This window comes from Lynx rufus, unplaced genomic scaffold (genome assembly GCF_022079265.1).
Source record: "Lynx rufus isolate CCGP_SWC_20201006 ecotype Redwood Valley unplaced genomic scaffold, mLynRuf1.p SCAF_1, whole genome shotgun sequence".
NCBI classification, from domain to species: domain Eukaryota; kingdom Metazoa; phylum Chordata; class Mammalia; order Carnivora; family Felidae; genus Lynx; species Lynx rufus.
In genome coordinates, this window is record NW_025814823.1 from 176,611,433 (window position 1) to 176,898,240 (window position 286,808).

The 286,808-nt window shown below is 48.5% G+C and overlaps 4 protein-coding genes, 1 long non-coding RNA gene and 1 other non-coding gene across 11 annotated transcripts; 2 read left to right on the top strand and 4 right to left on the bottom strand.

Moving 5' to 3' along the window:
* Positions 1-4,118: 4,118 nt before the first annotated feature.
* On the bottom strand, positions 4,119-8,586 carry LOC124520282 (uncharacterized). Its single transcript, XR_006964292.1, has 2 exons — positions 8,025-8,586; positions 4,119-4,672 (listed from the first exon to the last, which is right to left on the bottom strand). It is a non-coding gene; the product is annotated as an uncharacterized LOC124520282 (long non-coding RNA).
* A 2,140-nt stretch (positions 8,587-10,726) lies between these two features.
* Positions 10,727-44,610, bottom strand: ATP6V0E1 (ATPase H+ transporting V0 subunit e1). Its single transcript, XM_047091075.1, has 4 exons — positions 44,432-44,610; positions 37,925-37,972; positions 19,544-19,673; positions 10,727-11,218 (listed from the first exon to the last, which is right to left on the bottom strand). The coding sequence occupies exons 1-3, from the start codon at positions 44,533-44,535 to the stop codon at positions 19,580-19,582; spliced, it is 246 nt and encodes an 81-aa protein (XP_046947031.1). The 5' UTR covers positions 44,536-44,610; the 3' UTR covers positions 10,727-11,218; positions 19,544-19,579.
* A 5,266-nt stretch (positions 44,611-49,876) lies between these two features.
* Positions 49,877-63,030, bottom strand: RPL26L1 (ribosomal protein L26 like 1). Of its 4 annotated transcripts, none has more exons than XM_047091094.1 (4): positions 62,414-62,930; positions 54,924-55,064; positions 54,004-54,179; positions 49,877-50,328 (listed from the first exon to the last, which is right to left on the bottom strand). In XM_047091094.1, exons 1-3 carry the CDS (start codon positions 62,768-62,770, stop codon positions 54,051-54,053), a joined length of 627 nt encoding a protein of 208 aa, XP_046947050.1. In that variant the 5' UTR covers positions 62,771-62,930; the 3' UTR covers positions 49,877-50,328; positions 54,004-54,050. The 4 variants fall into 4 exon arrangements, 3 of the variants coding, with proteins under 3 accessions (XP_046947050.1, XP_046947063.1, XP_046947041.1); XM_047091107.1 differs by lacking the exon at positions 49,877-50,328 and adding an exon at positions 62,995-63,030 and having other exon boundaries at positions 53,815-54,179; positions 62,414-62,590; XM_047091085.1 differs by lacking the exon at positions 49,877-50,328 and having other exon boundaries at positions 53,815-54,179.
* A 6,142-nt stretch (positions 63,031-69,172) lies between these two features.
* Positions 69,173-172,845, bottom strand: ERGIC1 (endoplasmic reticulum-golgi intermediate compartment 1). Of its 3 annotated transcripts, XM_047091119.1 has the most exons (10): positions 172,734-172,845; positions 124,424-124,485; positions 117,629-117,701; positions 106,909-107,003; positions 103,225-103,349; positions 94,155-94,259; positions 89,315-89,375; positions 84,983-85,083; positions 82,052-82,174; positions 69,173-71,090 (listed from the first exon to the last, which is right to left on the bottom strand). In XM_047091119.1, exons 1-10 carry the CDS (start codon positions 172,751-172,753, stop codon positions 70,983-70,985), a joined length of 873 nt encoding a protein of 290 aa, XP_046947075.1. In that variant the 5' UTR covers positions 172,754-172,845; the 3' UTR covers positions 69,173-70,982. The 3 variants fall into 3 exon arrangements, with proteins under 3 accessions (XP_046947075.1, XP_046947086.1, XP_046947096.1); XM_047091130.1 differs by lacking the exons at positions 124,424-124,485; positions 172,734-172,845 and adding an exon at positions 124,230-124,389; XM_047091140.1 differs by lacking the exons at positions 124,424-124,485; positions 172,734-172,845 and adding an exon at positions 123,269-123,550.
* On the top strand, positions 127,495-127,597 carry LOC124523475 (U6 spliceosomal RNA). Its single transcript, XR_006965000.1, has one exon. It is a non-coding gene; the product is annotated as a U6 spliceosomal RNA (small nuclear RNA).
* Positions 172,846-224,854: 52,009 nt separating the features above from the next.
* On the top strand, positions 224,855-227,923 carry DUSP1 (dual specificity phosphatase 1). Its single transcript, XM_047091149.1, has 4 exons — positions 224,855-225,470; positions 225,753-225,898; positions 226,250-226,469; positions 226,890-227,923. Exons 1-4 carry the CDS (start codon positions 225,104-225,106, stop codon positions 227,258-227,260), a joined length of 1,104 nt encoding a protein of 367 aa, XP_046947105.1. The 5' UTR covers positions 224,855-225,103; the 3' UTR covers positions 227,261-227,923.
* Positions 227,924-286,808: the final 58,885 nt, after the last annotated feature.

The window sequence follows — 286,808 nt, forward strand, 5'->3', positions numbered from 1 at the left end:
GGTACTTACCACAGTGCTTCACATATAGTGAGCAGTTAATGAATGGTAGTATTATCAGATTGTTTCAAAGACATCATTTAGAAGATGTACTGTAAACTAAATAGCAAGTAAGGGTAACTCTAGACTTTAGCAGTTTAACAGCCACTAAAATACCTTTGTAAACAATATTAATAGGTGGGTATATGTAGATACCTAAGGGGAAAGTAAATCTCACCTCTGTATCCTTCAAAATACTTTAGGGTCTCAATGCCCAGTGAAGAAATAAGTCTTTTCCCTACTGCACAGGAAGTAGCAGGATTGTAATTATTTTTTTTTAAGTCTAACATACCACATTCTAATTTTCCATATCAACTGGAGTTTAAAATTGAAGCATCAATAGAAAAACTGGCTTGGGAAATTTGGGCCAGTTTCCTCTCACTTGTTCACATTTTGATTCATGTATTAAATCTCCATGGAACACATCACAGACTATCCTTTCACGTAATACTATGTTTGGAAAAACTCCAGCTGATGGTTAGCTCTTCCATTGTTCCACTGCCCTTTTGACACATCATTTTCACACTTCTGCTGGGCAACAGTTCGCTGGGATCAAGGAGCAGCCTGATTCTTCTAGCACGGGGCTCTGCCATTGAAGGGGTTCACTAGTGAGTTACGTTGGATTCCCGACTTTGCATCTTCCCTTGTCTTGGAAAGGACAGTTTTGACTAACAGAGACATCACGGTTTGTTAATGACCATATCTTGCTCTGAAGTGAATGAAATCACTGACTGCTAATTGATTTGTGTTTCTCTGGGTTTTATCCTGCCAGATTGTGCCACAATCAAAATTGGCAGGAAGTTGGGACTCTGGAATAGCATTGGCTTAAGGCTCAGGAGCCTCTTGTTCTAGCCACAAAGTAGAAACCAACTGCCATCACCACTTCTAAAGTGCTTAACCTTGCTTCTGCAGAATCATTTACATAACCTTCGTCAAACACAAACATGACACAATGGGGGACACAATGCAATAGGACTCCGCTGAACTCTTAAAAATAAATTATTTATTTTTTGATTAGGTAACATATACACAGCACAAAATTCAAAAGGTACAAAAAGGTATTCAGTGAATAGTAAATCTTTCCCCTACCCCTGTTCCCTGGCCATTCGTTTTCCCCTCTTAGAAGCAAGCACAAATGCCCATGCTCTGTGTATCCTACCAGCGATATTTTTTTTTTGGATATGCTGACATTTCACCCACTTTAAACCTTAATGTATTTGAAACATTGTTCTTGGACCCAAGACTTCAATTTGAGCCCACTTACTATAGGATCCAAGGTGAGGGGCTGGACCTCTCTGGGTTCCGATTTTCTCCTGAAAATAATTAGAATAATTTAAATGGTTGCCACGGGTCCTAGCTTGACTTATGACCTAAAGTTTGCAATTCTTCAGACTGAGCCCTGCCTGCTGATTATGTACATATTTAAATGAGTGTTATCCTTTTGAGTCTAAGTATTTTCTTTCCAGGCCCCTGTGGACCTGTATGATACCTGAAGATTTCACAGCTTCAGAAGTGCGATTGATTAACTCAAAGCTGGAAGATCTCCAGGAAAAGCTGTGTCCTTCTCGCACTTTTAAAAACTGATTTTATTCCTGAGGACACTGGAGCATTGCTGAGGGTGAATCTAAAAAATACTAATTGATGGTTGGCAATCAGCACCCGTCCCTCATTTACTTCTCCTAAAAAACATTCTTTGGGGGAAGAAGAGTTCAGTTCTTCCCCTGGCCTAAACCTCTCCGTAGGATGCAGTATTCTTTATGTGACAGCTCTGAGCTTTGGTTTCTTCTCCCAGAAAGCCCCCAATTCTGTGCCAAGGCTCTTCTCCACTCTATCTGTTACTTCTTTACCCTGATTCCTCACTCCCCATATGGAGAACCAGGCCTACCATGGGATAGGAGCTTAATAACCCCTTATGGTCCAAATCCTATTTATCCTCCGTGGCTCAAGATCCCACATCTTTTATGAAGTATGTTTCTACCATATCTACTACTGCCCTCATTAATACCCTTTCCTCTACCACCCAAATGAGCACTTAATGTACTTATTGCTTTGTACTATTCATATCATGTGTTATTATGTCCTCAATTAAATCGAGGCGCATACATTTGCAGCAATTTGTGGATGGAACTGGAGGGTATTATGCTCAGTGAAATAAGTCAGTCAGAGAAAGGTAGATATCATATGTTTTCACTCCTATGTGGATCATGAGAAACTTAACAGAAGACCATGGGGGAAGGGAAGGGGAAAAAAATAGTTACAACAGAGAGGGAGGGAGGCAAACCATAGGAGACTCTTAAATACAGAGAACAAACTGAGGGTGGATGAGGGTGGGGGAGAGGGGAAAGTGGGTGATGGGCATTGAGGAGGGCACTTGTTGGGATGAGCACTGGGTGTTGTACGTAAGCCAATTTGACAATAAATTATATTTAAAAACATAAGTAAAAAAAATAAACCAAGTGGCATAAACATTAATATGTCCTTGAATTAGGGAGAATGCAAAGCACGTCACTAGACAGCATAGTCAATCAAGCCTGTGCTTAGTGGTGAGTAGGGGAAGAGAAGAGAGAAAAATAAAATGACAAGTTGAACGTCTCATGTGTGCATGAAGACACAGTCCTTGCCCTGGAGGAACCCAGAACCTGAAGGAGACTGACATGAAAAGCTTCCAATAACAACAACAGAGTTTATAACAGGGGAGGCCGCGGTGCAGGGGTTAACAACAAGATACCTATGTGTTTCAGGGCCACTTTCTTGCTAACGTATTGGGGCAAGGCACAAACTAAGCTGACTGTTCCTTGATTTCTGGCGTAACTTCCCTCAGGTTGATTTTGAAAATCAAATGCAGAACCTGATGCATAATGGTGCTCAACAGTCTTGGCTCTCCCCTCCTCCACCTTCTAGGGAGGAATGTGACCAGAAGCTTCTTAGAAGAGAAGCAGCAGCAAAGGGAAAGTAGCCTGGCAAGAGAAGGCAGCCAGCAACTCAGACTGTTTGGTGATTCCGTTATCTTCCAAGGCGGCATTCCTGTCAAAATTGTTTTGTCTGTTCCACTAAGACTGAAAACTTCTAGGACAGCTAGCAGTTCCTGTGGGATTTTGTTTTTTGCTTTGGTTTGGTTTTTTTGTCAGCACTGAGCTGAACATACATTGTTAGTATCAGCAACTCTAACTGATAGCAAACCAGGAAGCCAGAGAGTGAGAACAATCTAGCATTTGTTGTAGGAAAGATTCCCAAAGGACAGGTACAACAAGACATTCTTCTTGGTGAGGCCCGAAGCCGATAAAAACAGCAAGTGGAGGAACAGATTGATAAGCAGCAGGAACCAAGACCTGTAACTCTGATAATAGATTGCTGAGCTATGGATGGAAGTGTGCTCCGAAAGCCTCAATCCAGTGTAAAACTATGAAGCTGGATTTCCACATCCAGGAAGTGAACAGTCCAGAGAGGTTGCTAGAAGACAGAAATAAATAAGAATAAAAAGTTCAGAGAACTATGGGTGAAGTGGGTGGGGGGGGTCCTGTGTATCCCAGGTTTTTTTGTTTTCCCTGCAAATTCGCAATGTCATAAATTTCCCTGGTGTGACAGCAACACCAGGGAAGGTACCACCAGTGTTTTCACCCTGGCCTCACAGGGTCCAGCCCAGGAGTGAAATGTGTAAAAGAAATGGGTGCCATCCTCTACACCTGTTCTTACACACCAGTCACAGTAAGACATAAAGCACGTTAACAAACCTGAATGCCAAGTGCAGGTACTATCCTGTTAGGGGGGGAAGATGCATGCCTTGGCCCCCATACCTCAGTGCCCACCTAGGCCCCTGCAGGGTGCCTGCCTTTCCATATAGACCCTGAGGACATCTTAGCAACCTGGTCAGCCCACCCATTGTCACTCAGGCTAAAGCCAGGATCATGGCTGCAGGAGTCCTGATGACCTGGCCACAGCTCTTCCCTGGTGCCCCTATAACCAGTCAGCTCGACATGAGGAGGCTTCTTGCCCACTATCCAAGCATCTCTTCCCAGCATGGCAAAACAAGGGAGTCACCTTTGGGAAAACTGGGAGTCGAGGTGGAAACTGAAGTGAGATTAGGACAAAGTAGGGGGCAGTTCTCCTCTCCTTCTAAAAGAGGAAGTAATAACAGTAAGCGGCCCCTGTAAACACCACGGGAGAAAAGAGGACCAGATTGGCGGTCTTTTCTCCCGCCTGGGGGTTGGGGGGACACAGAGGGGTTGAGACTATTAGAAAGGGGAGAGATGTGCGATACTGCTCTTTGCCCTGTCCTGCCCCAGTTACAGTCTGGTGACGGGTAAACTCCTTAGGGCCTGGCACACAGTAGGCACCAGGGAAGGATCAGCTATTGTTGGTATTATTATTTTCTTAAGTAAACTCTTTGCCCAACATGGGGCTCAAACCCATAACCCTGAGATCAAGAGTCGTATGCTCCACCAACTGAGCCAGCCAGGTGCCCCTACTGTTGATAGTACTAGTAACAGTGGTTCTGAACCTTTCCAGAGGTCTCATGAAAGCCATATACTTGCTCCCGGGAAAAACACAGACAAGTGTACATGCACCTACTTTTGTGGATTTCAGGTGGTAGCCTCTGGGTGAAACTGGCTAAGTCACGTAACTGCAGTATCTCCAACTGTAAAATAGGAATATGTCCCACTTACTCATAGGATAAGGTATGTGAGGAAGCTGGAGGGGAGGGCGGTGCTGACTGCTGTCCAAGCCAAGGCGGCATTTTCCATGGGTCCCTTTAGATTCCTCTTCTTTCTCTGCCCACCGCTTAAGAGAGGATGCTCCTAGCCTCCAGCCCAGACTGCGTCTCTGCTCACTCTACATGCTCTTCCTGGCCCTCGTAGCCACACTCACAGGTTCAGTTATCTCCATGCTGGTGCCCCACACCCCCACCTACAGCCCGGGTTTCCTGCTCAACTTCCAGAGCCACATAACAATTGCCCACTGGGTATCTGCACGTGCATACCTCTGGTGCCGGCAAATTCCATCTGTCTACAACTAAACTCCTCACTGCCCTCATCTCAGTGAAAGGTTCCAATGTCCACCCAGCGGGGAACCTGGACTCCTTCCTGTCCCTTAATTACCTCCACCCCTAACATCCAATCAGTCACCTGCATATGCTAGTAAATATGCGCTAGCCCCCAAAACACTACTTCTCTGACTCCATTTCATTCCTATTACCATAACCCAGGATACTTCTCTCTCGCAGACTCTTGAAACAGCGGCATCAGTCGTTGGCCTAGCTCTTAATCATCCTTTGGGTTTACCCTTAAAGGTCACTTCCTTCAAGGAGCCTCCCGCTACCAGCGTTTCTAGTGCTCTTACCCAGCAACCAGTCCGTCCTAAGGCACAGGACCTGGCTACCTCGGGCTCCACCCACCAGGGACACCCAGTGCCAGTTGTCACCCTGCTGAATTCCAAGCTCCAGGAGCCCAGGGGGAGTCTCCTGCTTCCCACTGTTCCAAGCAGCTAACATCGGGACAAAGAACAGGAGCTGGAAATACCTGTTGAGTGTTGCTGAAAAGCTTTTGTGGCTTGCACAGTCACACTTAGCTTCTCCACTCCAGCTTCCTCAAATACATCGCCTACTTTTACAAAACATCTGCTCTGCTTGTTCTGTTTTGGAGTGGCAACCCACAGTGTAGTACCACACTTTGGACAGTGTAAAGAAACTATGGAAACCATGTCAGAATCCTGACTGGATTCACGTGGGTAGCAGTATTAGTCGTTGAACATCCTTAGCCACTAGAATACTCCTGTTTTACGGCTGGCCAGGGGGGGTGGGGTGGTGGTGGTGGTGGTGGTGAGTATTGGGGGGGAAAAAGGGCCAACACATTTCAAAAGGAGGAGGTTTTGACTGAAGCGGTGACACAGCCTGAATAAAAGACTTGCTTGGAGCACTTGGGAGGGAAAGAACAGTGGGGCTTATTCTAACGCATGTGGGACCCCAGAACATTAATACCCCAGGCTTCTACTTTTCTATGTGGGCAGAATCGAAATCAATGCTCCCCTTTCATTTCACCATGCTGTCACTGTGAACACCTATACAAAAGGAGGCCAGAATTTTATAAGCTGAATGCTCTGTACTTTGTCCTGCACAATGGAAACAGTTAATCAGAATTGCTGTGTGAACTTGCTGATTTTTATTGATTCAGAATAGCTTCAGTGTTTTAATAAAGCTAGTTGACTTCATTTCCCCTGACCCTGAATTGCTCTCAAAGAAAAAAAAAAAGGTGCATGTGTTATATAATGTTTGAAGGAAGTACTAACACTATTTTGACAATGGTCCCCTCCAAAATGCCTTCCCTCTTACCCCCGATTATGAAGTAATACCATGCTCTTTTTAGAAAATATACAAAGCCATAAAAGAAATAATCATTATCAACATTTTGGTCTGTTTCTCATCAGGCTTTTTGCTATGTACAGAAGTTAACAATCCTTTTTCTCTTAATATTCTATTATCTTTTGTTATTAAAATAATTGTTATTGTTTTTTACTCAAGTATTACCTTTTCATAGGAGAACATGCTAACAAGGAAAAAGAAAATTTTAATCACTTGTGATTCCCATCCAGAAGCAATGTTAGTAGTTTTCTCTTTTCAATCTCATTTCTAGGCATATGTTCCAGAAAAAAAGAAATTATTAAATGCACCATATTCCTTCAGTTGGGTGCAGTATAACTTATTTAAGCCTCTCCTTAAGGGCATTAAGGTGTTTTTTCATTCTGTACCCTGATAAATATCCTTTACAATGGTATTTATACTGTGATTTTTTTTTTCTTTGAAAATTATGGATTTTTCTACAATTAATTCCATCCATTCAACTCTTGAGAAGTTGAAATAAAGGGGCAAGAAAAAAAAATACATAACTTTTGCCTAAGAGCCCATCTTCATTTTAAACACATTTGTTCTCTAGGGGCACCTGGGCGGCTCAGTCAGTTAAGCGACTGACTTCGGCTCAGGTCATGATCTCATGGTTCATGGGTTCGAGCCCCACATCAGGCTCTGTGCTGACCGCTCAGAGCCTGGAACCTGCTTCGGATTCTGTGTCTCCCTTTCTCTGCCCCTCCCCTGCTGGCGTGCTGTCTCTCTCTCTCTCTCAAAAATGAATAAAACGTTAAAAAAAAAAATACATTTGTTCTCTGAACAGGAGGGAGCAAGGATAGGGTGGTGAACCCATTCTAAAATGCCTAAATATGTATTTTAAGATATAATTTAAATATAGTTTAATAAAAGAGCAATTGACTCTTCAAATTTTTGGAAAAGGAAATCCAGGGCCAAATCTCCCATGAGTCCAAGCACTGTTGTTAAAAAACTGCCCAGAAGAAATGCACAAAATGGTGCTATATCTGAAGCAATGTCAAAGTAACATATGATAAAATTTTGTTGGGTCAGTAATAAGTATATAGACATCATTCTATGTTGAAAGAAAACAAGGAAAACATTGTTAAAAGCAACCAGTGCCCCTCAGATTGCATCTTCAAATCATGCTGGAAATACTCCTGTCCTGGCAGAAGGGCTCATAGAACTCGTGTAGAATATGGAAGGGCAGGAAGGATGTGGTCCAGACATTTATGCTATGATGGTTTCTAAGAGATCTATCTCCCTGCTGAGAGCTCACGCCTGGAGCCTGCCTTTTCTTTTTCTATGACCCAAGCACAAATGACTAATCAAAAGGTAAACCAAATGTAGAAGAAAATATCAGTTGGCTGCCCCTCTGGGGCTTATCTTAATAGGAAAGTCATCAGGGGGTCCCAGCAGTTTTGTCGTTTCTTTGCAAAATACACTTTGTGTATTATTAAAATTTACAAATCATCTTCACCACCACCATCTCATTTGGTAATAACTTGGATAGCAGAAAGGGCAGGTATTGCCCCATTCTGTAGAAGAAAAAATTTAGGCTCATAAATTAAATGATTTGTGCAAAGTTAATCCAGCTTGCAAGTGATGCAGTAAGATTGCAAACCTGGGGCCTCACCTAGTCTAATGATCATACCAGGAGTCCACACTGTGTTCACCTGGACAGGCTTTGTAGAAGGACATTTTCAATATCCTCTCAAAGGGCTGGATGGAGCTCCTTCTAAGCTGGGGTCGCGACAATCACCGGAGCAAGTGAACTGCCAAGCAGAATGTGATTCGCGGCCATCCATCCATCTCAGACAATGGGCCATGCTGTAACAAAATGGGTCAGTTACTAGGAATGAGGGGAGGAGAAAACATGTATCTGAGTTTATATACTGGTTAATATTAATATTCTCAACACTTTCATAAACAAGGAAACAGGCTCAAGAGTTAAGTGACTTCCTGGGCAAAGGGAACTCGACAAGTTTCCCTCACGGAATCTGAGCTGATTCCCTCATTTCAGCAATACCAATAAAGCTATGAGGTGACAGAGTGACCCTACCTGGCCTTTAGGGGCTTGCGATTATCTAGGAAGTCTTTGATCTCTAATTTGGGTAGGAAAGGAGGTCCTTTCCTCTTCTTCGTTTCAAAAAAATTTTTTTTTAATGTTTATATTTGAGAGAGCAAGCGCACGCAAGTGGGAGAGAGGCAGAGAGAGAGACACAGAATCTGAAGCAGGCTCCAGGCTCTGTCAGTACAGAGCCCAATGTGGCGCTCAAACCCACGAACCGTGAGATCATGACCTGAGCGGAAGTCAGACGCTCAACCAACTGAGCTGCCCAGGCGCCCCTACTCCTGTCTTCTTCCATAGGCTTTATGCTGAGGCCATTAGGGCCTCACTAGCAGTAAGTCCCAGTAGGGTTTGGAGAACCCTTCCAGGTTCAGGCCTGAACTATTACCTCATTAGGGCCTTTTCCTTCCCTAGAAGGCTTACTGAGCAGAATGCTCCCTTCTGGGGGACAATCAAAACCTCCCTGGCACAGAACCAGGCCCTTCAGGGCTCTCATCCTTGTGTTTCACACTGTTACTAGTGCAGCCAACATACTAATCTTCCTGACTCGTGTCTGTAGGAATTGGATCCCAGCAAGTGGCAAGCAAGCCCTAGTGCAAATAGCAATGTAATCCAGTTGGTTTCCCAATGTCTAATTGAGAGCAAATGGCAAGTAAAAAAAAATGCATCAGTACAAAGTAACAGAACAAGGCAGAAATCAGGGACTTGGATCAGCCAGGGTCATGACCTCTGCCTTAAACTAGGCCATTACATTGGAAATGCATCAAAATATGATCATGAATGCTGCTCTCCATCACTGCTGCAAGCACGCCATAGCTAAGGTCTGCTGTCCTAAAACTATGTAGGCTCCCTATTGGCTAATGCAGCATGCTGAACTCAAGCCACGTGAAAGCAGCACTCAAAGAAGTGCCACTACACAAGAGACATCACAAGGCTCAGCTTTGAAACCGTGGTGGTTTGCAAGAAAGCAGTGCAGGGTGGCAGTGGGAAGGTTTTAGACAGACTCCCCCGCCCCCAGGGATAATGGGGTGCAGAGCCTGGCGAGAAGAATCTGGGTGGAGAGCTGCAATGGAGTCACGCTTCCCCCACGGCTAGAGCTCAAACTGTGGCATCCTTTTATGTGGCCACCGTAACCACCTGCATTGCTTTCTTAAATGACAGATATTAAGGGTCAAGTGAACTGCTCTAATGGGAGACAGCCTGGCAGAAGTCTTCCCTTCTACTCGAAGCTCAAAGTTGGCTCCAACTGTGGGAGAGTCAGGGTAGCAAGTGAAAAGGGCTTTCGAATGGAAATTACAAAACCAGGGATCCTACTCCCTGGTCTGCCTCTGAGCAGCTACATTTAACTAGGCAAGCGATTCTCCCTGTCTGGGTGCAGACTGCTTATCTATAAAACGATGGGGTTAGCTAGCATTTGTTACCATGGTCCCCTCCAATGTCAGATCTTCAGGGTTTTATGGATTCCATGAAATTGGCTACCCTTTTGCTGGAAATGTAAAGTATGAAGTTGCCTCTCAGGAAAATCTGAAGTTCAAAAAGTAAAGAATGGAAACAAAGAAATGAAAGCAGGACGGTCATTTCAACTCGAAACTCTTTTGTCCTAAGAACGGCAAAGCAATGAGTTCAGATAGTCGGGGAGGAATAGAAAAGCACAAACTGCAAAACAGGAAATCCATTCTTGGCTTGGCTGGTTGTCAAAAAGCCATGCACTGGTGAAAATTTAGATCCATTTAAAATTTTAATTTCTTAAAACTAATAAAGTCCCCAAATTAGTGAATTATTCAGATGCCTGCTACCAAAACACAGAAATACCGTCCTATACCAGGCTTTTTAATCTGCCTCGATTTCTCCGGTGCTATTTCTGGGGGTGTGATGATACAAGGAGCTGCTGTGATACAAGGAACCTTCAACTTGCTCACCATCATGACCACTTTTTTATGGACCATGGTCAGACATGGCCTTGCATTACAGTTCTATGTATACTGATCTTATCTCTCCAAATTGTGTATCAGCTCTTGACCTTGCAGGGACCTCAATTTCCACACCTTTGATTCCTCCAGTGCCTTGCTTGGCTACAGTAAGCGCTGAAATGATTACTAATGATTCAGGGAAGTACTCACCAGTATCTTCAGGTATGTCAAACCACATGACCAGGTTTACACTTCCAACCTAGTTTGAACTACAACATCAGTTTTTTTTTTTTTAAGGCATCATATCTAAAGATAGAAAAGCTTCCAAAAATGAACTTAACAAACACTGAAACCAGATTTCCACAGAAAGCAGAAAAATAATTTATTCCAATAGATGGCAGAAATAAGAAAGTGTCCTGAAAATATACTTTGGTGTAATTCTGTTAGCACAGATATTCCCTCTGAACGTGCTCTCCTACGGACTGCCCCACTTGACTCTACCGGTCTTGCGACAGTTTTTAAACACTTCGCAGATTCCCATGTTGTGACCAGGCAGGAGTGGTCTCCAAATGCACAGGCTCCAAGGAGAGAGCAGCACGTTTCTCAGAAGTACAGCGCCTCCTATCTCAGAAGAGTGCATAGACATTTTACAGAGCCAGCACAGTTTAGGTTAAGTAGGCACATAATTCATCAAAATGTAAAAAAGGTGACAGGAGAAAATACTGCATTGTAGAAGGAGATATTCAAACGTGGTGTGAATGTTTAAGGCAGCTGATGGCCAACACAGGCGAGTCAGAGGTGTTCTGGGTTTGGAGTTGATTTTGCATCTAGAGGAATTCTCTTCGTGACCTGCAAAACAAAGCCGTTCTAGTAACTAATCCTTACCCCATCCTCAAGTGGGCAAATGGCTAATAACATCAATAAAAGTCAATCAGGCCAATAATTTAAAATATATAGGTGCTCAGTAAATACTTGAATGAAAAGTTGGCTCAAATAATGTCCCAGTTTGGACAGGTTTCGTAGAGCTGTGACAAGAGATCCGATTACCAAGGACATTGCTGAACTGAGGGTCGTTAAGTAACAGTTGGACTGTGTCATAGAAAGCAGGAAGTTGACTCAGACCAATCCTACTGGCATCTAATGGGTTCACTTCGAGAATCTGTATCTGCCCTTCCCCTCCTACAGCAAGGAAGCACAGTTCCCACAGCCATGGCAAGCTTTTCTCTTATGTCAGACTCCTAAAGAGCTAGCTCCTTGGTACTTGAGGTTGCTCCTAGTTTGCTCCCCATTCTTCTGGTATAGGTGACAAATGAGATTTCTTTTTCTGGAAGCTTAAGCTGTAACATCACCTTTGCAGAGCTAGCAGACATTTAAAATATGTATCTTCACACATCAAACTGGTAACAGTGGTCACGTCCACTCCCTTAATATAGCTTATTTTATTTATTTTTGAGAGAGAAAGAGTGCGTGTGGCGAAGGGCAGAGGGGGAGAGAGAATCCCAAGCAGGCTCCATGCCAAGCGAGGAGCCCAACTTGGGGCTCAATCCCACAACGGTGAGATCATGACCTGAACCGAAATCTAAGAGTTCGATACTTAACCGATTGAGCCACCCAGGCGCCCCCATAAAGCTTATTTTAAAAGACTATAAAAATAAGGGTGCCTGGTGGCTCAGTCGGTTGAGCGTCTGACTTCGGCTCAGGTCATGATCTCGTGGTTTGTGAGTTCGAGCCCCATGAGCTCGAGCCCTGCATCGGGGTCTGTGCTGACAGCTCAGAGCCTGGAACCTGCTTCGGATTCTGTGTCTCCTCCTCTCTCTGCCCCTCCCCTGCTCATGCTCTGTCTCTCTATCAAAAATAAACATTAAAAAAAGACTATAAAGGGGCGCCTGGGTGGCTTAGTCGGTTAAGCGGCCGTCTTCAGCTCAGGTCATGATCTCGCGGTCCGTGAGTTCGAGCCCCGCGTCGGGCTCTGTGCTGACAGCTCAGAGCCTGGAGCCCGTTTCAGATTCTGTGTCTCCCTCTCTCTGACCCTCCCCCATTCATGCTCTGTCTCTCTCTGTCTCAAAAATAAATAAACATTAAAAAAAATTTAAAAAAAAAAGACTATAAAAATAAAGCCACATATGTGGCTTTCAAAATTAAAAAATAAAGAGAATATAAAAATTAAGTAAATAGTGGCTTTCAAAGGCAATTTCCACACAAGGCCTGAGTTGCCAGATAAGAAAACAAGCTGGTTATGACACAGAATTTCCCAGAATGTTGAGGGTTAAGTGCAGGGGGGCAAAGGGCTAGTTAAACTGGGAAGAGACACGGTTTGTGGCAGGCACGTCTGACAAGACTGAAGGTCAAGTAGTACGTAGGAGATCTGATGGGTCCTTAAGTTTTTCCAGATCAGTGGGCACAAGCAGGAGAATCCACAGAGGAGTGCAGTAAAATGATAGGTTTCCCAGGGTCCACAATGCCCAGTAGCAGATACAAGACGGCCGCTAAGTCTTACTGGTGCAAGCTGGGGCAGTCCAACCACCCTCCGCATGGGAAGTACCAGACTGCTCGACCCACTAAGGCAGGCCACTGCAAACAAAATACATTCAACTCGAGATATAATCAGAGGACTGTTTTTATAATGTACTAGGAAAATAACCACATCAGGCCAGGGAGGGGCAACTATGAGAGCTACTGGTTTCTTGTGCCTCACTGCCTCATAAAACCTTTAATCTAATGATCATTTCCTCTTCTCCTCCTTAGGCCACCGGAACAACCTGTCTGCACAGACCTGTGTTCCACGCAGATGAGAAATTTTACTTGAGAATACCGAAGCAGTGAATGCAGATGTTTCGTGTGTTAGTTTTTTATGAAGCATACAGGTTAGACCTCCTCATCGTTTAGGCCTTTTTGGACAAATGAACAATAACAAAAGTAAAAAGTAAGTCTTCATCTTTGGAAAACCACACTGAAACAGGGGCTAATTTTCACTTAGGCTCAATGATACTAGTTTGAGATAAATGTGAGTGAGCAATATATTAAATGGCATGGACTTGTGGTTTGATTTGGGGGTGAATTAAAGAAGCACATATTCTAATTGTCTCTCTGACATGAAACCGCCGTTGGGGGTGGGTGGGGAGGACCTCAACCAAAGGGTCCACATTCTCATTCTGTAAAATAAGGGAATGACTAAGGCTACTTTCAGATAAAACTGACAGTGAAGACAACATAAAAATATTAAGGCCTGAACCAGGAAATCTTTTCAGAGGAGGATGAGTGTGTGAGTGTGTGTGTGTGTGTGTGTGTGTGTCAAAGAATAGGTTTTATTTTTATCTGTTTTTTTTCATTTTATTTTTATTTTTTTAATTTTTTTAATCTTTATTTACTTTTGAGATAGAGAGAGACAGAGTGCGAGTGGGGGACGAACAGAGAGGGAGACACAGAATCTGAAGCAAGCTCCAGGCTCCGAGCTGTCAGCACAGGGCCCGACGCGGGGCTCACACTCATGAACCATGAGATCATGACCTGAGCCGAAGTCGGATGCTTAACTGACTGAACCACCCAGGCGCCCCTCTGTTTTTTCATTTTCGATAAATTCACACAACAATTCCTTTTTTACGATTATGTGCAAGATATGTGTTTATTGCAGAGTAACTACGAGAGATATTTAAGCAAATGAAAAGTATGTGTATTTAACGAGTCAAGGCAATGTACCAAATGAATAGCTAAATAAATACATTTAGGGAGAAATGAAATCACTTTGAGACCAAGTGGCCAGAAAAGCTGGACATTCAAAGAGAAAACATCACAAAGAATTGAGAGAATGGGTGAACGGAGGGCAGAAAGAATGTCTGCAGAGTATGTGCTTACTAATCTGCGTCCTAAATTAATGAATGTCATGGGGTAGTAAGAGACAGGAAAAGCTAAGTGAAGTTAATTAGACCAAGAACACGGAAATGGCAGGGCTGGAACCAATAGGTCACGGAGGAAAGTAGCGAATAAGTAGGCTGCAAAAGTGGTCTGAGGGCAACTGGCAAGGCCTTGACGGCCAAGTGAGGAAGCTGGACATGATTTGCAGGTTAGTCATTCTTATCTTTTGTGGCTCATAGGACCTTTGGTGACCCTGACAAAAGCTGTGCTTACAACATGTTACATAGGCAGGTACTCACTAACCTCAGAGATTTAAAGTTTAAAAAAAAACCCTACAGTAGCCTACGGAGAACTACTGAAAGCTTCTGAGGCAAGCAGTGATCTCTTTCAGGGAGAGCTGCATCAGGAAGACAAACAGGGTGGAGTTTTGTAGATACTGTGACTACAGAGCAGGGAGTCCTGAGGAAGAGCCACTGTAATAACTTGGAGTCACGTTGATCTGGGTCAGAAATTAGGGTGCCCAAAGGAGAAACTGGAAACAAGAACAGACACAAGAGCCATTAACAGGATCAAATGGATTCGAGGAAAAAGAGAAAGAAGTGATTAGAGAAAGAAGTGACTGAACAGGTTCTGACTCTAAGTGACAGGGAGATCTATGACATCAGGAATTGAAACAGACACATGACAGTTTGAGTGGCAGCAGCAAATCCGGTCAGAGAGAGCCGAGTAAAAGATAACATTTTCAAAAAAAAAAATTTTAATGTTTATTTATTTTTGAGACAGATAGACAAACAGCATGAGCAGGGGAGGGGCAAAGTGAGAGGGAGACACAGAATCCGAAGCAGGCTCCAGGCTCTGAACTGTCAGCACAGAGCCTGACATGAGGTTCAAACTCACGAGCGGTGAGACCATGACCTGAGCCAAAGTTGGACACTTAACCAACTTAGCCGCCCAGACGCCCCTAAAAGATACACTTTTTAACCACAAAACACCTTGCACTGTTTAACTTTTCACAAACATGGCTTACTTTCAACCTCTCAACAAGTCACAAACTTCTTTAGAGCCCACAGCCTTCCCTGAAATCCCCACTCAGTACCCAGGCACCTCATGAGCACTCAAATATTTTTGGAATGCATAGAAAAACAGCTCCCCCTGGGGCATAGGCCTAATTACCAATATACTTTATTCCTCTCCTGTCCAGACTCTGTAAAAAAAAAAAAAAAATACAAGGTTTGCCCTTTAGGACTGCAGTAAGCCATATAAGTTCATCTAAAATGTTACAATGCTGTGGTAAACTAACTTGTAGGACACTGGGCCCGGGCCAAATCCACTCCAACAAGATTCCACACTAGCATCGCACCCCCAGGGCAATAGGAAAATGGGCCATGACAAAAACAGCAATCTTGATGTGACAGTTCCAGAAGCATCTTAGGAATCTAGGAAAGGCAGACAAGGTTGGCAGGGGAAAGAGAGGGAGTGAGCACTGTTCTTAGAAGTACTGGGCAAGATTTCCAGCCAATAAACATAATGTGCTATAACTCAGCCTATCATCACCACATGAGAGAAAATCGTGGCAATTAAAATGACTAAAGTAGCAAAAGATCAGCTAGGTGTTTAACTGTGCTGTTGAAATCAAATCAATTCCATCTATATAAAATTATCCTAAAGCTTTCATGACTGTTCCTCATTTTTCTCTGCTGCATACCATGTCTGGTTTACACCTCCTACTTTCCAAATCTGGCCTCTAATCATGTACAAAATCAAACATTTTTCCTTACCAGATGAAGACAGGCCTAAATCTGGTTCTGCACTCCTTTATCATCCCACTGTTGTGTAAAAGTACAAAGTTCAAAAGGGAATTTAGCTCAATCTTTTGATTTACCACAAAGAAAAATGAAGTCTTGTCACAAGAGTTCTATTTGCTCTGTTAGGCAAAGATTAGATCTCTTCATGTGATAATTCCAAAGGCCTACAGTTATTGTACTACCATAGTCATGACCTCAAATGCAGAATAAATGTGAAGACATTCCCAATTAGAGTTTGTCTGGCTCTGCCCTCCTGCTTCCTGGTGTTTGCTTGTAAAGGAACCACCTTTAATACAAGTTTTAAGCAGCCCTGGTTTGTGCTCTGGACCAGAGTGCAGACAGAAGGTATCTGTCAGTCAGGTTAACTTGAGATTGAAAATGAACAAATGAGGGACGCCTGAGTGGCTCACTCAGTTGAGCATCTGACTCTTGGTTTTGGCTCAGGTCATGATCTCACAGTTCGTGGGTCTGAGCCCCACATGGGGCTCTGCATCTGGCAGCATTGAGCCTGCTTGGGATTCTCTCTCTTTCTCTCCCTCTCTCTCTCTCTCTGCCCCTCTCCTGCTCAAGCTGTCTCTGTCTCTCAAAATAAATAAATGTAAAAAAAAAAAATTTTTTTTTTTAAAGAAAACGGACAAATGAAACCTCAGATCTACACCCAGTGTTCTTCAGGTCCAAAGGGCCCTTTTTCATTACACAGGAAGGAAATGAGGCTCAGAGAAGTTAAGTGAAAGGCAATGCTGGAAGGATTGGAATGCTGGATAAAAAAATATATATATATAAAATATATATTATATATGTGAGATATATAAAATATATATTATATATGATATATATAAAATATATATTATATATATGATATATACATATATCATATATATATGATAAATCAAAACCCCTTTGGGCAAAGACAGAACTCTAAGGAAAAAGAAAAAAAAGAAAAAGCTGACTACTTAACCTATCTCGATCGGCAAAAATCCAAGCTGTGAGGAAACAAGCACTCTCCTACATTGTTAGTGGAAATGTAAAAATGGTATAATCCCTATAGAAGGGAGTGTAGTAATAGCTAGAAAAAGCATACACCTTTAACCCAGAGATCCACTTTTCATGGAATCTAACCCAAAGATTTCCAGCAAAAATAGAAAATAAAATGTCATATGTATAGGATGATACTGTGCCTCTATCGATAATAGCAAAAGACTAGAAACAATCTAAAAGTACACCAATGGCTATAAAAAGAATTGAAGAAGATCTCTATACACTGATAGGAGCAGTCTCTAAAATACATTGTTCAGTGAAAAAAAGCAAGGTACAGAATAGTATATGCAATATGGTATCTTTTCTGTAATAGCTGTATGGGGGGATATACACACATATACATATATATTTATGTGTATGTATTTGCTTATATACATGTTACGTATATACATATATATACCTGTATGTATGTATTTGCTTATCTTGGCAAAATGAAACACTGGAAAGACAGACATCTCTGAATGTATCTTGTTTATAATTCTGACTGTGAAAATATGTTTACATATTCAAAAATAGTAGCAAATAAAAATATTACTATGAATTGAACACAAAATAAAACAACTTAATCTGATTATATATCACTTTGATAATGATGAGAGAAAATAATTATTTCAAGGGACCTCAGAAAACAACATCTTTTCTTTATTTGTTCTAAGGACAAACAAAGCAGCAAAGAAATCCTAAATTGCATTCGATAAACTTACAGTTAGTAGTTATCTGGTGTTATCTGGAAACCATATGTATTGCAGGATAATGAAAGTAAGTTACTGCCTGTAGGAGGCAAGATTTTCGGCATATATGAATGATACTCAAGTATAAAACCAAAGAAGTCAAAACCATGTAATGTTAAATTTTAATTAGAAATATTAACATAAACTCATGATTTTTTTTCTCCTCAGAAGAATGTAATTCCTGGCTCTGTCCACTTCGTAAAGGCTTAGAAGCAACATCCCAGCAGAAATGGATGTACCTAGCAATCAGATCTTTTCTTTTTTTAAAATTTACTTTGAGAGAGACAGAGAGAGGGTGAGCGGGGGAGGGGCCGAGAGAGAGCCCCCAAGAGAGGGGGAGAAACCAAGCAAGTTTCAAGTGGTCAGTGGGCAGAGCCCAACATGGGGCCAAACCCACAAAACCGCGAGATCATGACCTGAGCCGAAACCAAGAGTCAGACATTTAACCGACCGAGCCACCCAGGCGCCCTTTAGATCTTGGTTTTTAAATACCATTCCCACTGAAAGGAATGAAGGCCAGCTGGGCTTGAGGACTGACTAGTGAACCAGGTATCCTTTCAGGAGGAAACAGCTGATTCCAAGTCTGGGACAGGAAACACACAAGAGGGGTCTGGGACATCTTGATGTTGCCAGTAAGTGAGGAAACTACCAAAGACTAATAATAAAAGGACACAGAAGCCAGTTTACACAGGCTCTAGTAGGCCAAAGAAAGAGCAACTGACTATGAAAATGGTAATAAATGTAACTGATTAAAACTCAAAAGGGAAGAAAAGAAAACCTCACTGGATGCCCTGGAAGTAACTTGGACACCCAATATCTCACTCTGAAAATTAAAATAATTAAATACGGACACCGCTCTTCCTGTATGTTCTATATTTCAAGGTTACTAAATAACCTTAGAATGAGGGTTAAGTTCATCTTGGTAGAGACGTTTTATCTAATCAAATGTAGAAGTAATAATGGAACTAGAAAATCACCATTTTGCATTTTCTACCGAAACGTTTACTTCAGGCTAAGATTATGACAATCAACGGGTAAAACCCCCAGATAAAAGGCTGGCAGAGAATTTTACAACTGGAGGGACCAGGCTGTCATTACTTGAATCCACCGATCATCATAGCATCACTAAAGACAGGAGAGTCAGACACTCTGTGTCTCTCGATAGGACTTCACAGTACCACATTAGCAGTACCCTCGCCAAAAAAGCTGAGCCAGATCTAGGCAAGCACTGAGTGCTAACTTCCATTTATCGAAATAATCAAGAAAGAGGAACAAACTTAATGACAGGTTTCCTGACTCTCGGCCAGTGAATAAATCTTTCCACTATACTACTCCTTATGTCTCTGAGCCTGTGAACCAAATAAAAGCTACAATTTTCATTCCAGTTTTCAAAAAGCACCTGTCTCTCTCTATCCAAAGCATTCAGAAATGCTCTTAATTTAAAATCTGCCAGCAACTCTTAAGAATCCTGCAATATCAAGTATAAATAATAGTGCTCCTGTGTCTGAAAGACTGCATGCAAACTTTATTTAAATGGCTGGGTAACAGCAGAATTGAAAAGAATCTCATGAATAAATCCTCTGGTAAGGTGAATGGCCTAAGTTCCAAATTCTGTCCCTCAGATGTTTGCTTTCGGCAGCCTGCCCTTGCCAAGTGTTAAAATGGCTGTCGTTTTCTGAGGAAAAGTCAAGGCAACCTCTAGCTGCCTGATGGACAACACTGATGTGAAAGGTTCAGGGCATAGTCACCTCAATGACTGAGCGCTGGAGAATACGTCTTCCTCCTCAAGGCCAATGATACTTGAGGTACCAGATGGTTTCATTTTTCAACTGTGGTCCGAAGAGAGGGTTGAGCTGGGCCAGAATTGCAATCAGCCAACTAAAAGAATAATGGGGGAGGAAAAAAACAACAGAAAGTGGTGAACTCATGTGGGACCAGGACCATCTTCAATTAGGATGGAACGAGTGCTTTAGTAAAATTTAGCAGTGAGGTTTCACCATAGTCTGCTCTGTCTTTTCTTCTCTCATTACCTTAATTCCAAGTGTCCAAGATTTCCTGCATTCATAGGAAACCTTTAACCCAGAGTATTTTTACCTAATCTCAATTTAGCATCATCACAACTTCCACGCTCAGGAAGAATGGGTGTTACTTTATCCATTCTCCAAATGCTAAGACCCACAACTGATATGACACACCCATTTTTACTGGCACAGCCAAGGTTAAATTTCAGCCCCCCATCTTCCAATTAGATTGTAACACTTGAGCTCCCCTTCTCTAATCACCATCACCACTAAAATATGTAACACGTCTTTTGGGCCCCAGTGGAGCTGAACCAAATGGGAATTTAATTCCCCTGGCTTACTTGAGAATCTAAGCAACAAGGCATTCCTCTGTACTATATGGACTAATTATGGAGGAAGTACAGTGATGCTACATTACCTCAGGGTTAGAAGCGAAAAAATAGCACCTAAATTGTCCTTAAACTTTTGTTCTACTGCTCCCAAAATTCTGAATAAATGGTTTTGTGTCTGATAGAGGAATACACATAATCCAGCAAAGTTTCAGAATCACTGAGCTAAGACTAAAGCAAAAACAACAAGAAAGATAATACACAAATGTCTGGCCGTTCAAACCATTCCACGTTTTACTTATTAAACAAATATTTAATGAGCACCTACTAGGTTCCAGGCCCCACGGATACAGAGGAGAAAATGAAATGTCACCACCCTCACGAAGCTTACCTAATATAATATCAGGAAGGAAAGAAAGTGGGACGAAGGAATAGGGAATGATGGAGGTAGTGAGGGAAGACCTCTCCAAGGAGGTAACATTTGAGCAGAATACACATTGCCTTTCATTCCTAATATATATGAAGTGATTGGAGACTCTCATTTTACGGGGCAAGGGTATGGTGAACAAGCCCAGCCTCCATGGACTGATCTGGGAGAGTGGATTTTAGTAACATGATCTGACGCAGCGATCCTCTCTGCATGGAAGAGAAGGAACCGCTTTGCAAGGAAAAGGAGAGTTATTGCTACAGGAGTCTCCCTCTAAAATTTTAGCACTTTAAATTCCCCTATTATAAGAGGGGAACCAGCCAAACCCAACCGGACTGTCAGCTGGTTGCACCTTTTTTCTTCCGCTTGCTGTCATTTTTAGAACTCTGCCAGCCAACGGCTCAAAAAGCCGATTCTGATCACCAGCGACTAGACTGCCACAGAATCTGCCAGCACCGCACCAGAAGCTTGCACCTACGGAAACAAACATACCTGCCCGCCCTCCTACCCTGCCCCACCCCATGTAAGGTGGTTTTGTGACAGGAAACATGATACTTGAGGAAATGGGGCCAAAATAGATACCCTAAGCTGACTCACTTTATAAACAAAAAGTTAATTCAGGTGAGAGTCTCTGATCTGTCCTTAAAACGAGAGTGTTAAACACAAAAAAATGCCAAGACTTGGGGCTGAGATCACATCTATCTGACACTGAAAAAAAAGGAAGAAGACAGCACAAGCAGACACACTGAAGAGCTCTGTGCCTGCAGTGAACACTAATTGGTGCAGAGCTAAGAGTCATGGAAAATTCCACAGACCCAGGACTTCCCCAATCCCAGCAGGCAAGAGAGGCTGACCGTAAAAACAGTCGTTCATCCTTTCGTAAGAGACTGAAATAACTGGCCAGTGCTTACAAGTACTAGACAAAAAAATATGCTAGAACCCTATGCTAGTCTGTCTCCTTTCTTCATCAAAAATGTATAGAATGAAATGAAAGCACCATCTCCCAGCACTTTGTATGATGTCGTATAGCAGTGCCTCTCGATCCTGGCCGCACATTATAATCACCCAGGGAGCTTTAAAAGATACTGACGCTACACTTCACATACAATCTTTCTTTTAATTCTCCCACGATACAGTTAAGGAAACTGAGGCAGAGAGAGGCTAACTGGTTTGCCTAGGGTCACAAATCTAATTAGGTGGTAGCAGCTCCTGAACCCAGAAATCAGGTTAGACTAATGTTCCTAACTACGTTTTGTAGATAACTACAAGAGTTATCTCTGGAAATCTATTTTAACAGATAACATTTCAGAAGGCATCTACTTAACTAAATTTAATCTATCTAGAGTTAAGGAAACAAAGAATCCATCTGCCGATTATTGATGAAGTCTATCACAAAAGCTTTTGTTACCTGAGGTAAAGCAGAAATATCTCAAGTCAAAAACAAAGTCCACTTTGCCTGCTCAGATCAGGATTCAGAAACTTTTTAAAATCTAATCTTACATACTATTCTTAATGTTTCAAATCCAGCAAAACATCTCATTACAAAAACAAAACAAAACAAAAAACACCAAACACACAAAAAAAGAAAGAAAACAAACCAAAAAAAAACCCCCAACAAACCACAGTTCAAGAAAATTCCTTGGGAAAAAGCCCAGGTCAGTTCACTTGAAATTTCATGGAGGAATTTTCCCCCCTCCAACCAGCTGAGCTCTGTGCCTGCCCTTCTGACTACCGCCTGACTTAAAATTTCCCTTTAAAGCTGATAAACACGTTGGAAAACTGGAAAGAGAAAAAAATCCACTCTGAATTGATGGAAGTGGGTGGAGGAAGAGATCATATTCCAATGAATCTATTACTTCATGTGTCCAAGAAAAGAGAACTAAGTGTACCCTTCACATTTGCCCAAATTGTTCCACATGTCTCCATAACCTGAAGGCCAGCCTAATAACTTAACTAACCATCTGAAATTATTCAAACTACTGAGGCAGCTATGGTGTGGTGACATATTTCAGAGAACCGCAGGGCTGGAATGGCCCAGAGGTCAAGTCCATGTTCCTCATTTTAATGATGAAGAAACTAAGTGCCAGGGAGCTGGATACCACACTGAATCAGTTACAGAGTTGGAAGAGGAACTCACACCTCCTGAGTCCCACTCTACCAGGCTGCTTCCATAGCTTATTAAGGACAAAACAAACCAAGCAGTCCAGGAGCTCCCAACTAATTCCACAACCAGTTACCAAGACCATGCTCCATGTCAGGCTGTGAGGACACAAAGAGGAACTGGTTAAGGGGCCAACCCCCAAGGGGCTCATGAGCTTGTGAGACAAAACAAGGTTAGCAGTAGAGTAGGCTTTAAATAACATGCAGAGAATTTCATTCTACAAACACTCCCTGCTCACTTATCATGAGCTCAGGTCTTGGTTATTAGAATTCTCCAAGCACAAAATACACCCTCCGCACAGAAAAGACTATAGCCAGCTCTCTCAAATCTTGTTTTGTTTTTTTCGTTCCACGCTCAGATACGAGAACAGGGAACAAAAGGATGATAACTTCCCAGTGGCGCACAGATTAAGCGAATAACTGCTTGGCTTCCCTGTTGGAATGGGTAAGTCCAGCTAGGACTACTCTTCTGATCCACTGTCCCTCCAGTGAGAGCCATAATAGGAGTGACCTCTATTAGTGGGTTCATGAAGAAACAGCAGAGATGCAGGAGAGCGACCTGCCTTATCCCCACAGAGATGACCCCTGTCATATCCCCTCATCACAATCAAATGACACAAATTCTTTCAAGGGCAGCAATGTTATTAGGCACTACTAGAAAATATGGCCTTCATCAATGAATGAACGGATGAATAAAGAGACTGTAGCATACACACACACACACACACACACACAATGGGTTATTATTCAGACATAAAAAAAGAATGATGGGAATGCAAGCTGGTGCAGCCACTCTGGAAAAACAGTGTGGAGGTTCCTCAAAAAACTAAAAATAGACCTACCCTATGACCCAGCAATTGCACTACTAGGCATTTATCCACGGGATACAGGTGTGCTGTTTCGAAGGGACACATGCACCCCCATGGTTATAGCAGCACTCAACAATAGCCAAAGTATGGAAAGAGCCCAAATGTCCATCAAGAAATGAATGGATAAAGAAGATGTGGTATATATATATACAATGGAGTATTACTTGGCAGTCAAAAAAGAATGAAATCTTGCCATTTGCAACTACGTGGATGGAACTGGAAGGTATTATGCTAAGTGAAATTAGTCAGAGAAAGACAAAATCATAGGACTTCACTCATATGAGGACTTTAAGAGACAAAACCGATGAACATAAGGGAAGGGAAACAAAAATAATATAAAAACAGGGAGGGGGACAAAACAGAAGAGACTCATAAATATGGAGAACAAACTGAGAGTTACTGGAGGGGTTGTGGGAGGGGGGATGGGCTAAATGGGTAAGGGGCACTAAGGAATCTATTCCTGAAATCATTGTTGCACTATATGCCAATTAATTTGGATGTAAATTTTAAAAACTAAAAACTAAAAATAAATAAATAAATAAATAAATAAATAAATAAATAAATAAATAAATAAAATCTTTAAAAAAGAGAGAGAAAAAAAAGAATGAGATCTTGTCAGTTGTGACAACATGAATGGAACTCAAGGGCATTATGCTAGGTAAAATAAGACAGAGAAAGTTAAATACTGTATGACCTCTCTTATATGTGGAAAAATATATATAACATATATATATATATATATATATATTTATTTATGATATGTAAATAAAACAAATTTTTATATAGGTATATATATAAAACCAGATGGGTGGTTGCCAGAGGTGGGATGTAGGGGATGGGAGAGATGGGTGAACTGTGTTTTGCTTTATTTAAATAATTTGAATTTAAATATTATTACTATAGAGAGAAAAACAAAGAAAATAGGAGATTCAGCATTAGGCAAGACTGGCTTTCAATTCCAGCTACACCAAATATTAGCGGAGTGACTCCAGGCAATGACCTTACACTGAGCCTGTTTTCGCTTTTGTAAAATGAAGATAATAATCTCTGCATCAAGATGTTAATGTATGAAAGTGCTCTGTGTAGTAGCTGACACCTAGACGTTCAATAAATACTCGTTATTCCTTCGTTTTCTCTGTGAGACAGCTACAGAATGAATAAAAGCCAGTTGCTTTATGAAGGAGTTTCTCATGTAACAGTGAGTCATTGTCGCCTCCACCTCCTCTCTGCCCCCAGCCCTCTGTGGTAGGCAGAATTCTAAGATATTCCCCCAAGATTCCCGTCCCCTAGTGTACACGCTTGTCTAAACCCAGGATGGTAGGTATGATGGGACAGCCGCTCCTAAGATTAGACTGTGTTAAATGGTACTGCTGGCTTTAAGAGAAATTATCCTGAGTGGACCTGACCTAATCAGGCGAGTTTTAAAACGGATGGGACTCTCCCTGATGAAAGACATTTGAAGGGTGTGCATCACTTATGAATTTATTGCCGATCATCTCTGAACACACCCTTTAATATGTGCTCTATAATAAGCAACTGAATTCCTCTCTCTCCTTTACAGTGAACAAGACGTTAAGCTTTCTCAGGAGAGGGGGCTAGAGGGACATTGCAGGTGTGGGCTGGAAGTTGGAGTGGGTATGAGAATATTCCGTGGAACCTGTACTGATTCAGGCCTGGAACACAGTCGCTCTTTGATCTGATAGCATCAGCCTGGAAATAACCTGTCTGCTGTTCCCCTGACAAGGAAACCAGAGCCCTTGCATGGCCTACATGCTTTGAAGGTCTCCTGCTCACACGGATGCAGGGAATCCCACCCAGGCCATGAACTGCCCACTCTCCAGCCTATACTCCAGAGGGTGGGTGGCCTACTGCTTGCTCACCAACTCCAGCCTGGCCAAACCAATGAACTTCTCTGCTGTCAGGTGGGCTGAGCCATACTTTCTCCAATGAGGTCTGATTCCCTTCCAAGTCTGTCCTTCCTTGGGTACTCTCCCTCAGCCCTAAGGTACCATACAGAGTTTCCTTATTTATATCTTATACTTACTCTGTTGTTGTAATTAACAGTAATTATGTTAAACTTCCCCTGTTTAACCTACTGTGTGGCTTCTATCTCCTCACTGGACCCAGATCATTACAGGGTGAGAAGGATTTGACACAAAGGAGATCCTCTCGTGCTGGCTTTGAAGACGCAAAGGGCTACTTGACAAAGAATGTGGCCTCTAGGGGCCAAGAGCAGTCACCAACTAATAGTCAGCAAGGAAAAGGGACCTCAATCTGACAACCAATTCAAAGGAACTGAATTCTGCCACAGCCATAGGAGCTTGCAAAAGGGCCCCAAGCTCCAGATGAGAAGGCACAAACTTATTTCCATTAACCTTATCCCAATGGTATCTCTACTAGGGTCCTTTCACTACCATGGGAATATGCCCTATTTTTGCCAACTCTACACTTGAAGTATCATTTCTTTTCTCCATACTTTCTATACCCGGACTTCCAGTTCAAAGTCTGTAATAATCTCTTTATCTCCCAAATTATAAAGGAAAAGATTATATAGTCAGAGTTAAGAAAAATATGCTTTTTTCATATAGCAGATGATAATAAGGTGGGCCGGGTGCCTAGATTTTCCTCCCACTATAAACAGTCAAGATATCCAACTATTTGTGTGTGTGTGTGTGTGTGTGTGTGTTTTAACATTTATTTATTTTTGAGAGACAGAAAGAGACAAGAGCACAAGCGGAGGAGGAGCAGAGAGACCATGAGACACAGAATCCAAAGAAGGCTCCAGGCTCTGCACTGGCAGCACCAAGCCCAACGCAGGGCTTGAACCCACGAACCGTGAGATCATTACCCAAACTGAAGTCAGACGCTTAACATACTGGGCCACCCAGGTGCCCCTATATCCAACTATTTCTAACATATCCATGATAGACATGTAAGCAGTTCTCAGGCCAAAAAAACTAAGCGAAGGCAAGTACCAGAGGGGAAAATGAAGTGATTACAGGTTGCTTTCCACACCTTGAGGGCAACAGACTAAACCAGATGAACTTGAGCTTTTATTTTCACACCTCCCAGGGCATGGGAAACAGTAGACAAAGCCCAAGCCCACTTAAGGTAGAGAATCTAATACATGCTCAAGGGCTCTATCTCAAGGTAAGGATATATCAGACAGAACCCCTGAAGAAGAATGCTAGGAAAATCAACTGTCTCAAATATAACCATCAAGAAGGAAGGAGAAAAACTGCCACTGCAAATGAGCCTTAATGAAGGTGTGTAACTCAAATTCGTATTATATTGTTTAAAAAAAAAAACCCCACATAACAAGAATTTTACTTAATTTGATCCCACAGTGGTGATGGCCTTTGGCACTTGGCAGAAGTGATATAAATCCTTTCTGCAGAAGCCCACTCTCATAGCAAGTGCCTCAAAGACATCATACGGGAAATGAATAGATGGCAGTCAAATATAATTAAATGCATATGGCACATGAGTGAGAGGGACCAAAGTTACAGCAGAGAGTTGACACAGATCCGCAAGGACATCATATATGGGAATGATCAGATGTGGACTATAAATAAACTGTCTACTATGTTTCAAGAAAGAAGTCTGAATATGTGCAGGGAGAAATGAGGAAGGGAGGAAGGAAAAGCAAAACTTGTAAAAGCAGCAAAACAAACACCTACAGAAATGAAAAATAGAATACCTGAAAATAAAAAAGTCAGTTGGTGCAATTCTGGTCTGGTACAGCAGAGTAACTTGTATCACACTCATCCTACAGAAAGTGATTATAAACCCTGAATAAAATATGAAAAATAACCATTTGATGATACTAGAGAATGTCCAAACACAGGCAGAACCTGGAGGAGATTCAATCCTTGAAAGGAGGCCACACTAGTACCTTTATACAGCATTTCTCCTGAGAACATTGTCTAGTCCATGTGTGGAGCAAGATAAATAACTGAAGCTCAAGAAAAAGGCTGCAGTCTTACTGGCTTGGGGTATCGAAAGATGAAGTTCAGAGCTGCCAGGGCAGCTGGAAATTAAAGAAGGAAATCTCAAAAAGGAGGTGCCAAAAAGGGGAGCCCCGAAGTCTGTGTATAAATTTCCCTTAACCCCTTAGCAGATCCCTGAACCGTGTATGTTCTGGGAAAAGGGCTGTGGAAAACACCTGGAAGTCTGAAAGGATGTTGGGGAAATTTCAGCTGCTGCCTACCACAGGAGAGAGAGGGTTCGGAATCTGAAGTTAGAACACTCAGATTTTCCACTGAAATTCCAGAACCAAAAGGGCCACACTTTAATGGAGAATTCATTCTAATCTAAAGGCAAAACTGACATAGATCTGCCCCAACAAAGTATAAAACCAACCATTCACAAGTTTAAAGTGATCAATTAATAATTTCACTGTTTTTTACAACAAAATTTAACCTCTCTCAGAGAAACAAAGTAGAATCCAGAGTCTCTGTCATCTACAATATCCCATATTTAGTAAAAAACAGTCATGCAAAAACATAAGAAATCTAATCAGCAGTCAAGAACAAAGGGATCAACAGAAGCTGATTCCAAAATGATACAGATGTTGTAGTTAAAAGACAATGACTTTACAGCAGTTATCATAAATGTGTTTAAGGACTTAAAAGCAAATTTGGCTATAAAGAATGAACAGATTGGGAATGTCAGAAAATAAAAAAAAAAATCAAACAAACATAGGTACAACTGGAGTGTCAGAAGAAAAAGAACACAGTAGAAAAAAATAGAAGAAATACAGGCAGAAAATTTCTCAATTTGATGGAAAACATTAACTTAACTTACAGATTCATATAGCTTAGCAAACTTCAATCAGAATAAATTCAAAGAAAACTACACCTACACACATCATATTCAACCTGCTGAAAACCAAAGATAAAGAGAAAATCTTGATAACATCCAAAGGAAAAAGAACGTATAAAGAGGAATAATTATTCAAATTATAGCTGACTTCTCAGCAGAAATAATGGAGGTCAGAAGACAATAGAAAAGCATCTTTATTTTTTTCAACGTTTATTTATTTTTGGGACAGAGAGAAACAGAGCATGAACGGGGGAGGGGCAGAGAGAGAGGGAGACACAGAATGGGAAACAGGCTCCAGGCTCTGAGCCATCAGCCCAGAGCCTGACGCGGGGCTCGAACTCACGGACCACGAGATCGTGACCTGGCTGAAGTCGGACGCTTAACTGACTGCGCCACCCAGGCGCCCCAAGAAAAGCATCTTTAAAGTCAGCTAAAAGAAAAGAAAAATCCTGTCAATTCAGAATTCTATATCTAGAAAAACTATCCTTCAAAAAATGAACATGAAATAAAGATATTTCCAGGTAAATGAAAGATTAGTAAACATGTATCAGCATACCTGTCCTACAACAAATACTACAGGAAATTCTTCAGACTAAAGGGATATCAGATAGAAACTCAAATCTACAGGGGCGCCTGGGTGGCTCAGTCAGTCAACTGAGTGTCTGACTTTGCCTTGGGTCATGCTCTTGCAGTTCATGAGTTTGAGCCCCGCATCAGGTTCTGCACTGACAGTGAAGAGCCTGCTTGGGATTCTCTCTCTCTGCCCCTCCCCCACTCATGCTTCCTCTCTCAAAATAAACTTTTTTAAAAAAGAAACTCAAATGTACAAAAATAAGGAACTCTAAAAGGCAAAGGCAGTCAGAATGGATAAAAAATAAGACTGAGCTATATCTGCCTGCAAAAAGGCACTTTCTGAATATAAAGACAGATATAATGCACAAGAAAGGTGGTACGATTATCAGTATCAGATAAAGTAAAAATCAAGTCAAGGAGTATCACCAAGGATAAAAAGGGATACCTTATAATGATAAAATGTCAATTTACTGAGAAGACATCATCATAAATGTGTATGCTCCTAATAACTGAGCTTCAAAACATGTAAGACAAAAGTATAAAGAATTAAAAAGAGAAATAGAAAAATCTACCATAGCTGATGACTTTAACACCCTCTTTCAGGAATTAATAATAGTGACAAAAAAACCCAATAAAGCTATAGAAGATTTGAACTACCTTGACCTGATGTTTATAAAACACACCACACTTAACTTCAAAATATACACTTTTGAAGTGCACATGATATGATTATAATGATAAACTCTTCTGCTGGGTCATAAAACAAACCCAATTGCAAAAGATTTGGAATCTTACAAAGCATATCTTCTTTTTTTTAATGTTTATTTATTTTTGAGAGAGAGAGAGAGAGAGAGAAAATGAATGAGTGGGGGAGGGGCAAAGAGAGAGGCAGACAGAGTCTGAAGCAGGCTCCAGGCTCTGAGCTGTCAGCACAGAGCCAGATGTGGGGCTCAAACCCATGAACAGAGAGATCATGACCTGAGCTGAAGTCAGGCACTCAACCCATTGAGACACCCAGGCACCCCCCAGAGTATATCTTCTGATAAGATATCTAGAAAAGTGCCAAATAGTTGGGATGAGCACTGGGTGTTGTATGGAAACCAATTTGACAATAAATTTCATATTAAAAAAAAAAAGAAAGAAAGTGCCAAATATTTAAAAATTAATGAAAAATACAGTGTCACCAAAATTTGTAGGCTGTGGCTAAAGTAATGCTTAGAGGGAATTCTACTGAATTAACTGCACACATTTTAAAAAGAACAAAGGTTTAAAATCATTTAAGTGTCCACTTAGCACTATCAACAACAGCCAAAGTATGGGAAGGGCCCAAATGTCCATCCCCAGATGGATGGATAAAGAAGATGTGGTAGATACATACAATGCAGTATTACTGGGCAACCAAAAAAAAAATGAAACCTTGCCATTTACAACAACATGGATGGAACTAGGCAGCATTATGCTGAGCGAAATCAGTCAGTCAGAGAAAGACAAATATCATATGACTTCACTCATATGTGGAATTTAAGATACCAAACAGATGAACATAAAGGAAGAGAAGCAAAAATAATATAAAAACAGGGAGGGGGACAAAACATAAGAGACTCTTAAATACAGAGAACTGAGGGTTGCAGGTGGAGGGATGGACTAAATGAGGAAGGGGCATTAAGGAAGACACTTGTTGGGATGAACCACTGGAAATACCCCTGAAATCACTGTTGCACTATATGCTAACTAACTTGATGTAAATTAAAAAAAAAAAAAAAAAAAAGAAGTTAAAAAAAGAGCAAATTAAACCCAAATTCAGGAGAAGTAAGGAAATAAATAAAAGAAAACCTAAGTACATGGAAAAATACACCATGTTAAAGATTAGAAGACTTGGTACTATTAAAATGTCAGTTCTCTCCAAATTGATCTATAGATTAAACACAACACCAACTAAAATCAACAGGCTTTTTTTGGTAGAAACTGACTAGACTATTCTAAAATCTATATGGCTATTTTAGAATAGCCAAATAATCTTAAAGAAAAAACATTAAGGACTTCAACTTTTTGATTTTAATGTAAAAATAAATATTCAAGAGAATGTGGTATTGTGATAAGGCTAGACAAAGAGATCAACCAACAGATCATCTGGAAGTAGGCTCACACATATATGGTCAAATCATTTTGAACAAAGATGCCAAAGCAGTTTAAAGGAGAAAGGAAAATCTTTCCAACCAATGATGCAGCAACAACGGAGTACCTGTACTATGAAAACAAACTGGCAATAAAAATAAATAAATACAAAATAAAAAGCCCAGGGCACCTGGGTGGCTCAATCAGTTAAGCGTCCAACTTTGGCTCAGGTCACGATCTCACAGTTTGTGGATTCGAGCCCCATGTCAGGCTCTGTTCTAACAGCTCAGAGCCTGAAGCCTGCTTCAGATTCGGTGTCTCCTTCGCTCTCTGCCCCTCCCCCACTCATGCTCTGTCTCTCTGTGTCTGTCAAAAATAAATAAAACATTAAAAAAAATTTTTTAAAAATTAAAAAATCTGCGCCTGGATGGCTCAGTCAGTTAAGCATTCCACTTCAGCTCAGGTCATGATCTCGGGATTTGGGAGTTCGCGCCCTAAGTCAGGCTCTGTGCTGACAGCTCGGAGCCTGGAGCCTGCTTCAGATTCTGTGTCTCCCTCTCTGTCTGCCCCTCTCCTGCTCATATTTTCTCTCTCTTTCTTTCAAAAATAAAAAAAAACTTGCAATTTTTAAAAAACTCTATGTATCTATAAAGTCAAATACAACCTTCCCAAATCACACACCCTCCTAGGACCTGTTTCATCTGATCTCATCTTTGGAGATGACAGAGACAGACAGTCCACCTATAAAAAAAGCTCCTGAAGGAGCTTCAAAAGCTAGAGGTGAAGACAGAGACTAACAGCCAGCTAACAGAAGGCCAAATAAAACACGTGCTTCCTCTGGCCAAAAATGGGACAATTTGAACATCAACAAAGATTAATTATACTGGGTTGAAATACATCAAATATGTTTAAATGTATCAGATCATAATGATACCAACACAAAACAAAACTTATTGTTCATCCTCAGAAGATGCTAGGGAACACAATTCATTATTTTGCAAATGGGTAAGTAAAGAGAAAACCAGACATATAACCTAGCTTTCCTTTATGAGCAGTTTTTAGCTATCTGGATAATGAAACAGTTGAGTAAGTAAATATTTATGGATGTATTCTAGCTAATGAATAAATAGATTACAGAAACAGAATATTGCCAATGATTCCAACAACACAAAGAAAACTGAGACGTTATGTACCCCCTGATGAAAGCATCAACACCATTTACGAAATAGACTTATCAAAAATTGAACCTGAATGTGATCTAGCCCCTAGATACGACCACCAACTTATAGGAAATACAGAAGAAAGAAGAATATGTTAAACAATACTACAGGTATGCAATTAACAAGGACCATTCTCTGGAGAACTATGGGACAAACAACCCAGTTTTTTCCTATTAAAACGTGCAAGAAAAAAGAAAGAGAAATGGAGAAGAAACTGACACAGACTTGACAGGCACATCTACCAGTTACAATGTGTGGTCTTTACAAGCATCTTCATTCAAACAAAATGTAAAATAACTAATGAGACAACTAGGGAAATTTAAATATATGTGATGATATAAAGGAATTAACTTTTTCTGTGTGATAATAATAGTATTGTAGTTATTACATGAAAAAAGAATGATTATCCTTTAGACATATATACTGAAATATATATATGTCTGGAATTTGCTTCAAAATAATCTGGGGTGGAGAGGGGAAGTGTGTGGGGATGAAACAAGATTGGCTGTGAGTGGATAATTTTTGAAGGTGAGTGACAGGTGGGTAGACAAATGAAGATGCATTGTTCTATGCCCTTAATTTTTGTAAAGAGCATACAGTACATTTTAAAAGTTCAAGACCATGTATATATACGTTATATATATATATATATATATTATATATAAGGTATATACATATAAAGTATATACATAATATATAAAAAGTACATATACAGTATATATAAAGCATATATAAAGTATATATACAGTATATATACATACAGTACATATACAGTATATATACATACAGTGTATATACAGTATATATAAAGTATATATACATACAGTATATATATAAAGTATATACATGTATATAAAGTATATACGTACATAAAGTTCAAGACTATATATATATATATGTACATATATATATATATACACACACACATATATATACATATATACACACACACATATATAGCACATCCCAGAAACTGACCAGCTTGTGGCTACTTGGTTGGAAACCAAAGTGGAACACTTTGGGAGGTGATCACATCTTGTACTCAAACTGGCTCTAGAGCCAGGACCAAAGCAAGGCTATGCTCAGCTGTGGATGTGCACATCCCTGGACAGGCTGGGCAAAGCTCCTGTAGGCTGTGTAGGTCCTTGTGCAATGGGCAGTATTAGGCGGCTGGGGGAGTGAGTGAGGGGGACTCGTCTGAAGTCACAGAATAGGGGCTTGTGGGAATAAGCAGATGAAGGAACTACTTTGGTAAGCGACTGGGGTCTCTCTGGCTCTTTATTTGTTTACTGTCTCCCCTCATTAAAGAGGGCAGGGGGATATGTCTGTCTTGTTTCTTCACTGCTATACATCCAGTGCTTGGCACACAGTAGGCTCTAAATAAACATGCTGAGGGGGCGCCTGGGTGGCTCAGTCAGTTAAGCATCCTACTTCAGCTCAGGTCATGATCTCACGGCTTGTGAGTTCGAGCCCCGCATCAGGCAGTGTGTGCCAACAGCTCAGAGCCTGCAGCCTGCTTCGGATTCTGTCTCCCTCTCTCTCTGCCCCTCCCCTCCTCACGCTCTGTTTCTCTCTCTCTCAAAAACAAACAAATATTGAAAATAATAAAAATAAAATAAAACTCACATAACCATACTACCACATAAACAGGCCACATACTATTCATCCTAAAAAAAAACAAGGACTCCTGCCTTTTGGTCACTATTTCTTTTTGTGTATCACTCTGCGGGTGAGATGTACAATTAGTCAAGTGCTAAAGATATAGCATTTTTCCAAGAAGCAATTGTATCTTCATAATACAGTACTGAATTTCTAATTTACCCTGAAGATGTTAAGTTTTGTGATTCCAGGGAAGCTACATGCATAATTCAACATTAAAAACTAACCTAAGACCAAGAGAAAGTATGGAACAGTAACTAACAGGATTGTATGCTTAAGGAACAAAAGTGACCTTGTGCCTCAAAGAGGGAACCAGATGTATAACATTCAGACATTCCTCTGGTCAACTGTTAACACAAACTGGTTGTACTGGCAGAGATCCTGATTTTTCAGAGCTCAAACAAGTCACGCCCCACGAATCTAACCTTAAACCATAAACAAACTGGAAAGAGAAAAAAAGTGCCATAAACCGAAGGCAATGTAGAAGTCCATGAACGTATTTCAAAAATGTGACTTTGCTTAGGAAATCCAGTTTGGGTGTCTCTTATTTCAAGAGGTAGTTTCAAAAACATATACAGTGAAGTTGTCTTTAAATTTCAAATTTATTACAGAATCCTGTCCCTTTGTGGAATAAAGTATTTGGGATTTGAATTCAAGTTATTCACCCATGTTCCAGGCAGCTATTTTGCTAAGTAGGATATATGATGATCGGGTTTCAAAGAAACAAAAGAAAAAAACCAATTTCATAAAGTCTACGCTAGACAGCTCATTTCCCCATACAATGGCCTCCTTTCTGGACATTTCTAACATTTAATGTTAGAACACTGTGTGCTATGTTTAATACACTGATGACAGAACTAATCCACTGTCAACAGAGAAGTCACCCATATGTTTGGGACAAAGGAAAAAATCTGGACAGCAAGAGGTAAAGGCTCACAGATACTTCTCATCTGAGTCACTAAGACTCCAAAGATGTATAATTTCCAACCAAGTCCAGTTATTCATTTTACACTTGAAAATGAAAAGAAGAGGCATGGAAATGATTGGAAAGGCTTCTTGTTTGTTTTAAACAAAATATTATGAGAGGTACCTGGGTGGCCCAGTCAGTTAAGCGCTCACCTTGGGCTCAGAGTTCAAGCCTGGCACTGGGCTCTCTATCAGCATAGAGCCCACTTCAGATCCCCTGCCCCTCACCTCTCTCTGCCCCTCCCCCACTCATGCTCGCTCTCTTAAAAATAAGCATTAAAAAAAAGAAAACATTATATGAAAATTAAGCAAGTTTCACACACGACGGAGGACCAGAAAGTTATAAAACATTTCTGCCCCATCTTCTTAATCCCCAGTCTTTCTTCTGTGCAGTAATTTTCTCATTTTTAAAACCCTACTACCAAACTTGTGGCTCAAGTAGCAGAGATCTTCAAAGGAAGAAAAAACAAAGGCCTTTTGACCACTCCTTGGCTCCTGGACTGAAAAACAGCTCCCTTGTTGAGATTGCGTTAGGAGATTCAGTGGTATAGACTGAAACTCAATCACCCTTACAAAAATGAGAAATTCTGATGACGTATGTACTTCTTCACTCTTTAAAGCTAAAAACAGCTGGTATAAGAATTCTCCATTCTTTCATTCTGGAAACTGAGCTATAGCACCTAAAAAAGCCTTTTACCTTTTTATTTTTTTTTTGATTTTTTTTTTTTTAATTTTATTTTAGAGAGAGAGAGCACGAGCAGGGGAGAGAGGCAGAGGGAGAGAGGATCTTAAGCAGGTCCCACACTCAGTACAGAGCCTGATGTGGGGCTCAAGCTCATGATGGTGAGATCATGACCTGAGCCAAAATCAAGAGTCGAATGTTCAACCAACTGAGATCATGACCTGAACCAAAATCAAGAGTCTAATGTTCAACCAACTGAGCTACCCAGGCACCCCGAAGCCATTTACCATTTTAACTAGAAAAATACAGACTAAACATGCCAACTGTTGAAAGCCTCATCGACTACGCCCTAAGGTTGAGGCAGTCAAACAATACCATCATCATTTAGCAAATGAGCTTTAAACGCTTCAAGTTGCACTCCAACAAGTGACTGAATGGCCCCATAGCTAAAATTCATGGTAATGACTTGTTGTCAGGAGCAAATTTTGATCTATGCCAACAACTAGAACTGGGTCATCCCCACAAACCTCTTTGAAAAACCTTAGTGCAAAAGCCCTAGGAAATAAATGCACAGATTCAGAGTCACAAAGAACCATGGCTTTTCATCACATGATCAGAACTGCTGTTTCCTCCCTCTTGTGGGCACTAAACAGTTCCACCAACACTGACACTTCCCATATAAAGAAGTCTCGGGAAGCTACAGAGATCTCTTTAAGAAAAGATAACCTTTGGTTCTAAACTCTAAAAAGAAGTCAGTAAGAGGATGAATTTTATGGTATGTAAGATAGCTCTCAATGAAAAAAAAAAAGAAACCATACGGCCTTTGAATACATTTGAAATGGTCATTCTTTCCACAAACTGATTAATACTCAGTTTTTTTCTGGGGCTTGACTCATTCCGTACTTCAGGGAAGGGGAGAATGTAGACAAGCATTGGAAACCTCTTTACAATAGTTCAATTACAGGTCTGCCATTGCCAACACTCATGAGGATTAAGAATCCTCGTTAGCGGGGCGCCTGGGTGGCTCAGTCGGTTAAGCGTCCAATGTTGGCTCAGGTCACGATCTCATGGTTTGGGAGTTCGAGCCCCACATCGGGCTCTGTGCTGACAGCTCGGAGCCTGCAGCCTGCTTCGGATTCTGTGTCTCCTCTCTCTGCCCCTCCCCAACTTGTGCTCTATGTCTCTCAAAAAATAAACATTAAAAAAAAAAAAAAAAAAAGAATCCTCGTTGGTATTCCAAAAATATATGTTGAGGAATTAACTTACATATCTTAAAATAGCTTTCAAACAACAATTTATATAAACTATGTTACCTCTTCGACTAGGTGTTATTACCATACTTTGATACAGTATGTTAAAAAAATTATCTTAGGGGCGCCTGGGTGGCGCAGTCGGTTAAGCGTCCGACTTCAGCCAGGTCACGATCTCGCGGTCCGTGAGTTCGAGCCCTGCGTCGGGCTCTGGGCTGATGGCTCAGAGCCTGGAGCCTGTTTCCGATTCTGTGTCTCCCTCTCTCTCTGCCCCTCCCCCGTTCATGCTCTGTCTCTCTCTGTCCCAAAAATAAATAAACGTTGAAAAAAAAATTTTTTTTTAATTATCTTGATTGCAATTCTAGCTCAACTCCTGTTCATCAAATAAGTCATAATAAAGAATGGCTACTGGCTTCAGAGTGAGATATTTAAACAAAACGAGTACGCCTAAACTCCTCACAACAGTAAAGCATAAAGTAGTACAAAGGCAATTTCTGGCTAATTATAAGATTTCAGTTTGTGCCAAATAAGTTACACTTGTATTGCCAGAAGAACAAAGCATCTGTACAGTTTTTATGTAAATGTACTGAGCAGCAGCAAAGTGTGTTCTTTTCCATCTTAGGATACTATTTCTAGATGTTACATAAGGGAACAGCTCCAATGACACAAAACTGTAAAAGTTTCACAACAATCATTTTCCACAAATTTCTTTGTCTCTTTTTTTTTTTTAGTGTTTATTTATTTTTGAAGGAGAGAGAGAGAGACAGAGTGTGAGCAGGGGAGGGGCAGAGAAGGAGGAAGATACAGAATCCGAAGCAGGCTCCAGACTCTGAGCCTGCTGTCAGGACAGAGACAACGAGGGGCTGGAACCCGCGAACTGTGAGATCATGACCTGAGCCTAAGTCGGACGCTTAACTGACTGAGCCACCCAGGTGCCCCCACGAATTTATTTTTCAATCACACACATTATACATACCAAGAATAACTTCCTGTTATCTTGGGAAAAAAGCTACTCACAAGAGAAACGTACTTACAAGAGATAGCAGCAAACTGAACAGGTTACCAGCATGGTGATGATAACTCTAAAAACAAAACAAAACAAAACATCATTAGATAACCAGCAAACTAAGCAGACACTGCAGGATGGTTTAAGCCTCCATCCCAAGTTATCAAACTGGCAAGGACTGTGCACCAAGAAAAGTGATCTAAATCTGTTCAAACATCAATAGACTGTACTAGGTAGAGGTTTAAGTAATTAACATTTTTATTTAAAGGGATATGTATCCAGGCCAGAGTTTAGATGGCTAATCCCAAACCCATCTAAACTGAACACAAAAGGCTGCAGTGACAATTAGTTTTGACATCCAAGAAACTTCATTTTTGGTAGTTTTCAATGAAATGACCCTATACTTGTATTTTACTTTACAGGTTTTTTTTAAAAACATATTCATTTACTATTTATTGTGACAGAGAGAGAGAACTTGGTGAGTAGGGAAGAGAGAGTCAGAGGAAGACAGAGACAGAGAATCCCAAGCAGGCTCTGTGCTGTCAGCGCAGAGCCCAATGTGGGCCTTGATCTCACCAACCATGAGATCATGCCCTGGGCAGAAATCAAGAGTCAGACATTTAACCATATGAGCCATCCAGCCACCCCGACACTATACTTTTAAAAATATGACTTTCTAGGGGTGCCTGGGTGGCTCAGTCAGTTAAACGTCCAGCTTCAGCTCAGGTCATGATCTCCCACTTCGTGAGTTTGAGCCCCACATCAAGGTGTGTGCTGACAGCTTGGAGTCTGGAGCCTGATTCAGATTCTGGGTCTCCCTCTCTCTCTGCCCCTCCCCCACTCACACTCTTGTCTTTCTCTCCCTTCCTCAAAATAAACAAACATTAAAAAGGGGGCGCCTGGGTGGCTCAGTCGGTTAAGCCTCCGACTTCGGCTCAGGTCATGATCTCGCGGTCCGTGGGTTCGAGCCCCGCGTCAGGCTCTGTGCTGACCGCTCAGAGCCTGGAGCCTGTTTCGGATTCTTTGTCTCCCTCTCTCTCTGACCCTCCCCTGCTCACACTCTGTCTCTCTCTGTCTCAAAAATAAATAAACGTTAAAAAACAAACAAACAAACATTAAAAAAAATTATATGACTTTCTAGGGGGCACCTGGCTGGCTCAGTCGAAAGAACATGGGACTCTTAATCTCAGGGTTGTGAGTTCAAGCCCCACGTTGGGGGCAGAGATTACTAAAAATAAGTAAACTTTAAAAAATATCAGAACTGCATGGGTTCACAAAGAAAAAGAGAGGATTCTTCAAAAAAAATTTTTTTAAATAAATAAGTAAATAAGTAAACAAACTTTCTAATGTTGACCTCTCCCCATCTCCAGTCCCGTCTGAAAATAGTTAAATCTGGATCTCTGATCAGCTGAATCTCAACATTTAAACAACTGAACTCATGATATCCTCTTCCCAATTCCCTACTCCCCAGAAGAAGCTCTGTCATTTCCACCCATCCCACCCACTCCACAAATCTGTCATCTTTCTGCTCACACCTCCCCTTCACCCTCCGTCACCAAATGCTATAAGATTCAAAACTTTCTTCCTTCCCTTTCATCCTATCACAATCACTTCAGAGTCATCTTTCTAAAATACTTTTTTTTTTAATTCTTTTGACGTTTATTCATTTTTGAGAGACAGAGAGAGACAGAGCATGAGCGGGGGAGGGGCAGAGAGAGAGGGAGACACAGAATCTGAAACAGGCTCCAGGCTCTGAGCTGTCAGCTCAGAGCCCGACGTGGGGCTCGAACTCATGGACTGTGAGATCCTGACCCGAGCCGAAGTCAGAAGCTCAAATGACTGAGCTACCCAGGTGCCCCTAAAATATTCTTTTCATCACATCACTCTACAGCTGACCATCTTTCAATACTCTCCATCATCCACAGGAGTAATTTCCAAAAAGGGGGTCTCCACACCCCACAGAATAAGCAAGACTATCTTCTAGGATGCAAGAAGCAAATATCAGAACTCCCATTTATCGTATTTTTAACTCATCCTTTAGAAGTTGTGTGTGTGCATGTGTACTTTCTGTGGTTAATATTGGCACATCCATTCATTCATTCAGCAGATTTTCAATGAGAATCCAGTATGTACCAGGCTCTGGGGAAAGAGGAGTAAACAAAATGGATGACAACCCCCATTCTGGTAAAGTTTACATAATAGTGGGGGAGAAAGACAACAAACAAGGTAAACAATAAACAAGAACTATTTTTTTTCATGTTTATTTTTGAGAGAGATAGCATGAGCAGGGGAGGGGAAGAGAGAGAGAGAGAGACAGAATCTGAAGCAGGCTCCAGGCTCCAAGTTGTCAGCACAGAGCGGGGCTCGAACCCACGAACTGCGAGATCATGACCTGAGCCGAAGTCAGACACATCAAGAACTATTTATTTATGTACCATTAGTATGCCAGATGGTCAGTAAGTGCTAATGGAGAAAACTAAAGCAAGAAAGGAGAATAAGGGTATACAGGGGTTGGAGGTTGTGGTTGCAATTTTCTAATTTTTTTAAATGTTTGTTTATTTATTTCTGAAGAAGGGAGAGAGCGAGAGTGAGTGGGGGAGGGGCAGAGAGCAAGGGAGACACAGAATCCAAAGCAGGTTCCAAGCTCTGAGCTGTCAGCACAGAGGGGCTCGGACTCATGAGCCATGAGATCATGACCTGAGCCGAAATAGGATGCTTGATGACTGAGCCACCCAGGCACCCACTATGGCTGCAATTTTCAAGAGGGTAGGACCCGGCAAGTCAGTCCTGAAGGAGGTGAGGGAATGTTCCAGACAGGGGCAATAGCGAATGCAGAGGCTCTAGGGTACCAGGAGTTAAAACAGGACAGAGGCCCGAGGGGCTGAGCAGAGCCACAAGAGGCTAGTAGGAAGTGAAGTCAGGGGAGGGGAGAATATAGACAAGAATTGGAAACACCTTCAAAATAGATCAACTGTAGTTCTGCAATTTCTGACACTCAGGAGGATAAAGAGCAGTGTTTTGGTAGCTTCTAAAGGAAAAGGAAAGCTATTTGGAGGGATCTGAGAACAGGACTGACAAAATCTGATTCCGATTCTGACAGAATCTCTCCAGAGTGGAAACAACCTGGGGGGGAAGAGGCAGAGGGAAAAAGCTGAGAAACCAGTCGGGGAGGGAACTGCAATAATCCCATGGACCAGGCTGGTAGCACAGGTAGGGAGGACTGGTCAGACTCTGGATATATTTTGAAGGCACATTCTTCAAAGTAACTGATACATTATGCTTCTAATACATAAATAAGTATGCATGAGAGTTTGTGCTACAAAACTTTGCCAACTGCAGAATAAAAATGCTTGAAGGGGTGCCTGGGTGGGGCGGGGGGCTCAGTCAGTTAAACATCCGACTCTTGGTTTCAGCTCAGGTCATGATCTCGCCGTTCGTGAGATCAAGCCCCCACATCAGTCTCCTTGCTGACAGCGAGGAACCAGCCTGGGATTCTCTCTCCCTCTCTGTGTGTCCCTCCCCTGCTCGCACTCAAGTACGCTCTCTCTCAAAATAAACACAAAAACTTAAAAATGTGTGAAGATCTACACCATCAAGTCTGGCTCCTCACCTGTCATCAGTTCCCTCCACTCATCCTCACCACTCTCCACTTTCAAACAGCAACCTTTCATTCCCAAACGCAGGGGGCCTCACTGTCCCCCAAAACACGTCAGGTTTACTATTCTCCATGCCAAGCTTTTGCTCATTTTCTTCCATCCCTCTGCCTCAACCTGGAATCCCTGTATCTTCTGTCTTCCCCAAAGACCATTTCAGAGAGCTGAAAACAGCTGAGTCTCTTCTGTGTTACCTGCTTAATAGTTTCATAGCAAAAGCCCCCCCCCCCCCCCCCCCCCCCCGCTCCCCCGCCTTCAGGGGTGCCTGGCTGGCTCAGTCAGAAGAACGTGGAACTCTTGATCTCGAGGTCATGAATTCGAGCCCCATGCTGGGGGTAGAGATTACATACATACATGCATACATAAAATATCGTCTCCAAATATGCCACTTAGTTGTTGCATGCTGAAGTGTTTAGGGGTAAAGCATCATGATGACTGCAATTTACTTTCAAACAGTTCAGCAAAATTATATATGTGTGTATATACACACACATACACATATTCACAGATATAAAGCAAATTTGAATGTTACCAATTATATCTAAGTGGTGGTATCCAGCAGTCTCTCTATTCTTTTATGTTTGAAAATGTTCTGTATGTTTGAAAAAATTGGAGCTGACTGAAGTCCCTATGATCTAGCTCCAACCCCCCCACCCCACACACACACCTACTGCTAAAGGAGCCACTGTGAAAAACCGAAGCTTTTAGAGCATCTGTGGATTCCCGAAGAGAGTGAAATCATAAAAAACATGAATGGTCAGGAAAGCTGATTCCAAACACAAACTTGGTTTCACCTGGCCCTTTTTCAGTGTAGAAAAGAATGAGAACAAGGGGTTTGATTTAGGTTTTACAGAGATTTTTCTGCATTCTGATGTGCTTGGGACTTACAGGGGGAAAGGATTTATCAAAGTCTCTCTTCTTCCCTTGTCACACAGCCACCTTTACTTGTCTCCTTAACAAAGATATTTTTAAATCCTTGAAATCTGAAATGCTCTCCTGATTAAAAATTCACCTAGTCCTTGAAGCAATCAAACTTCACAGTACTAAAAAAAAAAAACAAAAACAAAAAACAAAAAACAAAAACCCCATTTGCAACCTTTCAGGAGACAAAGGGGAACTACTACTAATTCAGTACTAATATTTTCACCTTAGAATAAGGAAATGGGAACATTGAAAAGTTAACTAAATTGTCCAAGGTCACAGGGATCATCCAGCTAGGAGCAGTGTTTCTCAAAGTGTAATACAGTAACTCCTAAGAGATACTTTGTGTTCTAAGAACTGCTCAATCCTGCCAAGAGCAGCAAACACAAGGATTGGGGTAGAGGCTGTGAATCAGGCCCAGATAACATATCACTAGCAGGTCAAACCTGAATCATGACACTAGGGCTGGAAACTGAGTAGTCCAATGTACTACAAGAAGCATTCCATTACCCTGGATAAGAGCAGCGGCATGAAGTCCCAAGGCTGGGCATGGGGAGTCCCAAATGGGGGTCTTTGAGAAAGGAGTGGTCATTGTTACCAGCACATTAGTAAACGCTTTTTTGAGTATTTAGGCTGGAGAGGCAGACAGTAGGGTAATGAAATAATTGAAGAAAGAAACACAACAAAGAAGTACTTTGTTGTTCCTTAACTCTAGTAGAAGAAAAAAAGTCTAAGAAATTAAATTTGGTTAATACAAATTGTTTTAATAACCCAAGAACTGACACGCTGCATCATTTATTATAGGCTAGAGAGATGACCCTCTATAAATGATGTTATGGGGGGCGAAGGGGGAAGGGGAAACCCAATACCACCAAATGATAGAAATTCATCTACCATTTTAACTCTTTAAACAAACTGACTGACTTTCAAGGTAGATATAAGTACCAAATCTAAGTACCCAGACAGCAAATGGGGTGTGGGTCACAAAATATTAAGGAAGTAATGGCATTTTCTTTCCTTTAATAAAGTCAATAGACTTATCCATTCAATGGATAGTTACTGAATGCCTCCTATGCATGCAAAGCACTGTAAAGCCACCGATTTGTTTCAAAGAATAAAGCAAGAGATGGTCGTTTCTGACAAGCTCTGTCTTCAGCCTAAGTTTCATTCCACGTGATTTTGTGCTGAGAAAAAATGACTAAGAGGCAAAAGAGGAACCAGAAAGAGGGTGTTCCAAAACTCCTACGAAGATAAGGCTCTATCTCATGCTTACAAAATAGATTACAAAGCTCTAATTAACAAAGAAGTCTAGGAGAAAAGTCTTAGTCCATCATTCTAAGAACTTGGTACATTCAAAATACAAGCGCAGGAGCGTTCTCCAAAAGGTATGACGCAGGGGTTTCTAAACAATACCTCCTGCTCTTCGGTAATTAATCTCGCTTTAGATCAGGCCCCAACTACCTGGCGCCCACTAGATGCAAGGCCTGGGCTCAACGTTGCTGCACAAGCTTGTCCTGTGCAACTGCGACAACATGTGAGGCACAAAGGGCATTTCTGTCTTATTTGATCCTTTCCTTTAAAGTTTAGGCAAACGAGGCCTCATTTGAGTGGAGGGCAGGGCTAAAGGGGCGAAGAGTCGTCTAGAGACAAACCCCAACTTCTCCTTGAGTCGATATAAACCTATTTCCGATGCGCCCTCCCCGGACAGGCCCGTGATGGGAACAAATTTCCCTAAAACCCCTTGCCAAGGAGGGTCCGTCGGAAGTCACCCTCCTCACCCTCGGCCCGGCGAACACGGAAGCTGCTGCGAAAAGACGTCGGGGGGCTGCAGGAGATAGGGGCCTGATTCTGGAGTCCAGGGCCGCCCCAAGGTCTCTGACCGGTGCAGGTCGCCCCCTCCCCCGCCCTGCCTGGCCGGTCCTCGCCGCGCGTCCCTCCCAAGGCGGGCCTGGCGCACTTACCCCCGGTTGGGACCTTTAGGGATGAACCAGGGTACCAAGAAGCCGACGAAGCCCCAGAACACGCTCATCACGATGAGAGGCACCGTGAGGCCGTTATACGCCATGGTTGTCGCGGAACCTGCCAGCCCCTGCCCAGCCGCCTCACTTTGGTCCCACCCGGAAGTGTCAACACCCGGCCGCGTGACCAGCGCGCACACAGACCCGCCTCCCGCGCCCCCACGTGACCCGCGCGCCGGACTCCGCCCCTCCCTAAATCCAGTGCATTTTTTATCATGGACCACCGTTTCCCTGCACTAGCCACGTTTTCTTACCTCGAATTACGTCCTGATTTCTTTCTTCACTTAGCAGAACAGATTCTTGGATTAAATAGGAAGTTGGACCAATAATCTTTAACATCTGTACCAACTCTTCAAACACGATTCCAAGCTTTTGCTCTGACCAGTAATACGGGAAACTAGGTCATCGTTGTGTATATACTGCTCCCGGAAAACATGCTAGTTAGAAACTCTGTTGTCCTTAAGTTCCAGTCCAAGCACTGCCTTCTCTGAGATCTGTTTCATTCTATTAGTGTTTCTTTTGTGGCCGTATATCTTAACCAACACTCTAGTAGAGGGCAAACTCCTTCTTGAGGACAGGCACTGTTTAACTAACTGATGGTTGCTCCTCAGGAGTACTTATATGTAGAATGTGCTTAATAAACACTTTGTATAACTGAACTGAGTAGTTAAGGGTGACGTCAGCCATAACTAAATTAGAGAAAAAAGTTTACTCCTTTCTTCCGATTTTTTTCTTAATTTATTTTTAATCGTGGTAAAATATACATAAAATTCACCCTCCTAACCATGGAGGGTAAAGCCCAGTAGCATTAAGTATATTCACATTGCTGTGTACCCAACCTCCAGAACTTTTTCATACCCATTTAACAACTCCCCATTCTCCCTTCCCCCAGTCATTGGCAACCACCATTCTACCTTGTTTCTGTAAATTTGACTACTCTAGATACCTGATATAAGTGGAGTCATACAGTATTTTTCTTTTTGTGACGGTCTTGATTCACTTAGCAGTGTCCTCAAGCTTAAGCCATGCTGTAGCATGTGTTGGAATTTCCTTCTTTTTTAAGGGTAACATTCTACTGTGTGTATTTGCCACATTTTGTTTCTCCATTCATTTGAAGATGGACATGTGAGTTGCTTCCACTTTTTAGCTATTGTGGATTTTTTCCTGTTTCTTAAATAAAGGCAAATATTTTCTTTTAAGTTGATCCCACTAAGTCTAATCTTTTATTATTATTATTATTTTTTAAATGTTTATTTCTTTTTGAGAGAGACACAGACAGAACTTGAGTGGGTCAGGGGCAGAGAGAGAGGGAGACACAGAATCCAGAGCAGGCTCCAGGTTCCGCGAGCTGTCAGCACAGAGCCTGACACCGGGCTCCAACTCAGGAGCCGTGAGATCATGACCTGAGCCGAAGTTGGACGCTCAACTGACTGAGCCACCCAGGCGCCCCAACATTAAGTCTAGTCTTTGCCTCACCCTCTTGGCAACTTCTTTAAAAAGCAGATGTTGGGAAGCACAGGAATGTGGCTCTTCAGACACCAGTTTTGTCTAAATCTGTTTCATGCTCTGTGAAATGAGAAAATTCCTTAATCTTGGTATTACAGTTGTGGGCTAGCATTGGCCAATAGCTCCCTCTATCAGTCAATCTGTCAAACACATTTTATCACCCACTTTAGATAAAAAGTGGTATCGAGGGGCGCCTGGGTGGCGCAGTCGGTTAAGCGTCCGACTTCAGCCAGGTCACGATCTCGCGGTCCGGGAGTTCGAGCCCCGCGTCAGGCTCTGGGCTGATGGCTCAGAGCCTGGAGCCTGTTTCCAATTCTGTGTCTCCCTCTCTCTCTGCCCCTCCCCCGTTCATGCTCTGTCTCTCTCTGTCCCAAAAACAAAATAAACGTTGAAAAAAAAAAAAAAAAGTGGTATCGAAGGCCAGGAACTAAGATTCAGTGACCCACCAAATGAAGAAATACTCTCTGCCTTCAAGGCACTTAAAAGTCTACTTCTGGAAATAAGTCAGTATGGTTGAAGGACCCCTGGAAGTCCCTGAGACTCTCCCAGGAGATGTGCAAGGGCCTCTCTATTCTCCAATCTGTGTGAAGCTCAATTTTCTTCCTGTGCTTTACCCAAAACATGTTGCAACACATTGAATGCAGAAGCATTGTTAAGAATCCATTTGTCTTGCATCAAGCCAGACATTAAGGAATTTTGCAAAAATGCAACACAATGTCACTCTTCCCACATTTTCAGATTTTGCTTTGGAAAAGATTTTCCATAAAAATGTTATTTAACATTTTATAAGTTTATTATTATTTTAAAATGAATCTAAAATATGTTAAATTTCTGTTCTGATTTATAATGTAGTAAATAATATGACATGACTTATATATAAGTAAGATTTGGGGTCCACAATAATTTTTTTTTTCAGATGGGGGTGGATGGGAGAGAGAGGGAGACAGAGGATCCGAAGCAGGCTCTGCACTGACAGCAAAGAGTCCAATGCCGGGCGTGAACTCACAAATCTTGAGATTGTGATCTGAGCCAAAGTCAGATGCTTAACTGACTGAGCCACCCAGATGCCCCCCACAATAATTTTTAGATGTGTAACAGGTATTTAAATGCATAAACAGGTTAAGTGTCCAACTCTTGAATTCAGCTCAGGTCGTGATCTCATGGTTCACGAGATCAAGCCCCACATCAGACATCAAGGAGCCTGCTTGGGATTCTCTCTCCCTCTCTTTTTTCTGCCCCTCACCCCCCTCGTGCTCCCTCCCCATCCCTCAAAATAAATAATTTTTGTTTTTTAATGTGTAAGCAGGTATGTTGAGACCAAAAAGTCTGAGATCAACTGCTAAAGGATAAACCTCCAAGACAATCCCAAAAGGATAAAGTAAACAAGAGCTGACTAAAACGCTCTAGTGCAACCTCGAGGATCCCTTCTCCTAAGCTCGACCCTGTGAATAAAAACAGGCATGCAGAGTCACAAAGTCATGCAGTCATAAAGTTCCTGTCCTGATCTGGAAGCTTGGAGGTTACTGGAGGAGCCGAAAGCCCTAACATGCTTCACAGTTCATTTGCTCAGCACATATGCGTGGGCAGCCACTATTGATGACAGGTTTCTTGAGTGGCAGCCATATGCCACTGAACTAGGTGCTTTGAATTACCTCTGTCATTCAATAGTCATAGCACCTTATGGACCTTATTAAACCCATTTTACATATTAGCAAAGAGAGGCTGAGATCTGTAACATGCCCAAAGTCTGTTTTAAGTAACAGAACTGGGATCTGAATAGAAGTCTTTATAGCTTCTGTTCATCCCACTAAGCCATACTGCTTCTCCAATTTCAGACAGTAAGTCAACCCAAAAACCCTGAATTCTACACAGCTTAACAAGACAGAGACATCTAATTCCTAAGATGAGAACTGTGAAAACCCTATTTTAGAATTAGTGGCTCTCCAGCTAGGGGTAGGCGAGGATGTGGTTGACTTAGTTATTTCTTTTTAGAGTTTTATTTTAAATGTTTTTTATTTATTTTTGAGAGAGAGAACATGAGGGGAAGGGCCAGAGAAGGAGAGGGGGACAGAGGATCCGAAGCAGGCTTTGCACGGACAGCAGCAAGCCGGATGTGGGGCTTGAACTCAAGAATCATGAGATCATGACCTGAGCCGAAGTTGGACACTCAACTGACTGAGCCATCCAGGTGCCCCCCAAAATTTTAAGGAATCTCTACACCCATCGTGGGACAAACTCAAACCCTGAGATCAAGTCAACAGCTCCACTGACCAAGCCAACCAGGTGCACTTAGTTATTTCTGAAGACCAAAGACTATATGTTTATGAATGTTCATTTATTTTTGAGAGAGAGAAAAAGAAAGCGTGTGAGCAGGGAAGGGGCAGAGAGAGAGGGAGACAGAGGATCTGAAGCGGGTTCTGAGCTGATAGCAGAGAGCCAGATGCAGGGCTGTAAGTCACAAACCATGAAATCATGACCTGAGCCAAAGTCGGATGCTTAACGGAGCCACCCAGGTGCCTCAGCCAAATATTTTACTTAATATTTGTGCATGTTTATATTGTAATTATGTGTTCAAACAGTAAATCAACCTTATAGTATAGAGCTATTTACATTTGGATGATCTTTCTCAAGAAGACTTCTTCATAGATCAGACTTCTTTTTTTTTAATGTTAATTTTTGAGAGAGAGAGAGAGGCAGAGCTTGAGCGGGGGAAGGGCAGAAAGAGAGGAGACACAGAATCCAAAGCAGGCTCCAGGCTCGGAGGTGTCAGCATAGAGCCCAACGCAGGGCTCAAACTCACGAGTCGTGGGATCATGACCTGAGCTGAAGTCGGATGCCTAAACGACTGAACCATCCAGGTGCCCCACAGACTTTTAATAAGCACCCAATCATATATGCACAAAATATTTCTGGAAAAATACAAAAGAAACTGGAAACAGTGACTGCTTCTGGAGAGAACTGAGTAACCGAGAACCAAGGTGACAAGGAAACTTAACTTTTTCACTGCATGCCTTGTGTTATCATCTAATGTTACACCATATGTAAGAATTACTTCTTAAAAAAAAAAAAACTAATATAGCAGAACAATGAAAAAAGACACACGCTGTCAGATGGGAACTGCTCAGTCTGTAGTATCGACAGAGGATGGTAGAGTCTCGGTGAGTAGAATTGTCTGGTTCCCAGAATTTTCAATTCCTTGCCTGCCCAACTCACACTAAGAGCTCTGTAGCTGAACATGCCAGAATGCAGTATGAAAACAGACATTCGGAAGCAGTTATCTGAAGTTTGAAAGTTTGGAGGCTTCCATTGGGGCACCTGGGGGGACCAATCAGTTAAGCATCCACTTCAGCTCAGGTCATCTCACGGTTCGGGAGTTCAAACCCCACATCAGGCTCTGTGTAGACAGTTCAGAGCCTAGAGCCTGCTCATATCCTGTGTCTCCCTTTCTCTCTGCCCCTTCCCAGCTTGTACTTTTGCCTCTCTTTCTCTCAAAAATAAATACAACATTTAACAAAAAAAGTTTGGAGGCTTCCCAAAATAGCACAGGGGACTCACTCAAGTGAATGGACATCTGCATAATGAGGTCGGTAGGAAACTGCTTAATTCAAAGTCATTCCAGGAAACACGCTAAAATCCTTGGGCCTGAACCTTGATAGGCAGGCCCACCCATGTGGCATTCTCCAGTCCCCATTTCCTGCAGCAGCCAAAACACATTACTGCCCGTACATCTCCCCTCCATTCAAGAACCAGCATTTGGAGCACCTGGCTGGCTCAGTTGGTAGAGCATGTGACTGTCAACCTCAGGATTGTTAAGTTTGAGCCCCACGTTGGTTATAGAAATTACTTAAAAATAAGATCTTAAAAACAAAAAACAAAAAAACCCAAACCAACCGGCATTTATCTGAGCTCCCCTGAGAAAACGTTTTCCCTCAGCTCCTGCAAACAAACCTACTGCCCATCTCCTTTAAAAGAAAAGCTAAAGTTTGCTGAGCTCTCTGCTCTACACGTGGTATCTTGGGTGTTAAGTCTGACAACTCAGTGAAGTGGTAACTCCTTTTATTTCCATCTTGTAAATGACAACACTGAGGCCCCAGAGGTTGAGCAATTTGCCCAAGGGCACACAACTGGGAACTGACAGCGCCGGGATTAGAACTCACATGTGATGCTGAGCTCCTGCTCTTCACCATGCACTATTACTCACATGGCTCAATACAAGCATTCTGGCATGATCTGGTTGCCCGTGGGGGGCTGGTGGCGGTGGGAATGACAGCTCTCAAAGCTCTGGTCCGTCATTTGTAGTGAACGGGTTGCTGACAACAAGCCAAGACCGACTCCTAGGAAACATCATCATTTAAGTTTATTGATGAGAATTAAGGCTGGAGCCTAGGGCCCAGACCAGGTATCAGAATATGTCGTCCGTGCTATAATCTAGTATGGAATCTTACTTTTATGCAACTTCTGGGTACTAAATCATGTGTTGTTTGAGAATAAAGACAAAACTCAAATTCGGAAAAAACTACAGATCTCACTAGACTACTAATGGTAACATAGCTGCCATGTATGAGGCACCTACTCTATTTTATGTGCTGTGTGTATATATATACTTTACACGTATCCTAATCCACAATCCCCAGAGTTAACTGGTTGTAAATATCACACAAGAGCCACCTCAGAAATACACATGCACATAAGACCTGAAGAGGTCTCTCTCCATTCTTACTGCATCACGGAACCTCCCAGCAAAGGGGTAGAAACTATTAGTAAGCATCCAAGTGACTCCTAAGGGCAGAAGAATCTGGTGGACCACTACTTTAGTTTTCATGTCTGATAAAGCATTTTCACAAAGAGAAACATTTTTAGCTTCTCACCTATACGGGGAAACAAGTTCATACAAATGGCTGCCTGCCCAAAAACCAGAGCAGGATTTGAATACAAATCTCTCTGGCTTCAGAGCCAAGACAAGTATCATTCTGCCTACTCTTAAATCAATGCCTGAGTCAGAGAATGCATACTGAATTTTGTGGTTTGTGCTTCCGCTTCCAGGGACTTGTTTGGTAAAAAAATCATTACCTCTTTCGGTGCAAAGCAAATCTTAGATTGGAAATACAGTAAAACAACAATAACAACAAACAATATTAGCATTCGTACACTCACAGCTTTCAGGGTCCTCGGAAAGAGACTATTTGATCCTGCCATTTTCCATGAGGCGGGAAGGCAGTGCAAGTATTAACTATGATGCTTTACTACTGGGAAAACGGAAGCACAGAGCTAAGTAACTTGCTCAAAAGCTTACGGACTGTCCCGTGGAGAAATGGTGACAATGCTTTTCCCACCAGGCAGCACTACTGCTATAAATGTATAGGTTCTTCTCCCTCGTACACTGATGTCTAGTCTCTTGTCAGACTCCGGGAAAGGGAGTGAAAAATGACAGGGTGAAAAAATGACCACCAGGGATGGATGGCTTGAAGTGGGATGTGAGTGGTCTCTGACGCAGTGAGGTCTGGGTTCAAATACTAACTCCATCTCTTATGTTCTCTGGGATCTGGACAATTAATCTGAGCTCATTTTTCATCATTCAAAATGGGAAATAATGGACTCAATCAACATTTACTAAGAAACTCAATGTGTCCAGCCATGTGTCACTAGAGGCATTTTATCATTTTATGCATTTTTACCATGCATTTTAATCAATAATTTTTCACAGAAGCAAGGGAGGATTTTAGAGATGGATCTGGTGCTAAATCTTGAAGGGTAACTAGAAGTTATGTAAGCAGAAAGAGTTAGGGGTGCCCAGAAAGAGAAAGAGAAGTCATTTTAGGGGTGCCTGGGTGGCTGTTGGTTAAGCACCCAGCTCTTGAATTCAGCTCAGGTCATGATCTCACTGTTTGTGAGTTTGAGTCTGTGTTGGGCTCTGTGCTGAAACCACAGCGCCTGCCTGGGATTCTCTCTCTCCTTTCTCTGCCCCTCCCTTGCTCTCACTCTCTCTCAAAATAAATAAACGAAATGAAACGAAACGAAACGAAACGAAAAGAAAAGAAAAGAAAAGAAAAGAAGTCATTTTAGGTCCCAGCTATTTTCTATGATAGATGCCTAACCAGCTCTTCTTCTTCTTCTTTTTTTAATATTTACTTATTTTTGAGAGAGAAAGCCTGAGCAGGGGAGGGGCAGAGAAAGAGGGGGACAGAGGATCCAAGCAAGCTCTGCGCTGACAGCAGAGAGCCTAATTCGAGACTTGAACTCACAAACCATGAGATCCTGACCTGAGCCAAAGTTGGACACTTAACCCACTGAGCCACCCAGGTGCCCCCAAGCATCTCTTCTTGCTCTAGCACACTTCTTGTAAAACTTACAAGGTGTCAGAATTACAAAGAAATGCAAAAAACTCAATAGCTAAGGACTTTAAGGGAAGAATGAGAATGCAAAAACTAACAACAGATTCAACTAGGCCAGGAAGTAGCCTAACCATATCAGAGATAATGAATCAGTGGCAAAACTCCCAGAGCTGTTTCAAAAGTAAGCAAGGCCTTTCACTGCTTCCCCAAGATAAGGAGCCCAAGACCCAATCCAGTTTATGGCTCTTCAGCAGGCCCATAACCCCTTTCCCAGGTCCAACAGTTACCTCTGCTTCATTAGAATGTTAAAATCTTCACCCACGGTAGAAACAAACTTCATTAACACAACAGACAATGCTAAACCAGCGGGTTTCCTTAAGACAAGTGTATGACCTTATATCCACCTCTACCTATAATAATGACTGAAACTCCCCTTTCTGAATATCCATCCTAACCCTAAATGAAAGAAACCCATTCACCCCTACTCAGGGGGTCACAGATTTCAAAGTGATTTCCTTATTTGCTGCAAATAAGTTTCTGTTGTACAACAATTCCACCTTGGGACGCCTGGGTGGCTCAATCGATTGAGCGTCCGGACTCTTGATTTTGGCTCAGGTCATGATCCCAGGGCTGTGGGATTGAGCCCCGCATTGGGCTCTGCACTGAGCATGGAGCCTGCTTAAAATTTTCAATTTCTCTCTAAAAAAAAAAAAACAAACAAACAAAAACAAAAACCAAAAAACAACAAAAAACAAAACCACAACTCCACCTGGTATAGTCTCTATCTGCAACTCACCAAGGAGTGAACTCATATTAGTTTGGTTGCAGTTAGACCTGGAGTGTAAAACGCAAGATGCCAGTGGGGGCCAGGCAAATTGGGTACATGGGCAGAGCAGACTGGATAGAGCAGCCAGCCCCGGGCTCCACACAAACGACGCTATGCAGGATCAGGGCCCCATGCAACCAGATGAAGCAAGATCCAGATTTCTCTGTGGAATCTCTCAAGTTTTAAGTGTTAGAACTTGACTTCTAAGAAATCATGAGAACAATAGAAGGACAAACATAATCTGTGAGCCACATCTTGCCTACAGGCTGTCGTCAGTTTCCTGAGTTAGCCCCAGGAGAGAGGAAGGACACTTCAGTCACTTGGAAATACACTTACAAAGTCAAGACCTTGGGAAGGGCAGCTTGGTCAGGGAGCTGCATGCCATTTGGCTTGGTTGGAGCACGAGGGACAGGAAGCTGGCCAAAGGGCAATCCATCGAGACCTGAGACATAAGCGTGCAAAGCAGCACCAGCCACTGAGTGAGCTCAGTCCTGTATGTGCCAGTTCACATAATGACCATCACTGAGTGGGACACACCCCTGAATTAGGGACGAGAGCCCTGAATTAGGGACGAGAGCTCCAGGCAGGAGCACAGCCATCCTACCACTGCTATTTTGCTGCTCTGTACGTGATAAACACATGAAAGAATGGCATCGAGGAACTCATAGTAAGATGGATTTTATCTACAAAACAATGCAAATTCCCTCTGCAATTAGGAGACATTTTCAACTATTATTCATAAAATTATTAATCAAAACAGCAAAAGAAGATTTACAAAGCTACATTATCAACAACAAAACAGGAAGGAAACGTTTGACAGACATCTTGAAAAGTTTCAAAGGAATACACACCAGGCTAAAAATCTACAGTTAAACCGTGGTTGCACAACAGGTTATATTCACTCCTGCATTTTCTCAATAAGTTCTTCCTTATATTTGCCTTTCTCTTTTCCAACTTGTCGAGATTTGGCTTTGCGTTCAAGAATTTTTTTCCGGTCTTTGTCCAGTTTTAGCCTGGTGATAACTACCTGTTAGGAGTGAGAAAATAAATCTTTATTTATTTTTTTTTAAGTGGAAAGGATTTATAACCATGTAACTATTCTGTACAGCAGAACTTTTCCCAACAATAGCAGTTTGGTTCCTTCCGCTGCCCAACTCCTGAGGATCTATGAGACCAGTTAGTTTAGTGATATCAACTATCATTTGGGCTGGGACAAACAAATTATACTACCAACATGTTTCTGGTTTATTTATCATCCCTTGCCCAGCAAAACGCATTGCTTAAAAAACATCGCTTGAAAAGCGCATTGCTTAAAAAAGCATTCCCACCAGCTAGTAGGCAATAGAGATCGTAAGGATAAGTAAGACCCCAACCATCCTGCTCTCATCTGAAACTCTGGAGGAGAAAGACCCTACAATACAGTGCATGGAATGGAGTGCAAATGAGGAACAGCATATTCCGCCAGGTGGGTGTGAGGGCCACAGGAAGAGATGTTCTCTCTCCTCCCTCTGGATGTTATCTAGTAGGAGAGGGATGCCTGGAACCCTCCTGCAACCTGCTGGAAGGCAGAGCCTTCACCGAGGATGATAAAACAAGTAAGAAAACAATAAGGATCCTTGATGACTAAGCCAGTGAATCAATCAAGCCTGCCCCACCTCCCTCTAGAAGTCCTTGCCTGGGCCACCTGAGTAGACACTACCAACACACTGAGAACTGACAACAGCACTAAGCTACACTACCCAGCCGCTACCGCCACTCAGTCCCGCCATACCTTGCTGGGGTGAATGCCCACATGAACAGTTGTACCATTAGCCTTCTCACGCTGCACTCGCTCGATGTAGATGACATACTTTTTTCTGTACACCTGGACTACCTTGCCTATTTGCTGACCTTTGTAGTGTCCTCGAACCACCTAAGAGAAAATACAGAGGAGAATTTTCCCCCATTCTCATGCATGAACATCACCGTGAGGAAATTAATTATCAGGAACACACAGACTAACATACAATTTTTTGTACAAAGCAGATTAACCCTGGCAGTCGAGAGTTAGCTTTTTTGGGGGTATAAATCTGCTCTGTGTTGTTCCAAGTCAGGTGAAAATTCACTTCAATTTTTTTCTTATCTGAAAACAAAAAATTCCTTGAACTAGAATGGCTATCACAGAACTAGTCCGGAGAGTAAAAAGGTAAATCACTATACACCCACAACTAACACAATCTTATATATCAATTATATCTCAGTTAAATAAAAATAAGCAGAGTTTAAGAAAAAAGATAATCACTCTCAAGATTTAAATGGAGAAGAATGGTTAAAGAAAGCATCCTGAGATTCTTATGTGACCATTTAAAATCCCATGTTCTTTTTTTTTTTTTTTTAATGTTTTATTTACTTTTGAGAGAGAGAGGGAGAGAATGTGTGCGCGTGAGCAAGGTCAGGGGAGTGGGGAGGCAGAGAGAGAGGGAGACAGAGGATCCAAAGCAGGCTCTATGCTGACAGCACAAAGCTGTATGTGGGCTTGAACTCACCAACTGTGAAAGATCATGACCTGAGCCAAAATCGGACACTTAACTGACTAAGCCACCCAGGTGCCCCTAAAATCCATGTTTTCAAAGAATAATTTATCACCGAGCAAAATGCTCAAGATAGGACTTTTAGGAAAAAAAAAGAAAACAAAGCTTTATATGAAATATAGTCTGAATCTTGTATGTTTCATATATATGGCATATAACACAATGGGATAGAAACATATCCAAATGTTAATAATTGTTGCCATTAGGCCAACATAGGATTACAGATGATCTTTTCTTTTTTCTTTTCTATTCTATTTGAGAGAGAGAGAGAGAGAAAGAGAGAAAGAGAGAAAAAGAATGAATCCTAAGCAGACTCCATGCTCAGAAGGGCTTGATCTCACGACCCTGGGATCGTGACCTGAGATGAAATCAAAAGTTTGACACTCAACTGACTGAGCCAGGAGTGAATATAACCTGTTGTGCAACACGGTTTAACTGACCCAGACACCCTAATTACACATGGCTTTTTAAAATATGTATATTCTTCCAGGGGCGCCTGGGTGGCTCAGTAAATTAAGTGTCTGACTCTTAATTTCGGTTAGGGTCATGATCTCACTGTTCATGGGATTGGGCTCCACATCAGGCTCTGCTCTGATGGTATGGAGCCTGACATCTATACCTGGCTCTATACCTGCCCTCTATACCTGATGGTATGGATTCTCTCTCCCTCTCTCTCTGCCCCTCCCCTGCTTGTCTGCCCTTGAGTTGTCTCTCTCAAGATAAACACTTAAAAAAAGAAAAAATGTATTTTCTTTCAAATTTCAAGATTTCTATAATTAACACAAATATTTTATAGTCACAAAAAACAAAAATGTTAAAATCTCTTGGGCTGTTTTCATGTACTAAAAATCTACTATTCACACTCCAATGCTATTCAAAACTAACTAGATTATGGTTTCCTTGAAGGCACAAGCCTATTCAATAGGAGCCATGATATAGCTGATGTTGATAATAAACAGAGAGGAAATACCACGTATTAAAAAACTAGAGAATCTCAACACTCCTGAAATGTCATTTAGATTGTTCAACTTACTTACCAAGGTGATTTTCAGGTTGACGATCATGCCTCACTGGAACTCCACCATACTCTCTATGACCAGAGACTTTTACATGGAAGTCTATGAAATAGCCTCTCTTAACCATCATCAAGATTCAAGAAAAGATGTTAATAAAACAAGTCCAAAGGAACACCCGGTTAAACAGAACTGGACAAACACTAGATGAGGAGAGGGACAAGGTAAGACTAAACTAACTGGCCTGCAAAGGGAAAAGAGAAGAGGCAAGGATGGTTGTGCCTCTGGGTACAACTGGATGGATGTACAGAGTCTGGCTGGGCAACTGGATGGATGGATATGCCTTTCCCAGAGCGGGAAGAAATACGTGGTAGGAGAAAAAAGTTTAGTTGGGAACATGTTGAATTTGAGGCATCTCGTGACATTCTAGTAGAGAATTCTATACATAGCTGGAAGACCAACTGGGTCAGCAACAAAGACCTGGGAGTCATCCAGAGATGGCAATTCAGAAACCTGATTTGGTTCAGGGAGCTGGTCTTATGAGGGCAGAATGCAGAAATCCAAGGAAAAGCCAACATTTTGGAAGAGCTCATAAGGGAGACTGAAGTGGCCAGAGAATGGGCAACCAGGGGACTGTGGGGTTATAGTAGCCAAGAAGACACTGTCAAATGCCATGGAATGGTCAACTGCAGGAACGATAAAGGAAAAGATGTGACAATAAGCTGGTCACTGGTGATCATGGCTAGAGTGCTTTCAGTGGAGCAGAGAGACTGAAGGCATTTACAGTAAGACAATGAGTTCCCCATAGAGAAGGTGAAGGTGAAAAACAGTCCCAAGGAACCTGGCTGTGAAGAGGACGACAGAGAATATCTACTAGAGGGAGATGTGAAGGTAAGTGATAATTTTTTTTATTTTTAAAGAGAGGAAAACACGAATGTGTTTAAATGCTTATGAAAAGGAACAAGTATGGAGGAAAAGTTAAAGGAAACTGTACAGAAAGGGGATAATGGAGAGAAGAATCTAAGAGAATGGAAGGCCACTGAATATAGTGGATCAGCTCTAGATAGAAAGAGGAACATTTCTGTCAATACAATAGGAAAGCACAAAGACGCAGGGGTGGAACTGGAGGTAAATTAGAGGGTTTGGAACAGGAGTTCTGAAAGGTCCTGGGTGATAGTTGTAATTTTCTCTGTGAAGCAGGACAGGTAGTCCTGAGCAAAGAAAGTATGTGAAATTTGGAAGATCCCAAAAGAGAAGAGGCAGTTTTAACAAACCCACTTGCGACTATTTTTTTTTTTTTTCAACGTTTATTTATTTTTTTTGGAACAGAGAGAGACAGAGCATGAACGGGGGAGGGGCAGAGAGAGAGGGAGACACAGAATCGGAAACAGGCTCCAGGCTCTGAGCCATCAGCCCAGAGCCTGACGCGGGGCTCGAACTCCCGGACCGCGAGATCGTGACCTGGCTGAGGTCGGACGCTTAACCGACTGCGCCACCCAGGCGCCCCTCACTTGCGACTATTTTACTCTTCTGGTGGAGTCAGACCTGGATTCCTGGCCTAGACGTGACTTTCTTCATTTATTGAACCAGAGTTTCAGGTTCTATCTACAAGGGAAACAATTCACACCTCACAGACACTGAAAAAATGGCCACATCTTCTCCTCTGCCCTCCTTTTCTTTCTTTCACGTCTTAATTCCATCCGCTCAATAATTTTTTTCATTCATCCAACAAATAGCGGCTGTGCCCCTGTGGGTGCCAGGCTCTGCACTGAGGTCAGGCAACAAAAAAGAGAAGCTCTCTGGCCTCATCTTCATGTAATAGGTAGCAAGCAGTTAACTAATAAACATGCAAATACATGATCACTAACTGCAACAGGGCACATGGGAAGTGACTGGGATCATAATTGTGGTGACAGCTATATGGCTTTGTGTGTGCCCAAACTCACCTGTGCATTTTACTGTCTGTAAATTATGCCTCAGTTTTATTTATTTTTCTTTCATTTGTTGAACCACTGAGTAATTCACCAACATGGCACAGAAGTACAACAATAAGTGCTAAGGGGGATGCTGGAATGACTGAAGTAACAGGCACAAAAATTAGGACTACAGAAAGTTTCAGGCTTCAGAAGGGGGTCGGGGGTCGGGGGGAGAGATCTCACGTGTTTTGAGAGAAGTAATCATTTGGCGCCCAAATGGGATGGGGGAGCTCTGAGACATACATTGTGAAGGGGTGACCATAAGAAGATCTGAAAAACTGCCCTGTTGGCCAGACATGTCAGTTAGTTGTCTGGGAAAGTAACCAAAAGGTTTTCATCATTTGGTAGCAACTGGAGGCTACTACAGATTTCTAAAGAGAGTGATGTGGAAAAAGTTGAGAAGCTAGAGGCAGGGGACTCTTGAAATAATCTGGACACAGAATCCTGGGAGCTACAAAGGAGTGTAGAGACGACACCCTGCTTTAAAAAAGTGGTAAATACTGGGCACAGCGTGAGGTTGAAGGAGATGGGTTAGAGTACGTTTAAACGTGCAAGCCTTGGAGGAAGCGTGAGAAGGCGGCAGCTGTCAGGCACAAGTGGAAATTGGGTCAAGCTGAAGTGCTCTTGTGGAGATAATGAGTTCCGAAAAACCAGCCCAAAAGACGAGAGGACCGTCAAGAAGGAGCAGGAATATAAACCAAACTGAATGTGCAGATTTGGACACGCATGTGTCAAAATGAATGCCACAACTTCAGGGGGGTTCGGGGGAGCGCACCGCAGAGAAAGAAGAACTGGGCAAGGGTGAATGTTCACAGGCGAAAGGTGAGGCAGCTTCACAGGTGAGAGAGAACTGGCAAAACCCTCATAAGGAGAACACAGCTGTGACCTTAACACGGAAGCCAGAAAGGACAGTATTCTGATGAGCGTCTCCTTGGCTACTAGTCATGGCTCCTCTGAGCTTAACCTGAACTTGCCTAGAATCCTCAAGAGTTATCAAAGGCAGAAAAGATGTGTTCCTCCCATGAGTCCGGCTTTGAATCAGTGCCTTCAGAGAGAGAGAATAGGTTTCAAAATTCTGACCTTGAGAGTCAGGGTCAGAGATTGCCCTCTCCAACCGTGCTGGGATGTGGCAGGCAGTTCACATCTATCTCAAGAGGCAGCTAGGGCTTCCATCATTTCGTTTCAGTTCCATGAGCAGAGTGGTGGAGCAAAAGGTCCAGCCTGGCCGAGGTCGAAAGGATTTCCCACTGTGATGTCATGACTCGGCACGCCTGTTCTGGAACCACACCTGGATCCTGGGCTCAGGGATGAGCGCAGACAGGCACTGGCACAGGTGGCTGTCGAGGAACAGAGTCCGGAGGAAGATGAACTCCAGCTACTCCAGGCTGAAGGACGCGTGCTCGTGGCTCTGTGACGCCAACGGGGCAGCCACGCCTTTGGGGGGGTGCAGATGGGCCCGGTATGCCTCAGTTTAAAAAGAAATAAAATCAAATTGAGTTCACTGTTATGAAAGAAATGTAAATAGAGGATGCTACGATAGAATACTGATTAAAGTATCTGGGAAGGCTTTTCCGAGGAACTGACGTTTAAGGTAACAGTGAAAAATGAGGGGTTAGTCAGGTAAAGGGGAGAAGGAAGAGCACTTCAGGCAGAGGGACCATTCTGGGCAAAGACCCCGAGGGAGGAAAGATCAAGGTGCATTTAAGGACCTGAAAAGGTCCGTATGTCTGAACCACAGAACAGGTGGGCATTAGAGAATAAGGTGACGTTGGAGAAGTAGACCACGACTGGGTAACACAAGGCCTTGTCAATGATTTTAGGTTTATAGTAAGCAATCAAGCAACACTGATAGGGTTTAAGTAGAATCTGATTTGCAAAAAATACCCTCTGTGAAGAACGCCTGATCAGGATTAAGAGTAGAAGCTGGAGAAGTCTTGAACTGAAATGGAAATGGAAAGAAGTGATCAGATTCAAGACACATTTTAGAGACAGAATCAATAAGATTAAGTGACAGAGTAGAAATGGGTCAGGGAGAGAGAGATATTAGAATTTAGAGGTTTATGGGGTAGGCAAGTGAAAAAGCACTGCTTACTGATGTGTGAAAGATGGGAGGAGAATCCGATTATAGAGGCAGTAGCAGTTTTTTGATCCAGAGCACTCCCAGATTAGAAGCTTGAGACGACATGAGGTTTTTAAAGCGTTTATTTTTGAGAGGGAGAGCGCAAGCGTGCGAGGGGGAGGGGGAGAAACAGATGGGGAGAGGATCCGAAGTGGGCCCTGCACTGACAGCAGAGAGCCCGATGTAGGGCTCGAACTCATGAACTGTGAGGTCATGACCTGAGCTGAAGTTGGACACTTAACCGATTGAGCCACCCAGGTGCCCCTGGGACGACTATGAGATTAAAAAAATAAATAAAAAGATGTGAGGCGTCTGGGTGGCTCAGTCGGTTAAGCGGCTGACTTCGGCTCAGGTCATGATCTCGCGGTCCGTGAGTTCGAGCCCCGCGTCGGGCTCTGTGCTGACAGCTCGGAGCCTGGAGCCTGTTTCGGATTCTGTGTCTCCCTCTCTCTGACCCTCCCCTGTTCATGCTCTGTCTCTCCCTGTCTCAAAAATAAATAAAACGTTTAAAAAATTCTTTTAAAAATTAAAAAAAATTTAAAAGAAAGATGTTCAGTGGATAGTCATATCTACAGGTCTATGCTCAGAAAAGTGGTTTGGGCTGGGATATAAAAGAGGGAATTGTTAGCATAGGACAGACATTTAAAGCTCTCAGAGCAGGTATTATCACCCAGGCAGACAATGTAGGTAAGATGAGATGTTAGACCAGGTGCAGGCCCTGACTAACTCCAGCATTTAGAGATCAGAGGAGAAACAGCCAGCAAAAGAGTCTGAGAAGGCAGAAGTAAACTGAGCCCAAATGGTCACAGGAGCCAAAAAGACAGACTATTTCTAGAAGTGAGGCAGTGCTACCTATGCCAAATGCTGCTGAAAAAGTCAAGGATGATGAGACCAAGATGTGTCCACTGGATTTTGTCATAAACATGTTACTGATCTCAGCCAAAACCAGTTTCTATAAAGTAGTAAGAAAGAGATCAGATTGGAGAGGGTCTAGAATGGCGCCTGCTCCGTACATATTCAATCCACTCCCTGTCTATTTCAGTCATCCCCCACGCTCCCTTTCTTACCACACATCCTAAGCTCTAGGAAGAACAGAAGACTTATACTCTCTCACATGGGTCATTCTCTTTCATAATTTCATGCTTCTGACTTGCTGCTTCTCTATTCTCTCTGCCAAATCCAGTGCCACCAAATGCCCAGCCTCCACTAAATCCAATGTTACTGAAACATGAATTACTCTCATCGTAGCACTTTCCCCTGGAGATGCTGGTTCAAAGAGCCACCACAAGCAGTGCCTGGCAAACTTGGAGCCAACGGACTAAACCGAAAAGCAAAGTTTTGGTTGGCTGGTATACTATTTTCCTGAACAATCATGATTACTGAAGAATTGTATCTGAATGCTCTCAGTTAATCTGGGTAGGCACACCCTGGGGGCTGTGGACACATCTGCAAGGTTACTTGCCAGGGGCCTGGAGGCATGGGAGTCTACGACTCCCCCACGTCCAAGCACACATGGTATTCTCAGGCAAAGCCGGCACCAGAGTGACACGCTTCTGGATAACCAGAGCTCGAGGGAGACGAACCTGGACCTCGTCGTCCTTGCGGATGGGCATGGAGCGGACGTTGTACTTCTGCCGCAGCTCCTTGGAGAGCGGGGAAGACATGATCTTCCTGCGCACGTGCGAGGGAGCATTGAAGTGGCGTTTGCGGTTTTTGCTGCGGTCCGAGGTCACGAAGGGGTTGAACTTCATGCTGGCCGTCTGCAAAAAGAGGCGCGGGAAGGAGTGATGGGTGCTCAGTCGGGTACCATGGCCCGCTCTCCATCCAGGACACTCCTCCCATCCCTGCGCAAGTGCTCTACGGGAGGAGATGGCCTCAGAAGGTGATGGAGGGAGGAGAATGGGGCAAATGAGGGGTCTGGCTGTGACACAGTAAGGCATGCGTGGGGAGCGCGTGCCTGAGCAGAGGAGTCGTGGGAACAGAGCGGCAGTGGGGCCTCGAGGCTCACTGTCAGAGGAAGGTTTGGACGGCTGGAGAAGAATGCATGCTTGGAGGTCACGCAGAGATCTCTGGGGAGACGGGCGGCCCCGCGGCACGTTGGGGAAGAATCCAATGGGGCGGAGCGCTTCTCACTCGGACAAAACACCTGCCTCTCTCTACTCACCTTGCACCAGTCAGGCTCAGACGGCGCGCGCGCAAGGCCGGAAGTGAGGGCTTCCTTGCCGCGCAAGCGTAGAGAGGAAGCGGAGTCCCTTTCCGGTCAGAAAGAGACCGAATGGCGCCCCCTGCGACTTGGGGTGGGATCGCAGTGCCTCATTCTAAGGGAGCCACCCCAGGGCCATGCCGCTTTCGGGGGTCAAGCCAGAAGCCACGAAGAGTTGGCACCGCGGGGGAGAAGGGGCATATTTCTGTAGGGCCTGCAACAGAGGCCTATTGGTGTGTTAAAAATAGGTACACCAATAGTCTGTTTCTCATCCCAAACTTTCTTTGCCTGTGTTACCCTCCGCCGAGAGGCATATTGAGCATTCCTGATGATCCAGATGCAATCGGCTGACTTGCTTCTTTAGAAACACTGAGAAGCTTGTTCAAAATGAAAAAAAAAAAAAAAATTAATTAAAAAACAATTTTTTTTTAACGTCTATTCATCTTTGAGAGACAGAGGGAGACAGAGCATGAGCGGGGAAGGGGTAGATAGAGGGAGACACAGAATCTGAAGCAGGCTCCAGGCTCCGAGCTGTCAGCACAGGGCCCGACGAGGGGCCCGAACCCACGAACTGCGAGATCATGACCTGAGCTGAAGTTGGACGCTCAACCGACTTAGCCACCCAGGCGCCCCCAAAATGAAAATTTTTGTGCTCCATCACAGTCGTAAGAAACCACGCAGTGGTAAGTGGGGGTTTTAAAGCAAGCACTCCCCTCCTCCTGCCCATCCAAAGAATTTGAGGTGCAACAATAGGGCGTTGAGAACCAACCACCTGGTCTTGCAAAACTTTCCCCCAGTGTTTTAGCCCTGTTAGGGAGGGCTGGGGTTGTAGAGTCAGACTTGAACCCAAGTGCCTCTTCCTGTGGCTGGATCTTGGGGAGATGCCTGCATGTTTCTGAGCCTCAGTTTTCTCATCTGTGAAATGGGGATGATCTCAGTAGGTGCCTCATAGAGTTGTTATGAGAACTAAGTGATCTAATCCGTTGGGAATGTTTAGAACAGGGTCTGGCGCATAGCTCTTAATTACAGTAAGCCGTTATTCCTAATGAAAGCAGAGGCCTATGTGTGGGGCTTCCTCCAGGCCAGCCCTAAAGCCGGGCCTCACATCCATGAGTCCTCACATTCAGACTTTCACCATTAACTACCGATGACGCAAACAGTAAGCTTTTTGTGTTTGAAGTAAACACATTCAATGCACCTTGGGGAAAAACCAGCTGGGGCCTCGGCAGTCAGAGCTCGCCTGCAAGTTTGCGGCCGCTGCCCCGCCCTGCTCATCCCGGCCACGCCCCCCCCCCCCCCCCCCCCGGATTCCAGCCCCAACCTCGGCCCCCCGTGTTCCCGCCTCGCCCCGCCCAGTAGTGTCCGAGCCCCGCCTCCCCTCCCGGGCAGACAGCCCGGAGACGCCGGCGCCACCCTACGGGCAGTCAGCCTGAGACACCCCGCGCGCGAGGCAGCTGGGAATGAAAGATTTCGTTCTGCTCATAGAGTTTACATAGTTCATATGTATTAAGCACCTACTTTACGCCACATGTCAGAAGACGTTGTGGTGCTCAATCAACAGGCACCCCGAAATTCAGAGAGAGGGTTGTCTTGCTAGACTCAAGCAGGTCCTCTGCTTTCTCCGTTTATTAGTGTCCCCAGGCATATGGTGACGCAATTGTTAAACACTAGCATTTTACTCTGCCTCATGATCAGCCAGGGCATCTGAGCCGTGAACCCGATGGGTCCTATTTTAGGTTTCACTCTAGAACGCTTGCAGTCAGTGTTGGAGACTTCTGGCCTTCAGACTTAGGGAGGATGGCCAACATCCGGGCTGTTTGTAGACGCCAGGGCATTAGGGTGAGCGGTGCCAAACTTGTTGAGGCAGTGGCAACTGGAAAGCCACCCGTTGTGTGTGCCCCAGACTCCAAGAGTAAGGAGGTTGGAGGGAGAGCATAAGACAGGAAGACTTTCTTAAATGTCTCTGCCACAAAGGAGAAATGGCAATTATGTGAGGTGATGAAGTGTTAACTAGGCTACTGTGGCAATCATTTTGCAGTAGCAACTCAACCTTAAACTCATAAGGTTATAGGCCCGTTATAGCTCAAAGTTGGGACCAAGAAAATGTCACCACGGGAAGGCAGGAATAGAAGCTGTTATGACCTACTGCACATAGAAAGTCAGAGGGTTCTTCTCAAGCAGCCCTTACAGTGTTCATCAGACCCAAGGTCCCTTACCTCCCCTCCCCCATAAGTTCATTTAGTCACTCACTGGCATAACTCATTTGCCTACTCATTTATTCCAATATTCATCCATTTGTGCATTAATTTATTGATAGGTACTAGTAATTTAGCCATAGTATGGGCCTAGATCAAGGAGCTCTGGGGAGGAGGAAGATCTATCTAGTCTCTGATTACAGTGAGGAGTGCAGAACCTCACTGGTGCAGGGCAACCTTGAGGACAGATCATTACAACCCAGGATAATCAAGGTATATTCATGATCAACCAGGGTGGGGAGGTGATGCTTGACGCTCCTTCTCCCACGGCTCAGTAAAATTAAGACAGGTGCAATGACATCACCAGATAAGACCCTGAGAGCCTGAGGCTTTGTCACTCTAATGAGGACTTAGTGGGGCTTGGCTACTATCTTGCCCCATGTCCACTCTTGGTAACACGCATGGGAACTGGTATAGAAGCCCCAGGACCTAATACAGTGGTAGCACAGAGGAAACGCCGGGGAAATATTTTTATGCCTCTGAGGTAGAGGGTGATGTGGTGGGGAAACATGTGCGCCCTGATTCTGACTGCCTGGGTTTGGATCTCCATCACTTCCTGGCTGTGTAGGTTTGGGTAAGATATTGAGCCTCTTAGAGGTCACTCACCTTCCTCACCTGAGGAATGAGAATAATGATAGTACTTACATTATTGATTTGGTGTCAGGATTAAATGAACCCTTAGCACAAGCCTTGGCACAAAGTAAGCACTTAATTAATGGTAGAAATTGTTGTTTATTAAATGAATGAATAGCAATGGCTAATCTTATTTGGCTGCGCATTTAATGCCAGGCATTGTGCTAAGTTTTACAAACACTACCTTACTTAATCTGGTAAACAATCCCCTGAATTGGTCCCTTTTGCAGGTGAGAAAACAGGTTCCGAATGAGATGGGAACAGGCTGAACATGATCCACCATTACATACTCAACATGCTTATTGTTATCTTGTGGCCACCAGAGATCATGATGAGATCTATCAGTAACATAGGAGGATGTCTACTGGATAAGAGTAAACCGCAAAATAATATTAACAGCATGATCCCATTTTGTTTGTGGGAGGATATGACTAAAATGTTAACAATGATTATCTCTGGCTAGTGGAATCAGGGGTCCCTTTAATTTTTCCTTTTTTTACTTTTTGCCTGTCTGATTTTCCTCCAGTGGGGCCATGAGCATGTCTTATTTGTGTAATTAAAACCATGTTTTAAGGGCCTTAAATTTTTAACAAGATCTCCAATATTCAAGTTAGCTTCCCTTGCAGGCTGTTTAGAAAGAAGGAAACAAAACACAAAGTACCCTCACCACTTTCAATTTCCCCCATTTTGGGGGGGGGGGGCGGGGGTCAGTTTTCTCTTTTGATATGGACAAGATGACCTTGGGGACCGAGGCAGAACCATAACCCAGAGTCAGGCGGACAGGAGTTTGAATTCCAACTTTGCCACCTACCAGCTGTGTGACAGAGAAAAGTTACTAAATTTGTCTTGTCCTTTGTAAAAAGGAGGTAACTTCCACCGGGCAGGACTGCTGTGAGGATAGAGAAAGACAAGGCCTGAACGATCACTCCTTGCGGGCACATGGAGAATGCCCAACCGTGGGTAGCTTTTTCTACATGAGTTAAGATAAAAACAACTTATTTTGGGCAGAATAAAGTGCATGGCCTCGTCACTACACGACTGACCAAAGACAACCGTTGGGGAGGGAAAAAGGTCTTTAATGAGCCCATTTCTTAGGAAGGCGTTAGGGCTACCGGTGGCCTGCCACATTGAGAAAATGTGTATCTTTGTCTCTGGCAAGAATCGAGAACTAATTTGCGACATAGAGTAGTAAGAAATGCAGCTGCCAAGCTGCCACTTCCAAGCCCCATTGCTACAAGACACTTCTCCCCAAACTTCACACCCACTCCGACATCCGCCCACCTCAGGCAGCATGGGCTGCAGGACTTGAGCTTCTCTCTTCCCTGATGCACCTCTGTAACCTCGCCCCTTGTTCAACTGCAAGCCCCCCCACCCCAACCCCGCCCCACAAGAAGCCATTTCTGCCCGAGCCACCACGTCCCCCAAACTATCAACTCCCCCTCTACGAATCTGCGCTATAATCCCCGATTGAGAAATCCTCTTATGCGAAAACGCTGTAATCTGCTCTTGGTTAGGTAGTTGAAAGAATTGGTTTAAGAGAGAAATCATACAAATGACACATACCTTAAATGTTTTACGTCCACTTAAAAAACATTTGCCAGGGGCGCCTGGGTGTCTCAGTCGGTTGACGTCTGACTTTGGCTCAGGTCATGATCTTGCAGTTCGTGAGTTCAAGCCCCGCGTCGGGCTCTGTGCTGACAGCTTGGAGCCTGGAGTCTGCTTTGGATTCTGTGTCTCCCTCTCTCTATCCCTTCCCCGCTCATGCTCTGTCTCTCTCTGTCTCTCAAAGATGAATAAACGTTAAAAAAAATTAAAAAAAAAATTTGCCAATCTTTTGACCCATGGAGAAACCTCCCATTGGAGTTCTCCTTCACTTTCCTTGCATAAACCATGTCCTTACATAAGCCAACTTGAGAGAGTTCCAGTTTTGGGTTCCTTAAATGTGGAGGGAGAATTCAGACCCTTTCCATGTGAATACAGAATCTTCAAGGACGCCCCCCTCCCCCGCACCCCTTCTTCCCAGGTCTTTTTAGTAAGAGGTCTTGCTCGTATCTAATTTGGGAGCATTTTGAGGAGGGGGGTGGCAACTCGCCTTTATCAGGTCTCTGCGAAGTGTACAACTTAGTTGTACTAGATTCTTTCATTTTTCTTTTCTTGTTTATTTATTTTTGAGAGAGAGAGAGCACAAGCAGGGGAGGGGCAGAGTGAGAGGGAGACCCAGAATCTGAAGCAGGCTCCAGGCTCTGAGCTGTCAGCACAGAGCCCGATGCGGGGCCTGAACTCATGAACCGTGAGATCATAACCTGTGCCGAAGTCGGACGCTTAACCGACTGAGCCACCCAGGCGCCCCGATTCTTTCGTTTTTCAATCCTGTTTCACTGGTTGATCACATCATGACAGCATAAAGCACGGCTGGCATAAAAAGGTTTGGGAAGACACGTAATTGACCACCGGCAGCGTATTCCTCCTGACCTTCAGCTTTGGAGTGTCACAAGAACTCTAGTATCAGGATGTTACAGAGAGAATCCGTGAAGTTTCTTGCAGAGCGGTTCACTGCCACATTCATCCTGATGAATGATCCACGTTCATGCTGTTCCAGGTGAGGGCCTTGAAGAGCCGAGAGCAGGGTGGTAAATAGCCATGTCAATCTCCTTTTCAGAGCTGGGATAGTCTCCCCTTTGCTGGGATTAAGTCTGAACAAGGATTGCCAGATCCTTGGAAATCAGGGAGAATTTATGAAACACCTTTAATTTACTGCAGCCCTTGGTTCAAAGCTGTGGTTAAACATGTTAGTTAGCCCTGTTTCCTGTTCTCAAAGAGACTATATTCTATTTTGGAATACCTGTATGAAACAACTCCCATTTTTGAAAATTTACCACATACCCCTTTGCCACATCCACAAGCTCCTTCTAATCCAGTGTGACTTACTTGTGCATATTATAGATTTAATTTCTGTAACAGCCCTGATTGTTTGATTACTCTCCCTATTTTCACCTGAGGAAACTGAGGCACTGAGTGGTTAAGAACCTGACCTGAGGCTACACAGCTAGAAGATGGCAGATCCAGGAATATTCTGTAGGGATTCAATAAAGAAGGGCTGGTTGCAAGAGATCTTGACTTTCCAATCATCCTCACGGATCTTTTCCACATTTCCCCATTTTTCTCCTCTAGAATTAAATTCCATTCTGACTGTGTGCCCAGCCTCTAGGCTACGCAGCCACAGTCAAGTAGAAAGAAACACACAACAACAGTTCTGAAAATCAGCCTTTTAATCTATTTGAACCCAACGAGTGGGGAAAGAACTAAACCATTTTTTCCCTTGAGATTGTTTATAAGAATAACAGGTCAGAGGTGTCTCTTCCATAGGAAACTGACATCCCCCATGTCCTCAAGAGTTATTATTTTTTTTTTCTGAAAAAAAGCATAAAAGTGGAATTTCAACTCATGTGCATGTGCATGCCACACATTTCCCCACCCCACCCTGCCCACCCTCTACAGGTGCAGGTATTCACACACCAAAGAGACTCCTTTCTCCAACTGGGGAACAGAAGGTGAAAAAAAAAAAATCCATCCAAGTGGCCACAGATACCAGAGATAACCAAATGCAGTTTGCACTCACAACATCAGTCAACTCGTATGCAGAAGGGGACACTTTTCTAACTGGAATCCAGAGCCAAAACTTACAAATGGCAGAGACTTGAGCTATCCATAGAGATAATTTAAAAACTTCCACCAGACACTCCCCTTAATTACAAAAGTATGCAAACAATCTTGATATAAATGGAAAACAGGCAGGCGGCTCTCTCCCTGGGACACAAGGGCATACCTAAAATTCCCCCGGGGCGGCATTCGTGCCTGGACCATTGCAGCTCCCTTTCCGGACTGAAGGGGAAGGATGAGGGTGAGCAGCGGGGTAGGGACCCACCTCAGGAGCAAGTGGGGAGACAATGGAGCAGTCCCCAGGGACCAAGAACCTATATGGCCCCTGATGGGGAGGGGGACCTCAGTGGCAAGTGGGCCACAACTGAGCTGCAGAGAAGTCCGAGTGCTGTGCACCCGCTGGAAGCCCGGAAGGTAGATGTCCAAAGACAGGGCTGATCTGCTCTGCTTGCCCCACCTAAGGCCTTGGGACTGATGGCAACTGTCCAGGAGAGGGTGAGACATGATTACTTCAGGGCTGCAGAGAAGGATGCCTTCCATCTAGACATGAGTGCACAGACCATGTCTGGTTTTCAAAGGATGATTCCCCAGTGACAACCAGCCCCTCCACCAAGAGATGCTGCTGCCACACAGCACAGGGGCTGAGGCACATTGGTGGGGGTGGGGATGGGGTTTCAGAGAAACAAGGTGAAGAGAGGAAGGAGAACTTGCCACCCACCCAGTTTCCAACGGGCAGACCTGAGTTTCCACCGCTGCTACCCAACAACTGGGCGTCTGCTTCTCAGGAGAAAAAGAAATGGGTGGGGGTGAGGGACTTGAGCCTGAGCTCTGAGATGGACAAGAAGGGATGGAGCAAAGGCGAGGGTTCCACCTATAGCGCCACATCCCAGGGACTTGCCTGGGAAGTACCATCCTTATTGTAGGCGCAGAGTGGAGGTACCCGAGGGCAGTGTGGTCCAAAGCTGAGAGCCCCGGTCTGCAGGCCGGCTCCCCAGGGGAGAGGCCAAGCGATTAGTGCGTCCAAATGGTGGGAGCTTCGAGATTGTCAAAGCCTGGCTGTGAGCTGGTCGACGTGGATTCTGGGCTGTTCCCCTAAGAGGGAAGGAACTGCAGCCCTCCCAGGAGTGGTCCCCAATATCCCCGCACCTCCCTTGCCTGACTGTGGTGGTCTTGGGGCTCCCCAGGAAAAGGGGCACCACGACTTCAGGCAGTGTAATTCGTGTCAAATTAAAGATGAGGAAAAGAGGTAGCTGCGAAACCGTGAGCCGCCCCCTGCCTCCCCCCACCCCCACTTTGGGATGCAGCCAGATCCTGGGCCAGATGAGAGGGCAGGAGGAGATGGGGGGCCGGAAGCAGGGCTGGCAGTCTCCCGGGGTCCTCGGCCATTGGGCCGGCGGGTCGTCAATGCATCTTGCCCAGCTGGATCTTCTTCCAGGCCTCCGAGGCTGTGAAGATACAGGAGTCCAGAATGCCGGCAACAGTGAAGGTCCCACCGATAATGGCACAGATCTGAAAGGGCGAGGGGGGGAGGGTCAGAGGTCAGCGCCAGATGGAGCGCCAGGCCAGACCCCTCCCAAATCACGAGCTCTGCCCCGTAACTAATGGGGTCTGGAACATATGCAGGGTTCAACAAAATCCACTGATTGGATGATGAATTTAATAACAATAAAAGTAACCATCAGCAGCTCCTTTAAATCCCATACCAACCGTCTGAATGAGGAAGGGGATTAGTAGACCCGTTTCATCGGTGAGAAAACCAAGTTTAGTTAGGTAACTGAACTCACACTGGAAGTAACACAGCTGTGACCTGAACTCAACTATGTGTTGACCCTGGAGCCTGTGGTCCTAACTTCCACTCTAAATTTATCAGATTTTTACAGTCCCATTTGCAGATGAAGGAATGGAGGTTCAGAAAGGCAGTGCCACTGGCCCAAGGTCACACAGCCAGGAAGTGGCAGTCCCGGGACTTGAACCTGGCTCTGACAGGTCCAGGCCCAGCGCTGCCTGTGACTGAGATCCGGGGTGGGCCGAATAGGCAGCATTGGCCTGGATGGACGGGAAGGAGAAATAAATCTCTCACTCTCCAAAGCTTGTAGGAGATCAGTGGGATGGGTAGTAACCAAATAATCATACCAACAAATGCAAAAGTACGACCAGGGCAAGAGCTACAGAAGAGAGGGAGCCTCTGGCACTACCGGAAAGCTTACATTACGGCCAAGTTTCTTACGGCACTATTTACTTTGGGGACCAGAAAATTCTTTGTTGTGGGAGGGCTGTCCTCTGCAATGAAGGATGTTTATTTGCAGCCTCTTAGGCCTCCACCCATGAGACTCCAGTAGTACCCTTTCCTTCCTGTCGTGACAACCAAACACTGTCAAGTGTCTCCGGGGGGTAAAAACTGCCCCCAGTTAAGAACCGCTGCAGTAGGGGGGATGACAATGAATGCCACCTGTATGCTGTACTTCCTAACTCCCGGCCACACGATCCAATGCAATAACCAGGACAAAACAGCTTACATAGCACTTTCTCTGTGCCAGGTGGGGCTTGAGTACTTTGTGCCTCCCTCCTCCCTGCATCCCCAGGCCAACCCTAGGAAGTACTACTCTGACGCAAATATTACCGCTAAGGAAACTGAGGCACAGAGACATTGGATCACCGGTCCAATACCACAGTGATTAGTGGGTCGAACTTGGGAGTCTGCACTCTTAACAGGACGCTCCGCTGCTTCTCAGGCACGAAACTCTCCACCTAACTGAATTCCTATCTTTGCTTGTGCCAGAACTCCACCTGTGACACATCAAAATAATGCTCTGTTTTACTCAAAATTTCCTGGCCTGCCTATTGGTTGCTTTCTGGTTGCATAATAGAATCAAAGTATGGATGATGGAAGATAAAAGAACTTCAGAGGAGATTTGCAAGGCAACTTTAAATGAATTTTTCCTCTTGGGGCGCCTGGGTGGCTCAGTTGGTTGAGTGTCCTGACTTCGGCTCAGCTCATGATCTCACAGCTCGTGAGTTCGAGCCCCGCGTCAGGCTCTGTGCTGACAGCTCGGAGCCTGGAGCCTGCTTCGCATTCTGTGTCTCCCTCTCTCTCTGCTCCCTAACCCACTCGCATTCTGTCTCTGTCTCTCTCAAAAATAAATAAACATTAAAAAAATTTCTTTTGATGTATTTTTCCTCTTAAGCACATACTTTATGCCACTCCTAAGAGCCAATACCACCCATCACCCAGTGTGCCACTCTTGAGTCACGTACCCATGGCACCCAGACAAGGAAATAACTTTTCCAAGGTCACACAGCGAGCGGGTGGCACAGCGAGGTCTGTCTGCCTCCGGAGCTCGCACTCTTTCCCCCATGCCACATGCAAGAAGCACTTAAATGACCACAGGACTCCGAAGAAGCCCAGAGGAACAGTCCTAGAGGGCCCCCGACACTGCCCCGGAGGCACCACTGGGTGGCTGGCCCGCCACTGACGCTCAACCGCTGGAGGACTCTGAGAGACGGCAGTGACTTAATGGATCCTCTGGTGCCAAGTGCGGGAGGCCAGGAGACACGGCGGAGGTGAGAGGGAAGTGCAGATCGAACCAGTGTTTATTTTTAAAATGATATTTCCACAAGATGAGCTAAGCAGAGGCCTGTGAGGCCCAAGACAGACCAGGTCTGTACGGATGGGCTCTAAGTAGAGCAGCTGGCATTCCAGTAATAACAGCCCAAGAAACCAGAGCAGCCCCCCAGGGAGTGAAGAGGATGGGGGGCGCTAGGGGGATTATTATGAAGTGTTTTCAGCAGGCGGGGCCTCTCCCTGCCAGCCTCAGAGCATGACGCAGGGCCACTTTTCAAGGAAGATGACGGCAGGGGAGCTGGTTTATTTCGGTAGACTGGATCAGATGATAGGAGATTTTACACCACAAAATGCTTTTAGAGCTTGGGCCAGAGAAGAGGAAAATGTGACTTAAGTGCAATGGAGCAAATAATAAAAACACAAAAACCACACACACACACACACACACACACACACACACCCTATATCCGCACACACGCTTTGGAACCCAAGCGTGCCTATGATTCACATACACCTGGCACCCAGTCTGAAGTCTCCAGGAGCAGGAGGAGACAGCACATGCATTGAAGTACAAGAAAACACACAGCTGCGGGGAAGCTGAGGCCCCGGGGCACGTAAGCTACTCGGCAACTAGCCCCATCAGTGAGCTGCCGTGAGCCTAGGGCTAAGGGGGCGCTGCAGTGAGGCCCCCTGGGTATCCCCCAATACCCCCCCCCCCACAGCACATCCCCCTTTATCCTACATCTGTCAAAGGTGCTCGTCACCGGTCCAATGAGGAGGGGGATTTCTGGCACATTCTGGGGCAGGGGGAGGCACCTCAAAAGCTGAAAGAAAAATCTAGCAGCCTGTCTGACGCTGGTATGGCCCCTGCCTTCAGGATTTTGCCATTAGCCTGCTCCGGCCTTCTTGACACGCTCACATTCATAGGTGGTGACTGGTATGAGGTGAAGCAGGGGTCACGAGGGGAGGGGTGCTGGGGTGCTCTCAGGCTGTGGTGCTCCCTGGATTCTGACACGTGGGTGGCCACAGCAACCCTCAACACCAGGAGGTGACCACATCTGGACTCTCCGAGGAGGTGGCCAGTCTCAGCCATCTTGTGTCCCGGGAAGGCCACAGTCCCTAGTTCTGAAACAGGGAAACAAGTGAAGCCACGAGGCTGCAGTGGACAGAATGTCTGTCTTGGGACTCAGGCCATACATTGGTGGTGGCAAGGTGACAGGCTTCACCATACTGGTGAGGCAGATCTCAAGAACAGGCCAGGAAAAGGGTTGAAAGGGCAGATGGTGGCCTGGCATCTCTCCGACCCAAGATGGGGGATGTGCCAAGATGCACACACACGAAGAAAAGTTTACATAAAGCCAATCATATGCATCCTCACTGTACATGGTGCAGGGGCCCTGAGCAGAGTGGGGTGGGGATGAAGCGTGTCCTGGGGAGTCTACCAGGGCCTTCCCTGCCATGGCAGCAGAAAGGGTTCAGCCTTGGGAAGCCGAGCCGTGGCTGTCGCTTACTCTAGCCATGGGAGAGCCGTTCTGGGCCTCGGTTTTTTTCATCTACGACACAGGAAAACCACCCCTACCCTGCCAATTGTCGTACTGCAGGAGATGCCCCTGGAGCTCCCAGCGCTTAGTAGGTGCTCAGTAAACAATACCTAATCTTTCAACTGACTGGAAGGCTCTGACCTTGTTGCTGAGATCTGAGATTTTCTAAATCTCTCTGAGACCCACTCTAAGAACCGCAATGGGTAAAATACCACTTACTCCTCAGAGCAACCCTTTGGGTCTCAATTTCCTTTTTTTCTAACTGGCTCTTTTACCGAAAGAACAAGCCCATTCATGGAAAGACAGGACAGCAAAGGTGTCCCTGGCACCACATGCAGATTCTTTGCAGTTGCCCAGGTCCTAAGCACTTGAAGGGCCCATTCTACAGATGGGGTAGCTGAGATCTTGACAGGATATTTCCTCAAGCACATGCCAAGAAGTGTTTGTGATGAAGCATATCCCTCAGAGGGCAGAGTACCTAAGCTGGAGGTTATTTCCCTTTTCTGGCCAGTCAGGGAGCTCTTCACATCTGCCCAGGACTCTATGTCAACCACAAACACCAAGAAGATATCAGAAGTACCTGATACAAAGGTATTTCTGGTTGGGGCCCCTCCTGTCGTGTGCCCTTGCATCATCCTTACTTCCCATACCTCAGTTTCCTTCCTTTAAAAAAACGGGAAGGCTAATCCTCACCCCTCAGGACAGCTATCAGACCGAACGAGTGTTTGTGTTACGCACACAGCCGTGAATGTTCCCTTGGTCCCTCACCGCTGCCATGTTCTTGTACCTCCGGACCAGGCCCTGAGGCAGTGGGGGTGGTGAAGGAGCAGGGCCACTGAGCCAGAAAGGGCCACTAGACCCAGCACATGCAACCCCACTCTGGTCAGCAGCCCTGGCTCCAGAAATGGAAACAAGGACAATTCGACATCCAGGCCCCAGTGAGTCTGAGAGGAGCGCATTACTTTGTTTTCATCAGAAGTCCTCAATAACATGCCCCTTTGTTCTTTAGCAGAGATTTCCTGTGGTTTCACCAGCTTCCCAGCCTCCTGCTATGGCTAGAATGAAGTCAGTTTCTCTACCTTGAAAAGAAGATGTGTGTGTGTGTGTGTGTGTGTGTGTGCGTTTCCCTTACATTTTAATTATGGCTCTTAATTCCTTACAATATGGAAAGGACGCGTTCTAACCGCACTGGCTGGAGAGCTGAATCCCTCTGTTGTTCCACCAGCACTAATGCTTTCCCGATCCATCGTCCCTCCCCCGCATTTTCTTTTCCACAGTGGGCAACGGAGGAGCACAACACATACCAACACGGGGGTGGGGGTGGAGACTGCGGGCTCTGGAGGAAACATTCCTGCGGTCAGACGCCAGCTCTGCCACTCTGGCCAGGAAAGCCAGGTTACCCACCCCCCGCCCGCGAGCCTCGGTTTCTCCCATCTGTAAAATGGGGCCCCCTGTGAGGACCAGGATGGCCTCTGTCTGGCTGTCTGCTGTACCTCGAGTGCCTGCGAACTGTTCATTCACTTTCCCCGTGCAGTCAGCATTGCTTGAAAAGCTTGTGGAAAAGGCCCAGAATGAGGAAATAAATAATGAATCGGAGTCCCATCAGATGCTGGTGGCGGCAGACAGACTGGAGCCGTGGATGAGAACACCAAAGCTGTGGCTACGCAGGGGTGGGGGCTGTCGCAGAAGGGAAGCTGATGACTGGGCCCTGGAAAAGTGGGGGGAGGAGAGGGTGTGGTGGTCTCCATCCCCTGGTGTCACGCCTGCCGGACCCTCCACTCCCACCCTCTAGCACAGGAGCCTGGTGGGGGAACAGAGACCTCTCCCCCCTGCCCCGTTCTTACAATGGCTGAAGCTGCAAAATACTCCCCCTCCCCCCCCAAAAAAAACCCCACCTTGGTTGAGCACCTACTGTGGGCCAGGCCTGAGACGGCATTTTCTTCTGCCTTCTCAATCTTTGCAACTACTCGGGGAAATGGCGTGATCCCCATTTCACAGATGGGGAAGAAGAGGCTCAGAGAGGGACTGGCCTGTTCAAGGTCACACAACTACCAAATAGGCGAGGGTGATGAGAATCAGGTCAGGAAGGCTGCAAAGGGCCTGGTTTTTTCTGTTAGACCACCGTACTTTACCCGCAACCTGAAGGCTCCTCTCAGTCCCCGCCTTCACGCGTGAATGGCTTTTTCTCAGTTAAGTTTTATCAAATGTCCTGAAGTAAGGGGACCCCATCAATGAAGTTTAGGAAGTAAGCTGTGTGGCTGTAAAAATAAGTACAGTTTCTAAAAGGGAGCTCGCTCCATTCTGCTATTCCTTTTACATCTCAGAACCTGCCTTCAAAAAGCAAGCACCAGGAACTTCTGTTGCAACCGAGATATCTGTGTTCAGACCCAGTTGGAGCAATCTGTCCCTGGTACACAACCTTCTGGAAGAGCTAGCTCTGCTCAAACGTCTGGAAGGATCTGAACCAAAGTTTTTGTCCCCCACCCACACACATTTCCAGCCCTCAATAACTGAGCTGCTAATGTGGGAATCCGTTCCTCAGATAATGGGAACTTGTGCTATGGGGATGGACCAAGGTGTGCACCCCTCCATCGGTTTGCTCATTGTTTGACACCTATTTATCACCTGCCTGCACTGCCCCAGGTCTGGAGACCAGAGATGACGAAGGCCCCGCCCTGCCTTCCTGGAGCTCATGGTCCGGGTAAGAGAGATACTTCAAGGGAAGTCTGAGTAGGCGAGATTCAGACCGAGCTACAAAGCTGGTCTCTTCCCAACTCATATTGCCTTAGTGGGTAAAACCTCCTCAGTTTTAAGTTTGTCTCTTCTCAGTTGTTTTTACTGTCTCCCTCCCCCCCACACCCGAGTATCTAATGCCTTTTGTCTATGGCAAATCCTCATAGGCATCCCAACAGATGAGTGACAGGTAATCAGATTTGGGCAGGAAAATTTGCAAGTCACCAGCCAACCAGTCTCATATGGACAGTTTACATGTGGGTGGTGGTGTTGTTTTAATGATTTGTGTGCATGACTGTGATTTTATCACTCATGCTCACGACGTCGCCTTGTTTCCTGCTATCACATTTCTTCCTGATTCCCAGTATGGAGTCACTGTATCAAAAGATCCTGGTGTCCTATCAAGGGCTTCATGGTTTCTGGGGACTCTGTTCCTGGGACATCCTGAAGAGCCTTTGTTTTGGAAGGCAGAGGCTCCCAAGCTAGTGGCAGTGGTGGGGGTGGGGTGGGCGATGTGGCAGAAACAGGCTCTGGAGTCAGGTCCCAGCTTTGCCATTTACTGGCTGTGCCCTGGCACAGTTTCTTTAACTCTCTGGGCCTCAGTTAATTCGTACATAAAACAAGAATGATCTCTACCTTGGAGGGCTGCCGGGAAAGTTGAAGGAGATAATTATAGAATTACCCAGTAACGGTAGATGCTTAATAAGTGTAGCTATAGGATCCCTTCTTCACGCAGCCGTCCCTCGTATATTTCTGAGTATCGACATCCAGGTATCCAGGCTAGGCCCTGTGCTGGATGCGGGGGACACTGAGGGGAAACAGACTTGGGGCTCATCATAATCAGGCCTGGCAAGTACAAAGTACAATCTAAAGTTTGGGGGAATTATTTCGCTGGCAAGGAGCACCTTGAGGCCAGGGATTACGTCGAATGCAGCTACTAAACTGCCATTACCAACTGGTCATTTTTGGTGGGCAAAAACTGTCATGGCCAAACTGATCCAAGTTGATACTTTTTGACTTCTGGCTGTTCCTCCCTGACAGAATAAAACACACAGGGAAAGCGACGTGACACTTCTGAAGTCATCCAATCTGTCACCACAGCCCACTTGAAGGCAATCCCAAAAAAGGGGCTTCGGCAAGTGGCAGGGGCAGGGGACAAATGTGCGTGTGTGGGAGGGGGCGCTTTGAAGGGGATCACTTGCATGTTGTTAAAAAACATCTGTTTATTCCGTTAGTGGTGACATTTTCTGGAATGGCACAAAGTGGAAGTCTGAGCAAGGTGCCCTGGGTGCCCAGAGAGAGAAGCCCCAGGCAGCCTGATGGGGACTTCCAGGAGGAAGGACCCTCCTCTGTTCGGGCTCAGGATGTCCAGCTCCTTTCCAGACCGTGAGACCCTGGAGGAGCGACCTCGGATAAGCCGGGGACTTGATAGGTACAAATGCATCGGGGAGGCCCCACCCGCCCCTCCCCGCCCCACCCACACCCCCTTGAACTACACCCCACCTCATTCCAGCCCACCCACAGCTGCCCCTGCAGCCCTGCAGCCGCCACATGACGACATCCTGGCCTCTGGCCTAAGCCCTCTCTTAAGCAGCCCCTGTGAGGAGCTATTTGCAGAGGCCCCCATTTGGGGCTTGGGGGCTTGGCACACAAGTGTCTGATTTTAAAAAGAGAGAAAGAGAAGTCACAGCAGGTGCCTCCACTTCCATCCTGGCCCCACCCCACCCTGCTAGGGCTCCCGGGGGTCTTTGTGCTGTGTGTGTCTGCCTGTGAGCGTCATCCCCACATCTGCCACCTCGTGACAAGGGGCTTTGAAGCTCCACAATGACGCCATCTGCCAGGGACAGCCGGTTGGCTCACTTGGGGCTGACCCCATGGTTGCCGGGACGACCATGATGGTGGTGCGGGGCCACCAGGCTAACGATGTCAGGAAGTCCCCTGCAGCATGGTCCATGCTCCGGCGGAGGCGGATGGGACGGAGGTGGAAGAGACGCTGACGGCCAAAGGCAGGAGGAGAAGGCAATGGGGTCATGGAGGTGTCTGGCCTCTGAGTCAGATGGACGGGCTTTTCCCCTGTGACTTCTTGGGACCTCCAGCTCTTAGAAGTCCACCCGCGTCAAAAGAGGCCACATGGCCTTCACAAAACACGCTAAGCGGGGTGCCTCTGCACATACTACTCCCTGTGCGAAGAGCCTCTCTCCTTCACCCACCAGTCTAGAAAATGTCTCTGCATCCTTCATCCCTGGGTTTCCTTCCCCAAATTTTCCGAACAGAAGGGAGTCTTTGCTACCACAGTGCCCGGTGCATAGCTTCGGTGGAGCCCCTGCTGGGTGGGCTTCCATTCTCTGCGTGCCCGCCCCTCTTCCCCACCAGCCGGGAGCAGCTTGAGGGCAGGGATGAAGTCAAATTCGGCTCTCGCCATTGCCGGGCACAGGGACTGGAGTGTGGTCAATGCTGGCGAAAGTTTAGCAAATAAATGAAGTCGCTTCGTTTCTCAGCCACCTGCCAAGGGGTTTTCACACTTGGAGCCTCAGCCATCTGGCACATAGGAGCAGATAAGAAGGGGACATGAAGATCCTTCTAGACCCTACAGTAAGACATGGGCACAGGGGTTTCTCTGCCACTGTCAATGCCGTAGCCCCAGGGCCTCAGAGAAGCAGACCACATCTGCACAAACGTACCTACTTGTGTTGTAGTTTCTTACTCTGGGTATGCAGTAAAAGCACTGGGGTAAAAGGAACAACTTGGGGTCCTACCCTGCGGGGCTTTGGGTAAAACCGCTTGCTCACAAGTTCCCCGGCTTTGGGGTCAAAGGGTTTGCGCCTGACCCCGCCAGCAGCTGGCCCAATCTACCTTCGTACCGGATAGTGCATGCAGGACCCCTTGCTGTGCATCCCCCCAGTCTCTATTGTGCTAGTCTGATAGGACCAAGTTGGGTCTGGTATTTTGAATCAAATTCCTCCAGTTTCTAGGGAACTTGGGCACCTTTTCATGGCCAGTATGGTCTCTTCTATGAATGCTCAAGTCCTCACCCATTTTTCTTCATGGTCGCTTAACTTTTTCTTACTGGTTTGTAGGAATTCTTTATATATAAATTCTGAAGATTACTCCTGTCTCGTATGTGTGACGAATACCTTTTTCCAATCTGTGTTGAGTGTCTTAGATTTCTGTTAGGTGCCCTCTGCTGATTGAAAGTTTTGCGTTTTGTGGAGTCCGAGAACGTTGTGAGGCTCCTAAAAGCACTAGGGTTCTGACACCCTTTGTACCCACATGGCATTCTAGAAGGCAAAAAGCTTCCATTTGATGATCTCCTTTGAGCCCCATGAGGCCTGGGAGGCAGGGAGAGCAGGAACTGTTATTCCTTTTTAATGGATTATAAGACAGAGACGTTGTTGTGGACATCGGACCTTTTTGCCTCTTAGTATCCACCCCTCTGTTTTCTAGTAAGTGACCCCTGATTTTTCTCTTGGGGAGTCCCACCCCCTCATAATGTTTGTCTTCTTCATCTGGCTGGGGTCAGCGGGCTGGAAGTCCTTTCATTCTTTAGGCCACAAGGCTGGCATGGGAATGAAGCAGGGCCAGTGACAGCACTACCTTATCCAGGACTCAGGTCGAATTACTGAGAAAGAGGCACTTTCTATGAGTGAATTCTATTTGAAAATGAAGCCGGTACGGAGGAAAGCAGGATTTAAAAACAAGCCTATTCTAGACAATATTTGTGCCTGGATACAGCCATGCCTGAGGCTTACTTACCCCTCAAGCCAGCTGGACGTGGGGCTGTCTTTTCTGTAACAGAGTCCTGACTAATACAAACCTAGTGGGAGCCACAAATGAAAGATCCGGGACTAAGACCCCTGATCTTCAATCATTATTAAAAGTATAAAGAGGTACAAGGGGAGAAGGGCCTCTTAGTCTCAGTCTCCAGATCTGTGAGGTAGGGATAATCACCCCATCTCTCCCACCTCCGCTGCCTCTGGCTTACCAAACATCTCCGGGCCACCTGGCTGAAGCAGGATGCTGCAAGCCTGCTTTTCTGCCCCCAAGGACACTTTGAATGGAAGGCCAGGAAACAGTATACTTAATAGAAATACTCAGTATCAAAGAAAAATGACATCGGCCTGAAGCTGCTTCACAGAAAACTGGACTTGATGGAGACAACGGCAAGAAAGAAAGGAAAAGAGAGAGGGTGAGAGAGAAAGAAAGGGAGGAAGGAAGAGAGAAAATAAAGAGAAGAGAATGCGAGAAGGAAAGAAAGAAAAAACCTGACAATATCAGCAGTTATAGTTGGAGAATAGACATGGGAAAAAAATGAGTTAAACCTTTGCTGTAAATTTTCCACAGAAAAGGATAAACCCTGCTAAACCCATAAAAAAAAATAAAAAACTGGAGAAAATCACAAACATCTCATTGACCCATATAAAAACCTGCTTAACAAACTAAATAGACTTAGTGATAAACCTCTTTGGAAAATATTTTCTGGATGACATGATTCTGATAACATTCCTAAACATCCTGGGGATCACAACCTCCTGTGTACAGCCTAGGATCCTAGCCCTGCAGGCTGCATCCCGTTCTTTGAGAACCAGGAGTGCTGCCGAGAGAAGGAGCCCACGGCAGGCGCCCCACCTACTCACCGTGGTGATGAACCTGTACAGAGGTTGCCGTCTCTCTGTGTATTTGACCGTGATGGGGCTAAGGTCATAGCGGAACCAGATGGCGGGAATGATGCGGCCTGTGTGGCTGTAGGCTACGTACTCCTGGGGTGAAGGAAGAGAGAACGGGGATGTGAGAATCAGATGTATGAGCCATGTCTCATGGTGGGTGGGGGTTGGAATGCAGAGGGTCCCCCGCCAACCCCCAAGAATGGGCTTTCTTCTCTCCCTCTTGCCTGGAGCCAGACTCTACCAGTTCGTCTCACCCCTTTTCCTAGAAGCTCTGCTCTCAGTGTCTGGATGGGCAACATTCCTGGGGACATTTTCAACCCTTTTGGCTGCTTGGAAATTGACCGTATGACCTATGGAAGCTGCACCAGAATCAGAGAGCAAAGATGTAAAAGGACAGGTGTGATTTGGGCTCCATCTGAGTAAAGGTCTACTTCCCCCTTTAACTCCTGGGTATGCAAAACCCATTCATTTACTCATTGATTATTTTTTTTAGGTTTATTTATTTTGAGATAGAGAGAGAACAAATGTGAGTGGGGAGGGGCAGGGAGAGAGGGAGACAGAAAATCCTAAACAGGCTCCGTGCTGTCAGTGCAGAGCCCCACACGGGGCTCGATCCCATGAACTGTGAGATTATGACCTGAGCCCAAATCGAGACTCAGATGCCCAGCTGACTGAGTCACCCAGGCACCCCTACTCATTGATTGTTTACTGAGCACCTCTCCTGTGTGCTGGCACCCCTGCTGGCTGCTGGGGACTCTAAGGGTGGTAAGCCCTGCCCCATCCCCAGAGCAGGTTGTCAGGGGAGGTAGGTGTCACAATCTGGAAAGGATGCTGATGTAAAAGAGTATCTCCAATACTGTCACATTACGCACGCAGTGATACAGAGACATGGAGTGCTACAGGGCCAGGAACAAATGACCAATTCTCCCCAGGGTTTGTGGAAGGCTTAGTGAAGAGGGGGCATTCTAGGTCACACAGGACATCCTTGGGTGTGTGTGTGTGTGTGTGTGTGTGTGTGTGTGTGTGTGTGTGTAAGAGATATGAGCATAAAGGCCATGTAGGGAGTGGGCTTCTTCAAAGAAGGAACACAAACTGCAAAGAGAGAGGGACCCTAAAACAAGGCTTCCTGAGACAGCACCTGGCTGGGTAGGATTAGAAGGCGGCTAGGAGCTGAACTGATGTGTGTCCCCTCTGATCTGGGCATTTGCTGGACACTTCTGGGCTACTCTCATTCGTCTACAATAACTGTAGACTGGACTCAACCACAGGGGAGCCCCCAATCCCAAATGCTAGGCCCCAAGCTCTGAAGCTTCTCCAGGGATGATCCAAGACCACCCCCCCTCCTCCCCCCCACCCCCGCCCACTGATGGATTGCCATCGGCTCTGACAGGCACGGCCCTGTTTGTTCCCAGAGCAGGCTGGGGCCAAGGCCACAGAGAGAGCTGAGCAAGCTGTCCTGGCTGCTGGGTCTTTGCCAAAGCCTCGGGGGAAGGAGCCTTGGACAAAACAAGATGAGCTTTCTCCAGGGAGAGCTGATGGGGCAGGGTGACTGTCTGGGTCAAAGCCCAGAGATGAGGGATAGAGGAAAATAATGAAAAGTAGCAGCAGTAGGTACCATTTACCCAAAGCCTCCTTTGTGGACAAAGCAGTTTTCAAGACATTGCCTCATTTGATGGCAATCTTATCAGGTGCACCATCCTCATTTCACAAATGAGTAAACAGAGGCATAGAGCAGTTGGGTGACTTGTCCCAGGCCATACAACTAGCAAGTGACTGAGCCGGGTCTGAACCAGCAGTCTGCTCCAGCCCCACCTCTTCTGCTCAGACTGTGTCCACATTCTCCCAGCCACTGGATGTTGTCAGCACTTGACAGTTACAATGAGATGCCCTTCAAGAAACAGTGAGTGAAAGAAAGAGAACTCGCTTTGGAAAGTTACACCAGAACATCAGCACAGGGGCCCCAGGTTGCCCGGGAGAGAGCAGCTCTCAGACCAACAGACTCAAGGGCCCCTGTTCAGACTGAGTGGGTGATGGGATCAAGATGCCAGGCTCTGGAGCCAAAGGAGAACCTTGTTCTAGTCCCCACTTGGCCGCTTTGTAGCTCTATTAACTACATCTCAGTGCCTCAGTGGCCAAATCTGTAAAATGGGGACAAAACGGAGCTGTCACGGTGACTGAAAATGATGGTGGAGGTAGAGAGCTTAGCGTCATAGCTGACCCATAGCTAGTGCTCAGTAAATGGTAGCTACTACTCTATTATTATTAACTGAGCTAAACAATGCATCACCTATAAGGGGTTTAGCAGCCCTGGAACAGAAGAAAAAGGAGAGTCCTGGTGATAAAGGGATCCACTGGGGGTGCCTCAACTAACATGTTTCAAGCATTCATGTTCATTGGCAGGGTCAACTCTGGGGAGGCCAGAGGCTGTCTCAGCTTGAAACAACTGTCAGTCACCCTATTCTGCTGGCTCTGACCATGCTCTACTGCCCACCAAGGCCTACCTGCTTCTCCATGACTTTGAGTGCTGGGGTCCTAGGACGTTCCTGTTAACCGATGGCCAACAGGTATGATTCAAGGTCCTTGTGATCCTGGATAAAGTGCTTGTACCCTGAGAACCAGAGCATCTGTCGTGTGTTGACCTATCAGGATCCTGAGTCTAAAGGACTGGGGCCAGATGCAAGGCTCTTTCTCAACAGATCACATCCTATGTCCTGGTTAGATTTCCTCCCTTTGACTCTGAGACTGGCCTCTCATCTTTACCCAGGGACAGAACCTGGCCAGAGCAGCCACAGGAAAGGCCCCCAGATAGGACCCAGCGGGAATTCGCTCAGACACTTGTCGCCTCTGCTTTTGGCCAGCAGAGGGTGCAGTTGCACGCAGCTGGGCCCACCAACTGAGTACCTTGTTGGCCACCGTGTACTGGTAAGAGTACCGTTGCTTGCCGCTCTTGTCCTCGTAAACCGTGGGCACGATCTTCAAGATGTAGTCGTGGGAGGCGAGAGCTGCAGGAAGGACACAGCAGGATGAGGCAGGGGGACAGGCACTGACCAGCCGGCAGCTCTTTCTATGCCACTTCAATTCTAAACCTGCTTGGCATTGCTGGGAGGCTGTTTCCAAATTTTCATTGCCAAACAGCCCTTCTTCGTTTCCCCCGCTCTGGACACCAGGAATTGAGAGACTCCATCTATCAGGATCTTTACTCCTGCATTGTGTATGATATTAAAATTCTGGAAACAACCCAAGTGTCCATCAACAGGGCAACCGTTGAAAGGTGGGTGCTGCGAGAAGCCACGCCCCAAGAGGTATTGTTACACAAAAAGAACTAAGTTGCAGAATGGAGTGGATAACCTGTTTCCATGTACCGGGGGGCAGGGAAAACTCACTCTCTATGCAGGAAGGTATAGAATTTTCTAGAAAGACACCCAAGAAACCATTAGCAATTTTAGTCCCTGGGGAAGAAGGCAGGATTTGATAAAGATCACATTTCATTGTGCACCCCCTGGTCCTGTTTGAATATTGTTGCTTTTGAAGCAATAAAAGTTTCAAAAAGAAAGAGCCCACAAACCAGAAAAACAGTATTTATGAAGAATCCATTTCTTTCCCCATTTTCAGTGAACGGAAGATCAGTTCTCCCTCCGCCTGGCCCTGTCATATTCCACCCCGACCCACCACTGCTGGATGCGGGGAGGCTGCAGAGGGCAGGGACTGTGCCTTACTCATCTCTTGTCCCGGAACCCTGCACAGGGCCTGGCTCAGAGCGCACAGCGTCAAGTGCTTACTAAATGAATGAACGGATGGAGGGATGGCTGGCCGGCCAGAGGAATGAATGGAGAACAGATGAATCAGCTTCTGATAAGCATGAGGTAACCGGAATCAAACACGAGGCGGATAGAATGCTGGCCCAAAGCTGCCAAATGTCACCCAGGAAAGGTGTGAATTCCCTTGCACCTTCTGGGAGGTTCCGAGAAGCCCAAAGACCCTTCTGTGGTTGCCTTCTACAGTCTCAGGTCAGGGATCATGGATATAAAAGCGCACGGGAATTTAGCCTTGAGTTTTCGAATCCTGGTCTACTGGCTGAATCAGTTCTGGGTCCTTGGACTCCCTTGCTGTAAGAGGGTAGGGGGTGTAGATGACAGCCATGGCCTCTTCCTGCTAATACTGCATCTTGGTGAGAAAAGGGTAGTGCTTCCTGAATTGTCTTGAGACCTGAGCCCTCTGAAAACCTCAGAAAAGCCCTGCAGCTTCAGGTCTGAGCCCATGAAGATCCCAATACCCCCCTTTCTCAAACCTGCTGTGGTCCTCGGGTATCAGGAGCAGTAGAGTTACCCAGGATTTAAAAGGCAGACCCCTGGGCCTCACCCCTGGAGATCCCTGCTCAGTGGTTCTGGAGTGGGGCTCAGAATCTGCATTTGAGATACAGCGTTCCAGATGCCCATCACCCCAGGTTAAAAACTTGAGGGAAGGAAAGAGTGAACGCCTTATGAAAAATCACACTCGTGGAAGTTCTGTTACAATTTGTACAAAATACAGAGGATCCTAAAAAGAAAAACTAAAACCGCCCACAAATCCGCCATCCACAGAAAACCATGGGTTCACGTTCTTGCGTATAAACTGCTAGACTTATACATATATATATTCATGTCTTCCTAAAATTCGATCATACCGTACCTTTTTTCTAAGTACTAAACACCACAGATACCATTTTAGGCCCAAGACACAGAAGGTAAGCTCTGTAAGTGTTTCTTTTATTTGCTGCAAAATCCTCTAGCACAGGGCCTGGCACATAGTACGTCCTCAATAAACGTCTGCTGCCTGAATGCCAGCAGAGGTCTGACACATCATGGTCAGTGGCTGCACGCAACTCCCAGCGCAGCCCCGTAAATGTACTCAACCGACCCCCCCGACCCCATGGCTAGACACTGACGCTGTTCCTCATTTGCACTCTTGTAAACAATGACCTAATGAACATTATTTTCCTAAATCTGTGCACACTCTCTTAATTATTTCCTTAGCTTACTCTCCTATGAGTAGAAATGATGACTCAAACGCAATGACCATATTTAGGGCCTTTGATAGCCTTTGCCAAATGCCCACTAGAGACACCGCACCTAATTCCACCCACATGGATTCCTCGTCAGTGGACCCCCTCCAAGGGGCTGCTGGCTCCCACCTGATCCTGTCAGGCCCACGTACCCTTTCGCTCCCTCCCAACAGCTTATTATGGAAAAATTCAAACACAGAAAAAATGGGGAATCATATTATGAGCCCCACATACCTTATTCCCCAGGTTCGGCAATTAACAACACATGGCCGATTTTGCTTCATCCCTACCCTACTGTTCCCCCCCACCCCATTTTATTTTGAAGCAAATCCCAGACATCACATCAATTCATCCACAGATATTTTAGTTATGTCTCCATAAAAGATAAAGACTCTTAAAAAACAAAACACAACAACCACAATGTCATCGTCATGGCTAAAACATCGACAATCACTCCTCAGGAGGAAAACAGGTCACTCCAAGTGGGGGTTACTTTAGACAAGATGCTCAGGGAGGGCCTCTCGGAGGTGGTGGCTTTTGAGCGGAGACCTATATGACAGCCCTCAGTGGGAAGGTCTGGGAGCAGAGAGGGCAGGCAGCAAAGGCAAAGCCCTGGCAGGGACACCAAGCTGGAGGGCCGAGGGAAGGAAAAGCCAGCCCTACCCCTGGCTGCCTGTTGTCTGATCTAATGCATTTTCCTTCCCACGGAAGCCAGCCCGGGATGGCTTTCGTCACTAGCCCTGGGGCAGGCAGGGTTTTCTGCGCATACGCTCTGGTTCCTTTCCTCGCTCGGTTCTATTTCAATATCAGGCCGGCGAGGGGTCCATGCTAACTGCAAGTGCACGTGGATGGCCGCCTTGGGACGGCGCGCTGCCCTTACCCAGAACTGCAATGACTACACCATCACCCAAAGGATCATCACCCTCACTTACAATCAGACATTTGCATGAAAAGAAGGCACTGCTCACACTCATATGCTGCAGGAGGTGGCACGGAACGGGCGCGCACCCAGGGGGAAAGCAACGGGATAATGTAAATAAAGCAAAGACCGCAAATATCACAGGCATTACCGGAATGGTAAAAAACTAGAAAAAACTAGACAGACATTTTCCACGAGAAGACAATGCCTTAATAGAGCACAGCAGAGCTGCTAGATGGGCGACCATGCCTCTGTCACCACTGGAAAAACTGTACAAAAGTTGTGGTTAACGTAACAACGTCAAGTACAAAAATCAGAAGGTAAACTGCTGTCTACTTGCTTTGAAAAAATGACCTCCGCTGATGGACAAGGGTTCACGGGGACACGGAGAAATGAAAAGTGTGATTTGTTGTGGCGGGGGGGGGGGGGGGGGAAGGGTAGGTCATGGACAGCTGTTTTCTTTTGCATGAATTTCTGACTATCAGAGAGAACAGTGTATTTTAAGAAACAATGAGAAAAGCCTTATGGGTAAAAAAAAAAAGTGAGCTCAGGTGAGGAAATAAGTCAAGGTAACCTGTCTTGCAGGATCCAGCGGATGAATGCATTTAAGCAGATGCACCACCTGGACCCATTCTGTGCGTGCATCCGTGGCCCTACGTGTGTGCACGTGTGCATGTGTAGGCGTGTAAACATTCATTAGATGAGGCCACAGACAGGTGTGTACATACGTGTGTCAGCGTGTAAAGACATGGAGCCCTCTTTACTTAGGGCCAAGATGCCAGAATGCTGAGGGGGTAGACAGCTCAGGGAGGGGGCACTGGTGGGTGGGAAGGGCTCAACCAGGAGGAGAGTATGGGGTTGGGGGGCGGCCCAGGTGGTCAGACCTGACTGGGCCATCCACAGCCCTGTTCTCACAGTGCCACTGGAACCAAAATAAATCGTGGCTCTGCCAAGACTCCCTGTGGGATCTTAGGTGATTATATTGCCTAAGAACAATCATGTGGCATGAGAACAATAATGATGATAATAGCTGGTATTCACTGAGCACTTATGATGTTGCCTAGGGCTGTCACATACTTTCCCCCGGGGGGCACAGGTCCCCTCTTCTGTAAGACGGGGCTGGTTCCACCTTCCCCACAGGCCAGCTGTGGGAACGAACGAAGCATTAACGAGCAGAAGCATTAACAGCTCTGCTCACGGTGAGTGCTTGATAAATAAACGTTCCCTTCTTCTCCCCCTTTTCCCGCCCCCAGTCGGGATATGGGATACATACGGTTGGAGGTGAGTCTGTCTGCTCCCCCGAGAGCGTTGAAAGCTCCATGGACATTCTGGACCTGTGGAGAAGCACAGTGAGGGGGCTGACCTCAGAATGCCACCACCTCCAGGTATAGCCCTGGCCATGAGGGGATGGCCAGGTGCGACCTGGTTTAGGGACCTTACCCAGCATGGTCTGTCTCGTAGAGAAGCTGTGGGGAGCGAGAGAGAGACACGGGACGGGTCTGGCACCTGGCAGGCACCAGCTTGCTTCCCATCTTGGGTACCTCTAATGTGCCACTCTGTCCTGTGTACTTCTAGCCATCTCATTTAATGCCCCTAATGATGTACTGTTGACCCCATTTTACAGAAGAACAGACCAAGGCTTGGAGAAGCACTGAAACATGTCCAGCATCACACGGCTGATAACTGGCTGAGCCAAACCCCAAATTCAGGTAGGTATCTGACCTCAAGCCTGAGCTCTTTCCATCAAGGCACTCAGGAAATACAAGTACAGGTGAGTCTAGGTCCCAGCACACGCCTCCTGAGATCCTCTACAGCTCACAGTTCTCTGAGGACCCAGGGCTGCTGGCCTCACTGTATCTGCTACAGAGAACATGTAGCAGTTGGGCTGAAGGCCACACCCTACCTATTCCCTGATGATGAGGGGAAACCACGTCAGCCATAGGAAAGTCTAAAGCAGGGCAAGGCATGGGGCACATGGGGCATGCCACCATGGGCATGGTTAACAGGAGTTGCCAACGTAGACACGCTGGAGGGCTTCTTGGAGGCAGTGACACTGACACCCAGGAAAGTGGGAAGTTAATCAGGCAAGCAGCATGTGTGAAGGCATGAGCCTGGAGACTGAGGAATAAACAGAGGCCTGTGTGGCCCCAGAGGAAGGAGGTAAGAAGCAGGAAGTAGGGAGGTCAGAGAGGAGGTGAGAACAGGCTCCTGCAGAGAGGGCCACTTCAGGAACAGTGGGAAGTAGCTGGGTGGCCTGATCTTTGATCCTGGTCTCAGGTGGCTGACGTCTATCGAGCACTTAACAGAGCTGCATACCCTTAACAAGTCCAAAGAAAAGGAAAATCTGTCCAGTGCTGCCTTAGGGAATGACAATCTGACGACTTGGTTTCTAACCCAAGAAGATGGTGGTTATGGACACGAGAGCGAGAATGTTCCCTCCCACAGTCACGTGTCATGGTTTTATCTCACATTCATTTGTATGATCATTTGATTAACTTCTGTTTTCCCCTCTAGACTGTAGGTTCCACAAGAGCAGGGACCGTGCTTGTCCTCAGCAACGTGCACAAGGCACATCATGTGCCTAATAGGTGCTCAAGAAATATTTGTCGCATGGATGATGGGTAATGGATGGGTAGATGGAGCCTCAGTTGTTTTGGGTTTTTTCCACTTAAAGAAAATCCTATTTCCACCATAACCATGACCAAGAAGAAGGCTGCCCTGCTCTGTCCACAGCACACAACAACACAAGACTGCCCCCTCTCCTACCCATCTGTCCCCTTCCTTTCTCCCTGCTACCCAGCCTCAGTCCGCGCCCTGGCTCCCCTGGCCCTGGCTGCAGCCCTTCCGTCACCTCCACTCTGGCCTCACGGCCATCCTCCACACAGCAGGAGGGTGCTCTAACACACCAACCTGCCCGAATCTAGTAAAACTCAGCTCTCTGCTCCCATCCCAGGACACTTCCGCACCCTCTCTGCCAACTCCGAGGAGCGCTCACTTCCCAGGCTTCATTACAGAACACCATTCTGACGATGTGGACACCTGCTGATTCATTTTTTCTAAAATAACCTTGCGGCTCTTTTATATGAAAATGACCGACTGGGCGTGTCATAGAGTGGGAGATGTGGGAGATGCCCCTTTGCCCATGAGACTTCCCTGTGAGCCTGGCCAAATCCTCACTCTCAGGGCTTGACTTACATGTCACCTGAGAGGTCACCTCCCTGACCTCCCAGGCTGGGAGGTACCCTGTCCCTGCTCCCATATCACTGCCCAGAATCCTCTGCCTCTCTTGTCCTTAGCCCTCCTTGTCCTATATCATCATGTTTATTTGTTTGATCTTTTCTTCTTTTGAGAGCAAGAACCCTGTATTGTTTACCCATCATGTAGCCCCGGGGCCTGGCACAGAGCAGAAATTTCAAGAGGGTCTGATGGATCCATGGCTATATGGGGCACAGTGACAGAAGACCTGGGGCCAGACATATCTGGTTTCTTAGAAGCTGTGTGACCTTGGGCAAGCTACTGAATCCCTCTGACCCAGTTTTCTCATCAGGAAAAATAAATGCATCCAGTATCCTTGAGGGGAGTTTTTGTGAGGATTCAACAAGATGTCATCTGTAATGTTGCTCTCTAGGTAAGAAAGTTCAGGCTTCCGGGGTCAAAACCTCCCACAGGGAAGGAGTGTGGTGTGGTACAAAGACTGGGTTTGAACTCTGCCTGTGCAGAGCTGAGTGACCCTGGACTCACGACTCCACGTGTCAGTTTCCTCCTGTGTCCACTAGAGTTCACAGAGACCACCCTCCCAGGGCTGTGGTGCAGATTTGGTGAGCTGGTGGGTGCAAAGGCAGCTAAGAGACTGCCCAACACCTAGTATATGGAGGGCCCACTGCCTACTACATGCTTGTGGTTTGTTAGCTACTGTCCCACTGGGGGTGGTGACCACCCCACATCCTGTCTCCTTCATGGCCGTGTGAGCCCCTCAAGGGCTGGCAGCATGCCTTTTTTTTTTTGTTTAATTTTTTAATGTTTGTTTATTTCTGAGAGACAGAGTGTGAGCAGGGGAGGGGCAGAGAGAGAGGGAGACACAGAATCTGAAGCAGGCTCCAGGCTCTGAGCTGTCAGCACAGAGCCTGATGCGGGGCCTGAGCCCACAAACCGCGAGATCATGACCTGAGCCGAAGTCGGACGCTTAACCGACTGAGCCACCCCGACGCCCCAGGGCTGGCAGCATGCTTTATCTTGCAGGGCCTGGTGCAGAGTGAGGGTACAAATAGCAACAACAGTGGTAATAGCTCATTTCACTGACCACTTACTCTGTGCCTGGCACTGTTCTAAGGGCTTTGTGTGCATGAATTTGTTTTATCTCCACTACAATCCTATCAGGCGGGTACTATTACTGACCCCATTTTACAGATGGGATAACTGAGGCCCACCAGGACTAAATACTTTATCCAAGGTCACACAACTAGTAAGTGGTGGAGCCACGATTTGAATCCAGAAAGACAGGCTGGGAACCTCCGCACGACAACCCCCTGAATGGAGAGATGGGATGATATGCGTGGTGAACCCTGTGTGAAGTGAGTCCATAGTCCTGGGGCAGGCCGAGTGTGTAGTTAGGGAGTCTGGCTCATGGCATTCAGGGAGGCCAGGATTTCTCTGTTCCTAAGCCCTATCTCCAAGAGGAAAAATCTCTGTGATTTCCAAAGGGACTGGAAAGGTGATGATTGGGCCACTCAGGCCAGGCACAAGGGGCCACGTGCAGTGGAGAGAGAAGGTGTGAGCATGCACACGTGCTTAAGGGGCAGTGTGCACTCAAGAGGGTGCATGGGGACGCAGAACCAGCAGTGTAGCCTGAAACCAGACTGTTGATTCAAACTCAGGCTCTGTGACAGACTGCACCCTCCCTGTGCCTCAATTTCCTCACCTGTAAAATGGAGAAAATAAAGTACCCACCTCTTGGGCTGCTAAGCATGAAGAAGGTCATGCTTATAAAGAACAGTGCTTGGCAGGTTCACGTGAGTGGGGCAGTGCAGGCACGAGCGTGTATGTGAGACCTTCCAACGTGGGTGAGTCTGCGCACTTCCGGGTGGTCTGGGTGAGCTGTGTTTGTGCAAGGGTCTGAGTGTGTGTCCATCTGGTATGTGTGCTTAGGGATGGATCTTAGGGTGTACGTAGGAGCACAGGTATGTCTGGGCATACCTTTCAGTGTGTGTGATGCGTGTGTGCATATAAGTGGCATAATGTTGTGTGTGCTGGGCTTGCGGGCCTGTGTGAGCCCCATGTGCACACCACCATTCCTGGAGGGACCCCACCCCCCAGCACCCTCAACCAGGATCCGGGATTCTCATCAAACAAGGCTTGGGGGCAGGACCTGGGGTCCCGATCCCAGCACTGTGGCTGGAGCAATGACTTCCCCGCTCTGAGCCTCAATTCCAGAATCCACCTTTAGGACCACGGTGAGCGGTAGAATAAAGAAAGAACATCCAAGCTCCCCTGCCTGAGGCTGGTAGAGAGTGGGGGGGGGGGGGGGGCACGCCTGTGTTCCGTCCCCTCACACTGCTGCCATGGGTAGGGAGCTGCTGGGCCAGGCCCGCTGAAGGCGGCCCTCTCCATCATAACAAGGACTGTCAGAAGGCTTTGTCCACTGTGTTACCCCTATTTAGTGGGCGTGGGTACTGGGCTGGAAGGCAGAAAGGGCCACAGAGGGGAGCGGGCCGGACTCTGGCATCAAACAGATCTGCTGGCAGACCCTGGACAAAAGGCTTCTCTGGGCCCAGTTCCATGACTGTAACATGCGGTGCCTCCTTGTGCCTCATAAGGCTGTGCCAGCACGGAGAAAGCACCAGCACTTAGTACTTGCTCATGAAAAGCAAGACCCTTTCCCCAGCCTCCAGGTCTCAACCCAAGGTTCCAAGTCCAGTGCACTGTCAATAAAACTGCAGTCGCACGCCCAGAAGGAATGATACAGAGGAGCTGTTTGACGGAGCAGAGACTCAGAGGAGGTGACCCCTCTACACGTCATCTCTCTGTGCCCAGAGAGGACCAGAAGGCTCCGGGTGACACAGCCGCCTCGCTGTACGCCCACCCCAGTCATGTCACCTTGAGTGTGCCCTGCTCACCTGCAGTGTGTCCCCAAAGGAGAGCTTGTGGATGACATGGGTCATGTCCGGGTTCTGTGGCTGGGCTGTAGCACTGTGTGTAGACACGTGGAAGTTGCCTGGGACCTGGGGGGAGAGATACAGGTTTCAGGAGTGTCGTTGGCTGCCGCAGAGGGTGGGCTGCAGGTCTTCACTCTGGTATCGGACAGATCTGGATTTGGATCCCAGCCTGGTCCAAGCCATGGGACTCTGAAGGAGCCGCCACCCTTCCCTGAGCCTCAGGTTCCTCATCCGTAGAATGGGCGCGGTAGCAGAAGCTACCCGAGGGGGCTGCTGGGATTATGGGAGGAGGAAATACATGTGAGGCATCCAGCTGGGCCCCTGGCACAGGCCAGAGCTCGAAATGGCAGCTGCCCACCAACTTCCTGGCTGTCGGCCCCAGAGCAGGTTGAGGCCCACGGACCAACCGAACCTGCTCAAAATCCAAATCAACACCACCGTTCACCCCAATTTTCCCCATCACCTTAGGCTGGGGGATCCTTGAAGGCACGGCTGTGGTGGCCTCCTCTCCTCCCTGGGCCTTGAGGCCCTGGCAGAGCACAGCCCAGGAGAGGCACTGATACCCTGTGACCGGGACCTCCCTGGGTTCTGCTGGGGCATCTCTGTTGCACTAAAAGGCCCCTCCTCCACCAAGCTACTCAGGCCAAGCCCTTGGGATCATCCTGGCCCCCTACCTTTCCCTCACACCTGGCCTCCTGCTCACCAGGAAAGGCTGTCCGCTCCACCCTCACGGCATGTAGCACCTGACCTTCTCAAGCCTCCAGTGCTCCCCTGGGGCAGCTTCCTCACTGGGCCCCCAGCTTGCACCCTTGGCACCCACAGGCCCTCCCCCAACAACAGCCAGAGGGGTCCTTTTGAACCCTACCTCTGATCGTGTCACTCCTCTGCTCACAACCTCCTTTGTGTACTCCCTCTGGCCGGGAACGGCCTACCGTGGAGGTCCTACCTCGGTCCTTCGTACTTGTGACCCTTTCCTGGAACCCTCTTTGACATGGCTCTCCCCTCCCTGTTTTCCCTCAGGCCTCTGCTCCGGGAGCCCCCTGACCCCGACTCCCCAAACCTTTGGCCTGCTAAAGCACTCAGCAGCACCTGCCACCGTATCTTTATCTCGTTCTATTCTGCTTCCTCACCGGGGAACGTAAGCTCCACGCTGGTAGGGAGTTGTGTCTGATTTGCTCTGCACTCCCCAGACCCTGGTAGATGCGTACTACATTAGGTACTGGATGAATGAACAAACCAAAGAAAGACATTAGTTCTTAAAATAGCATTTGTGGGGCACCTGGGTGACACTGTCAGTTAAGTGTCTGACTCTTGATCTCGGCTCAGGTCATGATCTCACGGTTCATGAGATGGAGCCCCGCACCGGGCTCTGTGCTGATGGTGCAGAGCCTGCTTCGGATCCTGTCTCTCCTTCTCTCTGCCCCTCCCCCACTTGTGCTCGCCCGCTTGTGCTCTCTCGTGCGCGTTCTCTCTCTCAAAATAAATAAACATTGAAAAACTGTTCTAAATAAAAAGTAAATAAATTCTGGAAATAGCATTTTTGATTGTGACATCTGGTAATTTCTATTTTACAGAAAAGAAAACTAAGGCTCGGAACAGTGAAGACACTTGCTAAGAAACATGCCAAGAGCTGTGGTTTGAACTCAGGGATGCTGGCCTCCAGACTCGGCACACTGAAGCTGGACATGATACTCCCTCCCGCCATTTACCTCAGCAGCCCTGGGTTGATGGCCACACGTAGCCATCCTTTGGGACGTGCTGGTTTTGGGAAGACAGCCCAGACAAGAACCTGACCCTGGACGAGCCTCTGGCCTGTGGTGACACAGGTTTGGAACAGAAAATGAGACTGCGTGACCCACACCGGACCAGAGAGATGTAGACCGTGGGGGCCGTGGGGAGGGCCCCCAACTCAGTTGGGAGTGTTCCGAGAGGGCTTCTCAGCAGAAAGGACCCTGTTGTGCTAAGGTTGTAAAAATGAGTCTGCAGTACTCAGGAAGAGGGGGAAAGGCATCAGAGCTGATGGGTCAGCATGACGAGTACGGAGGTCAGAAACTGCCCGGTTGGTGGGCACGTGTAAGGAACTAGAACGGTCTGCAGGGGTGGTAGTGGCAGAAAATAAAGAGGCATAAGAGGGAGATGGGGCGGTTCAGTAAAGGCCCCAAATGCCATGCTGAAAAACGCAGTGTATTTTATTCCAGTTCAACGAACTGCATCAGAGGAAGGAATATGGCTTAGAGCTTCCGGCTAAGCAGCAGTCCATCAAAGTCTGCTTGTTTGGTAAGCATGCCTGTTCCGAACACAAAGCTGTGGGCTTCTCATAGAAGTATTCCTGTCCTCACTAGGGCCTGGGCTTTGGACTCACCTGGAAGGTACCAGGCTGACAGGGTACGGCCTGGCCTCGGCTCACAGGTGAGGTTAGAACGGAGCCTGAGACGTGGGCCTCAGGGGCCCAATTACCCGTGGTAGAATAGCAGCTGAGCTCCACACTCCAGTCCAGCCCCACTTCTCAGCTGGGGCGCCTTGGGCAAGGTCAGTAACCTGTGTGCCTCAGTTTCCCCATCAGCAAGATGGAGACGCTAGCTGCAAAAGGTTACTGAGAGGATTAAACAAAGTGGGGAGTGCAAAGCCAATGGCAGCTGTTACTGGGCTGGGTTCCTAGCACGAACGTGTTTGTCATCAGAGCCAGGACAGAAGAACCCTCCTGGAAGACAGAACCACATGTACACAGGCAGGGCATGGGGAAAAGCCCACTGTATCTTTTTTTTTTTTTTTTTTAAATTTTTTTTTTTTAACGTTTATTTATTTTTGAGACAGAGACAGAGCATGAACGGGGGGAGGGGCAGAGAGAGAGGGAGACACAGAATCAGAAACAGGCTCCAGGCTCTGAGCCATCAGCCCAGAGCCCGACGCGGGGCTCGAACTCACGGACCGCAAGATCGTGACCTGGCTGAAGTCGGCCGCTTAACCAACTGCGCCACCCAGGCGCCCCAAGCCCACTGTATCTTAAAAAAATGTTTAAACTTTATTTTTACTTATATAAATAAATTATACATTTATATTATAAAAAAAAGCACATGATCGGGGGGCCTGGGTGGCTCAGTCAGTGAAGCATCCGACTTGGGCTCATGATCTCACAGTTCATGAGTTCGAGCCTCGTGTCGGGCTCTGTGCTGAAAGCTCAGAGCCTGGAGCCTTCTTCAGATTCTATGGCCCTCTCTCTCTCTCTCTCTCTGCCTCTCCCCCACTCTGTGTTTCTCTCTCTCAAAAATAAAAAAAAAAAACATTAAAACAAAAATTAGAAGAAAAAAAAGGCACATGATCAAGTGAGGACTAAAGGTCCCGTTGTCTATCACCTCTGGAAGAAACCAATAGCGTCCAGCACGTGTCCTTTGGCGTTCTTCCCTGAAGTGAGTGACACGGGGCCTCCGGTGGGCAGAGTTCAGAATGGGGTTTGGAGGCTGGGCCTCACGCTCCCAGAGTGAAGTGAGTCAAGGAGGCTGGCTCCGGCGCCATCTGCCACCCGCTGCCTCCCCCCGAGGCTGTGACTCAGTGACCCACTCCCCCTCCACAAGGAATCCATCACAGGTGGCTGACTCATGCCAGCACACGCTGGGCTGAAGAAAGAAACAACGACGCTTTTAGAGCCTGTGACTTAGGAACCTACGTCAGTGTCTCTGATAGATTTTAGAAGCATATAGATGGAGCCAGGCCCCAAACCCGGGCCCATCCTGCCCTCCTCCTGGGGGCTGGCTGATTAAGCGAGGAGTCTGGGCTGCTGGGGGCTGCCGGGGCAGCCTGGAACACTCGAACTTGGACATCTGACTGCTGGCCAACTTCCTGATGGACAGATAAGGAAGCCATGGGGCAAGTGTAAGCCTGATGCTGGGAGATAAAGGGGTGGGGGCCAGCTACTAACCTCACCCATCATCAGGGCACACCGTCACGCTGGCTTTCTTGTCTGAGCACTGCCTGACTGAGAGCTCCTAGGAGGCAGGAACCCTGAACACAGGCAGAGTGGGAGTCTCCACTCCCTGCAAGGGTACGAGGACAGAGGGTGGCCTGAGCTGTGACCTGGAGTGAATGGACACCAGCGGTCACAGCTCGTGTGACCAAGATGCTGCCAAGAAGAAGCAACAGGGGGGCGTAGGGGGAGAGCAGGGGCCCGGTGCCAGGCTGCCTGGGTTCAAAACCTACTTAATCTCTTTGGCCTCCGTTTCCTCAGAGCTGCTGCAAGGAGTAAGTAGGTTAATACAGGAAAGGGCCAGGTAAGAACCCAATCGGTGGTAGCCATAAGGCAAGGGCCAGCTTCACGCTTTCCTAGAATCCCTGGCCCTCGCCAGCCAGAGAAGAGCAATTTCTTGAACGCCGTCCACGCACATTTTAGGAGCACACCTGCACCCAGGTGACAGAGGGTGCCAGCTGATGAGATCACGGATGCTCCCACTGATGGGAGATAAAGCAGGCCAGGGAAAGGGCACCGAGGCTTGTTCCCATCCCCACAGAGTTAAGTGCTTTGTATTTTATTAAAAAAAATTTTTTTTAAATGTTTATTCATTTTTGAGAGAGAGAGAGAGAGAGAAAGCGGGCAAGGGGCAGAAAGCGAGGGAGACACAGAATCTGAAGCAGGCTCTAGGCTCTGAGCTGTCAGCACAGAGCCTGACATGGGGCTCGAACCCATGAACCGTGAGATCACGACCTGAGCTGAAGTCGGACGCTTAACTGACTGAGCCACCCAGGCGCCCCAAATGCTTTGTATTTTAATTTGCTCATGTCTTACAATCTGTGAGGGCAGTATTATTATCCCCATTTTACAGATGCGTAAACTGAAGCTTAGAGAGGCTAAACTGCCCAGAGTCATTCATTCAATCAGTGAGCACGGTAGCCAGGATTCTCGACCACAGATAGGTCTGACCCCAAAGAGCAAGTCCCACTCCCCACTCTGGGGGCCCCACCAAAGCCCATCTGAGGGGAGCTGACCACAGCCTGGGCGTGTTTGCTAAGGGGGGAGGAGGGTGCGGTGCTGGGCTATCTCCTGGGTGGTGTTTCTCCTGTGTCCATCCCGGGCTGGGTGCCAAAATGGCCCCTTCTCGTTCACTGTCTGGGGCATAAATATTTGTTTAAGCCAGGTGATCATAATACCCCTGAGGGGAGGCTCCCACAACCGGGACTGTGTGTGTGTGTGTTCATCCTCAACCGTCACCCCTCAGACAGGCCTCCCCTTACACCCCAGTCTCAGTGGTTTCTCTCCCTTATTCTCCACCCTAACACCCTCTTCATTCTCTTCACGGCTGCTTTACCAAAACCGCAATTTGCTTGTTTGAGTGTTTACCTGTGGGGTGGCTACCACCCCATAATAGACCACAGTGCCATCAAGGTCAGGGACCATGATCGTTCCTTCTAGCACTGCATCCCAGTGCCAAGTGTGGAGCCAGGCACAAAGCACTCAATAGCATGATGTATGAATGAATCAGCAAGGGGCGGGACGCAATGGTCCAAAGAAGTCAAGAAGTGAAATGGGGGTCAGAGGAGAGGGAAGGAGGGACTCCCCGGAGGGACCCACGTCAACGAGGTCTGTGGAAGAGCAGCAGTTCTCCAGGCACGGCAAGAGCCTAGGCCTACCACCAACTCGCCTATCTCCCTGCGTGCCCACACGCCCGCCCGCCCTCCCTCCTCTCCAAGGCCGCCTCTCCAGCCCGCTGCTCTCTCCCACGTCATTGGTGTCCCCTGCAGCTCCCAGGTCAGTCACCCCACCCACGCAGCACTGGCCCTTCCCCTTTGATCCATGTTCTCTTCTAGATTCTAGGGCCCGCCTAGGCCTGGTTCCCTCCTACCTGCCTGGCGGCTCCTTCTCCTACCTTTCATCACCCCCCTCTCATCTCCCCACTCCTCAACGCTGGAGCGTATCAGAAATCAGTCCTGAGGGGCGCCTGGGTGGCGCAGCCGGTTAAGCGTCCGACTTCAGCCAGGTCACGATCTCGCGGTCCGTGAGTTCGAGCCCCGCGTTGGGCTCTGGGCTGATGGCTCGGAGCCTGGAGCCTGTTTCCGGTTCTGTGTCTCCCTCTCTCTCTGCCCCTCCCCCGTTCATGCTCTGTCTCTCTCTGTCCCAAAAATAAATAAATGTTGCAGCTACTCCCAAAAGGAGTACTTTAAAAAAAAAAAAAAAAAAAGAAATCAGTCCTGAAACCACATTTGCATCAAGACTTTGGGTTCTTGCACTTTGGTGCCACAGGCCCTTTGCCAGTCCGGTGACACGTGTTTTAAATGTTTAAGATGTGTTGAATGTATCCAATACATAGGATTATGGAGGAAAGAAATGATATGTAAGCAGTAATTAAAATACGAAAAAACATACTTAAATAGGCTTCTTTATTACCACAGCAAATAATAAGACCTGGTCACAGGTCAACTGATCACTCTGATTTCAAAGTAGTGATGAATGTAAATAGTATCTCAAAATTATCTGCAACTATTTTAATGTGATATAAATATCGGCAATTTATTGGTGACAAGTCACGGGTGCTGCTAAGGCTACTATGGTTTGTAGCCAACGTTCATCATAGGAGAAAATGCTGAATTTGAGTCAGAGCTTCATAAAAATCAACGTGTCATTTTTTTCCCCCATGCAAGTTCATAGACCCCTTGGATTCAGTCTACACTCCCTGGGGTGTCAGTGAACTCCAGGTTTGGAAAAATTTCTATACCTTCTCTCTGGATAGTTTAGCTTAGGCCAATAATCCGCAAACATTCGTGGCATTGGAATCCCCTGGAAGGCTCGTTATAACACAGATTAGGGGGGGTCTGAAGCGGGGCCTGAAAATCTGCATTCCTAGTAAGTTCTGAGGTGGTACTGATGCTGTTGGTCTGGGAGCCTACTCTGAGTAGCGATGATGGAGACCTAGGACCCCAACATCATCTATTCACTGATGACCCCCCCCCCCACGTTTACATTCCGGCTCAGAACACTCTCCCGAACCCCAGAAACACACCTCCGATGTAGTACCTCTGGGAGGAATCCCAAATGAAACACATCCAGAATTGAACTACAGCTTCCCAGCCCTACTGCCCACAGAATCCATATCCAGAAAATGGGACCCTCTGCTTGTCCAGACAAAAACCTAAGAGGTTTCTTTGATTCCACTCTTGCCCTCACTACCCATATCCAACCGATCGGCAAGTCTCGTTGACTGCACATCCCTAATCTGGCCACTTCTCTCCAACTCCACTGCACACCCAGTGACCATGACCTCTGCTCTTGGCCCCTCCAGTGTGCTCCCTGCACAGCTATCACCATGAGCTTTCTAAAGTTTTGCAGTCCAACAGAACTTTCTCTGGTGATGAAAATGTTATGTAGCATTAATATGGTAGTCACTAGTCTCACGTGGCTATTAAGTACTTGAAATGTGACTAGTGAGACTGAAGGACTGAATATTTCACTTTACTTAATTTTAATGAATTCAAATTTAAATAGCATCACGTGGCTAATGGCTACCATACTGGTATAGTATAGGTCTTTATTTTTTTTTAACTTTTTGAGAGCACGTACACACGTGCATGTGAGCAGAGGAGGGGCAAAGGGAGAGGGAGGGAGAGAGAGAAAGGGAGAGAGAGGGAATCTCAAGCAGTGGAGAGGAGAGGCCCCGAGACTACGTGGGAAGAGACAGGTCCAGTCACACCAATGTCCCAGCCCAGTCTTGCAGCCACTCAGCAGGAATTGTGGGAAGGGAGGGCACATGCCCTGTCGAAAGGGGCAGCTCCAGATGTCTGTTGACAATGGGATGTGTCCCCAGTGTGGCTAGAGCCTCTGACTTTGAAAATCTGGAACTCTGGGCTCCCAGTCTTTAGCTATTGGCTCTGACGTGTTTGAATGCTATACAGGACAAACGTAACTTGTCTTTGGGTTGGGTGTGGCCAGTGAGCTTGCAATGTCTGATTCAGATGTCGGGGACCAGAGGAAGGGTGTTCTGAGCAAAGGCTACAAGAGGGCAAGCAGAAGCCAGGAGTGGCCAATGGCTCAGTCTGGCTGGGACCGGGAATGTGAGTTATGGAACACGGGAGACAGCTGTGTGATCTTGGGCAAGACACTCAACCGCTCTGGGCGTCCGTTTCCTCATCTGTAAAATGGTGCCACCTCACAGAGCTATTTTTGCAAGGCTCCGCTGTGATTAATACATAAGAAGAGCTGAAAAGGGTGCAGCGTGTGTGGAGCCAAGGTTGCTGGCTCCCGCCAGGGTTCCCTCGTACTCCCAAATGCACTGTGCTCACATCCTCGACTCAGGATCTGAAGTTCCTGGTTCTAGCAACAAAACCACAGTAACACCTGAACGGTCCTTTGGGGGCCTACCAGCTACTTTCAAATGCACCCCAATCTCGCTCCTCCCCTGCTTTATTCCTCGTCACATCACCACCCACCAAAATGCTTTTCAGTTAGCATGCTGTCTATATCCCCCTACTAGCACAGGAGCTCCGACAGCGCGGGAACTCTGCCCACCTACCCCGTTCCGTTCCGTGCCACCTCCTCAGAGTGGCCCCAGAGCTGACACAGAAGGTGTCCAATAAACGTTTTTCGAATGAATGTGTGATAGCTCATTTAATCCTCATGCAAACTTTGGGAGCTGGGTGGTATCATTCTATTATTACCATCATCATATCCTCACCCTAAAGACGTAAAAACAGGCTATGATGGGTGGAGTGACTCAGAGGGCGCTGCTTGGCCAAGAGGGGGTAGAGCCGGGATGCACACTCAGGGCTCAGGACTGCAAATCCCATGGTCTTCTTAACGGCCGCTCCCTTCCCCGGCGGGAGGAAGAGCAGCCCCTTCCTGAACCAGCCAGTGGGGGCTCCGTGCCTCTGGGAGCCTGGAACCCTCACCCAGAATCTCAGCAGGAAATGCTGCCGGCCACCCTGATGCTTGTCAGGCCCTGGCTGGGGGGGAGGCTGAATGAGCGCATAGCTCTGAACACCCGGATTCTGGGACGAAGGGGACCGAAGGGATGGGGAGTGGGGAAAAGGGGCCCGTGCAGGGTCTCCGTACCTTGTTGATGCTGAACTGCCCCTCAAAGCGGCAGCCGGCCCCGTTGTTCAGTGGGATCTTCATCGAGTTGTCAATGTGCCCCACCTCATGCCTGCCCATCTCATCCTGTATGTCCAGTCCGACCACTGCAGGGGCCAAGGAGAGGAGAGAGTCACAAACACCCAGAGAAATGGGGATGGGGCCCAGTGCTTCATCCCTGGACCCCCTCCTCTCATCTACTCCATGGACAGGTGGGCCCTGGGCCTTCCAGGCACCCACAGCCTAGGGCCCAGAGCCACAGAGAGGAAGGCAGCCAGCAAGGCTGGACTGAAAGGGAGCAAGCCCACAAGGTCCCTGCCACTGCCTGAGGCTGCAAAGGAAGAGGGGAAGGAGGCGGGGTGGGGGGGGGTGGGGGGGAAGGCGGCAGCTAATGCGGTGAAAATGGGTGATAACAATTAGACCTTCCTTGGAGAATTATGAGGATCAAATAATATGTGTAGAAAATGCTTAGAACAGGGGCTGACTGTATAGTAAACGGCAAGTGCTTAATGAACGTCAGCCCCTAATGGTTCTCAGTCTCTGGGTTTGTTGGGTAAGGTTTTAGGCAGGCATTCGTTCACTCATCATTCATTCATTCATTCACACCTTTTTTTACCCAATGCCTATTCCTGCAGGCCCTGCCCTCCTGGAGCTTAGGTACTTTTCTGGGTCCCTCAGTACACTGAATGGGAAACTTGGGGCTTGGGAGTCCCGGTCTTTGACTCCAATGTGACTCTTTACCCGTGACTCAGCTTTCCCATCTGTAAAATGGGCAGGCCCATGCCAATTGCATCCTTTGAGATGGTTTAAGTGGCACGGCTTTGCAAACTATGAAAACGCAGACATTTCCCTGAAAGAAGCACTGGAAAGGAGGTTATGACACAGAGAAAGAACTGGAAGCAGTTTTATGCGAGCCAACCCTACAAGGGAAAAATGGGAACAAATGTATCCCTCAGTGGTGGTAGGGAAGTGAGGGAGGGCCCATCCACAGAAGGAAAGATGATGTAGTCGTTAAAAATGACGCTCACAGGTCTGTAGTATGTGGGAAACGCTGATGCCGTAACGTTTGGTTTAAGAGAAATGCAAACAGGACTCGGCGGCTCCACCCCTGGGAGCCTGTTGTCTAGATGCACACATGTCCAGACGTGTGTGCGAGGCTGCTCTGGGCAACTTTATTTGAAACTGTGACGAGTGGAGGCAACCCAGCTGCTTGTCAACAAGGGACTAGTCAATGGAACAGTCCCCTCTGGAATGTGGTGCAGCAGGTACGAGAACTGAGCTAAATCCATGTGTGGGGAGAGGCAGCTCAGAGCAGGGCAGTGACTAAGAGCTTGGGCTCTGGGGCTGCCACTGTCTGTGGTTCCTGGCCTTGCCCCTTACCAGCAGTGGGGCCTCGAGCAAATCCCCTAGCCTTCCTGTGCCTTGGTTTCCTCCTCTATCCTAGGCTTGTGAGGATTTCGAAAATTAAAATAGTACTAGGTGCTAGACACCCTTCTAAGTGCTTTCTACATAGGAATGCACCATCCGAGCATCCCTGTGGGGAAGATAATATTAGCAGACCCATTCTATCCTGGGGGACACTAAGGCACAGAGAGGTTAAGTAACTTGCCTGGGATCGTACAGCTAAGAAACACTGGAGCGTGGATTAGAACCCACAGAGTTTCGATCCAGAGGCCACACCCTTTGGCCATTCCACTGGAGTACGTCTCATCTTAATGCACTAACACAGCCAAAGGATTCAGGACGGAGCCTGGTTTGGAGCAGGAGCAGAATCAATGGCAGCTGTGGTGATCATCTTACTAATATTATGAGTAACATTAAGAATAGCTCCAAGATATTAGCATAAAAAACAAGAAACCCCAGAAAGGTCCCACGCAGTTGGGTCCCAATTACATGAAAAGTAAAAAGAAAAAACAACACCCGCCACCTAAACATGATATGCGTTTGTAGACGGGGGGACAGACACACAAGGCGAGCACCCAAACACAGGGGTGGAGAAGGGGTCCCGGCTGCTAGCAGGGGCTTCCTCTGGGGTGGATGGCACACTAGGGAACACGGACTTCAACTTTTCTCTTTGTATGTTTCTGTATTTTGAAAGTGATTTTTTTTTAAGCCAAAAAAAAAAAATATTCCTGTTATTAGTTAGCAATAAAATATCACTTTTTAGAGCAGGATAGGAGATTGCACACACAGCGTGATCTCAGCCGTGTTTAGAAAGGCGCAGAAAGGAAGGCCAACGGGATGGGATGGCGTCAAATGTCAACTGACGCTGTCACTGGGGGTGGAATTATGGGCGATTTCTTCTCCCTGCTGCTCTGGATTTTCCAAAGGTACAATGATGAACGTGCATTTTTTTTTTTTTTTTTATAATAAAAATCTGTTCTCTTAAAGAACAGCCAGGGTGCGGAGCTCGAGTGTAAGATGCCTGGGTTCGGGTTATGGCCCCACAGAGAGGCAGCGCCCCGCGGGCTAGTGCAGCCCCAAGCTTAAGGTTGCCTGGCCCCTCCTGGGCCACTGCCCGTAGCTGGGACGCAGCCTGGAACCACATCCCTTCCCTCCCCTACCTCACTGGTCCCAGTCCTCTGGCCTGACTAAGAATTTCCTTGTTCCAGAGACACGACCTACTCCTGACTGAGAAGCTGCCAGATGAATTATTTTTCTAAGGGAAAAAGAAAAAATAAAAATAAAACCGACCTATTTCAACAGGTTCCCTGGCTTGGGGCCCACTGTGGATTCAAAATTGTGATGTAATTCTCACCAAAAGCAATAACAGAACTGAATCTCTCCCTATCTCTGCCTGCGGACACACCCAGTGTTCTGTCCTTCAGGAGGAAGGGCGTGGGTGGGAGAAGGGCCTGCATCGGGTTATGTGCCAACCTGGGGCAAAGGGACACTAGACATCCCAGTCCAGGAAGGGACACCCAGTCCACTCAATAAGAAGTCTAGGGACCGGCTCATCAGACCCTCCCGGAAACCTCAGGCAACAGATAGCATTATAAACCCATTTTTATAGATGAGAAAACAAGCTCAGAGAAGTCACACCTCAGCCTGGGTCAGAGTTTTAGTGAGCAAAAGAGGTCCGAGGTCTCCTTGCTTTAAGATGCTTGAGAGGTTATATGACCCTGCCCCCACCGCCCACGGCACCCTACCATGCCGTGGGGGGCTCAAGGGAGGCATGCAGGCAGACCGCCATGTGTCTTTCTGGAAACATTTGTTGGGCTGGGAGCTCCTGGAAGAAGAGCAGTGAGGAGGGAAAGGCACTGAGTTGCAAGCGGCTGTGCTGAGCTCGAAGTGTCGTAGAGGCTCTTGCCAAGATATGGGTAATAACAGCCCGGCCCCCTTGCTATGGAGCAGGATAAACTGTGGTTGTCAGTCACATGCCACAGCTCCCCGTGAAATCCGGCTGAAAACATGGCTACCCTCCAGAGGTAACCCCCGTTAGCCATTTCGAGTACTTTGTATTCTACAAAACCTCCAAATGCAGGCACATTTGATTACATTCCGCACCCCCCCACCCCCAAAAGGAACAAGGAGAACCTTATGCGACCTGCTATTTGCAGCCTGCCCTGTTTGCTGACTTGTCCTGGTTATCTTGTCATCTCTGCACACTCAGCTCTGCCTAACAGAGGGGCCTTGCTGGAGCAGAGGGCTGTTGGGAATACTCACATTCGCAGTGCAAATTGGGTAAACTGATGTTCAGGCTGACGTCAATTTTGCCCCCGCTGTCCTTGTCCGGGTCATCGACATAGAGCTCATTCACGCTAAGGGAGACAAGTACAGAAGCCTTCACTGAGAGGGGGCACCCATCACAGATGCTAGGGACAGCCAGGAGCCATTTCCCTTGGTGACCACCGTTCAACCACCCATCTAGGGGAAGCCTATCTGCTCAGGCACAGGGGAGCAGGGCTCCCATCTTGAGGGCCCCTCCAAACACTGGCCTTACCACTCAGAGCGAGGGGGCTGGGGTGGTGATAACGGGCACGGCTTTTGGCGTTAGACAGATTCAAATTCCAATCCCAGCCCTGCCATTTTCTATGTGAACTCAGCAGAGCCCGTCTTCGAGTGGGATATCACCACCTACCGTTAATGGGGTGGTCTGAACACCTGAGTGAAAAATGGGAGTCTTATTAGGCCGCAGGGCCTGGTACCTCCAGGCATATGGTACCCTAGTCCCTACTCTCTGGAGCCATCTCCCACTCAGCTGGGAAGTGGGGATTCCCTGGGCGCTCACCCTCGATGCTCAGCCCTCACAAAGCCCTGGGGCGAACACCAGGTCCAAGATGCAACTAGACGTGACTAGTTTGTTAGTGTCCTGTGGCTGCAGCATAAATTATCACAAAGCTGATGGCTTAAAACGAGTCACGTTTATTATCACCTTGCACTTCTGGAGGTCCACAGTATAAAACAGGTCTGCGGGGCCGTACTCCTTCTGGAGGCTCTACGGGAGAATCCTTCTAGAGGCTGCCTAAGTTCATAGCCCCTCCTCCACCTTGACACTCAGTAGAACCGCACAGCATCTTCACTCCTCTCTGGCCTCCTAACTCCCTCCTACAGCAGCTCTGGTCATTTCATCTCGCCCACCAGATAACTCAGGGCCATCTCCCCGGCACGAGAGACTCGACACAATCACATGTGTAAAGTTCCTCTGGCCACGTAAGGTCACACGTTCACAGGTTTCAGGTCTTTGTGAAGAGAGACACAGTTTGGGGGCAGGGGGCCCCATGGACAGTCGTGCCACCTTGCTATCTGGGACAAAGGCGCCACAACAGGACCTGTCAGCAACGTGAATTTACTCAACAAATACTTTTCGAGCGCCTGCTACCTGTCAGGCACTAGAGACAGCGGGTAACGCAGTCAGACACGGTCTCTGTCTTCATCAACCTTAGAGACACCACTCGCCTCCTTAAAAAATACCTTCCACCAACTATGATTATTGCTTGGTTGGAAAGCTGTGGGGTGACAAGGGAGGGATAACAGGACAAGTGACCTCTGGGGAGAATGGGCCAGAAGGACTTCTCTGAGGAGATGGGAGCGGAGGCCTGAAGGAGGAGGAGGCTGCTCCAGCAAAGAGGTGGGGGTGGGGGAGGGGAGGATCTTTGGGACAGAGTGTGCAGAGGCCTGGAAGTAGCTATTTTGGGGAACTGAGGAAAGGTCACTGTGGCTGCAGCGTAGAGCGAAGGGAAGTGGGCTGTGTGATGCAGCTGGAGAATGGGCAGGGGCTGTGTCAGGGAGGCCCGGAGGCCCTGGTAAGGCCTTCACACTCCGTCCAGACAGAGTGCAGCCGCATGGTCAGTCTTGCCCTTTAAAAGGCTTTCTCTGCAAGGAAGACTGACCGGAGGGGCCACTGTGCACTGGGGAAACCACACGGAAGGCAAGAGATGGCCTGGATTGGGTGTGTTGTGGGAGGGGGGCGCGGGAGGGAGGGATGCCAGATATGTCAGCTATGGGCCGTGGGGGGCTCAAGGGAGGCATGCAGGCAGACCGCCATGTGTCTTGCTGGAAACATTTGTTGGGCTGGGAGCTCCTGGAAGAAGAGCAGTGAGGAGGGAAAGGCACTGAGTTGCAAACGGCTGTGCTGAGCTCGAAGTGTCGTAGAGGCATCTTTGAAGAGCCGCTGAGTGGACGCCGGGTGGCCGTGTCTGAAGGCCACTTCTGATTCCCAGAGCACTCTCCAAGGGGAGAGGGGACTGAATCTAAAGGCTCGGCCCAGTGGGCAGGTAGGGGGGCAGTGCTTGAAGTGGCTGGGCTGTGGCTACTGAAAGCATTAACTAGGGTCCAGTCCATAGGCTGTAAATAAAGGCTTGCAGCTCTAAGCAATTAGACTCTAAGAAAGCCTTGTACATGGCCACATCTCTGGGAAAGAATGAGTCAGGTCAGGGCAAGGGCATTTTGTTTTCACTCAGAGCCTGTCTTTATGCCCCTAGCACTCAATATGATGTAGCTGGTGCTCAATTAAGAAACAGTGGGGTCCAGGGGCACCTGGGTGGTTCAGTCGGTTAAGCCTCTGACTCTTGGTTTCAGCTTAGGTCATGATCTCACAGTGTGTGGGGTCAAGCCCCACATGGGATGCAGAGATTTCTTGGGATTCTCTCTCCCTCCCTGCCTCTGCCCCTCTCCCCTGCTTGCTTGCTCGCTCTCTCTCTCTCTCTCTCTCTCTCTCAAAATAAATAAATAAACTTAAAAATAGTGGGCTCCAGTCGTGAGATTGAGCCTCACATCAGGCTCGGTGCTGCTTGGGATTCTTTCCCTCCTCTCTCTCTCTGCTCCTCCCCCACTGTGCACATGCACACATTTATGCATTCACACACGCATGCTCTCTCTCTCAAAATTAACAAACTTAAAAAAATATGTAGGAAAAAAAAGAAACAGTGGGCTCAAAAAGTCACCTGGGGCTTGTTTCCTTGCAGGGGTCACAAGGATGCTCCTGAAGAGAGTGACAGATGTGGTTTGGCCTTCAGACTGTTGGGCCTCCAGCCCATGAAGTCAGGAAAATCCCAACTGGGCCTATATGCATTCATGTTATTCCCATCTGATCCTGTGAAAATGTCCTGATCCCCATTTTACAATCAGGAAACTGAGGCTCAGAGAGGTTGAGTGCCCTCTCCAAAGTCACACAGCAGGAAATAGCAGAGCTAAAATCCCACCTAGGTCTGCATTCGGCCTGAGCCCCAGACTTTCTAGGGCTCATGCTGTCTCCCCTCCCTCTCGCCCTCAACATCTAGGATCAAGGGAGGAAATGGGGGAGGAGGGCAGGCCCTCTGAGGCCACACACAGGGTGTGGGGAAGAGAGACAGGGGCTTGTACTTGGCAGGCTCATAGTGTCGGCCCCCACTGGAGAACAAAGAGAACAAATTAGCCAGGGGGAAAGGAGCAAGCAGGACCACAGGAGGGTATGCTGGAGGATGGACATCTCCACAGCCAAAAGGGCTCCTCCTCGGCCTTTAGCGCCCAACTTCTACCCCAGTCTTGATGTGCAACTCCAGAAGGTTGTTGAGTAATGACACTACTGGGTGATTAACAGAATGGTCACCGAGGGAGAGGGAGAGCCCCCGGCTTCCTTTCCCAAACTAGCAAGACTCTTCCTTGTAGCTACTCACCTTTCCCACCTCGGAGGTGGGGCCTCAGCACATCACCGGCGGATTGTGGGATGATGTCATCCCCTGGCAATCCTCTGGAGGTGACCTCAGTGCACAGAGAGGTGAATGCCAGGTGTGGCACCAAGGTGAGCTCACCCTCGAGGCCCCAGGGGGCCTCTCCTAGCCCATGGAGCCCAGGCTCTCCAGTGCCACCTAGCATAAAGGGGCTGAGGTGCTGGGGAGGGGTGGAAAGCCCACTGGCCTGCAGAGCGTAGGCCAGTCTGGTTATGTAAGGCCAGAACTGGCTGTTCCCAGTGCATTCCTGAAGGGCCCCAGGCTGCAAGATAAACGAAGTTCAATCACCTGTGCCGCCTGCCCAAGGAGGCCAAGAGATCCACCTTCGGAATCCAAAGCGGAATGTTCCAGGGCTGCTGGCGTCCTCCTATCCCCAGCCAGCACTGCAAGCCCTCCTTTAGCCTGCCACCCGCAGACACCTGCCAAGGCTAGCTAAACTGGCTGGGGCTGAACTGATTTTAAAAGGTAAATGGACAGCCAGAAATCAGCCCACCTGAAGGGACAATACAAGCTTTTTAGTGGATTTACTGCTATCTGGAGACTCTCGGGCCTGATTCCTCCTGTCACTAGCAAGGGCGATGAGAAGACTCATGGGGCAGTGGCAGATACATGTAGGCTCACCTCCTGCCACTAAGAAGCTGGGGGGGGGGGGTACCTGGAACAAGTTACTTCACCTCTCTGAGCCCCGGTTTCCTTAACTGTAAAACTGGGGAAGTTTTCTATGAAGTTTGAAGACAGTCAAAATTAACCTACGGTAATAAGTCACAATAGTGGTGGTGGCAGGAGGTACTGACTGGGAGGGGGCACGAAGGAACCTTCCAGGCGGCGGAGATGTGTGGTCTTGATGAGGTGATGGTGACACAGGTATGAGCAGAGGCAAGCATTCATCAAGTCTCACCTTTAAGATTTATGCGCTTGGCTATTTGTAAGTTATAGATACGTCTTGAAAAGAAGGAAAGAAAACCAGGAGGGAGGGGAGGGGGAAGAGGAAGAAGGAAGGGAGACAGAACAAAAGAGGGGTCAGGATTCGGGCTGCTTCCCAGGGGTGTGAGCGATAAAGCTGCAGGCTCCCCAGGGCAGGGCGGTGTATGTTCCTCACCAATCTGAGGGCCTGGCTCGGGCCCTTCTTGGTAAAGAGCATAAGGCATCGTGATGCCAGTCCAGACTCTCAGTGTTCAAATCCTAGCCCTACCACCTACGAGCTGACTGACCTTATAATGCAGGGGGTGTTGCCTCTACCAGCCTCGGTTTCCCCACACGTAAAACAGGGGCGGTCACAGGTACGGCACAGTAAGTGTCTGCTGCTTTTACTGTTCTTATAATTATCAGTGTTTACAGAGTTGGTAGCAACAGGCAATCACCTCACAGCACTGTGGCAAGGATTACTGAGGGGCCCACAGCTGGTGCATTACATCGAGAATATGCCGATTATGACCTGCTGAACGAGGGGGCACAAGCCACCCACACAGGGCGGCCAGGTAGCTCCCTCAGCATCCGAGCTCCCACTTTGGGGAAGTGAAACCCACAGGGTCGTTTTGATGGAAGGCACAGTTTCGATACACCCACACAAAGGAAGAAAGAGTCCCGAGATTTATTACTTACAGATCCCAGGAGTGTGTGTGTGTGTGTGTGTGTGTGTGTGTGTGTGTGTGTGTGTGCAGGGAGCCAGGGGAGGGCAGAAGCCAGAGGGAGAGAGAGAACAGGGTAGCAAGCACTTATTCCTTATGATGGGGCAGAGGTCACTAACTCTCCTCCGGCTTCACTCTTCAGTAGCTATTTTGAAAGATGCCCCAGGCAAAATAAAGGCGGGAACTCATGGCGGGCATCCTGAACTCAAGTCCTTATCTTAGTGTCCAGACTCTGTGTGTGAGGAGGGTTATCACACTGTAAAATGCCTAGGCAGCAACTCAGAAAAACAAAGTTCGTTCTCCTCAGAAGCTGCTTTTCTTGTCATAGGGATTAAATGTGTTCATGGACGTAAGGTGCTAGCACAGCCCCTGGTATATTCTAAGGCCCGCATAAAAGGTGGCCCTGCTTATAACGAATCGAAGATGTCCCAGCTCTAAGCAGCTGGCTGGTGCCAGGCACAACGCCGGAGACTTTCACATGTAGTATCTCATGTAATACCCACAGCAGGAAGATGTTTAGTAGGGTCACTGTTCTCTTCTCACAAGGATGAAACCGGGCTCAGAGCAAGACAGATAAAAGACTGGCCAAGATCACATGGCCAGGAAGAGGCAGAGGCAGGATCTGAACCTGGAGCCATGGAAGCCCAGAGCCATGCTCTTTCCACCGAGTTAAGATGGATGGGGCAAGGAATCAATGAAAACCTGAGGGACAAGTGTCCCCCAAGGAGACCTGTGATGCAGGTGTCATCATCTTTCCGATAATCTGCAGGTGCCCATCCCAACTGCACCCATGGCCCAAGTGCCCACAGGGCAAGCAGGTGTAAAGGGTCCATCCCCTTTGTGCCCTACAAGCCTCCCTCTAACACCTCCCCCTGCCATGCCCTGGTGGGTTGCTGCATCTGATCTCCCGACTGACCGGGACGAGGGCTCCCTGAGCCAGGAGCACAGAGCACGAGATCACCACCCCTGCAGAATGAACGGGGGGAGGTACCAATGTGTGCTGATGGAGGAGAGGGGGGCACATTCCAGTCGGGGGACACCAGACAGCGTCAGGGAGTTGGCTGGATTGCGTGGGGGTCAGTAAGCAGTGGCCATGTAGGGAGAGGAAGAGAGGGACTGGGGAGGTACGGGTGGGGGGGAGCGTAGGTGGAATGTAACGAAGGGCCCTGAAATTCTAGGCTGAGGCGTGAGTCTGATGACATCTATGGAAAACAATTTTATTTGCTTTTAGAAGAGCACTTGAATAGTTCAGATTCCTGCCCAAAGTCGCTGACCTCTGTGCTTAATAATTTGATTTAATGGAAACTTACACAGCAGTGAGGCCCACAGCAAGGGCTTGCGGTGGAAGGGGAGGGATGGAAGTTATGCAAGCCATGTCCCCAGGACCTTGTTTTAAATCCCTACCCTCCAGGTATAAGTAAGTGCATCTATTCCCTACCAGGTGGAGGGCCAAAACCACCCCTTCTCGGCCACCAAGTCCTGCCCACACCCTCCTCTCTACAGCTATTGTCCAGTCTGGCCTCCAGGGTCGTCCTGCTCCAAGTTCATCTTCACAAGAGCGGACCTCGCTGCAGCGTGAAGCCGGTCCAGTCGTTCCATGCTCGGACGCCTTCCGGCCTGTCCTTCATGAGACGACCCTGGGTCTCTCACTGGGCCCTAGCTCACAACCCAGGCCTCAGAGTGGGTGACCGGGCTCTGAGGGAGACATCCAGGCATCCTTCCTGGTTGAGCTACCGGCCTCCCCACTGGGGGCCTGCTATGGAGCATCTGAGGACACAGTTCAAGGTAACCACCCAGTTCCCGCTAGGTGGGCAATGGCTTCCTGGAGTTCCAACTGCCTGCTTGGCCACTTCACCCTGGAACGGTGTATCCAAATGTTCAGGTCAACTCTTCTGACCAAAGAGCAGCAGCTCCCATGCCCCTGGGGGCCCAGAATGCTCTGGGCAGAAAAGCGTGGTATGACAGGGCAGGAGTGCAGAGGCTTTGACTGGAGTGGCCCCACCACTTACTAACCTCATTGTGGCTTTCGCCTCCTGGTGCCTCAGTTTTCCCAGCCGTAAAGTGGGGCTAAGACTACCCACAGAACCCACCTCAAGGGGTTCTGTGTTGACGACATGAGACGATCACCGTAAAGTGCGAGCCTAGGTGGCTGCTGGCTGGGCATGTGGTTGCCTAGTATAAATCGCAACTGGAAAGTAGAATACATTGTATCATACTGTAAATTATCAGTGGAGAGTTCCAGCTACTACATTTTCTTCTTACAGATCCTCATCAGGTTAATAAGTAAAAGCAGCCAAGCCTGGGAAGTCATAGACTGGAATGTGTTGCAGCCACGTTCTCTGAGCAAGGCGGGGGAGGGGGCCTGCTCCCCTGAAAATGTGAAGCCACACAGCACCCCCTATGGGGCCACTTTCCCAAGGATAATTAATGGCCTGTCTAAAGCCCAGGTTAGAGTCCAACCACCCAAACAAACAGGCCTCCTTCCCTACCGGGCTGGGCCAGAATAGTGTCTTATGTCACTCACTGATAACCACGGGTCAGGGTTGGCGCAATGTGGATCCCACCAGCAGTGACCTCATTTCCTTGGGATACAATCTCATGATGGGGGGTGTGGGGGGTTGACCCACTGTGGTCACAAACCTGCCAGGGAGGGCCCGACATCCATTACAGAAGACCTGGGACCTTCATGTGTTCCCAAACTGGCAGGCCTTCCCAGGGGTCAGAGAAACTTCTGATAGAAGGAAGACCAGGAGCAATGCTTTTACCTCTGGATTCTTCGCTGAAGTCCTCAGTCCTCACCCATACAGACTCCTTTTGGGCAACTCCTGCACCGTGGTCACACGGCAGCAGGGGGAGAGGGGCGTCAGGGCCACTGCATCATCACAGATGGAGCTTCTGGCCCCTGGGCTACCGACGGGTTTCTCTTCTCATTCCCGCCTCCCTCCCTCCTTCCGGCCACTCACACAGCAAATAGGGAAGAGCTCAGCACGGGCCAGACAAATGGCAAACACACCATGAATGGCCCTCGTAGTCTGATTACCCCACTCACCCCTCATCTTTCTTCCTCTCCAAGGAGGTGCTGGGACCAGAGTGTCCAGGATGCCCCCAGGGGTCAGGAAGGGAAAACCCTGGAACAGGGTAGAAGGCAGAGCGGCGGGAACATACTGTGCTCTTCGGAAAGGAGGGAGCCCTGTCCTGGGTAATGGAACAAGCTGTCCAAGCTCACCTGAGTGGCTCTTCACACAGCAGGTGGCACACGACCTGCTCCAGTCACAACTCACCTGTCGGGGGCCCATTGCCTCACCATGGGCTGAGCTGCCAATGGCTTAATAAGCTGCCCTTCACAATGTCAGCAGGAGGCGAGGGAGGCTGCTCTGAGCTCAAGGGAGGGGACAAGAAAATTAACATTCGTGGAGTGCTTATTACATGCCAGGTGCTGAGGGTGGCCTCACAACCTTTTTAGCATTAGATGGGGAATAAATGTGAAGTGAATAAATGTAGCATGAAGAACTACAGATCCATATTAAAGTGCATCAGGTGTGGCATTAAGTACCTTTCTGGTAAACAACCTTGTTTAAACCTCACAAATATCACACACCTTCTCTGTTTCCTGCTCTGCTTCTTTTTCTTCAGAGTCTTTTTCACTAATTCATGTACGCTCTAGCTTTGCTTGCTTGTTGATGGTCTGTGCTCACTGTTGGCTTTTTCAACTCCTCTGAGCAGGGAACCACTCAGCAAGGAAGGAGGCAGACCTGGTTTCTGACTTCTGGGAGCTCAGGACCAAGAATGAGGCCCATGAATACACAACAGTGTACAGGACCTACCCCAGCTTGGTCCTACCTACTTCATATTCTACTCTCTCCACTTGCTCACTTTGCTCCAGCCACACTAGCTCTTTATCTGCTCTGTACATACACCAGGTAACTCCTGCCTCAGGGCCTTTGCACTTCTCAGTGGCTCTGTCCAGAATATATAAAGTCTCCCTAGTCCCTGGGACACAGCTGGGGCTCCCTCCTTGCTGTCACACATGTACCCCACTCACCTTGCTCAGAACACGAGGGACCTGAACAGCAGCCCCCCCCCACCCCCAGGGAAGGGGGCGCAGCCTGGAGAGACCAGCAGGTACATGGCACACAGTAGCTCTCAAACTCTTGCTGCTGTCCCTGTTTCTAATTCCAACTCAGGTGACCCCTGAGACATCCAGTGGCCCAAATTTACACAGAGCCACCCCCCATTAGGAGCTGAGTGGGGCAAAGAACATTCTCTGACCCCTGCGTGGTCAGGAGGTCATGTCTTAGGAAGCAGACAAGCCTCCCCAGACCTGCAAGCTTTGACTCTAATGCACCCTCTCGTTTGGCCAGCGATACTGAGAGCCAGAGAGTTTGGAAACCTGTCCAGGGTCACACATCAAAGTGGCAATCGAGCAGGGGGACCTGGCCCTGGGTCTCCCAATGCCTCGTCCAGAGCTCTTTCTACCACTCCGTGAGACCCTCTGGGCTCTGGTGCCATCAGGGTTAAAAACAGGATCAGAGGGACAGGGAAGGCAAACTCCACCATACCAGTGTAGGCTACAACCAGAAATTAGTTGGCCAGAGGGTGATGGCAGGAAACAGACAAGACTGAGATGCCTGTGGATTCAGGAGACTGGTGGGCCTTGGGAGCCCCCTCCTAACTATACGACCCTGGGCAAATCCCTTCACCTCTCAGAGCTATCTGAGGATTAAAGGTGGTAACACTTACATAGCTACAACGCCCGTCTTGGGCTAAGCAACTATGTTTTTGGTTTCCTATTGTCTTGTGGCCGAGAGGGAGGCAAAGGAAACCAAGAAATTCCATGAGCAAAAAAGAAAATTCCAGTGTTGAACAGGGGAGTGGGTGGCCAGGGCCCAGCCCCGTGATGACTTTCTGGGTTGTAAACACAGGAACGAAGAGCCTTGGAAGCCCTGAGCCAGTGGCCAAGGCAGGAAGCTCTGGGGTCTGATTCCACCTCAGGGCGGCCGCTGGGCTGTGACTGAATAATTCCAATGGCATTCTGTGTTACACATACCCCACAGCATTTACTAGGTTATCCGGGCAACGGATGATGCTAGAAATTGGGGATCGATTCACAATGCGTCAATCGCTGCCAGGAAGCCCGCACGGATTCCTCACTAAGTGTGGGCCTGAGAACAGGGAAGGGGGCTCAGTTGAGGGGGGCTGGGCTCTGATGTCAGCAACCCCACCCCCCTCGGGTAGGAAGCGGCACCGTTTCTCTGAACTCCTCCAGCTTTAACATCAAATGACCCTATGATGATTCAGAGGGAAAAAAGTCCACTGGCCAAACAAAGGGACAGCAGAGATGGGCAAATGATTCCTGTCATCTGCGGACCCAGGAAGCCCCCCCACAGAACGGAACCTAGATTTTCTCTTCAGCTTCAACAAAGCAATGTTTGCTTTTGCTCTAACTTCAAAACCCTTTTAAGAAACAGAGGAGTGATGGACGCCATGGGCTTGGAAATGAGAGAGTTAGAAGGTTCAGAGGTCTTGCTTCTTTTTAAAGCCCCTGTCTCCTCTCTTCTGGGGTCCCAGAAAGCTCTGGAATGTCCCCTGTGGGGTAATGGAACTTACACTTCTGTCGTTATGAATCCGGTGAGCTCCGAGAGGAAGAGGAAGAGGATGAAGAGGCAGCAGCAGATAGAGACTGGAAGGAACAATACAGAGACACACAATTAAGGGTGGAGGGCACAGGCTGGGGGGTGGGTGGGCTGGCCCCTCCTCCCTCCCTCTCCCCTCCCATTCCCATCCCTCCCCTCTCCACCCCTGGCCTCCAAGGAAAGCTGCTTAGAGGGAGGGGGAAAGAAGCCCCACCAACCGTCCAAAGCCCCTTCTTAGTCTAAGCAGCCCTGCTCCCGGAGGACTTCCTTTGGTACTGATGTGACCTTCCCATAGAGACTGACCCCCTATGTAGGCAGGTCCTCCAGGGGGCCAGACTGACTTCATTCCACAAGAGCATATTAATGCAGAGGTCAGTCAAAAATAGAGGTCGCATGGGGCGCCCGGGTGGCTCAGTGGGTTGAGCGTCTGACTTCGGCTCAGGTCATGATCTCACGGTTTGTGGGTTTGAGCCCCGCACTGGGCTCGCTGCTGTCAGCATAGTACCTGCTTCAGGTCCTCTGTCCCCCCATCTCTCTGCCCCTTTCTCATGCTCTCTCTCTCTCAAAAATAAATAAATAAGCATTAAAAAACACAGAGGCTGCAAACTGGTGGCCCACAAATGCGTTCTGTTCAGCTCCAGTGATGTGTATTTCAAAATCTGGAGTTGACACTGAACAATCTGATTGCACATCAAAGTCCAGAACACTCAGGCCCTGGTTCCCAATGGGGTCTGAGGCTCACCAGTTTGCCCCAGGCCCTACCACCCCCTCTTGACTCCCTGATTCCAAGGCTGAGGCCAATGGTCTGTCGCCATTTATCACCACCCCCAGTGGTACCATCAACGGCGTGCCCATCAGAGGTCCTCATCAGAGGTCAGAAAGTGAGGAGACTGAACACTTGTGTTTCAAGAGAAGGGACAATTCTTTATGGAAGGAATTCTTCTATAAAAGTCTGGAATGTAGAGAGTGGAAGAGAGTTCCAGAGTTGGCCCATGTCACTCATATTTATCTGGTCAACGGCCCCTGCCAGGGTGGAAATCTGTGACCCCTGGGGCCACTCCCAGGGACAATATATAACAAGTGGCCCGGATCTGGCCTTGAACTCCAGCCCCAGCTCCTGATACTCCCCCAACATCTGACCACTCAACCACACTGAGCCACGTGCTGTTCTGTAAATATGTGTCTTACTTCTGTTCCTTTGTTCCTGTGGTTCCTGTCGGGAACGTCCTTCCCATCTTCTCTCCTCCTCCCTCTCCTCCCCCTCCTCCTCGTCATCCTCTCTGTGAAGTGAACTCCTCTCTATGCTCCCAGGCCGAGGTCCAGCTCAAAAGTCTCTCCTGGTAGGAGGCTCTTCATCCCCAGATGTGGAGCTGGTCACTCTTTCCTCTGTTCCCAGCCTCTATTCTCACACTTGCCACATTTTACCGGCTCTTTGTGGCTGTTTCTCTCGCTAAACTGATATCCCTGAAGGCAGAAACTCCACAGCTCCAGTGCCTGGCCTGGGGCTTGGCATACAGGAGGGAATAATAGGCAGGGAATACCCAAGAGCAGAGAGTGAGCATTGAGCACGCCTCACCTGGGCTTATCACAGAGGCATGCAGTGGGCAAGGGTTTGCAAAATATGCCCACTGGTCACCTGCTAAGAGACCCACTGGTCTCTGGCTAAGTTACTTACCTCTCCCTGCCTCAGTTTCCTCATCTGTAAAATGGCAACAGGCCTTATGGAGCTTCTCTGAGAATTTCCACAACAGAGAAACTGGGCTTGTAATAGTACCGGGCGGGTAATAAAGGCTCAAGCATTCGCTCATTATTAGGACTTTCATCAGGGAGTCCTTGGAGGAGTTGGTGATTTGGGGAAGGTGACTGACTGACAAATGGGGTGACCCCTAGTTTCCTGCAAAGAAAAAAAAGTTCCTGGTCCCACTTGCTGATTCTCCTACATTCTTGATGGTTTGCTCCTGGACTGGCTGAGCAACTGTGATAAACACTGAAACCAGTCATTATCTATCTATCTATCTATCTATCTATCTATCTATCTATCTATCCATCTTAAAATGCAAAAAGATGACTTCTAAGTAAAGAAGGAAGGGAACAAATGTTTGCTGGGCCACTACCATGCACCCTGCTGTGGGAGTGTCACCAGCTACCATGTCACCTCACACTCCCGCCTGACGGGGGCACGCACCCTTGCGCAGCAGGTAGAAATGGAGGCTCAGAGAGGAAGAGACTGGCCTGGGAAGGTGGGTGGGCAGACAGGCCTGGATCCTATGAATTCTACAGACAATGCGCTAAGAAAAGAAACCCCAAGATCTAGGACTCCAAGTGAAGAACAAGACAGGGACATCCCCACAGTCCCTACACCTCTAAAACCAGACCCACATATGGGATCCTAGAATGACTCCCCAATTCTTCAAACACTAGAAGAACTATATAGGGCAGTAGTAAAGGGTTTTACTTTTTTTGTTTCTTTTCAGAAGAGGTAACACATGCACGTGATGAGAAAAATCATGCAGCTGCATAAAAAGGTATAGTGTGCCAAGTCCCTTTCTCGCTCCTGACCTGCAGCCCCCTGCCCTAAGGTATCAGTGTTACGGTCTTGTGTCCTTCCACAGCACTGAAACATATACGTACAATTCCTTTCTTTCTCTAAGCCAACTGCAGCATAAGCTATATACATCCTTTTCAACCATGCTTTGCTCACTCAGCAGCCTATGTCTGAAATACATGCCACATCAGTTTACAGGAGTGGCCATGTTTGCTTGCTTGCTTTTGTGGCATAGAAGCTCATTTCAAATGTCTTCTCCAGCTGTTGGAAAAATCCACTGCACTCCTGCAGCCACCAATCCCAACTTCCCGGCTCATATCCTTCCCTTTCTCACCTGCAGACTGCAGCTATGATAACTGATCAAGAATCCCACTACCAGGCAGAACACCCTTCACCTGGAATCTTCCTAAACAGTATCACATAGGACCCATGTTGCAGAGTCGTTTTCATCCCTCTCACACCTCTCTCAAGCCCCAGCAACCCATCGCATGCTGTAATGGACAGGCACAAAGGAGGGAGGCGTTTCTGAAGGTCAATGCTGACTTAGACCCATCCAGGCCTTCTAACTGCCTTCCTTGCCCTAAGCCTGCAAAAGGGCCCCAACGCTCTAACTCTGTCCAGATTGGGGGTGGGGGGGGCAGGGGACAGGGATGGAAGGCTTCCTTCTGAAATATGTGTGCTCTGTTCAAGGTCTGGATGAAGCCTGGTCAACCCAGCAGGTGGACACGATAAATGCCAAGTCTACTCAGCTGAAACCCAAGTGTCCAACAGCCCTGATCATATACCCTCTGTGACTGCTCCCCCTACCATCGTCCCATACTAGGTGGACAGAGACAATGTCTCAGTACTGCTATGGTCACAGGGTCTAGCCTGGCTCAGAGAAGGTACAGAAAAAATACTTGTTGAATGAATGAATGAATGAATGAATGAATGAAAAACACGAGGTATGAAGGCAGGTATGAAGTATTTCAACCAGAAAGGCCATTGTGATACTGAAGGCTTGATGAGGGTTTTCAATCCATGTTTGGGCAAGAAGCTAAGGCTCTCTGACACCACACTTCTTTTGAAACTGACTCAGGCAGTGCACCATAGGAATGTGACCCCTAGAGAATGTGTGTGACTGGGAAACCTGGTGCAGCCAGCAAAGGGGGGCACTGGACCCAAGACCCGAGACCCAAGACTCTGGGAAGTCAAGGAATTTGTTCAAGGCCAAATGGCCACTTCAGTGAAGGAGGCAAAATTCAAACCCTGATCCGTGAGTGTCCAGGGCCCTTTCCTGTTCCTGCAGTTATTAATAGCACGTATCAAGATGTCATGAAATGGTGTGGCTTCGTGTCTGCTGCCCTGGTAGGCCACGTGCTCCTTAAGGACAAAGACGGGAGCCCATTCATCAACATGATCCCGGTACTTGGTATGGGACCTGGCCCCAGGACCTAGTTAATAAATATTTGTTCACTACATGGTAGCTAAGGGCTGGTTTCCCATGCCTCACGCCTTTTTCCTCTTGTGTAAAGGAATTTGCCGTCTTGCACACTGTGGCCGGGACCGCAAATCAGACCACGTCCCTAGAGGGCCATCTGGCAGTACCTTCTAAATTTTACAACACACATGCCCTTTGACCCAGTAATTCCTCTTCTAGGAAAAGTTACCTTACAGAAATAACCATACAAGGATATAAAAATATATGGACAAGGATGTCTGCAACAGCCATAAATCGGAATCGAGACTGTCCACTCCCAGGAGACTGGTTACATAAACTGTGGGTCGCACAGATGATGGCGACCGTGGGTTGCCAGACGCGGCTGCAGAGAAGAATGCAGCGGGCCGTGTACGTGCTGGTAGGAAAGGTGTCCAGCCTACGGCGGTTGAAAAAAGGGCCGGGAAGAGAGTCCACACAGTAGGTTCCCGTCTCTGCTTAAAACAATGATATAGGTATATCAAAGCCTGAATGTGCTTTTTAAAAATTCTAGGAGGACCCAGACCTGATTGTTACACATCCATTAGTAAGGGTGAGACTGCAGAGACTGTGAGGCAGAGGTCTGGACTATTGGTTGGTGGCAGGAAGGGGACAGGACACCTTACTTGAATTTTTGTGATCAGGCTCAGAAACAAGTCGAACCCCCTCTCCTCTCATGGGCCTTGGGTATCCTCTCCATGGGGACTCAGGCACAAAGCATCAGAGCGTCTGCTGGCACGGACCCTCACAGGCTGGGGGCTCCTGGAGGTCAGTGACCAGAGGAGTGTAGTCCAGGCACTGAGAGCTTAGCACATACCCTACACTTGATGGGTCTGAACTCATTTATTCCCCATATCAGGAAACTGAGGATCAGAGAGGTGAAGTGAGAAGTGACTTCCCCAAGGTCCCGCAGCTAATAGATGGGAGAATGAACCCAGCTCTGCCACATGGGAAGCCTGCAGGACATGCATCCTGTGTCCTGGCTGCTGCATTCCCTTCCCTAGGGATGTGGAGACCCAGGGCTGGAGAAGGCACCCACGGCTTCAATGAGTAAGGGCCGGGCAGGAGCAGCCGGGGTGGGGGTGGGGGAACCCCAAGGCCATGCTCCTATGACCCACCTTGGGAGGCAGCAGTGGATTCCAATTTGATTGCCCAGCCCCAGGGCCCTGCTCAGGGGACAGCCCACGGGGAGGGTCCCTCTCCCGCAGGAAGCACTGGAGAGGCCGGCAGGGGGTCAGGCCATGGGGTGCAGGGAAGCCTACCTTTCGAGAGATGTGAAACTTGAGACAAGTCACTTCACCTCTCTGGGCCCATTTTCTCCTCTGGAAAATGAGGCTATGAGGTTTTCCTGCGCGCATGGCGCTTTTGGGTTTGTTTTGGTTTTAATAAACTTCTCATTGTGGAGTAATAGATGCAGAGACGGTACAGAGAGTTCCCATGCGCCCTTCATGCGGCTTCTCCTCACGTTAACGTCTTACATAACCACGGTATGCACGTCAAAACGAAGTAACACCATACAGCACCAAAACTAAGCTACAGACAGGACTACAGGTTTCGCCAGTTTCCCCACAAACCCCCTTTTTCCTGTTCCTGGACCCAACCTGGGATCTCACTTTGCATGTAGTCATCCTGTGTCCTTAGTCTTGAATCTGTTGACAGTTCCCCCTTCTTCCCAAGGTTTTCAAGACCTTGTCACTTTTGAAGCGTACTGGCAGGAGTTGCGTAGAATGTCCCCCAACCTGGGCCCCGATGATGCTTTCTCATGATTGGGCAGGCTTGGGCTGTTTGGGGAAGAATGTTCGGAGGGGAGGTGTCCTTCCCATCACGTCCCATCGGGGGTGCGTGACGTCCACAGGATGTCTCACTGGCTGATGTCAACCTTCATCACTTGGTTGTCTCTGGGCATCTACATAGGAAAGTTACGATTTCCTTTCCACTCTCTGCTCTTTCCATTCTCTGCATCACTGAGTCCAGCCCATACTCCAGGAGAAGAGAATTAGGCTTTACCTCCTGGAGGGGGTATTTATCCCTCTACATTACTCTATTACTTGGAATTCTTCTGTTAAGGAAGAGCCATCCCTTCTCTCCCATTGATTTACATCAGTACACTCTCATACTCCTTTTTTGTAATTCTTTGGCACATAAGACAATCATGCCATGATCTGTTACTCCGACTACCCCTGTGTTAGCCTTTGGCCTCTTTCATGTTGCTCCTGTGTCCTGCTGATGCACCCCTAGCCCTTTTTTCCCCCCTCCGGGAGCTTCTTTGCTTTTTGGCCCAAGATGATCCAAGCTTACTCTGCTCTCTTCCTGCCCCGGCCCTGGAATCAGCCCTTTCTTTAAGGAGACTTTGGGTCCTTTTACTGAACACTGGCATTTAGAAACCAAAATCTGGTGCAATTCTTCTTCTTCTTCTTTTTTTTAATGATTAAAAATGTGCTTATGTCAAAAACTCCAGTAGTCTAAAAGGGAAGAAAAGCCCTCCTGACCCCTTGAGCCCCAGTCTCCCCACCCAGGGGCAATTGCTACTGATGATTTCGGGTGTATCCTTCCAGAAACAGATAATGCCGATACCTTGCAGGGTTCTGGTGAGAACAGAGATGAGACGAGGAACTATATGAAGGGCTCGCAAGATGCCCATCCTTTGTCCTCTCCTCCCGTCTCTCCTTCTTTTCTCCCTGGTTCAGCAGTTCTGCACAGGGAGAGCAGGCCCGGGTACAGGAGGTGGGGAGGGGGTGAGGACAACGGCAAGAAGGATGGCTACTCACTAATGGCCCCGGTGTATGTTGGCTGCGTAAGGTCCTTGGGCACCTTCCTGTAGATGTCAAACCTGCAGAGAGCAAAGCGGACAGGGGTGAGGTGGGCGCAAGGGGTGGGTCTCAGGGCAGCAGGGAAGATGATTTCAGCTTGCTTGCCACGTGGGCAGCAAGCCACAGCTGTTCCCGGAACCAGGTCCTCCTACTCCTTCAGGTCACCTCCCTCAGGAGGCCTGAAGGAAAACCCTCCGATGGGACCCTGCCCCATCCCCTGGTAGCGTTTCCTCACAACACTTAGAGCCACCAGGCAGGACCCTCATTCGGTTACGTTTCTGGGTTGGTCTTCCCCCCATCAGAACGGAACTTCCACAAGGGCAGCGATCTTGTTGGGTTTTGTCCTCCGCCCACGTCCCCAGACCCTAGCACAGGCCTGGTGCGTAGAAGACACTCAGCAAGCCCTTGTGGAATGAACTGAACCCGCGTCTTGGGTTTTTCTAATGATGAAGGAAATAGGGAAATGCACCGTCTTTCCTGAGTTCCATGACGGCACTGCATTCTTGCCCGGTGTCACCTCTCCTCCCCCTCTTCCCTTTCCTGCCTCCCCCTCCCCCTCCCGTCTCCACTCCCCCCCCTTCCCCAGCTCCCGCAGCTTGCCTGTGGAGTTCCTTCCTAACTCCAAGGCGTGAAGTTAACAAAATCCTGCCTGGAGCCCAGTGTCAGCGTTGGCTTGCGACGGCTCTGGCTCTGGCTTGTGTCTAATGGGGGTCTCCTCCCCACACGCAGAGCAGATGCCTTGATGCCTTTCTTTCATATGGGTCCCACCACAGCAAATGAGGGTTGTGGGGTGCGGCAGAAGAATCTGGGATCTGGGAGTCGGACAGACACAGCAGATTCTGGCCAGCTATTTAAGAGTGAGGATCCTGGAATCAGACCACCCTGGGTTCAAATCTTTTGGGCTGGTCTTCCTTGTTTGTGGCTACTGTTACCAGGTCCTGCCAGGCCATCGAGAGGAGTAACGGAAATAAATGTCTGTGGTGGATTTACACAGCATTCACAGAGGAGGCGCCTCACACACTTGGCTTCCTTCCTGTCACTTGAACCTGAGCAGGCAGTTCTCACAAAGCAGAGTTCTATCCCCGCAGTGTTCCTAGGCTCCCGGGCAGGACTTGGCATGGTGAAGAGGCCGGCTGCTCCAGCCCTCGGGGGCTACCAGTTGGCATGTGGTTCCCCTTTGGTGATTGGGAAAAGCTGTTAGCACCCTGCTAACCTCAACGCAATGACTTGGAAATCTTGCGTAAGATCTGATGCTTGACTACCGTGCGCTCGTCCTAACTGCACGTGAAACGTGCTGGGTTTCCTAACACGTCAGGGGAGAAGATATTCCTGTGGGCTGCCAAGTTAAAAGGTAACACTTTCTCTCTGGCCTGCTCAGCTACCAGTCTTCCGTTCTTGGGCCCTTAAGGGGCACTAGAAACTGGGGCTGGGGATGTGGTTGAGCAGGAGGGGTCCACGTGACTCAGTTCTCCATACCTACTCATCTCCCTTATTCGGAAAATGCTGACCCCTTTAACCATGAGGGGCATGTAAGAGATAAGAGGCATGTATGTACTGTGGAATCAGCCCAAGTGGGCTCAAACGTGACTCCACCACTGTTCAACCTTGGGCATGTCACTTACGTAACCTCTCTGAGCCTCAGTTCCCCTGGCTGTAAAATGGGGCAACGATACTATCTTGTAGCATAGCGGTTAAGGCCAAGTGACTTAGTGCATAGGAAGTGCTCAGAACTGTGCCTAGCACCCAGGAAGTACTATATGAATATTTATTTGCAGGTACTATTCATTTTTTTTTCCCATTACTATTGTTAATGTTCGGCTGACTAACATCTATAAGCACCTACTACATGCTAAGTCCTCTCTTAGGCACTAGGACACAGGTATAAGACTCAGCCCTTGGCCTTGTGTGCCTACAGTTTAGCAATAAAGACAAAGAAGGAAATGGAAGGAGGGTACAATGGTGTTCCTTCATAAGGTTTGCTGAAGGTGCTAGGGGGACCCAGAAAGCGGTCCATGGGGTGGTCCATGAAGCTTCCGGCAGCAGGTGATGTCTGAACAGAGCAGGAGGATGGGAGGCTGAGTAGGAAGAGGCATAAAGCAGTCCACGTAGTGAGAACAGCAAAAACAGGGGCCAAGAAAGACGACCAGACCTGGCGTGCTGGAGCGTGGAGTTAGTTCACCTGCCCATAACGCTGGGACGGGATGATGACCGAACATGGCGTGCCAGAGAGCAGAGTCCCCTTGCACGAGGCACTGGGACGGCATGGAATGACAGGCACCAGAGAGGTGGGAGGGGCTTACAATCCACCTTCCCTGTCCAGTTAATACCAGGTCGCCATCCAGGGCCCACAGGCAGAAACTGGGCCTCACAGTTTAAAAACTTTATCAACCACCACTTCAAAACTGGGGGTTTTATGGGAAGTCAGAGGTCACTCGGGGTGAGGAGGTGGGGGTAGCTGAGGGCAGAATGTCAGAATCTGATAAGGGTGAAGAGGCCAGAGAGGGGAGATTGACACATGGGGGTGGGGGACACTAATCAAATATGTAAATACAGTGAGGATAATGGACGCCTGGGGCTCACTGTTGGGAAAGGGAGGTCTATATGGAGGGAAAAGTAGAATAAACTCTGTGCTACTCGAGTGGAAATGGAGGTTTCACTGTGGATTCTTGATTTTCAACATCCACCAATACAGAAATACACATCCTATTCACATACATTTCCTGGCTCATTCCACAGGGAGGGTCCGGGAACCGTGACAGCCAGATAGCAAACGGCACATCAGGTACTCAAATGGTGGCTTCTAAATCTCCCTCTCTACTTGCAGAAATGGCTGATCCCAGGGCTACGTGAGGAAAACCCAAGATGAACTTGGAACACCTTCTTGTCAGAAAGCAAGACAGTGTTCAAAGAATGGTGGGGTCACTGGCCAAAGAAAGGACGATGTGAGCACTAAAATAAAAAATCACAGTGATAGGTTATAACCCATTGGATAAAATAGGAAGCCACGGATCTATATAAAGAAATGAATAGTGCTCGCTCCGGCAGCACACGTACTAAAACTGGAACGGTACAGAGATCAGCACGGCTCCCCGCGAGGACGACGCGCAAATTCGTGAAGCTTCCGTATTTGTCATGCCGTTTGCAGCGACGTGGATGGAACTGGAGGGTGTTATGCTAAGTGAGATAAGTCAGTCAGAGAAGGACAGATACCATATGTTTTCACTCCTTATGTGGATCTTGAGAAACTTAACAGAAGACCACGGGGGAGGGGAAGAGGGAAAAATAGTTACAAACGGAGAGGGAGGAAGGCAAACCACAGGAGACTCTTAAATACAGAGAACTGAGGGTGGATGGGGGGTGGGGGAGAGGGGAAAGTGGGTGATGGGCATTGAGGAGGGCACTTGTTGGGATGAGCACTGGGTGTTGTATGGAAGCCAACTTGACAATAAATTATATTAAAAAAAAAGAAATGAATGAACCCAAAATTTGATGAGAAACAGGATATTTACATACCTTCAAATACCACCCCACAAAATCCTTACTAATTACAAAGGGAAAAAGAGTAACGTTATAGTTGAGAAACTTACATCATCTTGACCAAGTGACCAAAGTGAGTGTCACCAGTAAGGAGACATATCATGTGCCTCCTGGTCTGAGATATTGGGGAAGGCACACCATTACACTCGTGTGGGAAACTTGCTCAAAATGCACAACCTCAAATGAATCATGAGAAAGCAACACACAAATCCAACCGGAGGGTTCATGCTATAAAATGACTGGCCAGTACTTGTCAAAGGTATCAAGGTCATTCAGACAAGTAAAAGGCTAAAGAACTTTCAGAGATTGGAGAAGACTAAAGAGACATGACAACTGAACCATGCAGGATGTCCCAGATGAGAAAAAGGACATCAGGGGGACAATGGTTAGGATTTGAATAAGAGCCATGTATTAGTTAATACTATGGTATAGTGTTATTTTCCTGGTTTTGATAATGGTATTTTGGTTATGTAACATGGTAATATTTAGGGAAGTTTCAGTAAAGGGCTTATGGGAAGTCTTTGCATTAGTTTTGCAAATTTTTTTGTAAGCCAGAAATTATGGCAAGATAAAAAGTTAAAAAGGCTCTTTAAAATTTAATAGAATTATAAAAAAAAAATTGTAAGGGGGAGATTTCACATAAAAATCCCACACAGCCTGCTTTCTTCATACATACCTGGTCCCTCTAGGCTTCTGATTTTGAGGTGCTGGCTTAACAAATGTTTACTGAGTGTGCTGGGTGTCAAGAATACATCTTTGTTGGGAGTGAGAATGGCGAGGGGAGGGTTGAATGAACAAAGGTCTAAGAGAGCAGGGTAGACCTGGACCAAACTACAGGAAGCAATAGTGATCAAAGGAAAGAGGTGCTCTAGAAAGAGTCACTGATGTGAAACCAAGATCACTGCCAGCCTGGGCACTTTTACATATACATATTTACATGTAATTCTTACAATAACCCTGGCAGACACTGATATCCCAATTTTTCAGAGAGAAAACCAAGGCTAAGCTATAAGCAACTTGCTCAAAGTCACCAAGCCCGTGACTAGTAGAGCTGGGATTCAAACCCAAGTCTGAGTCATAGGCCATGGCCCTTCCACTGCCCTATACTTGTGGGAATCAGTATAGAGGTCACTTACTGGTAAATTAGTCTCAGAGTTTTGCTTACTTTTCCACAGATGCTGCCCAGAGCAGGTGAGAATCTCCTAAAAGACAGGGACCAGCTCAAAATACATTAATTCACTCAACAGACATTTACTAAGTACTTACTGGCAGTATTCTAGATATGGGAAAATGGAAGCAGTCAAGGTAGACATGGCCCCTGCCCTCATGGAGGTGCCAATCTAGGAATGCTTTTGACTCCTTGAGAAGGGCCACCTAAACAGAATGTTCTCTAATGATTATCCCATTCCCATGCCGTCAATCCAAGCTGAGGAGTGGTGGTGGGGTAAAGGGAGAGCTGAAAAAGACCCTGGGTTCAGAGCTGACCACAAGCCAAGTGAGTCAGCAGTGAATGTCACTAAGAAATGGGCCACAGGAAGACTGGTGAGAACCCAGGCATGTGACAGACAGGGAAGTGAGCCGTCGTCCTCTCTGGTTTACATTAGTCAGTCCCTCACTGCGGTGATGTGGTGATGCGATTAGCTGTGGCCACCCACTGTCAAGAGAATATGGAGGAAAGGGTAGAGAGTGTGGAAGAGGGGGAAGGGGTGTCTAGTGCATATCTAGTGTGGGCTCAGCTCATGCTATGCCTCTGGCTGGCATGTTCTCATTTAATTCTCTTGACCAGCCTTCAAGTTAGGGATTTTTAGCCCATTTTACAGATGAGGCTCACAGAGGCTGGTGGTTTGGCTAAGCTCACACACCTGTGAAGTGCCACAGCAGGACTCTGAATCCAGGCCTAATTTACGTTCTTGCTGGGTTTTTTCCCAACCATGTAGGGCCAAAACTGAGACCATGTCAGTGGAAAATGCTTAGGAAAAAAGGTTAAAGAATTAGAATGGATTAGCCTCAAACAGAGAAAGCTAAACTATGGATTCTTCATCACTGTCAAGCAAAAAAATGCTTTTTTCCTGCCCTCCCACCAGAGTATGATTTTCTTGAGACAGGACCTGGGCCTCCTTGTTGCCCAGCCCCGCCCAATCCAGGCCCCTGGAGAACTGACCTGAATGAATGAGTCAATGAATGAATCTGCACAAAGATAAGACACACTGGCTGCTCCTAAAAACAAGATTACGCTGAAATGGACAGTGGAGAAGCTGAGTCCTCAGGGGTTCCTTGTACTGGATATTGAGAAATCTTGACTTCAAAGCGGGGTGGGGGTGGGGGTAAAGTGGACTTAAAGTAAGAGAGCCATCAATTGGACTTAAGGAAGACTGATCCAATGCCAAGTGCCAGGACAATGGCAGTAGTGACTAGAGCTAGGCTGGCAAGAGGTTTATCCTTGCTGGGACAGGATACAAACACAGAGACCCCACAGGGGCCTCCTGCCTTCAAAACCCTCCACTGTCAGGTCTAGAAGTTTCTCTAAGATCACTATGTCCAACCCAATCATTTTACAGATGAGAAAACGGAAGCCTTTAAGAACAGTGACTTAGGGCGCCTGGGTGGCTTGGTCGGTTAAGCATCTGACTTCGGCTCAGGTCACGATCTCACGGTCCGTGAGTTCGAGCCCCGCGTCGGGCTCTGTGCTGACAGCTCAGAGCCTGGAGCCTGTTTCCGATTCTGTGTCTCCCTCTCTCTCTGCCCCTCCCCTGTTCATGCTCTGTCTCTCTCTGTCTCAAAAATAAATAAACGTTAAAAAAAAAAAAAAAGAGTGACTTGTTCAGTTCGAGGTGCAATTAGACACAAAATATTTAAATCAGAAATAAGCCAATAAAAAGCTGATGAAACCCTTGTTATCTCTCAGATGCTAGCGGTTCCCAACCAGGGGCAATTTTGGCCCCCCAGGAGACATCTGGCAATGTCTGGAGATATTTTTGGTTGTCGCACGGGGGACTGGGGGTGTTACTGGAACCTAGCGGGTTAAGGCCAGGGGTGCTAATGCATCCGACAATCCTGCAATGCATAGTAAAATCCCCCCCACCCCACAACAAAGGATTACTGGCCCCAAATGTCCAGAGAACTGAAGTAGAGAAACCATGTCGTACGAGACCAAAACTTCACATGTGGGAAGCTCATTTTCCCACTGAGTCTGTGTTCTGTCTGAAAGGCAGCCAGTTGCCTCTGCTCCCGCTGGGTGAAGTCATGGCCACGGCCTCGATTGCCCCCACGGAGACCAGCGATCTGGATTAAGCAGTCTTTCCCTCTCCTTCGTGCTCTGTGCCTGAGAAAGAAGAGCTCACTTGGAGAGATCTGGGCAAAGGAACCCACAGAGAAACAACGAGGTCCACCTAGACTTGTGGCTTACCGTGACAGTCGAGTAAGTCCAAGGGTCACTATTTTAATAAAACGCGCTGAATCTGCGCCTCTAACACATCTTACCTTAAGATCAAACATACATCAACATTGATACGAGGAGTTGATGAGAATATAGGATTTACTTAACAGAAACTACTCTACAGGCTGCATCTAGCCTACTGAGTGAGGAATGGCAGCATAACCTCACCCAAAATAAACACGCATACGTCTTCCTCTGCTCCCAAGCAAGGAAATTGCCGCTGGAAATCTCTGACTAATGGATTTCTTCTGTAATTTCTTTTCATAGCAGAATGCCTCAGCTTTGCTATTTTAACTTTTGCTGCTTGGGACCTCACTTCTCCCTTGCTCTTGGAGACGAATCTCAGATCACTCTGTGGTTCGCCATATGTGGGCGGCTACCAGGCAGGCAGGCGCTCGTGATGTCACTGTTTCCAAGGCTTAATGAAATTAGACGCCATTGAGGAGCAAGTCATTGGAAGTGGTGGGTCACTGGTCCCAAAAATAGCCAGCAAGGCTTTTAGTTGGTGCTGTGGCCTGGTCACCCCTGCCCACCAGCCTGTCAAGAGGCTTCAGTGCCAAGTACCAGGGAGTTAGGTGAAAAGTGTGCTTGCTTGTTCACTTACTCATTTCTTCCACCTTACTGAGAACCGCTGGTGTGGTGTGGGGGGGGGGAGGGTGCACGCGCACGCCTACGCACACGCGTGTGCATGCTGGAGGGCACACGGAGGTAAATGAATGTGTCAGACCCAAGCACGGGCAGGGAAAGAACCCTACAAGCACCAGTTCTCTTGAGCCCTAGAATCACTCTCACAGCCCCCTGAATCCTGTCCTTGACATTCAAACTGCTAATAAGAGCCCACACCAATCCTTCCTCTGTCAGAAGGAAGGGGAAAAAAATCTGTCTCCCTCTCCAGCCCACATAGAAGAGCTTAGAGGGTGAATTATGGCCATCCCAGCTACTCTGTGGCTGTCCCCTTTGTGAGGGACCATTGTGCACCCAGTCATGGACTCAGAGTTTGCGTTAACTCAAGTCCTTTTCACAACCCCGTGTAGTAGATTCCATCATTCTTCCCATTTCACTTGCCCAAGATGCAGGACTCGACGCCTGCCATCTAGCTTCAGGACATATGCTCTAACCGCTGTGCCACAGGCCTGCCTGAAGCACGCAGACAGGCTGGGGGCTGAAGGAGTGGAGGTCTGGGGGATGACCCTCTGCACAAAGCACTTCCACGTGCACAGTTCTCTCTCTCCAGCCCATCCCCTGAGGCTCTCTCCCCAAATCTCGGAGCCTGTGTGGAGGTCTCTATCTATAGGCTGTTCTCCCAGCTCCAACTGCCTCCACTGTGACCTTTCTCATCCCAGAATACCCTCTCTGACCACAAAGTCCTGGTCTTCCCCCTCTCTTCCTTCCCACAGAAGCCACTAAGTCTGGCCAAAGAGGAAGAAGAGCTTCTAGAAGGCACCCCCTGACACAGCCTGCCCCACCTTCCCAGACTCTGTGGACATATACATTCCTGGCACAGCCCCAATATGGCTGCAGGGTCCTCTACTCTGACTGGACCTAGTCGAGCCAGATTTGTTCCACAATCTGTGGATCGTGCAGGGCCTGGCCCATTAATGGCACTCAGCAAATTCCAGATGAAAATACAAAATGACGTATGCGCAGGCTATTCACCACAGCACGGCTGTAATAGCAGACAACTGGGTACCATCCAAATGTCCATCCAAGGGGACCGGTTAATAAACTATAGACCAAGTGGAGGACGATCCATCTGTAAAGGGGAATGAGAAAGGTCTCTTTACATCAAAAGAAAAAAGCAGACGGTGGAACGCTGCTTCTGTTAAATTTTAAGCATATGTTTGTGGGGGGGGGGCGTGGATAGTGACAAAAAATGATTTATATCCTTGCTTACATCTTCATATTTGTGATGTTATAGCCACAGATTTAATTTGTAAGAGCCACAACGTCCATCAACAGGCAGAAAGATAGGTAAATTATGGCATATCCGCACAATGGAGCAATGAAGTATTGACATGAGCAACAACATGGACGATTCTCAAAACAACTGTACTGCATGAAACACAAACTAGGGTACACGTGGTATGATTCCATCTATATAAAATTCTCATCAGTGTTTAACGGGGTGCTCGGTATATGGGTCTTGAACTTCTTTTGTCACATGTATCCCTAAATATGTAATATTTTTTATGCATCGCCTAAGAATGGTAAGAGTAACCATTTGTGATAGCTTTTGGTTACACCTGTTGTGTCTTTTGGAAGCTATAAAATTTTAGACAAGTACAAACTAATCTAGAGTGACAGCAGGCCACCAGTTGCCTGGGGACGAAGGAAGAGGTGGGCATGAGGAAACTTTAGGTTCACTATGTTGACTGTGATGATGGTTTCATGGGTGGATACATGTTAAATTCCTCAAACTGTCCACCTTAGGTATGTGAAGTTTACTGTATGTCAATTATACCTAAATAAAGCTGTTAAAAAATGGTAATGGCTAAAACACATCAAACAATCTGTGAGTGCATAACGACACTTCAAAAAACAAAACACAACAAAAGCTTCTTTGGACACCTTTGAAGTTACTAGGCCACCAACTCCTTATTCTGAAAACTAGTAGATAGAAAGTACTAATTCCGACTTTTTTTTTTTTTTGTACACAAATGCATTTCTAGGTAACCAAATAGATGATGAAGGGGAAGTTCTGTTTTACAGAATAATTTCAAAGAATAACGCAGAAAGACTAATAGAAGTAGAAAAATCATCATTGCGTGCCCTTTGATAAAACACTGGATCTTAGCAATGATCCAAAACTTAATAATAGATAATTATAGTGGCTAAAATAAAAATAATAGTGGCTACAGCCACTGGAACCCAATGATTAACCTTAGTATCTCAAAGAGAAGACAACCAGTTATTCTGTACCTCTCAATGCAATGCAATTGGAAGTATACAGCACACTTCTTAATAACTGGCCTAGAACAACCTCACATCTCACCTTCCATGTAATCCTTATCTCACAGCAGTCTGGCCTCTGACATCAGCACCCCCCCTCCCAGACACACACTCCTGTGCTATGTAAGACCACCCAAGAGTCACTAAGGGCCAGATGCCATTGGCTCGCCTCAGTACTGCCCCTGCTCTGAACCTGTTAACTGCCCCTTCCTTCCTGGATCTCTCCTGGCTGCCTAAAGCACCACGGCATTCTCACTCTCTGGCATCCTCTCTGTCTGCCCCTTTTCCTTCTGCTATCCCTGATATCCAGGTGTGCCCACAGGGGTCTGTGTGCAGGCCTCTTCTCTTTTAGGTCCCACAGCCAACTCATCCATGCCTTAATTTCCCACGCCAAGTTCCAGAGAGATGGGAGAAAGTCAACAAGACAGATGTGGATGTGGTCCCTCTCCTCAAAGAGTTCATACAGTAATGCCCAAGGAGCTTCCTCACTCCCTGGGGTGTCCTCCCTGCCCCCTCATACTTGATATGTCCAGAAGAAAACGCAACAGCTTCTCACACAAAACCTGTTCTTTGGGTCCCAGAAGGAACCTCAGGGATTGTGGAATCCAAACTCATGCAGCTTCAAATAGTTAAAGTAAGAGAGAAAGGGCAGCAGCATTTTGTGTTAAGAGACAAGCCCTCCTGACTCTTTCCAAGTCACCATCAGTGTCCTCCAGGGGCTCCCAAATGCCTGAGATGTCGTGAGGTATGCTATGTTGGCTGCAGGGGCCACAGCGAGGAGCAGCAGAGTCAAACTGGCTAATCGGGAAGAGGATCAAGAAATTCTCAAGGAGTGTTTTAGATGGTCTATCAGAAAAAAGGGAGTGGCCTCACTGGGCTGGACAGTGCCCTTCGCCTGTTACCTGGACCTGGGCTCGTCAGGAGAACAAAGCTCACACCCAGCAGGGAGGGAGCATCAGGCTAAGAGCTCTAAATCCCAACGTAATCTGTTCCTTGAACAGTCAAGCAAGCTTGCTCCCATCTCAGGCCCTTTGCCCTTGCTGTTCTCTGTCTCTGGAACATTGTTCCCTCAGATAATCTGCATGCTTGCTGCCTCACTTCATTTACGCCTATATTCAAACATCACCTCTTTATTTATTTTTTTTTTTTCAACGTTTATTTATTTTTGGGACAGAGAGAGACAGAGCATGAACGGGGGAGGGGCAGAGAGAGAGGGAGACACAGAATCGGAAACAGGCTCCAGGCTCCGAGCCATCAGCCCAGAGCCTGACGCGGGGCTCGAACTCACAGACCGCGAGATCGTGACCTGGCTGAAGTCGGACGCTTAGCCGACTGCGCCACCCAGGCGCCCCAAACATCACCTCTTTAGACAGGCCTGTCCTGGCCACTAACTAAAACGCCTCTTTCGACCTCCTTACTCTACTGTCTTTTTCTGTGTAGCACTTAAGATCACTGCCTGAATTTATGTTGTCTTATGTGCATTTGTTCATTGCCTGATCCCGCCATTAGAATATAAGTTACAGGAGAGCAGGGACTATGTCTGCCTCTGAGTTCCACTCTATCTCCAGAGCCTAGAAAAGTGCCTGGCACAAAGGAGATCCATAGAAATACTTGTGGCATGGATGAAGGAAGCAGCTTTTCTCCAAGTGTGGTCCTTGCACCACTGCCTCAGAATCTGCCAGGTGGCTGATCAAATATGCAGATTCCAGGGTCCCACTGTAGAATGAATGAAACCAGGATGGGGTGAGGATGACAGGCATTTGTGGAAAAAGTGCCCTTCAGGAGATGCTGGTGCATGCTAGAGTTGCTAAGGTATCAGCTGTGTGTTTATCTCCAACTTCAAATGTATTTCCTAAGGACCACAGGTCAACAGAGGGATGAGGAAAGGGACTGGCATTTCCTGGGCTCCTTACCCTGTGAGCCAAGCACTACTGAGGACACTTGACCTACTCTATCCCCCCGAATTCTTCCTACCACTCATGAGATGCCATCGACAAATGTGTAAACTGAGGCTCAGAGAAGCTGAGACACCTGCCTAAGTTCATACAACCAGCAAGAGGCAGAGTCAGGCTGGAACCCTGGTCAGCCTCACCCAGAGGCTCCTAAAAGCTCTGCACTAGCCCCTGGGCCCCTTGGCTGTCCACGCTCACCACCGCCCTCCTGTGCCTGCCCCGCAGCCTGGCACCTGCTGTGGGTGCGGTGGGCACTTGGTGAGTGAGAAAGGGAGGTTTGGAACTGTGGTGTGACGCCGCCCTGAGGCTCTGGCAGAGCACAGCTGGACGGGGGGCTCCTCACCCTCACTTGCCTCCCACATGCTGTGACAAGTCAGTGAGTCCACGTTCGCACAGAAAGAGGAAAGGCGTGGTGTCAGAGCCTCGGGACGTCAGGCAGCCGGGGCCTGGCTAGGAGTCCAGCTTCCCACCGTCAAGGCCACAGGGAGCACAGGCCAGGGGACGGCAAGGGCCCCCAAAGTGTTTCCAAATCACTGGAAACAGGACGCAGCCGCCGGCCCCACACCAGGACACAACATCATCCCAAGTGTGGAAGCTATAAATGGAAATGTATTCTTAGAGGGGCAGAACATGAGTGGGGGTTTTTCAGAAATGACCCATCATCGGATAAAAATACAGACGGCATTTAAATGCTGAGCGGCAGGAGCTATTCCGGGGATTGGGTTCTCATCCCTGCGGCTCCCAGCCAGGGCATGGCCTTCAGCAGAGATTTAAAAGGAAGAAACTACGGGTGCCGGTGTTTTTAAGTTTAGGAGGAAAGTATTTGGGAGAAAGACAGCCGTGCCAAGACAGCTGTGGAAGGTGCACCCTTTGGGGAGAGCCCAAATGTCACCTGACCTCCACCTGCACCCGCCCGGGGGATTCAATTTTGCTCTCTGCTATGAGACCACCTTTTGAACAACATTCTTCGCTACCTTAAGAAGTGAGGGCTGAGTTTTGGTGAGGCCTGGGGATAAAAGCCCTAGATAGGATCAAGATTTTAAGAGGCTGGCCAGTCAATGAAAGTATAATGAAGCCATAGCTGAGGTGGATCTGATGTCATGGAAAGAGGAAAGAGAGGATTTATTACGCCAGCCTCTTCGCTCATGAGTCCAAGCCGTCCAACACACAAAAACTAGGTTCAGCTGTTTTTCACAGGGAAGGAAACTGGGACTCAGAAAAGACTGTGTAGAGTCGCAGACTCTCAGGCGGAGACCCTGAACCTGGAAAGATAAGCAGAAATGAGGCTGAAAGAAAAGGGCAGAAGGGTGTCTCAGGCAGAGCAACAGCTTCTGCTAAGGTTCATGGCTCCAGAAGCCCAAGGTCACTCAATTAGCATATGGCAAAGCTGGGATTTGCACCATCATCGACCTGAACACGAAGTTACTGTGCCAGGCTGGGAAGCAGCAGAGTGTTTTAGAAAACGAGATCTGGCTGACAAATTAAAAGGTGAATTTTTCAACAATCCCAGGACCAAAGTGTTCTCCTTGGTGACCATTCTCATTTGGACACGTCTCAGTATTTTTCAGTTGTTCCATAATAAACAGGTTACAAATGAAAAAATAAAGCCAGGTAGGGTCTTTAGGAGAACCGTCTTGGGCTGGCCAGTCCCCGTCTATTACCTGCCCTCCCTCCCACGCACCTCGTGTGCCCACCAACACTCTTTGTTCCAGAAAGGCCCATTCTTTCCCAGCTCTGTTTATTTACATGCACTGCACCCTCTGTCTGCGTCACCCCATCTCACTCCTCCTCCACCAGCTCATTCTTTCTGTCATGAATGAGTACTTACTGTGGACCAAACACTGTTCTAGGTGCTAGGAATACAACAGCGGTCAGACACAAAACTCCCTGCCTTCACCTAGTTTACATCCTAGTAAAACAGACAAACAGTGAATGAACATGTCAGTGCCCGTGAGTGTCATGAAGAAAAATAAACCAAACTAGGAGACAGCATATAATATAGGTGCTGTGTTAGACAGGAGCAGGGGGATAGCTCTCAGAGAAGCCCCATTTGATAAGGTGACATGCAAATGTACATCTAAATCAAGTGGGAGAGCAGCCACACGGCTATTCAGGGAAGAACATTCCAGGCAGAAGGGATAGCAAGTGTAAAGGCCCTGAGGCAGGAAGCATACTTGGCAGGTCCCTGGAATACAGTAAGGAGCCTGGTAGAGCTGAGGGGCAGGAAAGGGCAGAAGTCCCAGTAATTCTTTAAAACTCAGTTCACACATCCCTTTCTTTGAGAATCCATCTCTGATTAGCCATAGGCTGGCTGAGGTTTCACCTTCTGGGCTGCGCACAGTCCCTGAGCTTCTCTCTGTCACCATCCAGCACATGATGTGCTGTTACTAAACATGTGTGGACCACAATCATGAATGAACAGCACAGTGCACTCTGTCTCATTAATACTATTTGTGTTTTCCCCTAGAAGTTGTGGATTCCTGCAGTGCGGGAACTGTCCTTAGTTTCTTGGGGTCCCTAGTGTCTGGCACTGAAATCTTAAGTGGGGAGCCTCATCTTTAAGTAACAAGAGGCCCACTGGGCTGCAGAAACTGGGTCTTTCCTGGGCCAAGAGCTCACCTGAGATGTGCAGGTGAGTCCCCTTCGGGAGCCACTGGCTTCCTAACCACCCACCAGCAATAGGACTTCACAGAGGGGGTCTACAAGAGGCAGGGGGGTGGTGAGAGTGGGATGGGAAGGGGATGTCCTTCCCACCCCCAGATTTCCAACATCTGCCTCACCCTTGCTTTCCTCAACAGTCCACGGCTTATCTAAGTCTTTAAGGAAAGCCCGCATGGGAAGATAAAAATGTAAAACCAATTTACTAGGGAGTGACTACCCATAGACAGAAAATGCCTTTTCCCTCTGAAAAAGATTCCAGGAAACATCCTGAGAGTGTATGTGGGGGAGGGGCAGAGAGAGGGAGAGAGAGAATCCCAGGCAGGCTCCGCACGGTCAGGGCAGAGCCTGGCATAGGGCTCGATCCCGGGAACCGTGAGATCATGGCCTGAGCTGAAATCAAGAGCTGGATGCTTAACTGACTACGCCACCCAGGTGCCCTGACACTGTATGTTAAATAATGAATTTAAATAAAAACTTGAAACCACAAAAAATAAAAGGAGAGGCGTCTGGGTGGCTCAGTCGGTTAAGCACCCGATTTCGGTTTAGGTCATGATTTCAAGGTTTGTGGGTTCGAGCCCCACATTGGGCTCTATGCTGACAGCTCAGAGCCTGGAGCTTGCTTTGGAGTCTATGCCTCCCTTTCTCTCTCTCTTCCTCTCTCAAAAATAAATAAACCAGGGGGCGCCTGGATGGCTCAGTAGGTGAGTATCTGACTTCGGCTCAGGTCATGATCTCACCATTTGTGAGTTCAAGCCCTGCATCGGGCTCTGTGCTGACAGCTCAGAGCCTGGAGCCTGTTTCGGATTCTGTGTCTCCCTCTCTCTCTGCCCCTCCTCCTCTTTCTCTCTCTCAAAAATAAATAAACATGAAAAAAAATTTTTTTAATAAATAAATAAATAAAACATTAAAAAATAATAATAATTTTAAAAAATGAAAGGAGCAGAAAGGACCCAGCTTGGCCCTTGGCTAAAACAAGGAGGCCTAGAGTGGCTAAAAATCAGGAAGAAACAGAAATCTTGGGTCCTACGTGAAATCACCAATTTAAAAAAGATCATCTTTTTTAAAGTCAAACAATATGCAAATTAAAATACTTCTGTGGCTCACATTTGGCCTGGATACCATCAAATTTATGAACTTGGTCTTAAATCTTGAGTTTTTGTGTCAGAATAGGCAGTACAACTATAAAGATAGCAGAGGGCAAAGATATCTAAATGTTCTAGAGCCAGAAGAGAACTTTGAGATCACGGAGTCCCCGCGTGGCCAAGAAGGTTCGTCTCTGGGATCAATTCCAGGCTGTCCAGCTGTGAAGGCTGAGACGGATCAGCCAAGTCTACCAAGGCAAGAGGGTCACCAGTGACATGCTTCCTGGGTATTTGGCAAGGCTAATTTAGTCCAGATCCATTTTAAAGGCAGAAAGACCGAGGCCCAGGAAGCTACGCTCAACTGCCTAATGTCACATGTGAGAACTACCTGTGAGTCCCAACAGAGCTCTTTCCACAACACCCAGATGCCCCAAATCTATGGGCTTTGGCAACTTTTATCTACCAAAGACTCATCATTGAGAGAAGTCATCTTTAAACCGACAATGCAAGTCAATACGAAAATTAGATTTTTACAGTGATTCATTTTACCCATGGCTTCTAAGAGACAAAAGCTTTTCTAAACCATGAATGGGGTCTGAGCCCTGACGCAGCCATTTGAGGACGCTGCCCGTGGCACACACACTGTCCCGGGTGAGGGCCTTGAGCTGGCCGAGGGGCCTGGCACCCGAGGGAGCCTGGGCCCACTGGAGGGCTGCAGCCTGCCTCCAGCTCTCCTCCCTCCCTCTCTGTGTGAGTCAGGACTCCTGACTTCAGTGTGCTGGTGGCAGAGCCTCCAGTTTTACTTGGCTCTTGAGCAAAATGTACTTTTCCAAAGGCCATTGATCCAACTACGCCTGAATTGTGCAATGCCCTGGCCAGCCTCCTCTGAGCACATGCTGTCCCAGGGAATAGGGACCGAAGTATGTGGTTATCACCTCCCCTTTACCTTCTCCTTCCTTCTCCCCAAATGGGACGGAGCAGCGGCCCGTCTCCTAGCAGAGCCCAGTGGCATGCCTGCCATCCCTTTGCTTCCCCTGGTCACCCGACTGCACCATTACCTCCCTCTGGCTCCCCATGCGGTGCACGCTCCTGAATTGGATTTCAAACCACACCTGAACGCAGGCCTGGAAGAACGCCTGGAAAAGACTAGCCCCCAGGCAATCTAGCCAGGGAAGCCCCCACATCCTGCAGCCACCCCACCCCCCCTTGATATCACTGCTCGGGGAAGTGGGAAGAACACAGGTCAGGGGAGAGGCTGGCGGCAGCTCAAGCATTAACAGGTGCCTTGTGTACTTGCCTGCCTTTTGAAAAGGCTATTAGAGCAGTTTCAGATTTCATAGCAAAACTGAGAGGAAGGTAGAGATTTCTCATATAACCCCTGCTCCCCACACACGCAGGCTCCCCCACTGTCAGCATCCCCCACCAGAGTGGGACACTGGTCACGACGGGTGAACCTGCATTGACACATCATGACCTCCCAAAGCCCGCAGTCCACATTCGGGCTCACTCTCGGTGTGGACAAATGTAGGGTTTGGACAAATGTACAATGACATGTATCCATCCTTACAGTCTCATATAAAATAGTTTCGGTGCCCTGAAAATCCTGGGTTCTGCCTATTCGTTCCTCCTCCCACCCCTACCCCCCCGGACACTCATCTTTTTACTGTCTCCAGAATATTTTTACCTTTCCCGGAATGGCATACAGTTGGAGTTATACAGCATGTGGCCTTTACAGATTGGCTTCCTTCACGTGATATGCGTTTAAGGCTCCTCCGTGCCTTTTCATGGCTTGGTAGCTCATCTCTTTCTAGCGCTGAGTAATCTAATCTCAGTGTCTGGATGTCACAGTGTACCTGGTTTTTCAGTCCCCCAGGTGTGGATCTGCAGGGCCAGGGGCACTACTGCCTCATGCATTAGCTGCATGCCTTTGGACAAACTGTTCTCTGAACCCCCAGTGTCTGTCATTTGTAAAATGGGGATAAAAATACTGCGTGCCTCACGGGAGTAAGGGCTGCATGTGGAAGTGCATGCAGGGCATTGATTACAGTTCACAGCATGGAGCAAGCACGTGACAGATGTTAGCTGCAATTATCATCATCGCTGGCACTGTGACTGCCTCTAGCGCTCATGGGTTTATTACCCTTGCCTTCTCTGCAGAGGAGCACGGGAGGAAGTGGAGACAGGCCAGGCTTTGGACTCACACGGGCTGGGGTTCAAATCCTGACTGTGCTTAGGCAACTGGCTAGACCTCTCTGAGCCTCAGTTTACTCATCTGTAAGGTGGAGGTGGGGTGGGGATTGCAACCCCCCTCCTAGTGCTAGGAGATGAGTAAGCGGAATGCAGAAAAGAGCCCCTGGCGCCCAAGAGGCACCCACGAAAGGTCAGTTCCCAGCTATGAGGGAGAGGTCCTCGGTATCTGCTATGAACAGGCCTGCTGAGTCCACAACGCAGAGAAGGTAAACAGCGGGTGCATCTGAGGTTGGGGACGAAAGCCTGCTGGTCGGTTACCAGGGCCAGGAGGGGTGTCTACAAAGCCGAGTGAGTACAAAGAAAAATGAGAGCTGTCCTGCCTAGCTGGCACCCAGAGGATGTCAGCCAGGATCAGGGGCAGTCACGCCTCCGCAGCCGGCCAAGGCCTGGCTGGCCATCTTCTTAGCGTCAGATGACAGCAGAGGGCTGAAACACAGAGGCAGCAGCCAAGGCCAGCTGGCAGCTGTTCCTGTGGCCTCTAAGAGGCGGAACCAGGGACACAGGGAAAACTTACGGGACAACATCAATCAAAAAGTTCACACGTGCCCACCAGCACATTCCGTGGAACTGGTGGGCCTGAGCAAGAACGCTAGCGTCCTCCCCTGAGACCATCTTGGCCTTTTACCCAAACAGAACCCGCCCACCTGGGAGGCCCATTTGCCCCCTACCTGTGGCCAGAATGGGCAGTGAGGTGTCACACCCTGACCGCGCAGTGCCAGTGACCCCAGGAGGGAGGGACTGTCAGGATCCCCACTTTCCAGATGAGGAGGGTTAAGGCCGCTGTGAGGGAGCCTCAGAGCCGGAACTCAAACCCGTGACTTTTGGACTCCCCACAGCTCGGAGTCAAGTCCGGAGTCTGCAGAGGCTCCACTCAAAGGCCTCCTTGTGGCTGGTTTCCCACCACTCTGCAACTGCACTGTTGCCCATTCACTCATTTGGCATCTATCCCACAGACATCACTAGCATCTACTCTGTTCTGGATGCTGGGCTGGGCCCCTGAGATACAACATGGGCCAAACGAAGCCAATCCCTGCCTACCGCAGCTAAAGTCAAGGAAAACTCCGCAACGAACGTGTAGTCAGAGGAGGAGGTGAGCGCCTGGAAGGAACGGCCCGCGCACCTTCTGCCCTCTACCAGAAGCGAGGCTGGAGAGTATATAGGTCATGGCGGGCTGGAGCCGGCCTTTCTGGCGGTGAGTCCCAGCTTTACCACTTCCGGCGGAGGGCTTGGGGGATTCAGTCAAACAGCGCCCATCTCATGGGGTTGCTCTAAGAGGGGCCATGTGTTAGAATGCAGGCAGTGCTTACTTAGGGTCGTGCCTGGCCCCGAGACTGAGTGCTCACCACCCTACCCACCACTGGCCACAGGGGGTGACGTACAAAGAGCCACAAGTATTTGCTTCCTCCCAAAGGAGAACCTTGTTCTCCCCTCCAAGTCCCTCTGAGAGCTAGCTAGCTGCCTTGGCAGGCGTGGCACCAGCGGGCCCAGAAATCAGGTCAGAAAGAGGGGCACGTGGGCTCCCTCATAGGTCCAAGAGGAGACACAGACAGGGGCTGCAGGGACCCCCAAGTTACAGCTGCTTCACACGGGTGGAAGCGTCTTCCCTGCATACCCACCTCCCACCCCCCCAGGACTCTAACTCCTCTGCTCTCTTCCTTCTTCTCCCCAACTGGCCTTTCCTTCTGGACTCTGCTCCAACTCTCCTGACCTCAATAGCACAGAGCTGAGGTTCTGAATTCCAGAAAGACTTGGAATATTAAAAAAAATTTGTCTAGCTCAGCAATGAAAAAAGCGTGCAAGCACACACACACACCCTCTCTCTCTCTCTCCCTCTCCCTCTCTCAATTTAAGGACCCATTAAGAATTCATACACAGGCAGTAAAATCTCCTGACACACACAGGAAGGATTAATACACACTTAGGAAAGCAGTCATACTAGGGTGGTCGTAGGGATACATCAAGTTGGAAATGTGAGAGCTGGAGAAGAGGAACATGGGGGCCTAAGTTTGCTCCTTACAGGGGTGTGTGTGGGGGTGGATTAACCTCTATGCTATGTGTCTAAAATATTCGATGAAAAATAGTTAAGAAGGTTGAAAGTACCAAAAAGAATCAGACACTACAATACAGAAAAAAATGTATTATACACCTGTGCAACACGGGTGAGACCCACAATCTCACAGATGTCACGCTGAATGAAAGACCCCCACGTTTCATATATAATTCCATTTACGAGCCATGGGGAAGAGGCAAAACTAACCAGTGATGAGGGAAGTCAGGAGAAGGACCCCCTCTCGGCAGGGGCACTGGCTGGGAAGGGGCCCAAGGGAGCCTTTGGAGGTACTGGTAAGGTTCTGTGTCCCGATCTGGGGGTGGCCCTGTGGGTGTATGTATGCAAAGAGCCACTGAGCTGTATGCTTAAGATGAGAGCATTTTACAGTGAGCCATGCTATATCTCAATTTAAAAGTGAATTAAAAATTTAAAAAGAAAAAAAAAATCAAATCACTGGCCAAGTTTGTGAACCCTCTGCACTGGCTTAGAATAATAGTGAAGAGACTAGACTGTTTTGGAATTTCTTTCCATACCAGCTTGACATTTGATTCCCTCACTCATGTATCTATTGACGCCTCCTCTGGGAACAATCTTGAGCAAGGCCTAATGGCAGATACACAGGGGAAATGTTCCAAGACCCAAAGTACATTCACACATGTCAGGCTGACCGAGACGGGAATCCTGGTTCTGCCCTTACTTGCTGTGTGACCTGGGCTTGGTGATGCCCTCTCTGACATCCGGTGACCTGATATGCAAAATGTGGTTAAGATCAAAGAAGACCGTGTTCACCACTGTGCCTGGCATATACTATGTGCTCCCCGCCCCCCTCCCCCCCACCAAATAGGACCTGCTAGTAAGGTTCATGCTTCAGCCCTCCAGAGCAGCGTTTATCAACTGTATGTTATAACCGATTAGTGGGTTGAAAAATCAATTTAGTGGATTGCAACCAGCATCAAAAAAAAAATTAGATGACAACAGAATAGAAAATGCCTGTTTGCACTGCCCATAATAAAGGAAAGCACTGTTGTATCATGCTTTTAAACATTACAGGCTAGGTTACGATATAAAACGTATTTCCTATAGAAGGTAAATGTCAACAGCAATTAAAAGCCCTGTTCCACTGGGGCGCCTGGGTGGCTCAGTCGGTTGAGTGTCTCACTTCGGCTCAGGTCATGATCTCGCGGTGAGTTTGAGCCCCGTGTCGGGCTCTGCGCTGACAGCTTGGAGCCTGGAGCCTGCTTCTCATTCTGTGTCTCCCTCTCTCTCTGCCCCTCCCCAGCTCATGCTCTGTCTCTCTCTCTCTGTCAAAAATAAATAAACATTAAAAAAAAAAAAGCCCTATTCCACTGAACCCCACACATCCCTGTGACATGGCAGGTACCACCTCAACGTGACAAAGCCCAGTTCTTTGAATAGTACGGGAACAATAATGCATTATAACAATAATTCTAATACCTCTAAGAAGTCACGCTTTTTTGTTTTAAGTTCCCAAATGCTCTGAAGTTGAGGGAAGATCAACAGAACCCTAGGACACCACAGAAAACAAATCTCAAAACATGAAATTAACTTTGGAACAATATTATTAAGTAAATCACAATTGGGATTTCACCAGTTTTTCTGGTCCAGGGTCCAACGCAGGCCCCCACGCTGTATTTGGCAGCTGCGTCCCCTCAGTTTCCTCCAATCTGTGACAGCTGCAAGTTCTCCCTCATCTGTCACAACTTGTGACACTTCTGAAAAGCGTGTGCCAGCTATTTTGGAGAACGTCTCTCAAACTGAGTTTGTCTGATGTTTTCTGGTGCTTCTGGCCAGGGCGTGCATTTCTGGGAAGAATCCCACCATGATGTGCCTCCGTCAGTGTACCACATTACCGGTGGTGTTAGGCTAATTCATTTAGCTGACAAATATTTGGTGTCCACAGTGCTGGCCACCACGGCTGGTGTTGGGGAAACAGAAGTGAACAAGGCCCACGAATTGAGGAACTTCCGTTCTCAGGGAGGGGACACATAAAATTCGTGATCGGCAAAAAGGAGATGTGATTGTTTTGAAGTGTGCCGAGAGCTACGACCCTTCCAGGTGAGTGGCTGGGGCAGGCCCCTCCAAGCAGACAGCTGCAGGGGAGGCAAGGAGAGGGTCACGCTCAGAGGCTGCAAGAGCATTCCAAGCAAAGATTCTGAGGTGGAGGGTGAAGTCAACCTGGTTAAGGAGCCACAATGGTCACCAGGGCTGAAGCACAGGGAGGGGACGGTGGCACAGGATGAGGTCAGCGAGGAACGGGGAGGATGGATCACACAGGGCCCTGCAGGCTGGGAAAGGACTCTGCACTGTTCTCCACGGTGGATCTGAAGCACAGCACTGAGTGCCCAGGAGGGTGGACCAGTTTTCACCCAGAGTGACCCCAGCGGTCAACAACAGAACCAGGCTCCAGCCAAGGCTGGCCTAGTCTGCGTCCGCCCTGGCCAGGCCCTTCCTCCTCCACACAACACCAGCCCAGGCCCTTGGGCAGGGCTCCAAACACCGTGGAACTCAGGGTCTGGCTCTGGAATATGTTTTTGTGCTCACAAAGAAATACGGGTGTGGCTAATGCCCCTGACTTCCTCCTCACACGAGATCCTCTGCATCTCCTGCTCCAGAACGTCCTGGGTCTGGAGCCCACGCTTGGCACCAGCCCAAGGACCGTTCCCACCGAGGCGCCCGCGGGCCTCGATTCTGCCACACAAACCTCAGAGCAGTGTGGCTCCTTCGAGTCCTGAGATCTGCACGTGCGGTTTCCATTTCCTTGTCTAGCAAGCTCACATTCGCATAGTACAGTGCAGCGGTTAAGGGCACCGATTCGAATCCAGGCATCTTGGCTCTGCCGCTAGCTGGTGGCCCTGGGCAAGTGAGCTCCCGATAACATCATAGGGGTGGCCATGGGGATGAAATGTTAATCGGGACGAGAAGGCAGAGTGGCGCAGGTGCCCTGAGAATGTTATTTCATTTCAGTGTTGGCTGTGACCATTATCAAGCCCCACCCCCCACCTGCTCAGGCCCTCCTCTGCTCCCCCATGGGAGAATTGAGCCTTAGGTACCTGTGAGCCCGCAGCTCACCTTTCCCTCCCTGCCCTGGCTTGGGGCCGAGCACTGAATAAACGCGGTTTGTCGAAAGAATGAATAAATAATGAACAAACATGTATGAGTAGGGGATGAGTAAATATACGTCAAAGGTAAGATTTAAAAGCATATTACTCAGGACAAATACTTTTCAACAAAAGTGCTTCTGGCAGAGTTGTGTGATTAAGATGGGGCCAGTAGGCACAGGGAAAAAAAAAAATTAACAGAGATAACCTGGCCAACATGTAATTGAGAACCCCAAAGAATAGACTTAGGAATTTGGAGGTGGAGAAACCTGGCTTCCAAATCCTGGGCCACCACGACTACTACTGCAGCCCTGGAAAGGCCACCACGTACAGATGGGCAGGCTGTCCCCGGTGCAGGGGGCTGGCAACTAGCCCCCACTCAGCTGGAGTTGGTGTGGGGACTGCGTAGGGCTCTAGGAGCCCTGAAGAAGGGGAGGTTTTTAAGCAATTCCCACAGAGGTGGCAGAGAAGTGACCCGCAGCTCTCGGCACCCTGTGGCAGCTCTCTGAGCCTGCAAAGCGGAGCCAATGACAGCAGCTACACCTCTCCTACTGGGCGGGTGGACGGTGTGTTAGCCCCCACCCCTTCTGTGCCCAGTGCTTGCAGCAATGCCTGGCACACAGTAGGCACTCAGTGCCACCTGCTGAACGCATCGATGCGCTAACGTTGTTAGCCCGGCCTTCCCCTACAGGCAGCCTGTAAGTCAGGTTCCAGAGCAGTGGGCTCAGAGGCGGGCGGGACTGTGAACTGTAGTAAACTCTCACACCCTTCAGTCTGGAAGAAAACAGAAAACAGAAAGGACATGGGGTGGGGGGTGGTAATTTGGGGCCAGAATGCAGCCTTTTTCAGTCAGCTGGGAAAAGTGATAAGGAGGTGGCCGTGGGAACCATGGGAATTGGGGGGGGGGTGTAGAACGGGCCCCATTCACACAGAGAATGAAGGTTATGGCCCCAGCGGAATGTGAGTTGGGTGTGGGGCTGGGCCTGGGAGCAAAGTTCCTGAATGACCGGCTGGCCGGGCCGGGGCCTCAGTCCCCTCTTGGGAACCTGCACGGCCAAGAGCAGTGTTTCATCAAAACAGGAAAAATCATAGAGGAAAAATGCACATGTAAGGGGACTGGTATTTACAGGGAACAGCCCTGCCTCCACCCAAGGCCCGAGAGGATGGACTCGGGGAGGGGACACAGGGGAGCATGCAGGGGAGCAGAGCTCTCCCCAGTAAGGCCACCCACTGCCCACCCCGGCTTGGGGGGCTCCTGAGAATCTGAAAGTGAGCTTGGACCAGGTGGTATAAGGAGAAGGCAACGTGAACCTCACAAGTCATGCCCTCATAGCACGTTCCTCCCCGCCACAGGCCTCGTGGCTACATACAGAACTTCTTACCAGGCGTTACCCGTCCGAAGTGCTTCAGAGCACGGGCGTGCTCTCCCTGCTGTTACCTACAGGGTAGGAGAGCTCGGACTCTGGCCCTAAACACCTGGCAGGTAGGTGCCTCAGGATCACAGATGCCCAACCCTGTTTTCTTTCTTTGGACAACGGGGCACTCCCACGCCTGCCCACAGAGTGCTGGGAAGCTTAGCTGAGATTACAAATTTGGACCCGGGCACACAGTAGGGTCTAAGTAAACAGCCTTTTCCCGGGTTCATCAGGAGCGACCTACATTATAATCATCATGGACACGTGGTAGCCGGAGATTGAGCAAAGGCTCCATCCTACCCCCAAGCTCCTGGGACACACAACTCTAGCGTCTGTGACGTACCTGTGTATCAGCACAAGGCTTCTGCCTTGATGACACCAGCTGAGCTGCTCCTCTAGTGGGTGATTAAAGTGATTAAAGAAGGACCTGGGATGTGCGATGGCACAGACCGCCACCACCCTCACTTGAACACTGCAGAAGGATCTTAACTGCTCTGCTCCTCCCTTTCAGTCCAGGCTGAGCTTTCCACCAAGATTTTAAAATCCGTCACAGGCCGAAGCCTTCTCATCAGGCTGAAGGACACATTCCCAACCGTGCCCGACGAGGCCCTCATGGCCCGGCCCAGCTGACACCTCCAGCCTGGTACTCCCTGGTCCTCTGTCCCACAGCTATTTCCACCGGCCACAGGGTTAGTTACCTCTCTGCCTCAAGCCTTTGCCCATGCTTTTCCCTCTACCTGGGCCTCCCTCCCTTTCATCCCTAAATCAGTGAACCCTAAGCATCTTTTAGAGCGCCACTCAGTCACTGCAGTGAGGTTTCCCTGGTCCCTAGAAGACTCCGGTCCTAGAGCCTTCTGTGTTGTCCTACACAGCCCTCATATCAACTGAGAACTACAAACTTAATCGGATGTTTGACTTAATTGTTGAAACTGAAGACTCCGTGATGGCAGGGGCTATGTGCCTCTGGCTCACCGCTGGACTTCTAGTGCTCAGTGCAATGACCAGCATGAATATTTGCAAATAAATGAGTGAATGAATGAATCAATGAATGACCAGAGAGCCTTGGGGGATGAAAAAGGAAGTAAAGCTGAAAGCAGACCAAGAGGCATAGATTTGATTATTCCTGCTCGAGGAACCCTGATGGGAAGGAGGAAGCCAAGTCATGTGTAAGACAGCCGGGCTCACAAGACCCCAGGAGGAGAGGGTCAGTCACCTGGTGGCCAGGGAGAATTCATGTACATGATCTCATTCTGCCTCACACAATGCTGGGGTAGGGCACTATTATTAGCCCATTGTTACAGATGAGGAAACTGAGTCCCAGGGGGATGATGGACCTGTCTGGGGTCCCACAGCTGGGAGGGGGTGGGGCCAGGGCTAGGACTGTTCACACAGGGCAGTGAGTTCTAGACTTAAGGGACAAAGTCTCTTACTCAAGGCATCCCTGCAAGCGAATGAAACAAATTGATTAGCATCTTCCCGAAACTGCTGGAACAGAAATGGTTACACCTGTACCCAGGCAGCATGGTAAGGGAGAAAGAACTGGATTGTTCCAGGCACATCAACCGAGAACCTACTCCCGCCAAGTCCAGTGCGGAGCATCTCAGGTGCGTCAGCCGTGTGATCCTCAGCACTGGTGCTATCATCACGCCCATTTTACAGATGAGGACATGCCGCTGAAAGAAGCTCCTCTTATTCCCAGTTTCAGGTGCCTAAAACATCAAGGGAAGGTATTCCCTCCCCTATGGTATCTCAATGAACTTCAGATACATCAACATGTTCCTAATGTCCACCAGTGGCCTTGGGACCCCAATTCTATTTCCCAAAAAGCTTTTCAATTTTCTCAATCCCCCAACTGTGAATTTCCTGCGGTGGGATCTTCGGGGACCCCAACCCTCGGCTACAATTCCAGGGCTACACATATGTCTGCGGTGTGCTTTAGGCATTTTACATGCACGAATTCAGTGTCAAGTTGGCCTCCACGCTCTGTCTTCTGTCTCCATGAGAGTGTGAATAATACGTAGTCATCCCATCAGGGAGCATACTCGCCTGACTTCCCTGGGAAACATACCAACCCATGCCAAACGGCTTTCAGTTCCCCTTCGTCCATGCCCTCGGGAGTTCTTACATTCACTTGACCCCTGTCTTTCTCCTAAGCACCGCCTCTGCTCAAGAACCTGCCATGGCTCCCCACTGTGTGATGTGAAACGTGCAGCCCCCGAGCCAGGTCCACAAACTAGGCCCACTTCACCTGCCTTGGTCACCACCACTCTTTCTGACACCACTGCCCCTGCCTCCCAATCTCTCATCAGGCTGCAGAGCCCCTCAGCTAGAATGCCATCCCTTCCCCTCCACTGATCTCCCCCTGCTCATCTCTCAAGTGTCCCTCCTCCAGGAAGCCCCCTAATTGTCTCCTGGCTTGCGCATGTTCTGCCGTCGTCTTCTCTCATGGAGATTACCGCCTACACGGCCGCCACTCCTCTCCAGCCTGTGTGAACAGAACCCACCTTTCCAACAGGACTCTGCTTCTTGAGAGCAGGGCTCAAGTCCACCCGCCTGGGCTGGCATTCCAGTCGCGTCTGAGCCTCTCTAGCCTAGCTGGTAACCCAGCCTCACCCTCCGTTCGGCCAGCCTCTCACAGAAATGACACACTGCCTACCCCCAGGGACACGATGGTGGGGGAGGTCACTGATGAGGCACCTGTCTTGTCTCTGGCCTCAAGTACATCAAGTTGCCTCCTGCCAACAGGCCATGAACCAAGTCACAGGTCTATTGTCCTTTTTTTTTTTTTTAAACTGAATAGGATGTGACTTACAATTTAATAAGCGACATTTGATTAGTTGAAGGTCAACATTTTCCAAACATCAAGTCCGTGTGGAAAATCTGAATCAAAGAGGCCTCTTGGCCGAGAGACCGAATGCCACAAGAGCTGGCAGCTGCTCGTGGGGCCCCTGCTGGGCTGCACCCAGGCCCGTCTGTACAGCACAGCCTTGCAGGCCGCCACACCACAAATCGAACTTGGCTCCCCCGCTCAAATTTGTCCTCACTGTGCTGAGGGGCAAGCACACGCACTCATCAGGGCCCGGATGCACTCGCTGGTTCACGGCGTGCAGACACTTCACTCCCGCCCCTGCCTCTGGGCAGGACTGGACCCCTCGTGCCGGCATCTGCCTGACTCTGCTCATCACTGAGGTGATGGGGAGGCCCCCCTCCAGCCCTGCGAAAAGTGCCATCAGAATCCCCGGAGTCCCCTGGACGTTCTTGCTCAGAAAACTCTTGCTCATGTAACTGTCCATCTGCCCTGCTGGAATGGAAGCTCCAGGAGAGTAGGTGCCACGTCTGTGGTGGTTAGCTCGATATGCCAGCTCCAGCGTGATAGGAGGTGCACAGCAGGTGCTCAACAGGTAAGTTATGAAAATGAATAAGCAAAGGAGCAAAGAAGGTGCTAGTGGGGATGGAGGCCAACTCGGCAGAGGTGCTGGGTGGGACTTTCAGCCCAGCCAAGCCGCCAGCAGTGGAGAAGTGTGGGGGCACGTCGGGAGCCATGCTCCCTGGATCCAGACCAGGTACGGGAGGCAGAGGGGTGTGCTTCCCCTCCTGTCCCCACTGCCCTCTCGGAAACCAGCATCCCCATCCGTGCCCAGCAGTGTTTCCTGGTGTTCCGAGAAACACCGCTCACGGGAGGGGGTGGGGAAGTGGGGTGACCTGTAACACCCCCGGTATTACACAGAGTTTTTATTTGGTTCTTTTTTTTTTTAATTTTTTTTTTAACGTTTTTATTTATTTTTGGGACAGAGAGAGACAGAGCATGAATGGGGGAGGGGCAGAGAGAGAGGGAGACACAGAATCGGAAACAGGCTCCAGGCTCCGAGCCATCAGCCCAGAGCCTGACGCGGGGCTCGAACTCACGGACCGTGAGATCGTGACCTGGCTGAAGTCGGACGCTTAACCGACTGCGCCACCCAGGCGCCCCTTTATTTGGTTCTTAAATGGCTTTTGTAACAAATCACATATGGAATAATAACAACAAATGTGTCTTCACTGGACCCTAAGAGTGCTACACGACTGCTTCTAGAATTTTCACGTTACTAGAATTTCACCATTATATTCTCCCTACCTCACAGCTGAGGAAACTGAATCAACTGGGGCCAGGGCACAAACGTGGAGTTCCTGCGTGGGGTTCCACTCTACTGATCATTACAAAGCCCCAGAGAGGCTGCTTAAAATACAGAGGCCAGGGCCCTGATGCCCCACATCACAATCTCCGGGTGGGGCCATGGGAATCCGAATTTTAACCAGCAAATTGCCCCAGCCAGCTGGGCAGACTGTGATTCCTTGGGCCTCAATTTTCCCAACTGTGAAATGGGCAACTCCTTCCCTACAGGGCTACGATGGGGGACCAATGAGGGAAATGCTGGGTGTGTGTTCTAAAAACAGTGGAGAGGGGGTGCCCGGGTGACTCAGTCATTTAAGCGTCCAATCCAACTTCGGCTCAGGTCATGATTTCAGTCTGTGAGTTCGAGCCCCGTGTCGGACTCTGTGCTGAAAGCTTGGGGCCTGGAGCCCGCTTCAGATTCTGTCTCCCTCTCTCTCTCTGTCCCTTCCCAGCTCACGCTCTCTCAAAAACGAATAAACATTAAAAAGAATTAAAATAAAGTAAAAAATAAATGAAAACAGTGGAGAGGAGCCTGGCAGGAGGTTCCACTGAGGAAGCAGCAGACCCAGGAGCCACTCACAAGTCACGACCTTGCTCGGTCCAGCTCACTTGATAGACATTCCTACATATGACAGCTTCTGCGCAATATCCGTCCAGGCGACACGCGCACATGGCAAACCAGTTAAGCAGGGTGGACACCAAGTCCACATCGCACACCCACACTCGGGAGCCCCACACTGTGACACCAGCTGGGGCACTGATGGCCACCCCACGGGCCTTCAGAGCTGTCATTCAAACGCAGCTGCAATTCGAACTCTGCTCACTTGCCACGCGACACATTTGTTACTGTGCCTAGTACTGTCCTAGGTCTAGGGGACCCAGCAGCGACCACAGTACGGCAAGGCACTGGCAGCCTGGGGGGAGACTCAGAGACCAAGCTCTTAACCCCGGTCTCTGCTCTATCCCAAAAGGCCACTGGCTCCTTCCAAGGGGGACCTCCCTGCCCGGGTCCTTGGTGTCTGTTGTGGGCCTGAGGCCCACAGGAGGACCCTGGGCGGCGGTGGATGATACTGGCCAGCAGAAACCAGGTCTGCCGACACAGGGTACCTGGACAGAACGCACTAGCATTTTGGAAAATGAAAAGCCACCTCTGGGCCTCACTCTCCTCCTCTCTCCTCTTTCGGCATGGAGTGTTCTTAATAGAATCTTTAAGCACTGGGCTCAAAAGCAGAGGCATGAGAAAACTCGGCCCCCAGCCCCAACGATGATGACAATACACCTGATTATTTGGCAATTTTGAGCAGGAGTAGACTCAATTACACTAGTCTCTGTTTGGGATTTCTAGGCACAGGACGATCTCCCCAGGAACCTTTCCAGACCATCTCCAGACCAACCAGAAAATTTTAGGCAAATTTCCTCTTTGGGGATGGGATTATTAGCCACTGACATTTAGAATGTTTACCAGCTGTCAGGACATACATATGAACGACCCATCATTCTTGTTTTGCAAATCAGGAAAGTGAGGCACAGAGAGGTTTAGTAACTCGCCCAAAGTCACAGAGCTGACAAGTGGAACACTTGAACCCAGGCAGTCTTTCTCAGGAATCTGACTCTTCACCTCCATTTCTTCTCTATTAGGTTAAATCTAGTTGGCTTCTTGCAAGAATATCCTCACATTTCAGAGAGGTTCACAGGATGCCCGAAGCCCCGAACCCAACTCACCTCCCTGTCCAGGCCCTGGGCTCTGATCCCAGCTCATGCACCTCCCTACCCACTTATGGTCCCAGCACTCTGCCCAGCCCACCTTCTGCCTGTGTGGCCTGTTTCCTCCCAGACTGCTCTGTGCCCATAAGCTGGCCTATTAAGAACTAGGACGGAGGTCTCAAAAACTAAGGGGAGACTGCTGGGTACAAGGCAACAGGGAGTGGGGACGCATGTGGCCACTCCTTAGCGACAGCTACGTCTGCCACCTGGCCACTGAGGCCAGGGAGCCCCCACTTTTCTGGAGGCGATGATAATTCAGATTTTTATGTGAAATCTCCTAACTTGAAAATGCTGGCATTTAAGGGGCACCTGGGTGGCTCAGTCGGTTAAGTGTCCGACTCTTGGTTTCGGCTCAGGTCATGATCTCACGGTTTGTGGGATCAAGCCCCGTGTCAGGCTCTTGCTGTCAGCACACAGCCTGCTTGGAATTCTCTCCCTGTCTCGACTGCTCCCCAGTTCGCATACCAGCATGCTCTCTCTAAAAACAAAATAAGTAAACTTAAAAAAAAAATGCTGGCATTTAATTCAGTTTTTTAAAAGAACGTGGGGATGAAAGAGTATCTGTGATGGGGCAGAATTCAACCCCCAGTGCTACCAGTTCAGTCTCTGCGTTAGCAAAGCAAGCCTGTCAGGAAGTTTCATAAACGGGGGAAGGAAAGACAGGGGCCATGACACTGAATTAGGACTTACTATGAGCCAGGAGCTGCTAGAGGGAGGTTCTCTCCTTAACTCTTCTCAGCAACCCCGGGGCGGGGGGTTGGGGGGTGGGGCGGTCAGGATTCATGTCCCCATTGTCAACCAGAAAGCAGGCTCAGAGAGATGAGGTGAGCTGCCCAAGGACACACACAGCGTGGGTGGACACGCCAGGATCCAAAGCCCAGCTGTCCCAGGTGCAGCATGCAACGGCAGTTCTAGAACAAGCTGAGTCCAGGGTGGCTGACGCGTCATGCTCCAGTGAGTACGGGACAGGCAGAGGTCCAAGTGGGGTGACGTGCCTGTGTGGCCCCGCTGCAAGGGGTCTGACCCAGGGCGGGGCAGAGGTGGGTGGGTGGGTGAGCCCTCTCGCACCTCCTTTGACTCAGGGTTAACTCAGCTCTGACAAACCACCTGGCTTTGAGTGTAACCCAGTTTTATAGCTTGGACAACCAAAGCTGAGTTGGGGAAAGTCGGGCAGGTCCACGAGCGAAACCAGCCCCCTGCCACCTGGCTTGCTCGGTGACCTTGGGCAGGGCCCCTCAGCTCTCAGACTCTTGGGTCCCCCAAACTCCAAAACTAAGGGGCTGGCTCCATCCATCTCAAGGACCTCCCAGCTCCCATAGTTACTGATTCTAATCAGCCTAGAACCTTAACACACACCACCGCTAGAGCAAATCACTTGACCTCAGTTGACGCGCCTGCAAAATGGGGAAGTAAAAGCCCCCACTGCACGGGTTTGTTAAGAAGCGAATAGGATAACCTATTTACAGCATGTAGCACTGTGCCCCATGCCCAGGAGACACTCAGTAAGTTTACTTACTCAGTTTATGTCTACCATCACCTCACCCCTAGCTGTCTAGCACCTGCAGCTTCTCACTTCCCTCCTTCCAAAAACATCTGGCTGCAGAGAATAGCTTAGGTCTAGGTCTCTGTACCAGGGACAGAGGGGTCAAAACTCATGGTCGTGTCATTGGGAAGGGTCTGAGGGCTTAACTAGCACTCACCAAGATGCAAACACTCCTACGGCAAGCTAACAAAGATGGGATTCAAGTTCAGGAAAGCTGTGTTCCTGAGGCCCCTTTCCAGCTGTTTGAACCCTCTGAACCCCAGTGTCCTCATCTGCAGAGAAAACAATCATCTCCAGACCACGCTTCGTCGTCTAAGGTCTTTCTAAACTCTTAAGTCCCTGAATCAGAACAGTGAAGCCTTCCTCGGGCTTTTCCCAGCCTACCTGATGCTAAGAATCACTGAGGACACCTCAAAAATGTAGACTCTTAGGCTCCCCCTGGACCAGACAAGGCCATGGGTAGGGACACAGAGCTGAGGTGACTAGGGAAACCTGCCCATTCTAGACTGAAATTGAAAATGGACAAGCTGAGCCTCCGGGGTCAGGTATCTAACAGAAGCATCATTTTGGGGAGGTCAGAAAGCCTTGAGTTCAGTTACTTTGCTAGCTGTGTGACTTTGGGCCAAGCCCTCAACCGTTCTGAGCCTGTTTGTTCAAAATGCGAACGATCAGGCTGAAGCCCCAAGCTGGGGTGAGCAAGGAAGGTCAGGTGTCCTCTCCCTCCCAACTTCCCCACCTCAGGTTCAGGGGGCTAACATGCCATTTCAAGCAAGTGAGCCAGTGAGGGCGGGGGATATCCGGTGGCCTCCCGTTAGGACCGGCAGCCGGCCACCCACTCCCACTTTGGACAGGGCCTGAGTAATGTGTGTCGTCCCCATTCCTCAGGACATTCGGAAGGGAACATTTTCCATTCTCACTGCTAGAGACGTAAGTCCTTTCAGACACACTTACACCCTCAGGAGAAAACTAGAAGCTTCTCCAAATGCAGAGATAAGGCAGCAAAGCACCCAATCCCAGTGGAGCTGGACCCCTCTGCCAAGTGCTGGGGGACGAGGAGCCTCACCTTGTTTGGGGTTCTGAGCTGTTTCATGGAAGGTGTGAGGTGGTGAGAGCATGGGCCCCATCCCGAGACTTAGGATCTGACTCCAGTTGCACTGGCCCCCTCCTCCCTGCCTCTCTTTCATTTGATAAATATTTTCTCAGCGCCTGCTGTGTGTAGACCCTGACCTCACCACCAGGACCCAGTGATGAGCAAACAGGTTTGGTCCCTGCTCTCAAGAGCTTAGACTCCATCCACACAGAATGTTAAATGACGAAGTGCACACACAGATCATTACAACTGTGTTAAGTGATCTGAAGGACGTCTCCAGGTATGATAACAAGGTTCAGCCAGGGAAGGGGTGGGAGGCGACCCAAATCAGACTGAAGAGGCAGTCGAGGAGGATCTCTGTGGAGGTAGAGTGCCAGATGGCCAAGCTAATCCGGTTAGTTCCTCCTCCACAAAGTCTCTACTGCCCCATCTACTTGTCCTGCCTTCTCAGTACTCCCCACAACGGAGAAGAACTTTTTATGCCATTGTCGTCTGCCCATATCCCCCCACTAGCCTGGAAGTGTTACGAAGGTAAAGACAAAGTCAGTCTTGTTTTCCCTGGAATCTTCCCCAATAAATCTTTAAATAAATGAATGAATGAACAGATGGATGGATGGATGAATGAACCCCACTTCTCTGGGCCTCCACCTCCTCCTCTCCACTATGGGAATAACAATACCTTTTGGCCGCGTGCCTGGAGGCCCTGGGCACACTGCCTGTTCTCAATGGGCGGAGCTTGGTGTTGCTATAATTGAGGAGGGTGGGACATCAGGGGTGGGGAATTAGGAGAGGAAGCTGACACCTCTACCCTGTGAACAAATCACTCTGAGGACTCCGCCCCAGTCAAGAGGGCAAGACAACGTCAAACAGGCATGCCAGGACACACGGGGAGCCTTCCCTTCAACGGCACACAGCTAAGCAGTCCCCCAGGTGCCAGTACCAACTGATGCTGTCACCGGACAAATTTATTTCACCCACTGGGCCAGTGAGTGGGTGACGTTCCCAAACAGGCCCAGGCCGCCTTCTGATTTCCTGGCTCCTCAAAGCAGGCCTGGGAGGCTGGCACTCCTGTGCGAACACAGCCACGCGCACCAGGCGGGTGACAGAGAGCTGGGAGAGCAGCAGGAATACACAGAGCCCTGGCCCGGTGCAGTTGCACCTCTCAGAGGAATCCTTCCCTAACCAAGGACGGCAGCCACGGACAGCGGAAGGAGCACTCAAATCTGCTGTATGGCCTTGGTGGCAGGGGTGTGTGTTGGGGGGGAGGGTTGGGGGGGATGGAGAGGGTCATGTCCTGCCCTGGGCCTCAGTTTCCCCAGATCAAGGTGCAAACTGTAAAGTGGTAAGTGCTACGAGGTGAAAGGGTGCTTCTCATCCACCTCTCCCTGCACCAAGTTTTGGATCTGTACATATTGTGGGCTAGTTGTCCCCTAAGCCCGCATTCCCCGCCACAGGTGTGACCTAGGGTGATTTCAGATAATATTGGGGGGGGGGGGAGGGGAGGGGAGACCTGGCAGTTAGGTGGCATTAGACTTCACAGTGTGGTTAATCCCTGCTGAGCTGTCATCTGAACATTCTGCAAACACTGAAGAGGTCTCGGGCGGTGCTATTCCATGGGCAGCCTCTCATCTTTCCGGCACTGGCCAGTATCCCTTTTCTAACAGACTCGACAATTTTGGCAGACACAAGGTAGTGAGAACGGGACAACCCGGCAATTATTTGTCTCTACTTATGGCAGGGGATACTGTTCTGCCATTTTCTTTTCTTTTTTTTTTTTAAATGTTTTATTTATTTTTGACAGAGAGAGAGAGAGACGGAGCATGAGCGGGGGAGGGTCAGAGAGAGAGGGAGACACAGAATCCGAAGCAGGCTCCAGGCTCTGAGCCATCAGCACAGAGCCCGATGCGGGGCTCGAACTCACGGACTGCGAGATCATGACCTGAGCCGAAGTCGGACGCTCAACCGACTGAGCCACCCAGGCGCCCCTGTTCTGCCATTTTCAAAGATGTTATAAAGCTACCTCTTATAAATAAGAATATTAAGTTAAAAAACTGAATACTTTTGAGAAACGTTAAGTAAATAATACATGTTGCTTAGGAATATGCCCCCAAATTATGGACCTGGGACCAGAATGGTGGAAGGCTGAGAAGCAGTAGCTGGAGTTACGGCCTCTGTCAGTGACAGGCACATCTAAGCCCACCCTTTTCTCTTCCTCCCAGCACCTCACCCACCACCACCCTCCTGACCACTCCCACAGCTATGTGGGTGCGGGTCCCCAGTTCAGGATGGAAGCGATGGTGCCACATCCACACCTTCCACCTAGCCCTCCACATCCTTCTCTCCCCAGTGCCAGGCCTGGGAGAGGATCCAACACACCCTTGGGGAAGACAGAGCCACAAGATGGAAGGAACCTGGGTCTCTGGGAACCTGTGAGGGGCGGAGCATCCCCAGCTACGCTGGGACTTTACATGAGTGAGAAATGAACTTCTGTTGCATTAAATCACTGTGATTTTCAGGTTGTTTATGGAGTGTAACTGACTTAGGCTGATACAAAGAAGCCATCTCTAGTCCAATCTCCTGACAACCTGGAAATCTTCTATGACAGTCTAGATTTCCTGGTGCTTTTTTCCTGTAGCAAATAATTACTGAGCACCTAACAGATGCCAGGGGTCTTAAGGGTTTTACAGAGACAAGCTCAATTAGGCCTCATGACAATCCTGGGAGCCGCACACTACTGATTATTTGCAGTTATGACTGATAACTTGCCTTGCAATGAGGCAAATGAGGCTCAGAGGTGTGAAGCATCTTGCCCAAAGTCAAACATGTAGGAAGCAGTGCAGCCGAAAATTGAACCCAGGACTGTTGGAAATAGACAAAGCCCCTCCTTTGCCACAATGCCATGTGCCTCTGCAAAGCACATCACCCGGGGAATGCCATGTCCTATGTGCCAGTCCCTAGGCTGGGTCCTGCAGGAGAGAGCACAAGGGTGACACTGTCACAGCCCGCAGTCCTTTGAGCCAGAGAGGAAGGAGCAAGGGAGGCACGTAGCAGAGAACCAGAGGGTGAGAGGAGGGGCTGGTATGGTTAGGGAGGGCATCGCTACCCAGGAAGAACAGGAAGGGCTTCCTGGAGGAGGCAGTGCTTAAGGCTGGCTGTGGGGGGTGGGTGAGATTTCAGCTGGTGGAGGCAAATGGGGAGATGCTGTCTCATCCAAGCCAAGAGCCACCTCCTGGATCCACAGGAATTGGCTCAGGACAAACCACCACCCTGTGTACTGTTAGGGGGCCTAGAAGACTGTGAGACAAGTCATTAAAACACCTCCCTGCACGGAATGAAATACTCCTAGTGCTTTCAAACTTTCTCTTACAGGCTTCGTTCTTAGCTCTTCCTTCAAAGCTCCTGGGGTCTAAGGGAAAGAGTGGATCATAGTGTCAGACTGCTCCAAGCCATGATGATACCTCTGACCTCCTCCAACGTGACAGGTGGTTCCCACTGCAGTGCCCCTCCCTACAGGGGGCCAACTCCACAGTGAGGAAGGTAGAGAAAAAGACTGCTGATCAAGAGGAACCTAGGGGGCTCAGTCGGCTGAGCGTCCGACTTCAGCTCAGGTCATGATCTTGCGGCTCATGAGTTCGAGCCCGGCATCGGGCTCTGTACTGTCAGCTCGGAGCCTGGAGCCTGCTTTGGATTTTGGGTCTCCCTCTCTCCCCTATTCGTGTTCTGTCTCTCTGTGTCTCTCTCTCAAAAATAAATAAAACATTTTTTTTAAAGAAAAAAACAAAAAGAGAAACAACACAGGGGTGGCCTGGCAATGCTGCCTGACCCAGCTGAAAGCCAACACCCCCACTGACACCACGTGGTACCCCGGAAAGGATGCACTGAGAAAGGCACTCCACCCATAACCCAGTCTGATCATAAGAACACAGCAGACAAATCCAGACTGGAGGACATTCTTGAGGACACCTGGACAGTGCTCCTCAAGGGTGCCAAGGCTGTGAAAGACAAGGACTGAGGAATTGTCTTCAACTATAGGAGATTGGGGAGACGTGACCACTGGATGCAACGTAGGATCTTGGATTGAATCCCAGCGCAATGAAAGGACATTAGTAGAAAACAGGTGAAATCGAGATAAAGTTCGGATTTTAGTTAATAATAATGTACGGATATCAACTTTTTAGGCATAACAGATGTGGTAATGTTTGGTGTGAACCATGGGGAGAGCTGGATAGGGTATGTTTATGGGGGTCCATACTATGTTTACAAATTTTCTGGAAGTCTAAATTATTCCAAAATGAAACAGTGTGTTTAATTTAAAAGAGAAAGGGAAAAGCAAATGCCAGAACTAAAACAAGACTCATGAGTTTGGGGGCTGGGGGGAGGATTTCTCTGTTTGGCCCAGTGCTACATCCCCAGCTTCTAGAACAGAGCCTGGCGCACAGCAGGGCCCCAATAAATATGTTCAATGAACAAGTGACTCCGCCTCTACAGTCCACTCCTGCCTCTGAAAGGGGCTCCAGAGACCAGCTCCACTCGCTCCCCACAGGAAGGGCTGCACCCCTCTGCTTGGCTCCCCAGCAGCGGCTCACTGGTGGTAATCTCCTGCCCACAGATGCATATGGTGACAGGAAATGATCACCCAGGTCCAGCCTCCTCTCCAGTGACCCGGAGCCCCTCCAAGGCTTCCAAAGAAACGAACTGTAAACACAACTAACTAGATGGCAGGTAACATCAGGTGTGTCCACGGAGAGGCCCCAAGAAATTCAAGGTCATACCACTCGCCTTCAGGACACAGGAGGGTTGTTAAGAAAGCCAGCTCTAACACAAAGATGAGCTGTGTCACCCGCAGATTATGTGACCTTGGCCAAGTCCTGTCCCTTCTTTTTGACCAGCATCCTCACCAGGCAAACGGGAATAATAAGTGATTCTTCCTCAATGTGAGGATCAACTGAGGGCATCCAAGAAAGGCCTTTAGCCCGGCACTTGAAAAACGGGGACTACTGTAGGCACAGCTGTTACCACAGCACAGCCCTGGGAGGTCACGTGAAAGATACACCCGGTGATCTGGAGCAAGTTGAGCTCTGGCCTGCCCTGGGACCGCCGGAGGGGAAAGTCCAGGCCACAGGCGGAGCCAGCAGCATCGTCCCAGGACCATCCACTGGGGGGAAGCCCCGTGGTCCAAGGCTGCCTCTGCCCAAACCCATGGGTCCCTCACTTCTCTGCCTTGGGCTCCAAGGCCAGGTCCCATAGACCACCTCTGAGAGTCCCGGGGGCTCTGCCCCAAGCCCTGTCCACCCAGCTAGTGCGTGGTCACTAGCTGTGTGTGACACACATGGGCTGCGTGCTGTCAGCCATAGGCCACTGTCGGCCCTAGGAAGGTGTGGATTTGGCCCAGTATCACGTTCAACAAAAATAAAACTGGAAATGCTTACGAGCCATTTTCCCACAACTTCTAAGATTTTCATCCTTTCCTGAGACACTGGGCAATGTGAGGAGCAAAGAACCCCAGAGCTACACTGGAGCTGCCCCTTCCTGATGGGAGGGCTGCTCTCCCCTGGGCCATAGTGCACACCACATCACCCACCGAGCTACCTGCCTGGGCCCCGGAGGCTTCCGGGTATGCCACCAACCCCTTTTTCTCTCACCACAGGTCAATGCCTTGGTGTCTGGGGTCACCGTGTGGGTGCCACTGAGAGAGGGGCAAGCTCTGGGTCAAATCACCCCAGGGGTTCTCACAGGAGCGTGTCACTGGCCCTGAGGTTTCATGGTGTGCCCCCACCAGATGACCCTCTGCTGGGGTCTCCCAGGGCTTGGCGAGGAACGTGAGGACAGGGCTGCAGGTGAGATCACGAGGAGGGAGACATGCTCCATTTTCTAGACACACTTGTCTCACGTTCCACACGAGTGCATCTCGTCCTCACGACCACCCTGCAAGGAAAGTGTGGGTGCCCTAGTTTGCAGAGGAGGAAAACTGAGGTTCGTGGACGCCAAGTATCTCGTCTAGGGTTCCCCAGCTAGTAAACGCGGGAAAGGCATTCGAATCCAGACAGATCTGCCAAATGGACCCACCATGGGCCGTCCTCAGAGGGACTCAGTGCAGGAAAACACTCTGCAGGGGCGGCCAGGGGCGGTGCACCATGGAGTACTTTCTCCTGAAGATGTGGAGACGCTATCCATGAAGATATTCTTGGACCCAGCAAAACCTCAAAACAGGCCAAGTATCACCAGGGTCTCCCAAAGGTCTTAAGGGACATCTTGGCTAAATTCTACATGCCAATAACTGCTGGCATGGAAGTGAGACAGAAAAGAGGACAGAAGACCGAGGGGAGAACCATACAAATTAACAATGGCAAAGTATCAGCTAGGCAGGAAGGGCGGCATGTGGTGAAGTACCCTGGCTCTGGAATCAGACCCAAGTTCAAGTCCAATACTGTACTTCCTCAGCTGTGTGCCCTGGGCCAGTCATGTCCCAGCTCTGAGCTGTGGCTTCCTGTTTTAAAACTGAATAAAGATGGGGTGTCTGGGTGGCTCCATTTGGTTTTGGCTCAAGTTAGGATCCCAGGATCACAGAATAGAGCCCCACGTTGGGCTCTGTGCCAAGCATGGAACCTGCTTGAGATTCTCTCTCTCTTTCCCTCTGCTCCTCTCCCCTGATTGTGTGCATACTCTCTCCCTCAATTAAAAAAAAAAAAAAAAAAAAAAAAAAGGATGCCTTGGTGGCTCAGTCAGCTGAATGTCCAACTCTTGATTTTGGCTCAGGTCATGATCTTGAGACTCATGAGATAGAGTCCCACATTGGGCTCTGTGTTGACAGTATGGAGCCTGCTTGGGATTCTCTCTCCGCACCCCTCCCTCTTTCTCCCTCTCTCTGTCCCCCACCACACATATGCGCTCTTTCTCTCAAAATAAACTTGAAAAAAAACAAAGTGTGCAGTTCAATCGCTTTAAAAATAAATAAGTGAAATTAAAACTGAATACAGGCACTAATTAACAGAGCAAAAAGGCAACTTTGTCACCAGGAGACCATTTGTGGGCCATAGATCTAAAAAAGGGGTTAATATCCAAAATACAGAAGAAACTCTTTCAACTCCACAGCAAAACGAAACAGACAAATGAGAAAAATAACCTGACCTAAAAGCTGGGCAAAAAACTTAAATCAACGTTTCTTTCAAGAAGATATTCAAATGGGGAACAGGGTATATGAACAGCTGCTCAACATCACTGAGCATCAGGGAAATGCAAATCAAAACCACAACGAAATATCACCTCACACCTGTTAAGATGGCCATTGTCACACGGTAGGTGTTGGCAAGGATATGGAGAAAAGGCAGCCCTAATGCATTATTGGTTGGAATGCAAACTGGGGCAGCCACTGGGGAAACAGTATGGAGACTCCTCAAAAAATTAAAAATAGAAATACCATAGGATCCAGTAATCCTGCGACTAGGCTTGGTATTTATTCTAAAGAACTGAAATCAGGATCTTGAAGAGATATCTGCACCCCCGTGCTCACTGTAGCGTTATTTACGGTAGCCAAGATGTGGCAACAACTTCAACTGTCCATGGACAGATGGACGGGTAAAGAAAATGTGGTATAGATGTACAGTGGAATATTATTCAGCCTTAAAATCCTGCCACATGCAACAATATGGATGAACCTTGAGGGTGTTACACTAAGTGAAACAAGCTAGTTACAGAAGGACAGATAGACACGAATCCACTCACATGAGGTATGTGACACCATTAAACTTATAGAAATAGGCAGTAGAATGGTGGGTGCCGGGGCTGGGGAAAGGGGGAAACGGGGAGGTGTTCTTCAAGGAGTAGAAAGTCCCAGTCACATAAGATGAGTAAGTTCCAGAGGTCTGCTGAACAACACTGTGCCTATGGTTAACATTACTGCACACTTAAAAATTTGTTGAGAGGGTATATCTCATCTTAAGCATTCTTACCACATAATTTTCAAAAAACTGAATTAGTTGCATGCCCATACAGTGATAGCATGCGCGCTTCCTAGGGTGACAGAACGGTTCTGTATCCACATGAGGGCAGGGGTGGCTACATGATGTAAGGTCTTGAATTTCATAGAAGAGTACACAAAAAGAAAAGCCAATTTTTTGGTATGTTAATTAAAAAAAGAAAATAAATTGCTAATAATACTAATAATTGTATCTTGTGGGGCCAGGGTGACTTAAGTCCAGTGACGGGCCCAGCAGAGTCCTCACCCATCACAAGCTGAGGAACCGTCAGGCACAGCTAGTGAAATTAGCATTGCCTCCTTTCCTCCTCCAAAGAGATTCTAGCCCCTAGCCTCGAATGCAAGAGAGAAAAGCTAATGCCATGGAGGGGCTGCCACAACATCAGGACCCAATGTTTCAGGGATTGTGACTGTACTTTGGTCTCATGACGGCCAGGCCTCTCGTCTCCAATAGGGTTTCCACCTTTTGGAGAGACAGAACATTTTTTTTTTTAATTTTCTTTTTTTTGAACGTTTATTTATTTTTGGGACAGAGAGAGACAGAGCGTGAACGGGGGAGGGGCAGAGAGAGAGGGAGACACAGAATCGGAAACAGGCTCCAGGCTCTGAGCCATCAGCCCAGAGCCTGACGCGGGGCTCGAACTCCCGGACCGCAAGATCGTGACCTGGCTGAAGTCAGACGCTTAACCGACTGCGCCACCCAGGCGCCCGAGACAGAACATTTGATCCATTTCCAATGGATCTTGCTTCCTGTCCAGCTGTGCTGCCCAGTAGGCTGTAGGAGGGAGGAGCTCAAGGGGAGGACTACACTATCAGGGGTACGCTGGTCCCCAGGGCCCCTTGACCCACCGGCTGTGGGATCCATCATCTCTGAGGTCGATTTCCCCGGAAGGAAATCAGGCATAATAACGCTTCCCCCTCAGGGAGAGTAGATTTGCAAAGCACCTATGTATCCCCTAGCTCTCGACAGTACGGGGAACCTTGAGTTTCTCCTGCCTCTCCCAATGACCAAGACTTTTTAAAACAAATACATGCTAGTGTTAGAGGGTTTTTTCCTGTCCTATACTTTTCCTGCATATACAACCAATGTAATTAAGCTAACAGACCTGAATGTTCAAGTGGACAAGAGACAATTAGGCTAATTACTACTTCCTTAAAGGATCAGTTAGGGCTGTCTCCCACACTATCTTTGAGAAAGGGTACTGGGTGCCCCATGAACAACACGGTGGCTTGGACAATCAGTTTGGCAAAAGCTGCGCTGAACCAAGTGACTTGGTTTCCCCTCACTCAGGATTTCTTAGCATCTTTAGAAAGGTACATGCGTGTTGTGAGTCCACAGGCGGGGGCACAGCACGGAGCACTGACTGAGAGGGGCTGTGTCAAGTCAGGCATCCAGAGCAGGGCTTTGGCAACCTTACCACACATCCAAACCACCTGGGGGGTCTTATTAAACCACAGATGCACATTCGGGGTGGGCACTGAGATTCTGCGTTTCCCACAGGCTCCTGGGTGACGCTGAAGCTGCTGGTCTGGGGACCACACTCTCAAGAGCAAGGACATCAGTGGAAAAGTAAGGCCACTTATTGACCACTTTACTGGTGAGGAACAGTCCCAGCATAGGGAAGTGACTTGCTGAAGGTCACATAGAAGTGACAGGTGGGGGGCGCCTGGGTGGCGCAGTCGGTTAAGCGTCCGACTTCAGCCAGGTCACGATCTCGCGGTCCGTGAGTTCGAGCCCCGCGTCGGGCTCTGGGCTGATGGCTCAGAGCCTGGAGCCTGTTTCCGATTCTGTGTCTCCCTCTCTCTCTGCCCCTCCCCCGTTCATGCTCTGTCTCTCTCTGTCCCAAAATAAATAAACGTTGAAAAAAAAATTTTTTAAAAAAAGAAGTGACAGGTGGGACTAGATCCGCTCCCCAGCCTTCCCTCCAAGTACCTACTCCACCCTCTGGCTGCCCTACAGCTCTTGGCCCTGCTCCCCACTAGTTCTCCGATTTTGAGCAATTTTCCTAGTCTCGGTTGTGCGCTGGAGTCATGTGAGGGTCTTTAAACTATACAAATGCCTGGGCCCCTCCCCCTCAGATCCAGAGCCAGTGTCGAGGATCACTGAGGCAGAGGTGAGCATCACCCCAAATGCCCTCCTCACACCCTGCCTGCCCCTCTAATGCCTGATGAAAACAGCCCAGCAGCAACTCCAAGACAAAACGTGAAAGGATTACCGGATGGGAAGTGGCACTTAACGAGGCCACAGCTGGCTAAAGCCCCGTCTCAAGACATTAGGTATCACAGGAATCCAAACTGCCTTGAGAGGACAGATTTTTCCATATTAGCCTATGTCCAGGTGAGCAGGTAAACTGACGTTCTATGCTTTAAAGCCCCAGTGGCCAAAGTGGGAAAATCTGGACCCTCCAGAGTGAGATGCTCTAAGTTAGTGCAAGACCCTTTAACTGGCATCTTTAAAGACAATTTCCAAATCAGGTGTCAGACCAAATGAGGCTGGTAAAAAAATAAAGGGGGGTGGGGGGGGGAAGCTAGTGACTTTAAGCTTTTTAATAAGCACTGTAGGGAAAGAATTAGAGATGAGAAACCCAATGAATCCAGTTAAAGGAGATATCCATTCTCTCTGCACTTGGTGAACGGAAGGGGAAAAGCTTGAGAGAGGAGCCTACAGCATACAAGTGGGGCTCTGGAGCCAGACGGCAGCATTCCACCCCGAGCATCTCCTGCTGACCCACATTGTTCCTGAACTCTGCTGCACCTCAAGTGGCTTAGCTGTAAAGTGGGACAACAACAGGGTCTGCCTTGTAGGGGTGCTGTGGGATTAAATGAGTGGATGCACATAAGATCCTTACAACAGTGTCAGGCACTAGGAACACAAAACACATAAACACCTAACACTGGCTTGATCTTCACATCGTTTTTTCTCTGGTCTAATCATTTCCCTTTTGACCTCATTTTTAAGCCCGTGTGTGTGTGTGTGTCCTTTTTATTTACTTTTGAGAGAGAGACAGAGAAAGAGAGAGAGAGCATGCCTGTGAGCGGGACAGGGGCAGGGAGAGTGGGAGACAGAATTCCAAGAAGGCTCCACACTGTCAGCACAGAGCCCGACGCCAGGCTGGAACTCACGAACTGTGAGATCATGACCTGAGCCTAAACCAAGAGTCAGAGGCTTCACCGACTGAGCCAGCCAGGCACCCCAGCCCATTTATATTCCTTAAAAATGGATGTAAAGTATGTTTCTGTCAGTTTCCTCGAGTAATTTCTGGAATGAGGCAGGATAAAGATACAGACACTCATGATAACTACTATATGCTGAGTGTTAACTACGTGCTCAGAGCCCCTTGTGGCAGCTGGGGCTCAGCTTGGTATGGGGAGTGAGGAGGGCTCAGGGTCTGCAGGGCCCCACTCAGACAAAGCCACATGAGGAGCTAAGGAAGGTTGAAACCAGGACATGAGAAAATCAGGTTAACTGTGGAAAGCTCACTGTAAAAAAAAAAAAAAAAAAAAAAAAGGTCAACTTTGGGAAGCTCATTCAGGGTTCCTGAGGAAGTCTGGGGTCTCCTGGAGGGATGCCAAGGTAGGAGGCAATGGAGGCCAAACCAAGGCACCGCAGCAGGGCTGGCTGGCATCATGGGCGTGTGACCTACACCGTCACATAGGATCCCACGCTCCGAGGGGTCCACGCTTATTTTAATGTTCTGCTGTGGCTGTCCTGAAATTCTCAATACGTTTCCAACAAGAGGTTATGCCATTTTCATTTTGCACAGGGTCCCACAAATTATGTAGGTGGCCCTACCTTGCAGGGATACCTCGTTTGCCCCTACGTCTACACTACCAGGTGAGGCAGTGAAGGTTACTTGTCTTTAAAATGAAGAAATGGAGGCTCTGAGAAGGTAAACCGGCCCACGGCATAGCTGGTCAGTGACAGGGCAGCAGCATACCCAGGTCTTGGGGTTTCAACTTGGGGGCCTCCACTGTGGGAAAGTGGCCACCTCTGCCTCTCAGAAAGCAGTTCTCAGGCTTGTCCGGGCCTGGGCTGCAGGAACTGCCTTCCACCCCCACCCAAGGCTGAGCTGACCCCTGCCAGCCGGAACTGGGTATGGTCAGAGCCAACGCCCACGGATCTGGGTCCACAAGGCCAGTTCCACAACAGCAACGGGCCAGCGATTAATGAAACAATTCACCAGGAGCAAAGCAAACACAAGTAATCTTTGCAGTCCCAGGATCCCTCCTCTCCCAACCCCCAAAACCAATTTAGAGCCAATTCAAGGAAGGAAGGGGGAGAAAATTCTCCACCAATAGCTCAAAATCTGCCTAGTAAAGGAAGAGTTGACATATCAAAGCACACCATGTCTTTGGCTTCCTTGACAGACTCTGAGAGGCATTTCCAAGGATGAGTTTGGCCCAGGTGCTGTTCCAGGCACTGGAGTTACAACAGAGAATAAAACAGATAAAAATCTTTGCCCTAAGGAGCTCATATTTTAACGGCAGGGAGAAAGAGAATAAGCATAATAATTAAGTGAATTATACAGTGTTAGGACATATAGGTGCTTACACGAAATAACACAAATGATGAAAATAGCGGCCAAAATTTATTGGGTGCTTACTCTGTGTCTAAATGCTTTACACACATTGACTCATTTAATCCTCTCAACAACGGATATTGTTCTCATGCCCATTTCACAGACAGAATACACAGGAGGTAAGTTGTGCAAGGTCCCACATGCAATAAGAAAACAAGAGTACTGATAAGAAAGGGCAGGAGACTGCCATTCCCCCAGCCTCTTCCTGATTCTGGTTGGTTTTAAGGCACCACAACAGGCAGGAAGCCTGGATTTCTTCCAGGCCTTGAACTGGGAGAGGGGGTCCAATCACAGCGCCCTTTTCTACTCCCTCACAGTTCTTAAGAGATCTAACAGAGCTGTGGGACCCTCCAAGCACTCCCTTTTCTCCCAGAGCTAAGGCTTTGGAGCTAACAGCCCAGAGTGCAAATCCCAACTCCACCAGCTCACCAGTATATGGCCCTGGGCAAACAGCTTCTACCTGGCAGCCTCTGTTTCCTTTTATTTAAAATGAAGATGAAAACTCCCTCTCACAGGTGACAAGGGAACAGACATCAAGTCTGGACCTTGCAGTGCCTATACAGGGGTAGATGCCCCAAGCATGCTGGTTCATACATGCCCCCACTCCTGGGCCCCACGATGCCCTCCTCTCTTCTCTCCAGTGCTGAGAGGGCATGGCCACATGTCACCCAGCTCTGTACTGTGGGCCACGTGGCAGAGGGCTGAGCACGGTAAACATCTGATGAACACTGAAGAGGAAGAAGGCATGTGGGGTGGTGGAACCTTCCTTAGAAACTGAGCCCTGGAGTTAATGGATCTTAAAAAGTGCGGGTTGCTAGGCAGAAATGTCTTGTCCTCCAAAGTGCAAATGCAAAGTGGTGAAATCTATTCTCAACATTCTGTGGTAAGCCCAAGCCCTCAAGAAAACCTATTACAACACCTCATTTAGCTGGGGTCCCCGTGGCACCAGGGCACTCCAAATCTCCAACTCAAGGGGCACCAGGTCAGAAGCTGTTAGTGACCTGGGACCCTGGCCCACCCTTCAGGCTAGTCTCATGAGGTCCAAGGCAAGACCCTCAACCTGGAGCCTCAACTTCCTTCTTTTAAGATAAGGGGCTAGGTACAGAGTGACAGGATTAAGTGACCAAAAGCAGTGATTTATCCAACAAAGTCAAAATCACCAGAACCTACTAAATCACATGGGGACGGGGGAGGGTGTGTGTGTGTGTGTGTGTGTGTGTGTGTGTGTGTGTGGGAAGGTCAGGAATCTTTATTATCAAAGGACTGATCCTGAATTCCATCAGAGGGACTTTCTTTGTTTGAAACCGCCCTGGGTCTGCAAGCATTTGTCTGAGACCCTAGTGCGAACCTCTAGGCTTCATAGAAGGGGCAGGAAGCTGGCAGATGTTTTCTAGATGGCATCTGTCCCCAGGACAGGCTAGAGTACCACAACAGCCAATGCATAAGGGTCACCGCCAGGCTTTCCCTTCTGGGAAGGCTGTCACTTTACCCTGATTTCACTCACACCTGTAGGGAGGGAAAGGGCAGGTGAGGAGGGAGAGAGTTCCCTCCTGCGAGGCATTAGAATCCCTATTTGTGGATGAAGAAATGACCTCATGGAGAAGATCCTCATCTACTAACATCCTCCTTCTGGGCTCTAAACCCTACAGCACCTCTGACTTAAGCGCTTCTCATGCATTCAGTCCTCGCAGGTGAGGACCTTATTTTAGCCCCAGTCTGCAGGTGGTAAATTTTAGAGATACTGAGAGGGTTCAGACACTTGCCCAAGTTATCCCACCACAGAGCCAAGGGGAGGTCTGAATCGAGAGCCTTCGCCCCTAACCTCTAGAATATACGGAGCTGCTCAGTGGAGGGAGCAGAGCCAGGATTCTAATCCAGCTCTTCTCCTACACTAAAGTCCTGCCATTTTCCTGGCCAAACCCCCCAAAGTGTGTCTGCCTCAGGCCAGGGCATTCCCTGGGGCTCCATACCTCAAGGGAAAGCCTGGTTGGAGACCTCTTCCGAGGCAGGCTTCCAGAAGGCCTAACCCAGCACAACGTGGACCATGAGGCAGCTGGACCCTACAAAGAACCCATTGTAGTGACTGCAGAAAGCCCAGGCCAGACCAGGCTGGGCCCTCTGGGGAGCCCTGCCCGTGACTCCTGGCCTCCTCCCCTTCCCATGGTGCCCCCATACCCAGAGAACAGGACCCGGACTGGCAGAGGCCTCCTGTGTTGCCCAGGCTGGGGCAGCCTCAGACTATGGAAACCTAAAACCCTCCAGCTGCTGCCAGGCGGTATGGGGCTGCAGACCCCTGCGGACTCACTGGAGGTGCCCCGGACGCACCTGTCAGCAGGGGTAGGGGCCACGAAAAGACTCCACGGACGGACGGCAGGAGGGGGAGGGCTCGTTTGTTCCCATCGGGGGTAGGGGAGTTAATCTGTTTCCCAGAATGGGGGTGGAGATGCGCGTTTGAGTGGTGTGGGGCCAGGCTGAGGAGGGGGCTCGGCGGAGGGGAGGGATGGGCGGCCCGGAGGTGGATGGCTTTGCCAGCCGCTGCACCGGGGGGTGCCCTCCGCGGTTCCGGCCGGCTTTGTGTGCTGCAGGGGTCCCGCCCCAGGTCCCCGAGGGCCTGCCGAGGCATGCACAGGGCTGGGGGCCGCTTCTGCCTGCCGGCAAGAGGGGTCCGCGTCGTGCCCGGGCACCCCCTGTGTCCGCGGTCGCCACACTCACCTCCTGAAGTCAAAGGGCATCGTGCCGCCGCTGCCGGGGGTGGGAGCGCTGCAGGCCAGGTGGGCCGCGGCGCCGCGTGGGTCCCAGCCCGCTGCCAACGCCTCCTCCGGCCGCCCCGCCCCCGCGGGCCGCCCACCGCCCCAGACACCCGCCGCTCGCCTCCCGCCGCCGGGAAGTGACGCTCCGCGCAGCCCATTGGGCGCTGCCCGCCGCCCCCCACCGCCCCTTCCGCCGCCCGGTTAAAGGGGCCCGGGGCGCGTAGGGGGAGGGGCCGACCTTTTGGGGCCGGGGCAGGGAACCCACAGAGACGCATTTCTTCCTTCGAAGCCCCCACTGTGTTTTCCTTCACTTTCTCTCTGTGGCCTCGGGCAAACCTCAGCCTCTCAGAGCCCTGTTGCATTTGTAAAACGGTTTCCTTGAATTGTAAGGATTAAATTGAATGAATGATCCAGATTTGGGTCGCGCACAGCGTCTAGCTCTGTGACAGGAGGAGATAAGGCAATCCTAGATTTATAAAGTGAACCCACCATCTATTTCCCTGCTGTGCCTCTCTGGGAAAGACACTTGGCATCTCTGAGGCCCCACCCTTTCCACGTATGCACAAAGAGACTGATGGCATTTGAGGGGCATTTTCCTGGGGGTCAGGTAAGAAAGTTGGGAGACTGGCTTAGTGCAGTGCCTGGCACATGATATGGGCTCAATCACCCGAAGTGACTGTGGTGGACCAGATAGCTGCCTCTGTCTGCACCTTCTGTTTATGGTTCATTCCAACGGTATTCATTGAGAGCTGTGAGCCAGGTCCATACAGGACATGCTGGTTGTCTCAGGCAGAGCGAGGCCTGCCCAAGTCTGTGACCTGGCCCAGGGCAGACCTCTCTGAGCCTCAATTTCATCCTGCAAAATTCACACGTAATCAGCACCTCCCTCCAGGATTGGCGGATTAGAGGAGTTGATAGTTGAGGTAACACAAGACTGGTGTAAAGGAAACTAATTCCGAACTTCCCCTGGGGTTCTATTGCTGGCCCCACCTCCAAGGTTTCAGTCATAGGGCTTGAAAAATCCCAGGGGAGGAAGGTGGGGGCTCGTGTTCTAAAAGCAGGACCAGAGGGCAGTTTCCTCATCTATAAAAAGAGGTAAATCATGGTACCTGGTTCCTCTGGGAGGATTCAGAATGCACTGTGACAGCACTATGGGTGGGGGGTGAACCAAAATCTTCCCCTGGAGCATACACTATGGCCTGACCAGTTACCTCTTCCTCCCTCTGACCTCCAGCATTACCTTTCTTCCTTCCTTCTTTCCTTTTTTTTTCTTTCTTTCTTTCTCTCTCTTTTCTTTCTTTCTTTCTCTCTTTCTTCCTTTCTTTCTCTCTTTTCTTTCTTTCTTTCTCTTTCTTTCTTTCTTTCTTTCTTCCTTCCTTCCTTTCTTTCTCTCCCTCTTTTCTTTCTTTCTTTCTTTCTCTCTTTCTTTCTTCCTTTCTTTCTTTCTTTCCCTCTTTCTTTCTTTCTCTCTTTTCTTTCTTTCTTTCTCTCTTTCTTTCTTTCTTCCTTTCTTTCTTTCTCTCTTTCTTTCTTCCTTCCTTTCTTTCTTTCTCTCTCTTCTTTCTTTCTTTCTTTCTTTCTTTCTTTCTTTCTTTCTTTCTTTCTTTCTTTCTTTCTTTCCTTCTTTCTACAAGTGGCCTGGCACTTTGAAGTGAGAGAAGGACATCAGCCTGAACTGGAAGTCTGGGGTAGCAAGAAAGGTGAAGGGGCCTTGAGTGGCCTGCCACGGGTCCCGGACCACTGTTTGTGGGGCCTCAGCCCCAACCTATTGAATCAAGTTGCATTTAAAAGCATGATCTCCAAGAGATTTGTTGGCACATTTAAGTTTCAGAGGCACTGCTATAAAGACCTTGCTCCCCGCAAGCAGACTGGGGTGGGGTTTACATTGGCTATTCCTTTTGCCTGGAGCACTTTCTTCTTTGTCTTCCACCCTGTTTATAGGGGCAATGTCTCCCAATGTCTGTTCTCCCTTTCTTCAGGACTGTTAGCCATGTGGACAGAGCCCAGACTCTGGAGCCACATCTCATGGGTTCATGTTCCAGCATGTCCACTTACTGAGTTATTTTACATCTGTCTCTCAGTTTTCCCATCCATAAAATGGGGACAATATAGTACCTTCTTCACAGATTTGTTAGGAGGGTAAAATGAGCTGACATAATTTTTTTTTAATTAAAAAAAGAAGAAGAAGAAAAGAAAGGGGTGCCTGGGTGGCTCAGTCAGTTGAGCATATGACTTTGGCTCAGGTCATGGTCTCGCGGTTCATGAGTTCAAGCCTCATGTGAGACTCTGTGTTGACAGCTCAGAGCCTGGAGCCTGCTTCGGATTCTGTGTCTCCCTCTCTGTCCCTCCCTCACTCGTGCTCTGTCTCTCTGTCTCAAAAATAAATAAACATTAAATAAATAAATAAATAAATAAGCATTAAAAAATTAAAAACATAAAAAAAAAAAGAAATGAGTTGACATATGTCAAGGACTTAGGACAGTGCCTGGTGCAGAATAATGCAAGGTGGGGTTGACTATCATTGCTATTTTTGCATGGTGATGGAGCTCCAATTTTTGGCTGGGCATATGGGTTCTCAGAATGAAAGTTGCATTTTTCAGCTCCCCTTGCACCTAGGTGTGGCCTTGTGACTAAGTTCTGACCATTGATATGTAAGGGGAAGCATCTATGGCAGCTTCAGGGGATACTTGGTATATATTATCCTCTGTCTCGCTTTTTCCACATAGCTGCCCAGAATGTGGATGCCACCATCATGGACCACGTGAAGAAGGTCATGCAGAACAGAGCAACAGGATAGAAGGAGCCTGAGTCCCTGTCACTGAGTGGCACAGTACCTGTCCTTAAACACCTCCCCGGATGTCTAAGCGAGATATAAACATCTATCTTATATAAGCCACCTTTATTTTGGATTTTCAGCTGCTTACACCTGAACCTAATGCTGATGCACCTGCCTCAGACTAGTTAATTACTTGGCAGCTCAAATATTGTATATAGAATCATCCAGGTTCTTCCCCACTATACGTTTGCATGGCACCAGTAGTTTTCCTGGGGAAACCGTGTCACAATTTGTGATTACATTATCGTTAATTGGCCAATGTCAACCTCCCCATCTTGACTGGAAGCTCTACGGGGAGCACGGATGTCCGTTTGCTCATTCTTGTATCCCAGCATCCAGCCAGAGCCTGCACGCGGTAGGGGTGCAATGCCTCTGTGTCAAAGGCTGGATGGAGGCTTCCCAGGGAAGTAGGCTTTCCCACGGAACAGAGGGGCTGGGGAGGGGAGCACATCCACAAGGATCTCTGTGGAGACTGTTGGGGTCTGTAAGCAGACCAGGCTGCCAGTCCCAGATGATCCATCCACCCAAAAGACAGTGGGAGATAGGGCTAAGGAAATCCGACTGTGCTGCAGTATGTGGGAAAGCTCTGGGTCTCTTGGACCAGAGGAGTGACTTAATAAAAACCGAGTTTTAGGATTACTAATCTTGTAGGACTCTATGATAGCCAGCCTCCAATGGTCCTCACTGATGTTCCCATGCCCTTGTGTAATCACCTCCCACAACAAGTAGGACAGACTTGGGTAACCAACAGGACATTGCAGAAATGACAGTGTATGACTTCTGAGACAAAGTCATAAAGGACATTGAGGCTTCCGCTCAGGCTCTCTTGAATCACTTATTCTGGAGGAATCCAGCGTCTGTGTTGCAAAGATACTCAGGCACTGTTATAGAGGGGTCCGTGCGGCCAGAAACTGAGGCCTTCCATCAACAGCCGTGTGAGTGAGCCATCCCGGAAGTGGATCCTTAGCCCCAGTCAAATCTTCAAAGCTGCAGTTCTGGCCCACAGCTTAACTACAGCCTCATGAGAGACCCTGAATCAGAACCACCCAGCCAAGCTGCCTCTGAATTCCTGGAAGGATGTGAGATGATAAACGTTTCTTTTAAGCCACAAAGTTGTAGGTAATCAGTTACATGGTGGTACAATTAATATAGACTCTATCCCCATTTGTTTTTCTACCAGCACCTTCTCCCTGCCTTCCTTCGCCTCACCCCAACTGGTCAGTCAGCGCTCTGGCTGAGCGACCTGGACACATTGCCTAACTAGCTGGGCGTCTGAGTATGAAACGAAGGCTAATAACACCTCATCTGTGTCAGGAAGCCTCTAAACTCGCCACCCGAATCAATCCACCCCCTGGTATTCATATCCTTGTGCAATCCCCTTTCTTAGACTGTAAACTGGATTTACTGACTCACTTCTAATGAACAGAATGTGGCAGGAGTCATGGCATGTTTCTCCTAAGACGGAGTTATGAAGAGATCGCGGCTTCTGTCTTGGGCACTCTTGCTGTCACTCACATCAGCGGCCCGGGGTGAGCCAGCAGCCCTGTTGTAAGGCAGCCCTGTGGAGAAGCCTGTGTGAGTTAGGCCGAGTGTGAGAGGGCCAAGCGTGAACCTCTGAGGCTTGACCAAAACCTTGTGCGTGAGCTCGGGAATGGATTCTGCAGCCTCAGCCAAGCCTTGAGATGACCGCGGCCCTGGTGGACAGCTCGATTGTGACCTCACGAGAGACCTTGACCCGGAGGTATCCAGCCGAGTTCTGCTTGGATCATGTGAGATAACAAAATGTTTGTTGCTCTAAGCCACCAGGTGTGGGGTGGTTTGTTATAAAGCGGAACAAATACATGGTCCTAAAACCTTGCTGTGAAGATGAAGTAACATGTGCCTGGCACACAGTAGGTGCTAATTAAATGCTTGCTAAATCAATCAATAAACAGACGAGTGTACTATAATGTGGAACGTTCCCTGGATCCAAATGCTCACTGCCTCCACCGCCTCCTGCCGAACACGTCACTGAAAAAGGTGTTTTAAGCCGGGGAATAGCTGGGTCAGATTTCCTTTTCTGTAATGAGAGACTGGTTTGTGTTCCATGGGTGTGGCTGGTTCAGATGTGGTCTGGATAGAGAGAGATTAAGAAATAATAATCTTTTGTCAGCTCAGAGAGGTCTTGAGGGTAACTTAGGCCTCTGGACAAACAGAGTCTCTATTAAAGTCTCCTCACCAGAGGACATTCATTCACTGTAAGTCATTCACTGAATACCTCTTTGTGACGGGACTTTTGGATGAACATGACACATCCCTGCTTTCAAGAAGTTAGGGAGGAGGTGACCAAAAATGTGGTACCACTGTAAAAAACCAGGGTCAGGGGCACTAATTTCTTGTGTGGAGGCATCTTAGTGTGGTTAGTGCTGTGGTGTGGGCAGCACCAGAGGTCCTGGGAGGCCGGGAAGGGGCCCCTGAGCTCACCTATACGGATGACTTGGTCTGAACTCTTTCGGTTGAAGGTGAAAGAGATCATCTCAAATCAATGCACACCGTCTCAGGGGGGGATAAAGTCCAGAGGTAGATTTGGGTTTCAGGCACAGTTGGATCTAGGCACTTCAACAATCGCATCAGGAATCCCTCTCTCCATTCTGGGCTCATCTTTTTTCTTCTGGCTTCATTTCAAGGTAAACTTTCCCTTTGTGGTGGCAAACGTCCGTCTGTCGCTCCAGGTTAACATTTTCCTGCTCAGCAAGTTCAGTAGATAATGATGACCAGGCTCCTGACACCTCCAGTGAGGTCTCCTGGGCTGACCCACGAGGGCCTGGCTTAGGCCCCAGCCCTGACCAGTGGCTCGAGGAGAATGGTGTGTGAATACCAGCCGCTAGTGCCTGGAGTGCAGTCAGCCCCACCCTACACACGTAGATTTAGATGGGAGAAGGGTGACTTCCTAAAGAAACATTAGGGCAGCGTTGACAAAGATGGGAAGGGCGCTGGGAGGCTAAATCATCAGGTTTCTTCTACAGGGATCAGGGAATGTTAGATGAACAAGTAACCATATATGTGGAGGGGGGGATAGATCTCTTGCCCCAGCACCCACCTCTGTATCTTTTTTTTTTAATTTTTTAAACATTTATTCATTTTTGAGAGTGAGAGAAACAGAGCATGAGCAGGCGAGGGGCAGAGACACAGAATCCGAAGCGCGCTCTAGGCTCTGAGCTGTCAGCACAGGGCCCGACGCGGGACTCGAACTCACAGACTGCGAGATCATGACCTGAGCTGAAGCCGGACGCCCAACCGACTGAGCCACCCAGGCGCCCCCACCAAGCTCTGTATCTCACACAGGTGCATATTTGGTAGAAGGATACGTGGGTGCAGTGTGCTCAGTGTTTCCATTTTATATTAAGTGCCCAGGTGCTCCCCACAGCTATGCAGGAAACTACTTGGTCATGAGCCCCTGGCAGATAACCTTCTAGCTTTTCAGTACACACAAGGAAATCTCAATTCTTTGGATCCTCTTTTTCTGAGTCCCACCTTTTTCCTTTTTCATGAGTCCTCACTCTGTCTCTGAATCCAGATAAATCTAGGCGGACCTAATTTCTCTTGCGAGTGTGGTTCAGTCTTGCCTCTTTCTTGAGATCCACCTGCCTGACCTTTTTCTCCTTGGCACATTAACTACTCACTGAGCTCCTGCTCTGTGGGGCTTATGACCCAGAGGGCTTTGGATTGTGCTAGCCTATTATCCCGGCTGTGTGACCGTGAGTAGGTTACTGAACCATTCTGTGCCCCAGTCTGCTCATTGGTAAACTGTGTAGCGTTTATATCATATTAAATGCCTTGATATAGGGCCAGGATTTAGCATAGAATCAGGCACGTGTATTATGTCAATAAAATTGCAGTTGGCTCACACCCTTCCACTCTGAGACCTCTAGGGAGAATGAATGCAAAGGTAGTGGCATTAGGGCCGTGCAGGAAGGGGGCCTTTGTCTCACACAGATGGTGGACCTCTGGTCAGCCTAGGGTGCGGCGTTTCATCCGCACTTTTCAAGGGCTGTGCGGGTCACGTGTCTGAGTCTCCCCCAGACAGTGCTAACTTCTGCCGCCAGCAGTCGTCTCCACGAGCTACGTGACTCAGTGCCACCTGCTCGCCTCCATCATGTTTCTCACCTGACGCTCACCTGGACCCTTTCCTCCGTTGTCTGTGGGGTGGCTTGGGGTGGAGCGGGGCCTGCGCGGCCAGAGACTCAACTGTGCCCCCCTTCCCCGCGGGCTCCTCCCTCCATTCCGGCTCCTTGGCTGGCCGTGGGGAGACTGGGGAGGCTTCTGTGTGGCCCAAGCATGTGTGTGTGTGTCACAGTGTGTGGGCGTCACCATGTGTTGACAGTGCTGACGTCCAACCTGGGGCAAGTGGGTCTGTTCTCCCAGCTGATGACTGTGCTATGCTTCCTCAGGGTGAGCTGGTGATTGGCGGGGTGTCAAACCAAACTTGACTCTGAGGAGGAAATAGAAAAGGGAGACCTGGGTGTGACTGCCGTGTAACCAAAGTAAGTCCCTTCAGCTCTCAGAGCCTCAACTTCTTTTTGTGTAAAGGGGGGAGATCTTGGAGGAATAGAGGTCATTTGCTCATTCATTCGCAAGTTGATGCACCAGTGAACAGGACGGGAACTCCCTTCACACACGTGTTTAGCATCCCATAAATAGTGATAAATATACAGAAGTCCAATAATAATACGTTCTAGGGGTTCTCAGCCAGATCCAAACAGTTTCCTTGGTGCCTGCAAATGGAAAAAGTCCAAATGAAAAGCTGGCTCACTGTGACCCCAAGAGTTGCATAGCATGAGGTGAGGTCAAAGGCGCAAGAGAAAGCTTTGGGGTCAGAGAGCAGAATCGTAGACCTAGTTCCATTGATTCCTGTCTGTCACCATGAGGTTGTCTCATTCTCTGCTATAACCTCAGTTTCCTCCCCTGCAAAATGGACAGAGCACCCACTTCACAGGATAGTCGGGAGGGTCAAGTAGTTATCTTGTGGTCATATCAGAGCCCCCACTATTTTGTTTTTTAAGTAGGATCCACATCCACTAGCTCAAAGTGGGGCTTGAACTCACAACTCTGAGATCAAGACCTGAACTGAGATCCAGAGTCAGCCACTTAACCAGCTGAGCCACTCAGGTACCTCTGGAGCCCCTACTACTTACAATCTGGTTCTAGCTTGATCTCAAGTTTCATCCCCAGTCTGGTCTCATGGCCATATCGGTGAGGGGAGGAGATCTGTCAGAACACCCAAGGTCCCTCCTTGCTCTGTGAGTTTCCTCCATTTTTTTCCCTCCTTTCCAAAACAAGTACATTTTTAGCAGACCCTAGACATGGCTTCCTACCGAGTTAAATTCAAGAAATCCTGACTGAGCCCTAGGAAGTGTTTGGGTGTTCTGGGTATAGATGACAGTTGGACCCTCCTCTCCAGAAGAGTCACCCCATCAAATGACCTCTTTCTGCCCTGCCCACCCCCCAAGTCATATATTTATCAAGAAATCTCACCTGGTCTAAATCAGAGTTATTAAAATAGAATTCGCTTTTGTGATTTCTTTTGTTTTCATGTACTAATCAATTAAAGGAATAGCAATTACCTAATTTAAAACGTAACATATGGAAAACAGATAGTCAAATAGGAAAAAGGGTCCACAATGGAGAGTGAAGTCTCTCTTGTCCCTCCACTCCCCAGCAGAGGTGACCACTGCTAAAGGTTTTCTTCACTGGACAGGGCTTTTTGGTGGCCAGTAGTGACCCCAGCCTTTCTGTGGGTAGAAAACAGCCACAGACATCGCTCCGCTTTCCCAGCCAAGAGCTCTGAGGCCAGGAAGGAGGAGCAGGAGTGGGAGTTTCCCAAAGAGTTGAGGGTCCACCAAAAGGCCAGAGGGACAGCAGTGTCCTCAGGGGCCCGACTGAGGACCAAGTTCAGTTCCTCAGGCAGCTTCCAGGGGAGACCTTGGGGTCAGAGATTGGCCAAGAGAGACCTTTAACCCACTTGCAAGAAGCCTGCTGACCCCATTGGAAAAAGTCTTCTACAAATATTTGTTAAATGAGTATGACCGGCTTCCAACTATGATTGGAATTAGGGTGAATTAGGAAATGGAACTGGAAAGACCCCAAATCTCCCTATGAAAATAAGCAGAAGGGAGAGAACGTTGACTGAAAAATCTATTGTCTGTCAAGGGTTTTTTGTCAGGTTATTTAAAAATTAATTTTTAAATACACGAATAGTGTAAGAATACATTTTCCAGGTGAAAACGAAAACTTGACAGATAGGGCAAAGACCCCCTTTGATCTCTAGCTCCAGTCATGACTTTCCTCTGCCTCCCCAGAGGTAAGCTGTGTTTCAATTTGGTGTGAATCCTTCCAACTTTTTTCTCTGCATTTTTCACACATATATATTTTCTTTTTCTTTTCAGATTAATGCTGTCATACGTATTAATCTGCCTTTTAATCTTTGGATCAATAACATATCTGAGAGATTTTTTTTTTCAGGCAAATACAGATCTACACTTGAGCTCATAGTGTTTTATTGGGTGATCACATCAGCCCCACTACAGGTGATCACACCGTGGCTCAGAGGACATAAGTGACTCACCACAGCCGGTGAGTAGTGAAGCAGGACTCAGACGTGGACATGTCTTTCCAAATTTGAACTCTACCTGCCCTTTACCTAATCTGCTTGTGGTTTGTACCATGTTTCTTTTGGCTTATGACATCATCAAATGGGCCATTTAAAGGAGATTGATCATAATGCATGGGACAAATTGGCCACCTCTCTTTCCTGTTAAAATACCTCCATGGTTGCCCGGTACCCGGGGCTGGGTCTAAGTCCCCCAACCTGGTAAGACAAGATCTTCTAGACAGGGCTCCTTATAAATTCCCCAGCCTCCCTTGGTCAGCGCTCCATTCGGAATGTGTTCTCCAGCACCTCCAAGCAATTAACTAAATTCTGGCACTATCTACCTGGAGATAGCACCAGATCTCAAGGATTAAGGACTCGACCCCGCAAGACTGCCCCGCTTCAGGTGCCCTCCTCAAGTCCAGGTTGTCATCTGTGCTTCTGAGTGACCAGCTATAAATGAGAGGTTCCTGAGACCTCTTCCTTGGGTTAAATTATTTGCTAGGTAGGCTCACAGAACTCAGATGTTTACTTACTTACATTTACCAGTTTATTATAAAGAATACCGTAAAGGGTACAGATAGCCGGATAAAGTATGTAGGGTAAGGTATGTAGGAAGGGGTGACGAGCTGCCACTCTCTGAGCACCTCCACATGTTTACCGACATGCAAGGTCTCCAAACCCTGTGTCCCTTTGGGCTTTTATGGAGGCTTCATTACATAGATGTGATTGATCAAGTCATTGCCATTGGTGATTGAACCCAATCCCCAGCCCTTCTCCCCTTCCTGAAGTTGGTGGAGGGGCTAAATTACAACCCTTCCAAAGAAGTTGTTGGTTCCCCTGGCAAAGGGGAACCATCCTTAGGGGCTTTCCAAAAGTCACCTCAGTAATGCAAACTCAGGTGTGGTTGCAAGGGGATCATTGTGAATAATGAAAGACAACCTTATTGTGCTTATCTTGTAGGAGAGTCTAAGGGTTTTAGAAGCTCTGTGTTAGAAATAGGACGAAGACCAAATACCTGTTTCTTATATCACAAAAGCACACTCCAGAAAAAATAAACCACTGAAGGTTGCCTTCATGCCGCACCATTATTTCTCCCCCACTTCCTTGCCCATATGGTTTTAATGTTTATTTATTTTTGAGAGAGAGACAGAGACAGAGACACAGAATGAGCAGGGGAAGGGCAGAGAGGGAGGGAGACACAGAATCTGAAGCAGACCCTAAGCTCTGAGCTGTCAGCGCAGAGCCTGACGCAGGGCTCATGAACTGTGAGATCGTGACCTGAGCTGGGCACTTAATCTGCTGAGCCACCCAGGTGCCTGGACCTGCTCTTCACCTTAACCTTTCTTTGCCTCCTTTACTCATCCTTTACGCATCCCTACAAATCCTTTGCAACTTGGTAGAGTCTTGGTTACCCCCAGGCTGGGTTAGATGTCCCTCCTCTGTGCTGTGGCCCACAATGCTTTGTACTTACGGGCTTCAAAACATTTTCCATCCCATTCTAACTGCCATTATATCTGCCTCCCACTCTTGAGGGTGAGCTCCTTGAAGTGAGGGTCCCTGTCTCATTCATCTGTATCTCCAGGCCCCAGACAAGCCCTGTACTCGTGGTGAGTGCCGCCTATATGTCTGTGAAAGACATGCCTGCCTCAAAACAGTGAACAGTGGAGTCTGGTGTCGTGTGTTGAGCTTTCAGTGATGATACGAGAGAGAAAGGAGATACATAAGACGATAGTGTGGAAGGAGAATCCCAACATGTCTGGAATTAACTTTACCAAATGGCAGCTAATACTATCCAGATATATGGTGACTGGTTGGGCCCTATTTTCTCAAACCATCTTCCAGCTCAACTATTTCTCTTAGCTCTGGGCTGTTCCTCTTTTTCTTCTCTTTCATCTGCTGAAAGGGGATGCGCGCCAAAATTTTCATATGAAATCAATGCTGACAAGTGCTGGTTGAGCCCCATGGCTTCGTCTTCTTGATTATGTCCCTTGTTTCAAAAGGGCAACAAAACCCTCTGCCCACTCTTGAAACTGGCAGGGATTTCCTGAGAAGAGGGACTGGGGAGTTCACTTTTGGAGGAACCATTTCCTACCTCAACTGCAGTGGAAACTCATTATCTCTGAATTAGCATTTCGCCTCAAAACTTTAATGTCATCTTCTGCTACCACTAGAGTCAAGGGAAGCCCAAAGTTTTCACCCATGTCCCCTCATTTCCCTTTTCTCTGCACAAATCTGAGGGAAAATCTCTCTTCTTTTTTTCTTAATATAATTTTTCTTTTTTCTTTCTTTTAATGTTTATTTTATTTCTGAGAGAGAGCACGCGCAGAGGGGCAGAGAAAGAGGGGGACAGATGATATGAAGCAGGCTCTGCGCTGATAACAGTGAGCCAGATGCGCAGCTCAAACTCACCAACCGTGAGATCCTGACGTTCAATCGACTGAGCCACCCAGATGCCCCTAATATCATTTAATTCCTCTTTCACTATCAAAGTATGAAAGAATATTTTTAAAAATACAGGAAAACAAAAAGTAAAATAGCCTCCCCACTGAGACAACATCATGTGTAGAGTTCTTCCAGCATTTTTTTTTTACGTATAGGTTAAAAAAAGTTTTTTTTTAAAAAATATTTTCTGTGTATAGGTATATGCACACCAGAAGAGTATATAACACAGATGTGTAACTTGAAGAATTGTAGAATGAATATCCATGTATCTATCACCCAGCTTAGGAAATAGACCATCACCAATATCTTAGAAATCTCTACATGCCCCTCCCTCTCAATCCACCCAGAGGTAGTCACCATCTTGAGTTTTGTGTGAGTCATTCTTTTCTGTTCTGTTCTTTTCCTTTTAATATTTATTGATTTGGGGAAGAGTGCAAGTGAGGGCAGGGCAGAGAGAGGGGGACAGAGGATTTGAAGCGGGCTCTGCGGGACCGACTGACAGCAGAGAGCCCGATGTGGGGCTCGAGCTCACAAACCATGAGATCATGACCTGAGCTGAAATCGGACACTCAACCAACTAAGCCACCCAGATGCCCTATTCCTTTGTTTTTCTTAATAGTTTTACTCTCTGTACATGGTGTCTCCAAACGATGTAATGTTTTAAACTATATAATTGGAGTGTATTATTTTGCAACTTGCCCCTTTCATTTATTATGTTTGTGAGATTCATCCACGTAGCTGTAAACAGGCGTAGATTATTCACGGTCACTGCTTGAGGTACTACATTGCATGTGTATATTGCGCTCCGACTTATGTATCCATTCTCCTGCTGATCAACGCGTGGATGGTTTCCAGGTTTTCTTTTTCATCTTTAAAATGTTTTTTTTTATTAAAGAAAATGATTAAAGATCTATTTGTATTGTGGTAAAACCTAGATAAACATAAAATTTACCATTTTAGCCATTTTTTAAGGGTCCTGTTCAGTGGCATTAAGTACATTCACATTGTTATGCAACCGTCACCACCACCCTCCTCTAGCATTTTTTTCATCTTTCCGGGCTGAAACATTGTACCCATTAAACAATAATTTCCCCTTCTCTCCTCCCCCTAACCCTTGACAACCACCATTCTAATTTCTGCTGTTGTAAGTTTGGCTACTTTAGGTACCTCATTTAAATGGAAAGTCTTTGTCATTTAGTGACTAGTTTATTTTACTTAGCATAATATCCTCAAGTTTCATTCATATTGAAGCATGTGCTGGAATTTCCTTCCTTTTAAAAACAATGTTTTTTTAACATTTCTCTTTTTTGAGAGACAGAGCGTGAGTGGGGGAGGGGCAGAGAGCGAGGGACACACAGAAACCGAAGCAGGCTCCAGGCTCTGAGCTGTCAGCATAGAGCCCGACGCAGGGCTCGAACTCACAAACCGTGAGATCATGACCTGAGCCGAAGTCGGATGCTCAACCGACTGAGCCACCCAGGCACCCCTCCTCCCTTTTAAAAAAGATAAATAATATTCCATTGTATGTATATACCAACTTTTGTTTATCCATTCATGTATTGATGGATACTCGGGTATTGTTTCAGCCTTTCACCTCTTAATGCTGTTCTGAACCTGGGTGTACAAATATCTGTTTGAGTCTCTACTTTCAATGCTTTCAGGTACATAAGTGAAATCGTTGGATCATATGTTAATTTATTTTTCATTTTAGAGAAACTGCCTTATTGTTTTCCACAGCAGCTGTACCATTTTACATTCTTATCAGCAATGCTCAAGGGTTCCAATTTCTCCATATGTTTGTCAACATTTATTCTTGGGTTTTCTGGGATTTTTTTGTTTTTGTTTTTGTTTGTGTGTTTTTTTGTTTTTTGGGGTTTGTTTTTTTTTTGGTGTTTCAATAACGGCCATCCTAATGTGGATGTGAAGTGGTTTTGGGATTTTTTTTTCAGTTTATTTATTTATTTTTGGTGGGACATTTAATTTTGTGTCCACCTTGACGTTTGTTTGTTTGTTTATTTATTTATTTATTTATTTATTTATTTATTTTAATAGGAAACTTATTGTCAAATTGGTTTCCATATAACACTCAGTGCTCCTCCCAACAGGTGCACTCCTCAATGCCCATCAGCCACTTCCCCTCCCCCCCCCACCTCCCATCAACCCTCAGTTTATTCTCCGTATTTAAGAGTCTCTTATGGTCTGCCTCCCTCCCTCTCTGCAACTTTTTTTTTTTCTCCCTTCCTCTCCCTCCTGGTCTTCTGCTGACTCTCTCGGGATCCACCTATGAGTAAAAACGTATGGTATCTGTCTTTCTCTGCCTGACTTATTTTGTAGCAACGTGGATGGAACTGGAAAGTTTATTTAGAGACAGAGATAGCACGAGCAGGGAGGGACAGACAATGAGGTAGAGAGAATCCCAAGCAGGCTCCAAGCTGCCAGCACAGAGCCAATGTGGGGCTCGAACTCATGAAACCGTGAGAACAGGACCTGAGCCAAAACAAGAGTCAGACACTTAACTGACTGAGAAACCCAGGCACCCTGGTTTCAGGATTTTTAATAAACGAAACAGTTATGACTACTCTAATACATATATCCTGGTGCACATGTGTAAGAGTTTTTCTATTAATATAATTAAGAATGAAATTTCTGGGTCATAAGATACATGTGTGTTATTTTTCAGTGCAACAGTCCCAACGTACACTGTTGTTCTGTGTAAAGGAGGTATATGAAAATGACCTCTAAAGGAGACATAAGATCAAAGAAAAAAGCTGACAAGCCCAGCCTGAGGAGAAGCGGTTTATTAAGGGGACTTACAGACAGAAGTATGCCTCGGGTGTGTCTTGGGCAGCTGGAAGAGGAGGAGATCTCCGTGACCCCACCTCCTGCAAGACCTGCTTTTACAGCCTACAGACTGGAGAGCACAGTGGTGGTAGTCTTATCTCCTGAGCAGATCAAGGATGTTATGTCCCAAGGGTGTATTTAAGGGCGTGGTTAGACAAAAAGAAAGAATGTGTGTATGTGTGTGTGTGTGGGGGGGGGTGCTGGTGTTCAAGAAAGCTTCAGGTCTTAGACCAGTCATCATGGCGGATTTGTCCAAGATGGCATTAGTATGGTTCACACACCTGACACCAAGGGTAGGTGATCCTTCTATCTAGCTGCTCTCTATCCTAATACTTAATATTGTCACACTTACAATTTTCACTGGTTTGATGGGTGTGAAATGACAATGTGGTTTTATTTTGCATCTTTATGAGTAATAACAAGATGAAGTACCTTGTCATAGGTTTCTTGGCCGTAATTGTTTCCTCTTATGTAGAATATCTGTTTAAGTCTTCTCCTCATTTCCCTATCAGATTGTTTTAGTTTTATGAATTTGTAGGACTTTATCTATTTTATATACTAATCATTTGTTGACTACGTGTTACAAATATCTTCCCCAAATTTATCACTTGTCATCTCATCTCTTGGGATGCCTTTCGACGAACAGAAATTATTTTAATCAGTTGGATGTATCAACCTGTTTCTTTGTGGTTTCATTTTCTATATTTTGCTTAAGAAATCTGTCTCTCCCAGAGATCATAAAGATATTCTTTATTTTATTCTGAGAGGTTTCTTTCTCCAAGCTTTATGGAGATATCATTGACGACATTGGGTAAGTCTAAGGTAATGACGTGATGATTTGATACACATACCTATTGTGAAATGATTACCGCAGTGTGGTTAGTTAATGCATCCCTCCCCTTACATAGTTACCATTTGTGTGTGTGTGTGGCAAGGACATTCAAGATCCACTTTGTTAAATTTCAAGTATACAATGCAGTATTGTAAATAAAGTCACCATGCTGCAGTTAGATCTTCAGAACGAATTTATCTCATGACCGAAGTTTGTACCTTTCGATCAACATCCCATTTCCTCCACCCTCAGCCATCGGTAACCACAATCTATTTTTTATTTCTATGAGTTCAATTTTTTTTAGATTCCGCATACAAATGAGATCATACAGTAAAGTATTCTTTCTCTGTCTGACTTATTTCACTTAGCATAGTGCCCTCAGGTCCATCCATGTTGTGGCAAATGGCAGGATTTCCTTCTTTTCTGTGGCTGAATAATTCTTTTAAAAGTTTTTAAGGTTTTTCTTTCACAGTTAAGGCCTTGACCCACCTGGAAGTAATTTTTTGTATACTAAGGGGTATTGTTCTCCCCATTTGGAGAGCCAGTTTTCACAGCCTTGCTTATGGAATAAGGGTTCCCCACCTCGTTGGTCTTTAGGGCATCCTCTATCAGAAATCAGGTTTTCTGATACATGTGGATCCCTCTATTAGAGCCTTTTCTTCTGTTTCATTAATCTATTTGTCAATCCCTGTATCTGTTTAATACTGTTGAAAATGCGTTTCCTCTATTATAAGTTTTGTTACGTGACGGGCTAATGCCTTGCCCAGAATTCTGCTTTGAGAGTGCCTTAACCTTTCTTGGCCCTGTGGTCTTCCATATATGCTGAACCTTCAGCTTGCTAAAGATTATAAGAAAAACTGAGTTGGGCTTTTGACTGAAATAGTGTTAGGACACTGAGGAGAACTGCCTTCCTCCCCATGAACATGGTATGCATCTTCACGTATTTAGGTTTTCTCGGATGCCATTTAATAAAATTTTTAATTTTCCTAAAAAGGCCTTGACCTCGTAGGTACCTTAGATTTGTGGTTGCTTCTATAGATAGTATCTTGAGTCCATGTGTTCTAACACGTTCTTGTATGTATGTACAATACACATATTCTAGGGGCGCCTGGGTGGCTCAGTCGGTTGAGCGTCCGACTTCGGCTCAGGTCACGATCTCACAGTCTGTGAGTTCGAGCCCCGCATTGGGCTCTGTGCTAATGGCTCAGAGCCTGGAGCCTGCTTTGGATTCTGTGTCTCCCTCTGTCTCTGCCCCTCCCCTGCTCATGCTCTGTCTCTCTCTGTCTCAAAAATAAAAACATTAAGAAAAAAAATTTTTAAAATACACATATTCTACATCACACTATATATAATGTGCTTTTTCCACTTATATCATATTACATCAGCTTTTCATAGACTTACTGAGTATCAGTAGGGAAGAGTGACTATCTCACTATCACCGGACACCTCAGACTTCTGGTTTTCAGTTTTCTCGAGTCTCGTGGGATGTTTAGTTTTCCTCCAAGAACTTGGAGTTTGGAGTGTGACCACTTTGAATCCCAATCCTTGCTGTCCCTCATCATAGCCTATATCCTTCCTTCACCTTGCTGCGCCTATGTTCCTCATCTCTAAAATGGAAATGATGATGATACCTCCTTCATGGGTTGATTGTGATGATTTAATGAAATAATATAGTAAATCACCTAACACAGAGCCTGGCACCCAGGAAGAGCTCAGTGAAAGCTAGCTGTTATTATTTCTTTTTTTTTTTTAATGTTTATTTATTTATTTTGAGAGAGAGAGCGTGCCTGCGTGTGTGCGTGCACACACGAGTGGAGGAGGGGCAAACAGCCAGGGAGAAATTGAACACCAAGCAGACTCTGCCCTGTCAGTGCAGAGCCGGACGTGGGCCTTGATCCCACGACCCTGGGATCATGACCTGAGCCGAAATCAAGAGTCTTCGTTAGGTATTGATTTTTCTAGCTGAAATCAGGGTTTGAAAAATCGAACAAAAGTCAAGATTTCTGTTTTCTGTTTCACCTTCTCTTCCTCTCACATTTTCCCTCCTCCTGCCACTCTGCTCCCCACCCCCACTCTCATCCCTGGGTTAAACCCAGACGATCAATGTTGGACAGAGGGCTCCTTGACCCTCTAGGTGACAACAGTGGAGAATGAGGACACCTCCCCCTTTGAGGATTCTGACTCCAGGCCAGCTCTGTAATCTGTCCCCCCTTCCCCAGCTACTGCCTGAGCACAGGCCCCATGGCCGTCCTCTGGTCTCCCTGCCTCTTGCTTCTCTCCATCTTGCCGCCCGAGCAAGACTGCCCACATCTCAGCTCCACCATCCGGTAGTGCCATCCCCGGTTTAGAGCCTTCCATGGCTCCCTACCACCTTCAACATGCTGTTCAAACTCACTCATCTGCTTTTCAAGGCGCCGCATGATCTGGGCTCCACCTAATAGCCATCACTGACCAAATTCCTGTTCAGTGTCTTCCACGTGTTGTTGGTGATCTGTGATACAAAACTGCTGGATAGGAATCATTCTTTCACTTTATAAATGGGGGCAGTGATACTCAGATTGGTGAAATGACTCCTCAGAGACCCACAATCACAAAACACAGACACAAGATTTTCATCCCAGTCTCTGGCTCCCCAGCCAGTTGTATTTCCACTCACTCTGGCTCTCTGATTAAGAAATGAAATCTTGGGGCGCCTGGGTGGCGCAGTCGGTTAAGCGTCCGACTTCAGCCAGGTCACGATCTCGCGGTCCGTGAGTTCGAGCCCCGCGTCGGGCTCTGGGCTGATGGCTCAGAGCCTGGAGCCTGTTTCCGATTCTGTGTCTCCCTCTCTCTCTGCCCCTCCCCCGTTCATGCTCTGTCTCTCTCTGTCCCAAAAATAAATAAACGTTGAAAAAAAAAAAAATTAAAAAAAAAAAAAAAAAAGAAATGAAATCTAGGGGCACGTGGGTGGCTCAGTTGATTAAGCTTCCGAGTCCTGGTTTTGGCTCAGGTCACGATCTCACGGTTTCGTGAGTTCAAGCCCCACGACGGGCTCTGCGCTGGCAGCATGAGCATGCTTGGGATTTTGTCTCCTCTCTCTGCCCCGCACCCACTCGTGCTGTCTCTGCCTCTCTCAAAATGGATAACCTTAAACAAAAAAAGGAATGAAATCTCAAACACGGATTTGAGCTCATTCACACTACTTCTGCAGGGGTGACTAAGAGGGTCCGATATGAGTCAGGAAGAGGGTAAAGGTCAAAATCGCAGCTTGAGGTAAAAGAGAAAGTGTGCCCGCTGGTCCTTTTCCTCTAAGGCTGGACCGTGGGTACGGGGTGGGCTAAGCCTGGGGCAGGGAGTGGTGATGTGGCTAATGGGAGGGACTGGGTAGGGAGGGTGAATGAGGTAAAGGCTGAGGATGACGTAAGAGGTGATAAAGGAAGTGATTATGACCAGGAAATAAGTGTGCTGAAACCACCCTAGAAGGATCATCAAAATATTCCTGGCATCGATTGACATTTAAAAAATAGTAACAATTACATTTAAAAATCTTTGTGCCACTCATTTGCCTGGCCACTCAATCGTTCCAATAACCCAGAAAATGGTCATGACTATTCCCGTTTTACAGGCAAGGAAACTGAAGCTCAGAGAGCTTCAGTGGGTTTGTTCAAAGCCCTCAGCTAAGAAGTGACAAAATCCAGCGTGCTCTACAGATCTGTCTGATGCCCCAGCCACGCCCCCTCACTCTGCCCTCCACCCATGTGCCATTCTGCACATGGGAACCTCGGTTCCTTCAAATGTGGCTGAGTAATTTGGGGGCCACATAAAGGTCACAAATGTTCTACTAGATGTTAAATGTTCCGACAGTATGGAGAAACTTAAGGGAAAGATGCTGGCAATCCTACTGTTGGGTAGAGGCAGTATTAACACCTCCTCATATGTTCTGGGCACCCAGGACCTGTGCATCTCCCGCTTACGTATTCCCAAGTTCACTTCCAGAGGCGGCACAGGTCTCTTTCCAGGTCCTACCTAGCAAGGGAAGACCTAGAATCTGCTTTTGGCTCTGGGGGAGTTGGCAGAGCAAATGCTGGCTGGGCCGTCCCCCCACAGCCACCCAGAGGCTGAATCCAGGACAGGGAGGGAAGGAGACGGTAGGCAGTGGTCACAGGCCTCCTTTTGCTCTCTCTTTCTGGGCCCTGCGATGTTAGAGACGGGCCTGGGTGGGATATCATTATTTTTTTAAATATAAAGTTGTGTACATGCAAAGGAGAAATAAATTGTTCAAAAGGGTATGAAATGATATGCCAAAGCCTTGAGGCCCGTCCAGAAGTAATCACTGGAAGGAGTTTCTTGTGAGTACAGGTGAGACCCAGGACATTGAAGGACGGCAGTGCCCCAGCTTGACTCGCAGCCCGCTGCTTGTGTTGACAAATGCTCAGTCCCCCTTGGCTTTGGTCTTGCCAGGCAGGAAAACGGAAGGAGCAAGGAGAAAAAAAGGGAAGAAGTCTGGGAGCTTGGAGAGCGGGGAGGAGCGTTCACAGGTGGTGCTGGCAGTGGAGCGTTGGAAAGAGGTGGAGAGAGAAGCTTTGGGAAGGGGGCGGGGCTATTTCAGTGGAGTCTTCAGAAGCATCCAGAGCCCTGTGCCATGCATTGCCTTCCTCCATCTCTGTGGGGAACCAGCAGTAAGTCTGATTTTGAGACTTCCAGTTCTGGCAATTCGGCAGACCCGACCGTTGTATGCTTTTCATACATAGTTCATAATAAAGAAAATTAAAAACAAAATCCAGACACTTGGCCGTACTTTGGGATTGGGTTTGTGGTTTCGGGGGGGGGGGTGGAGATGGTCAGGCTATGCTGGGACTAGCATCAGTGCAGGGGCGGGGCCACTGGGGGGTCAGTTCCCAGCCTGGGTAACGGGTCTGTGTGTCTCTGCTGTATTCTTTCTGCCTCCCTCCTTCCTTTACTTCCTTCCTCCTTTCTTTTTATGTATCTATCATCTATCGAACGACCGATCGATCTATCTTCTACTCATTTTTTCCTGCGACCTAACTCTTCCATTCGATGCTCTCTTGGACAGCTGTGTCAGCCCATGATCATCTATCCCATCTCACCCAAAGGCTGCAGGTGTTAGCAGGCATATTTTTGAAGGCTGAAGAGATCTTATGTCCATGGATGGCTTCTGCTGCTGGAAGGACCTGCCATCCACCCATCCTTCCGGTTTTTTAAAAATGCATTTATCGGGGCGCCTGGGTGGCGCAGTCGGTTAAGCGTCCGACTTCAGCCAGGTCACGATCTCGCGGTCCGGGAGTTCGAGCCCCGCGTCAGGCTCTGGGCTGATGGCTCAGAGCCTGGAGCCTGTTTCCGATTCTGTGTCTCCCTCTCTCTCTGCCCCTCCCCCGTTCATGCTCTGTCTCTCCCTGTCCCAAAAATAAATAAACGTTGAAAAAAAAAATTTTAAAAAAAATGCATTTATCGGACTCTTGTGGTAGCCTCTCACGTGGTCCCCCAGGGGCCCCCATGAGAGTCTGTGTTCAGCTCGGCAGCCAGCATGATTATGCCTCTCCCGTGCTCACAGCCCCCCTCTCCCGGGGCTCACGGGCGAAGGCCCTGCCAGCGCCCTTTCCCCCTTTCCTCTCCGGTCAAGTTTCTCCAGCCACACCGGCCCCTTTGCGGTTCTTATCTCAAGAACTGCATGCTTCCATCTCATAGCCTGTGCACTGCCGTTCCCTGTGCTTGGATCACCCTCCCCCCAGTGTCAGCCGTGCCGCCTCTCATCTTCCTGTCGCCTTCTCATGGAGGCTCTTCCTGGCTGTGCTCTTTGGAATGGCAACCCCCCTCCGCCGCAAGCACCCTCCATTCCCCTGCCCTGCTTTGTGCTCCCACCACACCTAGTGCCACCCGACGTGCCATGCATGTTACTCGCTTCTTGGCTTCCTGGCTGTCTCTCCCTCTCCCCCACCGCCGGAATGCTAGCCCCACGAGGGCAGGCATTTTTGTGTGCGGCTTTTTCATCTCCGTCCTTCCCAGAACAAGGCCTGGAAGATAAGGAAAGCTCACGAAGTATTTCTTGAACTGGATGGAATATAGAGGTTGACTTCCGTGGCTGTGTTTCATCTCTGCTTGTTGAAGAGGGAGAAGCATTTCCTTTAACCCACCACTGAAGCCCCTTTGTGAGTTTGCCTTTCAACCACTCTGGTTTCTTTGCCAGCCCTTTTCCTGCCTGCCACCTTTATCCCTCTACACCCCACGGTGCCCTCCTGGTCGCATCCAGATTCCCACAAAGGTTACATTTCTTTTCATGTACACCTGTCCAGAGAGCCCTGACCCTAGGTGGCTTTGGGCCTTCCACACACAGGTGGCATTCCGGCACCTCCACCAGGTGACATGACCTCTGGGCTCCCCTGCCAGTCCCAGAGGTCTGGCCCCTATCTATCACCCCTCACCACAGAGGCCTGCTTCTTCCTCTGCCTCCCTGGGGGCTCCTGACCCAAGCACCTGGCACACAGCAGGGCTCACACGTGGGTGCAGAGTGATAGAGTGAGTGGAGTGGGGCAGTGGGGGGACTCACCTGTGGCACGATTTGGTCAAAGGCGGCTCTTGCCCTGATGCAATCATGAAAGAAATACTCTATTCATGAAGGAATGGAGAAACAGATGAGCAATTAAATGCCTGAGTCCAGAGTAATGATGATTAAGGAATGTTGGGAAAGGACATTATTACAAGTCTCTGAAAGCATTTGAAAGCTCTCAGAGTTCAGGAGAGTGGTTTGGGCGGGTGGGACTCGACTTTTATCAGAAGATGCCGGGCCCCTCATTCCTGCCCCGTTAGGTCACTGTGAGCCCAGAGTAAGGCTAGGTGTCAACATTTGCACCCCACCTTAGCTCACGCCCTTTTGAGAGGTAACAATGGGCAGATCTGGGGACGAGGGTCCCTGCAGGTGGATTCCTCAAGAAGGAGAATGTGGTTTGTAAAGTGGGATAACAGTTATGAGACATAAAACTTGTCTCATGAATTAAGGAGATCGAATGAAATCCTATTGAGTGCATGGTACAGGATTCCGCCTATAATAAACCCTCAATAAATGTGGTAAAGGGGCACCTGGGTGGCTCAGTCGGTTGAGTGGCCAGGTTCGGCTCAGGTCATGGTCTCACAGTTCGTGGGTTCGAGCCCCGCGTCGGGCCTTGTGCTGACAGCTCAGAGCCTGGAGCCTGCCTCGGATTCTGTGTCTCCCTCTCTCTCTGCCCTCCCCCGCTCACGCTCTGTCTCTGTCTTTCAAGGATGAATAAATGTTAAAAAAATAATAATAAAATAAAAAATAAATAAATGCGGTAAGACGTTGTTAGTGCGTATTTTTCTTCCAGAACGTCAACTCCCTGAAGCGGGAATGCTGGGTCTTTCCCCACAGTACCCTCAGAGCTTGAAACAGTGCCTGGCATACAGTTGGCACTCAATACACAATTGTCGAGGATGTGAGCAAACCGATTACGTAACTGTCTTCTGGTAACAGACTCGCGAAGATAGCTCCAGGGTCTGAGCACTTGGTTCTCAACGCACAGTGCCGCAATCTGCCCATTTCCCTGCCAGCCCTGCGCAGCCCTGACAGGCAGTGACCACACAGGGCGGATGACTCCCAGAGTACTTCTCTAAACGCTCCCCGGGGCCGGTGGAATCCCCAGGGCCTGGCTCATCAGGACAGGCAGATGACTTGGGGCCCAGTGTGGCCCATCTTCCCGTTAGCCCAGCGCTGGTCATTAAGCCTGCCTGTTCTTGGGGTTCTGCCTGGGGAAGGGAACAGAATGTTCAGTCCCAGGGAGGAGGGGCACTGCACAGGTGCCCTAACGTGAGAAATGAACCTTGGCCTGTCCCACATGACAGCCCCTTTTTGAAGCTCCCTCCTCTCCCTCCTCTCCCTGCTCTGCCCCTGAGCCTGCCTTCATCCTGGGAGCCAATGGGGTTCTTTACAGTGAATCTTAGCACTATCTACTCACCATCAGAGAACAAGTTCAGGGGCCATCTGACCCTAATAATGGCCAACTTTTGTGGAGCACTACTCCGTGCCAGGTCCTGTGCTAAATGAAACGACTTCATTTCCTCTGAAGAGATGCCCAAGTGTTCCCCAAACACTGTGTTCTCTGATGTGGCTGGGCCTTCACATAGGCTATTCCTCAGTTGAAAATGTTCTTCCGGGCTTTATCCGTCTGGTGGATTCTCACCCTTTTGCACTCAGCTCCTCTGTCGCCTTCTCTTGGAAGTCTTCCAAAGTTTTCCCGAGACAATACCATCAAAGCCTCCAGTGGAGCCCCACAATCATCATTTGGGTCTATGCGTCTATCTACCCTTGAACTGTGGTCCCTCCAAAGCCCCAGGCTGTACCATTTTCACCTCCTCTTTTTTTTTTTTTTTTTTTGAGAGAAAGCGAGAGAGAGGAGGGGGAGAGGGGCAGAGAAAGAATCTTAAGCAGACTTCACATTCAGTGCAGAGCCTGACATGGGGCTCAATCCCACGACCCTGGGATCGTGACCTGAACCTAAATTAAGAGTGGAATGCTCACCTGACTAAGCCACCCAGGGACCCCCGTTTCCATCTCCTTATCCATGCCTGGCACATGGTAGGGGCATGAAAACACAGGTTTTTCTCTTCTCAGTTCCTCGGAACTTCATCTCCTTCTCTTAGATGCTCCTCAGCCCTTCGCCTTCATGTAATATTTTTGTCTTTATTCCAAGAACAATGCTAGTTACATTGGAGGTACTGACAAACGTAAACTGAATGACACAAATGAACCCCTGAACTTATCTGCGGGGTACCAGATAGGAGGCATTGAATTATTTGCCTATAGAATCCATAATTACCTCCAGGAAGACATCATCAGAACAGGTAGGGAAGGATGAACTCAGAAGAAGGAAGAGAATGAGAGAAAGTGCTGGAGTTAACATTTTCCTTCTTTTTTCATTTTTTAATTTTTTTTTTTTTTAATTTGAGAGAGTGAGAGGGCATGAGTGGGGGGAGAGGGGCAGAGGGAAAATCCTAAGCAGGCTCCATGCTCAGCGGGGAGGCCGACATGGGGCTTAATCCCATGACCCTGGGATCATGACCTGAGCTGAAATCAAGAGTCGACACTCAACCGACTGAGCCACCCAGACACCCCTGGAACTAACTTTTTCTGAACACTTGTGTGTGCCAGGCGTGTGTTTCACTAACTCCCCACGACGATCCAGTGACGTGAATACTGTGATTCTCTTAATAGACAAAAAAATAAAGGCACAGAGAAGTGAAGCGACTTGCCTAAGATCATACAGTAAGCAAGAGCTGTGATCTGAGCCCCATCTGCCTAGTTCCAACAGTTGGGCAGAGAAGGCTAGGGTGTCCCTGCAGTGTGAGAGTATGGGGAAAGGGAGGAGGGGCTGGCAGACCCTGGGGGAGAAGGAATGGGATGCCTGCCCTGTGGCTTAGACCCAGATCCCTGGGCGTGTGTCATCCCTGAATCCAGATGTCCTATGTCATGTTTCCTCAGGACAGATGTTTGCTGGCCTACAGACTTACCCCAGACTCTCCCAATACAGTTAACCACTTTGAAGCTCCACTTTTAAGTAGACCCTTTCTTTTTTCTAGTATCAATCCTGTCCTGAACACTTCCCTCTCAGTCCTGGACCAGGGTTTGGGTAACCATGACCCCACAAGATTGTGCAACAGCCACTGAAGGCTCCAGGAATCCACAACTTCTCAATAATGCTGAACTGGGCGAAATTTCCCAGTAACCACCTCCTCTGCCTGACTAACGCTTTCTTAGCTTGGCAATGCAATGTCCTATTTTTAAGGAGCCCAGTCATTTGGTTTAGATTCTTTATTTGTTTTATTTTAATGACCTTCTGAATCATTCATTTTTCTACTTTTGAACAGATTCACTTTTGGCCACTTCCTTGTATAGAAATTCAAACCTTCCTTTAAAACTCAGCACCAACAACCCCCTTCTCCTGAAAATTCTCATCCATACCATCCCCTCTTCAGGAAGAAGTATTCCCCTCCCCACCTTCAGTACTATTCATCTGGTATCATCATTATCATAATGATAAAAACGAGACATGGCAGACACTTGAATAACTCCTCAAAATTCTCTTGATGACCCTAGGAAGAAAGTAATTCTTATTTCCATTTTACAGATACTGAGACTGAGCCTCAAGGAGCTTAAGCCTCTTGTTCAAGCTCATGTAAAGTAAGTCAAGGAGATGAGATGTTGAATCAGCCCAGCCAAACTCCAGAACGAGTGTATTGAAAGGTTGCTGTTTGTGTGGGGGCGCCTTGCTCTTTCTGTGACGATGGTTTTGATGTCTGTTACCCCCCACCCCCAAGAGTGTAAGCTCGATGAAGTGTTTGTTCCCCATTTCACTGTACGCAATACATATCTGTAATAGATAGCTGGTGCTGACCGATGATTAGAAGACTTCCCGTCCCTTCTGTAGTGTTAGCTGCTTGAAACTTTGCACAATTCTGCAGTCTTACAACACCAAGAGCTGGGTAGCAAAACAACCAATGCATATTGAATGAAGGAAGTAAGAGACGGGCACACACTTGGAAGATTCCAGCGGATATATTTTCTAGCCGAACATCTTTGATAGAAAATTAAAAAAATAAATTTTCTCTGTAGCTCAGGACCACTGCTGCCAGATAAGATCTCCATATCATTTGGGGGGGGGGTGGGCAGAGGGGGTTGAACTAACAAAATCTTACTGACTAAGGGTTCTTAGCTTTACTCAACATGCCTTTAATGGGTACCTATTGTGGTCCAGGCCTATACTCATAAACAAGTGCTGGAAATGACTGTGGACACAAGTCACCAGGCAGAAGTCCTTTGGGTGCGTACCCTCTGCCCATTCCTTCTGGGAGACAAGCTCACGACTTCTCTGAGACCAGGCAAGGGTAGAGCCTAGGGAATAGGAGGAGGGAGGGGCCATAGCCCTGTCTGGTCAAAGAGGACCAGGCAGGAAAGATCTCAACAGGCCAGCAGTCTCTAAGAAGTGAATGCCAGCAGCAGAATGGAGGCCTGGAGGAGGTTGGCTCATCCCTCAGGGAATTAATATGAAGACAAGCGTTCAGACCATGAAGTGTCCTTGCAGGAACTAGACAGAGAGGAAAAGGTCTGGGAAGGATAATAAAAATGAGAAGCCCGTTGGGGTGGTACATGGAGACGAAGAGAGTCAAGAGTCCCCTTGTCATTTAGTGGAGTGCCTTTTACCTCAAATTCTGTTTTGTCCATTATCAACATTGCTAGTCTGGCTTTCTTTTTGTTTGTCTTTTCCTGATAATCCTGTGCCTAGCCTTTCGCTTACAACTGCCCAGGGACACTGCCCCAGGTGGGTCTTCTGTTACCAACATCTCACTGGCTTTTTGGGGTGGGGTTTGGGAGCCAAACTGCAAGCTTTGTCTTTTGATAAGAGCATCCCACCTGGGAAGCAGTAGGGCCCAGTGGCTAAAATGGGCCTCTGATGCCAGGCTGCCCGGGCTGGAGGGCCTGCCGGCAGCCTGCCGATATTTAATGGGGCATACCATGCACACCTAGCACTTTCTCTCTTGTTCCCAACCCAACAGTAAGGGAGAGCAGAGCACCCTCCCCGCTGGCAGATGGGGAAACTGAAGCTCAGAGATTTCAGTCAGTTGTTCAAGACCACATGGTAGGAACATTTAATTGACATGTCAAGGGACCCACATATTGCGTGGGGTGGACCGATTGACCACCTTTAATCCAAGAGCTTCTTGACTCTTGGATCTGGCTGAAAGGACAGAAAGCCCTGACCCACTTGTCAAGGTCAAGGATAAGACTCAGACATGTGGATGGCAAAGCAATAACAACAGTAGTAATAATATTACCAGCAAACGTTTATTCAGAATCCACTATGCTTCTAGCATCATGCCGCACACTTTGTAGGTTTCATCTTGTTTACTTTTCTCAACACAATGCTTAAGTGCATGGACCCTGAAGCCAGACAGCCTGGGTGTGAATCTCAGCCAGCTATCTACTGGCCATGTGGCATTAGGCAAGTTGTTTTACCTCTCTGGGTCGCAGTTTCCTCATCTGTAAAACGGGGCTAGTGATGATACCTTATAACAGATTCCTGGCACATAGTAAATAGGATATAAATATTACTGCTTCATTTTTTTTTAAACTGAACTATAGTTGACATACAATATTACTTTAGTTTCAGATATATGACATTACTGTTCCATTTTAAAACTCTAGTATCAGCTTCTTCTTTTCTTGGCTTATGTATGGAGTGCATATAAAAAAAGAAAACTGATAGGATGGAATAGTTCATTTTTCAGAGCTGCAAGCAAATGGGAAGAGACTCTTTCAATGCAGAAGGCATCAGAGTTGACAGCCACAGTCTCCATTTACAAATAGGGAAACAGAGGCTCAGAGAGGGTAAGCTAATTGCTTGAAATCGCACAGCTAACAAGCAGCAGGTGGAGGATTTGAACTCAGCTCTGTCTGGTGTCACAGCTCATGTCCCTAACCCCGACCCCATATGGCTAGCCCTGCTGGTCATGGAAAGATCTGGTGCCTGGCTGTGCACTGAAAATGGAAATATGAGTCCCCAGCCGCCCCCAGGGATGACTGGGGAGTGAGAGGAGCTCAGCTATGGGGCAGAATGTTCTGCCAGATGCTGGGGAGGAGCTGCCAGCAGCACTCAGTCTCTTTCATCCTGAGGAAAGGGAGGAGGAAGGCATGGAGGAACAGGGCTCACAAGCCAGCAGAGCGCAGCCTGGAATTTGGTGAGGTGACGTCAGGCTCACACATCTGGCCTCTGGAATGCTGAGGTCCCAGAGGACTGCCAAGCCTCTGCTTCTCCTTGAAGCTCTTCCTCTGAGATAACTCAGGCAGTTTTGCTGAGACAAGTCTCCGGCTTTCTAGACTCTCCTGAACACATTCAGGTGGTGACATGGGTATCTTCGTCCACGGATGACGACCAGGTTTCTGTAGACACAGGGCTAAAAGAAGCAAGGCTGCAGAGTCAGACAGTTCTGAGAAGGATTCCTGGCTCGGGGATCCTGGCCGGTGCCTCAGTTCCCTCTTCCGTGCATGAGGATCGGATCCCTTCCTTGCAGGGTCTGGAGAAGGGAGAGCACGGTGAATGCCTGACACCCAGTCAAGGCTCCTGACCACCCGCCTGAGTCGGTGAACTAATGAGCCAACTGAGCTTGTTGTATGGCATCCCGCACAGCGCCAGCCTGCAGCGGGCGCTCACTACCTTGCTGACCCATGTGGTTAGAGGCGTGGTGCCTGACTTTCCTTTTCTGATTCCAGTTTCCACTCTGCTCCAAGAAGAACGAAGTCCCATCTGGCCTCTTCTAAGCACCAAGCTGAAGGTGCACAGTAAGGAGGAGTTCAGCCTTTCTGCCCTCGATTGTGCCCACTGATGGGAGCCCCACCTGACTCATTTTCAGTGCTTTTTACCTGGGAAAGTTTGGGACTGGCCAGTGTGACTTGCTGAGATTGGTGATTCATTTTAGTCCCAAAGGGAACAAAAGCCCAGGTCTTCCCAAAACGCCCTCTGCTTGGGGTGGCCTTATCCCTTGGTCAGGGAATGAGTCACCCCATCCTTATGGGTCCTCCCGTTTTCACTCTGCCTGGGCCTTCAGAAATCAAACAGCAGCTTCCTCTTTTCTCTGCTCCCAGGGGGAGAAAGGTGAGTATATAAAGGGAGGATTGAAGAGAGGAACTAAGCCACCATTCATTCTATGGTGGCCACCTAAAGGGAAGAGACTTCTCAGGGAAGGATCACTTGAAGCTACTGCACGTCAGGATCTCTTTCTCTGCCTGGCTGGAGGCAGGACCTGCCTCCTGTGCCTCCAAATACCCTCTCCACAGGTGGAAAACCAACCCATCCTCCACGATCTGCTGGAATTTAAAAAGGTGTCCTTGGGGCGCCCGGATGGCTCAGGTGGTCAAGCACCCGACTTCAGCTCAGGTCATAATCTCAGGGTTCGTGAGTCCGAGCCCCACATCGGGCTCACTGCTGTCAGCCTGCCAGTGCGGAGCCTGCTTGGGACTCTGCCCCCTCCCCTGCCCTTCTTCTGCTTGCACTCTCTCAAAAATAAATAAATATTTAAAATAAATACATAAATAAGTAATAAATAAGGTGTCCTTGACGATAGAATTCACCTGCGGCACTGGTCACTGATTCCCTGCTTAGATAAAGCATATGACCTCAATTTTTGGCAAAATGAGGATTGTCGAATGGCACTGGCAAAGGTGTCCTGGCTGCGAAGATGACAGTGAGGGCACAGCACCAGTGAGTGTGCCCCCGCGGGGTAAATCCCCTCCCCGGGTTTCGATGAGGGCCAGGCAGTGGATGGGGCGCGAGCTCCTGTGATTCAGGGCTCTCGTATCTGGAAGTCAGACCTCCTGCCAAAGGCCGGACCCTCACGTATCTGGAGCTCAGCTGTGGGCCCAGAGTAAGCGGACAGGAACTGAGTGGGGACTGAGGGTCACAGGGCTCAGAGCGCATTTCTTTGATGTCTCTGAGATGGTCGGGATAAAAGGAGCTCGAAGGAGGATATCCTCAGAGCCCATCATCTGAAACAGCGTGACGTGGCCTGAGTCACTTCCCCTTTCTGGGCTGCAGGGTTTTTTTTTTCTTCTAATCAGTAGAATGGAGATAATAATTCTTACCTCACAGGGCTGTAGGGGCTTGGGCATGATCTAGTGCTTGCAAGCCTGGCTCTTGGGCTCAAACCCCAGCAGGATGAGGCCATCTCATCACACGGGCCCTACCTCAGGCATCCTTATGGTGGTGAGGAGGCTGGTGATAGCTTTGCAGAGGGTTAAATGAGCGAAGGGGTGAAGCGTTTATGGCTGGTGGATCCTAGCACTCGATAACTGTCAGCGGCTATTGTATCAGTCCGAGTTTAGTTTCTGGCATATAGCAGGTGTTCAATCAATGCTAGCTATTGTGGGGATGATGATGCCATTAACAGAGAGCACAAAAATAGAATAATGTCAAAGGGACAGTGGGCCGAAATGACAATCTTATTTTAGATCACCTCCTTATTTTACTACAGGGGACGTGGAGGCCCACAGGGGAGACGTGCCCAACCCGAGGTCACCTCGAGCTCATTTTTCTGTCTAGGGCTTTTCTTGGCCTACCTCACTTCACCCAGGCGATTGGGGCCGTTTAGAGTGAGGACACTCATGGGCCTCAGTTTCTCCTTAGGAATTGCTGTGGGACTGCCCAGGGCAGGAATGAAGAGGCTTCAGGCTGGTTGGAGACATCCAGAAAGAACTGGAGGGTATCACTGGCAGCAGCAGAGAAATGCCGATGCCTTGCAGAAAGCTCTGCTCCAGCCTGTCAAGGTGACAGCCTGATTTTGGAAGCAATCCCGCTATTGGGGAAGGCACGTGCGTGCGCGTGTCAGTGTGTGGCTCAGAGACAGCTATTCTAGACGATCACGATGGCCATTTGGTGAGCCCTGACTGTGGTCCAGGCCCTGTGCCAGGTGTGCATCTCACATATCTTCATGGGGGTGAAGCTCTGTGGGGGTGGGCGCTGTGCTACCCCCAGAAAACTGAGGTACAGAGAGGCTGAGGAAGCGGTTCGAGGCCCCCAGCTAGTCCATGGTGGAGCTGGGACTTGAATGCAGGCCATGTGGTCCAGAGCTTATGGCCCTCCACACCCCCCCAGCTGCCCCAATGGGCCATGCCTTACACCCGTGTCACCCTTCTCACTGTTTCACATGATTTTTACCTCTGTGATCTCACGGTCAACTTGTGCACAGCCTTACGAGGCTCAGAGGGTCATAGGCTGGGCCTAACACCGAGTACGGTCTCATTCACTCAGCAGGTTTTTCTGAGCCCTACCACTGGGGTCAGAGCTGGGACAGGAAGAAGTGGGAGTAAGACGCTGGCCATCATGGGGCATGTGGCCTGGATTGGGCAGAAATCAACCTGTTCATGGTCTATGTCCTTTGGGTACTGGAGGTGGGCACGGTGGCTTTGGTGGGAATGCTCAGCCAGGCAAAGGAAATGGGTGGCTGGGGTCAAGAGTCAGGGATTCTGGTCTCTGCTCTGTGCTTGGTCATTAGCAGTCACCGTGGCCAACCCCTACCTCTCATTGGGCCTCTGTTTTTCCCATTGGAACTATGAGGCAAGGGTGAGTGGATAGTCTTGAAAAGCCCTTTCAGGTGGCTGACACAGTGGGGCTATGACCTGCCTGGGACCTCCAACTTGGCTGATGTCAGTCTTGGACTCTGGTCTGAGGGTCGGGGGGGGGGGGGTGGTAGCCAGTTCCCAGTCTGGCACCACCTGGGTCTCAGGCTGTATCCCAGATCCTTGGTCAGCCCCATCACATGCTGGTTCACGGAGTGATAACAAATGTCCCCATAAGTCCCTCCTTTGAGCTGACCATCTCATGCCTCCATCCTGACCTGGGCAAGGTCTCCTTCTATCTGTGTCCTTAGGCAGATCAGTTGCATCAAAACACGTAAGAAGACAGTGTGTTACGCTTTTCAATGTGTCTTTGCAGACATTTTCTCATTTCAAATGAATAAAACTCAAAATTTTGAATTAATTCAAAACGATAATAAAGGTACCATTTACGGAGTTGCAGGTGAAGGAGCTTTTGTGTACGCCTCCAATCCTCACAGGGACGCTTTCATGTATTATTATAATTATTATCGCATTTTGCGACAAGATCGAGGTTCTGAGAGGTAGAGACAATCATGTAAGGTCACAGAGCTAAGAAGTGACAGGGTTGGCAAATAGGGATGTGTCTCATTCCAGAGCCCAGGTTATTTCCTCTCTGACATCTGTGGTATTCGTTCTTCTTTCATTCAGAGTACCTACTCTGTCCCAGGCACCCACTAGGTGCTAGGGCACACAGTGAACCTGCCAGGCCTGCTCCCTGGGTGGGTCACAGTCCGTAAGAAGCCCATGAGGAAGTATAATTACTCAGAGAGGCAAATGGAAGGTCTCTCTGCCTTGGTTCAACTCTCTCCCTCTCCCCCCCCTCCCCATCTACCTAACACCTGTGTGACCTTGGGCAACTACCATCACTCTTTATGCCTCTGTTCCAAGGCTGTAAAATCGGGAAAATATAAATTTCCGCCTCACTGGGTTGTTGTGAAGGCTTCAGTAGGAAATGCACATCCAGCTGCCATGACCGTGCCTGGCCCAGAGAAGGTCTTTGGCCCTTTGACCCTGTCAAAGTCTGTCACTGCTCTATCTGAAAGGGTGCTCTGTGAAGCTGTTGTCATGATCAACCCCATTTGATAGCCAAAGAAATTGAGGCACTGAGGGGCCAAGTCTCTAGGACCACAGAGGAATAGGGAAGCTGAAATGGAGCCCTTGAGTGTCCCAGATGCATGTTCTGTTTCCTTTGAGCCACATGGCGCCTGTATTCCCAGGAGCCTTCCCCTCTGAGTTCTGAGTCAGCTCCCCAGGAACCAGAGCCCTGACTCAGGGTGGATAAAGGAATCCCGGGAGACAAGGGGTTAAGCAGGTTGCTGCACTACAGCAGAAACTTCAGGAAGTACAGGGCTGAGAGACTTCTAAGACAGAGGGAGCTTGAGGGCCAGAGGTCAGCCTGGTTCCTGGCCAAGAGGCTGGCTCTCAAGAGGGCTCCAGCCCCCAGACCAACTTGGCTCAGCTCATGCACAAGGTCTTTGAGGCCGTCTATGATCCACCTCCATCCAGATCCTTCTCCAGGCTTGCCTCTTGGCCTTCCCAGATAGGTTCCTGAGGCTGAGGCCTGGTGGGAGGTGGCCAGAGCTGGAAAGAAAGTCCATTGCTCTACTCGGGTCCTCTTAGAGCACCTTAGGACCTGTGCTCAGAGGCCAGGGGTCTTGAATTCCGGCTCTGCCCCTTTTCGGGGGATGTTGGTCATGTGCCCCAGTGGCTCTGAGCCCCAGTTTTCTTATCTGTAAATGGGGGAAATTATAGTACTGCCCCCCTGGCATCAGGTAAAGTCAATCTAAGTACCTGGCATGGAGCAAGGGCCCCAGTAATGCCAGTTCCTGCTCTTGTAGGTGAGGAAACAGGTGCTGGGACCTTGGCATTCTAAGGGCTGGGTGTGGGGCTTTCTCAGTGTTCCTGTGCTTCAAATTTCCTGGGGTCTCCTTTAGGTCACAGACGTTACCAGGGCCCCCACTCTGTGCGTAGCAGGGAGGCCACTAGGCAGAGTCCCTCGGACAGCGTGGGTAGGGGGCTGACCACAGCCCAGCCACAGGGTGCTGTGGTCTCCTGAAATTCTGCGGCCTGTGTGACTCAGGACCAGCTCCCAGGCATCCCGAGGCTGGCCTCAGTGCCCTCAGCAGCAGCAGGAGGATCCTGATAGGGCCCTCACAGAGCACTGTGTGGCAGTGACATTAGATAACATGATCCTTAGTGGCTTCTCTGCGCCCAACTCTGTGGAGTTTTCTCTGAAACACCCAGAGGCAGGGCTGGGCGGTTGTGTCAGAGTGAGGTCACCAGAATGACTGGCCCCCCCGGACCATGGCCCAGTGGAGCTTCAAGGCTGAACTCCTGACTTGGGAACCCAGAAACCCAACCACCCCCGCCCCTGCTTCAGTTGTTAGTCTAGAAGCTCTGCTTCTCAGTTATGCCGACATACCTCAGGGTCCCAGCTGCCCGCCTGGAAGGGGCCTCGGGACTTTTGAAGGGATTTTGGAGGGCTGAGCCAGGCAGCTCAGCCCCTGCCGGCTTTGGTTCACTGACTCAGCCTCCCCCTCCCCCTCCCCCCACCCATCGACCTTTCCTTCCCACTGGCTATTTATATGGGCATTTCCTGTCCCTTGAATAGGTAAAGAAAAGGGAAGCGAAAGAAGCTCAACTTGGGGCTTCTTTAACCACTGGCAAATCATTTTCTTAATTATTAATCACACAAAAAGATAGGGGCTTGGAGTGGAAACGGCCATGCCTGAGAAGCATGTACATCGAAAAGTGTAATTGCCTCTCCAACCGCATCCTCCTTCCAGAAGGACCTGTGTGTGTGGCTGGGGGCCTCCCAGGTCTGTCCTGTGTGATTGATAACAGGCCCACACGCATACATAGGAGGGAACCTACATCGAGCCCCTCTATGTGCCAAGCATTGTGCAAATTCCTCAACTTGCTTTTTCTGTCAACAACATGCTGGGTATTAAAGATAATTCTTTAGGTCAGTAGATTTTGGTCTTGGCTGAACATTAGAACCCTCAGAATGATCTCTGAGGTGCCTGGGTGGCTCAGTCGGTTAAGTGTCTTACTCTTGGTTTCGGCTCGGGTCACGATCTCACAGTTCACGAGTCAGAGTCCTGCGTTGGGCTCTGTGCTGACATGGTGGAACCTGCTTGGGATGCTCTCTTGCCCTCTCTCTCTGCCCTGCCCCTGCTCGTGATCTCTTTCTCTCTTTCTCTCAAAAATAAATAAACTTAAAAAAAAAAAAAAAAGAACCCTCGGGATGATTTTAAATCCCATGCACAGGCCCCACCCTAGGCTGGTTACATTGGAGGTGCTGGGGATGGGACCAAGGTGTGAGGATTTTGAACCACCCAGGTGGTTTCAGTGTGGAGCCGGGACTGAGAACCACTCCTCTGGGCTACGGTGTGTGTTACACGGGAGCTAATGTCGCCAGCGGTCTCTGCTTTGAAATCTGCCAGTGCTGCTTTCTGTCTGGGAAAATGAAAAAGAGAAGGATGTTGCTTTTTTTTAAGTCAGAGAGCTATCCCTTTATTTTATCCTACTGTCATGTTGCCTTTCTCTCCTCTTGGGAAGGTGGCTTTGCCGGGGCCAGGACTTGGGTGAGGGATTGGGTATTTGCCTACCTGTTAGTCAAAGAAAGCTGTCACAAGGGACTGAGAGATGGACCCAGTGATGGTCTGTCTTGTGAAGAGCCTCCCCAGCTTATCCTGGAGCAAGTCAGCCCAGTGTCACCTGTCCCGTTCATTTCTACTGAAACGGCTCTATGAACACTCACCCCCGTTGTGGACTTTGGTGTGTTGATAATTAGGTAGCTTACCAATGGTGTGCGTGTATGTGTTTGTGGTCCTGGACAAGTGTCTCTTCTTCGCCTTGTGTCCCTAACGTCCCAGCTGGTGTGGTCTGTGACCTGTGTCAATAAATACCTGCCAAATAAAGGAACCTGAATGGACAGCACTGTTTGTGAGATGCTGACTCCAGGCCCTGGGCTGAGGGCTCACTGGCTCTGCTTTATTCTCTCCCTTTAGCGAGCTCTGTAGGAGATGTCGCTGCTATTCTCCCGTCCCCTAGGTGAGGAATGGAGGAGGTTCAGAGGCCGAGGAGGTTGAGGTGGTCAGGCAGCACAGTCACGTGTACTCTGCCCGTCCTTCACTCCCGACACCCCTGCACTCCAGGAGCCGACCACCTGCCCCCGGGCTTCCCGTGAAGCCATGGGTCCCCAGGATGGACATCCGTGACCTTGAGAGCATGTGCTTCACTTCTCCGGGCCTGCGGTGTCGGGGGACAAATAGCGATCATGACACTAACTACTGGGTTTGGTGCTTGCTATGCGTTACCGTGCTGGGACTTTGCACTGTGAACTCATCTCATCCTCTCCCAGGTGAAGGAAGTCCTATTATTATCCCGTTGACACACGTCCTCCCTGTCACTGTTCTGCCCACAGGCTCCTGCCCTACTCAGAGGAGAAGCCCAAGCACTCCGAGCGCCCACCAGCCCTACAGGGGCTGGCCCGCTCCTGCTCCATCACACTGGCTTCTGCCTTCTCTTTCTCTCTCTTTCTTCTTCCCTCCCTCCCTCCCTTCCTTATGCCATATTTCATCCAGACACAGCAGATTCCCTAACCAATGTTTCCATTTAGCTATATTTCTCTCTTCTTACTTTTTATTCTCCGCCAACCTTTTAAAAGAAAGAGTACGTTGTTTGCTCACTTCGTTCACCTGGAAGTGGGCTTTTCTTCCTTTAGCCCAGCATTCTCTTATGTATAGGATAAAATTGCATTATTTAATTTTTAATTTTTCTTTTACATTTTTTAACGTTTATTTATTTTCGAGAGAGCGCGAGCAGCGGAGGGGCAGAGAGACATGGAGACACAGAATCTGAAGCAGGTTCCAGGCTCTGAACTGTCAGCACAGAAACCGACGTGGGGCTTGAACTCACGAACTATGAGATCATGACCTGAGCCGAAGTCAGACGCTTAACCAACTGAGCCACCCGGGTGCCCCAAAATTGCATTATTTTAATACTTTATACTTTTTCCATGCTATCTCTTTTTTATTATTTTGACACTCATGTAGGTCTCAAACATAGATCTTACTAATGAGATCAAATTCTCTTTCTATTCATAAATTTAGCAAGACTTTGTTGAGTCCCATATGGGTTGCATTTTGTTCTAGGATTCTGAAAATAAATACTAAGTAAGGGTCCTCAAGAAGTTTATCCCAAAGTGGAGAGACCGATATCTAACCCTTACACAAAGGCTGTGCCATCATACTATGACCCATGGTTCTCTATGGCAAAAGTGTGGCATCTATCCCAGCTGTTATAGCTCAGGAAGGGCTCCTGGACCACGTGTAAACTGAATCTCAACCTGAAACCTTGAACTGAATTTTTGTAATAGCTTTATCGAACTATGTTTTAAATATCATAAAGTTTATCCTACTTGAGGATACAATTCAATGCTTTTTTGGTAACGTTACCAAGGGGTGCAATCACCCCAAAAAATCCATTTTAGAATGTTCTCATGGCCCCCCAGTATGGTCTCTCCCTCACGCTCATTTACAGGTAATCCCTGTTACCACTCCAACCCTAGACAAACAGTCATCTACTGACTATCTCTATCAATTTGCCTTTTCTGGATGTTTCACATCAGTGGAATCATACACTATACAGTCTTCTTGTGTCTGGCTTTTTTCACTTATTATAACACCTTTGAGGTTCATCCATACGGTGGCACCTGTCATTCATTCATTTGTTCTTTTTATCACTGGATAGTGTTCTGATCTATGGATTTGCCACATATTTTCCTATCCACTGATCAATCGGTTGACGGGCATTTAGGTTGTTTCCAATTAGGACCTATTATGAATAATACTGCTATAAACACTGACTCATAAATCTTTCTGCGCATATGTTTTTGTTTCTCTTAGTAGACACCCAGAAGAGGACTTGCTGGGTCATGTGGTAAATTTATGTGTAACTTTTTGAGGACCTGCCAAACTATTTTCTGAAGATGCTGCCCCATTTTACGTTCCCTCCTGCAATGTGTGAGGGTTCTGTTTCTCTAAGTCCTAGCCACATTTGTTATTGCCTGTTTTATTTTATTTTACTTTATTTTATTTTAATTTTTTTTAAGTTTATTCATTTTTGAGAGACAGAGCATGAGTGGGGGAGAGAGGGAGGGAGACATGGAATTTGAAGCAGGCTCCAGGCTCTGAACTGTCAGCACAGAGCCGGACATGGGGCTCGAACCCACAGACCACAAGAATGTGACCTGAGCCAAAGTCAGACGCTTAACTGACTGAGCCACCCAGGTGCCTCATTATTGCCTTTTTAAAAAAGAAATTATAGTGGGTGTGATATAGATCTCATGTCACATTTGCATTTTCTTTTTTTTTTTTTTAATGTTTATTTATTTTGAGAAAGAGAGAGAGAGCTGGGGAGGGGCAGAGAGAGAAAAGGAGAGAGAAAATCCAAAGCAGGCTCCACACTGTCAGCGCAGAGCCCTATCTGATGAACCCACGAGATCATGACTTGAGTCGAAACCAAGAGTCGGACACTTAACCGACTGAGCCACCCAGGTGCCCCACATTTGCATTTTCTTAATGACTAATGATGTGGAACACCTGTTCATGTGTGTCTCAGCTATTGGTATATGTTCTTTAGAGAAATGTCTGTTCATATCTTTTGCTCATTTGTTGGATTAAGTTGTTGTTTTCTTCTTATTGAGTTGTAGAAGTTCATTGTAAATACGGGATACAAGTCCTTCGTGGGATTTGGTTTTGCAAATATTCTGTCCCAGTGTATTGTCATTTCATTTCCTTAATCGTGGCTCTTAAGTACAAAAAGCTTTGAATCGTGATGAATTTCAATGTATTAATATTTTATTTTATAAACCATGCTAAGAAATGTTTGCCTAACCCAAGGGTTTGAGGATTTTTTTTCCTATGTATTCTTCTGAAAGTTTTATTGTTTTGGCTCTTACATTTAAGTCAATGATCCATTTTGAGTTCATTTTTTTGTGCATGGTGTGAGGTAAGGGTCTAAGTCCTTTCTTTTGCATATAGATGGGTAGCCAATTGTCCCGGTGCTGTTTGTTAAACAGATTATCCTTTCCTCCAATGAACTACTTTGGCACTTTTGTCAAAAATTGACCGCGATGTAAGGGTTTATTTCTGGACTCTTAATTCTGTTTCATTGATCTATTTAGTAGTCCTTACATAACCAGTACCACACTATCTTGGCAACTGTAGCTTTGAAATCAGCAAAAGGAGGCCCTACAACTTTGTTCTTCTTTTTCAAGAATTTTCTGGTTGTTCTAGGTGATTTTCACTTCCATATACATTTTAGGATCAGCTTGTCAACGTCTGGGAAAAAATCCTGCTGGAATTTTGAGATGAATCATGTTGAATCCATAGATCAGTTTAGGGAGTACTGCCATTTTAAGATCAAGTCTTAAAATCCAAGAACATAGCAATGTCCCTATATTTATTTAGACTTCCTTGATTTGCCTCAGAAAGTTTTACAATATTGAGTGTAGGATCTTACACTTCCTTTGTTACATTTATTCCTAAGTATTTTATTCTTTTAGATACTGTTAGGAGTGTATTCATATATTTTTAAAAAGTTTTGGGGCGCCTGGGTGGCGCAGTCGGTTAAGCGTCCGACTTCAGCCAGGTCACGATCTCGCGGTCCGTGAGTTCGAGCCCCGCGTCGGGCTCTGGGCTGATGGCTCAGAGCCTGGAGCCTGTTTCCGATTCTGTGTCTCCTTCTCTCTCTGCCCCTCCCCCGTTCATGCTCTGTCTCTCTCTGTCCCAAAAATAAATAAACGTTGAAAAAAAAAATTAAAAAAAAAAAGTTTTAATGTTTATTTATTTTTGAGACAGAGCACAAGCAGAGGAAGAGCAGAGAGAGAGGGAGACAGACTCTGAAGCAGGCTCCAGGCTCTGAGCTGTCAGCACAGAGCCCAACATGGGGCTCGAACCCTCAAACCGAGAGATCGTGACCTGAGCTGAAGTCAGACACTCAACCAACTGAGCCACCCAGGAGCCCCAGGAGTGTACTTATGTTCTTAATTTAATTTTTGGCTTGTTCATTGTTTGCAGGTAGAAAAAATTGATTTCTATACACTGTTCTTGTATCCTGTGACCTTGTTGTGCTTATTAGTTACATAGTATATGCTTTTAGATTCCTTGGGATTTTCTACATATACATACCATGCTGAGAATAAAGACAAGTTGTACTTCTTCCTTTTTTCCTCTTTGTTGTTTCTTGCTCCTGTGAAGTCTATTCCTGTTTTGGGATGTCTGCCTCGATTGTTCTTCCTCCAGATACTCCCTGGCTCACTCTCTCCCCCCGCTTAGGTCTTTACTTCTTGTTGAGGCCTTCCTGGAACACCCTACTGAAATCAAACCTCTTCTGCCCACCCCCAATGCCTGCCCCACACTGTATAACCCTTCTCTTGCTTTATATTTTTCACAGCACTGACCACTTCAGACTTTGTACCTCTCCTCTGTCAAGACGGTCCCAAGAATTCCAAGAATGAATAATGTATCTGGAAGGAGGGCCCAGGCTGATATCTGGCCAATGTTGGGTGAAGGAGTGTCCAGAAGGAGTTTCCTCTGGGGCGCTCAGTCCCCTGCCCCACCCTTCTTGGCTGGGAAGGGAAAGGTCTCTCGAAGCAGATGGGATGACATTCAGGAGGCATTGGGTGGGGGTACTAGCAGCTGCCAACGACACGAAGTTGAAGGGCATATCCACACGTACCTGCCCTGGACACCCCACCCATACCAAGAGAAGGCCCTCGGGGATCCACCCAAAGCCTTTTTGCACTTGCCTTCTCCCGGATAGGAAATGCAGGTGCAGGGAGGTGGGGAGGACGGAGGAGGTTTCCCAGGGCCTCCTCCAGCCACCCATCCTGGTAGAGGGGATTCCGCTTTTGGAGACTCTACTTACTCCCTTACGACCAGGAAAATACACTCCTATTTGCATGGGATTGAGAAACAGGGTCTCTCTGCAGCCCCTCCCGTATCTGAAGTTGCCGCAGAACTAGGATTGGGGTCGGGCAGGGGGGCTCCCAGACCAGGCGTAGGGGCGCGGGGGGCTGTGGCGGCAGAAGCCCCTGACTAGATGCCAGGCAATCCTGGATCCGGTCCTGCTCTGGGTTTGTGCCGCAGAGTGAACTTGAGCAGGAGGAGTTGAGCCCTCCAAACCGAGGTTTCCACCTCTACCAAATGGATCTGAGGAAGCCACCCAGGGGTGGGGGGCTAGACTCCCGCACTCTGGGTCTTCATTTCTTCATCTGTACACTCAGTACTCCTCATGGGCTGGAGGCTCCAAGAAGATATTATCCATCAGAACAATTTTTTTATCATAGTAAAACACACTCAATGTGAAATTTGCCATCTTAACCGGTCTTTACGTCTACAGTTCAGTGGCATTAAGTACATTCACCTGTTGAACCCCAAGAAGATACAGTCCTTTAAAAAGTCTTGTTCATCCCCCACCCTTCCCCCTTGTGGCCCACACCTGTGCTTGGTGTCACCTCTGCCCTTGTTCCTGTCGCCCTGAGAGGTGCCATGATTTAGGGATTCCTCTCTCTCCCAGGCTGGGGTGATGTTACAGAGTGGCGCGGCAGGGCCAGCCGCCATGGGCGACGCTGTTGGGGCAAACTCGGGGCATCACTGGTTGGGTCCTGGTGGGCTTGTGGTCCAAAGCACACACTGTACATTTCAGCTCATTCATTCAAGTCACTTATCCCTCCTGAGAGCTTTGGGGGAGGGCACCACTGTTATCTCCATTTTGAAGATGAGGAAACTGAGGCAAAGGGAGGCTATGGGACTTGCCCCCCAACACTCTGCCTTGTCACGTTACTGGCAGAGATGGGATTTGAACCCAGGTGCTTGGGCAGGGCTGCACTGCTGTCCTCCAAATCATAAACCATTTGAACTTAAACTTTTTACTCGATGCCAGCACTCTACCCTGTGAAATTTACTATGAAAGTGGTCCAATTTTGCTTCCATTGCAAGTTCTCTTCTATTCGCACACCTTCATTTAGAGAACCCTAGAACCTTCTCCACTGGTGGATTGCTAAGTGAATCATTAGGTTGAATGCACAATTGCTTTATTACAATCCCCTTGTCCTCGATTTCCAAGTGGTGTCTGAAATTACTGAATCTAAATTAGAGCGCAGAATATTAGCCCTTAAAAATAACTAGTGCTTGTAAGAGTCATCAGAAAGATCCCTGTTAACTCTTTGGATGACTCATTAAGTAAAATAACTGGGTCCAATTTAAGGCTGTTTCTCTCCAGCCTATTAAGGATTCTCGGGGTCTGGGATACATATCAGTTTAAAATCAACCAGCAGAGCTGGGAGAGTGCAAACCTCCATGGATTTGACAGTTACCAGATTGCTGGGGGCTTGGTTTCCTTGTCTGTAAATGGGGACCACCTCATGGGGATAGTACGAAGATTAATGAGTTGGCTGTCTAAATAGTGCCTGGCCCCCACAGTAAGCATTAGATCATGTCAACAATTATTACTGCCTCAGCTGAGCTGGCTGCTTTCACGGACGGCTTTGGTTCACCAGGAGTTCACCTTGAGGCCATGTGACCAGACCCCATCTTTTATGATGAAAAGTTTCAGGCATACAAAAAGGTTGGAAAACTATCATTCATAAACAGCCTTACATCCATGACATAGACTCAACAGTTGTTAATGTTGTGCCATTATCTTGTTTATTTGTGTGTTTTCTTCTGAACATTTAGAGGAAGTTGCTAATATCGTGATCTTTCACTGAGAAATTCTTTTTTTTTCATGTTTATTTATTTATTTATTTAGAGAAAAAAGAAGCACGCGTTCGTGCACAACTTGGGGAGGGACAGAGAGGGAGGGAGGGAGAGAATCCCAAGCAGGCTCTGCACTGTCAGCATGGAGCTTGATGCTGGGCTCAATCTCACAACCGTGAGATCATGTCCTGAGCCAACATCAAGAGCCCAGATGTTTAACCCACTGAGACACCCAGGCGCCCCTCACTGATAAATTCTTCAGCATGCATCCTTTAAGAAAAAGATACACTCCTAAGCAGCCACCAAAGGTAATAATTCCATAGTATCCTCTAACAACCAGCCCATAGTCAAATTTCCCTGGTCTCAGCAGGGGGGTGCCATCAAATTTTGGATTTTTGCCAATCTGATGGATGAGTCTCTCAGTGTAGGTATAATTTTCTTGTCTCTTAGGATTACAAGTGAGAATCTTTTTACATGTTCAAGGTCCTTCAGCAATTCTGTTTCTGTGATCTATCTGCTCATGATTTTTGTCCATTTTAAGATCATATTTTTGCTTTTTCATTTCTACTTCTAATCACTCCTTATATATTGGTGAAATTAGCCTTTGTTTTTAAGTTACAGATTGTCTCCCATTTGTATTTTTTTAAAGCTTTTCTCGCTTATGGTTAGGTTTTTGTTTGTTTGTTTGTTTGTTTTTTGCCATGAAAAGCTTTTTAAAAACTTTGCTTTAATTTTATGTAGTTGAATGTTTCAACGTTTTCTTTTATTGTTTCTGAATTTTGACTCCTAACTCAAAAGGAGTTATATCCCTATCACTTCTGAGCTATGAAGGAATCCCCTCAGTTTTCTCCCACAAGTTGTAAGGTTTCATTGAAAAAACCTGAATCTTTGGGGGCACCTGTGTTAAGCGTCTGACTCTTGGTTTCAGCTCAGGGCATGATCTCATGGTTCGTGAGTTCAAGCCCCACGTGGGGCTCTTTGCTGACAGTGCAGAGTCTGCTTGAGATTCTCTCTCTCTCCTTCTCTCTCTGCCCCTCCCCCTACGTGTGCATTAAGGTGTGTGTGTGCGCACAAGCTCTCCCTCTCAAAATAAATAAATAAATTAGTTAAAAAATCTGAATCTCTGGTCCATTTGGTATTTACGTTTGGTCTGAAGTTTGAGTCTACTTTACCTTTTGTTTTTCAAAATGGCTATTCAATTGTCTCAGGGTCATTTTTTTTTAAAGTCCGTCATGTCCTAGTGATTTGAGTTGTTACTTTCGCCATACGTCAAATTTCCATTTGTAGTTGGGCAAATTTCTGGATTTTGGATTCTGTTCCATTGCTCTTTCTATTCATGTTCCTAACTATACCATTTTAATTGTAGAGACTTTATGGCATTTTTAAATATCTGGTAGGGATAACTCCTACCCCGCTGCCCTTCTTTTTTAGTTTTCCTGGCTATTCTTGATTGTTTATTATTTCATATCACCTTCAGAATCAACTTGCTTAACTCCAGGGAAAAAATTAAAAAAAAAAAATCTTCAGTATTTTCATGAAGAGCATGTTAAATGGATCTCATATTTACATGAGCCAAATGGACATCTTTATGGTATTGAGTCATCCGATCCAAGAACGTGTTATTTTCAGGGGGCTCTTTTTGGGGGGCACAGGCTTTAAACAGGTTGACTTGTTTTGCTCCCAAAAGGTATACTGAAGTCCTAACCCCCAGTACCCAGAATGTGACCTTATTTGGAAATAGAGTCTTCACAGAGGCCATTAAGTTAAAATGAGGTCATTAGGCTAGGCCCTAATCCAATATGACTGGTGTCACTCTACAAAGGGAAATTTGGACATAGACACGAGCACAGGGAGAGCACCACGTGAAGGCAGACATCAGGGTGATGTTCCTGAAAGCCAAGGAACACCAAAGACCTCTAACAAGCCACCAGCCACCAGGAGAGGGGCTTGGAACAGATTCTCCCTCATGGCCCTCAAAAGGCACCAGCCTTTCTGGTACCTTGGTCTTGGACTTTTGGCCTCCAGAACTGTAAGACAAATTCGTTTCTGTTTTTTTGTTTTTGTTTTTTTGTTTGTTCGTTTTAAGAGAGAGCCAGCACGAGACAGGGAGAGGGGGAGAGGAAGAGAGAAAGAGAATCCCAAGCAGGCTCCATACTCAGCGTGGAACCCCATGCAGGGCTCAATCCCACGACCCTGGGATCATGACCTGAGCTGAGATCAAGTCAGATGCTCAGACCAACTGAGCCACCCAGGTACCCTGACAAATTTGTTTTTTTAAATCCACTTGGCTAGTGGTGCTTTGTTACAGCAGCCCTAGCAATATACTAGAGCCCACTTCTCTTAGGGCAGGAGGGAGCCGTCCACCCACTACTTCAGGACATGGGGCAGCATTTGTGTGCTTTCCTGTCCCTGACCCTAAGCAAGCCCAGCCGGGTCTGTTTCTTGCCTGCCTGAGGTTGGATGTGTGAGCCAATGAATGCATTGGAAAGCTGGAGGTGTGACTTCACTCTCAATGGGTGGCCAAACCCATTGAGGTCAAGGCCAATGAATGAGTCATCTGTGCAATGTGGCTCAGTGAGTCAGGGAGCGTCAGGCAGAAAGCCCAAGTTTGGGGCCTATTTTCTCTTCCCTTTCCTCTGGAGCCTAGAATCAGCCCCCTAAAAGTCATCAACCCCAGAAATAAACAGTGAAATAGTGTAACACATCACCTTCTTGACACACCCATTGTGTGCTGGGGAAAGATAAGGACAAAGGACTTAGAAAACAGAGAGAAAGAGTATGAGGCACCCAGCCGTGACCCTTACTTGCTGTGTGCCTTTGGATGGGTTAGTTAACTTCTCTGGCCTCGGTTCCTCTGTCTCTTCACATGAGGGTTGGTAATATTACCTGTCGGACAGGGTTAGTGTCACCATACAAGGAAATGAACACAAAGGACTTAGCAAAGGGCCAGGCTCAGAGCAAGAACTCAACAGAGATTGGCAACGATTATGAATAAGAACTGCCCCTAAGTAATGTACCCACAAAGGCAAAACTGTGATCCACAACTGCTGAGTTTTCACCTGTGATTCTGAACATTCTGCAGGTAACTCTTCCCCCTCCTTCCCTCAGGGAAGAGTTTGGAATAGACCAGCCATGATCTCATTTGCTCCCTCCAACATTAATTAGTGTCTTCTAATTATGAAAAGGAAATTATGTCTCAATTCATACTCTAAGAGAAATTAACAACAGAAAGGTGTCATTTCTTAAGGTGGCGTCAGTTCTCCCCCGCCCCCCCCCCCCAGTAGCCTGGGGCGTGGCTTGGGGCTATGTTGGCAAGCTGTGTCCTCGGCTCAGGGACAGGTCTGAGTCATGGAGGCCCTGCTACTTCCTGGTCCTGTTCCTGGGCTCATCTTCACGGGTTTGTTCAACAAACCTGCTTTGAGGTTTGTGCTGGGGACCAAGAGAGGCAAAGAAACCGTGTCCTTGCTCCCAAGCTAGTGGGAGAGACAGAAATGGTCAGCTATGGAGACCGTTCAACACAAGATGCTGGGGCTTCATCTGGTCCCACAGCAAATCTGAGAGTTGGTCTCTTGGGTTATTACTGCCCCATTTTACAGGGGAAGAAACTGAGGTTTCCGGAGGAAAGTGTTCGATAATCAAGGCCCATCTCTCAGAGAGACATTTTATCCAGACATTTCTATTTCACATCAGTCCTTCTGTCTCCAGGTGGACCTCCCCTTCTTTGGGTATCTTTCCCTCATAACCTTCTCCCAGCTGGGTGAGGGTCCCTTTTTTGGCCTCCCCAACCTGTACCCTGGCACTTAGCACCTGGCTTGTACTTACTTACTAACAAGTGAGGCCCTCTGTGAGAATGTTTGTTAATTGAATGACGGCAGTGTTTTAATTTCTGTCCATCGCGAACCTTTTACTTTGCTGTATTCTACCGGATCTAAGATGTCAGCAATTCTAAGTCTCCCTCACTAGTTTATGCACCATTAAGAAAGAAAAATGCTGCTAATTAGCTATGTAAATTAACTATGCTATGCTTCTGATCGTGAGTCATGTAAGGAATATTAAAATATAAAAAGATGTGCCTTAGATTCCATGAGATATATTACAAAAATCAATTACTGCTTTTAAACACATCCTAGGGGAAGAAGATGCTATAAATATCCACATATTAATAATAACAAAATTTACTAAACACCCTCAGCCAGGCATTGTTCTAAAGCAGTTTTCATTCATGATCTCATATCAGGGGTTGGCAAACTTTTCCTGTAAAGGGACAAAGGTAAATATTTTAGGCTTCGGGAGCCAAAAAGCGTCACAACTATTTACCTTCCACTGCGGTGCGAAAACAGCCACAGAGGATACGGAAACCAACAGGTATGCGTATGTTCCATAAGACTTGATTGACGGACACTGGAATTTGAATGTCATACAACTTTCATGTATCACAAAATATTATTCTTGTTTGATTTTTTCCACAACCGTTTGACCTATAAAAACCATTCTTGGCTTGTGAGATGTACCAAAAGAAGGAGTGGGCTAGATTTGGGTCAGGGAGTGTAGTTCAGTGACCCCTGTCTCATATCAACCCTACAAGATGCTATTATTATCCTTATTTTACACATGAGAAAATTGAGTCTCTGAGAGGGTAAGTAACTTTCCCAAGGACACACAGCTTGTGAGTGGTCAAGCTGGGATTCTAACCCAGGCAGTCTAACTTTGTATCTTGTCTTTAACAAGTTACCTTAAATAGAGTGACTATGGTTTACCCTAAATACGGGTGCCCTCTCATGTTTTTCACTCTTTCTCCTGATCATAATAGTTCCACTCTTGTGCTGAAAAATTCAAACCACACAGAGTTATAAGGAAGAAAATGAAAGTAACTCCACCCTCCAGAGATAAATGCTTACGGGTGTTGAACACACAGCTTTCACAATGCTGACTAGATTTAGAACATTCTGAACACTGTGTGACTTTGGAGAGGTTGCCTAACCTCTCTGGGCCCTTGTCTCTCAAGTGAGGGAGCTGGCTCCCATGACGCAGCCCTGCAGGCCCTCTCAGGCCTGACCCTGGATTTGTGTTTGTAAGGATTGCACAAGAGCAGCTGGCTCTGTCCTCACTGCTTGGGTGTGGAGGTGAAGTCACCCATTGCCAGCCCCTCAGGATGGGTCAATTGGTCGCCTCCGGTGGCTCCCCCAAATCCCAAGCACTGAGTGACTTCGGACAGCAGGGACACCGGGGCCTGACTCGGGCGTCCTAAGAGGTTCAGGCTCCCTCCAGGGATGGTGCCAGGAAGCCTTCTGCCCAATGAATAGAGCTCCAGGCAAGCAGGGAGTCAGAGACTTCAGCCAGCAAGCCTGGGACGGAACGGGCACAGGCAGAGGCTTAATAGACGGAGGCTCCTGCGGCAGGAGGCCTGGGCCCCATTCCATCTCTCAATCAGACAGGGCCAGGGTTTGGATCTGTGTCTGATGATCACCAGCTGCGTGACCTTGGGCACATTCCCTCTCTGAGCCTCTCTCCTTGCCTGTGTAACGGGGAGAATAACCACCTCGGGGGATCACTGATTAGTTCTTCAGACGATACTGTAATGAGCTGGCACAGAGGAGAGGCTTAATAAATGGCCGTTTCTGTCCCCTTCTCTTCATATACTTTCCGAGAGTATGCTTGTATCTATTTATTTTTAAATGTTTATTTCTTTATTTTGAGAGGGGGGGTGGTGGGGGGAGAGAATCCCAAGCAGGCTCCTCGCTGCTGGCACAGAGTCCAATTCAGGGCTTAGACCCATGACCCATGAGATCATGACCTGAGCTGAAACCAAGAGTCATACGCTTAACCCACTGAGCCACTCAGGCGCCCTTTGGCAGTATGCTTTGAAAAAGTTCTTCCACCGTGCCGCAGATTACGACGTACTATACGTCAGGGCTGCATCCAAGGGAGTACAGGTGTGGAGGCCCACAGATGAGAAAAACAGTCCCTGCCCTCAAGCAACTCAGGGAGGGTAAGATAAGGATCTAAGAGACTTTTATACAAATAGAACCTTTGGACAAAGTCCTCCAGGGTTCAAGGGAAAAGGGTGGAGAAACCAGGGAAGGCTTCCTGGAGATGTCACTTTGGCTGAGTCTTGGAGGATGGAAAAAAGATATGGCTGAGCCCAGCGCGAACAGCATCCTGGCCAGGAGAGGGGGAGCAGTGTGAGCAAAGGTGTAGGGGTGGGGACACAGGCCCACTGAATTTGCCTAGAGAACCAGAGAGCCAATGACAGTAGTTGGGGGGGGGGGGAGGTGGGCCGGATGGATGGGTGAGGCCAGGGGTGGTGCGCTTTGGATTTGGTGGGAAAGGCGGAGTCTTGGAGGGTACTGAGCGAGGGCAGAGGCTGTCTGACAGCCTGGCCAAAGACCTATGGATTCTGAAAGAGAACATGAACAGCAGGAGCCAGCTCCCTCTCCTGAGAGCACCCGTTCTGGGTGTGACCCACCCAAGGCCCTTTCTCACACATGGTCTTCCTTAGTTCTAGACGGATAGTATTCCCAGTTTACCGGCGGGGAAACCAAAGCTGACAAATATTAAGCTGCTCGCCGGAGCTCACAGAGTAGCCAGTGAGCTGGGCTGCTCTTGGACTATAATCTGTGAGAGTGCCACCCTCTCTCCTTCTGTTACGCCAGGACAGATCCAAAGTCCATTCTGAGGGCAGGATTTGGACAGGGCTTGTAGGGTAGTCATTGCTATTATCGCCATCACAGGAAGGAGGGAGTGGAGGCTCAGCAAGGGAAGTGACTTAGTCAAGGCCACATGTTAAGGGTGGGGAGTCCAGGCCAAGCCTTCAGAGTTCAAACCCTTCCCATTACCCCCCACTGCCTCCGGGTTTATTTCTAAGCACATCTAAAATGGAAAAGAGCCCAGGGGCACCTGGGTGGCTCAGTTGGTTAAGCATCCGACTTTGGCTCAGGTCATGATCTTAGGGCTGGTGAGTTCAAGCCCCGCATCGGGCTCTGGGCTGACAGCTCAGAGCCTGGAGCCCGCTTCAGATTCTGTGTCTCCCTGTCTCTCTCTGCCCCTCCCCTGCTCATGCTCTACTTCTCTCTCTCTCTCTCTCTCTCTCTCTCTCTCTCTCTCCTTCAAAATAAATAAATATTAAAAAATAAAATGAAATAAAATGGGAAAGAGCCCAGGTCAGAAAGGCCCAGTTCTTTCCCGAGTCAATACCCATAATTCATACTCCTTTATGCCCTGCCAGGCCCACAATTCCAGCCCCCCTACCATCACCAAAGTCTAGATCATGTTGGGCATCTCTTGGACTCAATCCCCAATAAGAAGCAGCATCTCCACTGCCTGGACTGAGGTCTTCAGTGGCTACACCTTTACCACCACACTTCCTGAACTGAGCCACTGTGTTGGTTGGTCTCAAGGAGGGACCTTTTCCTGAGCTGCGCCTCTGTCCCAACTACACCTACCAGTGACTTGTGGTGATCTTCTCCCCAGGTTCTGATGCCAGACCCCGAAACACACGGTGGATGATGATATAAGAACTGCTTGCTGGGAAGGGGAAAACCAAGAGGTTTAGTGAATCATAGTGAGAAGGGGTAGGGTAGGGTCTGGGTTCCTTACAGTTACTGTCCTCTCACTTGGGCCTCAAACCACGCACAAAGTAGACCGTTGTAAACCCATTCTACAGATGTGGGCTTAGAAGCCCATAGGGGAAGAGATTAGCCTAGGGTCACCCAGAAGCAAAATAACAGCACGGGGGTTCAAACTATGCTCTTTCCAGAAAAAGAGAAAGAGGAAAACCCACAGAGCTCAGCAGACACCTGACTCCGGGGCCAGACTGTGCCACCAGCACTATAATAGCTGTATAAAAAAAAAGTTTTCTTTTCTTTTTTTTAAATGCGGGTAGAGGAATATATAATGAATGCTGTTGGTTAAAAAAAAAATGGGGCAGATAAAGCTGGTATGCTGTGAAAAGTCAGCAGCTGTAATATTTTATGATTCAATGCAAAAAATATGTTGAGTTCCTCAGCTGAATAAGTGGTATAAACAAATAATTTTTTCTTTCTTTCCTTTTTTTTTTTTTTTAAAGATACAAGGAGGGTATTGCCATTATCTGAGGACCTCTTTGCTGTCCTCAGACAATGTTCATCTGAAGGTAGAAAATGCCCTTAACAGCACTCAACCCTGAACTTTTCTAGAACGTAGACAGAAAGTTTGAGCATGTGTAGACACGGAAGCTAAACAAGGCAAATGCAGAAGTTGCCTCTGGTGATAGTCCACAGATCAACGATACACGGTACATGAAATCCCCATCCCATCCCCCCTCTCTGCAACAGAGGGGAAGAAACCGCAGAATGTTCCTGACTCGGCACCCTGGCGGGGTGGCGCAATATTTATGTTTGTGTACCTAGCACAACGGTGCCGCCCTCCACTGCCCAGGGGGCCGTCACTGACGCTGTGCGGGTGGCCGCACGGGGTCTTCCCAAACGTTTGTCCTGGACTCTTGAAGCGCCCTAGGACTGGATTTTGGATTCAGTCCGTAGAGATGACAAGAGTCAGGACTTGGGGGTTGAAGCCCCTGCGTCCAGCTCATCCTAAGCGCCCTAACAGTATATACTCATGGAGTAGAGACCTGGAGAGGCTCGACCTATCTTAGGCGAACGCGACCAGAAACGTGTCCTGTGACCTCTGGGGGGCGCTGTCGAGCCACGCTGGGGGTCGCCTCCCCAAACGCCGAACCCCGAAATCCACGACACCTTGCGATCCCATACTTGAGATTTCAGCCCTCTTACTCGCCTTTCTCGGCTCAAAGTCCACTAGAACTACTTGCCTGGGGATAACTTGTTCCCTGTGGTGCTTCAATTGGAAGGCATTTGACTTGTTAAATGTATGTTTTTCTAAAGTAGCCGGAGAGCAAATCTGGAAAACAGGAAAACTTTTCCCTGAACTTACTTCTCCACCCCAACTCACCCCGGTTATCCTTAGTAGGAATGACATTTCCACCGACAGACTTGTTAATTTTTCTCCAACCCTCATTTCAGTTCTTCTCTGTACCCCTACCCCCAGCATTGTGACATTGGTCAAGTAAATCGCTTCTCCTGGGGAGCCTGTCCGTGCCTGGTGGTGGGTGACGAGGCAATGAGCGAAAGGGGCACACGTGTATGCAAAAGCGCAGGAAGCCCCTTTCCGATCGGGGCTGTGGCGGAGGGGAGCGCGGGGAGGGGTGCAGGGAAGGGGGAGGAGAGGCTGCGGGCACGCCGCCGCTTGGATCCTTGAGGTCAGCCCTTGGCTGGCAGTGCTCCCGCCACCTCGCCTCTGGGCCGGGAGAGCGGCGCAGGCCGGATCCCCAGGGACACGCCAGGCGCAGGCCGGACGGCCGGACTGGGGTCGGAGCCAGCAGGCAGCCAGCGGATCCCGCTCCGAGGCCGATGACGTCTTCGCCTCTGGCTCCGCCGGCGCCAAGCCGGGTAGGGCGGGTGACGTCACCACAGGTCACGTGAGCACCATTCAAACAAACAAACCCCCTCCCCCTGCGCGCCCGCTTCTCCCCGCCCCGCCCCGCCCCGCCCCCAGAGAGGCCACATATAAACGCGTTCCCCCGGGCCGAGCTCGCTGCGAAGGACGCTGGGCTGTACGTGTGGTTGGGGCCGGAGGGGCAGTCAAGGTAGCAGCAAAGAAGCCGAGGCGGCTGAGAGTCCCGCACGACGCCCCCTCACTCAGTCTAAAGGCAGTTTGGGGTTCGGCGCAGACAGAACCAGGGTCGGGCTCTTCCTCGAAAGCCGTTGCCCTGCCCTTGGCTTCCGAGGACAAAGAGCACCTAAAACAGGCACGCTGGGGGCGCTGGGGCCGGCCATGGTCATGGAAGTGGGCTCCCTGGACGCCGGAGGCCTGCGGACGCTGCTGCGGGAGCGCGCGGCGCAGTGCCTGCTGCTGGACTGCCGCTCCTTCTTCGCTTTCAACGCCGGCCACATCGCCGGCTCGGTCAACGTGCGCTTCAGCACCATCGTGCGGCGCCGGGCCAAGGGCGCCATGGGCCTGGAGCACATCGTGCCCAACGCCGAGCTGCGCGGCCGCCTGCTGGCCGGCGCCTACCACGCCGTGGTGCTGCTGGACGAGCGCAGCGCCGCCCTGGACGGCGCCAAGCGCGACGGCACCCTGGCCCTGGCCGCTGGCGCGCTGTGCCGCGAGGCGCGCGCCGCGCAAGTCTTCTTCCTCAAAGGTACGCCCTCGGGGAAGCTCGGGCGGCCGCATGCCCCCTCCCCTTCCCCGCCGCCTTGCCGCGGGACCCCCCTGGCCCTCAGCCCCTGCGGGCCGCCTCACCGGGAGCGCGTGGGCGCCCGAGTCCTGTTCTGGGGACCCGGTGGCTTTGTTTGGCTTTAAGAACAAAGACTTGTCTGGGCCTCTCCGGGGTAAACTTCAGCCCCGGTGGGTGGGGGGAGTTGTGTGAAGGTGCCCTGTCCCGGATACTAATGGAAACAAATATGTCTCTTTGTCTTCCCAGGAGGCTATGAAGCTTTTTCAGCTTCCTGCCCGGAGCTGTGCAGCAAACAGTCGACCCCCATGGGGCTCAGCCTTCCCCTGAGTACTAGCGTCCCTGACAGCGCTGAATCAGGGTGCAGTTCTTGCAGCACCCCGCTCTATGATCAGGTTAGTAGGGACCCGTGCCAGAGGGGGAAAGGAATAGCTGGCAAAGAAGAGCAGTACTAGTGAGAATATACAAAGTAACCTTCAAGTTTATAAGGAAGGGGCCCAGGGATGTTATTTATCCCATGGTTAAGTGGTCTGATGGAACGGAGTCTAATTGCTGGCATTACAGAAATGAACTTGGTGGCTCTGCCCAGGCAAATGGGTTTATTACCCTATTTATTTATACTCCGGCAACAATACTAAATTCGCTCAGTATCTGAAACTGACCTTTCCAGCAGGGAGTTTTTGTGGGGATGGGCTCCGGAATTGACTTTGTGCGAAGCTTGACAAGTGGATATTTCTGGATTTCAGGGTGGCCCGGTGGAGATCCTGCCCTTTCTGTACCTGGGCAGTGCCTATCACGCTTCCCGAAAAGACATGCTGGACGCCTTGGGCATCACTGCCTTGATCAACGTCTCGGCCAATTGTCCCAACCATTTTGAGGGTCACTACCAATACAAGAGCATCCCTGTGGAAGACAACCACAAGGCGGACATCAGCTCCTGGTTCAACGAGGCAATTGACTTCATAGGTAAATGGACAGATGCCTGGGACGTCTGCCTTGCTCCTCCCGTTTTAGTCACTGAGCCCAACTGTATGGCAAGGACTTGAATGACATTTGGCTGAGCCTTTCTCCGTACGTTAATATCAATCTGGGGCAGGCAGCATCCCTGCAGAATAGGGATTTCGTGCCCCATTTAATAAATTAGCAAACCGAGGTTCAGAACATGGAGTTGACTTACCCATCGGCTTCATGGAGATGCCTGGTTTTGGTTTAAATCCCTTGCTGTTCTTTGCACAATGCCTGTGTTGCCTCCACAGAACGCTGTGTGACGGCGTGACGTGATGTTGCCATTCTCTGGACAGGACACACGTTTCTTAGGCACCCTCTGCCTGGGGTTAGGGTTGTTCTCGTGAGCTCTTGAGTAACTGGCCACCCTTTGTTTTCCAGACTCCATCAAGAACGCTGGAGGAAGGGTGTTTGTCCACTGCCAGGCAGGCATTTCCCGATCAGCCACCATCTGCCTTGCTTACCTCATGAGGACTAACCGAGTCAAGCTGGACGAGGCCTTTGAGTTTGTGAAGCAAAGGAGAAGCATCATTTCCCCCAACTTCAGCTTCATGGGCCAGCTGCTGCAGTTTGAGTCCCAGGTCCTGGCCCCACACTGCTCAGCAGAGGCTGGGAGCCCTGCCATGGCTGTGCTGGACCGCAGCACCTCCACTACCACCGTCTTCAACTTCCCTGTCTCCATCCCCGTCCACTCCACGAACAGTGCATTGAGCTACCTTCAGAGCCCCATCACGACCTCTCCCAGCTGCTGAAAAGCCACGGGAGGTGATCTCCACAACCCCCTGGGGACTCTAGGCGCCCTGAGGAGAAATGCAATAACTCTGGGGAGGGGGCTCGTGAGGGCTGGTCCTTATTTATTTAATTTCACCCCGAGTTCCACTGGGTTCCTGAGCAGTCATGGTGATGATTTAGCATCAAGGCGTTTGCTGAACTCAGCACGTTCGGGACCAATATAGTGGGTACATCAAGTCCCTCTGACAAAAAGGGGCAGAAGGGAAAGGACTCAGTTAAGGAGCCGGTTTCTTTTTGCTTGCTCCTGTTTTTTGTAGGAACTCTTCATGCTTGACATACCTACCAGTATTACCATTCCTGACGACACACACCTATGAGAATATACCTTATTTATTTTTGTGTAGGTGGTCTACCTTCACAAATGTCCGTGTCTACTCCTAGAAGAACCAAATACCTCAATTTTTGTGTTTTGAGTACTGTAATACCCTGTAAATATGTCCTAAGCAGGTTTGTGTTCAGCACTGATGGAAAGCACCAGTGTTGTTGTTTTTTTTAGTTGCCAGCAGTTGTATGTTTGATTATTTATGAACTGAAATAATATATTTCTTTTAAGAAAGACATTTTGTTACATAAGGATGACTTTTTTTTATACAACAGAATAAATTATGGCATTTCTATTGAAATCTCAATGCTTTGTTTCTTGGGCAAACCCAACTGATCCCTTTCCCCTCAGTGAAACAATCTGGACAAGGGCCTCCCTGACGTATGTCTTGGGATCTGGTCTCCTACTCCTTGGTGGCCCTTCCAGTCCAAGGTGGCTGGGTTGCAAGGAAGGTAGGAAAGTGATCTGTCGTGAAAAACCAGGTACTGTAGCTGAACTCTTAGTATCAGATCCAGGTGTCTATCCATGTATTCCTACCCTGTTACACAGGGAGCCCAAGTGTTCCCAGAGCCAAAAAGAAAGGACCGTTCGCTTGGGTTGCTTTTTTAATTTAATACTTTGCCCAGGATAATATAAAAAGACGCCTTCTCCTTTCTGAGCCGTGCTAGAATTATGAGGATGATGGTTTTCCAAAACCGCTGACATAAATGTGGTCCTACTATGTGTAAGGTAGTGTGCTACCTGCTCCCAAAACAACTCAGCAGGACCGTTTTTGCAGACAAAGCTGCTGAGACCCAGCATAGCTAAGTGGCAGTGGGGGGGGGGGGGGGAATCGGGCCCTACATCTGTTTTGTTCCCTAATTCTGTGTGGTTTGCACTTTATCATTTGCTTCTCTCATGTGCTCCCTTTTTGCCTTTGAAAAGACTTTTATTTTTGTGAAAAGAATACGAAGCACTCTAAGTAAAATACAACATGGACAAATTGCCTGAAATTCCCACCCCCAACCTGACCATTATTCATGCTTTGGAGTACATCCATACCAGCATCTATCTATCTATCTATCTATATATATATATATTATACACACACACACATAATATATGTGTGTATATATAATATATATATATATATATATATTATATATATACACATACACAGAATTTTTGGTGGCGGCCTCCTTCAGGTCACTTGCTAGTCTGATTTCATAATTTTGTTGAAGATAGGCAATCAGATCTGACTTGCTCTAGGGTAAGATCCTGGATTTTTGCTCTTGTCAATCAGGCCAAAACAGAGATGGTGTAATTGCCTACCAACTCCTAATCCAGTCTATGATGTTGAGTTAAATAACAGTCAAGCTCTTGGGTCACTGGTCCCTTAGCTCCTGTCCCCGCTACTTGTCTCTGGATGAAGTGATGTAGGAAGCAGAAAAGGAAACCTCTCTGTTGACTTTAGTAGTGCCCTGAACAGTGGTCCTGGTCCAGCCAGGTCATTTAAGGCCTTGACACACAATCAGTGTCCTTGACCTTTACCCACTGGTTTACCATCTGCCGCTTGACTCTCATGGCCTGAAAGATCCTTGTGTTCTAAGTTCTAAGAACTTACCCTGAGCTGGCAAGCTCATTTCCTTGGCTGGGCTTCCCATTGGAAGTGTGTTCGTGCCTTTCAAAACAAACCGTACCCAGTGTTTTTTTCAAACCCTAGAAATTTACTATTGCAAATATCTCCTTTCGTGGAAACGTACCAGCAACTTCAAGTCCATGGCAGATGCCGTGGCTGACTTCCCCCGTGGGCTCAGGCCATCACTTTCTGCTTAACAGGCACTGGCTGAACCAGAATTAATCTCCAGTGTAATCCACGCAGTGGAAAAATACAGCCGCTGCCTAGGGGAGCCGCCAGTGAAAACAATTCACTCACTTCGCCCAGTCCAAGCTGCCCCACTCCCGCTCAGGAGAGCAGGGTTGATAACCATCTTTCTTCTTGTATCCGATTCCTGGTCTTTGGGCCCTCCAAAGAATGTCACTTTTGGCCTGATACTGCTTTTCTTAGAGGGGGAAAAAAGTACCTCGTGAGGAGGAGAAAGATACTCAAACTATTAAAATGTTTGTTTCTCAATGGGAGATTGAAATAGAGACAACTCCATCATTTAATACTTATGTGGTAATAATAGCTCTCAATTTTAGAGCTAGCGCTGTGTTAACTGCTTCACACACCTTCACATTAAACCTTTAGCAGCAACACCCATTTTACAGAGGGGGAAACGGAGGCTCAGAGAGACTAAGGGACATGTCCAAATTCACACAGCAAGTAAACAACATCGCAGAGATTGGAACCTGGGTCGGAAAGACTGGGAACCAAAGTCCGAGTTCAGTCCAAACATCTTGAGGGAGTGGGGAAAGGATGAATTTTGTAGCCAACCAGACATCACCATGGTTTTACCACATAATTTTGGGGGTGGAAAAGCTATTTATCCTTTTGGGCCTCAGTTTCCTTACGTGTAAAATGAGGTCATAAAATCTGCTTCACGAGTGAGGGGGAAATAGGCTCATGGATGGCAAGTGCCTGGCAGGTAATGGGCCCTGGAGGAACATTCAGGTCCCATTCCCCATTCCTAACGACTTCTAGCGGTTCTCTGGTGTCAGTTTTCCCACTCCAAAAATGACCAGTTTGCCCTGGATCTAATGGGTAAGATTCCTCCGGGTCTTAGAAGATGTACCAATGCATACTTTATGTTTTTCTGTGGTTTCCATTAGGATAGTTCCAACCGCAAACGCTTCCACCGCATCCTCTCCTTTCCTTGGAATTTTGCAAATCGTAGCTAATTTGCCTCGGACTTGCAGCCTCCGGAGGCCATTTCCATCCCTCCCTCCCTCCCCAGCCCATCCAGGATGACATCATGGTGTGTACACCTTTAAGATTATATAAATCTGTGATCAGACAGTGGCCTCCATCCCCATGGTAACGCGGAGGAGTTTCCCTTTTGTGAGGAAAGCTGTCATGTCACTTCCTGCTGCTGACAAATCAGTTTAGGAGATTAAAATACAGGGACGGGGGGGGGGGGTGGGGGGGGTGGGGGGGCGGGGAGCTGGAGCAGGCCTCTGAGAACTGCCGGCTGCGGTGGTTTCTGGTTGCCATACACAGAGGCAAACAAAGCCGAGGCCACGCGGGGTAGCCCCGCCCAGCGCCAGGCTCCGGCTCCGGTTTCCCACCCCTCACCGGGTGGCCCCAGGTCACCCCGGGATGTTTTCCTCCGCAGGTTGCCTTCTGGGGAGCAGGTGGGAGGGCTGCCCACCTCTGGGGACTTTTCTGGGGCTCTGTAGGGCGCGCCAGCCGGAGAACAGCCTCTGGGTCCAGAGGAGCCTCCGCGCCCCTCTTATCAGCTCAGAAGGCGGTTTGGTGCTCGGTTCTCCGGAAAACAAAGGGTTTGCGCCTTGGGGCACCAAGCAGACAAAAGTGCTCTGCTAAGGAAAATACCCTAAAACCACCTTTTTCTCGACGGTGGCTTTTTATGCTAAGCAGCAGGGCAGTTCATTCATTCATTCATTCATTGGTTCATTCAACAAATATTTATTGGCACCCTATGCCTAGGGACACGTTGGCCCAGGACAAAGTTCCCATTCTCAAGTAGCTAACAATGGGGGCAGGGGGTGGAGGGAGGGGAAGAAGGCAATATATAAAGAAGATCATTAAGAAACAAGATGAAGGGGCGCCTGGGTGGTTCAGCGGGTTGAGCGTCAGACTTCAGCTCAGGTCATGATCTCATGGTTCCTGATTTCGAGCCCCACGTTGGGCTCTGTGTTGACAGCTCAGAGCCTGGAGCCTGCTTCGGATTCTGTGTCTCTCCCTCCTTCTCTGCCCCTCCCCTGCTCACGCTCTGTCTCTCTCTCTCTTTCTCTTAAAAATAAACATTAATTTTTTTTTTTAGATGAAGACTATGAAGGTGGAATAATAAAAGGGGAGGCTCCTTTAGATTTTGGTGGTCAAGGAGGCCTCTCTGAGAGGTGACCAAGACCTGAGAGATAAAACCTACTTGCCCATTTGAGAGACAAGCTGGGAAGAAAGTTTCCTGCCAGGAGGGCAACAGAGACTTGAGGTTGGAGGGGGATCTTCATGGACCACTAGATAGAACCAGTGACTGGGAGTCAGCTAGACCTGAGTTCAAGTACTGATTCTGCCACTTATTAGCTGTGTGACTCACTGTGGGTAAGTTACCAAACTCTTTATACCTCGGTTTCCCTATCTGTCATATGGGCCACTAACCACCGACCTTCAAAGGCTCTTCAAGGATTAAATGAAAGGTGGATTAAATGAAAGGCAGTCACCTCTGGGCACATCAGAAAGGCTTGAGAAAGGCTCTTTGTCCTCTTGTGATTTAGCTGGTCGCCATTCTGTCACTCAAGCAGCAGTGCCACTCCCCATGGTGTCCTGGTGAAAGGAAACAGGGAGAAGTGGACTGTCTCTCCCCATCCTGACAGATACCCTGAGCCTGTGCTCATATCATAGTTCCCTCTGGGGCCATCAGAGCTTTGTTTGGGGACAGCCTTTACTTGGAGACCACCAGCCCTAGCCTATCAACTGTGGCGAGGTATGCCTTTTCTGGGCCTCAGTTTCCTCATCTATAAGAAGCACCTGAAGAGACCTTCACGTGTTCTTTCCCATCCAACTGCCAGCTCTAAGCCCCTGTCCTCATCCAAGCCTGGGAATGCTCTGGAACCCTGAGATTCATTTGGGCTGGCTCAGGGCGACAGAGGGAAAAGGAAATAGACACTACCTGGGAAGGGGCAGCAAGGGGTCTTGGACCTCTGGGAGACAGAGGTGTGATGGAGATGTGACTGGTCCCCATGGGAATGAGTCCCCATACAATCTCCTGCCAAGTATCACATTCTCCCAGCCCCCTTTTCTCCAACTCCGGGTAATCCTTTGCCATGGGCCACACGGCAAAGTTCGGGTTTAAAAGCTTCATTAAGGCTGACACCAACAGACCCTTGAAGTTGGCTGCCTCCTTTCTCATTCTTCATATATATTCATGTATTCGTTCATTCAACAGTTATGTAGTACTTACCTTTAGTTTGTAAAAACACTCCATATTTACCTCCCCACAGCCCTACTCACTCTCTGGAATTTGTAAACTTGTCTACACTCCCTTGACCAGACTCACTTTGGCACATAATTCAAGGTCCTCCGAAGATGTGACCACTGCCTTCCTTTCCAGATCTTCTTTTTTTTTTTTTTTTTTTTTTAATCCCAGCTCCTGTCCTCCATGCACGTTGAGACTTGTAGTTCTCATAACAGGATATGCTCTTTCTTGCTACCCTTACTCTGCACTTGCTAGGCTTTTGCTTGAATGCTCAAAATATCTCTTGCTCAAATATCACCAAATCCATAAAGCCTTCTTTGACCTTTAAGACTTTCTCATCTGTCATCGGTATTCTGAAAACATAGAGCTTTCATCCCACTGCTGTGACCAAGGGTCATAATCCAACTGCCCCCTGGGCCAGGTAGGCCACATAACTGAGAATTGGGCCACTGGGGACTCTGGTGACATAGGAAGTTCATGCTCTGTACTACAGGGAAGCTGCCAATCAAGGCGGAAACGGAGGCCCCAGTGTTGCCAAACCTTACTGTGTTTGTTTTGTTTTGTTTTGTTTTTTTACAGAGAGAGCATGGGAGTGGGGGGAGGGGCAGAGGGAGGGAGAGACCATCTCAAGCAGGCTCCACGCTCAGTGCAGCCCAGTGCAGGGCTCAATCCCACAACCCTGGGATCATGACCTGAGCTGAAATCGAGCTGGGTGCTCAACCGACTGAGCCACCCAGGCGCCCCTGGACCTTACTATTTGTAGTAAGGAAGCCAGGAATTGGTATTTTAACATAAAATCTTTTTTCAGAAACTTTTATGGACCAAACAAGACAGCCGCAACCTGGATGCAGCCCAGTGACTGTGGGTGTATGACTGCTGCTAGCCAACTTTGTAAACGTCTCAATGTAAGGGTGACTTATGTGACCCTGGGCTCCTGGGTCTCAGCCCAGGGGTTGTGAACAGCAAGTACTTATATATGCCTTCTCAATAAAAGAGTGACTAATGGTCATTTATCCCCTAGAAAGTGCTCGGTAGATGTTGAAAAAACACCAAGAAAATTCTGAGAGTTTGTTCCAAGTGCCTGGGGCAAAACTGATAGATAACTAATACCTGTATGGCCTTAGGTGGATGACTTCTCTCCAAGCCTCAGTATTTACATCTCTAAAAAGGGAGGGGGGGAGGTATTTGCTGCACCTGGGATTGTCCAGATGAAATGACATAATGTGGAGAAAATGTTCTACACAGTACTGGACACACAGCACAAGAAATGTTAACCATTTTAATGGTTATTATCATGATCATCATCACGCTTTGTTTCCCTCAGATGCCTGGTTATTTTCAAATAAAGTTCGGCCACTGTCTGTGAAAAACTTAGGAGATCATTTGAGGTTTAGGTGCTGTTATCCTCTTCTCAAGAGGGTTTGCTTTTTTTTTTTTTTTAAGGTTTTATTTTTTTAGTAATCTCTACATCCAACATGGCGCTAGAACTTACAAACCCCGAGATGGAGAGTTGCATGCCCCACGGATTGAGCCAGCGAGGCACCCCTCAGTAGGGTTTACTTTGCTCCAGGTAGCTGGGGGCCTAGGAATCCCAGACCATCTTAATGCAACCAGAGATTGAGATGGTTTGGGAGGACCCGAAGCTGGGTTTTAGACCCTGTGATAATTTCATTCTTATTCCAAGGGTTTATCCTTTAGGGGTTTCAACTAGAAGCTTGGGGGATTTACCTGACCCCCCTGGCCTTGATTACTTTTTGGAGGGTAATACACAAACAAGCATGGGGTGTTACTGGGTCCCCCCACCTCCACTCGCCTCTGTGTGCCCTGAATTCCATTATTTGTCCCATTAGACTCATGAGTCTTAAAAGCTCTGCTCCAGTTCGTAGGCTTTCAACCCCCTGTTTCAGAATTGGCAGATACCCACCGGGGAGAAGAGGCCCCAAATACTGTCCTCATCTCTCTGGTTTTCCTCCTCCAGACTTGATTCCACAATTCTTCACTGTCCTTTTAGTGCTTGAATGTCTTCAAGTATTTAAACTTAAGTATTTAGAAATATTTTTATCTCACTTTCCCATTCCTCAGCAGCAGGGCAGTTCTGAATTTCATGATCTGCCATGACTAGAAGGGAGTTAAACTTTTACAAACCCAGAGTGAAACTTCTAACACATCAGGTCATTTTCGTCCTCTACCCTGAGCTCTCTTACGGTTCCCATCTCACTCAGGCTCAAAGGCCAACTCCTTACAAAGGCTGAAAGAGCTAATGTGACTTGTCTTGCTGATGTGTCTCTGACCACATCTGCCCTTCTTCCCCAACTCCCCCCACCCCCAACTCATCTCCAGCCAAGCTGGCCTCATTGCTCTTTCTAGCATGGGCAAAATCCACCCTTGCTCCACAGACCCATGCCCTTCCCTCCACCGAGACCGATGTTCCTTCAGCTTGGCGGGGCCAGCTCTGTCACTTTCTTTAGCTCTCTGGTCAAAAGTTATCTCATCAGTGGGCCATTTCCTGACCACCCTGCCCCAACCCTGGCATCCCTTTCTTTGCTTTATTTCTCAACATAGACTTACCACCACCTAATCTTTATTTAGCTGTATATGGTCTATCTCCTTATTAGAATGTAAAGGCTTGAGGGCAGGGGCCTTGTCTGTCTCATTCACTGTGGGATCTCCTGCTCTTAGAACGGTTCCTGGCAAGTGGTGGGTGCTGAATAAATTTCATGAATACGTGAAAGACCTCTGAAGGCTCTGGATAATTCCTCCCCTTTCTGGGTGAGTCCTGGGTCCAAACTAGAGGGAAGTGATTCTTCTTTGTTCAGTCAATCTCTTTCCCTTCCACATGAAGCAATTTCCCTTGGAGACTTTCCAGTCACACACAGTGGTGTGCAAATGAAATAAAGTGTATAAAAGCACTTTGAAAGCAGGAAGCAACATGAGAGTCCTGGCTATCTAAGACCTATGATCCTGGGGCTCCATTCTTGTGATCAGGGCTGTGATTCTAGAAGGGGTGCTGGTGAGAAAACCTGCTCAGGGACTCCACTCTGAGCCCCATCCTCCCACTGCTTCCTTCCACATCTCCTCCCTCCTGTCTGAAGAATTCCCCATGGCGTGTGCCTCTAATGGAGAGAATGGGGCAGTAGGTGATTCATGGGGAAGTCTGTAGGCCTGCTTGGGGCTTATGACTCACAGCTTCTCCTCTAATAGGAGAATTAGATATCCATATAGCATATCCTGGAAATGTCCTTTGGCAAGGTCTCTAGTGACCATTGGGGATTCTCCCCAAAGAGCTCTCAATAACACCTTCCTGGCACTCACCATGCTGTGTAGATGTATGTCTGTTGCTCCATAAGTACACATGGAAGGAAAAAAAAAGGAGTCAAAAGAGGAGGAGGAGAAAGGGAAGCAGGGGGAAGGGCATCTGCCTCCCTCCCACCCCACCAGACTGAGACACTGAGGGTGGGATCATGCGCTTTTCATTTCTGGGTCCCCACCTTCCAGTGCAAGCCTTGGGATATAGTTGGGGAAGTGAATGGTTGTATAAATAAACAAACACTGGGGGTCTTGAGGGACTTTAGGATATTGCCAGGCCTGACAGAGCCTGAAGTCAGAAGCAGGGAGAGGGTTGTCGGTGGGAGCCTGGTTGTAGTTTGGTGTCCCCTGTGGATGACACTGGAGAGGCTAAGATAGATGGTCCTGGTTGATACAGATGCTCTAGCCCACAGCCCAGTCATGCTAACTCATGCTAGGCCCCGTGCTGGACGCTGGATCCGCAGAAATGGAGAAGCCATGGTCCCTGAACTTGGAGTCTCTTGACAAGTGGCAGAGATGGATGGTTTGTCCGGATTTTAGGTGGCGAGGTAGGGACAGGACAAGGGGCAGGGACATGCAGGGGGCAGGGGAGCAGGAAGAGGGGGAAACAAGGAGGAACAGCTTTCCGCAGGGGGCAACCCTTGCGTCCTAGCAGCCAGAAAGGACTTCTGTCTGCAGGGTGATGAGTAGTGGTCTGCAGCCAATTTATTATTCAAAGGATTTTATGGAAGAAAGAAAGGCCCCTACTTGCCCTAGAAATGAATTTCCAAGAGCACTCTTAAGAGTCCCTGCCCTTGTCCCCTTCTTATACATAATGGACCAGAGCCTTGTGCCTCCTATGGTGGGAATTTCAAAGTGTGGGCACCACGGTGCCCTGAGTGAAGCCAAGGAAATGACCTCCAAGGAAGAAAGACTGAACAGTATTAGCTTGGACTTTGGCCCCCGCTTCCTCTCAGTGTGATCGATCATTGGATGAATTGGGCTGTTCTCCTTTCATCGCAGGCAGGGGAAGGGTTCCTACAGGCTTTGCTGGCCACCCTCCCTCATCACATCATCATCACCACCAACGGCTAACACTGTCTGAGCAGGACTCAGAGGCTTCAGGCGGGAGCTTTACATTCTAGCCCCAAGTGTAGCATCTCCTTGCTGTGTGACTCTCAGCAAGTTACATAGCCTCTCTGGTTTTGTAGTCCTAAAACGTGGAGAAGATGAACTGAGAGAGACCCCATGGACCTGAAACCTACGGAGTACAGTGTCTCATGAAAGTGAGATAACTTTATTGTGACCGCCTTGTCCCGCCAGCACTGAGTGAGCCATCTGGGCTCCCACTCTTACCTACTTTGAACTTAATGGGGCACAGCTAGCATTGAACCCTGGTTACTCTATTAAGAACGGTTTCCCTAGTGTGAAGGGCCCTGCAGCCTTGGAGATGCAAGACCTGGGGTCCCATCTGGACGTTGCTCACCCTATTGTAAAGTCTATAAGAGATTGGGGATGACTTTGTTTCTCGTGTCAGGCCAGAGCTAGTGCCTAATTTAGCCATGACAGCTCAGGGTGGGAGAAGAAAGATAAAGGAAGTCTGTCTTTCTTTCTTTCTTTCTTTCTTTCTTTCTTTCTTTCTTTCTTTCTTTCTCTCTGCCTGTCTCTCTCTTTCTTTCTTTCTAAAATTATTTATTTTGAAAGAGAGAGAGAATCCCAAGCAGGCTCCGTGCTATCACTGGGCGCAGAACCTGATGTGGGGCTCGAACACATGAACCGTGAGATCATGACCTGAGCCGAAAGCAAGAGCCAGATGCTCAACCTACTGAGCCACCCAGACACCCCAGAAGTCTCTTCTGTCGAGCACCTGCTAGGACTCTTTGCTTTACATACGTGATTCATTTAATGCTCTTATCTGGCTCTCTGGCAGGGCTTAGCATTATCGCCATGTCACAAAGAACAGTAACTGAGGCATAGATTAAAGGACTTGCCTGGGGCCACAAGTTGGGCTGAACACAGTGTCTAGTCCAAGGCTCAAGTCTGTCAGGGTCTTTCCCCTGCACCAGGAAACACTGGAGTGAGTCCAGCCCTTCCTCTGAGGTCCACTATCCTGCTTTAGAATCGGGGAAGGTGGGGGGCGCCTGGGTGGCGCAGTCGGTTAAGCGTCCGACTTCAGCCAGGTCACGATCTCGCGGTCCGTGAGTTCGAGCCCCGCCTCAGGCTCTGGGCTGATGGCTCAGAGCCTGGAGCCTGTTTCCGATTCTGTGTCTCCCTCTCTCTCTGCCCCTCCCCCGTTCATGCTCTCTCTCTATCCCAAAAATAAATAAACATTTAAAAAAAAAAATTAGAATCGGGGAAGGTGGAAAGTGCTAATGATGAACTACTAGATGAGGCTTCCCTACCGAGGGGTGAGGAGAGGCTTATGGAATCTTGGGTTCTCAGAACCTTCAACACATTCACAGGCCATGATTAAACTATGTAAGGCATGGATGCCTGGTTGCCCCCAGTTTCTGTTCTTCTTTCTTCCTCAGTAATAGATTTTTAGCCAGGTACCTGTCTTACATTTCCCAGTCTCCTTTGGAGCCATTTGAATATAAGCCTAGAGTGTATGCAGTTTCCAGGGAGCTTTCTTAAAGAGAGGGGAAATACTTTTCTTCCCCCTTTCATCTTTCTTGTGGTCTGAAACACAGATGCGATGGCTGGAGCTAAGAGCAGCCATTTTGAACCACAAAGCAATGCTGGGCGTGATGGCAGAGGCAGCAAGATAAAGAGGTCTGAGTCCCTGAGGATTTGTTGGGGGATCATTCTCCATGGAATCTTTATACTTCTTGTGATACCTTTTGTCTGGAGACTTTTTTTTTTTTCTTTTTTTCAAGAACATTTGTATGGCAAATAGCTGGGGGGTTGGCGGGGACAGAGATAGTGTGTCTCCTTCTAGAACAGAGAACAGACGTGTTTCCTGACCAGGGTAATAAAAAACGTCATCATCCAGAGCAGATGTTGGCTAGATTTGCTAGCAGTTTTTCAGAAGATTAGGAGTTTTCTAAACTCAGTACGTCTCAGCTCTGACACACACCCACGGTGTGCACACCATCCATCTGGGCCTTCTGTATGGGCTCCATGGAACTTAGGGGACCAGGAGAACCAGTGTAAACATGAACCTCATGCTCCCTGCCGTGCTGTAATAAAATCCTTTGTCTCTGACCCAGGAGTCTTGTGTCTTCTGTAAGCATCTGTGAAATTACAGTAGGCTCACTTGTTAGTTTGCAAGTAGGAAAGAAATCTCAGACTCTTCGTGTTTTTAACAAGGACTTCAAGGAGCAGAGCACTATCATTAGCTCTAGAGGGCTTTTTTTCTTTTCCTTTCCCTAACTTTATTGAGATAAAATTTGTCTCTATAAATGCATCTATTTTAAGCTTCAAGTTTCATGAACTTTGACAAGTTTCCACAGTTTTCTATACTTTTGACTTTTGACAGATGTATACAGAATGTATTATGCCTACCAACACATCCAAGATATAGAGTATATCCATCAAAAAAATTCCCTCATGCCTCTTCCCCATCAATCTCTACTCCCTATCTCAGCCAGCTAGGGATATGCTTTTTGTCACCATAGGTTAAATTTGTGATTTCTAGAGTTTCACATAAATGGAATCATATAGTATTCTTTCTCTTGTGTCTGGCTTCTTTCAAGTAACATCATTTTATTTTTTTTTAATTTTTAAAATTATATTTTGAGAGAGAGAGAATGTGCACAAGTGGGGGAGAGGGGCAAAAGGAGAGAGGGAGAATCTTAAGCAAGCTCCACACTTGGTGTGGAGCCTGACACTGGTCTCGATCACGAAACGTGAGATCATGACCTGAGCCGAAATCAAGAGTCAGATGCCCAACCAACTTCGCCACCCAGGCGCTTCTCAAATTGCATAATTTTCAGAGATTAATCTATCTTGTGTGTATCGGTAGTTTTTTTTCTCTCTCCTTGGTACCTATATCTTTACTCAGTTCTTTCTCCTAATCCACAGACACCTGCATTTATTTATTTATTTATTTGTCTGGCTTATTTTATTTTATTTATTTTTAAATTTACATCCAAGTTAGTTAGCACATAGTGCAATAATGATTTCAGGAGTAGAACCCAGTGACTCATCCCTTATATGCAACACCCAGTGCTCATCCCAGCAAGTGTCCTCCTTAATGCCCATCGCCCATTTAGCCCGAACCCCCACCAGCAACCCTCAGTTTCTTCCCTGTATTTAAGGGTCTCTTATGTTTTATTCCCCTCCGTGTTTTCATATTATTTTTGCTTCCCTTCCTTTATGTTCATCTGTTCTGTGTCTTAAATTCCACATATGGGTGAAGTCACGTGATATCTGTCTTTCTCTAATTTCACTAAGCACAATGCACTCTAGTTCCATCCATGTTGTTGCAAATGGCAAGATTTAATTCTTTTTGATCACTGAATAATATTCCATTGTATATAGATACCACATCTTCTTTATCCATTCGTCAGTCGATGGACATTTGGGCTCCTTCCATACTTGGGCTGTTGTCAATAGCGCTGCTATCAACATTGGGGTGCATGTGCCCCTTTGAAACGGCACAAAGGATACATCCTTCGGATAAAAACCTAGGAGTGCAATTGTTGGGTCGTAGGGTAGTTCTATTTTAAATTTTCTGAGGAACCTCCACACTGTTTTCCAGAGTGGCTGCTCCAGTTTGCATTCCCACCAGCAGTGCAAAAGGGTTCCTTTTTCTCAGCATCCTTGCCAATATCTGTTGTTGCTTGAATTGTTAATTTTAGCCATTCTGGCAGGAGACACCTGCATTTATTATTGTTTCTTGTTTGAAGTAACACACAGTGTTATATTAGTTTCAAGTGTACAATGTAATGATTCCGTAGTTCTATACCTTACTCAGTACTCATCATGATAAGTGTACTCTTAATCCCCTTAATCTATTTCACCCATCCCCTCCACCCCCCACGTATCAGTAGTTTTGGAAAAGTTTTTTAAACAGATTTTATTTTTTAGAGCAGTTTTAAGTTCTCAGAAAAATTGAGTGGAAAGCACAGTGAGTTCCCATCTGCCCCTGTCCCCAGACAGGCATAACCCCCCACCCCCACTGTCAACACACCACACCAAAGTGGATGTTTGTTACAACCTACACTGACACATTATTATCACCCTAAATCCATAGTTTACGTTGGGGGTCGCTCTTGGTGAGGTACATTTGATGGGTTTGGATGGAAGTATGATGACATGTGTCCACCATCAGAGTATCATACAGAGTAGTTTCACTGCCCTAAAAGTCGTCTGTGCTCTGCCCGTTCATCCCTCCCTCGCCTCCAACCCTTGGAAACCACTGATCTTTTTACTGTCTCCATAGTTCCATCTTTTCCAGAATGTCATGAGTGATTACCCAGGACGTAGCCTTTTCGGACTGGTTTCTTTCACTTAGTGGTATGCATTTCAGTTTCCTCAATGTCTTTTTTGTGGCTTGATGGCCCATCTTTTTCAGTGTCTACTCAAAGACATCTTGCTTGCTTCCAAGTGTTGGCAATTATGAATAAATAATTGTACGTATAACTCATAAATATTAGAGATAGCTACGAATAAAGCCGCTATAAACATCCACGTGTAGGTTTTCAGCTTCATCGGGTAAAGAACAACAAGCCCGATTACCGGATTTTATTGTGAGAGAATGTTTAGTTTTGTGAGAGACGGCGAGCTATCTTCCAAAGTGGCAGTACCGTCTTGTGTTCCCCCAGCAGTGAATGAGAGTTCCTCTTTCTTCCATCCTCATGAGCGTTTGGTGTCGTGTTTGGGATTTTGGCCATTCTAATAGGCACGTAGTTGGTATCTCGTTTTTACTTGTGATTCTCTAATGACATATTTGCCATCTTTATATCTTCTTTGGTAAGGTGTCCGTTCAGATCTTTGGGCATTTAAAAAAATCAGGCAGTCTGTTTTCTTAGTGTGGAATCTTAAGGGTTTTTTTTTTGCGTAACAGTATTTATCGCATGCGTCTTTTGCAAATATCTTCTCCCAGACTTTGGCTTGCCTCCTCTTCCTGTTGAATCTGGTGAGCTTTCATTTGTGTGTGAGAAAATTGTATTCCTGTCTTCCCATGTTGTTTGCGCCACTGTAATGCCGGGCATTTCTTGCACCCAAAACTAATTCTAACCAATACATGAAGTCGTACTTCTGCCTAGAACCTTCCAGTAGCTTCCCATCATACCCAGAATGCAGCCCAGCTCCTTCTGTGGCCTCCATGGGCCCGGTTAGTCTGGTCCTTGGCTGAGTGGTTAAGAGCAAGGCCTTTGGAACCGGGGTTCATGTTCTGGCGGTGCTGTTTCTCATCTGTGACGTTGGGGAAGTTATTTAACTCCTTGGCACCTCAGGTTCCTCATCTATACAATGCATTAATAATAGGCCTACCATATGGAGGTGTTGTGGGGCTAAAACTGCAGCAGCCAGTGTTTGGCACACGGCAGGTGCTCAATACATATTGCTACCGGCCTGGTGCCTCTTCCCCCCCGCCCCCCTCACCTGACCACTGCAATGAACCGCATTGATTTTCTCTTATTTACTTTAATAACTGAGCTCGTTCCCACTGTGAAGCATTTGCATTTTCCCTCTGCCTGAAACCCGAACCTCCACATCCAACAAACACACACACCACACACACACACACACACACACACACATGCTCAGGTGCATATGCTCACGCACTCACACCCACACATTCACGAACACTTCCAAACACGTGCAGCACACACATAAACACACACAAACACAGATGCGTATCCAGGGTCATCCACCTATGCTGGCGAGCACACTCCTCCCCACGCAGGCTCACATTCACAGGCCTTCGCTCACACTCGCGCGCGCACGGCCGCGCATACTCCTCTGTGAGGCTGGCTTCCTCCCCTCCTCCAGAGCTCTTGCCTGAACACCTTCTCTAGCACAGCCCCTCCCTCCACTTGTTTCTCCACTTGGCACCTTGCTCGTTGACTTCATGGCCACTTTCCACCATGGTTGCCCCCACGCAGCCAACATTCATTAAGCAACAAGAGGCACCGGGCGCGGTCCTTGCTTCTGTTCCAGGGTAACAGTGGTTTACTGTTGCACCCCATCTGGACTGTAAGCATCTTTTGGGCAGGGGCCCTATCGGTCTTATTCACAGTTGGAGCCCCAGCCCTAGCACACATCTGGAACATAGTAGGTGTTCAAAAAATATTTGGGGGAATGAATGAATGAGGGGGCCCGGCTGTGCCTTGACTCCCTTCTTGGATGCTCAGGTTTTGTCAAAGCTCGGTGGGCAGTTCTTTCTCTGCATTTCCACAGGGACAGGGATGTGACCTCCAGTCCTTGGTGGAGTGGCTGGGGAACACCCTCCTTCTGCTTCCATTTCCCTCACAGAAATGGAAGGCAGGCAGGCTTCGGGCAGCAGCAGAGAGAGAGCCCAGGCAATGTGGTAGTGACCCCAGGCATACTGGCCTCTCAGGCCTGGGCCCTCTCACTGTGCACAGCACTTTCTGCCTTGCTCCCACCTTAGACCAGAGCTGTGAGGCTCAGGCCGGGAGGCTGGGCAGGAATCTGGAGCCCCCACAGGTGCTCCCCAGGCGTCCTCCTTCTCTGTTGCCTTTGGGTTCTCGCTGACTCGATGGGAAACGGGTAGAGGTCAGATATCAAATCTTGGGAATGGAAAGTAGTTTGGAAATAGTTTGCAAATGCATATTCAAACTTTTTTTTTTTTTTTTTTTAAAGCCTGTGTACCACCAACAAAAAGCGAGTTTGACAAACATCCTCTTGGGGTCAGGGTAGGGTAGGGGTGGGGGAGAAATCAAAGCAAAGGTGTTAAAGATTTGGAGATCTTGCCTGAAGAATGGAGAGACATCTGCCTAGTGAAAATGAGAGGCTCGCTGTGAGTGTGTGTGTGGCTGCTTAGTGTGTGTGCAGGTGCAGGTAGGCACCGAGGGAAGAGCTGGGTGTCCCTGCTTGTGTGAGCACTGCTGAGGTCCTTGTGGGCTTGTTCAGGTGTGAACACGTGTGATGTCTTTTCTGGATGGAGGGGAAGGACGTGACATGGGAGGAAGGGGCATCTCTGAGTGGCAGGGCAGGGTGGTCCTGGCCCAACAGCTGGCCTAAGCGGAAGCCAGCCTTTTCCGTGTCCTTGGTCAGCCAGACCAGCAGAGCGCATGGTCATTTAAGGCGCTGGCTGGCGCAGGCAGCTCATAGGGTGTCGGGCCACCCTGGGCCAAAATGGGGCAGGCCTTCCAGGGGGGGCCCTAGGAGCTATTTTTAGTGACCTGGGCTAACTCCCAAATCCTGCTGACTATTTCTGGCAGCAGAAGATTGCCCTGAAGGATGTGGAAAATTTTCATGTTAAGAATGTCTGGTTTCCCTTTGGCTATGCCAGGGCAGAGCGGGGAGACCAGAACAAAGGGCTTGAGGCCCGAGGGCTTCTGGGAAAATTCACCAGCACTGAGAGCATGAAATGGCCTTATTCCTGCCCTTTGGAACGTGTCGTGGACTTTTAAAAACACCAGAGTCATTATGGGTGACCATCCATCCCGGTTTGCCTGGGATGTCCCAGTTTTAGCACCAAGAGGGCATATCTGAGACACCCTTCAGACCCAGGTAAGCTGGGACAGTTGGTCAGCCAAGATCCCTTTCAACCCCTTTACGTTCCAGAAGTGAAATTAGTAAGAACTGAACGACATGCATCATCTTCCAGACTGTCGACAATCATCCCGTGCACTCGGTACTGTCGTCTCCGTATTACACACTAGGAAACTGAGGCACAGAGAGGTGGAGCAACTCAACCTATTGCAAGACAGCGAGCTAGCTGCGTAGTGGAGCCAGGATTTAAATTCTGCTGTTTTGGGGCCAGAGGCCCCCATTATGTTGCCCAGAAATAGGATGGCTTTGGACCGAAGAAAATCTGGGCTCACCCATTTTTCAGCCAGACCCTTAACTTGAGATAAGTAATACCTATTTGGCCAGGTGGTCATGAGGGTTAGATGACAAAGTGTCATTGCACAAGGCCTGGCACTAGAAGGTACTCAGGAAGTACTGGCTTCATTTTCCCCTGGTGTCCCTTTTGAGATGGCAAGACCTGGCTGTGTAAATCTGCTGGTCTAAGTTGTCCTGAGGCCAACCCCTTGCAGTCCAAACAGTATGGTGCCTGGTCACCAGAGGCCCCCAGATTGCTGCCCTCTGGGGCTCCCTTGCCAGGCAGCGAGAGAAGCAACGCAGGGTAGCGAAAGAGAACCGGAGCCTGGGAGCCCCCAGCCCCGCTTCACCTTGGCCTCCTTGTGTCCCTCCGGCCTCTGCTTTCCTCAGCTGGGGAATGGGCGAGTAAGCCCACCCTCACAGGGGTGCGGTGGGGTTCGGGGAGATCGGGGGGGGGGAACCTACCGTTTACCCCCTCACCCAGGGCCCCCCTCCAGATCACCCCTCCCCAGGCCCGCCCGAGCACCCCGAGAGGGTAGCGGCCGGGACACAGGGAGGGGGCGCGGGAGTTGCGGACGTGCGTGAGGCCGGCTGCCTGGCACGAATGGAATGCGCTGGCCCTGCCGAGAAGCTGTTCCTTCCGCAGGCCTCACGTCAGCGCCCAGCAGGAAGGGCCGGGCTGCCTCTCATTCCCAGCCATCCTCCTGGCTGGGGAAGTGGCTGAACAATAGGGCCTCCAGAGGGACCGTGCCTGTGCGTGTGCGTGTGTGTGTGTGTGTGTGGCCTGTGTATGTGGTGGAGTGTGTGTGTGGGGGGGGATGTCTGAGTGTGTAGGGGGGTGGGACATGTATGTGTGGTGTGTGTGTGTGTGTGTGTGTGTGTGTGTGTGTGTGTGTCTCAGGGAGAACAGGGAGAGGCCCCCTCGCTGGTTTTACTAGGGTGCCAGGCCTACGACCACATTTTCTCATTTAGCACCTAGAGCCACCCTGAAGAGAGCGCTAGAATCCTCACTGCACAGGAAACTGGTGCGGAGGGGGCCGCCGGAAGCCAAGCGGCTGTGTGCACTGCCTAGAGAAGGCCCTGCTGGCTTCTGCCATCTTCCAGCAGTGCTTTTGGACTGAGGCTGGGGCAGGGGAGAGTCTGAAGAACCTTGCTGCGTGCCCTGGGTCTACAGTTCGTAGACAGTATGTGTGGACACAGCCTTTGGTAAGAGAACTGAGTAAGAATAAGGCTGTGAGTCCACCAGCACCCCCATTTTACAGGCGGCCACCAGAGGCTCATAGTAATGTGCCTACTCAAACTGCGAGTACATATTTATTGTACCAAAAAGGATTTAAGCTCCTAAAGAGAAAGGAAGAATTGTAATTAGCCTTACCCTTTCCGTATGAAAGGTACCTGAGGGTAATGAAATGGTTGAAGCAGGAAAGTTTCTATTTATAAATGTATACCTGCTTAAAAGTGTAGAAGGAATGATAGAATTAGAGACACAACATCTGTGAACCCCTAGTGGATGATTTGGGCAGCCGCAGCGGGTCACATCGCAAAAAGGCGCCTCCTGATGGAAGGATGTGCGTCGCCCATGAAGTAGCCTTGCCCCAAACTCAAATCAGAATCTGATCAAGCCCCTAGATTGGAGCAAATTACAGAAACTACAGGGGAGAGAGGAACATGTTAAATGGTACTGCAGGGATGTGGTCAGCCAACTTAGATGCTAAAAAATAGAGATGGACAGCTGGTTTCTTCCACAAATAAATTTCAAGAAGAAACAATAAAAAGGTATGTAAATAAATAAACGGGGGAATCGAAAGGGGGAGATTTGGAGACATATCAAACAATTACCAGGTGTAGACCTTATTTAGGATTCTGATCGAAACAAACAGAAAAAACTCCAATAGATGAAAACCATTCATGAAATAAGAAATTTGAATGTATGCCTAAGAATAACCTGGTTAGGGGCGCCTGGGTGGCGCAGTCGGTTAAGCGTCCGACTTCAGCCAGGTCACGATCTCGCGGTCCGTGAGTTCGAGCCCCGCATCAGGCTCTGGGCTGATGGCTCGGAGCCTGGAGCCTGTTTCCGATTCTGTGTCTCCCTCTCTCTCTGCCCCTCCCCCATTCATGCTCTGTCTCTCTCTGTCCCAAAAAATAAATAAAAAACGTTGAAAAAAAAAAATTAAAAAAAAAAAAAAAAAAAAGAATAACCTGGTTAGGGGCTCGTGCTCTACTTTGAACAATGCTCCTAACATGGGATTCTTGGGATCAGGCAGCTTTAAGTCTCCCGAGAGTCTTAAAATGAGAACTGTCCCAGGACACTGATACTTGCCCGCCTCCTCCCCCTGGAGGATGTATTCTCTATCTGTCCTCTGCCCTCAGGGTCATCTTTTCGTTTTTTGTTTTTTTTAAGTTTATTTATTTTGAGAGAGAGAGAACAAGTAGGGTAGGGGCAGAGAGAGAGGGGAGAGAGAATTCTAAGCAGGCTCCACAGTCAGTGCAGAGCCCGATATAGGGCTCAAACTCCCAAACTGTGAGATCATGACCTGAGCCGAAATCAAGAGTCGGACACTTAACGGATTGAGCTACCCAAGCGCCCCAGGGTCATCTTTTTTTAGTGCATGCATCTTGTAGGTAGCCAGGATCTTCTTTTTTCGTCTGTCCAGAACCCAGTGTTTAAAATTAGACCCCTTGAGCCAGGGGCTCCTATGATCCTGCTCCCTGGGAAACAGTGTCAACAACAAGGTCCAGTTGCTGGGATGTAGAGCATGTGTCCAAATCTGGCATGGCCCTGGATAGGGCCTGGATGGGGACTGATGTCTCACCCCTCTGAGGACAGCCCAGCTGAAATCCAGCAGGGGCCCTCAGGCCAGGATCATAGTGGTGGGTGCTGGAATGTGAGCTCTATGCTCTCTTCTCTGGATGGTCTTTCCATTTTAAAGATGGGGGTAATGGAGTTGCCAGGAGCCTTGCCCAAGGTCAAACAGCAAGTTTATTATTGTTATTAATTCATACGTATTGGTTTAAAAACCTTCTTATTTAAAATGGTTTGCTTTCATTATAACAGGTTAGGTCATGTCCGTGGTAGAAGATTAAGAAGTACCCAAGAATCTGATCTGTGATAAGTGACTTCTTTCCACACCTAACCTTAGTCTCTTGTTGGAGGAGCTGGTATTATCAGTTTCTCATGGGTCCTTCCAGAGATGGTCTGGCCAGCCCTTCCCAGCTGGGTTCCATGAGAGAGCAAGGTCTTAATGCCCCTCGGGATCATTGTGTATAAAGAAATAGCTTTTCTCCTCTGTATCTTGTGTGGCACCAGTTATGAAACATCCATGAGTAAACTGAGAATTTGTCTCATGTCATTTTCCGTGTTCTGGGTCAGATCCTGATCCCCAGCTGGTCAGTTCAACCAAGTGTCCCATACCTTTCTTTCCCCTGTACTTTATCTTGGAGATGGATATTGTTCCCATATGGAGAGCCGCACCTCTTGGTTCCAGCTGTGGGGTACCCCACCACGGAGATATATGTAATTCATTAATCTGCCTCCTCTGGTGGGCATGTGGCTTGTTGCTTTGGTTTCTCTCCATGATGCTTTGCATATACTCTCGTGCACATGAGTGAGGGCATCTGTGAGATAAATTCCTGGAGGAACAGGACCTTGCTGATTTATATCAGACCTGGTCCTAGTGCCCAGGCTTCTGGGACAAGGATCAAAAGGTTTTGCAGCCCAGTCTGGGAACCTGGCCTGGTTTTGCAGTCTGGAAGTTAAAGGAGGGCAACAAGAATTCCAGATATTCAGGGAAGGGAAGGAACAGTTGTTGTGGGCCCACTACATGTTAGGCGTTTCCATGTTGGCTTTGCTAATTTTCACGGCAGTCCTGTGAGGAGGTACGTATTCCCGTTTTACTGCAGAAACTTAAAGAGGTTAAGTCACTTGCCCAGGGAGCACATCGTGGGTAAGTGGCAAAGCTGGGGTTTGAATCCGAGTCTGAATCCAAAGCCTGTGCCCTTCCTGCTCTACCGTCTGATGGGCTGCGAGGGTTTTTAGAATGGCCAAGGGTCAGGCTGCCCACCTCCAGAGGGTATCATCGACATTGTAGTCTGTATGCAGATGCCCACGCCCTGCTCTCAACCACAACAGAATCACTTCAACTCAATTGCTGCGTTTAAGAGCATGCAATGGCGAATCAGCTAATTCATTTAAAATTTTTTTCTCATGTGTTCATCAAGAAATCATTAGTAGGTACTGATATCAAAGTTGGAAAGAGGCGGTGTTCTGCCTTCCAGGGGCTCTTAGTCATTGTGATTTAGAGGTCCTTTGTGACGGAGGAGGAGGATTGGACTAACCCTGCTGGGCTGAGGATCAGGGAAAGCTTCTTAGAGAAGGAGGCAGTTGGCTGGGCCTTGAAGGATGAGTAGGAGTTTGCCAGGTGAAGGGGGGTGAAGGGGGAGTGAGTGTGGAGGGAGGGCATTTCAAGCAGAGGGACTAGCCAGCAGAAGAAACAAGGTGTGAAGGAAGCAGGCCTGCCCTGAACTGCAAGTGTTTCCTTACGACTTGGGTGCAGGGATGTGGGAGAAAGGGGCGGGGGGAGGAGGTGGGGGGGGGCCTTTGGAGGGGATGAAAACACACATATGTGTGTACAGTGGGCAAGGAAGGAACCCTGGAGTCCCCGGCGTGGGTTTAAACCTTGATCTTCACTGAATGACCTTGGACAAGCCCTCCCCAACTCTGGGCCTCTTGTCTGAACGTTGAGGGACAGGAAGTGTCGTGGTAACATTCAATGGGGGGTCCTTGGCTGAGATTGTGCATGCTGAGCCCTGAGCACACAGGTCACTCGGCTGTCCTTAGCAATGTGCATGTGCCACGTTTGCCATGACCCTCCCTCCTGGGGTCAGGCCCAGCCAGTCAACCTGGGAACTCCCAGGGTGTGGATTGGGGCATGGTGGGGCAGGGGAAGGACAGGCTGGTTCAGCCAGTCTGGGAACTGGATGGGCTGGGCATGCAGACAGCTGGGAGACTCCTTCCCATCATCAGCCACCACACAGGGCTGTGGGCGTGGGGCAGGGGGCAGTGGGAGCCAGAAGGAAGCCAGGTATTGAGTACCTACTGGGAGCCAGGCCTGTGCCCAGCCCTCCATTCACACGGCCTCATTTAACTCTCCCTGAGGCAGGGACCTTATTCCCATTTCACAGATGAGGGAAACCGTGGCCCCAGTTTGCACAGATGAAAAGCAATTTTAATCCCGCAGCCACTACTCCAGAGTCTGGGCTCTTTCTGTTCTTTATATATTCCTCACTGATTCCTTTACCTCCACTTCGGGCAGGGGTCAGAATTCACCGTCCTCCGTGGGTTTAGATGACTTCTAAGCTTGAGGCCAAGGTCGAACCTGCGGTATCTTCTGCAAAGCAGCCTCTTGCACTGGACTCTCTAGCAGTTTCCCATTTTGGGCCTTCACGCCTTTTTATATGCTGTTCCCACTGCCTGGAATGCTGTGATTCCTCTTTATCTAGCCGGCAAATTCCGTTTTATCCATCAAAACCCACATGAGCCAGCACCTTCTCCTGGAAGCTGGCTATGACTGCCTTGGATAGAACCAATCCCTCCTCCCTCTGGACTGGTGCCCCTCATAACCTCCTTCTCATGCGCCCCCATTACAGATGCTTGTGCTTTAACATGTGGGCTTGTCTGCTCCCCGGCTAAATGAGTGATAATCTAAGGGCAGAGACCGTTCTTCTTTCCCTCTGGACTCTCAGCCCTTAGTCCAGGCCCCAGTACACAGTAGGTGCTTAGGGAAGCCTGCATTTAATCGAGGTCTGTTTGATTTGTGAAACTAGATAGTGTTTGGTTGAGTCTCTACTATGCGTGGCACTGTTCTAAATACTTCTCACAACAGCTTCCTGACGATGGGTTATTATCCCCACTTCACTGAAGAGGAAACTGAGGCCTAGAGAGGTTAAGTAACCAGCCGAAGGCCACACAGCTGGTAAGTGGCACAGCCAGGTCCTAACCTAAAGTACCTAGTCCTAACTTACATGTTGGTACTTCTCAAACCAGCTTGTGATGATTTGAACTGGTACTTAGGTTAGCGGTGTTTTGTTTTTTTTTTAATTTATTTTCATTTGTAATCATTTTTTATTTTTAAATGTTTATTTTTATTTTTGAGAGCGAGAGACAGAGAGAGAGGGAGGGGCACAGAAAGAGGGGGAAAGATGATCCTCAGAGGGCTCCGCACTGACAGCAGCGAGCCCGATGTGGGGCTCGAACTCATGACCTGTGAGATCACGACCCCAGCCAAAGTCAGAAGCTCAACTGACTGAGCCACCCAGGTGCCTTCCTTCCCCCCCTTTTTTAAACGACTGAGTATGTATTTGAATGGGTATTAGAAAAAAATAACTAGTGTATCAAATTCATGTGTTACTGGTAACTTTTTTTCTTATAATTTCACTATTCACCTTTAGCCTTCAGATAATATTCACTTATTCATTTAAAAACCTTTAATAGTTGTATGTTTATGTTAATGTGTATTAGGGAGAAAGTCATATATCAGATTCATGACCTTTGGCTGTGATACAATTTCTTTATAAAAATATGTTTTTTAGGGGCGCCTGGGTGGCGCAGTCGGTTAAGCGTCCGACTTCAGCCAGGTCACGATCTCGCAGTCCGTGAGTTCGAGCCCCGCGTCGGGCTCTGGGCTGATGGCTCAGAGCCTGGAGCCTGTTTCCGATTCTGTGTCTCTCTCTCTCTCTGCCCCTCCCCCGTTCATGCTCTGTCTCTCTCCCAAAAAATAAATAAACGTTGAAAAAAAAAATTTAATAAAAAAATATGTTTTTTAAATAAAAGTAGCAATTGATTAAAAACATTTTTTATGTTTATTCATTTTTGAAAGACAGAGAGAGACAGAGCACAAGCAGGGGTGGGGCGGAGAGAGAGGGGAACACAGAACCCGAAGCAGGCTCCAGGCTCTGAGCTGTCAGCACAGATCCCGACGCGGGGCTCGAACTCACGAAACGCGAGATCGTGACCTGAGCGAAGTCGGACGCTCAACCGACTGAGCCACCCAGGCTCCCCAAAAGTAGCACTTGATTTAAATGACAATTTCAAATAAAAACAGTAAAGGTATGGACAAGTCCATTCCAGTGATCTAGAATGGGAGGGGATCTCTTGCCCATGACCTTGTGGCCTCCTGGACACAGTGGAAAAGATGGAGGACAGAGGCAGGCAGACCCTTTAGGCAGCTGTCCTGGCCTCAGCTTTCTCCATACCTACCACCTGTCCATTCCCCTTACCTTCCCCAACAGCCGGAGTGACCTTTGAAAAATGTAAGCCCCATCCTCTTCCTCTCTTGTGAACCCTCCGGTGGCTTCCAGTTGCCTTTAAGGAAAGAAAACTCTTCTCCGAGGCTGAGAAGGCCCTACGTAACCCAGCCTGCTCCAACCTATTTTCTTTCCTTACTCACTGGCTGTTAGGTGGAGACCACGTTGGCTTCATTACTAGTCCCGCCTCGGGGTCTTTGCACATGCTATTTACTCGGCTCAAACCATTCTTTTTCCAGATCTTCACCCAGATGGCTCTCTCTCAGCTCCCTCCCTAGAGAAGCCACTCTCCCCACCCTCTACAACTAAAAGTGGCTCTTGGAACTGCTCACAATCAGTTCACACTGGTTCGTTAATCTCAACCGCACCCTCTGCTACCACGTAGATTTTTTTTCTTTCCTTTTTCAAAAGCACGTGTAATTTTCATTCCATTAGAGCAAGAACTCTGTCTGGTCGCTGCTGTGTCCCCGGAATAGTGTCTGGCGCATAGTAGGTGCTCAGTAAATATTTGTTGGGCATACGCATGTGGACTGGTGGCTGAAAGGGCCGGGGAACGGTTTTAATTAAGTTCATGCGTCCACAAGCGGGAGGCGAGCTTCTCCAAAAACAGCTGAGAGGTTTGAGGTTCTCCAGCTGAACAGTTCAGGCAGCTGAAACCGAAAATGCAGATGGAATTAGTCACCCTCGGAGCCTGGTAACGCGGGCACCAAATGCACTCCCCATCCAAACACATCACAACACTGCGGGCCCTTGCGTCGCCAGGGCCCCCGGTGGCAGCTCTGGCATCTGGGAGCTGGCAGCAGCTGAAAACAGCTGAGTATGGGCACGGGGTGGGGGGTCGGGGTGGGAGCTGAGTGTATGGAACGAGGTAGGCTGAGGGCCACAAACAGCCTTGCTCGGCCTGGGGACAGGCAGTGGCTGTGGCGGGGGTGGGGGTGGGGAGGTGGAGGGGGGGAGGGGGGAGTGGAGGGGGGTGGGGAGGTGGAGGGGGGGAGTGGAGGCGGGGTGGGTGCAGGGGGGGAGTGGAGGGGGGTGGGGGATGGGGGGAGTGGAGGTGGGAGTGGGGGTGGGGGGGGATGGGGGGGCTTCTGAGCCCAAACCTTGAGAAAAGTTGCCTTGAAGAATGAGTTCAAGGCTGTTAAAAATGAAAAATTCTGCTCATAAACTGAAGCAGACCACTTGGTTGTGAAATCTGTTTCCATGACACTTTGCGTGCTTGAAAGGGGAAATTTTCTTTGTTTTTTGTTTTATAACGGCTTTATTGAAACATGATCCTCATGCCACATACCTCACCCATTTAAAATGTACGGTTCAGGTGGTCTTGGGCATGTCCACAGCTTTGTAGCGACCACCACAATCAGCTTGGGAACATTTCCATCACCCCCAAAATAAACCCCCTCCCCATTAGCAGTCGTTCCCCATTCCTCCCTCCCCACCCACACTAGGTCACCACAAATGTGCTTTCTGCTTCTATAGATTTCTCTTTTCAGGACATAACATAAATGGAATCGTCTTTGGTGACTGGCTTTTTTCACGTGGCATATTTTCCAGGTTCATCCGTGTCGTAATGATATAACAGTACTTCACCGATGGCCGAAGAATCTTCCGACGTATGGATAGATCACATTATGCGCACTCTGTGTGTTCATTCATTGTTTACGGACACTTGGGCTGCTTCTGTTTTGGAGTATCTTGAATAATGCTGCTGTGAACATTCAACAGTTTTCATGTGGACGTATGTTTTCATTTCCCTTGGGTATATATCCAGGAGTGGAATCTACTTTCTTCTAAAAGGAAGATGGGGCGCCTGGGTGGCGCAGTCGGTTAAGCGTCCGACTTCAGCCAGGTCACGATCTCGCGGTCCGGGAGTTCAAGCCCCGCGTCAGGCTCTGGGCTGATGGCTCGGAGCCTGGAGCTTGCTTCCGATTCTGTGTCTCCCTCTCTCTCTGCCCCTCCCCTGTTCATGCTCTGTCTGTCCCAAAAATAAATAAACGTTGAAAAAAAAAATTAAAAAAAATAAAAAAAAATAAAAGGAAGAAAAAAAAATCCCTCATGTCAAAATATGTATAGCATGGAGTAGGTTTAAAATGTCACTTGTAACTCTGACAGAACAAATGAATCTCATGAGTATGGGGACTGCAGCTGTACCTGGCACATACAGAAGAGCAGTGAATATTTTTGAAAGAATGCTCGACATATTACTCATTCCGATGCTCCCAGTGAAAAGGCCAGGCTGTGGAAATGTGATAAAAATCGGTCTTCATCCATTCCTTTATTCAGTAAATATCATAGCACATAGTAATTCATTAAATGCTGCTTGAGTTTCATCAGCTATTTAGTTTCTTGGACAAAGATGGAGAAGTCCCAGTCTCTGGGTGAGGCACTCAGTCTAGAAGGGAAAACAGACAAGTAATCCCAGCACCATGGCATCGGAAGGGAAACAGGTCTCTTGTCTGTCCAAGACACTTTCCCTCCATTCCTGGCGTGAGAGGCGCCTTGTCCCCAGCGTAGAAACAGCCGTGGGAAGAGAAGGCTCTGTCTTCAGGACCTTAGTTTGCCTTGAAGGCCTCGTCCCTGGGTTGCCCCTAGTCCTGCCTTTTTGTTTGATATTGAGGACCTATCTTACTGTTCTATGGAGTAAAGAACATCTTGTTCTTATTGTTAACCTGTTTCTGCTGTACTCCTGAGAAGACTCAGCTGTGCTGGGCACCTTGGGTTCAGAAATGAACAAGGAGTTTCTGTCCACCTCGACCTCCTGTGTCCTGCCTGTCTCCTGGCAAGACACAGGGTCCACAAGCAACCCAGAGGGATAAGGACTCAGAGGGGGACCCTGGTGGTGAAAGTGCCCTTGGGGTTCCTGTCAGAGAAGACACACCCTGTGCGATTCACGAACTTCTTGGACACATTCTGACATCAGTTTCTGGTGTACTTTTTGTTCCCGGGTGTATTTTTATTTTTAGAGAAGATATTCACTTGTTCATTCATAAACATTTATTGAATACCTATTATGTGCCAGGTCTTCAGAGGGACACAGATACAACTTTCCCTTGGTGCTTGAGTGTCTCTTGATCCAGCAAGAGAGAAGGACAAGTACATTACAGAGAACCCTGAGTATGTGCTGTGGTGGGAGACTGCTCAGGAGAGAGAATATTGTTATTCTACCTCACCTATAATTTTCTCATCTAGAATATATAAACACACACATATTTATCTTACAAATTAGTCACATATATTGTTTTTATTGTTTTTTTTTAAATGTTTTTATTTATTTTTGAGACAGAGAGAGACAGAGCATGAGCGGGGGAGGGGCAGAGAGAGAGAAGGAGACACAGAATCTGAAGCAGGCTCCAGGCCCTGAGCTGTCAGCATAGAGCCCGACGCGGGGCTCGAACTCATTGACTGTGAGATCATGACCTGAGCTGAAGTCGGACGCTTAACCGACTGAGCCACCCAGGTGCCCGTGTTTTTATTGGTTTTTTTCTTTTCAAGTTTTTATTTCTTTTTGAGAGAGAGAGAACAGGGGAGGGACAGAGAGAGAATTCCTGCACTGATGGTGCAGAGCCCAATGCAAGGCTCAAACTCACAAACCCTGAGATCATGACCTGAGTCCAAACCAAGAGTCAGACGCTTTACCAACTGAGCCACCCAGGCACCCCTGGGTTTTTTTTTTTAAAGTTTATTTATTTGGAGGGACAGAGAGAGGGCACAAGCGAGTAGGGGAGGGGCAGAAAGAGGGAGAGAGAGAGAATCCCAAACAGGCTCTGCTCTGTCAGTACAGAGCACAACATGGAGCTTGAACCCACGAACCGTGAGATCATGACCTGAGACGAAATCAAGAGTCGGATGCTTAACCGACTGAGCCACCCAGGTGCCTCATCACTGGTTTTTTTTTCCCCTCATGATTTTAATGATAGTGCATTTTCAATGGGAAAATTTTAGAAAATATAGAAACAAGAAATGTATAAATAAAAGTTGCACACACTCCCACACCACCCAGAGACAGGAATTGTCTACTGGTTGCAGTCTTTTCTTCCAGTCTCCTCCTAGGCTGTAGATAATGTGATGCATATTCTCATTAAGACACAGAGAGTCTCACGTGATATTTAATTCTAATGATACTGGTAAGGGCACAGGTGTCTATACTTCCCTTCCCAGAAGAAGCATCTACACCTCCCTTCCCAGAGAAAGTCCTTGATTTTCTTCCTCTCCGGGTCACCAGCTCACCCCATCGTGGTTACTGACTCCAGGAGCCCGGGGCATAAACGGCCCATGGCTGTGAAGGTTTCTAGGTAAGCCCAGGACTAGGGTTCTGAGGCTGTGCCCAAGGTCGGGGAATCAGCCTGGCTCCAGAGCCAGAGCCCTTGTTCACCCCAAGGTGGGGGTGGTGGAGGGCAGGTGAATTACTGGGGGGGGGGAGGGGAGTCGTTCGTGCCCCCTCCCCCAGCAAGGGTTCTAAATAAGGCCCTGGAATCTGCTGTGTCAAGAGACAGCTGAGAATCCATGTGGCCCAGGATCCTCTGCACCTGGCCCCAGACTGATTTGTGGGGGGTGGGGGTGCTGGAAAGCTAAGACCCGCTCTGCCACATTTTGCCACCCTCTAGCCTTTCTGAGAAAGAGACTTCTCAGAGAAAAGAACAGCGCGTGAAATACACGAAATGTTAAACCTGGCCCCGGGAAATGAAAGTCCTGGTTCTCTGTACTGAGAGGCGGTGGCCACTTTTCCGCCAAGCTAGAAAAGAAAGAACAGTTGTCATGAGAGGTTTGGTGCCGTGGGTGGTCTCCCAGAACCCTCCTGGTAGCCCTAGGAGGTGGCTGTCACTGACCCCTTCACAGCCAGGCAGAAACTGAGGCTGGCAGAGGTCGGGTGACTTTGTGGTCACACAGGGTTGGGGTGACTCTAAGACAGGCACTGTTCGCCCCTAAGCTCTCCTGCCCCAACCCCGGGGCCATCCAGGCCCTGTTTGTGGCTTCCTTCCCTCCAGGCACTGAGCATTCTGCAGGATTAAATTCCTCCTCCGTCCCCCACCTCCCCTGCCCCTCCTTCCTCCATCCCTGCACAGGCAGGAAACACGGGCCCCCAGCCCTGGCCTTCGCATATAAATATTTGTCTAGCAAATTAATAAACACAGAGGGGAGGCCTGCAGTAAAACCAGGCAGGAACCGCGTCCTCTACCACAGGTATCTCTATCGTGCACAGCTGCGCAGCACGGTGTGAGCGTGGGAGGGGGGGTTGATGAGGGGGGGGGGATAAGCGTCGGATGGCGGGGTGCAGGGGTTTGACACACAGACTCTGGAGCCAGGCTGTCTGGATCTGAATCCCAGCTTCTCTGCTGTGTGACCTCAGGCAAGTTACTGCTCCTCTCTGCGCCTGTCCCCTTCTCCGTGAAACGGTAGAGTGGAACATAGTCCGTGCAACAAGATATTAGGCAAGCCGAGTCGAGATTCCAGGATGAAGTCACTTTGTGACCTCCCTGCGCAAGGAAGAGACCGCTTACTTGCACCAGGAGGATCCTCAGAGGGGGCTAATGCCTGAACTGTTCTGGAATTCTCCTGCCTGAAGCCCACCAATGACTTCTCTGCTGTCCTCAGAACTAACCCAGAGCAGGTTTGTTTATTGTCTCCATGGCTCGCAAGGCTCCACGCGGTCTGGAACCCAGACTGACCTCTCAGTTTCACCCCCACAGACTTGCTCTGCTCACAGCTTCCCCACCACGGCCTCACTCTCCCCTCCTGCCTCCCAGCAGCCGCTCGGCCCCAAGCCCCAGAGCGTTTTTTGACTCATTCTCTTTCTCTCATACCCCACAGCCTGTATCCTTAAACCAACCTCCTCTTCCGGGAGCCACCACCGCTCGCCCCTCAGGCCTGGCCAGTCCTCTCTGCAGCAGGTGCCTCCTACCTTGAATCCTTGCTTCTGCCTGCACTCTCGGCTCACAGGCAGCCAGGAAGACCCTTTGAAAACACAACTGCGATAATGTCACCTCGGTGCACTCAACAACCCAGTGGCTTCCCATTGTAGTTGCGGGAAAACCCTAAATCGTTATAGCTCACCAAGCTCCAGACCTCAGGGTCCAGTTCCCCTCAACCTCCTCTCCTCCTGCCTGGTCACTCACCTGCTTTAACTACACAGGCCTCTTTGCTGTTCCCCCTCGGAGCCCGTGTACCTGCCGTTTCCTCCCCCCAAATGTCTTTCTCCAGATGCTTCTGTGGTGGATGCCTTCCCTTCCAGGTCTCTGCCCAAATACCACCTCCTTAGAGCTTCCCCGGACCCCCAGCTGCTGTGCCCTCAACTCTCTCTCACATGTACACCCTAATTCTCCTCTTCACCCCTTACCCACCTTAGTTTTTCTTCTAAGTGCTTATTTCCACCGGAAATTATTCTACTTATAAAGTGTACAAATAATTTAAAAATGTTACAACATTGTCCATCTCTCTAAAGCATAATCTCTAGAAGAGCATGAATAGTGAAGGAAAAGAAGAAAGGGTAAAGGAATTAGGGGCAGATCTGGCTGAGTGGAGGCAGGAAGGAGGAAGAGGTGAAACCTGGGCGCTAGGATCTCTGGGGGAATGGCGGGTCGAGCTCAGGGAGCCTGCACAAGGCCCTGTGGAATGAGGCTGAGGGTGACTTTCGGAACAAAGTATATGGAGCTGTAAATACCAGAAGGGGAGCCGTGGAACCCAGAAGCAGAATTCAGTATTGGCCCTAAAACCTCTTCCATCTCTCTGGAAGGCAAGTTATAACTTCTGGAAAGGACAGTGAGGGTCGGATCCTATAGATCGTATTCCAGGCTTGGCCTGAGCTGCTCTCCTGACCATCCTCTGAGCCGGGAGGGTGTGGACTCAAGATTTGGGGCCAAGGAGGAACTCGCAGCGTCACGCCCTCTGGAATGCTGTGGCTGCGATTAACGCGCTCCAGATTTGCACAGTTCCCGTCAGAACATGAAACCAGAGGAAAAAAAACCCATGAGGCCCAGATTGATCAGCGCAGAACTTAGCAACAGCACAACAAGCTGTAGCCAGCCCACTTCTGCAGCGAGGGGCTTTCCGCCAGGCCTGGGGCTTGGGAACTCCGAGCGGGCTCTGCTGTCTCTGGCTGGTTTGCAGGGCCCAGAGGCCCACCCCGTTGGCCATTGCGGTGGTGGGTCTGCGACTTGTGCTGGAACCACAGGGCATCCCAGAGATGGCCTACAATCCCTATGGGGAGCCTGAGAAAGGAAGGCTGGTGGGTGTCCCCACACTTGGCCACCTTGGGAACGCTGGTTCACTCTGCCGGTTGATGGGCTCACCAGGCCCACACCTTTGCCAGGAGCTGACAAGAGCGTGGGGGGACTTCTGAGTTTCAGAAACATCCAGATTGCCCCGGCATTTCATGGTGAGTCACAGCCTCCGGTCTTCACCATGACATCTGGACGGCAAGGAACTTGGCCGGCTCCCGACCCAGTTCCTCAGTGCCTCCTCCCTCCACCAGGCCAGCTGCACACTCCCTGGGCCAGCATGATCGTGTTATAAAATATCTCAAGCATATGGAGGTTCATAAAATCGTACTGGGGACAAGCACCCCTCACTCCTGTTTAACTCCATGGTTTGCCTGATCTGCCTCGCCCTTTCTCTTTCTCTCTCATAAGAAATCAAATGTACAAACCTGTGTGAGCATGGCCATGGTAGGTAGCGCTGGTGGGGTATCCCTGGGCGTGTCTAGGGAGAGAGCAGACCCGCGGAGCTGGATTGCATCTATCGTGCTAATGATGGGGTGCCTGGCAGATATCTGACAATGGATCTGGCACATAGTAGGTGCTCAGGAAGTAGTGGCTTTCCTGATATCGTTGCAACCCATCCACACGCAGCCTGTGAGTCAGGCGGTCTGCAAATGGGGAAAGAGATGCCAAGAGCAGGGCTCAGGGTCACTCGGCCAGGAAGGGGACCGGGACTATAAGTCTTGGGAGTAGAGAGAGGACACCCACTGGTCTCCCAGTGCCCTCCCTTCCTGGGGGTGCAGGGAAGAGGGCCATGTCCAGGCTTGGGTCCCGCAAAGAGGTGCTGAAGGTAAGAGCCCACCGGAAAGTGACTGGAGGAAAGTTGCCTTGATTTCCCTAATGCAGCCGTTTGGGGAATTCAAGGCAGGGCCAGGGGCTCCTCCAGGGATGGGGGTCTCCAGGCTCACCCTGACGGCCCCTTTCTCTCCCTCTGCAGCAGCCGCCACCTGCCCTGGTTGGACGGCTCCTGGCCTCGCTGCAGTGGCAGGGGGTGAGGGCAAACTTGTTGCAGTTGGGGGTCCCCAGGGGATGTGAGAGGATCCAGCATCTGGGAATGCAGCAACCCTCACACCTATTTACCTGACTCACAGACTCTAGCTTAGTGACTGTGTAGCTTATGAAGAACAGGACCCAGTCCTTTCCTCCAAGGACCCCATCTTAGGCCCCATCTCAGAGCGGGCCAGTGGTGGGGGATCCCTCTGGAGCCCCAAGTCCCCAGGATGGACTCCCTGCTCCAGCAGTGACCAGCTGTGTGTCCCCGTGTGGGTAGTTCTCCTCCCCAGGTCTCAGTGCTTCATCATCTGTGAGCTATGAGGATGGGGTGATCGATGTGGCCTGTTCCCAGTACCACATATATGACAGCCTTTATTCCAGTAAATACTCGGGTGCTCCTGCCACCCTCCACACCACTGTGTTGTTCTAAACAGCGTTTTTTTCAGAGTGGAGGTCCCCACATCACCAGCAGCAGTGTCACCTGGGAACCTGTTAGAAATGAAAATTCCCCGGCCCCACCCCAGACCTACTGAATCAGGAACTCTGGGGTGGGGCCCAGCAGTCTGTGTTTAACAAGCCCTCCGGGGGATTCTGATGCCTGCCCGTGTCTGGGAACCACTTTTTTAGGGCATCAGCCTGACTGTATTGTGTTCTTGCTCTAGACCCTTCCATGGCTCCCCATGGCCTTCTGGATAAAGTCCAAGGATCTGACCGGTGGTTGAAGCCCTCCCCTGATGGCCCTGACTGATGTGCTGTGGTCTATTTCCCCATCAGATAGTAGGCTGCTGGAGGGCAGTGACTGTGACTCACGCCTCTGTCCTGTGTGCCTGGCCCCCAGCTGGGCTGGCAGGCTTTGCAGAGGGCGGGAGAAAATTGTGGCCTGCGCTGACTACATGTGTGGTGCCCAGTGGCAGTCTGAGGTTCAGATTCTGGCCTTCACTCTATGGCTGTGTGAACCGGGCACATTGCTTCACTGTTTGGAGCCTCAGTGTTCCCATCTAGGGAATGGGCATAGTGATAGTGTCTGCTTCGGTGACTGTGAGGGGATTAACTACAATCACCCGTACAAAGTGCTGAGCCTGGTGTCTGGAAGGTGCCTTAGAGAATCGAGGATCCACAACCTCTTATCCCAAACCTGGGGCCAGAGGTTTCAGAATTCTGAGTGGTACACACAGCCAGCTGAGCTCCACACACAGTCATTCGGGCCTCACGGTAGTCATTGAGGAAGGTGTGGTCACTCTCCCGTTTTACAGAACACTTTACAGAACACTGAGTCTCGGGGAGATGAAGTTACTTGGTTGGGGCCTCACAGCTCAGTGGAGGGCAGGGATTGGGACTTGCCACATGACCTTTGGGGCCACATTTACAAAAATCTTTTGGTTTTTGGGAACGAACTGCCCTCATGCTGGCTTCAGGGAGAAGCCCGTGACGGAGTGAAAGAACACAGGCTTGAGGACTCGAACCGGTTCTGCCATTTCCTCACAGTTGCATCTCAGCCAGGTGACCTTGCCTCACTGAGCCTCAGTTTCCCCATCGGCAAATCAAGATTAGCAGTCGTTCTTTGGCAGGGCTGAGGGAGAAGGGGCTGGGATGAGGCGGGGCACTCTGCGGGCACTCAGGAGGGGCAGCGCTGGTGCTGACTCTGCTCTCCTCTGGGGTGTCAGGCTGAGCCCCAGAATTCCCCAGGCCCCACCCCCAGCCCACACTCCAACGTGCCTGGGCCTGGGCCCTGGAGCGAGGAGGAGCCCTCCTATCCTGTGTTGCCCAGATATTGTGGAGGCCTGTTGGTGTCTCTCCATGGTGACAGTGCCTTGAGCTGGATGGAGGTGACGTAGCTGCCTGTGTCGGGCCCCCACGGGTGCGGTTGTGCCCCTGGGACACTGAAGGAAGCAGGCTGGCACGGCCAATGCCCTCTGAGTGACACTGCAGGGGTAAGCTGGGCCCTCGCTTCCTGGAATCCAGCAGACGGGTGCCCAAGTCCGTGTTCCGATGCTTCGCTTTCCCACCAGGCTGGGTTGGAAGCAGTCGCATTTCCAATCCGGGCACTGTCTCTACCTCCCTCTCTCGAAAACTCTTCTTTTAAGGTTTGGCGTTTGCCAGGCACCACAGCGGGTTAGGGAGCTCCAAGTTCCAAAGCCAGAGTCCTGGGTTCAAATCCCAGCTCGGTCAATGGCCGGCGGTGTGATCTGGGGCAGGTTACTTGACTCTGTGCCTTCATTTCCTAATCTGTGAAGGAGCAGACACCTCCATCCTCCCAGGGGCTCAGATGAAAACCCCGGAGACATCTTGGACTCTCCTCTGTCTCGCATGCCCGCATCTGATCTGACTCTCAGGAAGTCCGGTTGGCTCTGCTCTCAGATGTATCCAGATACCCAGATTCCAGTGACATCTTTCCCTCTCCAGCTCTACCCCGCTGCTCAGAGCCACCGTGTCTCTCAACTCCCTGTCCTTTCTGCTCCCACGCTGGCTCACCGATAGCTCACTCTCAGGGCCCTGCAACCAACGGGAGGACCAAAGTCTTCCCAGTGGCCCACGGGTCCACACCACGTGGCCTCACCTCCCCCACCTGTTGCACCTCCCACCTCTCCCCTGGCTCACCCTGCAGGACTCCCCTGGGCTCCCTCGAGTCCTGCCCTGATATGTTGCCCTGGCCATTCTGTCTGTCTGGAATGCTCTTCTCCAGGTACAGGCCTGGCTTGCTTTCTCACCTTCTTTGGGTCTTTGCTTGAATGTCACCTTATCTGACTCCAGTATTTAAAGGGCAGCCCACCCCCCCCAGCCCCCCAGATCCTTTGCAAACCCCTCCTTGCTTTATTTTTCCTCATAGCCCTAATCACTATTTAGTACGTCCTCTATTTCCCTTTAGTTGTCCGTAACTCATTCTACTAGAACGTAAGCTGCAGAGGGCTGGGAGTTTTGAGTATTTTGTTCTCAGCTCTAGCGCCTGAACCTAGAATGGCCTGTGGCCCACGGTAAGTATGTAATATTGTTGAATGAATGAATGCAGGTAGGAGTAGTGTAAGCCATGGTTTTTGTTGTGAGGATTGAACGCGTTTAATGCAAAGCACTTAGGACATGCAGCACTCGCCAGAAGCACTCAATACGGTTGCTGTTGTTGTTGGGGTTGCAGGTCTCTGCTCCAGAGAGCTCAGAGTGCAGCAGAGGGAGGGGCCGATCCTGCCCCTGCCAGGAAGATGTCCCGGAAGAAGGCTCAACAACACCTGCAGACCCCCCCGGGGCAGTGAAAGGGCCCAGGGCGCCCTGGAAATGGTGAGCAACCAGGTGAGCAGGCGTGGGGTGGTGGAGGGGCCCCAAACAAGGCCAGACTGTCTACGCAGCTCCCCCTCTTGAAGCATCTGGAATGCCAGGCCAAGGAGTTGGGGCTTTCTCTGGGGGCAATGGGGAGCCTCAGAGAGGCCTGGGTGGGGATGGGGTGGGGCTGGGTGGGGAAAGTGGGTGAAGACTCTGAAAACCAAGCCTTAAAGGGGAAGGTCATGGCCTTCAACTGAAAGGTTTGTTGTAGCAGTGAGGGGGTGGGAAGGACCAAGGACCTGAGCTCTCCCTACAAGGGCAGTCTCCATTCGGGCCCCTATGGGCAGGGGGGCCTTTCTGGTGAGCAAGACGGTCCCCCAGTGACTCCACACTGTGCTGGCCCAGCATTAGGGAGGAAGCAAGTAGCCCATCTCTGGCAGTTTTCCAGAAGAATTCCTGGTGTGCTAGGGAGAAAGGGAGAGTGGCCGGACTGCGTGTCTCCCTTACCGGCAGGAGGGGCACAGACAGGTTCTCAGTGAGGGGCAGTGAAGTGGGTTCTGCAGGCTGGAGGCCTCTGGGGAGAGCCTGTTCACCAGTGCCTCCAACCTGAGTTCGGTGAGCACCTACTATGGCCCAGGACAGTGCCAGGGACCAGATGTGCAGAGGACACAGTGTAAGCAAGGCCCCTGCCCTCGTGGGGCCAACAGGCTAGGGCAGGAGGCAGCAAACCAACTGCGGAGCAGATGAATGACATTGAATTGCAAATGTGAGGATTTGCCTTTCATGGGAGAGAGTGGCTTGGGCTAGAGGCTCGGGGGAAGGCCTCTCAGGGAAGATGGCATTTGAGCCAATATGCGCAGGGTTAGCAGGAAGTCTTCCTGCAAAGAGTGAGGGGAAGAACACTCCAGTCAGAGAGAACAGCTGGCCACTTCCAGTCTAATGATATTCAAGGTGGGGTTGGGTTTTCCAGGGCTGGTCAGAATCTGCATTTGGGGAATCCATTTTTAGCAGCCAAACCATGATAAGTGAGGCCCAATGTCATGCTCACTGTGGCCTCCTCTGCCCTTCCAAAAAACAATGTTTATCACCTGTTCTGCCCTGGCATAGGAAAAAAGGGTTTGGCCAAGCAAGGATTCAAGGGGCAGAACGGGAGAGTCAGCGCTTTCTTCTTTGGAGGTGATAATAATCTTACCAAAGCACAGAAAGAAAACTAATTCAAGTATTTCATTCATTCAAGTACGTATTGAGCACCTACTATGTGCCAAGCATTGTTCTCATGCAGGGCACATGGCTGTGATTGGGGCAAAGTCTCTACCTTCACAAAGTTTACAGTCTAGCAAGAGACACAGACAATGAACAACCAAGTGAATAAAAATAACCATTTCAGGAGTGAGATGACAATGGCTACGAAGGAAATAAGGCCAGGGCAGAATGGTCTAGCATGCGGCTGGTGATCAGGTAGGGCCTCTTCGAGAGAGCGATATTTGAGCTGAATAAAGTGAGGGAGGAAGCATGAGAGGATGTGAGGTGGAGTATTCCATACAGAGGGAGTAGGAAGTGTGAAGGCCCTGAGGCTAGGACCCAGTTTAATTGGCGCCAGGAGCCCCAAGGAGGCCAGCGTGGCAGCAGTAATATGAGGAAGCAGAGTGGTGGTAGGACAAGGGGTTAGACAGAGCTGTTGGGCTCCTCAGGGTGTGGGTAGCTCTGTCTGTGGGGCCCTAGGACTGCCATAGATGTGCTAGGATTCAAGCCAAGTGTCTGCTCTCAGGCACAGACCAGATCCACTCTCTGGGGAGTCGGTGGTCCCACAGCCCACCACACCTCCTCCTCTTTTTGTCCAAGTCTCTCCTTCTAGAACATTCCATTAGTGCAGTTTGGGTGGCAACGATGGCTGCAGAGGTGGAGGGTTGTAGCCAGGGATCTTGCTGCCTTTGGAGAGAGGGCTGCAGCTGGAGGCTTAAGGCCCTTCGTCTCGGGTATGGCCCTTCTATCCCCAGTCGACATACTGGCTGCTACTCTCTCCACTGTTGGCTCAGGATACCCCTCTCTGCTTGGGTTGATCAGAAGTCCCCACATCCCACACTGGGCCCGCTGGGAGCTCCAGGCCACATGCTGGTCTCTGGCCAGCCTTGTTCGAAGCCATCTTCTTGCACCTCTGTGAGCATCCAGCCCTCCTTCCTATCCTTCGCCCTCTGAGTCTGGGCTTCCACTTTCCACCTCGTCTCAGCTGGCTCTTAGCTCTGGCCCCATCAGCTGGTGACATGCCCAACTGATGGCCAACTAGTTGATCCCCTGCTGTGGAGGACGATGTTGTGAGTTTGCCCAGTGTTGACACACATCGCTGTGGCCAGGCCATCAGTGGGGCGATGGGGAAGAAAAGACGTCTGCCCTCAGGGAGCTCGCAGCTGGCAGGGGCCATAGGTATAAAGACTGGGCTGGAGGAGTAAATGGCCCTCTACCACCCACAGCCATCTTCTTCTGACGTGTGGTCTAGTGTTTGTTTTTTAATGCGGAAAAAATTGAAATCCATAGAAAAGTTGTAAGGATGGCTTAACAAACACCTCTCTGTCCTTTATCTGGAGCAATGGTTCTCAGGATGCTTTTGCTCCCCAGAGGACAGGTCTGGAGGCCATGTCTAGAGATATTTTTGTTGTTACAACTGGGAGGTGCTCCCCGCATCTAGTGGGTAGAGGCGAGGGATGTTGCTAAGCAGCCTACAATATGTACCATGCTGTGACTGTCCCTCGCACCAAAGAATTTTCCAGTTCTCATTGCAAGCAGAAAAAAAAAAAAATGTGGTGATGGATGTTAACTAAACTGACTGTGGTGATCACTTCTCAATATACACATATATCACATCATTATGTTGTACACCGAAAACTAATGTAATGCTATATGTCAATAATATCTCAATAAAGAAAAAGAGATACAATGAAATGAAATCACACTGAAAATCTGTGAATGAAAGCCTGGAAAAATGGATAATGTGCAAATAGTAGCCAAAGAAAACTAGTGTGGCCATATTAATATCGGACAAATAGATTTTAAGCAACTATATTAATAGGGATTAGGGGGGAAAATACATAGAATTAAAGAGAAAATTCTTTAAGAAGGCAAAACAATCATAAATGTACATGCACCTAAAAGCAGAGCCTGTAAATATATAAAAGGAGAAATGTAAAAATCCATAACTAATTTGGGATATTTTTTTTTAGTTTTTTTTTTCAACGTTTATTTATTTTTGGGACAGAGAGAGACAGAGCATGAACGGGCGAGGGGCAGAGAGAGAGGGAGACACAGAATCAGAAACAGGCTCCAGGCTCTGAGCCATCAGCCCAGAGCCCGACGCGGGGCTCGAACTCACGGACCGCGAGATCGTGACCTGGCTGAAGTCGGACGCTTAACCGACTGCGCCACCCAGGCGCCCCTGAATATAATTTTTTTTAATTTTTTTTTTCAACGTAATTTGGGATATTTTTAATACACCTCTGTGAAACAAAAGAGAAAGGTTATAGACTATCTCAGCAACAAAATGTATGATCTTCTATATATATGTATATGCATATAAATAAGTAAATATGCGTGTCCCAGCAGAGGATGGGGGGCTTCCTCTTACACAGTGTGGTACTAAATCTCATGATATTTGGACAGTTGTCCCCTAACAACCCTGGAGATGACATCATTAACGTCCAGCTCAACTCTTACAATGAAGTGACGAATTTGGAATTGCCATGTGCAACTCTGAAGAAAAAAAGAAAAAGAATTTTATGGTCCGAAATGTCAATAATGACAAGATTGAGAAATCCTGCTCTGAATCAACCAATAGTCAATGTTTGACTCATGGACTTTAATCTCTCTCTCTCTGTATATAGATTTATTTCTTCTTTTTCTTCTTCTCTTTCTTGTTCTTTTTCCTCTTCTTGCCTTCCTCCTTCTCCTCCTTTTTCTTCTTCTGCTTAACTCTTTCAGAATGAGTGGTAGACATCATGACTCTTTGCCCATAAATACTCCAGTGTCCCTCTGCATAAGTACAATACACATTTGATACGGAATGATTATCTTATACACAGTTTATATTCAGATGTTGCCAACTGTCCCAGTCATATCCTTGATTGCATTTCTTTTTCTCACCTGGAATCCAGCCCAGAGTTAGGCCTGTATTCAGTTGTCCTGTCCCCTTTCCCTCTTTTAATCTGGAACAGTTAGTTCTTCAGCCCTCTGTATCTTTCATGACCTTGACATTTCTGCAGAATACAGGCCCATTGTGTCGTAGCACGGCCTTGTCCTTCAGTGTGGGTTTGTCAGGTTGTTTCCTCCTAATCAGATCCAGGTCCTGCATTTTTTGGCAGGGATCCTCAACAGCGTTGCTGAGTCCTCAGTGAATCACATCAGGAGGCATGTGATGTCTGATGGTCCTCACTGATCTCTTGGCTGAACTGGTGTCTACCGGATTTCTCCCCTGCAAAGGCTTGCTTTCTCCTTTTGGGATTAACAAGCAATATGGAGGCTGATCTTTGGAGGCTGTGTCTATATCCTGCCCACCCCCAACAAACCACCGCCTGGGCTGATTTTTACCTAAATCCATTTTCACTCTTTTGGAGCCAAATGGTTTTCTCACTCCATTCTTCCTTGATGATTCTGACCTGATGATTCGCCAGCATCCGTTGATGATAAATGAGTTCATTTCTACTATGATGGCTGTCGGTTGGTGATCTTATAAACCCATCATTCCCTCTTCACTTATTAGTTGGCATTCTTCTATAAGGAAGAGTTTTCCCTCCCTGTCCCCCGCTCCTTCCTGTCTTTTTTTTCTTTGTTTTATATTCATCCGAGTGAATTCGTGGACTCTTTTTTTATTCAATATGTCATCATCCATTGCCGTCCTTGTTCAGTGCTCAGTCAGTGCTCAGGTTGTCCCAGAGTTGGCTGCACTGGTGTCTTCAAGCTGGCTCCTGCCCGCTTTTGGTGTCTCTCCATCATTCTTTGGTCATCTCAGTACTTTCTGCCAAAACCTGATGTTCCAGGCTCATCTTGTATCTTTCCTGTTTCAACCTTGGAACCATCCGTTTCCCCAAACTGCCCTGCTTCCTTTTACTGGGGAATGATATAAGCCAAGATCTGTGTGCTTTCTGGGCTCATTGTTATCGGGGTGTCTCCGATCCTGGGCCCTCTCAGCAGAAAGAACTAGAAACCCACATTCATTTGTGTTTTGATAAATTTACATCATGAGCTCATCCTTTTACCTCACACCCAAGCCCACATCTCCCTCATCATCTCCTTTCCATATCTGGATCTCCCCTGCTGAACACCGCGACAGCCTCAACATTAATTAATGTGTTGCTCGTCTGCTCTGGGCTCCAATAACCACAAAATAGCTTCAGACCTGGTGAGCGACAGGTAACCCTATTAAGTAAAGTTCAGGCTGTCCGTCCATTTCAATTGCCTATAGATTGAGGGTAACATAGTCTTTCAGTGGTGTTGAGAGGTCTCTTGGATTTATTCTTTGTCCCCTCTCCGTAGCATCGTGCTATCACGGGGATGTGATATCAGTTTGTTACACAGTTAGATTCATTTGCTTTGAGCTTAATTTTAGGTTTTACCTATCCTTATTTTTTTTTTAATTTTTTTTTTCAACGTTTATTTATTTTGGGGACAGAGAGAGACAGAGCATGAACGGGGGAGGGGCAAAGAGAGAGGGAGACACAGAATCCGAAGCAGGCTCCAGGCTCTGGGCCATCATCAGCCTAGAGCCCGACGCGGGGCTCGAACTCACGGACCGCGAGATCGTGACCTGGCTGAAGTCGGACGCTTAACCGACTGCGCCACCCAGGCGCCCCTACCTATCCTTATTGATGTCACTTCACACCTGGCTTAATTCCGTTTCGCCTCTGCTTCCTGAGATGTTGGACGACATCGTGAGCTAACAATGCTGGGGTGCTGGTGGTGCTGCTGGGAGCCCTCTGTGCTTCAGGGTTTCCCAAAGCGTGGGCTGCACAGCGCTGGCTCTGGCAGAGAGGACTTTTATACAGACGTGGCATTAAGTAGCAGTAAATCCCGCGGTGAGAAAAGCATTCTTCTTCCGGTTCCCCTTCCTTCTCTGATGACTTCTGGAGGAACATTTCACGCTGCTGTTCCCACGAGCTGGAACCCTCAGACGCAGCCCGCAGAGGGCAACGATATTTAGGCAGAAGACAACCTTGGTTTCTTTACCTCTTTGTTTCTGAGAGCCCGGCTGTCTGGTTTCCGCGGTAACCCTGCTGCTTTCCAGCGGTGGCCTCGGGCAAGTTACTTAAGGCCTGCGTGCCTCAGTTTCCCCATCTCTATGCTCGAGATATAATGGCACCCCGCCATAGGACTCTTACGAGGATGGATGGGTTAATGGGCCTAGTGGAGTGCCTGGCACGTGGTAAGCACCAGCTATATTCATTTAATTTTTAATTTTTTTTATTTTTGACACAGAGAGAGAGAGAGAGAGACAGAGCATGAGTGGGGGAGGGGCAGAGAGAGGGAGACACAGAATCTGAAGCAGGCTCCAGGCTCTTGAGGGGCTCGAACTCACAGACCTCGAGATCGTGACCTGAGGCGAAGTCGGACGCTCAACCAGCTAAGCCACCCGGGCGCCCCCAGCTATGTTCATTTTCATGCCAACCTTCCATTGATGGGAAGTGATTCGAGCTTTCCATTCAGGATAATGATGCAACATTTCCTTTTAAGATACATTTCGTTCAGTCAGTCGAGGAAAAACAAAGATTTCGTTTGAGAACAAGCGGGCTGCAGATTTTGCAAAAAGTAGCAAAGCCCTGTGGTGTGACCTGTGGACCTGTGGTGTCCTTGCCACGGCAGCTTTTCAATAAAGTAATGTGCGTGAAAGAACACTGGAAACGGTCAAGTGCTCTCCTCCCTCTTCCCTCCCTCCCTTCTCTCCCTCCTCCCTCCCTCCTTCCTTTCCTTCCTCCTCCCTTCCTCTTCCTTCCTCCCCCACCTTTACTCCTTCCTCCCTCTCTTTTCTTTCCCTCCTCCCTCACGCCAGCCTTCCTCCCCTACCCGTCCTCCCCCCTCCTTCCCTCTCTCCCTCTTCCCTCCCTCCCTTCTGTCTTCCTTCCCTCCTCCCTCCCATCCTCCTTCCTCCTCCCTCCCCGTCCTTCCTTTCTCCCTCCCTCCTTCCACAAATAATAACAAAGACTCCAGCTAGGTGCTGTGCCCAGTCCTGCCGCTCCAGAGGTGAATAAGTCATGAAGCTTCCTTCTGGAATTCGCAGTCTAGTTGGGGAGGCAGACTGGTGACCAGATAATTGTTGCCCTGTGGTTATTGCCCCCGAAGGTAGATCTCAGCGGAGCATGTCATTGTAGCAGAGGGGGGTGGGATTGCCTCACCCAGCAGAGGTGTGAGCTGGGTCAGAAATAGTTGCTGAAGTCCGAATCTGTCTTGAAGACCGCAGGGGAACTATTGGGGTAAAGATTGGGAAGGTGTTTCCCGTAGAAAGCTCCACCTGTGTAAAGTCGTGTGGCCTTAGCAAGCACCTCGGGGTGGTGGGGTGCGGGGTGCAGGGCTTGGGGGTTGAGGCGCAGGGCTGGAGAGGTCCGCAGGGGTCAGTCATAAAGCCAAGACCTGTACTATTGTGGAACCACTAAAAGAGCAAAGCACAGCGGGACTCGGTCACACTGCATTTGGGGAAGGTCATTTGGGCGCTGGGCTGCCAGCTTGGAGGGGCAAGCCTGGAGTTTGCACTTGAGGACTCTCTCCAGCCTGACCCCCTGGTCCCTGTACCCCCATGCCTCTGCTCCCTCCAGGCGCATTTGGCCCCATTCCCTCCTGAGCCTTTTGTAAGCCTGGCTCCCACGAGAGAGAGGCCCCATCCGGCATGGTAAACAAAGACTGGGTCACCCTGATCCAGTACTCTAACCCAGTTCTGCCATTCTCTGTCTGGACAGTCTTGAACGAGTTACTTCCCCTCCAGAAGTCAGTTTCTCCATCAGTACCACGGGCAGAATCCCACCTGCCTCAAGGGCCACAGTGAAGCTCCGCCTTGGACCCACAAGCTAGAATCCTTCATGGCGAGTGAGGGGCCGTGTGCGAGTGTGGTATGGGTATTTGCACCCAGTGTCTCCCACTCCCGTCGTGCCTGGCTGACTCAGGGCCTTGACTCAGGCCTTTGTTGCTCTGCTCTCAGCTCAAAGCACTCCAGCCGCTCCTGTCCTTTCCAGCAGATGCTCTGGGTCACGTCTCTGGGTTCACTCACCAATGCTCTGTCCACACAGGCGGTTGTCAGCCCGCGCTGATAGCCTATCCCCGGCACTGACCCCTGCCCCTACCCTGGAAGGCCCCTAGCGGAGGACCCTTTGACCCAAGTCACTGCTGCCATCTATGCTCTGACCACCTTCCTGTGAGTCGGGGGGACAGCAGAGGCTCAGGTCAAACAGCCTTTCTCCCATCCACCACGGTCGCGGAGCCCCTTCTCTGTGCCAGGCTCAGAGCTAAGCTCTGGGTCGAGAGGGATGGAAGAAATGGGTCACGCCTGCTCTCGTGCCTGGTGAGTTTGTCACTCACGGTGTGTGTTCACATGAGCATGTGAGTGTGAGGCGGTGTAGGGTTCAGAACTTGGGGGGTGGAGGCATGAAGCTGGAGAGGCCTGTAAAGTTCAGGGTACAGCTCGGTGGGGAGATGACCATACCCAGGCAAATAAGATCATGTCTGTCAGAATATCAGGGAGGCAGGAAACAGGGCCCTCCAGGGAAAGATGGGAGGCTTTGTTGGAGCCCTAGCGGTGGAGGAGAGTGAGGCTCCGGGGGGCGTGTGGACCGGACTTGCTGATGGCTGGGCCCCAGCAATCCTGATGAGCTGTCGCCGGAGAACTTGGCTGGCCCTCCAGGCGGCTCTGAGACTTCCGAGCCCGGGGAACCATCTGCACCAGTGTGGAGACCTGGGTTCCAGTCTTGGGTCTGCCCCTCCCTGACGGCGTGGCCTTGGACGAATCACCTTGGCTCCTGGACTCTCATTTCATTATCTCCAGAAGGGGAATCGTAACCGTACTGTCCTCTTGAGTGATGATGACAAATGCACATAAAATCACATCAAAGAACTCAGCAGGGTGCTGGCACCAGGAGGTGCTAAATAAATGTTAATTTTCACTGGCCATACTCTCTTCCTTCTCACCAGTGACCCTCAAGATTTCCAGGAACCCTGAAGACCCTGCTTGGGCTGTGGCTCCTTCTACAGTGTCCCCATCAGTAAAATGGGGTAATAACAGAACTTGGTACATAGTGAGTGTGCTCGCTCAGTGTTAGTGGCAGCTGGGATTGTCAGATGTCCCTTTCGCCCGTACCTGGCAGACCCCCTTCAGAATCTGGCCACTGAATCTGCCCCTGACCCCACTGACACCTCTTGCCTCCTCCCCGTGACACCGTGGACTTTTATGCCTCAGGGCCTTTGCTCCAGCTGCTCCCTCTGCCTGGTTCACCCTTCCCTCTAGTTGACTCCCTGCTGCCCTCCTTACTCCCTGTCCTTAGGCACTCTGTCACATCACTCTTGTATTTTCTCCAGATACTTGTCAGGATCTGAAAGGATCTTTCTTACTTCTTCTATTTATCTGTTTATTATCTGCCCTTCTTAGTTTGGAAGTTCTAGAAGGCATAGCCTACATCCTGTCTCCTGCTCTGATCCCAGCTCATAGTACAATCCCAGCACCCAGTAGGCACCCAGTGCATATTTGCTGGGAGAAGGAAGGAAGAAAGGAAGAGAAGGAGGAAGGAAGGAAAGAGATGAAGGAGAGGAAGAGGGCAGTGAAGTCTGTGGAAGGAGGCAAGGAGGAGTGGCTGGGGGTGGGGAGCCCCACACCCTCTCCACGCAGTCCTTTTTCAGGTTTCTGTGGTGACTTTCACCTGAGCTTGCTTGCTTGCTTTCACATTTTTATTTTGTTGTGGTAAGAACACTTAAGGTGAGATCTATCTTCTTGACAGATGCTTAAGTGTATGATACAGTGTTGTTAACTATAGGCAGATCTCTAGAACTTACTCATCTTGTGCGACTGAAACTGTATACCTGTTGAAGGATAATTGCCCTTCCCCCTCCCCCCTGCCCCTGGCACCCACCATTCTTCTCTGCTTCTACGAGTTCGAGGCTTCATGTGGTAACTGGAATCATGCAGTATCTGTCCTTCTGTGACTGACTTGTTTCCCTCAGCACAATGTCCTCAAGGTTCATCCATGTTGTTGCATATGGTAGGGTTTCCTTTAGTTAGTGTTGTTATTGTTATTATTATTTATTATTATATTTATTTATTATATTATTGTTATTATTTTAGAGAAAGAGTGTGTGCACATGTGCACATGTGCAAGCAGGGGAGAGGAGCAGAGGGAGAGAGAGAATCTTAAGCAGGCTCCATGCTCAGGGCAGAACCCGATGCCAGGCTCAATCCCATGACCCTGGGATCATGATCTGAGCCGACATCAAGACTCAGAAGCTCAACCCACTGAGCCACCCCGGCGCCCCAGGATTTCCTTTTTTAAAGGCTGATAATATTCGATTGTATGTCTATACCACATTTTCTTTACCCATTCATCTGTCCGTGAACACTTAGGTTGTCTCCACATCTTGGCTATTGTGACTAATGTTGCACTGAACATCAAACCAAAGCTTCTGCACAGCAAAGGAAACAGTAAACAGTGAAAAGGCGACCCATGGAATGGGAGGAACTATTTACAAGCCATATGTCAAGTAAGGGATATATATCCGGAATATTAAAAGAACTTCTGCAACTCAATAGCAAAAAACCAAATAACCCGATTAAAAAATGGACTAAGGACTTGAACAGGTATCTCTCCAAAGAAAATACCCAAATGGCCAACACGTATATGAGAAGATGCTCAACGTCACTAGTCATCAGGAAAATGCAAATCAAAACCTCACTACTGTTAGGATGGCTATTGTTAAAAAAAAACAAAGACAACAAGCGGTCGGTGAGGATGCTGAGAATTCAGACCCTTGCACACTGTTGGTGGGAATGCAAAATGGTGCAGCCACTACGGAAAACACAATATGGACGTTCTTTAAAACATTAAAAATCAATTCACCGTATAATCCAGTGATCCCACTTCTGCATATATGTACCCAAATGAATTGAAACCAAGCTCTCTTTTGAAGTGGTCAGTACTCTCCTTCCCCAGGTGTCTGTTTGCCAGAGGTCACTGTCCTTCCCCCCAACAATTGCCTGGGTACCTTGTTGGGGTGCTCAGGAAACATCTGCTGACAGGATTAACAAGCCCAGAAATTTCTAAGTGTGGTTTATCTTCAGCTAGTGAAGATTTCCTTGAACAAGGGGCCTCTGCCGCCACCTACTGGGCATCTGGGAGAAAGGGCTCCTATATTCACCCAAGGAGCCCCTCTGGATATCTGGTCATTTATAAATAAATGCCAAGAACAAGAGCCAATAGCAACAGCCATGATTACTGTAGGTCAGACATTGCACTAGGTGCTTTAAAGACATGATGTCTTAATCTCCAACAACCTTGATATGTGGCTGGGGTTATCTTCATGTGACACAGAGAGATGAGGAAACACTCAGAAAGGAAGAATGGTCAAGGTCACACAGCTAGTGAATGGCCAAGTCTGGAGTCTCTCTGGCCCCAAAGGGGAGCTGAGAAGTATCCTGGGGAAAGGCAGAGAGGGAATGAGAGGGCGGGCAGGAAAGATGGGAGAATGGAGAGGAGAGCCATAGAAGGCTCTAGAAACTACGCCCAGTGCCCTTCCCAAGAAGGTTCACTCACAGTCACTCTATGTCACGGCACCCATGCTGTGACCCCCTTGGGACATCCTCCCAACTACCTTGAGCGCTAATGCTGGGAAGCCTCCTTTCAGCCACCTCCAGAAATGCTTAGTGCCTCTGTCTGCTTCTGGGCCTCCTCTATACCTGGCTACCTCCCCAGCCAGGGAAGGTTAACTAAAGGAGCCCACTGATCCAGGGCAGGCTCATCTCGAAATGTATATCTGATGAATGAGCGATGCTGCGAAATGCGCATTTTTATCCCCACCTTACGGATGGATGAGGGAACTGAGGCTTGGAAGGGGGGAGGCGATTTGCCCAGGGCCACACGGTTATGTTGGGGTAGGACCCTGACAGTAGTTCCCTGAGTCGCCTCCCAGAGGCATCCATCAGAGAAAGCTCTGGGTGGCTGGACCCCCTCAGGGCTCGCTTATGCCCCCGGCTCCCACCTGGGATCAAAGGCAGCGCTGCAGGAAGCCCTTCCCATCCCTGACTTCCCCAGAACTGGGACAGGCTTTGACGTCAACACGTCCACATTCCTGCCCTCCAGTCCCAGGGCGGGGGCACTGATTTCCTCCCTCCAGCCTTGGCATCACAAACAGGAAGCCGGGTCATGTGGGTGGGTTGGGGTGGGACAGCAGCAGGAGGGGGGGAGGGTGCCCTGTCCAGGCATCAGCTCCCAGCCAGCACCTACCTGGCTGGGCTCCTGGGGAGGGCCAGGAGCTGGTGTTATAATGTGTCCCCAGGGTCACACTGTTCCCAAGGCACTTACAAAGGGCCCTCCGTGGCTCCATCCCTGCTGGCCTCCACTTAGCTACTGCTCTGGCATTGACTGACTGAGCTCACTGTAATGGTCATCGCAGGTTGAGTACTTCACGTGAGTTCTCTCATTTAATTCTGGTAAACAATCCTCTATCTTCCTCTGACAGATGAAGAAACTGAGGACTGGCCGGTGACAGCCGATGCCCAAAGTGCCACAGCAGTGGGGAGTGGGGAGTGGGCAGGGTGGGGACCGGACCCCAGAGTGTCTGGCCCAGAGCGAGCACAAACAGCCCCACGAACCCAGCCCCTGCCACTGCAGTATTGGGAAAATGCAATGCAGATCTGCCTGTGTTCCCCCTGGGCTAACCCCTCTGCCATCTGACTGTGCTCTGAGGATGGCATTCTATGCCCCTTATCTCGGCGTTCTATGCCCCCTATCTCCTGTTGCCCTCACCTTCCCAGATTTCCTGCTTTAAATGTATTGAGCCACTGCTGATTCCGGAAAACGCCTCATTTTTTTTTTTTTTCATAATGACCATCTTTTATAGAGGAGGGATCTGATGGTCAAAGAGGGGATGGAATTTGTATCAGGTCCATAAAACCAATGGAGGGGGGCCGAGTCAGACTCACTTAGGTGTGGCTCGTCCAATGCCCTCCATGCCCATGTTTCTCAGATGTTAGGAGGCTTGTTCAGATGACAGCTTCCTGGGCCCAACCTGGGAGCTGCAGGGAGGGGCCCAGGAACCTGCATTGCCAGTGATCTCCACCCCCACCCCCACCCTGTGAGTTTGAGTACCTCTGCTTCCCAACACTCTGTGGCCACCAGGGCTGCCTGATGGACTCCCAGTTGTCACAGAAGCTGTAAGACTTCACCTTGGGAGGCTCTTCCAGCCCGTGGGCCCTGCCCACCCAGGGATCTTATCAGTCAGAGACCACCTTTCCCAAGGAACAGCCTGACTTCTCAATCCCCTTCTCCCGCAGGGCCCCGCAGGGACTACTCCATGCTTCCCTCCTCTTTGTCTCACCTTCCCAAGGGGCCGGTGCATTTCACATACCTAAGAAAGGGCTCGATACCCTATAGGATGCCCTGGAGGGGTGGTAGACACGGAAGGCCCTGCCCTGAATCTCTGGTTTGGGGGGGCCGGTGTCTCAGGTTCTTCTGCTGCTGCTTCAGGACCACACCTGGAGAGCCACTGGTGTAGAGGATGTGAGGTGCAGGGGTGGCTAGCCAGCAGGCAGGGGGTGGGTGGTGGGGGGGGAGGTCACCATTTTCTACCAGGTACAGTTGTGCCTCAGTTTCCTCATCGACCAACGTGGAGAACAAGAATACCTACTTCTCCAAGTGGTGCTGAGGTTTGAATGGCACATGAGAGTAAGGGGCTAACTGGTATTTGTGTTTTCTTCCCACTCAGAAGTCCTTTTCCAGGCAGGTTTCTTCCACAAATGTTTCTGGGCATCTGTTTCTCCCCCTGAGGTTCTCCGGCGTTGGTTCCCACAGGAGCAGGGAGGATTTTTGCCATCACTCTGATTTCTGCGGGACTTAAATTAGCATTAGCTCCGTGGGGCAGGTGCTGCTGGTTCAACAACCCTATTTGACAGAGGGGGACACAAGCGGTGGCTGAGCCTCCTCTGTGCATACAGCTGGGAAATGGCAGGGGAGGGGATCACACTGGGTCTCAAACTCGAGTTGCCTGCGGTGCTTCTCGGGGAGATCACCACACCCACCCTAAAGGAGGAGACCCCAGGCACCCAGCTCCATTCCCACCCCAGCCCCCTGGACCCCATGGGTCTTAGGGCAGACTTGTCTGTAGGGCCATTTCTCAGGTTATGGCGCCCTCTAGTGGTCCGCGTGCAAAGATGAGGAAGGCCTAGAAAGGAGAGGCTTGAACAGGAATTAACTAAGAGAAGGGGGTAGGGCTGGAGGTGGGCATCTGGTGGAGTTTTAGGCGGAAGGCAGGGTGTATGCAAAGGTCTTGAGTTGGGAAGCAAGCCTGGTGCGTGAGCTGGCTGGATCTGGGCTGAGTGGGGCAGATGGGAGGGGGACAGTGATGGGAGACTCTGGAAGGGGCAGGCCCAACCTCACAGGACCTCCTGGGTCTCAGTGGGAAATTTGCTCGTTTCCTCCAGTGCATCAGGTGTCAGGGTTAAGGTGTGGGCTCTGGCCACAGGCCTATGTGGATTTGAATCCTGTCTCTGTGTTATGCCAGCTGTGTGGCCTCTGGCAAGTTGCTGAAGCCCTTTGTGTCTCAGTTTCCTTCCTTGGGTGATTGGGATCTTAACGAGCTGCCCCTGTAGGGTCCCCGTGAGGAGTGAGTCTGCACAGGTAACACAACGGGAACAGTGCAGGGCCCTTGGGCGTGCCTGTGAGTGCTGGCGGATACTATGCTGCTGTTCTAGTTCTTGGAGAGTTCTGGGGCGGAATCCCAGTGGCAGAAGGACTGTGGCCTCTGAGGAGGCTGGCTTGAAGGAGAGCAAGGAGAGCAGGGAGGGGCTGTTGTAGCCCATCTGAGGAGAGATGACGGGCACAAGGACCAGGGTGCTGGTGGGGAGGAGAGGACACGTTCCGCGTAAAGTGAGGAGTTGAAATCAATGGGGCTTGGTTGATGGATTGGATATGGTGGGGTGGGGGGTGTGAGGGAGAGAGCGGGTCCCCCATGACTCCCGAGACCCAGCCCTGCACCGCTGGGTGGAACTCGAGACCCGGGGGTTGTTATTTGATCAACTGGGATTGAGTAAGTGACTGGTGGGGGGAGAGCTGGAGTATGCAGGAGGTCCGGGGTTCGTTTGCAGCTGCTGGGTGGTGATGGCCCCGAGGAGCTTTCTGGAAGAGGATGGCTGTAAGCACAGCACTCCAGGTGAGAAAGGGATTCTGGATCACCTGCCCCAAGGCCGTCATTGAAGCCAAAGTCGAGGAGGCCATGATGAGGGAGAGGACGCAGATGTGAAGGAGGCCAGGCCTGGTTCTGAGCACCAAGGAGAGCCCACCGGCAATGGCTGGTTAGGGAAGGGTGAGCTGGAGAAGACTCCTGGACCTACCGGCAACTGGCCCAGGAAGGCACATCTCTGTCTGCCAGGCCTGAGCTCCATCTGCCATGTGCACCCTCCCTGTTTCTTTCAAATGCCCCTCCCCTGCTCCCTGTCCTGCACCACGAGGTCATTCCAGGAATGCTTTCTACTCCCTTGCCTCCCCCTCTCTTTCCATACCCATCCTCTGTGCGGCCCCAACAGCCCACATAGTGAAGATCTCACCAAATGCCCACACGCTCAGCTCCTCTCATCGCTTCCCATTATCATTTCAGTCATTTTTCTTTTTCTTGAAAAAACATTTTTTAATGTCTATTTTTGAGAGAGAGAGAGAGAGAGAGTGTGTGTGTGTGTGTGTGTGTGTGTGTGTGTGTGTGTGTGTCAAGCGGGGGAGGGGCGGAAAGAGGGAGACACAGAAACTAAGGCAGGCTCCAGACTCTGAGCTGTCAGCTCGGAGTCTGATGCGGGGCTCGAACTCACAAACCGTAAGATTATGACCCCAGCCGAAGTTGGACGCCTAACCGACTGAGCCACCCAGGCGCCCCTTTGGGTTATTTTTCTACCATGTGCTCGGTGAGTTTTTATTTGGATTTGGTTAGCTTGGAGGTTGTTAGCATTTCTTTTTTTTTTTTTTCCGACGTTTATTTATTTTTGGGATAGAGAGAGACAGAGCATGAACGGGGGAGGGGCAGAGAGAGAGGGAGACACAGAATCGGAAACAGGCTCCAGGCTCTGAGCCATCAGCCCAGAGCCTGACGCGGGGCTCGAACTCACGGACCGCGAGATCGTGAGTGACCTGGCTGAAGTCAGACGCTTAACTGACTGCGCCACCCAGGCGCCCCTGTTAGCATTTCTTAAAACTGTGTCTGGAGGTCTTTCATAACCTTTGTAACATTTTTAGCCACTATCCCTTTGAATATTGCTTCCACTTTTCTCAGTATTCTCTCCTTTTTGAGAACAGATCTCACGTATGTGCTGAACTGTGCCCCTCTCTCACAGATTCATAGGGGGAGTCCTAACCCCGAGTACCTCAGAATGGGACTGTGTTTGGAGAGAGAGCCTTTAGAGAAGAAACTAAGGTAACTTGAGGTCCATAAATGGAGATTCTGCCTTCCTGGGGCCCCCCAGGCAGGTTCCCAGATAACTCCAAGCAGAGGCAAGGATGGGGCTGGTATACAGTAAGTGCTCAGTAGATGGTTACTGGGCAAGTGGTGAGAGGCAGCAGAGGGAGCATTGGGAAGGAGGGCGTGTAACAGTCACCTTGAAAGGTAAAGTTAGATGTGTACTTCAAGATTTTTTTTTTTTTATTTAAAAAAATTTTTTTTCAACGTTTATTTATTTTTGGGACAGAGAGAGACAGAGCATGAACAGGGGAGGGGCAGAGAGAGAGGGAGACACAGAATCGGAAACAGGCTCCAGGCTCTGAGCCATCAGCCCAGAGCCTGACGCGGGGCTCGAACTCCCGGACCGCGAGATCGTGACCTGGCTGAAGTCGGACGCTTAACCGACTGCGCCACCCAGGCGCCCCCAAGATTTTTTTTTTAATGTTTATTTATTATTGAGAGATAGAGAGACACAGAGCGTGAGCCGGGGAGGAGCAGAGAGAGGGGGAGACACAGAATCTGAAGCAGGCTCCAGGCTCTGAGCTGTCAGCACAGAGCCAGGCGCAGGGCTCAAACTCACAAACCGCGAGATCATGACCTGAGCCCAAGTCAGACGCTTAACCGACTGAGCCACCCAGGCACCTCGAGACATGTGCTTCAAGAGTTTAAGCGAAATAAATTCTAGATGACTCTATTACCCAAATGTTTCTTAAAACCACATAAATGTCCTAGAAAATAACAGGTGGATACTTATATAATCTTTGGATTGAAAAGTTATTTTAAAGATTCACACCAAAGGCAAAAAAACAAAGGAAAGCATTAATAGCTTTGGCTAACAAATTATAATTTTTCTCTTTACCTATGAAACATCCAAATAAAATTGAAAGTCAAATCATAAAGTAGGAGAAATACTTTCAACATATCTGGCCAACAAAAGATCGTCGTTTTTACTAGCATTCTTACGATGTGGCAATAACTCTTGTTAAAAAATCAGCAAAGGACAAGGAAAAGCAATTCACAATAAGATAGGCAATACTCAAACAATAAAATGTAGTGGTTGCCAATAATAAGAAACGGTAACTGCGACAACAGTGAGATGCCTTATATTGAAAGTATCCCACGGATTGAAGATGAAAAGTAAATCATACCCAGAGTTAGGTTATAGGGAAGTAGATATTCCCACGTTGCCAGGGAAGTTGTAAATTGTTTCAGTGTTTTTGGAGAGCATTTGGCAGCAGAAGTCTAAAGCCTTAGATCTTTGCATATTTTTTGACTTAACTTTCCTCTTTAAGGAATTTCTTCTATAGAAATTGTGAGATGAGCAAAAAGAGCTTCAAGGACTGCATCATAGTGCTGTTAATAACTGGGAAATTTTGCATACAATTAACATGTTTATTAATAAGGGAACGATGGAGGCGCCTGGGTGGCTCAGTCAGTTAAGCTTCCAACTCCTTGATATGCGCTCAGGTCATGATCCTGGGGTCGTGGGATCGAACCCCGCGGTGGGCTCTGTGCTGTGTGTGGAGCCTGCTTAGGATTCTCTCTCTCCCTTCCTCTGCCACTCTTCTTCACTTCTGCTCTCTCTAAAATAAAAAAAAAAGGGGAGGGAAGGTGAATAAATTGTGGATCATCCAATCAACGGAATACTGTTCCATTCTTAGAATTGCTGATAAAAATACATGGTAGCAATTCAGAAAACGGCAATAATTGGCCTAGAAGCCACCACTCAGCTGAGGGAGCCTCAGGGCCACAGGAGCTGAGCAGGGTGACCGCCCATCTCCCTGGCAGACCCTCGGTGACCCCGCCATGCCCCCCAGCCCTCCCTCCCAGCCTTCTGGGCCTTCCTTCTGCTTCCAGACTTTCACTGGGGCCTGTAACACCAGTAAAACCCCTCAGCTGGCCCGATCCTGCCCACCCCCCTCTTCTCTCTCCTTCCCCCCCTGCCCCCTCTCTGTCGCTCGCACAACACACACTCCCGCCTCCACTCACCCACCCACACACCAACCCTCTCTTGCACACCTCACACTCACCCACCCGCATTCACATACTCAACACTCCCAGAATCTCACGCCCGCAAACACATTCACTCTCACGCGCAGGGACACTCAGCTACCCATATATTCACATGCACTTGCACACTAACGTGCACACACACTTTCGTGCCTGCACTCAGCACATCCTTACACCACCCATACACACGCACATCACTCCCACCACATAGTTGCACACTCACACTCACCTCCCCCCACATATTCGCACATGCTCACACTAATGCCCCTTCACATATGCTCCTGCACTCACACTGGACACAGGCACTCATGTGCACACTCACGCACCTCCCAGCCCCCCTTCTGTTCTATCTGAGATCAGGGGCTGCTGCTCTGAGCAGTTGCTTCCTCTTCTCCCTGCACCGGAGCCAGGCTGCCCCTGAGGACACGCTCATACGTTTCCACACTTCCACCAGGTTCCCGGGGGGCCGGGGATGGGATGGATCTGTAGATTCCCAGCAGGTCCCCCCCCTCCTTGAGATTCTGTCATCTGGCTACACTGCCGTCTCTCCCACCTCACGGCTGCCATCTGCCACCCCCCTGGATGCCCCCTAATTCACAGAAGACGGGACCTCACGTGGGGGGACTTGGAGGCTCGCGGGAGTGGCTCACCCAGGCCCTGAGCGTCACCACCCCCCACCTCCCTTCTCTTCCTCTGCCCCTCGGCCGCCTGACCCCACTGCACTCTAGGGACCCTGTCGTCCTCAGACACTGCTGCCTTGCAATCCTCCCATGGTTCTCTAGGTTTTCTGTCCAGTTCTGAGAACACAGTTTCCTCCTAGCTGTCTTAAGCCCAACTTCTTTCCTCGCAGCTGATGATCTCAGCTCATTCTTCATGGAGTAAAAGAGGTCTCTAGGGGCAAAGTGCACATTCCCACCACCAAACCTACCACCTTCCCTCATCGTAGACACCTTCTCGCTCCTGCCACACAGCAGATGTCCTTCTCCCCACCACGGCCGCCTTGCCTTTTGGGCTCTGGATCCCCTCTGGCTTTCTCGGGAGCCTTGCTTATTTGATTTTCCCTCCATTCAACATCATCGACGTCTTCCTTTTTAGCCGATCCACCCACAGCATGGTGGGGCAGGGGTCCACCAACTGTGACCCATGGGCCAAATCTGGCCTGCCAACCTCCGGAGTGCAGACCACCGCCATTTTTGCCCTGGACCCCTGCGGTGGCCGGGCACATCTGCCTGGCCTCTCCCCAGCCCCAGGTCATTGCCCACAGCTTCTCCAAAGATGGATTGAGCTCTTACTGTGTGCCAGGTGCTGGGGATAAAAAGTGAGGAAGATAGACCCGTCTCTGCTTCCGCCCAGCATCCGATGGGGTGAGAGAGAAAGCAAGCCGACAAAAGGTGATAAATGCTCTGAACAACATGTGCTGAAACAGACATCTGCAGAGTGTGGTCTTGAAGGGTATTTCTAAGTAAGTGACATTTACGCTGAAACCTCGACGTGGCAAGGCCTTGCGGGCCCTGGTGAGGAACTTTGGGCTGGATGGCAGACTCTTTGGAGGATTTTAAGCAGAGGGATTCTATAATTTGGTTAATGTTTCGAGAAAGTCCCTGCAGCTGCTGTGTGGATGATGGAGGAGGTGGGGGGGCGGGGTCAGGAGGAGGTGGGAAGCGCTGATTGGCCAGGCCGAGTGCATAGCTCTCAGCCAAGGGAATGAGACCAGCTGGCGGGATCCACAGGGGTGGGACTGGGTGGGATTTCTTCCCCCCCCCCCCCCCCCGCCCCGAGGAAAATTGAGGTGCTGTTTCCAAAAGAAGGGGAATGAAGCCTAGACCAGAAAAAATAATAACTGTCCCAAGTCAGCAACCAGAGTGGAATGGATCAAAGGGAATATCATGGACGTGAAAAGCATAAGGAAGTAAAGGGCCGTTTACACCTGGGATGTGGGGAGGCTCAGTAAAGTTTATTGAATGAAGAGTTAACAGGTAGAAAACAGGGAGGGCCGTGCACTCTGGAAGGAGAGATCTCTTTTCCCTGCTGCTGATTCAGGTGGAGATGGCAGAAGGCTTAGCAACATTCTATGTGGTTTCTTTCTTTTTTTTTTTTTTTTAATTTATTTTTATTTATTTTTAATTTTTTTTAACATTTATTTATTTTTGAGACAGAGAGAGACAGAGCATGAACGGGGGAGGGGTAGAGAGAGAGGGAGACACAGAATCGGAAGCAGGCGCCAGGCTCCGAGCCATCAGCCCAGAGCCCGACACGGGGTTCGAACTCACGGACCGCGAGATCGTGACCTGAGCCGAAGGCGGACGCTCAACCGACTGAGCCACCCAGGCGCCCCTCTATGTGGTTTCTTGAGGGTGATCAACCTTATAAAGGTCCACCAGGTCCAGTCTGAGGGAAGCCAATCTCGGCAGCTATCAGAAATAACTCCCTCTTGGACCCCTTCGCCCCGTCCGTCTTCCTCACCCAGCGGGTAGTCATGTCTTTAAAGTGGAGAGACATCTGGGGGTGCCTATGAAGAGGTGGGCACCGCTCTGGGCACCAGGGATACAAGAGTGGATTCGATCCCATCCCTGCCCTTGAGGAGCTGATAGTTCACCAAAGGAGGCAGAGACGTCAGCAAATTAGTACAGATTAACCCAGCCTGGCAGTGCAGGGGGGAGGGGTGGGGTCTGCCAGGGAAGGCTTTCTGGGGCAGGTCACGTGGAAACTGTGAGGTTTGAATGGAGAGCAGGCGAATAGGCATGACCCAGGTGCAATGTGTGTGAGTGGATGCGCGTGGAGTGGGGGCGGGGGGACCATTCCAATGGGGGAGGGAAGCATGTATACAGTGGGCATGAATCCCAATCCGTAAACCCAGGCGAGCATGAAATGAGCTTATTTTCCTCACAACTTCATTTCTGTTTTGAGACCCCATTCCACTGGGGTGCTATCCCTTTCCCCCAAAGTCATGGCCAAGTGGCAGGGGCTGGTATCATGCCAAGATGTGGATGGGGGGTGGGCTTAGGACTCAGGAGCCGTCCACACAGTGACCCAGACTGGTCCTAGAGCATCTGTTACATGCTGACCGCTTGCACCCCATCTGCTTTTCGCCCTGTGACATCTTTCCAGTGAGTATGGAGGGGAGGGGAGGGGAGGAGAGGTCCCAGGTAAGGGAGGGAAGTGCCAGGGGCCAGGAAGACTCAGTTAATATTTAAAACCTAAGTAAGTTGAGGGTTGATGGGGGGTGGGAGGGAGGGGCGGGTGGGTGATGGGTATTGAGGAGGGCACCTTTTGGGATGAGCACTGGGTGTTGTATGGAAACCAATTTGTCAATAAACTTCATATATAAAAAAAATAATAAAAAAAAAAAATAAAACCTAAGTAAGAGCCTTCCACTTTTGTAAAGGCGGCTTACTCTGGCTGGGGCACAGAGTGCCCCAAAGTGCAGAGTGGAAGTGATGAGGGTGGGAACTGTAGGGGGACAACAGAGGGGCAGAATTGGGGTGGACCCACATATCCTCTCTCTTTTCTCTATGAAGGAGGGGGTGGCCTGAGCCTGATAGGGTTACTGTTCTCTCTATTAGAGGTGAGTGGGTTCTTGGAGGCCACCGGGGGGGGGGGGGTTTTCACAGTTTCACTCTTCCCAGATCCTGCAGTGAGAGGTCTAGGTGGTTTGGGGCTATTGCATGACTATTATGTTACTATAGAAACCAAGGGTAACAAATACCAATCACTTTGTTGGGGTCATGGAGTTAACAGAGGCCACATCTCAGCCCCCACCCAGAACACAACTCCCTTTTCCCTTGCAAACCAGTAGAGAATGATAAACAGCCCTTGCAGACTCACTGTCCTGATTTAATCTGACTTAACTGCTTAGCAGTAGTTGGGCAGTTTTGCAATTTATCAGTTTTGCAACTGCCGCTCTGGGGAGGTGCTTAACAGGTGAATCAGGGCTTCGGTGTTTTCTATTTTATGTAAAGGAAGAAGGGAAAATAGCAAGGATTATTTAAAAAGAAATATTCAAAAGCTATCCTCAAGGTGGAGAATATATCCTCTCCAAACTAGCTCCTTGATATACTTTTGTTGTTGTTGTTATTATTAGCCTAATGAGTCACCGAGGCCAGAATTAAGCTGCCTCAGGACCTTTGCACCCACTGTTCCAGCTACCTAGAAAACCTTTCTTTTTCTGCTCCACCCAGAGACCATCTACTCCCCCTTCAAGATGCTCCTCAGGAGTTGCCTCCTCCCAGAAACTTCCCTTGATTCTCTCAGTCTAGATCAGGGTGCCCACATTGTCCTGGGTTTACCCTGGCCCCTCTCTTGTAACATCAACATCCATTTCTGCCCCACTCCCTGGTGGCAAGTTTGGTGAAGCAGAGAGCGTGTGGTGTTAGATAAACTTGCTCCCTGGACTGGGCTCTCCTTGGCCAACTCT

Coding starts and splice junctions, on each gene's coding strand:
- ATP6V0E1 (XM_047091075.1), bottom strand. CDS start 44,535: ATGGCGTATAACGGCCTCACGGTGCCTCTCATCGTGATGAGCGTGTTC. Junction 37,973..44,431: donor CCTAAAGGTCCCAACCGGGG/GTAAGTGCGCCA, acceptor TTTTGTTTTTAG/AGTTATCATCACCATGCTGG. Junction 19,674..37,924: donor TCAGTTTGCTGCTATCTCTT/GTAAGTACGTTT, acceptor TTATTCTTTTAG/TTGGCTGATTGCAATTCTGG.
- RPL26L1 (XM_047091094.1), bottom strand. CDS start 62,770: ATGCCTTACTGTGTCACAGCCAGACCCCTCATTTGCCCCATTCTCCTC. Junction 55,065..62,413: donor GCAAGGACGACGAGGTCCAG/GTTCGTCTCCCT, acceptor ATTTTCTCTTAG/GTGGTTCGAGGACACTACAA. Junction 54,180..54,923: donor TGGGCATTCACCCCAGCAAG/GTATGGCGGGAC, acceptor CACTCCTAACAG/GTAGTTATCACCAGGCTAAA.
- ERGIC1 (XM_047091119.1), bottom strand. CDS start 172,753: ATGCCCTTTGACTTCAGGAG. Junction 94,260..103,224: donor GGCAGTTCAGCATCAACAAG/GTACGGAGACCC, acceptor CTCTCCCCCCAG/GTCCCAGGCAACTTCCACGT. Junction 82,175..84,982: donor AGTACACGGTGGCCAACAAG/GTACTCAGTTGG, acceptor CCTTCACCCCAG/GAGTACGTAGCCTACAGCCA.
- DUSP1 (XM_047091149.1), top strand. CDS start 225,104: ATGGTCATGGAAGTGGGCTCCCTGGACGCCGGAGGCCTGCGGACGCTG. Junction 225,471..225,752: donor GCAAGTCTTCTTCCTCAAAG/GTACGCCCTCGG, acceptor TTGTCTTCCCAG/GAGGCTATGAAGCTTTTTCA. Junction 225,899..226,249: donor GCACCCCGCTCTATGATCAG/GTTAGTAGGGAC, acceptor TCTGGATTTCAG/GGTGGCCCGGTGGAGATCCT.